At 45.2% G+C, this 288,358-nt stretch overlaps 2 protein-coding genes and 1 long non-coding RNA gene across 9 annotated transcripts; 2 read left to right on the top strand and 1 right to left on the bottom strand.

The window, feature by feature from the left end:
- Positions 1-25,633: 25,633 nt before the first annotated feature.
- LOC140723098 (NACHT, LRR and PYD domains-containing protein 3-like) lies at positions 25,634-47,013 on the top strand. Its single transcript, XM_073037719.1, has 8 exons — positions 25,634-25,815; positions 27,311-27,477; positions 31,523-31,694; positions 31,802-31,867; positions 41,483-43,220; positions 45,933-46,019; positions 46,175-46,342; positions 46,491-47,013. Exons 1-8 carry the CDS (start codon positions 25,653-25,655, stop codon positions 46,576-46,578), a joined length of 2,649 nt encoding a protein of 882 aa, XP_072893820.1. The 5' UTR covers positions 25,634-25,652; the 3' UTR covers positions 46,579-47,013.
- A 24,324-nt stretch (positions 47,014-71,337) lies between these two features.
- On the top strand, positions 71,338-78,265 carry LOC140723106 (uncharacterized). Its single transcript, XR_012097808.1, has 3 exons — positions 71,338-71,482; positions 73,714-73,823; positions 78,220-78,265. It is a non-coding gene; the product is annotated as an uncharacterized lncRNA (long non-coding RNA).
- A 6,986-nt stretch (positions 78,266-85,251) lies between these two features.
- LOC140723105 (uncharacterized) lies at positions 85,252-251,112 on the bottom strand. 7 transcript variants are annotated; one of them, XR_012097805.1, is made up of 6 exons: positions 251,003-251,112; positions 245,925-246,097; positions 244,551-244,727; positions 232,195-232,320; positions 230,609-230,851; positions 228,332-228,959 (listed from the first exon to the last, which is right to left on the bottom strand). XR_012097805.1 is itself a non-coding variant. In XM_073037730.1 (4 exons), exon 4 carries the CDS (start codon positions 87,108-87,110, stop codon positions 85,974-85,976), a length of 1,137 nt encoding a protein of 378 aa, XP_072893831.1. In that variant the 5' UTR covers positions 87,111-87,517; positions 244,551-244,727; positions 245,925-246,097; positions 251,003-251,112; the 3' UTR covers positions 85,252-85,973. The 7 variants fall into 7 exon arrangements, 4 of the variants coding, with proteins under 4 accessions (XP_072893831.1, XP_072893832.1, XP_072893833.1 ...); XR_012097807.1 differs by lacking the exons at positions 228,332-228,959; positions 230,609-230,851 and adding an exon at positions 226,608-227,502; XR_012097806.1 differs by lacking the exon at positions 228,332-228,959 and having other exon boundaries at positions 230,260-230,851.
- Positions 251,113-288,358: the final 37,246 nt, after the last annotated feature.

Genomic DNA, 288,358 nt, shown 5'->3' with positions numbered 1-288,358 from the left:
GAAGTGAAAACAGTTGAAGACTCTCCCTCTCTCTCTCTCTCTCTCTCTCTCTCTCTCTCTCTCTCTCTCTCTCTCTCTCTCTCTCTCTCTCTGTCTCTCTCTCTCACTCCTCTCTCTCTCTCTCTCTCTCTCTCTCTCTCTCTCTCTCTCTCTCTCTCTCTCTCTCTCCCTCTCTCTCCCCTCTCTCCCCTCTCTCTCCCCCTCTCCCTCCCCCTCTCCCTCCCCCTCTCCCCCACCCCCTCTCCCCCTCTCTCTCTCTCCCTCTGTCTCCCTCTCTCTCTCCCTCCCCTCTCCCTCCTCCCCCTTTCTCTCCCTCTCTCCCCCTCTCTCTCCACTCTCTCTCTCTCCCCTCTCCCTCCCCTCTCTCTTGGTCTAGTTACGGTACTCCTGTTGTTGTGTTTCCTTGCTATCACACATACTTTACAAATATCTGAGATGAGAGAATTGGAATGTAACAGTGAGGTTGTATACGACATTGGTAAGACCGAACTTGTAGTATTGTTTGCAGTTTTGGTCACCTAATTACAGGAAGGATATTAATAAGGTTGAAAGAGTGCAGGGGAGGTTTACAAGGATGCTGCCAGGACTTGAGAAACTGAGTTACTGAGAAAAGTTGAATAGGTTAGGACTTTATTCCCTGGAGCGTAGGAGAATGAGGGGTGATTTGACAGAGATAAACTCAATCCCTTGATTTATGAAAGCTAACACCCCATAATCTTTCATAACTACCCTATCTAACTGTGAGGCAACTTTCAGGGATCTGTGGACATGTACCCCCAGATCCTTCTGCTCCTCCACACTATCAAGTATCCTGCCATTTACTTTGTACTCTACCTTGGAGTTTGTCCTTCCAAAGTGTACCACCTCATACTTCTCCGGGCTGAACTCCAACAGCCATTCTCAACCCACTTCTGCATCCGATCAATGTCTATCAGCAATCTTCAAGAATCCTCTACACTATCTACAACCCTACCAACCTTTGTGTCACCTGCAAACTTGCCAGCCCACCCTTCTACTCTCACATCCAGGTCATTAATATAAATCAAGAAAAGTAGAGGTCCTAGAACAGATCCTTGTGGGACACCACAGGTCACAACCCTCCAATCTGAATGTACTCCCTCCACCATGACCTTCTGCAGGCAAACCAATTCTGAATCCTCCTGGACAAACTTCCCTGGATCCCAAGCCTTCTGACTTTCTGAATAAGCTTACCGTGTGGAACCTTGTCAAATGCCTTACTAAAATTCCTGTAGATCACATCCACTGCACTACCTTCCATCTATATGCTTGGTCATCTATATGCTCCTCAAAGAACTCTATCAGGCTTGTTAGACACGATCTGCCCTTCACAAAGCCATGCTGACTGCCCCTAATCAGACCATGATTCTCTAAATGCCCATAGATCCTATTTTTATGAATCTTTTCCAGCAGCTTTCCCACCACAGACGTAAGGCTCACTGGTCTATAATTACCCGGACTATCCATGCTAACTATTTTGAACAAGGGGGACAACATTCACCTCCCTCCATCCTCCGGTACCATTCCCGTGGACAACGAGGACATAAAGATCCTAGCCAGAGGCTCAGCAATCTCTTCCCTCGCCTCGTGGAGCAGCCTGGGGAATATTCCGTCAGGCCCTGGGGACTTATCCGTCCTAATGTATTTTAACAACTCCAACATCTCCTCTCCCTTAATATCAACATGCTTCAGAATATTAACTTCACTCATATTGTCCTCCCCATCATCACGTTCCCTCGCATTGTTTAATACCGAAGAGAAGTATTCATTGAGGACCTCACTCACTTCCACAGCCTCCAGGCATATCTTCCCACCTTTATCTCTAATCGGTACCTTCACTCCTGTCAACTTTTTGTTGTTCACATAATTGAAGAATGCCTTGGGGTTTCCCCTTACCCTATTCACCAAGGCCTTCTCATGCCCCCTTCTTGCTCTTCTCAGCTCTTTCTTAAACTCCTTTCTTGCTACCCTATATTCCTCAATAGACCCATCTGATCCTTGCTTCCTAAACCTCATGTATGCTGCCTTCTTCAATCTGACTAGATTTTCCACCTCACTTTGTCACCCATGGTTCTTACACCCTACAATTCTTTATCTTCCTCACCGGGACAAATTTATCCCTAACATCCTGCAAGATATCCTTAAACATCGACCACATGTCCATAGTACATTTCCCTGCAAAACCATCATCTCAATTCACACCCGCAAGTTCTAGCCTTATAGCATCATAATTTGCCCTTACCCAATTAAAAATGTTCCTGTCCTCTCTGATTCTACCCTTTTCCATGATAATGCTAAAGGCCAGGGAGCGGTGATCACTGTCCCCCAGATGCTCACCTGCTGAGAGATCTGTGACCTGACCCGGTTCGTTGCCTAATACTAGATCTAGTATGGCATCCCCCCTAGTCGGACTTTCAACGTACTGTGACTGGAATCCGTCCTGGACCAACTTAACAAATTCTGCCCCATCTAAACCATCTAATCAGGTGCCAATCAATATTAGGGATGTTAAAGTCACCCATGATAACAACCCTGTTAGTTTTGCAACCAAAATCTGCCTCCCAGTCTGCTCCTCAGTATCTCTGCTGCTACCAGGGGGCCTATAGAATACCCCAAAATAGAGTAACTGCTCCCTTCATCTTCCTGATTTCCACCCATACTGACTCAAAAGATGATCCTGCTACATTACCCGCCCTTTCTATAACTGTAATAGTATCCCTAACCAGTAATGTCACCCCTCTTCCCTTTTAGCCCCTCTCTATCCATTTTAAAGCACTTAAATCCAAGAATATTGAGAATCCAATCCTGCCCTGGTGCCAGTCACGTCTCTGTATTGACCACTACATCGTAATTCCATGTATGTATCCAAGCTCTCAGTTCATCACCTTTGATCCTGATGCTTCTTGCATTGAAGTACACACACTTTAGCCCTTCTACCTTATTGCCTTTACACCCTTTATTCTGCTTCTCTTTCATCAAAGCCTCTCTATATGTTAGATCTGGCTTTATTCCATGCACTTCTTTCACTGCTCAATCTCCCCGGGTCCCATCCCCCTTGTAAATTAGTTTAAACCCTCCCGAACCATGCTGGCAAACCTACCTGCAAGGATATTGCTCCCCCACGAGTTCAGGTGCAACCCATCAAATATGTACAGGTCCCACCTTCCCCAAAAGAGATCCCAATGATCCAAAAATCTAAAACCCTGCCCCCTGCACCAACTCCTTAGCCACGCATTCAACTGCCATCTCCTCCAATTCTTACCATCACTATCACGTAACACTGTCAGCAATCCTGAGAACGCCACCCTTGAGGTCCTGTTCTTCAGCCTTCTGCCTAGTTCCCGAAACTCACACTTCAGGACCTCATCCCTCTTCCTGCCTATGTCGTTGGTACTAACATGTGTCACGACTTCTGGTTGCTTTCCCTCTCGTACCAGGATGTTATGCACCCGGTCAGAGACATCCCAGACCCTGGCACCTGGGAGGCAACAAACCATGCGGGTGTCCTTCTCAAATCCACAAAATCTCCTGTCTGCTCCCCTGACTATAGAGTCTCCAATGACGACAGGTCTCCTCTTCTCCGTCACATCCTTCTACAACACAGGGTCAGACTCAGTGATAGAGGCCCTTCCACCGTGGCTCACAGCTGGTCGGTTGTCCTCACCAACAGCATCCAGGACGGTAAACTTATTATTCAGGGGAATGGTTACAGGGTTGCTCTGCACTACCTGTCTACTCTCCTTCGCTTTCCCCCCTCTGACTGTCACCCAACGACCTGCTTCCGGCAGCCTAGGTGTGACTACCTCCCTGTAGCTCTATCTATGACTGCCTCATTCTCCCTTATGAGTCGAAGGTCATCCAGCTGCTGCTCCAGATTCCTCACACGGTCTTCCAGATCACCCAGCCACATGCACTTCTGGCAGATGTGCCTCTGTGGGAGAGGGGAGTTCCCCCATAACTGCCACATCTCACAGGAGAGGCACATCACCGTCTCAGGAGGCACTGTAAAGACTAACTGGGAACAAGCTCGTCCGCCGCCTCTTCTCGTCGAAGCATCTCGAATCAAAGCCTCAAAGCTCCACTCCTTCACTGGCCCACTCACTCACTGGCCGCTTTCCCTGTTGCAACCTGTGCTTATTAGACTTGCTGTCGCCTTCCCGGCAGCTTGAATCAGTCTGGCCATTCTCCTCCGGTCTGTCTCATACACACAGCGTTTTCCTGTCCAGCACTGACACTCACCGGATGATTGTCTGTTTGTATTTCGCACCATTGTCTATAAATCGAGACAGTTGTGCGTGACAATCCCAGAGATATTCACACTACTCCGTCTGGAACCAACAATCATTCCACTGTCAAAGTCACCGAGACCACATTTCTTCCCCAATCTGATGTTTGTTCTGAACAACACCTGGACCTGTTGACCATCTCTGCATGTTTTTATTAAAGTGACTGAGCTGGTGCCACGTGATTTGTTGATCAGCATTAATGAGCTGGAGTACAGGTGCACTTCAAAAAATTACCACTGAGTTTATTTCCGAATTAGTCAACCCACTCAGCCCCATCTCGGGTGTTATCAAGAATGAGATCTGGATCTATTTATTCATTCCCCTGCTTCCCACAACTGGATGGCGCAGACCAGACCGTGAACTAAACATTGTTGTGATGACAAGGGTGGGTTAATATGAGGGAACATAAAATCCTGGAATCTATGCAAAATAATCGCGAAGAACAAATACATTTGAACACGGCACAGTATCGCACTTCCCTGTCATAGATGGGATATTTAGGCTGAAAAGAGCAGCTAAAACTATTTTATCGGTGACGCACAGGCATCATGGAAATGGTAATGTGCAGCACACAAAAACTGAATTCACCTCGTCAGGGGAATTGTACTGTGAGGTGATCAGGCTCAAGTGCTTTACAATTCAGGATTAACGTTGATCACTGAAGCCGTAGAAGATGTGCTGTAGATCTGTTGTTTCAGTAGACAAATTGGAGTGGATCCAGGTCACTGTTCAGACAGGAGCTGATATGCTTCAATACCAGCCCATCAGAACACTTCAGCTGTGGATGTAAGCGCCACTGGGCGATAGTCATTGCCGAATTTAACCACACTCTTCTTGGGTACCGGTATGATTTAAATTTCAGTTCGAAGATACAAGGAATTAGTTACCCTGAGGTTGCAGAAGGAGAGTAACTTGGTGACTGTCGGCGGAAGGAAGCGAAATGAGCAGCCAGTGCAGACAAGCCCCGTGGACATGCCCCTCAATAGTAAGTATATCACTTTGAGTACACAGCGAGTGAGAGGGACGACCTATCAGCTGGAAGCACAACCTCTGGGTCTCAGGCTTGGAAGAGAACAGAAGTGAAGAGGTCTACAGTGTGTAGAAAAGATTCCATAGTCAGAGGAACAGAGATAAGATTCTAGATGTATATTGCCTCCCAGGTGACAGGGTCAGGGATGTCTCAGATCGGGTCCATGGTATTCTATAGGGGTGGGTGAGCAGCCAGATGTCTTGGTGTATATACTGGCACCAATGACATGGGTAGGAAAAATGAAGGGGTTCCTGGGAGATAATAAAGGAAGCGAGATAGAAATATGAGAAGCAGGACCTACAGCGTAGTAATCTCTGAATTGATGGCTGTGCCACGTGCCAGCGAGGACAAGAGTAGAATGATTTGGTAGTGGCTGAGGAACTGGCGCAGGAGGCAGAGGTTCAGATATATGGACGATTGGGATCTCGTCTGGGCAATGTATGGCCTGTACAAAAGGGATGAGTTACACCAGAATCCCAGGGGAACCAATACCCTAGCGGGCAGGTATTCCAAAACAATTCAAGAGGGCTAATCTTGCGGGGGGATGGGAACTGGAGTTATAATGCTGGGAATTGGGCAGCTGGTTCACAAACAGAGGCAGTGTGCAGTCATAGTGATAGAAAGGGGAGGCTGATGATAGGGCAAACATGCAGTCAATGGGATGAGTTGCAACATAAAAAGGGAGACAGAATGGAAAACGGGGAGTACAAGACTGACGGTGTTACAGGTGAAGGCGAACAGAAAAGGGAATAATAGACGAACGCAGCAAAGTTACAGATTGGCATGCATGATATTGTGGGTGTCACTGAATCGTGGCAGAAAGAATATTACGTCTGGGAGTTTAACATCCAAGGATACACACTGTATCAAAAGGACAGGTAGGTCGGCAGAAAGGCTGGCGTGACTCTCGGTGAAAAATGAAATCAAATCATTAGAAAAAGGTGACATAGGGTAGGAATCATTGTGGGTAGAGCTAGGAAACTGCAAGGGGACAAAGACCCTAATGGGGATTATATACAGACTCCCACACAGTAGTAATGACATGGTCTGAAAATTACAATGGGAGATAGAAAATGTGTGTCAGAAGGGCAATGTTACGATAGTCATGGGATATTTTAACATGGTAAAATCAGGTTGTTATGGTGTTTTATTAACCCACTTGTCACAATAGTATTTCTAGAGTTTCCACCAGTTCAATATTGTCCACAAGATTGCCTGGGTTTACGGATGCGTGTTTTTTTTTATTCTGTGTATTTTTGTGAGCAAAGATGGTGTACATCTGGCAGTGATATTTAAAATAAAAAATCCTGTAGTAAATCTCACTGGCAGTTGTTAAAATTATGGGCGTCTACACTCAGTGGGCAATTCTTATCTACTTCCTGTACCTAATAATATGACCTCTGAGTGTATGCTCGGACTTTACCGCGGCTGTACCCCATCCAATCTGATGTTCGGCATTCAGTGACGCTCTTCTGCACCCTGGCTTTTGGAGCGTATGGCTATTTAAGTTACTGTCATCTTCCTGTCGGATTTAATCAGTCTGGTCAATCTCCTGAGCTCTCTCATTTACAAGACGTTTTCACCCTCAGAACAGCTGCTCACTGGATTTTCTTTCGTTTTGTTTTCGCAACATTCGCTGTAAACCGAGCGAATTGTGCGTTAAAATCCCAGGAGATGATCAGTTTCCGTAATGCTCACGCCACCCTGTCTGGCACCAGCAATCATTCCACAGTCAAGGTCACTTGGACCACATTTATTCCAGATTCGGATGCTTCGCCTAAACAACAACTGAACCCCTTGACAATATCTGCATTCTTTTATCCTTTGAGTTGCTGCCACGCGATTAACAGATTCCCATTAATAAGCGGCTGTACATTTGTACCTAATAACTCGGCCATTCACTGCATTTACCATTTAGACAGGCCCTCACCTATCTCGAATTTGAATATGGGTGGGATTTGGTGCTGATTTTTGCGATTTCTCTGTTTCCAACCACAGGTTATCGCTGACAACGCAGTTTGGGGTAACCTGGAGAGAGAGACTGTCACTGTTGCTTCTGAGCCGCGCCGGTGTGCGGCTGCGCTCTAATTAAAATGATCGCGTCACTGAGCCTTTGTTGCAGCGCAGATGGATTAAAATGCAGCTGGAAAAATGTTCATGAAATCTGAGAGGTTTTCTTTGTTGCACTATAACTAATCATATCCTTCCATTAATAGATAAAGGCAAAAGTATATATTTTTTGTCAGCCCATTCTAAATATTCATAGATGCACATTACAAAAACACACACATCTAAGATGTCGCGCTTTTTTCAGGCCGTGTGAAAACCTCCAGCTCAGAGCAATGGTTGCTCCACGCAGCGGCAAAAATAGTAATTTAGTGGGAACATTGGAGACCGAACCATGTTAAATTCTATGCATATTAATCATGATTGAATATGATGCATTGCTGTGCTTCATTATGATACTTTATTTTGGTATCTTATTTTATATTATTAGCTAGCTTGCCTTCATATTTCACCTTTTCTCTGCTTATTCCTTTTTTAATTGTCTTCTTTTGATTATTAAATGCTCCCCGATTCTCTAGCTTCAACTTTTTTTGCTATTTGGGATGACATCTTAAATCAGGATCTAGATAGTCCAACAAAAGCAGGAGCTGTACTGGACCTGGTGTTGGGTAATTATGCTAGCTAGATACCCGACCATTTGGTGGGTGAATGGTTAGGGCAGAACTTCTTAAGTTTAAGAGAGCTATAGAGAAGGAAAGTGTAGACTTTGTGGGAGAGTAAAGAATTGGATTAGGGTAAATTACGAATTCATTAAGCAAGAACTATGGAGAGTTATGGGAGGCAACTGTTTCTGTCAAGTCCACATCTGACATGTAGAGGGTGTTTATAGTCCATCTGCACGGAGTATAGGACGGGTACGTTCCTGTACGAAGAAATGACGAGATTGGCAGCGTATGAGAACCTTAAATGTGGAGAGACGTGATGAATTTAGTCAAGCAGGAAACGGAAAAGTATGTAAAACTTAGGAAGGTCGAATCAAACAGAGCCCTCGAGGATGTGTGTGATGTCCTTAATGAGTAACTTACATCAGCAGTTACCTAGGAGAAAGACAAGGAGGATAGGGAGATCAGTGCGGAGAATACAAGTATACACAAGCATTTTGATGTAAGGGAGGAGACAGTGTTGGGTCTCTTATAGTGCATTAAGGCGTATAAATCTCTGGGCCCTGATGGGATATACCACACGTTACAGAGAGAGGCAAGTGAAGAGATTGCTGGGGCCTTGACCAATATACTTGTGGCCTGCCTAGCCACAAGCAAACTCTGGGAGAACTGGGTAGTACCTCATGTTGATCCGTCGTTCAAGACGTGATCCAGGGAATAATCCTGATGAGCATTGAAACTGCCGAGATACAGTCGGCTATGAACCAAGTGCTGATAAATGGGACCAGTGCAGACAGTGAGTGGATGGTCAGAACAGGTATGGCCGGCCAAAGGCCTGTTTCCGTGTTGTGTGATCCACCACTCCGGACATGCCAGATTAACGATGGTGGCACCGCGAGGCATTGATTTCAAAACTCCACACCCCTCTCCAACCTGAAATAAACCGGACGGCACCCCTTTGTCACCACTGGGAATATCTGTTTCTGTCAAGGTAACATACAGATTGGACACTTCAGCTAAAAAAAAACTGGCAATTGATGAAGTTCCTTTGTTTTCTTCCATTAATGTTGCTTCCTTACAGCAAAACTAACCCTCTCACTGTGTCAGAATCTGTGATTTAAACCTGCCCCAAACACTATGCTTTCATCTGCATATTTCCCTGCACATTGTAACTTGAACCATCTCACTGAGGGTCTGATGGAGACAGAACCTCTGCCCTCAACACATGAGATCACATCTCCCCTGCTTCGGACATTTCCAATACGCTCAGAATGGTTTTCCGATTCAGTCTGAAGGTTATGGTAAATTCAACTCGTTTTCAGCCCTGACAAACCATGTCTTCCCACTGCCTCTTCCACCTCTTTCCTCCAGCTCCAGGGAAGCTGTATTTCCATAAGACCATAAGAGGCAGTCAATTAGGCACTGATTTATCAATGCTGGAATCTTTCCTGTAATACCCTGGGCGCGTAGCTTGCTAAGCAGCCTCAAGTGTGGCACCTTGTCACAGGCCTTTGGAAAATCCAAGTACCCAACATCAACGTATTCACCTCTCTCTAACCCGCCTGTTATTTGTTCAAATAGAAATAGCCGAATATCCTGCTGCTAATTCAATATGCCAGCAACAACCTTCGCCAAATAAGAGACCCCGTGAATTTATGTTTCGTGTTTTTCCATCCGTCACTGATGAAAAACGGTTGATGTATGTGTAAAGTGAATGTGATGTCAGGCAAATTCACCAGCGGGAAATGGTCTAAGTTTCGTATGATGGCGCTGTGATCCTGCAATTTGTTTCCAGTAAGTGAACAATAAACTGAAGGGGAAGGGCATCTTTATCTTGCTGACGACTTCGACTGGTAGTTATCTCTGGGAGATGGTAATCTTGGCACAGCCGCTCTCCACTTGCCCATTACCCTAATGTTACAACTGCGGACAACTGTTGAAGATTGCTTTTAAAAGGGCCAACCTAAAATCAGTGCAAGTCCAGGCTGAGGGGGCACAGTAAAATCTGGAGAAAGGGAATGTCTGCTGATCAAAAGAGAACATTATTCCAAATACATAATATTCCATCAGAGTGGAGAGCGCCCTTCATTCTGCTGTCTCTGTGCAATACACCCACAACGATCTTTGCCCTGAGCTGTTGCTGGAGATTATAATCTGACAATAAACTGGTCCCGAGGTGAATAATAAATCCAAGTGACAGCACCAACCGAACGGAACCAGGATGCGGGTTGTGATTCCTCTCTGGAGGTGGTAAAATTTCGCGCACTGAAGTATTAATTCTGATTCGGACCACAAGTTAGAAAGACTCATTGAAGCAAGGCGAGTCTTTCTGTCGTTTAACCCAAGCGCTGTGGAACAAGGTGTGGTGTTACATGCTGAATAGACTGAAGTTCAGGTTTATGAGCGTGTTATCAACTGAACATTGCTCAGGGTGTGTTCACTTACTGCTAGTGCCCATAAAATTCAGATGCTCGGATTCCCAGAAACCAGACACAGGTGTTCTGCATCAGGTAGGAACATGGACTGTATTCGGCAGTGTTATGGAGTTTTAATAAGCCCACTTGTAACGGCAGTATTTCTAATATTTCTACCATATCAAAAAAATGGAAGGTTATGAGGTAGTGTGGGTTTAGTACTTCTTTAAGGATTATAGGGGTTGGCACAACATGGAGGGCTGAAGGTCCTGTACTGTGATGTGGCGGTGGTGTTCTTTGGTTCTATCAATATTATCATTGAAATCGCGCGGCTTTATCGAACTTGGTGCTCGATTATTCTGTATATGTTGTTTTTATAGGGATGAAGAGGTACTTCTGGCAGGGATATATATATAAACAAATATTGTGGTAGTTCTCACTGGGTGTAGATAAAAACAGCAAATTCTACACTCATTGGGCACTTTACTATGAACGCCCTGTACCTAATAATGCGGCCACTGAGTGCATGTCCGGGGGGCTTCCGCTGCGATTGCCCGTCCGCTTCAATGCTGACCTCTGCGCTGTATTCGCTGGCATTCGACTAAGACGGGGAGTTAATTGCATTCGCTGTTATTTAGGAGGTGAGGGGATTTTTTCCACTGGTGGTTAGATCCATTGAGTTGAGCCCTTGCTGGGGACGTTGAATATCACCCGGTGTCTAGACAGGAATGTGGAGAACACGTTTGCTACTGTAGGGAGAGCTGAAACAGATGAAGATAGATGAGGTTATTTTTCTGAGCTGAAACTAGTGTGCCTTTGGATTTCTCTTCCTCAAAGGGAAAGAGAAGCAGAAATTTCTTTCAATGTGTTTAATTCCGCCGAACACATTTCTGGACAGACAAGGGAGTGGAATGAAATGTTGCAGGCGGTCGCAGGGATGTGTCACTGAGATCACAGTCCAGCTGTGATCATAGAGAATGGCGGAACAGGACTGAGGGGACGAATGTCTTGTTACTAAATCAACATACCAGCAGCGCACTCTGACAAATAAGAGACCCGGTGTATTTAACGTTTGATGTTTTTTTCTTTGATCTCAGACGAGGAACGGTAGATGTATTTGTAAAATAAGTGCGATGTCTGCCAAATTGGCCAGTGGGATAAGGCCATAATTCCATCTGATTCTACGTTGACATGGTAACATGTTTCCAGTAAATGAGCAATAAACTGAAGGGGAAGGGCGTTCATATCTCGCTGTTGACTTTGACCGGTTGTTATCTCTGGGAGATGGTTATCTCGGCACCGTTCCTCCCGGAACCGCCCATTACTGTAATGGTCCAACTGCGGACAACTGTTAAAAATGGCTCTTTATAAACAGGATGACCTTGAAGTCAGTTCCTGGCGGAGGGGGCACAGTAAAATCTGGAGAATGGGAATGCCTCCTGTTCAAAAGAGAACATTATTCCAAATACATAATATTCCATCAGAGTGGAGAGCGCCCTTCCTTCTGCTGTCTCGGTGCAATAAACCCACAGCGATCTTTGCCCTGAGCTGTCGCTGGGGTTTATAATCTGACAATAAACTGGTCCCTGGGTGAACAATAATTCAAAGCGATGACACCAACCGAACCGGACCAGGACGTGGGTTGTGATTCCTCTCTAGAGCAGATCAAATTTTCTAGAGAGAGGAAATTACTGCACCGCTTGCACTGTAGTATTAATTCTGGTTCAGACCACTTGCAAGAGTGAGTTGTTAATGCAAATTAAGCTTTTATGTGGTTTACCACAAGCGTTGTGGAACAAGGGGTGGCGTAAACATGCTGAATAGACTGAGGCTCAGGTTTCTGACCATGTTATCAACTGAAAATTGCTCAGGGTGTGTTCACTTACTGGTAGGGACATAAAATTCAGATGCTCGGATTCGCTGGAAACAGAATCATGAGTCCAGCACCAGATAACAACCAGGGCCATAGGGGAAATGTTATGGTGTCTTATTACGCCTACTGGTCACCCTAGTAGTGCGATTGTTTCTATCAGTTCAGTATTGTCCTTAGAATTGCGTGGATTGACGAATATCTGTGTTTCATTCTGTTTGTGTGTTTATTTTTTAGCAAAAACTTTATATATCTGGCAGTGATATTTAGGATAAAAATTCCTATAATACATCTCACTGGCAGTTGATAAAAGTATGGAAGTCTACACTCAGTGGGCACGTTTTTATGTACTCCTGTACCTAATGATGTGACACTGAGTGAATGCTCCGAGGTTTACTGCGGCTGCACCCCACCCAAGTTCTATGTTAGGTGCTCAGTGACGCTCTCTTGCACGTCGCTGTTGGAGTGCATGGTTATTTGAGTTCTTGCCGCCTTCCTGTCGGATTTAATCAGTCTGGCCAATCTCACTGAGCTCTCTCATTAACGAGGCCTTTAGAGCCGCCGCTCACTGGATGTTCCTTTGGTTTGTTACCGGTCCATTCTCTGTAAACCAGGAGATTTATATGTGAAAATCCAAGTTGCTGATCAGTTTCCGTAACACTCATACCACCCGGTCTGGCACCAGCGATCACTCCACGGTCAATAGACAATAGACAATAGGTGCAGGAGTAGGCCATTCGGCCCTGCGAGCCAGCACCGCCATTCAATGTGATCATGGCTGATCTTCCACAATCAGTACCCCGTTCCTGCCTTCTCCCCATATCCCTTACCTGCGCTATCTTTCAGAGCTCTAACTTTTTCTTAAAAGCATCCCGGGAATTGGCCTCCACTGCCTTCTGAAGCATAGCATTCTATAGATACATACTCTCTGGGTGAAAAAGTTTTTTCCTGAATTCCGTTCTAAATGACCTACCCCTTATTGTTAGCTGTGGCCTCTTGTTCTGGACTCCGTCAACATCGGGAACGTTTCCTGTCTCTAGCGTGTCCAATCCCTTAAAAATCTTATATGTTTCAATCAGATCCCCTCTCATCCTTCTAAATTTCAGTGTATATTTCGGTCAATGTCACTTACATCACATTTACCTATTCGGATGTTTGGTCTAAATCACAACTGATCTCGTTGACCATACCTGCATGTGTTTATGCTTTCATTTGCAGGCAGATGATTAACAGATTTGTATTAATGAGCTGATATACAGTTGTACCTACCAAAGAGGCCATTTAGTGCATTTCCCATTTAGAAAAAACCCTCACCCATCTCGAATATGAACACGGATGATGTCTGGGACTGATTGTTAACGATTTGCATGTTTGCAACAACAGGCTGTCGCTGGCAAGGCAGTGGACAAAACACTGTTATAAGATGGGGATAACTTGGAGAGAGAGACCCGTCACTGTTCCCTCTAAACTCCGCGTCCGCGTAACCAAAATGCTCCCGCGAACGGAGCCTTTGTTGCAGCGCAGATGGAATTAAACACTGTCAGATAAACGTTTATGAAACCTGAAAGTTCCTCTTTGTTGTACTGCATTTTTATCCTATCCTTTAATTGTCAGTCTTCATTATAAATATTCATAGATGCACATTACAAAAAAGGGAGCATATATACGATGCTGCGCTTTTCCAGGCCGCGTGAAAATTTCCCGGCTCAGAGCAATGGTTGATCCACTCAGCTGAAAAAATAGTCATTAGTGGGAACATTGGAGTCCATGTTACATTCTGTGCATATCAATCACGGTTGAATATGATACATTATCGTGCTCCCTGTTACAGACGAGATGTTAAAAGTCAGTAGAGTGGACAAAAACTGTTTCACCGGGAGCCTCTAAGGGATCCAAGAAATAGTAATGAATAACGCAAGAAAAATTAATAATAATTTCGCCTTGTCCGAGGGAGCGTACTTAGGCAGTGAGGCTCAAGAGCTTAACAATACAGAACTAATGTTGAGCAGAGAATAACTAGAAGGTCCATTTACTGTAAATTCAAGAGCTTTTCTGCTTCGTTTCTCGAAAGATCACTATTAATGCCCCGATTATCACTTTTTCTACCTTTTCCGAACACAGGGTGAGGAACCTCCCCCATAATAGGGATGAGCAAGGAGGAGATCTAGGCCAAATTGTGCAATTAAGCGTTCAGCATATCACGCAGTATCTTGGACAATCCCAGTTCTGATACTGGGTCTTCCACAGTGTCTTTTTAAAAAAAAAATTAATTGATTTTTTAATGCATTTTCTACAACACTACAAATAAGAAAACCCAAAACAAAGTAGAAAATTAATAAGAGAAGCCGATTTGTTCGGCAAAATTTGAATGGGCTTGGACCTATCCATCACAGGGTTTAAACAACAATTAAAATCTCCGCCCATTATCAATCTATATTGATTCAGATTGGGAAAGGATGTAAATAAACATTTAAAAAATTCAGGACAATCAGTATTTGGAGCATAAACATTAACTAGAAGAACTTTTTGATTACAAAGTAAACCAGTAATAAGCAAAAATCTACCGTGCGGATCTGAAATTGTTTCATGATGTATAAAAGCAGTAGATGAGTCTATAAAAATAGACACACATCTCACTTTAGCTTGCACATTTGAGTGGTATTGTTGGCCCTTCCAGAACCTAAACAAGCGCTGACTATCCATCTTCCTTACATGAGTCTCTTGTATAAAGATAACATTAGCATTCATTCTATGGAATACATTGAATACTTTTTTCCGTTTGATCGGATGATTTAAACCATTAGTATTCCAAGAAACGAAATTAATAGTCTTAACCATCATGACAGTATATATTATAGTTAATACATAAGTTCGAAAGAAAAGTGAACTCATGAACCCGGAAGAAGGAAGTAAGTTCAAAAGGAAACCGGAAGTCATAGCACTGCAGCCATTTTTGTAGTTTCATATGCGCCCAAAAAATAAAACTAAGCAAAAAGCAAGCAAAAAACAAAAAAAGAAAGATAAATCCCCCTCCCACCACCCTTGAAACCCCAAGAAAAAAGCCAAAAAAGGCAAGCGAGCAAGCTAATACTAAAACTACCCCCATGTCTCAAGACGGCAACTCGAACGTAATAGAGTTAAGAAAATACACACAACCCACATTATAAAAAGGGTAATACTACAAAAGTTAAAATATAAAATTAGTGTTATAAATGTATATAAACAAAAAAGTTAAAAGAAAAGAATTAAAACAATAAATAAAAGTTTCAAACTTTCAAATACATCAAAACAGTTATGACGCTCCAAACACTGGAGCGTTTGAATTCTCTTATTAATTCCTTTATGGTTGATTCAGCTATTTGTGAGATTTTGCGTTTTTTACACCCTAATGACAAAGAGTTTTCATATTTTTCCCATGTCTATCATAGTTATTCAAGAATTGATTACTTTTTCATTGATCAGCATTTACTTACAGATGTCATGGATTGTAAATATGACTCAATTACCATATCTGATCATGCACCTTTGAAGTTATCTATTAAGGTGACGGATTCATATATTAGTACGAAAAGTTGGAGGCTTAATCCTGTTCTTTTGCAGGACTCTGACTTTATTAGCTTTATTAAACAGCAAATTGATTTGTTTTTCTCAATAAATTCTACAGCAGAGATCTCTAGTGGAATTTTATGGGATACTTTTAAGGCATATATTCGTGGACAGATTATTTCATATTCTGCTGGAGTTAGGAAACGAACTAATTCCAAAATATCAACATTAGTTGATAAAATTAAGGCAATTGATAAGATCTACTCATCAACTCCTAGTAAAGAACTTTATAAAGAAAGAGTGGAACTCCAAATGGAACATAGTTTACTATTAACCTCCTCGATTGAAAGTCAGTTAATTAAATCGAAGGCTCAATTTTATACATATGGAGATAAGTCAGGTAAACTACTAGCTAATCAATTGAAAATTGCTTCAGATAAGCGACAAATTACTAGGATTCGTAAACAAGATGGTACTTTGACGATTGACCATAAAGAGATAAATAAAGCCTTTCAAGATTTTTATAATTCCTTATATCAATCAGAATGTACTAAGGACTCTTCTATTATGAATGAATTTTTAGGGAAATTGAATATTCCAAAAGTAACTGTTGAAGATAACGTATTTTTGGATACACCTATTACCGAGTCTGAAATAGAAAAGGCTATTTTTTCAATGAACTCGGGTAAAGCTTCAGGTCCAGATGGTTTTTCCGCAGAATTTTTTAAATCCTTTTCTTCTATACTTTCTCCTTGGCTTTGTAAAATTTTTAAAGATGCATTAAGTATAGGTAAATTACCACAATCTTTTTATGAAGCTTCTATTTCTTTAATTCTTAAAAAAGACAAAGACCCGACTGAATGTGCATCCTATCGTCCTATATCTTTGCTGAATACGGATTTTAAGATTTTTAGTAAAATTTTAGCTATTAGATTAGAAAATATATTACCTCGGATTATTTCTGAGGATCAGACCGGATTTATTAAAAATCGCTATTCATCTTTTAACATTAGAAAATTAATTAATATTGCTTATACCTCTACATCTAAAATCCCTGAATGTATTATCTCTTTGGATGCCGAAAAAGCATTTGATAGAGTCGAATGGTCATATTTATTCAATACATTGCAACATTTCAATTTTGGATCAAAATTTATATCATGGATTAAGTTAATATATCATAAACCTTTAGCTTCGGTTTTTACCAATAATCAAAAATCCCCTTTCTTTCAATTATTTCGCGGTACAAGACAAGGTTGTCCTTTGAGCCCTTTATTATTTGATATTGCTTTAGAACCTTTGGCTATAGCTATTCGTGAATCACCCAATATTTTAGGCATTACCCGTGGAGAGGCGATGTATAAGGTATCATTATATGCGGACGATTTATTATTATATATATCTGATCCTGAAAAATCTATTCCTGCTATTTCTTCTTTACTTGCTCAATTTAGTAATTTTTCTGGTTATAAATTGAATTTTAATAAGAGTGAACTTTTTCCATTAAATATGTATATTCCAATTTATAATCATGTACCATATAGATTCGTTACAGATTATTTTACCTATTTAGGTATTAAAATTACTAAAAAACATAAAGATTTGTTTAAAACTAATTTTTTCCCCTTAATAGACCAAATTAAGCAACTTGCTAATAGATGGTCCCCACTTTCTTTGTCTTTGGTAGGCAGAATTAATGCCATTAAGATGATGATATTACCTAAATTTCTATATTTATTTCAAGCATTACCAATTTTTATTCCTAAATCTTTTTTTGATATGGTTGACTCTAAAATATCTTCCTATTTGTGGCAGAACAAAAATCCTAGATTAGGTAAAAAATATTTACAGAAGTCAAAGAAAGAGGGCGGCTTGGCTTTACCAAACCTAAGATTTTACTACTGGGCAGTTAATATACGGTATTTGATATTTTGGACACAAGAATTGACTACAGTAGCTGGCCCACAATGGGTAAATTTGGAATGTAAATCTGTGCAAGATTTCTCATTGATCTCAATCTTAGGATCTTCACTTCCTTTTTCGTTACTCAAAATTAATAAACAGATAACTAATCCCATAGTTAAGTATACATTACGAATCTGGTTTCAATTTCGTAAATCTTTTGGCTTGAATAAGTTTATACTTTCAAGTCCTATAATATCTAATTACTTCTTTCGGCCATCATTTATAGATCAGGCTTTTTTCCTATGGAAAACAAAAGGTATAAAATGTTTTCGTGACCTGTATTTGGATGATAACATTATGTCCTTTGAACAGTTATCTAACAAATACAATTTACCTAAAACCCATTTTTTTAGATACTTACAAATTAGAAATTTTTTATATAATGAATTAAAGTCTTTTTCGAAAGAATGTCCACTGGACATTACAGAGAGAATTCTAACTCTTAATCCTTATCAAAAGGGTTTAGTAGCTATCATTTACAATATGATTATGAAGATACAGCCGGATATATCAGAAAAAATTAAGAAGGAATGGCAGGAAGAATTGCATTGCCCTATATCTACTGAGCAATGGGAAAAATTTTTATTATTGGTAAACTCATCCTCTATTTGTGCTAAACATGCTCTAATACAATTCAAGGTTGTACATAGAGCCCATATGTCTAAAAATAAAATTGCTCGATTTTATTCTTATGTTAATCCAACCTGTGATAGATGTCATTCTGATATTGCTACATTGACTCATATGTTTTGGTCTTGTCCTTGTTTACAAAGCTATTGGAAGGATATTTTTAATATCATTTCAAGAGTTTTAAATATTAATCTTCAACCACATCCTTTTACTGCAATTTTTGGTCTACCTATGATAGATAATATGTGTTTATCTGCTTCTTCTCAGCGAATGATTGCATTTGCTACACTATTGGCTAGAAGATCTATTTTATTGAACTGGAAAGAAATTAATCCTCCAACTGTATTTCAGTGGCTCTCTCAAACCATTTCCTGTTTGAGTTTAGAAAAAATTAGAAGTGTGGTCTTTAACTCCTCAGTTAAATTTGAGGAAACTTGGAGACCATTTATTCAACATTTTCATGTGAGTTAAATGGTCTGATCCTGAACCTTATTGCTACCATCCTGAATTGTATAAATGGAGGTTCGGAGTCATTGGCACTGCTGTGTGTACTTAACATTATACAATTGCCCATGTTAGTTTTTTTTTATATATTGTTTTTTTTTTTTTTTCTTCTTCTTTTTGGGGTTTTTTTTTGTGCTTTTTGTCTTAAATTCTTCATATTAATATTATAAGTTTGGGAGACTTTTTACATTGATAATATATAATTGATTATTAATGAATCTATTGTGTACTCTCAAATGTTTTTTGTACTATATTTTACTTATGTTATGTTCTAAAAATCAATAAAAAGATTTAAAAAGAAAAAAAGAAAATTAATACAGTGCAAGATAAGCATACAATAATAATATAAAACGAAAAAGGTAATTGAGAAAGCACCCAAATTGAAGTCATGTAAAGTTAATATCCTCCCCAAGCCCCACGACAAACAAAAACTCCAGACCAACCACGACAAAATGTAGAGATAATAAATCTGGACATTCAAACCCCCAAAACTGTAAATACACTTGAAGACAAAAGATAATAATGCCTACTACCAAAAAAAAAGAGCTGAAAGCAAGGGACTGAAAAAAAACTTAATTAAGAGGAAAATTATGAAAATACTCAATAAAAGGTCCCCAGAACTTATGACACTTTATATCTGAATTAAGAATTGAATAATGGATTTTTTCAAGGTCTAAACAGAACATGATATCCTTAAGCCATTGAGCATGCGTGGGCGAGGCAGCATCTCTCCATCTAAGGACGATTAGACGTCTAGTCAGGAGAGAAGCAAAAGATAATATGTGACATTTAGTCGAACTCAAATGTATATCTGTCTCACCCGAAAAACCAAACAGTGCAATTAAAGGGAAGGTTCTAAGTGGTGATTCAGAATACAGGATAATGTTATAAAAACATCTTTCCAAAATTTCTCTAAGCTAGGACAGGTCCAGTGCATATGAATAAGAGAAGCCTCGCCCCTTTTGCATTTATCACAAAGAGGACTAATATTAGGGTAAAATCGAGATAATTTAGATTTCGACATATGGGCTCTATGAACAATCTTAAACTGTAAAAGGCAATGGCGAGCACAAAGAGAGGTTGAATTAACCGATTTGAGAATCGAGCCCCAAATCTCACCAGATAAAGAGATATTTAAATCATGGTCCCAAGCCACTCTATTTTATCCACAATACTAATTTATCACGAATGAATGATATTAAACCGTTACCCAATGGATTGATAGAGAGAAATAAATCCATAGCATTTTTCTCGGGCATTTCAGGGAAACTGGGAATTAAAGGATTGATAAAGTGTCTGATTTGGAGATATATTTAAAAAAATGGACATTAGGCAGATTGAACTTAGCAGAGAGCTGTTGAAAGGATGCAAAGCGATTGTCGATAAAAAGATCTTCAAAATGTCTAATGCCCTTCCTATACCAATCATAAAATGTTGAGTCATACACCGCCAGAAAAGCGTTTGTAAAACCTGAAAGTTCTTTATTGTACTGCATTTTATCCTATCCTTTAATTAATAATTAAAATCTAAAGTATGTTTTTTTCCTCTTGTCTGTCTTCATCCTAAAATATTCATAGATGCATTTTACAAAAGAGGACACATCTACAATGTTGTGCTTTTTTCAGGCCGAATGAAAATTTCCGGCTCAAAGCAATGGTTGATCCATGCAGCTGCAAAAATAGTAAATAGTGGGAACATTGGAGACGGGACCATGTTACATTCTATGCATATTAATCACGATTGAATGTGGTACACTATCATGCTTCTTGTTATAGACGAGATGTTAAAAGTCAATAGAGTGGACAAAGCAGTTTCACCGGGAGCCTATCTGGTATCCAGGAAATAGTAATGAATAACGCAAGAAAAAATAATAATAATTTCGCCTTGTCCGAGGGAGCGTACTGTGAGGCAATGACGCTCAAGTGCTTAACAATATAGAACTAATTTTGAACAGCGTGTAAGTGGACGGTCCATTTACTATAAATTCAAGAGCTTTTCGTTTTCGTTTCTCGAAAGATCACTATTAATGCCCCGATAATCACTTTTACTAGCTTTTCAGAGCACTGGGTGAGGTACCTTCCCCATTGTAGGTATGAGCAAGGAGGAGATCTGGGCAAATTGCGCAATTAAGTGTTCAGCATATCACGCAGCATCTTGGACAATCCCAGTTCTGAAACTGGGTCTTCCACACTGTCTTTTTACACAGATCCAATCTGATGTACCAAGTTTCCAACCCTTTTTAAGAGGACGCAGGAATATGGCATTGGGGTGAAAAAAAAATCAGCCATCATTGAATGATTGTGCAGACTCGATGGACTGAATCATTTCATTCTGCTCTGATATCGTTTGTCTTATCATGACTGAATGATTAGTCCTTCGGATCCCCTATCAGGATTTGTGACGTGTGAGGGACTATTACAGATTTGTTCACTGAGATCCTTTTATTTGTCTTCAGCGTTTAAATTCCAGTGAGATTCGCTTTTGAAAAAATTGAGCAGAAATATTTTTTTCTCATTTGTATTGTTAATGTGCTTCATTATCTCTCTGATTAAAGTTAGACCTGCGGTGAGAGATTTATTGGAAGAAAACCCCACAGCTGGAAAGAAGCCACGAATGAGAACGAGGGAATAGCGACAAGTGAACCAGCCCGAGACTGAGAGTACCAACTGAAGAGAACCCTCTGACTCAGAGTTTTCATTGATTCAGTCAGGAGAAAGTTTGGTGAGTCTCATCACTCGAACACTGGTCCTTTAAACATTACATATCTTCACAAAGGAAGGTACGAAATTGGTGGAATGCCTCTGTCAGACCCAGTTGCAATCACTCCAGGTCTGGTAATGTGCTTTCAGAAGCCCAGCTCTTTACAGTCACTCACATTCTCTCAGTCTTTGCTCATTTGAAGGTCCTGCATCATCTGAAGAAGCTTTTGGTTAGTTCTGATGTTTCCTTGTTACGTTATAATCATCTTAAAATGCGTTGACAATTTTCTCCCTTTATAAGAAGCCCCAAGTGTGTCGTGTTGTAGTGATTGTAGAAATGTGGAGTTACCATGAACTGCAGCAACATGCCCTTGATCCCATTGGCTATTGCAATCTGCAGTGGTATACTTACCCTCGAATATATCGTCGCGTAGGCCTCTGCTGAGAACAGACCATTTATAAAGCAAAATATCCCAACTCTGCATTTTATTCAGTCCTCACCAGCACATGGCAACCCATAATTTACATTGACATACCTTGGCCTCATCAAGTACTTTTCTGCTAATTACATTGTCAGAACCAGTGAACGTGACATTAAGCAGAGGTGGAAATTCAAAGTTATGTTTCCATGGATGTTGTGCATGGGACTTCAGTAAAGCCTTTGACAAGGTGTCACGTGGCAGCTCGGTCTCGATGATCAGGTCCCATGCTGTCTGGAGAGAGCAAATTGGATGTATTCTAAATTAGCTTCAAGGTAGCAAGCAAAGAGTGCTGGTTGAAGGTTTTTCCTCGCAATGGAGGCGAGTAATTAGCGGTGTGCCATGAGGCTACAAGTTGGGACCTTTGATATTCGTTATTTTATAGCAATGATTTGGATGCGGTTGCACAAGGATTACTTGACTGGTAAGTTTGCAGAATGCACAACATTAGTAGTTGCTGTTCACAGAGAAGATTATCGTAGCATCTAGGGGATCTAAATGGACAGGGGCTGGTAAAGGGATTGCAAACCCAATCTGATCAGCAGCGGATTCATGCAGATGTTGGGGATCATGTGGAGGAAACAGCCACAGGAAGTGGATGAGGCAGGCGCAGTCGCATAATTCAAAAAGCAGTTGGGGTGTGTAGATGGAGTGAAGAGGCCAGAAGGGAGATGGCCCCATCACAGGAAATTGTGACCATCTCAGTGGGCACTGTGGTTGGCATTGTCTCGTTGGGCTGAACGCTCTGAATTTGGATTTTATTGCTCTGTGACTCTGTCAGTAGATGCGCCAGGTATCAGTGGACAGATATGGTGCGGAAGTGGTTACCAACAGGGAATGTTTGGTCCCCATGCCAAATGCTACAGGGGATGAAAATACTGTCATATTTGCAAAGTAGTCGTACTCTCTGACTCACTGTCTGCTTGTTGTGAAATTTAGAGCATCACCAGCAGGGGGAGCTGTCCTGCAGAGCGACCAAAGTGTAAACAAGACGACGACAATCACCAACCGTCAGTCAGAATCAGAATGGACAAAGGTATGATCACAGGGATCTTTGAATTAAACTTTTATCGCGTTTGTACACAATAGTTCAGATGAAAAAAAAACTGACAGAGTTGTTAACAGTGCATAGAAAAGTTTCATCAAGCAGTGTCATTTATCCCACTGGTTAAGCGGCCTTGAGTAATTGATCAACCCAACAGTTCCAGCGCAGGGACCTGACACCAGTAATGGTCGAATCACTCCGCTCACCACACAAAGCTTCAGCTGAGTGAAAGGAGCAGGGACTCCTGAATCAGGTGGTCGTGAGTGAAACACAGACAGGAATGTGACAGTGATCTTGTGGTTTATGTGAATGTTCAGGGTCAGGGTCCATTTCATCTCCAGACAGACCCTGATATGTAAGACATCTTCAACTTTCATTTATAAAATTCAAAACCAGATGATAGGAGCATTTCCGGGATTTCCGAGGTTCTATGTTAACACAGCATTTCAGGTTTTGGAAGGCAAGCTACCAACTCCCCCCTGGTTTTTCTTGCCTGCTACGCAAAGGAGGAGGGGTGTCACCGAAATCTGTTTTCTGTAGCGGAGCGGAGATCATTGCCGGTGCTGGGAATGGCTGAGGATCAGGAGGCAGCACATTGTAGATGCATTTGTGATCTGCTTCGGAGTTTTAACACCCCAGTGCATATATGTCAAACTCAGGGCCCGCGGGCCAAATCCGGCCCGCGGTGGAATTATCTTTGGCCCGCGAGATAATATCTAATTCCTATTAAAGCTGGCCCCAGTAATCGAAGCGCCTATGGCATATGATATGGCTAATGCTGAGTTTATTCAGGTACCAGGTTTTCAGGGTTTTTAGTGTTTATTCGACAGTCTTGCTCGGCAGTCTTCTTCATAAGAAACGGAATTTGTGAAGTGAAACACTTTGTAGTTATAGCAGAGACTGAGACACATGAGAGCATGCTGAAAAAACGGAGGCAACGAAAGCTGCGTTCGCACGCGTCCGACTGATCCGGCCCGCATGAAGCTGCATTTTGCTCAATCCGGCCCGTGACCTAAAATGAGTTTGACACCCCTGCCCCAGTGAATGTCTGGGCTGTGGAGAAATGGTGAACCTGAGTTTCCAAATATTTCCCTCTTGATATGATCTTCTACCTGAATTTAAATTCCCAGCATCTTGGCTGGGAAACCCGGGATAACCAATGACCAAATGTCTCTGTCACCTGTAGACAATGTGATTGTGCTCAAATCTGAGATTCCAGCTGGAATAAAAAAGATGTTACAGCCTGGAAACGGGTCCTTCGGCCCATATAATTCATGCTGATCTAAGTGTCCCATTTTCCTGCAGTTTTCCCAAATTTCCCGAGTAAACTTCTTCTCCCCTTTTTCCTGCCCACATGCTCTCAATTTTGTAATTTTATTTGTGTTTGCGGCCTCCTCCGGATGCATGTACTTTATACCCATCAGCAACCACGTGGAAAAATGCCCCTTTGGTCCCTTTTAAATTTCTGTCCTCGAGTCTCAGACTCCCTTACCCGGGCAAAAAAACTGTGACCATCTACCCTATCTGCACCCCTGATTACTGTATGTGTGTGTGTAAGGTTTCCCTTCAAGCTCCTGAGCTCCAGGGCAAGTTGCCCCAGCCCAACCATATAACACAAAAAACAACACCCTAGCCCAGTACCGTAGTGTTCATTCTTCACTTCACACTTTCCAGCTTCATCACCTCCATCCTATAGATTAGCAACTGCAACTCACACAAAGCTCTATAACCAAGACTTTGCCAATGACATGCATAGTTGTTACGTGATGATCAGCAGGTGGGGGAGAATATGGCAACCAGGGGAGAGGACAGCATAGATCGCAAGGGAATGTTCAGCCTGCGACCCAGGGGACCGGACAACGTGCGTCTCAAGGGAATGTTCAGTCTGTGACCAAGGGGACTGGAGAATGCAACTCCAGTCCCCTTGTCTAGTCTCCAGCCCCTCGTGTGACAAAGCAACTGGGGAATGTATGATCCAGCATACTGGACCATGTGTAATCCCGTTGCTGGTCTTTGTGTGACACAGACTACTGGACAGTTAGTGACCGAGGGAGATTTTAGCTTGTGGAAGATAATCACAGTGATATTTCCCAGTATCACCGGACACCAGTGCATTATGATCCCGTGGTCATCCGTGCGTTCAACTGCTGTGATTAGTATTACTGTGCCTATCCTGCTATTTTTCTGGGACTAAATGTGTCCAGTCACCAGCTTAACGGGATGGTCACCTGGCAGGATGTACGGTTCACATTACCCAGCACAGTTCCACTCCAAATCTGGTCAGCCTGAGTCTCAGCTCCATTGCAGTCTGAATCAGTTTTGCTCAGATCTAACTCATACTCGTATAACCTGCAATTCATCACTTATTTCAGGTAGGAAATGGAAACGAGTTGCGAAACGACTGAAGAGGATTTTACCAGGCGGATCATCGAGGGAAGATGATCTGGACACGGGAAGAAAGGTATCAAAGCGGGGTCAGATTGAGAGCGATGTCCCAATGGAATGCGGTCCGGCCGCAGAGGAGGAGGAGCAAATTCAGCCCAGAGAGAGTGACGTCAGAGACACCGATCAGGACCCTGGAACCAGCACAAGTGAAGCGACTGCCTGTCGGCTCGGAAGCTCATTGAACACAGAACTGTCAAGTCCCCAAGAAGGAGCGGGTGAGTGAAATATGAGGGTGATGTGCTCACAGAATACGGCAGGGTGGAGGGTAAAGGTGAGGCCTTGTTGGAGGATTGGTCAGAGGAGAGGGAAAATGTGTGGCTGTGGTATATGTGGTGCACTGGGCAGCCGTTACCCCACTACAGGAAATGTACTACCTGCTCTGAGGATTTCCAGAATGTGAATTGGAGGAAATGCAGCTGTCCAGATGAGGAGAGTGTTTCCGGGATGTGTATCAGGGGAAATGTATTCGCCAGGATGGAGAGAGTATCTCTGGGAAGTGAATATTACCAACAGTCCCAACATTTATGCCCATCCAAATTTAAATAGGTGAATGGGTTGGATGGGGGATGGACTGGTTGATATTAAATGTGGTCCTTCTATTACGTAATGCCTGGAACATTGTTGGGTAGGCTTTAAGGCAAGTGTTAGATTCAAGTCAAGTTAAGTCACTTTTTTATTGCCATTTCGACCATAACTGCTGATACAGTACATAGTAAAAATGAGTCGCTTTTCAGGACCATGGTGTTGCATGACACATTTCAAAAACTAGACTGAACTACGTAAAAAAACAACAGAGGAAAAGAAAAAAAAAACACACAACAACTACACTAAACTACACACCTATCTAGGACTGCATAAAGGGCACAAAGCAGTGCAGACATTACAATAAATAAAATACGTGACAATAGGGCAATAATGTGTCAGGCCAGGCTCTGGGTATTGAGGATTCTGATAGCTTGGGGGAAGAAACTGTTACATAGTCTGGCCGTGAGACCCCGAATGCTTCGGTGCATTTTCCCAAATGGCAGGAGGGAGAAGAGATTGTATGGGGGGTGCATGGATCCTTTATAATGCTGCTGGCTTTACGGATGCAGCTTGTGGTGTAAATGTCAGTAATGGTGGGAAGAGAGATCCCGATGGTCTTCTCAGCTGACCTCACTATATGCTGCAGGGTCATGCGATCTGAGATGGTGCAATTTCCGAACCAGGCAGTGATGCAGCTGCTCAGGATGCTCTCAATACAACCACCTTAGAATCTGATGAGGATGGGGGGTGGGAGATGGACTTTTCTCAGCCTTCGCAGAAAGTGGAGACACTGCTGGGCTTTCTTTGCTATGGAGCTGGTTTTGAGGGACCAGGTAAGATTCTCCGCTAGATGAACAGCAAAAAATTTGTTTTGTTCACATTCAGAGACAGGCTGCTGGCTCTGCACCAGTCTGTTAGCTGCTGCTCCTCCTCTCTGTAAGCTGACTCGTCGTTCTTGCTGTGTGTTGCAGCACAGTCGTGGGTCAGCAGAGTGAACAGCAGTGGTCTGTGCACACAGCCGTAGGGGGACTCCGTGCTCAGTTTGATGGTGTTGGAGATGGAGAATTAATCCAATTGTGTATCTGTAGACAGGTTCAAGACACGGGTTTTTGTTGAGTTGGGTGAGAGCGGTGGAGACGAGGGATATCTGAGTTCAAGCCTACATTTTCTTTTTTATATTTACAGGGCCAGAGTTTACAATCTCCGACCTCCTGGCACAGGGGGAGGAATATCGACTGTACCAACTGACAAAATTCTATAGAGACAGACTCAAACAAGCAATTGAAGAAAAGGTTGAGAGACTCGGTTGGATGTTGACAAAGGAGGGACATTTCAGTAGAGAAGAAAATGAGGTGAGTGCAGTTCGTGTATTGTCACTGATCTGCTGGTATCAGAGGGAATAGTAATCAACATTAATCTCCTGCACGTTTTAGGAGATCGACTTGGGAATGGAGACTTTGATCACTTAGATGTCAAACAGCAACAGGCACAACACCGATCCCCGTGACACTGCAGGAGATACAGGCGCCAATCAGAAATGCAATAGTCTATAGTGACACTCCGGATTCTTTCAAAAAAGTTACTGTCTAATACAGTTTACCATTTTATCTTGAATGCTAAGCAACTGAATCTTCTAGACCAACTTCCTATACGGGACCTTGTCAAATACCGTGCTGAAGTCCATGTAGACAATACCCGCAACCTTGCCTTCATCAACTTTCCTGGTAACTTCCTCGAAAATCTCTGAGATTGATTAGATGTGAAAGATCACGCACAAAGCTGATAATCTCATGACCACAAACATCAATAGTTTGATCTAAAAAGGCAGAAGAAAGCACAAAACATAAAATAAATCTGGTGATCTAGCTGATATCTCATGATCCCAAAAAAATCAACAGGTTGTCCTGAAAGAGAAGAAGATCAATAGGATTTCCTGAAAGGGAAGGGGCAAACAAAAAAAAACTGCTAACTTGCTGAATATCTAACTAATGAGAGACAGGGACACACCATTTCAGGTCACTCTCCTTGGAGCTCACAAACAGTGATTGTCTTGTCCTAGATCTGACCTATTCAGTCATGCGTGGTATTAGAAAATCAAGTGTGTTACACCCGTGAGTGACTCTGTTCTCGTTGGGATTCATTGGAGCTGTCTGTAATGCATCACACAGGCATTATCCAAAGGCAAGAATCTGTAAATATGATGCTGATCTATAAATTCATCATCTGGAGACGTCTGCTTTACTGGTTAAATTTATTTCACAACTGTAACTCCTCAGACCTAGTAGCAGTGAAACTGAGGGATTATTTTACAGTGCAGTGGGCCATCAAGGAATTATGCTGATTTATTTCATAATTGTTGTCCATTATTCCCTACTGATATCTGTTCTAGGAGATCAATCATTCAAATCCGGGACACAGAACATAGAACATAGAACAGTACAGCACAGTACAGGCCCTTCGGCCCACAATGATGTGCTTACCCTTAAACGCTGTCTCTCTTATTTCTCAGAGCAATGTCCTAAGTCCATCCATATTCAGTAATCTTAATTCCATCATAGGTGTATGTTGCTTGAAGACTATTCAATGTTTAATTCATAATTCCTCAGTTAATCAGGAAACCCATGACTGAATTCAGGAAGTCATTACCATTTTATGGTATCAGTGCCAGGCAGTAACCATCTCCATTATAAGATAGCCGCACTGACATTTCTTAATCTTCTTTTGTCTTTACACATCATAAGACCATACGGCATCAGAGCACAATTGGCCATTAGGCCCATCGATTCTGCTCCGCCATTACATCATGGGTGATTTACTATCCCTGTCAACCCCATTCTCCTGCCTTCGCCCAGTGAACTTTGCTGACCAGACTAGTCAATAAGATACCAACCTCTGTTTTAAATATACCCAATGACTTGCTCTCCACAGCTGTCAGTTCCAATGGATTCTACAGATTCTCTACTCTTCGGCTAAATAATCTCCTCATCTCTGTTCTGAATGGACGTCCCTCTAATCTGAGGCTGCTCCGTCTGGTTCTAGACTCCCCCACATAGAAACATCATCTCCACGTCCTCTCAATGCCTTTCGATATTCCACAGGTTACAATTAGATTCCCCCTTATCCTTCCACACTCCGGCCAGTACAGGTGCATCCAGGATCCATTCCCATCAAAATCTGGTTTAACATCACTGGTTCTGTTCGTTTAGATTCCTCTCTGGATTTTTCACAACGCCATCACATATTTTTTCTGATCAGGGGATCAAAATATCCAGGTGCGGTTTGGCCAGTGCTTGTTCTTATATTCTGATCCTCTCGAAATGAATGCTGGCATTGTATTTGCCTTTCCTAACACAGACTCAAACTCCAAGGAATCCTGCACTAGGCCTCCAGAGAATCTTTACAACTCCGATTTCTGAATTTTCTCCCAGATTCAAAAATACTCTATGTCTTCATTATTTCTGCTAAAGTATATAGCCACGTACCTACATGCCAGATGCCACTGATGTGTCCATTTTTTCATCGGTCTATGTGGGACATCTGGTCAAAGGTCCTCGGGAAGTCCAAGTAAACAACTTGCACTGACTCTCCATTGTCGACCCAGCATGCTGTTCTCTCAAAAAATTCCAACAGTTCTGTCAGGCAAGATTCCCTCCCATGGATGTTGGCCTTTTTCTTATCATGTGCGTCCAAATACCCCGAAACCTTATCCTCAATTATCGACTGCTGACATCTTCCCAAACGCTGATCAGACTAACTGGCCTATAGTTTAAAATGATCAGTCCTCCGGAACCATTCCAAAATCTAGTGATTCTTGAGCGATCATTACTAATGTCTCCACAATCTCTTCAGCCTCCTCCTTCAGAAGCAATCGGGTGAGTTGATCTGGACTCATCTATCTTCAGAACTTTTAGCTTCCCAAGCGCCTTCTCCGCAATAATTGCAAACTCACTCACTTCTGCCACCTGACATTCTCAAATATCTGGCACTTTCTAGTGTTTTTGCAGTGAGGACTGACGCAAAATGCCGACCAATATCTTCCGGCATTTCCTTGTCCCCTGACAGTACCTCTCCACTGTCATTTTCCGGTGGTCCAATATCCACTCTCCTCTCTTTCAATCTTCATATATCAGACGGACCTTTTGGTAAGCTATTTTACATTATTCTCTAGCCTACCTTCCTATTTCATATTTTCTCTATTTACGGTTTTTGAATTGCCTTCTGTTGATTTGTAAAAACATACCAGTCCTCCAGCTTTCTACTATATTTTGTAATTTTCTGTGCTGTCTCCTTTGCTTTTGTGCTGCTTTGACTACCTCGTCAGCCACGGTTGATCATCCTCCCTTTAGAATAATTCTTCATCATTGTGATTGTTTGTCCTCCGAGAAACTTCAGCCATTCCTGCTCTGCCATTGTCCCTGTTAGTATTATTTTCGAATTTATTTTTGCCCAGCTCCTCTCTCATGCAGAGGTAATTCCTTTATTCTACTGTAGCACTGATACCTCTAACTTTACCTTCTCCCTTTTAAACTGCTGGCTGAGTTTTGCTATTTTATGATCACTGCCTCTTAAGGGTTTATTTAGCTGAAGCTCCCTAATCAAATCTGGTGCAATACACAACACAGAATGCAGATCTGCCTTTCCTATAGTGGGATCAACCATAGGCTTCTCTCAAAAGCCATCTCATAGGCATTCTATGAATTCCCTCACTTCGGATTCAGCACGTTCCTGATTTTCCAAACTACCTGGATATTGAAACTCCCCGTGACAATTTTAGCATTGACCTTTTTCCATGCCTCTCCTCTCCCCCATTGTAATTTCTAGCCCACATCCTGGTTACTGTTAACAAGCCTGTATATAATTTCCTTCAGAGTCATTTTACCTACGCAGTTTCTTAACATCCACATCGTCCAATCTGATATCACCTCTTTCAGAGGGCTTTTCATTTTTAATGACAGCAGTTTCGACCCAACACTTTCACCTACCTGTGGATCGTTTCGATTCAATATTTATCCTTGGATTTAAGCACCCAACTATACACTTTTGTCAGCCACGATTCAGTGATGCCCGCCATCCACTTGTTTTTGCTCTCTCTCTCCCCTCTCTTCCGTTCTTGTTGTCACATCTTGTTGATGTAATGCTGCACATTGACAGATCAAGGAAATTAATCACATTGCATCTACTGCAGGGTGTCAGGAAATCCTTATTCTTACACACTATTGATTTAGAATTTCCTTCAGTTACTGTTTCTCTGTTAATGACTGAACCCAGGGAGAATGAGGCAGCAGCCCAGTGACTGCATCTGTTCTGAAGCTACTGGGACCATGAACAGATACTTTCCTGTGCATTCCCCATGTCTGTCTGTCTGCTCCACAATAAGTCCATTGTTTCCTTTTGTAGAAAGTCACTGAACTGACAGAGAAGGGAAACCGGACAGAGAGTTCCAGACTCTTCCTCAGTTTGGTGAATGGCAAAGGCTCCCGGGCCCGGAGGGCGATGTGGGAATCCTTTGTGACATGGAGGACTGAGTTACCGAAGTTGGACAGAATACTGAGGGAAATACAGGAACACGGTATGTTAAAAACACGCACTGAACACAAAGGCACATTGAGATAAACATTTCAGTTATTTTAATTATTTTAGCTCTGTTTCCATAGATTTTTTTAAATATTTAAACAGGTCCTGATCCACAGGAATACATGAACATCGGCCAAGGTTTATCTGAATTACCCACTCAGCTGATAGGTGAGTGATCAAATGCACAGTTCAAACCACATCTCAAATGTTAGTCTGTGACTTGGCAAAACCTGGGAATCAAAATTCGCCATTAATCATTTGCTGATCTCTGGATTCAAGTAACAATTCAACGAATCTCTCTTTGCAGCCTGAATATTCTACAATATACTTTTCTATTAATCCAGCTGTTGGTTCTGCTGAAGCCTTCACTCCAGGTCCTAACGCTCTGGAAATCACAACACACCCTAGGCAGGCTCCTGATACACTGTATGGCCCAGTCCAGGTGACTTTTCTATCTTCAGACCTTTCATCTTCCAAACCCCTTTTCCTTTGTAATAGCACTACACAGAATTCTGTTTGCTGATGTTCTTTACCTTTTGGAATTCTGCCAGTGACTTGGACAGAGTTTGTCTGGCATTTCCTTTTCACTCGTTACTGCAATTACAGCAGCAGTTTCTAGTGGTCCGATATCGACCCTCTCCCTTTTTGTCACTCTTTATATACCTGGGAAAGAAAAAAAATACTTTGGTATCCTTTCTAAAGTTATTGACCATTTCCTTGCATTTCCTGCACATTCATGTATAACTAGGAGCATCTATAACATAGTTGCCTCCGACATGACCCTAGTCACTAGACTCTAGACACTAGAATACTACAGCACAGTACAGGCTCTTCCGCCCTGGATGTTGTGACGACCTATCTAATCTTTTAAAAAGTGTACTGAACCCACACTACCCCGTGACCCTCTATTTTTCTTTCATCCATGTGCCCGTCCAAGAGGTTCTTAAATACCCTTAATGTTTTAGCCTCCACCACCATCCATGGCAAGTCGTTCCAGGCACCCACAATGCTCTGTAAAAAACTTACCCCTGATGTCTCCCCTAAACCTCCCTCCCTTAACTTTGTACATATGCCCTCTAGTGCTTGCTATTGGTGCCCTGGGAAACAGGTACTAGCAATCCACCCTATCTATGCCACTCATAATTCTGTAGAACTCTATCAAGTCCCCTCTTATTCTTCTACGCTCCAAAGAGAAAAGTCCCAGCTCTCCTAACATTGCTTCATATGACTTGTTCTCCAAACCAGGTAACATCCTGGTAAATCTCCTCTGCACCCTCTCCATAGCTTCCACATCCTTCCTATAATGAAGTGACCAGAATTGGACACAATACTCTAAGTGCGGTCTCACCAGAGATTTGTAGATTTGCAACTTGGCCTCTCAACTCTTGAAATCAATCCCACTATTAATGAAGCCTTGCATCCCATAGGAGTTCTTTACTATCCTATCAACCCATGCAGCGACCTTAAGCGATGTATGGATTAGAACCTCAAGGTCCCTCTGTTCATCCACACTATTAAGTAACCAACGATTAAACTTGTACTCAGCCTTCTGGTTTGTCCTTCCAAAATGCATCACCTCACACTTATCCGGATTGAACTCCATCTGCCACTTTTCTGCCCAAATCTGCAATCTGTCTATATCCTCTTGTAACCTTCGACAACCTACAGCTCCATCCACAAGTCCTCCAATCTTCATGTCATCCACAAATTTACTCACCCATCCTTCCACCTCTACATCCATGTCATTTATAAAAATCGCAAATAGCAGGGGTCCCAGGACAGACCCCTGCGGCACTCCACTGGTCACCGATCTCCAGGCAGAATCCTTTCCTTCCACTACTACCCTCTGCTTTCTTCCTGTAAGCCAATTATTTATCCAAACAGCCAAGGTTCCACTTATTCCGTGCCTCATGACTTTCTGGATGAGTCTCTCGTGAGGGACCTTGTCAAATGCTTTGCTAAAATCCATGTAGACCACAACTACTACTGTACCTCCATCAATTGCTTTTTGTTACCACTTTGAAAAACTCAACTAGCCTCGTGAGGCACGATCTTCCCTTCACAAAGCCATGTTGACCCAGACAGTAAATTCCAGGCACCCACAACTCTGTTAAAAAACTATCCACAATTGCTGTAAATTTATCCCATATCACCTTAACCAAATGCCCTCTGGTATTAGACACCAGTCATATGTAAAAAAATAACAAACAAAATACAGGCTGTCGACCCAAACTCTTAATTCTCAAACTGGTACTTCTCAGTCAGATCTCTATTCTACCACCAGAGTAAACAAAGCAAGTCTATTAAACCTCTGCTTCTCTCACATGTCACCGAATCCAGGCAACACCCTGATGATCCGGTTCTGCACCCTGTCCAATCCTTCCAAGAGCTGGACAATCAGAAGTGAACACAATACTCCAGATGCTCCCTAAAACCATAAGATCCTAGAGCAGAATTAAACCATTCGGCTCAGTGAATTTGCTCTTCAATTCCTCTCTACCCCATTATCCCAGTAAACATTGACACTCTTCCTAATCAGGAACATATCGACCTGCATTTTAAATATACCCAATGAAGTGTCTTCCTCAGCCGTCTATGGCAATAATTCACCGATTCACCACCCGCCAGCCAAGAAATGTCTCCCCGTTTGGGTCCCCGGCAGCCAGGACAATTCCCCACAGTTCTTAAGCATATCAATTTTCTGTATGAGCTTCCCATGTGGGACCTTGTCAAACACTCTACCTTTATACAAGTAGACAACATCCATCTGTAACTTCATCCATCGCCTTTGACAATTCCTGGAGGAACTCAATCAAGACTCAAACCCCACCTAAAACTTGCTGGTGAACCCCAAACCACTTCAAGCATTTTCTCTGTCATACTTCCATGGGGCAGAACATATAAAAGGCTGAAGGTATGTACCACCAGCCTCAACGACAGCTTTATTCTGCATTTATAAGACAACTAAATGGTCACCTACTATGTTATTATTCGCTCTTAACAATAAAGGACAAATTTATATCTAAAATTATAGCATCGTACATCTCGTAACTAATAACAACTCAGATAACACCTTAGATAACCACAATATACTCACAGGAGAGCAGACAGAATACCGTTCTTGTTTGAACAACAGATAACAGATCATGTAATTCTATTTCAAACCCTGTGGAAAGCAGAAATCGTTCAGTGTTATATTGTCTATAAAAAAAAACACATCTGATTCTGTTCCTCGTGTGTTTAAGAGAAGTTCCAAATATATATAAAATTCATACAATACTTGTGAAATTTCTACAACATCTGATGAAGCATTCACGTAAAATAAACGTCCTACTAACAGCCACAGAGGAACAACGACCATTATCAAAATAAATGTAGGGATTATCCGGAGCGACTAACTAAGCCCATTATGGTTATGTCTAGCTTTAAGCCCTCTCATAATTTACTGAAACAGACAAAAATCAGGCATCTAATCAGAAAAAAGTATGATTATACCTTGACACAGCTATACATTGATGATTTGAAATTATTTGCTCTTGCATCAGTAAAGCTGAAACAAATAATTCAAATAATGGAGCTAATTTCCAAATATATAAGCATGAATTTCAGACTCGGAAAGTACAGAACATGAAACATAAAGAAAGGTGCAATAGAGCCAGTAGAATATCAAACAGAGCATCTGATGCAATGCAACAGAATATGAAACGTATATTTAGGATATCAATAAGCAAAGAAAATCGATAATAGTGTGATAAAGGAAAACCTTCCAACAAAATTTACTTCAAGGCTGAAGAAAATCTGAATTTACTGCAAGGCTGAACAAACTTTAAATTTACATCAAGGATCAACAAAATCTGCCAAACAGAGCTGAACAGTAAAAATATAACAAACGTAGTAAACACTCACTGTGCTCATATTGACGTATAATTTTGGTATAATATCCTGGTCTGAAACAGATCTGGAAAATATGCAAAAAAAATAAGAACTTAAATTGCAATTTCTGGAAAACACCATGTGCACTGGAACGCGCTTAGTTTGATATGAACGAGGACAGAATGAGGATGATGAATAACAGATCTAAAAAATGAGACAACAGCCAGATAAAAATGTTCAGGATCAGGGTTAATATCATGGACACATGTTGTGAAAATTGTTTTTCTGCGCCAGCAGCACGATTACAGTAAAGCGTGTGCAGAGAGCCTGTATTTATGTATACAATTGTAGAAATAGAATTGTATCAGCATGAATTAATCAGTCTGACAGCCTGGTGGAAGAAGCTGTTGCGGAGCCTGTTGGACCTGGCTTTTATGCTGCGGTACCTTTTCCGGATGGTAGCAGCTGGAACAGTTTGTGCTTGGTGAGACTTGGGTCCAGAATGATCCTTGGGGCGCTTTTTAACCCCCTGTTTCTGGAATGACCTGAATAGTAGGAAGTTCACATCTACAGATGTACTGGGCTGTCCGCACCACTCTCTGCAGAATCCTGCGACTGAGTGAAGTACAGTTCCCGTACCAGGCAGTGATACAGCCAGTCAGGATGCTCCCAAATGTGTCACTGTAGAAAATCGTTAGCACTTGGGAGGCCATACCAAACTTCCTCAACCATCTGAGGTGAAAGAGGAGCTGTTGTGCCTTTTTTTCATCACACAGCTGGTGTGTACAGACCACGTGAGGTCCTCAGTGATGTTTATGCCAAGGAACTTAAAGCTGTTCACCCTCTCAACTCCAGATCCATTGATGTCCATAGGGGTTAGCCCATCTCCATTCATCTTGCTTTGCGACATTGCAACCAGCTCCTTTGTTTTTTGCGACACTGAGGGAGAAGTTGTTTCCTTGACACCACTGTTATTATTTGAGATTTGGCCAGTAAATATAGTATTGTCAGCAAATTTAGTTAGCAGATTGGAGCTGTGGGTGGCAACACAAATCATGGGTATAGAGTGAGTAAAGGACGGGGCTTAGGACACAACCCTGAGGGGCAACTATGTTGAGGGGCAGAGGTGAGGGAGCCCACTCTTACCACTTACAGGTGATCCGGCAGGAACTCCAGGATCCAGCTGCACAAGACAGGGTCAAGCCGAGGTCTCTTGAGCTTCTTGTCAAGCCGGGAGGGAATTATGGCGTTGAATGCTGAACTGTAGTCCAAGAACAGCATTCTCACATGAGCATTCCTTTTCTCCAGATGCTTTAGGACGGTGTACAGAGCAGTGGCTATTGTGTCATCTGTCGATCGGTTGTGTCGGTAGGTGAATTGTAGGGGTCTAGTGTGAGTGGCAGCATGCTGCAGATGTAGTCCATGACCAGCCTCTCAATGCTTATTACTGAGGTGAGTGCGACAGGACTCCAAACGTTCAGGCATGTTGCCTTAGTCGTTTTAGGTACAGGAACAATGGTGGATTTTGAAGCAGGAGGGAACTCTACATTGGGAGAGGAAAGGATTAGAAATATCCGTAAATACACCTGCCAGTTGTACCGCGCGCATCCTGACTACCCGCCCTGGGATGCCGTCCAGTCCCGCAGCCTTGCGACTGTCCACTCATTGGAAACACCTGCGAACTTCAGCCTCAGAGATGACCAAGGTGCAGGTTGCTTTGTCGGCTATCCTCAGGGGTTCAGTGTTGGCGATATCGAACGGAGCGTAAAAAAGATTGGCTCATCTAGGAGAGAGGCAGCGATGCTGGCAGCACCACTGTGCTTGGCTTTGTAGTCTGCGATGGTGTGCCATAAGTTGCTCGTGTTGTTGGTGGAGAATCCTGTCTCGGTATGGTCGTTTCGTTGTCTGGATGACTTCGCACAGATCAGATTGCCAGCAATATAAGCTGTCGGGCACGGGATAAGTGCTGTTCACACGGAACTGTTGATCCAGATTTTCTGGTTTAGGCAGTCCAGACCGGTTTCTGGTGGAAAACTTTCCCCCTCTTGTGATAGGAACAGACAACTGGGGGATGTTTCTCGCAGCCAGAAAGGTTTACACAGGAGAGAGATAGAGAGAGAGAGAGAGAGAGAGAGAGAGAGAGAGAGAGAGAGAGAGAGAGAGAGAGAGAGAGAGAGAGAGAGAGAGAGAGAGAGAGAGAGAGAGAGAGAGAGAGAGAGAGAGAGAGAGAGAGAGAGAGAGAGAGAGAGAGAGAGAGAGAGAGAGAGAGAGAGAGAGAGAGAGAGAGAGACACTGGATGTCGGCTCGATCTTAGTGACTGTGCAGTTGGATCCTTCTTACATCTGCTCTTCCTTTCAGCAGTCGCTCTTCTGGGTTCCTCAGAATTCTTGGCTTTTCCGTGAATCAGCGGCTGCCCCTCATATTTGCCTGAGAGAGCCTCTGCTTATTTTGGTCCTTGTAGCTGTTGCGTGGGGCACCACGATCTCTCTTACTCTGATAGAGTTATCCGTAGAGTACTGCTTTCGGTAACCTGGAGTTATCCATGCGAGACATGTGGCCTGTCAGACGGTGGATCTGGCTGAGCAGCGAAGTGGCTTCAGGGCCTGGAAGTTGAACATATATAGTTGTGCATGTCTGTGTGATTATATGAAATATTAAACTGAATAAGTTGTGCAAAAATTGAAGATAAAATGTGATTAGAGAGGCCGTATCGATGGGTTCAATTCGGAAACTGGATGGCAGAGGTGAAGTTGCTCCTGAATCGTTGAGTGTGCGCCTTACTCTGATCGTGTGAAGTAGTCCCCATGGACCTGATGGTGTTGCAGCCAGTTACAATGCTCTGCAAGTTACACCTGTAGAAATATTCGAGTGATGTTGGAAACTCCTGATGAAATATAGCCACTGTTGTGCCTTCTTTGTAGCTGCATTAATCTATTGGGTCCAGTTTAGATACTTAGAGATATTGACAGCCAGGAATTTGAAATTGCTCAGTCTTTCCACATCGCATCCCTCTATGAGGATTCAGCACTCCGTACAAACATAAGCAAATCTGATAAGGGGTACACATCACTGAATGGAAATGAAAGCATATCCCATAAAAATGAAGAAGCTAACACAAAAGTAGAAAATGTTAACCAATGCAAGAGTCTGACTCCCCGGGGAAGACATCCACACGATCTGAGCCGACTAGATGTTGACAAGGAAGCGTTGAGCCCTGGTTGGAGACCTCTTCCCAGAAACAGAAGAGATTGTTGTAACAATACAGGACAAGGTTGTTAACACATGTAGCAATCAGTAATACAGAATAAACGACCAATAGGTCCAAGACGACAAATGCTGAAAATTACAAGAGAAACCAGAAACAATCCAACACTTTACAGGATCCTGCAGTAGTTTAACTGAATCTCATTACTCGCACAAGCACAATCAAGTGGTGGACAACATTCCCAAAAATCTTGCTTAAACTACAACTGATGAAAAACACCATAACTTACTAAACGTACAAGCCTGCTCCACTTTTATAGTTAGAGTCCTTCATATCATACTGTGACCGATAATAATTTCAGATAGCATAATCCATGATGACCGTCTAGATATAATTTTACAGGATAAGCAAGCAAAAACAACTTTTTGAATAAAAATATATAGCCATTCCAAACACAACTTACAGAAATAAATTAGTGGAAAACACCAGAAATATGCTGAAATAAAAGGGGAGATTGAAAGACTATGAAATACGAACAGGGTATTCAAATAGCAATATCAATAACTGGTATCATCCCAAAGGCTTTACAGAATAGTATTAACTAATTAGGCCCCTACGGCAATACTTGGGTAAATCTTTGAAAACCCATAATACTATACACCACAAGAATAGTCTGAAATTTCCTATCAATTGAGACATGAGTGTGCTTGGCTATGCCTGTACCTCAGGCTTTACTAGTTTAGGCTAAGAAAATAATAATAATAATAATAATAATAATAATAATAATAATAATAATAATAATAATAATAATAATAATACTGATGTATTTATAAAGCACCTTACATCCAGACGATGCTGTTCAAACTGCATCACAACGGAATAAAGTGCAAACTAGAAAATAATAGACAAAATGTTGTGAGTCGTAATATACAAGTCAAGTCAAGTCACTTTTTATTGTCATTTCGACCATAAGTGCTGGTACAGTACATAGTAAAAATGAGACAACGTTTTTCAGGACCATGGTGCTACATGACACAGTACAAAAACTAGACTGAACTACGTAAAAACAACACAGAAAAAAAACTACACTAGACTACAGACCTACCCAGGACTGCATACAGTGCACAAAACAGTGCAGGCGTTACAATAAATAATAAACAAGAGAATAGGCATAGTAGACATCTGCACAGTGCTGTACTTTAAGGTGCTGAATTCTACACTTTAGGAGCGTAGTTCCAAAAACTAAACCCTGACCTCCCAATGATCCTTTGGCCTTCTACCTTATTGTCTGCTGCATTGCATTTTCTCTGCAGCTGAAACACTGTTTCCCTGAGCTATCCTGTTCCCTTTTTCCTTGTACGACCTCATTGCACCGATGTGATGTAATGATCTATTTGGATCGCATGCAGAAAAGGTTTCCATTTTACTGTGGTACATGTGACAATAATAAACCAATTTATCGATTCATTGTTGTCAATAATACAGCGCCCCTTGGTTGTTTAAGATTGGTCTACCAAGGGGTGGAATTGGGGATAAGCCCCAGTGGCGTGCGATTAAAATAGCCTCTGACAACCAAGTGCAGCTCCTGGCCTTCACACGTGGTTTATCCACTATGCCCGGCGGGTAACTGGAGCCTTACAGCCAGTCGCTTTGAGCAGATGGGGCTTGTCGGCCGTGATTGGCAGCTCACCCAGGAGTAGGAAAACTTCTGATCTCAAAACTCCACTGCCCTGCAACTGTAACCCCTCATGGGGAAGAGTTTGGGAGTAAACCCAGTGGGAAAACTCTTGAACTGGAGCCCATAAGGTAGTCTTAAATGGTGTTCAACCCAGACTGACATATCCTGCCAAGCTGTGTCAGTCTCTGCCGTTCCTTTGTGTTCATTAGATGCATGGAGAGAGGGAGCTTGCTACATCAGCAAAAGCTTCCTCTCCATATCGTAGTGACCCGGCTTGCAGGGGCAGGACATCCATGGTCGACTGTGACAGACGGAGGCCTCATAGGACAGCGCCCCACACCCCCACAGCAAGACTGATGACTAGCAGTTGCCAAGACTTCACCGCCCTTCCTCAGACACGATGTACATCACTGAGACAGACACTTGTAGTTTCTTCCATTAACAGAGATTTCATCTTTCCACCAATCCTCCATCAGTGCGATTGAAAACTACCCATTTTCTTTCTTGTCATTCCGATGGATTATCGATCCGCAACTTCACTGTGATTCTGCCCCAGATGCTGCCTGACATGAGTATTTCCCGCCTATTCTGCTCCTGTTTTGATACAAGAGCAGTGGACACCTGTGACTCCCCAGTGTGAAGCTTTGCCAAAATGCACAGTGTCCTGCTCTCCGTATTTCCACACCAGATCAACATTAACATCGTCTGTTAATGATGCAAACAGTGCCTTAAATGCAGTGAAATGTTGTTGTAACGGGAGTGCAGTCAGGATTGGAATAGGATATCAGGGGAATGTTCACATTCACAAATAACTAGTACCAGAATATGAGTATTGAACATTTTCTGGGACATCCATCGCTGTCAATTCCGGTGTCTGTGAACAGAATTTTACTTTCTGTCCTAATATCCATGGAAGCACTGAATTAATTCATGTAACCTCAAACACTGAATGTTGAAATTCAGTTATAATATTCTTTATCAGTTGAACTATTTAACATTTTGACTATGTTCTCTTTTCCCATGGAAGATGTTCAACAGAAACACAAGGAGAATCTGCGGGCAGAAACTGAAACACTGAGAGTGAACACGATCCTGATGAGGGAGAAGGTGAAGGTTTTCCAGCTGGTTGATCGATACGCTGAGCTCACGGTCATTTCTACTGTTCGAGATCGGAGACTGGTGGAACATGAGCTGCTGGCAAGAGGCAGAGACCACGAGGAGTGGAGACAGAAACATCTCCGCGGAGAGCTTGAAAAAATTATGACAGATCAGTTATTCCAGAGCAGCTTTTCCCGGAGTAAATCCAAATCTGGGAGTTCGGCAGCAGTGGCTGGAGTCCCAGGAATTGGGAAAACAACAATGATACAAAAGATTGTTTATGACTGGGCCACGGGGAAAATATACCAACAATTCCAGTTTGTCTTCAGTTTCAAATTCCGGGATTTAAACTCCATTAACTGTAGAATAAACCTGAGGGAACTGATTCTGAATCAATATCCTTACTTAGGGAATATCCTGAGAGAGGTCTGGAAGAACCCAGAGGGGTTGCTGTTTATATTCGATGGTTTGGATGAATTCAAACACAAAATCGATTTTGCTGACAGTCGGAGAGATCCAGGACCCAAGCACCAGTGCCCAGATCCCGAGTGGTGGTGTGAAGTGTCTGACATTGTGTACAGTTTAATCCAGGGCAAGATGCTCTCAGGGTGTTCAGTGCTGGTGACCACCCGCCCCACTGCGTTACATTTATTGCAAAAGGCAGAAATCAGTGTCCGGGCTGAAATCCTGGGATTTGTTGGTGATGAACGGAAGGAATATTTCAATAGGCATTTTGAAGATCAGTCAGTGGCAGCAGCTGTTTTCAAACACGTGAAGGAGAACGAGATCCTGTACACCATGAGCTACAACCCCTCCTACTGCTGGATCCTCGCTCTGGCACTGGGCCCCTTCTTCACACAAGGAATCAGGGACACGCAGCGAGCTCCCAAGACCATCACCCAGCTGTATTCCTACTATATTTACAACATCCTGAAAAACCACGGCCGTGAGATTGAGAACCCCCGTGATATGTTACTCAGGGTTGGTCAGATGGCCTTCAGAGGAGTGTCCGAGAGGAAGATTGTGTTTACGGATGGAGATTTGATCAACCACAATCTGCAGCCTTCCCAGTTCCTGTCCGGGTTCCTGATGGAGCTTTTGGAGAGAGAGGATTCTGCCCGGTGTGTGGTGTACACATTCCCACACCTCACCATCCAAGAGTTTGTAGCTGCAGTCGCACAATTCCTGATCCCAGATGGCAGAGATATTATGAAACTCCTCACTGATGCCCACAACACGACAGATGGGCGATTTGAGGTATTTCTCCATTTTGTAGCTGGTCTCTCCAACCCAATGACAGCTCGGGGCCTGGAGGAGTTTCTGGGTCCATTTCCCAATGAAACAACCTGCCGGGTGATTGACTGGGTGAAGGAGGAGGTTAAACGCCAGAGTGGAAACACCCAGAGTGAAGCTGGTAAAAGGAGCCTCCTGAACACATTGCACTACCTGTTTGAGTCTCAGAATCGTGGACTTGCTCAGGCCGCACTTGGATCTCTGGAAGAACTTTCATTCAGTGGACTGACACTGACCCCGATTGACTGCGCGGTCCTGTCTCATGTGATCGGACTCTGTCATACAATAAGACAACTTGATGTGCAGAGCTGCCACATTCAGTGCGAAGGGATCCAGCGGCTGGGACCCGGGCTGCACAAGTGCCAGGAGTTGAGGTAACTTGATTTATCTCTCACTCTGAACTGTGAAACTGTTCCATTTTGTTGTTTCAATGTAAACGGATTTGGGTACAACTGCAGTAAAACAGATTGTGAAGAACTGTGACAAATTCCAGGGGATCCTTCCCCGTGTGTGAATATCACCATCAGTCCACCTGTGTTACTTTGTTCACTACCAGATACACATGTCCCGTCTCAATTATAATACTATGTTCATACCCACCGCTCCCGTACAATCTATTACTGCATCATTTACAATGTATCTTGTAGGATCACCTTTTCCCCTCCGACCCTCCTGTCGGATATTTCGACATCATTCCCCTTCTTCAACCCAGATCTCCTGTGAGATCATTCTTCCCCATCCCCTTTTCTCCTGTGTGTTCTCAATTGCCCACATACTACACTATTGTCGGATCTCTCTTCCCCATCCCCCTTCCTCCTGTGGGATCTCTCTTCCCCATCCCCCTTCCTCCTGTGGAATCTCTCTTCCCCATCCCCTTCCTCCTGTGGGATCTCTCTTCCGCATCCCCCTTCCTCCTGTGGGATCTCACTTCCCCTTCCCCCTTCCTCCTGAGGGATCTCTATTCCCCATTCCCTTCCTGCCGAGAGATCTCTCTTCCCCGTCCCCCTTCAACCTGTGGGATCTCTCTTCCGCATCACCCTTCCTCCCGTGGGTTCTCTCTTCCCCTTCCCCCTTGCTCCTGTGGGATCTCTGTTCCCCATACCCCTGCTGCGGGATGTCTCCTCCCATCCCCTTTTGCCCGTGGGATCTTTCTTCACCATGTGGGACTTCTCTTCCCCATCCCATTCCGCCTGTGGGATCTGTCATCCCTATCCCCCTTCCTCCTGTGGGTTCTCTCTTCTCCACCCCATGCTTCCTGTAGGATCTCCCCTCCCTATTCCCCTTCTACCGTTGAGTTCTCTCTTCCCCATTTTCCTTCCTCCTCTGGGATCTCTCTTACCCACCGCCCTTCCTCCTGTGGGATCTCTCTTACGCATCCCTCTTCCTCCTGTTGGATCTGTCAGCCCCATTCCCCGTCCTGTGTAGGATCTCTCCACCCAATCCCCCTTCCGCATATGGGATCTCCATTCCGCATCCCCTTTCCTCCTGTGGGATCTCTCTTCCCCATCCCCCTTCTTCCTGTCAGATCTCACTTCCCCATTCCCCTTTATCCTCTGGAACCTCTCTCCCCAATTCCCCTTCCCGCTGTGGGATCTCTCTTCCCCATCACACATCCGCCTGTAGGACCTCTAACCCACCCCCCTTGCTCCTGTGGGATCTCTGTTCCCCATACCCCTGCTGCGGGATGTCTCCTCCCATCCCCTTTTGCCCGTGGGATCTTTCTTCACTATGTGGGACTTCTCTTCCCCATCCCATTCCGCCTGTGGGATCTGTCATCCCTATCCCCCTTCCTCCTGTGGGTTCTCTCTTCTCCACCCCATGCTTCCTGTAGGATCTCCCTTCCCTATTCCCCTTCTACCGTTGAGTTCTCTCTTCCCCATTTCCCTTCCTCCTCTGGGATCTCTCTTCCCCACCGCCCTTCCTCCTGTGGGATCTCTCTTACGCATCCCTCTTCCTCCTGTTGGATCTGTCAGCCCCATTCCCCGTCCTGTGTAGGATCTCTCCACCCAATCCCCCTTCCGCATATGGGATCTCCATTCCGCATCCCCTTTCCTCCTGTGGGATCTCTCTTCCCCATCCCCCTTCCTCCTGTGGGTTATTTCTACCCATTCCTCCTCTCTGCAGGAGCTCTGTTCCCCATTCCTCCTCCTCCTGTGGGATCTGTCATCCCCATTCCCCGTTCTCTTCTCCACAGCCCTTCCTCCAATGGGATCTCTCTTCCTACATCCCCCTTCCCCTTGTGGGATCTCTTCCCATCTCCTAGCTCCTAATGGACCTCTATTCTCTATCCCGCTTCCTGCTGTGGGATATCTGCACATTCCACTTCTTCCTGTGGGATCTCTCTACCCATCCGCCTTCCCCCTGTGGGATCTCCCTTCCCCATCCCTCTTCATCATTTAGGATCTCCATTCCCCATCACTTGTCCTCCTGTGGGATCTCTCTTCCCCAGCCCCCATCCTCCTGTGGGATCTCTCTTTCCCATCCTCTACCTCATATTGGATCTCTCTTCTCCATCTCCCTTCCTCCTGTGGGATCTGTCTAACCCATTCCCTTTACTCCTGTGAGATATGATTTCCCCATCCTCCTTCCTCCTCTGGGATCACTCTTCCACATTCCCCATCCTCCTCTTGATCTCTCTTCCCCATCCCATTCTTCCTATCGGATCTCTCTTCACCTGCCCCCGTCCTCCTGTGGGATCTCTCTTCCCCCATCTTGGATCTCTGCTCCTCATCCCCTTGTGTCTGTTTTTTCTCTCCCATCGACACTTTCCCATTCACAAATCTTCCTCACTATGGGACTTTCTTCCCCTTGAACCCTGCCTCTTCTGACCCTGTCACATCAGGAACACTTTCCTAACCACAAGGGAATGAGACAGTATATGTGGAGTTTACAGAGTCACACCGACAGAGTAAATTACTGATATTCGGTGAATACCCTGGAACTAGGCAGTGAGGGGCATTGACAGTGATGGGAACTCCGATCAGTGATTTACTGGAGTTTAATGTTTCGTGAATATCCGAGTGAGAAATTCCCTCAGACCCACGGTTTGAATCACTTCGTTCATCAATCTGTCTTTTTGTGTTCAGACTTGGGCGGAATGAAATGGAAGATTCGGAAGTGAAACTGGTGTCTGAGGCTCTGAGGAACCCGGAGTGTAAAATACAGAAACTGGGGTAAGTACCAAACTGTGGAAGATTGTGTTTACAGTCACTGAGCGCTTGACACTGAACATTAATGTGATCAGTAATTGTGTTACTGATAAACACTGGGGATTTGTACCGTCTCCTGTCTCTCTGTGTCCTTCACCCTCACTCTCTCTCATCTCCAGGATGATAGATGTCGGTCTCACAGATTCTGGTGCTGAGGATCTCGTCTCCGCTCTCAGTACAATCCCATCACTGACGGAGCTGGACCTAGCAATAAACTCGCTCACAGACCGATCTTTCCCCGCTCTCCGCCGCTTCATACTGACCCTCCCGAGTCTGAAACGGATTCAGTGAGTGTTTGCATTAATGTTCAATGTGATCAAATGTTTTCTCGTGATATTTGTCTGTGAGTGTTGTTGAAACATTAATCCCAGTTCCCTGTTACTGACACTGTTGTGTAATCTGTTTATTTCATCTTTATTCTTCCATCTGTTTCAGGCTGTGGGGGAATCGGTTCAGTGAGACCGGGGGGAAGGAACTGAGATATCTGCAGGAACTCAGACTCGGACTGAGAGTGGATCTGTGAACATCTGAATGTGTGAACATCCCTGCCCGCGGGATGGGCATATTTTGGCCGATTCCCCGCCTTCCCCTTTATCTGCTGCCCTTACCTTTCATGGTATTGCGCCAGGTGCAATTTCCAACCGTTCTAACGGAACTGGCTCCAGTGACATCGAAAGGGTTCCCGCAGTGACGTATTTCCGCCTCCTGTCCTGTGGCACTGATTCCGCCAGACGTTTGCGTTCCAGACTCCCCGACGTGAAATCCCGGGGAAATACCCAGGCAGGAAGAGACCGGGAGGTCCGGGGCTCAGTCTAGGACACCAATGTCCCGGGATGGGATTATCCCAGGAGAGAATACTTTTGATCCCTTTGCAGAGGACGGTGCATTCGGCACTTTGTTAAAGTGCCAAACACCTCCGTAGTGACCCTGGAACTTATGCGATCTCGGACACGGCCCTGAATTGTGATTTTATAATCATCAGTTCCCCGATGCAGAGTGACGGGTGAGAAACGGGACTGATTATTCAACCTGTCACTTGTTGTCGCCAGTCAGTTAATTGTGTGTGACTGTGAGTGAGTCGGTAGCAGCTTATTTTCTCCCGCACTTCAGCAGCTCAGATATTGTTTAATTTACATTTGTCATGATGAAATCAATAAACCGCTGTAACTTCTTGTCTTCGTTTTGGAGTTGAGTTTTATTTGAGGTTTCTGCTGCCCCCCGCACCCTGTGCACTGCAACAGTGGGTCGGAGCTCCTCACACTGACACAGTAGCGTCTCAGATCCAGGGAGGTCGGACTAGTAGATTCTGGGTGCCCAGGAATTCATCTCCAGCAAACCCTCCTTCTGGCTAACTGACCCTCTCCGGTCCTCTGAATACAGTAAAAATTAACAATATCAGACGTGAGTCCACAGTGGTCCCGAGTAGGAGAGGAATGGAGGATTTAATACCGGCGTTAAACAGGGAGAGAAGTTCCCTCTACGCCGTCGCATCACACACTCCCGGGGTCAGACAAAGAGTGAATCTCCCTCCGCATCGTCCTGTACACACTCACGGGGTCAGACACAGAGTAAATCTCCCTTCGCACCGTCCCACCACACAATCCTGGGTTCAGACACAATCTGAACCTCCCTCCACACTGTCCCGTCACACACTCAGGGAATCAGACTCAGAGTGAATCTCCCTCTGCACCGTCCCATTACGCACTCCCGGGGTCAGACACAGAGTGAATCTCCCTCCACATCGTTGCGTCACACGCTCCCAGAGTCAGACAAAAATGAAGATCCCTGCCTCCGCGCTGTCCACCTCGTCCTCTCGTGCTCTGTGGCGTGAGAATTTTTAAAATCAAAATATACTTTATTCAAAAATAAAATTTGTTTACAATAAACCATTCGATGCTTTTCAATCCTTTAAAGATGTTTCCACTATATTCAGATTCAGATTCAGTTTATTATCATTTAGAAACCACAAATACAATGCAATTAAATATAAAACAAAGTTCTCCTGAATGATGTCACTAAAAAAAGCACAAAACGGACCACACAAGAAAAACTACATAACGTTTGGTAATCCCCAATCCAGAGTCCGGAGAGCCTGCTGCATATCGATATCGTGCTACCGTCTAGCGCGTTCCCCGGAAAGGAACTAGAAACCCATCAGACAAAACTAAAGCTACAAGACATACAGAAAACCATATATACATATAGTTAACATATAGTTTCAAAAGTGCAGACAAAACCATAATTGATAAAAGACTAACTGACAAAGACCACATAATTATAACACATAGTTTCAACAGTGCAACGCAATACCGTAATCTGATAAAGAAGAGTCCATGCACGGTTTAAAAGGAAGTCCCAAAGTCCCGACAGCCCATCATCTCACGCATACGGTAAGAGGAAGAAAAACTCTTCCTGCCAGGAACCTCCAGTGCCGCAGCTTGCCGATACAGCACTTTGGGAGCTCCGATCACATCCAACTCCGAGTCCGTCTGAAAACTTCGAGCCTCCGACCGGCCCCCCGACACCGAGCACCATCTCTGCCGAGCGCTTCGACCCTGGCACCGGCCGCCAAGCAACGGATTCGGGGCCTTCCTCCCGGAGATTTCTCCGAACGTACAGTAGCAGTGGCAGCGAAACAGGCATTTCAAAAGTTCCACCAGATGTTCTTCCGTGCTTCACACGTCCGTCTTCATCAAATCAGGATTGTACACGGCCCCTACTTACAGATAACAGATATTCATTCCTGGAGTGGCCGCTGCGCACTGCGTCGCGCCGCCATCTTGCAATGCTGGAATATTCTATATATTTTCACTCTTTCGGCCACTCACGTGGCACTCTGTTGTTTAATCGTCACACTATTGTATACTCCCCACCACCCGACCCCTCCCACTCCCGCGGGAGAAGAACCCTAAGCCATGGTCCTTCCCCAAAGGGCCCTTGCGGTGGCTGAACCAAGTATCAGTGCGTCCCTCAGCACGTATTCCCGCAGGCGAGAATGTGCAGTCGGCAGCATTCTTCCACGGACATCTCTATGTGCTGGTAGACCATTAAGTTTCGGGCCGACCGAAGAGTGTCTTTCACCGAATTGATGATCTGCCAGCAGCACCGGTTGTTAATCTCCGTGTGCGTCCCTGGGAACAGCTCGTAGATCAGGGAGTCCTCAGTTACCCAGCTGTTGGGCATGAATCTCCACACCTTCTCCGCGAACCCACTGTGTGCAAAGAGGAGGGTCACTGACTACTCCTCACTGCAGTCGTCCAGTGAGTAGCAGGTTGTGGAGGCGACGTCCCGGGTGTACAGGAGGGATCGGACTGGGAGGGACCCTCCCACCGCCAGCCAGGCGAGGTCTTGGTGCCTGTTGGTGAGGTCTGGCGATGAGGCATTTTTCCAGATGTACTGGACTGTCTGCTCAGGGAACCACCCCACTGAGTCCATCACGTCCTTCTCCTGCAGCTGCCTGCAGGACATTACGTGCTGACCATTGCCTGATGGCCTTGTGGTCAAAGGCGATGACCTGGAAGAACTTCTCTACGGAGGACAGGTTTGGCGGCAACGACCATCTGACTGGGGCGTTGCGCGGGAGTGGGGCCAGACACATCCTTCATAGCCAGGGCGACAGGTAGAACCTGGGCACATAGTGGTACTTCGTGCCCACGCATCTGGGATCCACACACAACCTGATGCAGCCACACACGAAGCTGGCCATCAGGGTGAGGGCTACACTGGGGACGATTTTGCCCCCGTTGTCCAGGGACTTGTGCATGACGGCCCGTCTGACCCGCTCCATCTTGGATCCCCAGACAAATCAGAAGACTGCTCGGGAGATTTCCGAGCTGCAGGAGCGGGGCACTGGCCACACCTGCGCCAAGTGCAGCAGCCCTGAGCACCTCACACCTGGTGACCAGGTTCTTGTCTGCTATCGATAGAGAGCGCCCTCCCCACAGTCACAATTTCTGTTTCACCTTGGCAGTTCGCTCCCGCCAGTTCTTCCTGCACACCTCGGTCCCTCCGAACTAGATCCCCAAAAACCTTCACGTGATCAGACCTGATGGCGAAGTGGACGTGGATCGGTCGGGCCAGTTGCCAAAGAGCATGGCTTCGCTCTTCGTGCGGTTGACCTTGGCCCCCGACGCCAGCTCAAACTGTTCGCAGATGCTGATTAGCCTGCGAACTAAACTCAGCAGAAGCCGGTGACGTTGTCTATGTACAGGGAGGTTTTGACCTGGGTCCCTCCACTGCCGGGCAGCGTCACCCCTCTTATGCCCTCATCCCTCCTGGTGGCTTCGGCAAATGGCTCAATGCAGCCATCAAATAAGACAGGGGAGAGAGTGCAGCCCTCCCTGACTCCAGACCTGTCTGTTTTCCACCCGTTGACCTGACTGCTCTACAGGTATATGTGTAGTGCAGTCTGGTTCAATTCCGGATTCCCTCCCCAAATCCCATTTCGGAGAGTACGTCCGCCATGTACCTGTGCGATATCCTGTCAAAGGCTGTCTCCTGGTCCATGCTGACCAGGCAAGAGTCCAACCCCCCCCCCACCCACCCCTCCTCCTTCCTGTCCTGCACGTAGGTTATGGTGTCCCTCAGCAGCACGAGGCTCACCGAGATCTTCCTGCCCGGTACAGCACAGGTTTGGGCCGGGTGGATCACTTGTCTCAGAGCAGACTTGACCCTGTTGGAGATAGCCTTGGATAGGATCTTGTAGTTCACATTCAGGTGAGAGATAGGCCTCCAGTTCCTAATGTCCTCCCTCTCCCCCTTCTGCTTGTAGATGAGGGTGAAAATGCCCTTCCTCATGGATTCTGACATGCAGCCTGCCAGGAGCGTAGCGTTGTACACTTCCAACAGGTCGGGGCCCATCCGGTTCCACAGAGCCGAATACAACTCGACCAGTAAGCCGTCGCCTGCGGGAGTTATATTCGACAAAAGGAACGGATAGAACCTGCCAGCTCGTTAGTGGCTGCTCCAGACTCTCCCGCTTGCCGTCGTCTAAGACCTACGCGATAAACGACAGGAAGTTGCGGGAGGCTGTGGATTCTGTGGCCTTTTCATTATACAGACCATGATAGAAGGACCCGCAGATCCTCAGTATGTCTGTCTGCGAGGATGCGACAGAGCCGTCCTCTTCCTTAAGGTTGTGGATCACAGAGCTCCCCCTGTGCACCTTTTGGAAGAAGAAGCTTGAGCACGTCTCGTCCTGCTCCACGGTTTGGACCGTTGATCGGAAGATGATCTTGGCGGATTCGGCGGCGAGGTGATGGGCTTGCCGGCCCTTCACCTCCCGTAGATCCTCCCTGATATCCACCCCTTCGACTGCAGAAGGAGGAGTTGCAGCAACCGTCTGGAGATTTCGCAGTTCCCTCTGCCCCTGCCTTTCTTTGTGGATACCCTTGCGGATGAAGAACCTCTTGATGTTCTCCTTGATGGCTTCCCACCAGAGAACCGGTGAATCAAAGAAGGCTTTCAAAGTTCTCCAACACATGGACTCCTTCTACCAACATGGAATTGAGGTGTTAATCCCCTAACCTGTGTCTAGCCTCAACTTCACAGTAGAAAAGCCATGGGCAGCTTGTCAGTATGGGAATGGGGAGCGGTATTAAAATCACCGGCCACCAAGATGTACTGGTTATTGCAGCAGAAAGAGTGAAGGTGCTTCAGTTAGTGATCTCCCAAATTGAGTTGGGTCTCTCCGATGTAGAGGAGGCTACACTGCGAGGGAGAGTGATAAGGAGGAGGTGCAAGAATAGATGTAACACATACTGTGGTTGCAGGGTGTTTGATGGACAAGCGAGAGTGATCCCAGTGATAAATGGAGACAGACGGGGAGAGGAAGATGTGCCTGGTGGTGAGATCCTGGTGGAGATAGTGCAGAGAATATGGTGGATGCAGAGCCTCAGTGGATGGTAGATGTCGACAAGATAACCCTATTCTTTTTATGTGGTGGAGCGGAGATGGGGTGAGGGCAGAAGTGCAGGAAATGGTGTAGATACAGGTGAGTCCTGTATTGATCGCAGTGGACAGGAAACCCCTTTATTGATGAAAAAAAAGAATATCTTGGATGTCCTGGAATTTAAAAAAAAAATCCTCATAAATTCAGATACAGCAGAGACAGAGGAACTGAGAGAAGGGAAAGCATTCTGGAAAGTTACAGTGTGAGAAGAGTTTCAATAGCTACATTTAATGTCAGAGAAAATAACTGTTGTGGACAAGGTAACTGTGGGAGTCAATAGGTTTGGTAAAGAGGCCAGAGGATAATTTGTTTCTGCAGAGAAAGAAAGAGAGATCAAGAAAGGGGAGCGAGATGATGAAAGAGGACCAAGCAAATTTGAAAGAAGTGTGTATGTTGGTGGAAAAGTTGATAAATCTGGCGAGCACCACAGGACGTCATCAATGTCGTGGATAAAGATTTACCTGTGTGGTCCTAACTACCTTTTATCGCTCCAAAACTGTCCAAAATTATAAAACAACACCAAATTACTTCACTATACTCAATGCTGCACTAGCCAAAATGCAGTTTCCAAATTATTTCCTTACTCAATAGGAAAGGTTCAATCTTCTTACATGGTGTCAAATATAGTTTATTTTCATTCCAATCGCAGTACACTTGGTTACTCTCAGCAGGCTACCCAGGGTAACTCTGTAGCACAAAAGCATGCATCGTAAAGACCTGTGGCTAGTCCATTCTGCCCAGGAGACGTGACCTGGCGCTTAAGAACAGTTTCCCCATCCAATCACAGCGACACTGCCATTTAAATGAAATCAATTAAATTAAATTTGAAAAACCTCAGCCTTGAAAACAGCCAAACTTTAAAGTTTCCAAACCACATGGGGAAAATTGCAAAGAAGCCAGAATATTACAGTGCCAGTTATGTAACTTTCTGTGATCTACAATTTAGTATTCTGCTGTCACATCAATAGTGTTAAAGGAATAGGGTTACTGAAACACTAATCTGCGGCTGGTCCCGCAAAAAAAAAAATCATTGCTCCCCAAGGATGGACGAAAGGAACTGGAAGAATAATATTTTTTTTTCTGTTAGAACATATTAATATAGATATGGTATGCATAACTAAAAATTGCTCCAGGAAAAAGTGATCATTGCATGCTAGGATTTGACGGTGAGAAACGCAGGCCAAAACTAACAGCACACTAAGTTTAAGAAGGTGCCCTGACAGTGGCATAAGGACACTGTTGGCTAAATTGGCCTGAAATAATTGAGTAAAGAATAAAATAGCCATTTTAAATCTAAGAAGATGCATTCGAGAAAGCGAGAGAGTATCAGCCGCTAACCAAGAAAAGAGAGTATGAAATTAAGCAATCTTTCAAGATTGGAAACAGATTAGAAAACAGCAAAGGGTGACTAGAAGAGTTATAAAGAAGGTGAATATTAAACACAAAAAAACAGCAAATATTAAGAACAGTTAAGATTTTCTACAAGTATAAACAAGGAAGCAGAGTTGGCTTCATAATGAATGAGATTGGAGAATTAATAATTGGAAATGTTCGATTCCATATAACTACTTTGGGTACCACTCCAGGGCAGTAGATATAAAAAATTTCAAATAACAATAGATAATCAAGGGACTTGAAAAATTACTGTGTAACATCTAATAAAAGTAAAAATCTAAAAGCGGTTTGAGTTAACAACACAAATACCACCGAATAGTCGGGAAATTTGTTAGTCCAGCACCAAGTATGACGGATTATTAGTTTTACTGCAATTTATTTGATGCTACACTACACATGTAACTCCAGCGCCCTCGAGTGGCAAACAGCTGTTGTTACACTACTTGTTCTAAAGTACAGCAATTGGAGTCAAATTAAAACTGGTTCTGAAAATTCAACTCTGAAAATCCTTACAAGTAGAAGACAAAAGCAATCTACATTCCAGACATAGCAGTTTAGTTAATTAACCACTGGTTTAAACATTTTATTTATCATTGACCACTATGCTTATAGCTTGTATGCAGACAATAGAATAATACTGCCGGAAAACATACAGATTTGGTGCAAGTTGATTACAAGGCAAAAGCCAGAGAGCAGAAACAGATTAGAAAGGAAGAAATGAATGAAGAGGGAGGAAAAGACAATTTGGCAGGATAAAATTCATAATTCAGTTGAATCACTCCTCATATTTTAAAAATTGAACCAAGCTCCAGCCAGCATGGCAACAAACACAATCTCACAGGACCAGACATCCGCAGGTTCTACATGGAACTCCTTCCTCTTCAGTAGTTCTGGGGCAACATATGGTAAAGTGCCGCACATTTTACTTACCGTAATAACCTCTCCCGGCCATTCTGTCTGTAAACTGTCGCCAAACCAAAAGCAGAGAGCTTCATGTTATCCAGAAAACAAAAGCATTAGGCTCAGGTCATGGCACGAAGGACTGATGTTATCAAGACAAATACAGTGCTGTGTAAGTCTTAGGCACATGTAAAAAGATCTGTAAAGTGAAGATACTTTCAAAAATAATGAAAAGTTTCTAAATATCAAAATATTACTTCAATGAGTAGTAAACAGTAAAAGGCTAAATCAAATCAATATTTGGTGTGACCACTCTTTTCCTTTGAAACTGCATCAATTCTCTTAGGTACACTGTTGTGTAGTTTCAAAAGAAACTTGGCTGGAAAGTTGTTCCAAACATCTTGCCAGAGTTCTTCTGCAGATGTTGGCTGTCTCACTTCCTTCTGTCCTGCAGGTAATCCCAGACAGTCTCGATGATATTGAGATCAGGCTTCTGCGGAGGCCATACCATCTGTTGCAGAACTCCTTGTTCATTTCACTGAAGATAGTGTTGTGCAAAAGTTTAGGAACACATGTACATCTACAGTGCCCAAGACTTTTGCACTGTAATTTTCTGCATTGCATTACACTGTTGCCACAAAAAAAATCTTCACGACATCTGTGAGGGATGTGTGACGAGATCTGGATTATTAAATATGGACTGGAGAGAGAGAGAGAGAGAGAGAGAGAGAGAGAGAGAGAGAGAGAGAGAGAGAGAGAGAGACAGCGGGCAGCTTGTGTGCTATTTCAGCGACAGAGAGAGAGCAGCGAAAGCCTGTGAATTGCCTTGGAAACGGCAAAGTGGAGCTATATGACGGACAGCTGGTATTCAGCCCTTGTGGAATACATACAAGTTCAACTGGCTTTGTAATCAGACACACGATACACACCAGACACACTGATGAAACTGACACTGATTGAGATTTGTGTGCCCACGACAAAGGTGGGGTTTTTGCTCACAGTGTGAACAAAGGGGTGACTGGTGGAAAGCTAACAGTGTGCTTAACACTTTCCGACCACTCTTTCTGCTTTCCGCAGGTATCGCTCCCTATGCAACTCCCTTGTCCATTCTTCCTCCCCATCCCTTTCCACCGATCTCCCTCCTGGCACTTATCCTTGTAAGCGGAACAAGTGCTACACCTGCCCTTACACTTCCTCCCTCACCACCATTCAGGGCACCAGACAGTCCTTCCAGGTGAGGCGACGCTTCACCTGTGAGTCGGCTGGTGTGGTATACTGCGTCCGGTGCTCCCGGTGTGGTCTTTTATATATGGGTGAGGCCCGACGCAGACAGGGAGACCGTTTCGGTGAACACCTACGCTCAGTCCGCCAGAAAAAGCAGGATCTCGCAGTGGCCACGATTTTAATTCCACGTCCGAGTTCCATTCTGATATGTCTAGGCATGGCCTCCTCTACTGTCAAGATGAAGCCATACTCAGGTTGGAGGAACAACACCTTATATACCGGCTGGGTAGCGTCCAACCTGGTCGTATGAACATTGACTTCTCTAAGTTCCTTTAATGCCCCTCTTCCCCTTCTTACCACATCCCTGATATATTTATCTTTTCCCCCCACCTTTTTTTTCTCTCTTTCTGCCATTCACTCTGCCTGTACTCCAACTGCCTCTGCTGCTCCCCTCTCCCGTATTTTCTCCATGGGCCTCCCGTCCCATGATCATTTCCCTTCTCTTGCTCTGTATCCCTTTGGCCAATCACCTTTCCGGCTCTGAACGTCACCCCACCCCTTCCGGTCTTCTCCTATCATTTCGCATTTCCGCTCCCCCTCCTACTTTCAAATCTCTTAATATATTTCCTGCCAGTTAGTCTTGACGAAGGGTCTCGGCCCGAAACGTCAACTGCGCTCCTCCCTATAGATGCTGCCTGGCCTGTTGCGGTCCAACTGCGTTTTTTTGTGTGTTCTTTAACCCTTGCCTGGGCTGATATAGTACCACATGGAAAAGGCATCCTCTTTTGTGTGGTCACAGTCGGTGACTTTAATAAGTTTCGGGTGCAGGAGGACGACATAGAAGATTCCACGACATCGGAACTGGCAAGACAAAACATCTCTCTCTTCCCCCTCCCCCCTTTCTTCAATCTACTCAATTCAATATCCAGAACTGAACTGACTTCATACCTATACCATCGTAAGACTGTATCATTTATCACCTGAGCTGGGAGAAGCTTGGGAAACTTATTTACTCACTTATATATGCATACACTCTACTAACCTGTTTGCCTTATCTTGTTTTATATTACTTTATCACGTAGTTACTAATAAAATAGTATTTATAACGAAAGACTCAGACTCCAGGTGTTTTCAATTCTGCTGGTCCATTTTAACCCGTTACGGTGTACATAACAAAATTGGGGGTTCGTCCGGGACATGAACAATATTTGTGGCAGATATTCTGAAAATTTGGGGGTCTTGTTGATTGAGTGATTATCTTCCTTTGAATGGTTTGTGAGTGGATAACAGCAGAAATGGATGTTGAAGAATTTCTGGCAGTGCCAGACCCTGTGGCTTTGCAGAAAGCTAAAAAGGCAGAGTTGGGTAGTATGGAGGATGAGAAAGTTTTGTCCTTGTCCAGGGATGAATTTATAGCAGAACAAAGCCAATATTCAGAGCTTGCTTCGTTGGAGGAGACATCTCTCACAGAAAAGGAGGTTCAGAGAGAGTCAGTAAGATATTACCTAAGGATGGGGTGTTAATAAAGCAGAGTAGACCAGCTATTGTGCCTACAATTGAGGACTGGACCATTGAACATTCGGTCGTGGTCCCGAACGTTTGCAGGGCTGAAATTTTAAATATGTCTGATAGTATGCCTTTAGGTGGACATTTTGGGGTGTGAAAGACAGTGAACAGGACTATTAAGTAATTCTACTGGCCTAATTTAAGAAAGGCTGATGTGAGTTTTTGCAGCACCTGCCATACCTGCCAGGTTGTGGGGAAACCTAATCAGGTTATTCAAGCAGCACCACTTAGATGGAAACTTGCTTTTGGTGAACCTTTTTCTAGGGTCATAGTGGATTGTGTTAGCCCATTGCCAAAGACTGCAGCTGGTTATCAGTATTGGTAACAATTTTGTGTGCTGCGTCTAGGTTCCCTGAAACAAGACTGTGTTAAAAGCACTCATCAAGCTTTTCACAATGGTAGGTCTGAAAAAAGAAATTCAGTCTGACAAGGGTGGTAACTTTACTTCGAGAACATTCCAGCAGATGGTTGGTGAGTTGGGAGCTAAGCACATTGTGTCATCTGCATATCACCCAGAGTCCACTCTTAAGACCATAAAAGCATAAGGCAAAGGAGCTGAAGTCGGCCATTCGGCCCATCGAGTGTGCTCCGCCATTTCTCATGAGCTGATCCAATCTCCCCTTTAGTCATATTCCCGCGCCTTCTCACCATAACCTTTGATGTACTATTTAGATAACTATCAATTTCTGCCTTAAATACACCCAATGACATGGCATCCACTGCCGCCTTTTGCAACAAATTCCATAGATTTACCACCCTCTGACTAAAAAAAATAATCTCATCTCTGTTCTGAATGGATGCCCTGCAATCTTCAAGTCATGTCCTCTCGTACTTTACTCCTCCACCATGGGAAACAACTTTACCACATCCACTCTGTCCATGCCTTTCAACATTCGAAATTTTCTTAGGTTGTTGAAAGCCATGGTGGTATCCCCCATCGTGGGGATATGAGAAATACTAAGAGAACAGACACGGGTGTGGTGAGACTTTCGATAGAGTTACTCGAAGGGGGTGAAGATACTAGTAGGAAGGAGGACTGGGAGAGAGAGCCGAAGTGAGAGACGCGGGGACAGAAAGTCGGACGCGAGAGAGAAATAACTTTGCCACATGCACTCTGTCCATGCGTTCCAACATTCCGGATCATCCACCAGTTGGAGGGGGTGATAGATATGACATGAAGAGAGGTGAGTTACACCCAAGGTGCAGGACACAGGAAACTGGGTGAGAGTCAGGAAGGGAAATGCGGTTAAATAGCCAGCACAGAGTACTCTTGTTGCTATCCCACACAACAACAGGTGGAACACTTTAGAAAGTATTGGGGGGGGGGATTACCTTGGAGAGGAAAGTCAAAGGAGTGATACGGGATTCATTAGTTAGGGGAACAGAACAGGAAGGGGACTAATATCCTAGTGGTAAGAGCTGCGAGAGCAAGTCTGGTGGAGGGGGGTGCTGATGTGGTTAAAATGATTTGCAGGGGGAATGGGAGCCAGAATGACAGGACAGATAGTGGAGAGGGTGATTTGAATTGAATTGATTTTCTTACATACATCCCTCATGCACATGAGGAGTAGAAGTCTTTACGTTACATCTCCATCTAAATGTGCAATGTGTAATTTATAGTAATTTATAATAAATAGTTTGTGCATAGAACAGGCAGTATAACATAGATATGCAATTGTATCTGCATGAATTAATCAGTCTGATGGCCTGGTAGAAGATGATGTCCTGGAGCCTGTTGGTCCTTTTGCTGTGGTACCGTTTCCTGGATGGTGGCAGTAGGAACAGTCTGTGGTTGTGGTGAATTTGGTCCCCAATATCTTTTGGGCCCTTTTTCCACACCTGTCTCTGTAAATGTCCTGAATAGTGGGAAGTTCACAACTACAGATGCGCTGGGCTGTCCTGCAGCAATCTCTGCAGTTTCCTGAGATTAAGGGAAGTACAGGTCCCATACCAGACAGTGATGCAGCCAGTCAGGATGCTCTCAATTGTGTCCCTGTAGAAAGTAACCAGGATTTCGGGCCCCATTCCCAACTTCTTCAACTATTTGAGGTGAAAGAGGTGCCGCTGTGCTCTTTTCACAACACAGCCGGTATGTACAGACCATGTGAGATGCTTGGTGATGTTTATGCCGAGGATCTTAAAGCTGTTCACCCTCTCAGCCCCAGATCCTTTGATGTCAACAGGGGTTAGCCCGTCTCCAGTCCTCCTGCAGTCCACAATCAGCTCCTTTGTTTTTGTGACAATGAGGGGGAGTTTGTTTTCTTTACACCAGTCAAATGTTGTTCAGACCTCAGATAGTGTCAGCAATCAAATGGCTGAGCATGGTGCGATGAATGTGCTGAGCTGTGTATATCACAATGCAAGAAGCATCGTAGGAAAGCCAGATGAGCTCAGGACAGGGAATTATGATATTGTAGCCATTATTGGGACTTGTTTACACCCAACAGTCTGAGGGATTTAGAGGAACAAAGTTGTAGGTAGATTGTAAGCCATGTCAATAAACAAAGGTTGATTCAGTAAGTGATTTTAACTTTACATATATTGACTGGAACTCCCATAATGTAAAAGGACTAGATGGGGTAAAGTTTGTCAAATGTGCCCTTAATCAGGATGTAGAGTTCCCGATGTAGAAGTGTGCAATAAGCTGTTAGGAAATGATCAGGGCTGGTGACAGAAATTAGTGATCATAATGCCATGAGATTCAAAGTAAATATGGAAAAAGAGAGGTCTGGACCACGGGTTCAGATTCTAAATTGGAGAAAGGTCAATTTTGAAGGTATCAGAAAGGATCTGACAAGTGTGGTTTGGGACAGGTTGATTCCTGGCAAAGGAGTACCTGTAAGTGGGAGGCCTTCAGAAGTGAATTTTTGAGGATGCAGAGTTTGTATGTGCCTGCCAAAATGAAAGTTGAAAGGTAACTGGTCCAGGGAACCTTGCTTTTGAAGAGAAATTGAAGCCTCGTATATTTTGTTCCTCTAAATGCCTCAGACTGTTGGGTGCTACTGAGATCCATTAATGACTATAAATCATGATTCCACGCACTGAACTCATCTGAATTTTTTTGTTGTCTTCTTTTGGTTTCTCAAAGCTTCCCAATAGTTTTTGTTCTTTTGTTTGCCCTCTCTTTGACATTTATGTTGGCTTTGGCTTCTCATTTTAGCCACAGTTGTGTCCTCCTGTCTTTCTAATGCTTCCACTTCTGTAGCATCACTCAGGTCCCGAATTGCTCCAGAAACTCCAGCCACTGCTGCTCAATTGTCACTCCTACCCTTTCCCTTCCAAACAAGTTTGGCCAGCTTCTCTGCCATAGAAACATGGACATGTTCATTAAAGAAACAGGCTATTTGTCCCATCTAGTCAATGCCAAAAAAGCATTTAAACTTGCAGTGCGATCTGGACCAGCTGGCAAAATGGTTTGAGAAATGGAAAAAGGAATTTAATGCAGACAAGTGTGAGTTGTTGCACTTTGGTCTGACCTACCAAGGGAGGTCTTTCACAGTGACTGGTCGGGCACGGAGGAGTGTTGTAGAAGAAAGGGACCTCTTGTAGAAGAAAGTCCTTAATTCACTGAAAGTGGTATCACAGTTAGATAGAGACGGAAGGGAAGATTTTAGCCCAATGGCCTTCATGAACAAAAGTACTGACAACAATTGATGGATGTTATGTTGATTTGTAGAAGACATTGGTGAGGCCTAATTTGGAGTACTGAGTGCAGTTTTGGTCACCTACCTACAGGAAAGATTTAAAAGAGATTCAGATATTTCAGAGAAAATTCACAAGGATGTTGCCAGGTCTGGAGGACTTGGGTTATAAGGAAAGATTGAAGAGGTCAGCACTTTATTCCTTGGACTAGGAGATTGAGGGGAGATTTGATTGATGGGGTGAGTACAACCAGAGGCCATGGGTTAAGGGTGAAAGGTGAAATGTTAAGGGGAACATGAAGGGAAACTTATTCACACAGACGGTCATCCGGGTGTGGAATGAGCAGCCAGCACAATTGGTGCATGCGAGCTCGATTTCAACATTTCAGAGGTTCATGTAGGTACCTGCATGGTAGGGGTATGGGAGTGGGCAGATTAAATAGTTCAGCACAGACTAGGTGGCCCAAAGGGCATGTTTCTGTGTTGTAATTTTCTACAAGAATGTGAAATATTACAAAAATTCACTCTGTCTTTTTAACAGCTGTGTGGACCAACCATTCACCTCAACAGGAAATTTTTATATGGCATTAAAACGATGGCGCTTTAAGTTAATAATACATAAAAGAAAATCCCAGATGCATGTCAAGAAAGACTAATTGTATGCGACTGTTTCAGTTACTGTGGGGCGAGGAACCCATGCAGCTCAGCAGGAACAGGGAATAATACCAATGGAGAGAGTCAAACTGAGCCAAGGCATAGATTGGAGACGGCAGAAATGCCCCATTCTTATAGAAACAGGAAGAGCATCAGGGAATTGATGGTCATTCCAGATACCAGCACTCTGCCCAGTCAGGAGATGATTTCTCTGTCCAACTTGGGTTGAACCTCACTGTAACAGTGTGATACCAGATCAAACCTTGGTAACTCAAGTATTCTCATCTGAAATGTTGTCCTACACCCATTGATGGATTTTGTAAATCTTTTTACAGGTTAAAAATGAGAAGGAATTCGTCTCCAGGAAGCTCAAACACAGCACAGCAGTTTTGTTGTCTCTGTCTAGATATTTAAGAAGTGGAGCAAGGGATCCAATTGACCATCCTTCCTGCTCAGACTGTGGGGAGGGATTCACTCGGTCATTTGACCAACTGGCACGCCTGTAATTTACACAGGAGAAAGGCCTTTCGCCTGCTCAGACAGTGGGAATGGATTCTCTCGGTTATCACAATTGAAGGTACATCAGCAAGTTCACACTGGGCAAGGCCATTCACCTGTTCTGTGTGTGAGAAGGGGTTCAGTCGGTCTTCCCACCTGTGGACACACCAATCAGTTCACACCACACTGGGCAGAGGCTGGTCATCTGTTGAATTTCTGGGAAAGGATTCACACAGTCATCTGACCTAATGGCTCACCAGCGGGTTCACACTCGGGAGAAGCCGTTCACCTGCTCAGTCTGTGGGAAGGGATTCACTCAGTCATCCCACCTACAGAGTCATCAGCGAGTTCACACTCGGGAGAAGCCGTTCACCTGCTTAGAATGTGGGAAGGGATTCACTCAGTCATCCAACCTACGGTGTCATCAGCGAGTTCACACTGGGGAGAGGCCGTTCACCTGCTCAGAATGTGGGAAGGGATTCACTCAGTTATCTACCCTACAGAGACATCAGCAAGTTCACACTGGGGAGAAGCCGTTCACCTGCTCAGTCTGTGGGAAAGGATTCACTCTGTCATCTAACCTAATGATACATCAGCGAGTTCACACTGGGGAGAAGCCGTTCACCTGCTCAGAATGTGGGAAGAGATTCACTCAGTCATCCAACCTACAGAGACACCAGCAAGTTCACACTGGGGAGAAGCCATTCACCTGCTCAGTCTGTGGGAAAGGATTCACTCTGTCATCTACCCTAATGATACATCAGCGAGTTCACACTGGGGAGAAGCCGTTCACCTGCTCAGAATGTGGGAAGGGATTCACTCACTCAGGCATCCTACAGAGACATCAGCAAGCTCATACAGGGGAGAGGCCATTCACCTACTCAGTCTGTGGGAAGAGATTCACTCAGTCATCCAACCTACAGAGACACCAGCAAGTTCACACTGGGGAGAAGCCATTCACCTGCTCAGTCTGTTGGAAAGGATTCACTCTGTCATCTACCCTACTGGTACATCAGCGAGTTCACACTGGGGAGAAGCCGTTCACCTGCTCAGTTTGTGGGCAGAGATTCAATAATTTATTCAGCCTACAGAGACATCAGCGAGTTCACACTGGGGAGAAGCCATTCACCTGCTCAGTCTGTGGGAAAGGATTCACTCTGTCATCTACCCTAATGATACATCAGCGAGTTCACACTGGGGAGAAGCCGTTCACCTGCTCAGAATGTGGGAAGGGATTCACTCACTCAGGCATCCTACAGAGACATCAGCAGGCTCATACAGGGGAGAGGCCATTCACCTGCTCAGTCTGTGGGAAGAGATTCACTCAGTTATCCAACCTACAGAGACACCAGCAAGTTCACACTGGGGAGAAGCCATTCACCTGCTCAGTCTGTTGGAAAGGATTCACTCTGTCATCTACCCTACTGGTACATCAGCGAGTTCACACTGGGGAGAAGCCGTTCACCTGCTCAGTTTGTGGGCAGAGATTCAATAATTTATTCAGCCTACAGAGACATCAGCGAGTTCACACTGGGGAGAAGCCATTCACCTGCTCAGAATGTGGGAAAGGATTCACTCGGTCATGTACCCTACTGGTACATCAGCGAGTTCACACTGGGGAGAGGCCGTTCACCTGCTCAGTCTGTGGGAAAGGATTCACTCAGTCATCTACCCTACTGATACATCAGCGAGTTCACACTGGGGAGAAGCCGTTCACCTGCTCAGACTGTGGTAAGGGATTCACTCGGTCATTCACCCTACAGAGTCATAAGCGAGTTCACACTAGAGAGAGGCCGTTCACCTGCTGAGAATGTGGGAAAGGATTCACTCAGTCATCCCACCTGCTGGCACACCTGTCAGCTCACAATGGGGAGTGGCCATTGTTATGAATCCCTAGGTTTTGTTTGCTGTGGACTGTCATTTTAAGAGAGAGAGAGAGAGATTAAGAAGGCAAATCAGTCTGACTTGCAGCTTGTTTACATCGCGTGCAGCTTGTTTAGTTTTAACCGAGGACACAGACACTCAGAGTCAGACGGAGACGAAGGAGGAAAAATGGGAGAATCGAAATCAGGGAACTAGTGGCCAAGGGTCACTGTTTGGAACTTTCCTTTGCCCACAAAGGTGGGCTAATTATCGATTCACCGTACATCAAATGTGTGGTTGTCACCTCATTGGATCCATAGGAGTGGATATGATTTGGCGCATCCTGTGGAGACCACTTATGTGTTAACCCTTGCCTGGCTGTGGTGTGGTAGTTCATTAAGACGATACCAATTATGACAAGTCACTTCGGGTGATTATTAGTATGTGGATTTGGAAGGATGACAGATAAAATCTACAGCGACTGTTGGGCTCGTTTTACCACCATGGAACCTGTGGAATACGACATAATTGCCTTCTCTCAACATTTACCCTGGATTACAATTATCTCTCTCTCATCACCTATTCTGTGGTTGAACTGAACTTTCATACTTTACCATCTCAAGACTCCAAGCCTTTTTTCCCCCGAGCTCAATAGTTTGGGAGTTATATTTATACACATAACACTGACGAGGAAATCTGCAGCTGCTGGAAATTCAAACAACACACACAAAATGCTTGTGGAACACAGCAGGCCAGGCAACATCTATAAGGAGAACTGCCGACGTTTCAGGCTGAGACCCTTCGTCAGGACTAACTGAACGGAAAGATACTAAGAGATTTGAAAGTAGTGGGGGGAGGGTGAAATGCGAAATGATAGGAGAAGACTGGAGGTGGTGGGATGAAGCTAAGAGCTGGAAAGGTGATTGGCAAAAGTGATACAGAGCTGGAGAAGGGAAAGGATCATTGGACAGGAGACCTCGGGAGAAAGAAAGGTGGGGGGGAAGCACCAGAGGGACATGGAAAACATGCAAAAAATTAAATATGTCAGTGATGGGGTAAGAAGGGGAAGACGGGCATTAACGGAAGTTAGAGAAGTCAATTTTCATCCCATCAGGTTGGAGGCTACCCAGCCGGTATATAAGGTGTTGTTCTTCCAACCTGAGTTTGGATTAATTTTGACAGTAGAGGAGGCCATGAATAAATATATCAGAATGGGAATGGGACATGGAATTAAAATGTGTGGCCACTGGGGGTAGTCTGTTGCTGCTGGTTCATTTCTAAAGCGTTACGGTTTGTAACAAAATGGGGCCTGCATCTGGGATATGAACAAATTTAAGGATTGATTTATTATCGATTTCATTGGGGAAATCCCTTTTGATATATTTGTGTGTGGAAAACCAGCAGCAATGGATGTTGATAGATATCTTGAAGTGTGAACCTCTCAGGCATTGGAGGGCACCAGAAGGATTGAGTATTGCTAAAACGTTAATACTTGCTAAGGTGAAATTGACAATGCGGAGGGCACAGATGCAGAGGATAATAGCTGAACATTATGTATCCGATGGTGTGTTTAAAGTGGAGGAGTTGGAGGTGTTTCCTGAAAGTAAACCTCGTGAGCTTGAGCTCCAGTACAAGTTAGAAAACTTAAAGATGGAGGCTCCGGAAAGGCAGAGGCAGTTTCAGGCTGGAGAGGCAGAAAAGCAGAAAGAAAATTCTCTTATAAACTGTAATTAAGAGGGAGGCTTAGCAAGCCTATTCTGCTTTGACAGTTCCTGAAGCAGCTTATTATTTATTTATTTATGCTGCCCCAATCATCGCCACTGGGCTATAAATGTGCAGGAGCAGTGTGTGGTTCAGTGCTTTGCTCAGGGACACACACGCTGCCTCGGCTGAGGCTCGAACTTATGACTTTCAGATCGCTAGTTCAACACCTTAACCACATGGCCACGCACCACACATTATGACATAGTGAAACAGGCTGTGCTCAAAGCTTACGAGTTGGTCCCAGAAGCAGACAGGCAAAAGTTTAGAAATTTGAAGAAATCTGTGAACCAGACATACGGAATTTGCTTATGAGACATTTGTGTGTTTTGACCGCTGGTGCACATCTGAACATGTAAATGATGATTTTAACAGCTTGAGAGAGCTGGTTTTAATTGAAGAATTCAGAAGGTACGTCCCTGATGACATAAAGACGTATTTAGATGGAAATGATGCTGCCACTATGCAGGAATCTGCTAGATTAGCAGATTAGTTTGCTTTAACTCATAAAGTTATGTTTACCCTGAATAAGAGTTTCCAAAAGGCACTTGTCAAGTTGTGGGTAAACCGAATGAGCTCACCCCAGTGGCCTGTACCTGCATTCGGTGAACCCTTTTCCAAAGTTATAGTGGATTGTGTTGGCCCATTGCGAAAGACTAAAGCTGGCCATCAGTATCTGCTAACCATTATGTGTACTGCATCCAGATTCCCAGAGGCAATACCTCTCAGAAATATTAAAGCTAAAACTGTGGCGAAGGCTCTTACCAAGTTTTTCACGTTATTTGATTTGCCTAAAGAAATCCAGTCTGATCGAGGATGTAGTTTTACATCTGGATTATTCCAGCAGGTAGTTTCTGAACTGGGAGCAAAACAAATTGCATCATCTGCGTACCATACAGAATCACAAGGGGCTTTAGAAAGATTTCATTCTACCCTCAAAACAATGATTAAGACATATTGTGTTGAAAATGGAAAAGACTGGGATGAAGGAATACATTTGCTTTTGTCCACAGAAAGAGAGTCAGTACAGGAATCACTGGGCTTTACTCCATTTGAACTTGTATTTGGTCGCAGAGTGACCTTTGACCTTGTTAAAAGGTACGGTGGATTGATGTTAACTCGTTAGACTATGATTTGAAGTTCAAAAATAAACTACACCAAGCCTGTAGTCTAGCGAGACAAAACTTAAAGATTTCTCAAGAAAAAATGAAGTGTTGGTTTGATAAGCGGGCTTGCGAATGAAAATACCAGGTGGGAGATAAGCTGCTTGCCTTATGTTGACAAATCCACTTCAGGCGAAATTCAATAGACCGTATGAAATAGTCTCCCAAAGTAATGATGTGAATTATGTTAGTAAAACACCCAACTGACTTGAACTAACACAGGTGGTACACATAAATATGATAAAGCCTTTTTTGACAGCAGGTACCATCTGTGTGTGTTGTTGTCAAAACAAATGAAGCTGGCAACCCTGAGAATGAAACAATTGACTCGTCTGAGACTTGTCACAAGCCAAACATGGTCCCAGTTAGGCTAATGAACTCGGTTGTTCCAGAAAACATTGCTAACAAGTTGTCTCATCTGCAGCAAAAGCAACAACAGCTGAAGGAATTAATTCTGAAATTTAAATATTTATTTCCCGATCTTCCCAAGCAAACCACAGTCGCAGTACATGATGTAGATGTTGGTCAAGCCAAACTGATTAAATAACACCCATATCGCATGAATGTAGAAAAGTGTAAATTGGCTGACCAGGGAATTGAGTATATGCTGGAGAATGGTATTATTAGGCCTTCAAAATGAGATTGGAGTCACCCTGCATTATTGTGCCCAAACCTGATGGTCATGTTAGATTTTGCACTGATTATAGAAAGGTAAATGCAGTAACAAAAACAGATGCCTATCCTATCCCTAGGGTGGATGATTGCATCGATAAGGCTGGAAAAGCTAATTTCTTACAAAGATTGATCTGTTGAAAGGGTATTGGTGTGTTCCATTGACAGACAGAGGTAGAGAAATTTCTGCATTTGTGACTCCATCTGGTTTGTGTGAATACAATATCTTAATACAAAAATGCTCCAGGAACATCCCAGAGAATGATTGATTTTGTAATTCGAGAGTTAGAACACACAGATACCTATATTGATGACTTAGTTACAGGGAGTGGCACTTGGGAAGAGCATATCTCTGCAGTAGAAAAGCTATTTGACAGGTTTTCCTAGGACAACCTTACAGTTAACTTGGCTAAGAGTGAATTTGGCCATGCCAGTGTGACCTGTCTTGGCTATGATGTTGGTCAAAGCAAGTTGGCTCCTGTTCGGGCAAAAGTCCAGGCAATTTCTCAAGTTCCTATTCTGACTGCTAAGAAGGCTCTTAGAAGGTTTCTGGGAATGGATGGATATTATCATAAGTTCTGTAAGAACTTTGCCGCTATTGTTCTTCCTTTGACCAATCTCCTGAAGAAGGGTGAAAAGTTTGTTTGGACCGAGCCTTGTCAGAAGGCATTTGATTGATTGTTATCAGTATTTCGGGTTAGGCCAATCAATGTAGTGCTGTCAGCAAATTTAAGTAGCAGATTGGAGCTGTGGGTGGCAACACAAGTCATGGGTGCACAAAGACTAAAAGACAGGGCCAAAGAGACAACCCTATGGGTTATGTGTGCTGAGGGTCAGAGAGACAGAGGAGATGGAGCCCACCCTTACTACCTGCTGGGGATCTGACAGTAAGTCCAGGATCCAGCTACACAAGACAGGGTGAAGGCCGAGGTCTTTGAGCTCCTTGTCGATACTTCACGCATTTGTATGGCTACTGCTCTGCCCATGACTGTAAGGAACTGCAGAGAACTTTGGAGAGCAGAGAACATCAGAGAAACAAGCCTCCACTCCATGGACTCTTCCTACACTTCCCCTCCCTTGGAAAAGCTGGCCATGTACTCAAAGAACCTCATTACCTGGACATTTTTGCTGCAAACCCGCACCCCCATCGGGGAAGAGATACAAAAGCCTTAAAGTGCGTAACACCAGGCTAAAGGATGGCTTCCTGTCTGCAGTTATAAGCCAAATGAATGATAAAATGGACTCAACCTCATAATGTAACTCGACGTGACCCTGCACCATATGTCTATCTGCACTGCACTTTCTCTGCAGCCTTAATGCTTTTATTGTTTTGTGGTATATCAGCTCAATATACTGTTGTAATGTATCTGTCTGTGTCGATGGCACATCAGGCAAGATTTCCACTGTAGCTCAGTACATGATGATGATAAACAAATTTCCCATTTTAATTGTGTGGAAATATTAGACAGACTGAGCTTCTGCTCTGGAACCGCAGAAGGAAACTGAACTGTTGTCATTTCTGTGGAAAGCAAATTTCTGGAAAATGCTTCAATCTCACATTACGATCTGCGGTAACTGGGATCAGGTGACCGGTAGTGGGTATCCCATATCAATATCAGAATCAGGTTTAATAGTACCGGCATGTGTCATGAAATTTGTTGTCCCTGCGGTAGTAGTAGAACCTAATTCATAACAATAGTTTTTTAACAATTGTGATTTAAAATAAGAATATACATATATATAGTACAAAAATAGAAAAAAATTAAAGATATAATAAAATATCTTAATTGTGTGGAACTATTTGACTGACTGGGTGTTGCTTTGGAAATTCTGAAGTGAAGCTGAACTAATCTTTACACATTTATGAGAAGCGCAGATAAATAGAAAAGGCTAAATTCTCACAAAAACGGGTCAGACACCCAGAAATATCGGCTGCACTTTAGCACCTCAAAACAGTGGAATGAAACATGCAGAAAATATTGCAGAAAAGAAACATTGTCCACCCACAACGAGAGGACGTGACAGACCTGGATCTCACTGCCTTGTCTGAACGGGGAAAGATGAAGCTACACGTACACGTAGAGCAGTGACCCGCAGATGCGGCAGATCTGCAGAAAAACATGAACAGGAAACGGGATCATGTGACGGGTGGAGGGTCTCCCACCTGAACCGTTGACTCCGTTTCCCACCCTTCACACACTGCCCGACCCATCCACCGCATTCCCCACATTATTCCATATTTACCCCAGATACATGATTATTTTTCCACACCATATCTTCCCCGATCCCTTTCCCTCCACCTCCAGGTCACAGAGTCACCGGCTCAATTCCCATCCAGGTCCAAAACATAATTCAGACCCAAACAGGAAATGTTCACGTTTCATTTAAATCAGTTCTGTGTTTATAAACACTAATTTCTGTTCACATTCCTCCGGACTCAGTGGACAGGAACACTGAAACATCAAGGGAGAAACAGCAGGAGGTGGCCATTCGGCTCCTGTAACCATCAACAAGATGGCGGCTGCTCTTATCCACATGTTTCTTTCCATTCACCACCCTCGGAGTGGAGACATTTCCCCTCATCTCAGTCCCAGATAGTCCATCCCTGTTTCAGAGACTGGGATCCCTGGTTCAGCCGGTAATGATGTTGTGCATTTCAATATGTTCACCTCTCAGTCCTCGATTCTCTAAATGAAAGGGTTGTCACATTTGATCTTTCTTCATATGATGACCCCACCACCCCAGGGATCAGTCAGGTGAATCTTCATTGCACTCTCTATAACAAATACTCTCTAACCTCTTCGTTCATCCTCTATGGAATTAATTTCCATCTTCTGCAGCCCCGTGTTGCCCCAACCATTCACCTCCCAACCCTGTCACTATTTCACTGTGTCGAGCATAGCAGCGCGTGGGCGACGTAAGACACCGCGCACGTGAGGACAGATCCCGGTGTGGGGAGCCCAGATGTGACGTCAGGCACGTGGGGGGGGCTGTGTGACGTCACCTGTGGGGGAGCGCGGGCATTTAAAAGCACCTTAATGGAGTTTTCAGTGGGACAACAACATTAATCACGGGTTTCATCACTGAATCCAGTGTTGTGGGATGTAAAGTCCCCTGTTATGTGTCCGGCTGTGCCGTGTTGTTGGTGGAGTGGGCAGCGTGGTGTTCGTCTCGATTCGGGTCACAACACCAGAATTGCCAGCGGGGTCCACACACAGTGTATTAGTCATCAGAAAACCTCTCGTCCCTGCAGTCTTTGTCTCCTGGTAAACTCAACACCCTGACAGTGTGGACCATAGATACCCCTTCCTCTCAGAGTCAGGGGATCATTCAGACAGCTGATCGCTGAGAGGAATTATATTTATTGGTCATTAAAGTTCACCCAGATTCGTTTGGACGTATTTGATGTGGAGTTCGGGGTGTCACAGTGAAAGGGCCGGACGGTCGATCTCTCTCCGTTGTCCAAACATCCTTCCAGGTGAGGCGACACTTCACTTGTGAATCTTCCGGGGTCGCCTCTTGTGTCCGCTGCTCCCGATGCGGCCGCCTCTACACTGGTGACACCGGCTCCTCCGCAGTTGTGCGGGGTAGTGTTTTTATCGGGGGTCGATATTATTGTTCTCTTTTGTGCGGGAGGTGCGGTTTTTGGGGTTTGATGATTGGGATCCCGTACTTCTTGATCCGGGGGTTGGGGTGGAAGTTTGTTTTTTCTCTGTGAACGACTTTCATGCTCTTTCCTTGTTTCGTGGTTCTCTGGAGAAGAAAAAAAACTCAGAGTTGTTTCTGGACACCTGCTTTGATAATAAATTAAGCTTTGAACTATCCGCTCCGAGCGGGACTTCCCAGTGTCCAAACGTTTTCATTCTGATTTCCATTCCCGTTGCTACTCGGCCTGCTGTGTTCGGCCAGCATTTTGTTTGTGTTGCTTTGGATTTCCAGGATCTGCAGACTTTGTCGTGTTTGTGATTTACCTCTCCGTTGTCCTTCTAGCCTCCGGCCACTGGAGGCGCTGTGCGGATCTCCGGCCGTAGGCAACGATTAGCAGACCTCCGGCCACCGGTGGCGCTGCGGAGGAACACCTGCTGAACGCATGCGCGGTGCGGACTGCCGCTTTTTGGCGGTTCTCCAATCCGAGCAGGGGTGAGTTGGGAATGATCCCGGTGTTGTGTAAATGTGGGCCGGTTGCATTGGGAAAGGGCCGGGTCCGAGCTCTACCGGACGGCTGGAGCAGGGGTGCAGTGGCAATTTTTTAGCCACTGATTGATAAGTTCGTGGCCTAAGTTAGAAGGCCTGAAGTTATACAACTCTCGGTACCTGCACGTGTAGTTCAACTCGTTGAATGATTATGCAGAAAGTTTGAAGTTAATAACGTCTGTGGTATTTCTGTTTCACATAATTGAAAATTGCTGGGTTTTGTAAAATTGACTCCTTCCACCTTGGGCCACGAACTTATCAATCACCTCAAGTTTGTGACACCCAATTTGTGTACCTGCTCATTTCATGTACTGGGCAACTGCCTTGCCCCATTCGTGTAATGGGCAGGTACACAAATTGGGTGTAACAGATATAGGGTTTCCTATAATGTCAAGCAGTAAACCAAGATGAAAGAAATATATGAATTCCAGGGCTCCACAGAAATATAGTGATAGTTAAGACATTAACAAGATTACAGCCTATCACTACATTTCAGTGTATAACTGGTACAATTAAGCATATAATACTTAATAATATGACAAAGTATTGCACGGTTGTACTTAACTGATTATCATAGAATATAATTATCAAGCAAGTAAAATAACTTTGTTTGCTTAGAAGCCAAAGGGTTGTTAGTGAGAAAAATTTACTTTAGGATTAGCGAGTAATCCACGGACCACCACAGATGTAGCCTCACTAATACGACTGAGTCAGAGCAGACGGCAGGGCCCGCAGCGCTTAGCAGTGTTCCTCAGAGGTATAAAAATAACAGAAATAAAGCAATTCATTTTTTTACACTTTTAGCCACCTAAATTGGAACCAAGTAATCAAGTATGAAAAAAGAACCTCTGATGAACTATTGCTAAAGCCACAAATATTGGTAAATATTAGTCTCAAAAGTGGTAAGTTGGCAACTCTGCCTCGTACAGTTTCTCTCGAAGAAATGGTTGGACGGGAAGTGTACCTGTGAGTGTTGATACTCACAATATCGTCACACATTGAGTGTTACATGGTTAAACCTTAACAGATCCTGTTTAGTCTTTAAATATATAAAAAGTTAAAGAAGCTTGAATCTTTACATAAATTATTATCGCATTTATACGAATAGAAAATTTGGTATTTTGGAAGTGATAAATGTTAACAGGGGAGGAGAGCAACCATTTGGGAGGTTTGGAAATGTGTTTTGTCTCATTCATTGCCTCACTAAATTACTCTTTTTCCTATCAACACCAGCTACAGTTAGTGGAGCGAGGCTAAGGGGTTGATCTGCTATTAATGATAGTTGAAATGACATAAAATTAGCTTAAAGCCTAGAAATGTCTTTTTTCCCATTTGGCTTGTAAAACAAAACTAAATTTATCCAGGTGTTGAAGAGGATTTTGGATGATTAGCTTGTGTATTTGATCAAAATCAGGACGAAGATAAGCGAGCAGTGAATTTTTCTTTCATTGTTTTTGAATTTAAAACTTAGGTTTCGATGTTCATTCCTTGCTTAATATAGCTCCGTCCTGAAATCCAATGGTAACCATTGGAAAGAGCAGAAAAATGCTTGCACTTCTGTGCAGGTATTTCCCAGCTTCCTAGGACAACGGATCGAGCGAGAAGGAATTTCACAAATACCTAAATTAAAAACAGTCACAGCTCCAGGATTTCACCAAAAGCGATCAAATATCCTAATGTTAATAGTGGTATTTTTCCCCACCAGCCAACACCCCCGCTTCCGTAAAATTCCCTCTATTTAATATCCAGGGTTGTTAAATTCCGTGCTTGTTTATTTTGACTTTTTTACAGAGGTGTCGGAGCAGCTCTCCGGTGAGCTCTGGTAGCACTGCACCCCTGAATGTATGAGACAGTACAGTGTTAAATGCAAAACCCTGAACAGTGGTCATCTCTCCCTGAAAGAGACTGCACAGATTTATCGGATCGATAAGAAGGCAAATGGCACGGTTGTCTTTATTAGTTGAAGCATTGAGTTCAAAAGTCATGAAGTTCTGTTGCAGCTTTGTAAAACTGGTTAGACCACATCTGGAGTGTTTCATACAGTTCTGGTCGCCCCCATTCTCGGAAGGATGTCGGGGCTTTGGAGAGGGCGCAGAAGAGGTTTACCAGGACACTGCCTGGATTAGAGGGCATGAGCTATAACAAGAGGCTGGACAAACTTGTGTTGTTTTCTCCAGAGCGGCGCAGGCTGGGGTGAGACTGGATGGACGTTTATAAGATTACGAGAGGAATAGAGTGGACAGACGATATACTTTTCCTGGGGGTTGAAATGTCTAATACATTTAAGGTGAGAGGAGGTGTGAGGGGCGTCTGTTTATTTCCACAGAGTGCTGGGAAGCTGGAGACTATGCCTGGGGTGTTAGACCCCCACCGGTCACGTGATCCCATTTGCCCCTCCCATTTAACCGCAGATGTAACGATCTCTTTGTGCATGTTCACAATCTCCAGATGGGCGGTCACGCATCCTCCATGTTCTGTTGGGGAATCTGATGTCGGCCACTGAGTCCCGTTAACTTCCCCCGAACTCGCCTCGCTTCCTGAGGCTCCTCACATTTGTCCTGGAGCTTTATGGCTGTTCTGTCTTCTCCCGGACTGGGGTGGGTGATAAAGGAGAACGTCCCAGGTTGTGGGGATCTTTGATTTCACTGCCTGCTTTACCGAGGGACTGGGAAGTCTAGGGGGGAGAATGGTTTCTGTGATGTGCTGATCTGGATCCAAAGGTCTCTGCTGTTCCTCACAGTCACGGGCGGAGCAGTTACCATGCAAAGCGTGAAGTGTCCGGATGGGAAACTTCCTATGGTGTGTTGATAAAATTTTGCTGAGGGTCAAAGTATATCTGGCAAAGTTCTTGTTATTTTTGCTAATTCTGTCATTTTAGAATCTTTTGTACAATAGTATGTACTATTCATTCAGTACCTATGTGTTGCTGGAGGACCATCAGAGATCGTCCTTGATCCCTTCTCCCACCTGGTTCCATCTGCTCATCTTGTTCAACCTCTGTCCAGTCTCCTCACACCCCCCAACCCCGCTTCAGTGATATACATCAACCATCTGGGTCATCCTCAGTCCGCCTTGTATCCCACTTCCTCAATGTTATATATCAGCAAAATGATGATGATGAGAGGCATTGATCGTGTAGATAGTCGGCGGCTTTTCCTCAGGGCTAAAATGGCTGCCACAGAGGGCACTGGTTTAATGTGCTTGGGAGCAGGTACAGAGGAGATGTCCTGGGTAAGTTTTTTACTCAGAGTTGTGAGTGTGTGGAATGTGCTGCAGGCTGCTGGCGGATACGATAGGGTCTTTTACGAGACTACTGGATAGGTACATGGAGCTTAGAAAAATAGAGGGCTATGGGTAACCCTCGTAAATTCTAATTCAGGGACATGCTCAGCACAATTTTGTGGGCCGAAGGGCCTGTATTATGCTGTAGGTTTTCTATGTTTATTTTTTTCTTTTACCCCATTTTTGTGGAATCAACAACCAGAGAGGACTGGTTTAAGGTGAGAGAGGATTGAGTTAATAGGGATCCCAGGGGAAAACTATTAATCCACTCTCCCTTCCGTTTCATTGTTTAACTAACACGATGAGTGCACTCTCAGGTTGGAGGAGCAACAACTCATATTACATCCGGGTAGTTTACACCTCAATGGTATGAACATCGATATCTTTAACTTCTATCTCCACGTTTTCATTTCATCAACCCACACGCCAGTCTCTTCCATTCTGTCTCTTCACTTCTCTCTTCTCCACTGAGGATCGTCTCCCTCTGGTTTCCCTTTACTTTCCCATTGTCTGCTCTCCTCTCCTATCAGATTCCTCCTTTTCAGTCCTTTGCATTTTCCACCTACCACCTCACAGCGTCTCACTTCATCTCCCACCTCCCCCACCCACTCACCTTCACTCTTATCTGGCTTCACCTATCATCTACCAGCTTCGACTCTTTCCAATCCCCACACCATCTTATTCCGGCTTCTCTCCACTTCCAGTCCCGATGAAGGGTCTCGGCAGGAAATCTCTCTTTGGCTTTACCCCCTCTATAGAAGCTACCAGACCTCCTGACTTCCTCCAACATTTTGTGTATGTTACTCTGCATCTCCAACATCTGCAGAATCTCATCGGGACAGAGTGCAGAATGCAGAGACTACATCGGGTCTCTCTAATGTCGAGGACGCCACACCTGCAAAACTGGAAACAGTAGATGACCCCAACAAGCACGATGTTGAAAAGTTGCCTCATATGGAAGGACTGTTTAGGACCCTGACTAGTGGTGAGGAGAGAGGTTAGGGGCATCTCTGGCACTTCATCCACGTGCAGTTGGCGTCCAGCCCCTACACCCATTCTTATCGTGGTGATTTACCACAATACCAGGACCCCCTGATTTGTGGACTCCATTGTCACCAGGTGGCGCTCTGGCGCAATAACGCTGAGAGACAGAAATGTGACGCTGCAGCCTGCTGAAATGTTTATTCAAGATTCAGGGTTGTTTAATTCCATTTCCAGCAGACACGTGTAAATGAGGTCGAAATAATTATTACTCCGGTTCCAATGCAACACAGAAACACAACGGTAACAACATATATCCACAACTTATATACAGTGCACGGATTGATTGTATGTTCATAAAGTGACGCTCGGCATAGGATGCCTGCATATAAGATGGCAGACAGGAAATGATAGAGGTGTTTGGTGTTGTGGAAGGGTGGGTTAGAGGGTAGAGATATTTATCAGCTTTACTGCTTGGGAAAAGTAGCTGTCCCAGAGGCTGGTAGTCCTGGTGAGGACGCTGCGTATCTACCCCCGATGGGAGTGAGACAAATAGTCCATGAGTGGGATGGGTGAAGGTAGATTGTGAAAATAAGATCGGTGCTTGATCTCAGGAGAGGGAATTTGGAAAATACCAATGAGATGCCTTTTAGAACAGCTTGGAATTATGCAGCCGGCTGGTGGCGTAGTGGCATCAGTGGCGGGAGGTCCTGAGTTTGAATCCAGCCGGCACCCTTGTATGCTCTCCATCTGTGCTGGGTTAAGAGCTGGTGATCTCTTAATAAAAAAATCTCACCCGGCAGAAGGCAAATACAACAATGGCAAGCCATTGCTGTAACTAACCTCACACACGATTTCCCAATACGTCAGAGGAAATCGCCCGCTAAATTGAAAGTTACGCATGTGACCTACCTTCCCTTTGCAATTGTGCCCACTAGGGAAAAGTTAATTTGGGAATGAACCAGATTCGATTGGGGAGCTTTTGGTAAAGGGAGCATGTGGATACATTGATAATAACATGACTGAATTCACCCTTCACTTTGAGAGGGGAAAGGTAAAACAAGATGCATCATTATTAGTGGAGTGAGGGGAACTACGGAGGCACCGGAGAAGAGCTTACCAAAGTTGATTGGAAGGGGACACTGGCAGGGATGATGGCAGAATAGCAATGGCTGGAGTTGCTCCTCTTGACAGCCTCAGGGTTGAAGAGAAACACATCATATTCCACCTGCACAGCTCCAACCTGAAGGCATGAATATCAATTTCTCCTTCCAGTAAAAAAATCACAGCCCATCGCCTTTCCTTCTACTTAATCCCGAGTAACGTAACTTTACACATTCTGACCACTGACATTTGGGACTTCCATATTCCTGCTAGTGCCTTCCACAGATAAGAGTGAGTACAATACTTATTCAGTTCATCAGCCATCACCTTTCACCCTCACCCCATTATTCCCTCTCCAGCATCATTCTCCAGTGGTTTGATATCCATTTCTGTCTCTCTTTTACATTATATGTACCTGAAATTAAAAATGGTATCCTCTTTAATATTACTGACTAGCTCATCTATGTATTCCATCGTTTCCTTCTTAATGATTTTAGTTGCATTCTTTTCATTTTTAAAACTTCCCAATTCTCTAACTGCCTAGTAATTTTTGTTCTGTGCCCTCTTTGGTCTTTATGTTGTCTTTGGTTTCTCTTAGCAGCTACGGTTTTGTCACCTTACCTTTAGAATACTACTTCCTCTTTGTGATGTGTATATCCCGTCACTTCCAGATTGCTTCCAGAAATTCCAGCCATTGCTGCTCTGTTTTCATCCCTGCCCGTGTTCTTTCCAAATCAATTTTGACCAATCTTTCTCTCAAGCCTCTCTAATTCTCTTTTTATTCATATCTGACTTTAGTTTCTCCTTCTCTAATGTCGAGGTGAATTTGATCACATTAAGATCAGTTGTCCCGAAGGATTCTTTGGTCTCAAGTGACCTAATTAATTCCGGTTCATTACAACACCCAATCCAGAATAGCTGATCCCCAACTGGGCTCAACCACGAGCTGCTCTAAAAAGCATCTTGTCGCCATTCTAGGAATTCCTCCTCTTGAGACCAACACCATCCTGATTTTCCTAATCACCTGCATGACAATCCCCCATGACTATTGTAACATTGCCCTTTTGGCACTCATTTTCTATCTCTCATTGAAATTTGTGGACCACATACTTACTACTGTTTTGGGGTCACTATACAATTCCCATCAGGGTCTTTTTGTACATTTGCTGTTCCTTAATTCTACCCACAGATTCTACACTGCCCAACCCTATGCCACCTGTTATCTAATGATTTTATTTAATATTTTACTAACAGAACCACACAACCCCACGGCCGGCTTGTTATTGTCAATAAACATATAAATATCTGGGAACCAGGAAGACCTGCAGATGCAAGAAATCGAGAGAAATTCGCACAAAGTGCTGGAGAAGCTCAGCAGGTCAGGCAGCATCTATGGATGGGAATCAACATTTCCGACCATGACCCTTCACCGGGACTCGTGATAACCACGTATCTGAAAAATCAACAAGCAAAAACAACAGAAAGTAGTGCAATATTGGGAAAATCGTCGACAAAATTTATTTCCTTTAAAAAACTGCCGAACAGAGCTCAATAGTTAACAAATACAACAAAGGCAATAAACACTTCCATCAATACCGACAGTGACTTTTTTTAATGAAAATATCTTAGTCCCATTTCAATCAGTAAAATTTACAAAGATAAGTAAGAACTGAAATAACAAGTTTAGAAAAGAATATTTACACTCAAACCCACTGAGATTAACACGACTTTGGACAGAAGGAGGAAGAGGAATAACACAAATGAGAAAAAAAATCACATAAGACCATAAGACACAGGAGCAGAATCGGCCATTCGGCCCATCGAGTCTGCTCCACCATTTCATCATGAGCTGATCCAATCTGCCCTTTAGTCCAATTCCCCCACCTTTGATGCCCTGACTACTCAGATACCTATCAATCTCTGCCTTAAACACACCCAATGACTTGGCCTCCACTGCTACCCGTGGCAACAAATGCCACAGATTCACCACTCTCTGACTAAAAAAAATTCTTCGCATCTCTGTTCTGAATGGGCGCCCTGTAAACCTTAAGTCATGCCCTCTTGTACTAGACTCCCCCAGTCACTCTCGAAATTGCATTGAGCAACGGGTATGGGCAAATATCCAGCCTACAGCTTATTGAAACTTTCTCCCCAATGTGAACCCGGTCGTGTGTTACAAGGTTAGATTACTGAGTGAATCCCTTCCCATATTCACAGCAGGTGAACGGCCTCTCTCCAGTGGAACACAATGATGCAGCCTTGGTGGAGACGGTTGAGAGAATCTCTTCCCAAAGTCTGAGCAGACGATCGGCCTCTAAGTGGTGTGAACTCGCTGGTGTTTTAATAGATGAGATGATCGTGTGAATGCCTTCCCACATTCACAGGTCGAAGGCCTCTCCCCAGTGGAACTCACTTGTATGCCAGCAGATCAGCTGACTGAGTGAATCCCTTCTCACAATCTGAGCGGGTGAAATCCCTCTCTGCTGTGTGAACTGACTGGTGAGTCACTAGGTGAGATGATTTGGTGAATCCCTGTCCACAGTCTGAGCAGGTGAACAGCCTCTCCCCAGTGTGAACTCGCTGGTGACTCTGTAGGTTGAAAGATCGAGTGAATCCATTCCCACAGTCTGGGCAGGTGAACAGCTTCTCCCCAGTGTGAACATGATGGTGTCTCTGTAGGTTAGATGACTGAGTGAATCTCTTCCCACAGACTGAACAGGTGAAATCCCTCACTGCAGTGTGAACTGACTGGTGAGTCACTAGGTGAGATGATGTAGTGAATCTCTTCCCACAGTCTGAGCCACACAACCCCATCAGTTCCATTATCCAGATCACTGACAAACCATGTGAGAAGTAGCGGACCGAATACTGACCCCTGAAGACCACAAGTCACTGCTGGCCAACCAGAAAAGGCCCCTTTTATTCCCACTCACTGCATCTTGGCTGTCAGCCATTCCTCTGTCCATGCCAGTATTACTTCTGACTTTTATCCTGTTAAGCAGTTTCATGTGTGACACCTTATCAGATGCCTTCTAAAAATCCAAGTAAATGATATCCACCGCCTCTCGTTTGTCCATCCTGCTTATGACTTCCTCGAAGATCTGCAACAGACTTGTCAGGCAAGATTTCCCTGTACAGAACCTATGCTAACTTTGTCTTATTATATCATTAGTCTCCTAGTACCCCAAAACCTCAACTGTTATCATGACTCCACGCTTTCCCAGCCACTGAGGTTAGGCCTACTGGACTATAATTTGCTTTACTTTGCCTTCCTCCCTTCTCAAAGAGTGGATTGACATTTGCAATCTTCCTGTCCTCCGGGTCCATGCCAGGATCAAGTGATTCTTGACGTGTCATGACCAATGCATCTGCTATCTCTCCAGCAACCTCTCTCAGGACTCTGGGATATAGTCCATCTGGTCCAGGTGACTTATCCACTTTAAGAACCTGAGTTTGCCTAGCACGTTTTCCTTTGTAATAGCAATGACACTCACTCCTGTTCCCTGACACTCACGGATCTCTGGCACACTGGTGGTGTCTTCCACAGACAAGACGGATGCAAAGTACCTATCAAGTTCATCTACCATCTCTTCCCCATTTGTACCCCATGAGCATCATTTTCCAGTGGTCCAATATCAACTCTCGCCTCCCTTTCGTATATTTTTATAACTGGTTTATATTATTGTATAGTTTGCTGCCATATTTCACCTTTCCCCTTATAGCTTTTATTTTAAATTTGCCTGTTGTTGGATGTTAAAAGCTACCCAATTATCCAACCTACTACTCACTTTTAATACCTTATATGCTTTTATACAGTCCTTAACTTCCTTTGTCAGCCACGATAGCCTAGCCCCGCTGTTTGAGAACTATGTCTGTGGGACATATCTATCCTGTACATTATGAACTATTCCCGGAAACGTCAGCAATTTCTGCTCTAGCGTCATCTCCACCAGCATCCTTCTCCAATCCACCTGGGGAATCACCTCTCTCACGCCTCTGAAATTCCCTTTCATTCCATTGAGATACTATGCATCTTGTCTGTGCTTCTCCCTCACAAATTGCAGTAGGAATTCAATCATATTATGATCAAAGCCATTTCATTTGCATTCAATACATCCCCTCTTTTGCGATCTCATGCCAATCTGACTTTCCCAATCCTCCTGCAGATTGAAGTCACCCACTACAGTTGTGTCATTAAATTTATTACATAAATGCCAAAGATTCAGCAGGACCTGGGGCAGAAGTGAGGATACATGCTTTTACCAAGGAGAGAAGGTGTTTTTGAAGCTGAAAGGCCTGAAGGTAGATAAGACACCGCAGAATTCAGAAAGAGGTAACTGAAGAGATTGTGAAGGCATTAGAGTCATAAAACACTACAACACAGGAAAATGCCATTCGGCCAGTCTAGTCCGTGCTAAAGCATTAATCTTCCGAGTTCCAACAACTTCCACCTGGACCATAGCCCTCCATATGCTTCTCATCCAGTGACCTAAGCAAACTTCTCTTAAAGATGACAATCGTCCCTGCCACTTGCTCTGGCAGCTCGGTGCACACTCTCCCCGCCTCTGAATGAAGAAGTTCCCCCCTTAGTTTTCTCTTCAAGTGATGAGTAATGATCTATCAGAAATCACTAGATTTTGGAACGGTTCTGGTGGACCAGAAATTTGCAAATGTCACTCCACTCTTTAAGAAGAGAGGGGGCACAAGAAAGGAAATTATTGGACAGTTAGTCTGACCGTAGTGGTCAGGAAGATGTTAGAGTGTACTAAGAGTGTGTTTTTTTGGGTACTGTAATTGGGGAAATATGATGAAGTAGGCCAAAGTCAGCCGGATTCTTTCGAGGAAATCTTGACTGACAAATCTCTTGGAATACTTTGCGGAAATAACAGGCAAGATAGATAAAGCAGAGGTAGTGTATGTTGTTTGCTTGGATTTTCAGATGATCTTCAACAAGGTACCCCATGCAAGGCTTATTGAGAAAGTAAGGAGGCATGGGATCCAAGGGCACATTGCTTTGTGCATCCAGAACTGGCTTGCTCACAGAAGACAAAGAGTGGTTGTAGACTGGCCATATTCTGCATGGAGGTCGGTGACCAGTGGGCTGCCTTAGGGATCGGTTCTGGGACCCCTACCCTTCGTGACTTTTATAAATGACCTGGATGAGGAAGTGGAGGTATGGGTTAGTAAATTTGCTGATGACACAAAGGTTGGGTTAGGTTGCAGGGGGATATTGATAGTCTGCAAACCTGGGCTGAGAAGTGGCAAATGGAGTTCAACCCAAAGAAGTGTGATGTGGTTCATTTTCTTCGGTCAAATATGATAGAATATAGTATTAATGGTAAGCCTCTTGGCAGTGTGGAGGAACAGAGGGATCTTGGGGACGGAGTCCATAGGACACTCAAAGCTGCTATGTAGGTTGCCTCTGTGGTTAAGAAGCCATACTGTGCATTGGCCTTAATCAACCGCAGGCTTGAGTTTAAAAGCCGAGATGTAATGTTGCAGCTATACAGGACTTTGGTCAGACCACACTTGGAATACTGTGCTCAGTTCTGGTCGCCAAACTACAGGAAGGATGTGGAAGCCATAGAAAGGGTGCTGAGGAGATTTACGAGGATGTTGTTTGGATAGGGGAGCATGCCTTTTGAGAATAGGTTGAGTGAACTCAGTCTTTTCTCCTTGGAGTGATGGAGGATGAGAGGTGACCTGATAGCGGTGTACAAGAAAATGAGAGACATTGATCGTGTGGATAGTTCGAGGCTTTTTCCCAGGGCTGAAATTGCTAGCACGAGAGGGCATAGTTTGAAGATGCTTGGAAGTAGGTACAAAGGAGATGTCAGGGGTAAGTTTTTGACACAGAGAGTGGTGAGTGCTTGGAATGGGCTGCCAGCAATGGTGGTGAAGGCGGACACGATAGGGTCTTTTAAGAGACTCCTGGATAGGTACACGGAGCTGAGAAAAATAGAGAACTGTAGGTAACCCTTGGCATTTCTAGAGCAAGGACATGTTCGGCATCGCTTTGTGAGCCAAAGGGCCTGTAACGTGCTGCAGGTTTTCTATGTTTCTAAGGTGCTGCACGTGAGGCTGCTGAACAGGATCACAGCTCATGGAATTACAGGAAAGAAACTTGTACTTACAAGGGAGAAAGAGTCAGAATAATGTGGGCAATTCTGTTTTGCTGTCGGTAACTAATGCTGTTCTGCAGGGGTCAGTATTGAGACCGCATCGTTTCATGTTAAATCTGAATGATACGGATGATGGAATTGATACCTTGGTGACGAACATTGCAGTTGATACAAAGATAGGTACGGGACAGGTAGTTCAGAGAAAAGTGGGAGTCTGCAGAAGGACTTCGATAGGTCTGGAGAATGCCAGCAAAGTAGCAGTTGAAATACACTGTATGCAAGTCATGTACATTTGGTAGAAGTAATTGGGCGTAGAAAAATAAATGGGAGAAACTTGAAAAAATTAGAGGTGCATAAGTGCTTGTGAGTCCTTGAGCAAGAGGCCCTAAAGGTTTGCTTGCAGATGGAGTTGATTAAGGATGACAACTGCAATGTTAGCAATATAAGAGCAAGGATGCGATACTATAGCTTTATAACGCATTGGGCAGATCACTGTTGGTGTATGGTGAGCAGATTCCGACCTGTACTTCCGACTTATTATCTGAGCAAAAGATGTGCTTGTATTGGAATGGGTCCAGAGAAGTTTCAAAGAATGATTCCAGGAAGACCAAGAGTGGATGACCAGGATTAGGAAGTACGTGGGAAGGGATTCACTCAGTCATCCAACCCACAGAAATTTATCAATATCCACTGCTGCTGATTTCCACACACAAATAAATCAAAAGGGATATGCCCAATCAAATCGATAATTAATCGATCAAAAGCCCCCAAACAACACGGCACAGCCGGACACATAACAGGGGACTTTACATCTCACAACACTGGATTCAGTTATGAAACCGGTGATTAATGTTGTTGTCCCTCTGAAATCATAAGAAACGCACATTAAGGTGCATTTAAATGCGAATGCATCTCCACAGGTGACGTCACACAGACCCCATCGCGCCTGACGTCACGCATGGGCTTCCCACACCGGGATCTGCCCTTACGTGCACAGCGTCTTACGTCATCCATGCGCAGGTAAGCTCGGGCTTTATCAGTTTACTAGCGGGGCTAATAATCACGTGACCAGCCCTCCCCCACCACTGTCAACAGAGGATTCCCATTGGTGCAAAGCGATGTCAATCACTTGTTACCACCAGTCGCAGAGGTGGACAAGTCCAGAGGGCGTTTCCCCCGCTGAGTTCGCCTCCCGCTCCGGCCTCAAACTCCACATCACAGCGGAGTAAATGTCCGTTTTTTTATTTATTTCCATTTCCCTCCAAGGGAAGTTGGGGCATTTGTGAAGCATCTTCTTCGGCCGGAGTCTGATGTGTCACCGAGAGGTAGGAGGAGACCGCTCGGCCCGTCGGTTTGATGCCAGTTCCCTGGGGAGGGAGAGGAGGGTTTTTATTGAAAGGAAATAGATGGTGTGAGAGGGGGCGGACAGGATGTTTGTCCCGGTGGAAATCTGTGGAAATGTCTGAGCCCACGGTGGTGGCGAACACAGGGATTCACATTGGGGGGGAAACACCGGCAGACGGTTGACCTGCAAGTGGGGCCAATGACAGGGGTAGGAGGTGAGTGGTTGGGGCAACACGGGGTTGCGGAAGATGGATATTTTTTGCACAGAGGATTAACAAAGTGGTTAGAGAGTATTTGTTATAGAGTGTGTAATGAAGTTTCAACAGACTGATCCCTGAAATGGTTGGGTCATCATATGAAGGAAGATCAAATGTGATAACCCTTTCATTTAGAGAATCGAGGACTGACAGGTGAACACATTGAAATGCACATCATTACCGGTTGAACCAGGGATCCCAGTCTCTGAAAAAGGGGGTGGATGACTATATTTTATAATAAAACCCCTATTGTTTTACCTTTACCTCCTCTCCCAGTTTATGGTTGCCCTGGTCCTTCACACCCCCTTACCTGCTTAAGATTCAGCCCATTAGCAACAGTCAGCAATTCATTCTTTTTGGCTTTTCCTAATGCCTCAGGGGTTGGCGCCTGCAGAAATTTATAAATGTCCACTGCTGCTGATTTCCACACACAAATGAATCAAAAGGGATTTCCCCAATCAAATCAATAATTCTTCGATCAATAGCCCCCAAATTTGTTCATATCCCAGACGCACGCCCCAAATTTGTTACGAACCATAATGCTTTAGAAACAAGCCAGCAGCAATAGACTACACCTGGAGTCTGGTTTTGATGTTAAATCTGTCTTTATTAGAATCTACTTGTAAACTTGCAACTTAAACAAGATAAACAGAAGTTAACAGTGTTAAGTTTATAAATGTGTGTAAATGTAACTCCCAAACTATTGAGCTCGGGGGAAACAAGGCTTAGAGTCTTGAGATGGTAAAGTATGATAGTTCAGTTCAACTACAAAATAGGCAACGGGACAGAGAGATTTGTAATCCAGGGTAAATGGCGAGAGAACGCAAATATGTTGAATTCCACAGGTTCCACAGTGGTAAAACAAGAGAACAGTCGCTGTAGATTTTATCCGTCATCGCTCCAAATCCACATACAAATTATCACCGAAAGTGACTTGTCACAAGGTGTATCGTCTTCAAGTGAACAACCACACCACAGCCAGACAAGGGTTAACACATAAGTGGTCTCCACAGGATGCGCCAAATCCGATCCACTCCTATGGATCAAACAAGGTGACAACCACACATTCGATGTACGGTGATTGTATAATTAACCCACCCTTGTGGGCATAGGAAAGTTCCAAACAGTGACCCTTGGCCACTAGTTCCCTGGTTTCGATCCTTTAGTTTTTCCTCCTTCGTCTCTGTCTGACTCTGAGTGTCTGTGTCCTCGGTTAAAACTAAACAAGCAGTGAGCGATGTAAATAAGCTGCAAGTCAGACTGATTCTGATTCTGATTCTGAAAGTGAATACCTTCTTAATCTCTCTCTCTTAAAATTACAGTCCACAGCAAACGAAACCCAGGGATTCATAACAACGGCCCGTCCCCACTGTGAACTGACTGCTGTGCCAGTAGTTGTGATGACTGAGTGAATCCTATCCCACAGTCTAAGCAGGTGAACGGCTTCTCCCCAGTGTGAACTCGCTGATGATTCTGCAGATGGTGTGAATGAGTGAATCGCTTCCCACAGACTGAACAGGAGAATGGCTTCTCCCCAGTGTGAACTCGCTGATGTACCAGTAGGTTGGATGACTGAGTGAATCCCTTCCCACAGACTGAGCAGGTGAATGGCCTCTCCCCAGTGTGAACTCGCTGGTGTCTCTGTAGGTAGAATGACAGTATGAATCCCTTCCCACATTCTGAGCAGGTGAACGGCCTCTCCCCAGTGTGAACTCGCTGATGACTCTGTAGGCTGGATGACTGAGTGAATCCCTTCCCACATTCTGAGCAGGTGAACGGCCTCTCCCCAGTGTGAACTCGCTGATGACTCTGTAGTTGGGATGACTGAGTGAATCCCTTGCCACAGACTGAGCAGGTGAATGGCTTCTCCCCAGTGTGAACTCTCTGATGTACCTTCAGTTTAGATGAGCTAGTGAATCCCTTCCCGCATGGTGAGCAGGTGAATGGCCTCTCCCCAGTGTGAACTTGCTGGTGGACCAGTAGTTTGGATGACTGAGTGAAGCCTTTCCCACAGACTGAGCAGGTGAACGGCTTCTCCCCTGTGTGAACTCGCTGATGACCCTGCAGGTGGGATGACTGTGTGAATCCCTTCCCACATTCTGAGCAGGTGAATGGCTTCTCCCCAGTGTGAACTCGCTGATGACTCAGTAGGTGGGATGAATCAGTGAATCCCTTCCCACAGACTGAGCAGGTGAACGGCCTCTCCCCAGTGTGAACTCGCTGATGACTCTGTAGGTTGGATGACTGAGTGAATCCCTTCCCACAGACTGAGCAGGTGAATGGCCTCTCCCCAGTGTGAACTCGCTGATGACTCAGTAGGTTGGATGAATGAGTGAATCCCTTCCCGCAGACTGAGCAGGTGAATGGCTTTTCCCCAGTGTGAACTCGCTGATGACTCAGTAGGTTGGATGAATGAGTGAATCCCTTCCCGCAGACTGTGCAGGTGAATGGCAGCCCCCTGGTGTGAACATGTTGGTGTGCCATTAGATCAGATGACCGAGAGAATCCCTTCCCTGAAATTCAGCAGTTGACCAGCCTCTGCCCAGTGTGAACTGACTGGTGTGTCCACAGGTGGGAAGACCGACTGAATCCCTTCTCACACAGAGAACAGGTGAATGGCCTTGCCCAGTGTGAACTTGCTGATGTACCTTCAGTTGAGATGACCGAGTGAATCTATTCCCACTGTCTGAGCAGGTGAACGGCCTTTCTCCTGTGTAAAATGCCGGGCTTGCTAGTTGCTCAGATGACCGAATGAATCCCTCCCCACAGTCTGAGCAGGAAGGATGGTTGATAGGATCCCTTGTTCCACTTCTTAAATATCTAGACAGAGACAACAAAACTGGCGTGTCGTGTTTGAGATTCCTGGAGACAAATTCCTTCCCTTTTTTAACCTGTAAAAGATTACAAAATCCATCAATGGGTGTAGGACAACATTTCAGATGAGATTACTTGAGTTGCCAAGGTTTGATTTGGTATCACACTGTTACAGTGAGGTTACACCCAAGTTGGAAGAGAAATCATCTCCTGACTGGGCAGAGTGCTGGTATTTGGAATGACCATCATTCCCCATATGCGTTTCAAGTTCCAACTCCTTAAAGTGCAGGGTTACAAGCTGCAGCTGGATGCATTTCTTGTAAGTGAGGGCATCAGGGACACTACAGGTCTCCCCATCTTCCCTCCAATACCCCTCTAATTTGTAATAACCAGTGTGTACATAAGTCTTGCACTGTGCATTTTTTTTTTACACAGTGACAAGATGTGCACAGTGAATTTTTTTATAGAGAGGTATTCATTTTCACAGCTAGCAAATCACTGTCAATAGGAACTTTGATCTCCTCTGGGTTTGATCCAGTTCATCTGCACTCTCACACAACCTATGTAGCTGGCCTGTAATGGGTAATGAAGGATTTTCTCACCAAAGTTTTTGCATATTGTCCATATGTGGTTTGCTTGCTAAGTTACGCTTTAAAAAGTCAGATTTCCAAATATCACTCCACTTCTTCCCACTTGCAAATTCTCCAGCAACTTTTGCAACACCAGAAAACACACAAGTATCACCAGTTTCTGTATTCCCCTGAAGCCTCCCCCAATGACTGACAGTGGTGAACTCAGTGATGGTAATGCCAATGAATATGAAGGGAAGGGCAGTAGTCTGTTTCATTGGAGCCTGGCACATTTGGGATGTGAAAGCTACTTGCTGCCCAGGACAAAGGTGTTTGCCATCATTAACTACCCAGAGAAAATGGGACAAAACACGTTCTCACGGGTAGAAATGTCCAGAACAAGAGGAGGTAGAACAAGCAACAGGCACAAAATGCTGGAGGAACTCAGCAGGCCAGGCAGCATCTATGGAAAAGAGTACTAATGCTGAATTCCTCCAGCATTTTGTGAGTGTTGCTTGGATTTCCAGCATCTGCAGATTTTCTCTTGTTAGTGATTGGAGATAGAACAAAGGTGATTTTCTCAACTGGTGATGTAAAAGATTTTGTTCCCTTTCTCTGAGTTCCTAATCCTTGCCTTTATTATAGCCGGAGCTAAGCTCTGTCTGAGAGATCCATCGGTTCCCTTTCCCTCAGCAGCCGGAAGCTCCCCGGGGCCCGTGTACGGATCGTGGGGCTGAGAGACAGGGACAAGAGCAGGACTGTCCCGGGATTGTTGGCCACGGTGTCCGGATTTCACAGGAATTGTCCCGAAGTCGGTGTTTAAGATAAAAACATGGAGAATCGCTCTTACCTGCACCCGACATTTTCAAGACCTTCTGTGTACTGCGCGCATGCGTGATACTCGGGGACGTCCTCAGCCTGACACTGGTGCATTTCATCGGCGCTTCAGCGCCGGCAAAATTCTTAATGCATGGCCCTCTGGGTAATCACGGTGCCATTAACCATTTCTGCAAGCACCGGTTCAATGTCCATACCTCATTTTTTTTAATCGTGTGTATAGAAAAATCTGCAGCTGTTTTAACGCAGAAAGCGGCTCCCATAAGCAATATACTCAATATCAACGTGTATCTAATGCCAAAGTAAAATGCAGATATAAAACACAGGAGATTCTGAAGTTGCTGGAAATACAGAGACGCACACACACAAAACGCTGGATGAACTCTGCAATTCAGAGAGCAACTAAGAAGCGGTGTATACAGTCTAGGCATGCTGAAGGGGCTCGGCCTAAACATTGTCTTTTTATTCCTCTCCACATTTGCTGCCTGAAATTAACCACCATTATTTCGGTCAACCAGTTTCCAAATGTTTCTGACCTTTCTTCTGTAGCCACATCCTGCTGGTCTGATTCCTCCTCCTCCTCCTCCTCCTGGTAAAGTCTAGACCCCATCTCTTTCTGGAGCCCCAAAGCCCTGACTCAGGTTGACAACTCTTCGGTTTCTGACTCTGCACCATCGAAGATTCACTCGCTAGTCTGCTGTCAGACTTTAGAGGTGCATTGTGTTACGAGACCGCAGGTTCGCTTACTGTGAGTGTCGCTTTAAGCGCCTTATTGAGGCGGGACTGTGACATCAGAGACAGAGGGAGAGAGAGAACGTCAAAACCACAGTAAGGTCATCGTCTTATTCACCCTGGAGAAAATCATGCAGGTGTATAAGATGATGAGAGGCATTGGTCGTGTGGATAGCCAGAGGCTTTTTTCCAGGGCAGAAACTGCTAACACGAGGGGGAATAGGTTTAAGCTGCTTGGAAGTAGGTACAGAGGAGATGTCAGAGCTAAGTTTTTTAAGCAAAGAGTGGTGTGTGTGTGGAATGCACAGCCAGCGACGGTGGTAGAGGCAGATACAATAGGGTCTTTTAAGAGACTCTCAGATAGGTACATGGAGCTTAGGAAAATGGGTGGCTATGTGGCAGGGTAATTCTAAGCAGCTTCTAGAGTAAGATACATGGTCGGCACAGCAATGTGGGACAAAGCATCAGTAATGTGTTGTGTATTTATATGTTCCCATGAAATTCATGGGAAATCTCCTATCCCACGGAGTGGTGACTAGATGCAACCTGTCATCTCAGGGAGGGTGAGAGGGGAACGGCAGGGATAGATTTTGATATACTGATATGGAACAGAAACATGGGCAGGAATCAGATGGGCTGATTGGCCTTTCTAGTGTACATTGTGAGTGTGGTAGAGACAGTAAGTACCTGAGACACGGGATTTGATACAGAACTGATTTACCTTTCACAGATCCACAATATTAAATGCCAGTCTAGTTTAAGGCTAACATCAACTGAACAGACTCCTCCAATGCTCAGTGACCAGGGTTCAGTCCTGGGTGCGATGAGCCGCCGCAAGAACTGCAGAATCTGACAGCAACAGTCCCTCATGAACCTGCAGCTGCCTTTAGTCACCATGATGGTTAAACTTTTAACACAGAGATGATTTGAACTTCCTCCCTGATGTAGGAGCACTCAGACTGAAGATGTAGGGGAGAAGGGAAAAAAAAGAGATAATAAAGTTGTTTGCACCGTTAGGGATAAACAGAGAGAAAGAGGTGGAAAGTTTCTTGAATGCATCTATTTTAATGCTAGGAGAATTGTAAGAAAGGTGGATGAGCTTAGAGTATGGATTGATAACTGGAAATATGATGTTGTATCTATTAGTGAAACATGGTTGCAGGAGGGGTGTGATTGGCAACTAAATATTCCAATATATTGTTGCTTCTGGTGTGATAGAATCAGAAGGGCAAGAGGGGGAGGTATTGCAATGCTTGTCCGAGAAAATATTGCAGCGGTGCTTTGACAGGACAGATTACAGGGTTCATTTAGGGAGCCTATTTGGGTGGAATTGAGGAATGGGGAAGGTATAGTAACACTTATAGGGGTGTATTATAAACCACCTAATTGGGAGCGAGAATTGGAGGAGGAAATTTGTAAGGAGATAGCAGATATTTGTAGTAAGCACAAGGTTGTGATTGTGGGAGATTTTAATTTTCCACACATAGAAACTAGGTGCAGGAGTAGGCCATTAGGCCCTTCAAGTCTGCACCGCCATTCAGTATGATCATGGCTGATCATCCAACTCAGAACCCTGTACCTGCTTTCTCTCCATACCCCTGATCCCGTTAGCCACCAGGGCCATATCGAACTCCCTCTTAAATATAGCCAATGAACTGGCCTCAACTGTTTCCTGTGGCAGAGAATTCCACAGATTCACCACTCTGTGAAGAAGTTTTTCCTCATCTTGGTCCTAAAAGGCTTCCCCTTTATCCTTAAACTGTGACCCCTCATTCTGGACTCCCCCAACATTGGAAACAATCTTCCTGCATCTAGCCTGTCCAATCCCTTTGGAATTTTATACGTTTCAATAAGATCCCCCCTCAATCTTCTAAATACCAGTGAGTATAAGCCTAGTCGATCCAGTCTTTCTTCATATAAAAATCCTGCCATTCCAGGAATCAATCTGGTGAACCTTCTTTGTACTCCCTCTATGGCAAGAATGTCTTTCCTCAGATTAGGGAACCAAAACTGCATACAGTACTCCAGCTGTGGCCTCACCAGGGCCTTGTACAACAGCAGTAGAACCTCCCTGCTCCTGTACTTGAATCCTCGTGCTACGAATGCCAACATACCATTTGCCTTTTTCACTGCCTGCTGTACCTGCATGCCCACTTTCAATGACTGGTGTACAATGACACCCAGGTCTCATTGCACCTCCCCTTTTCCTAATTGGCCATTCAGATAATAATCTGTTTTCCTGTTCTTGCAACCAAAGTGAATAACCTCACATTTATCCACATTAAATTGCATCTGCCATGAATTTGCCTACACACCTAACCTATCCAAGTCACCCTGCATCCTCACAGCTAACACTGCCGCCCAGCTTCGTGTCATCTGCAAACTTGGAGATGCTGCATTTAATTCCCTCGTCTAGATCATTAATATATATTGTAAACAACTGGGGTCCCAGCACTAAGCCTTGCAGTACCCCACTTGTGACTGCCTGCCAATCTGAAAAGGTCCCGCTTATTCCCACTCTTTGCTTCCTGTTTACCAACTAATTCTCTATCCACATCAATAACATACCGCCAATACTGTGTGCTTTAAATTTGCACACTAATCTCCTGTGTGGGACCTTGTCAAAAGACTTTTGAAAATCTAAATATACGACATCCACTTATTCTCCCCATCCGTTCTACTAGTTACATCCTCAAAAAATTCTGTAAGATTCGACAGACATGATTTTCCTTTCACAAATCCATGCTGACGTTATCCGATTATTTCACCTCTTTCCAAATGTGCTGTTATCACATTTTCACAACCAACTCTAGCATTTTCCCCACCACCGATGTCAGGCTAACCGGTCTATAATTTCCTGGTTTCTCTCTCCCTCATTTTTTTAAAAAAGTGAGGTCACATTAGCCACCCTCCAATCCTCAGGAACTAATCCAGAATCTCAGGAGTTTTGAAAAATTATCACTAATGCATCCACTATTTCTTGGGCTAATTTCTTAAGCACTCTGGGATGCAGACCATCTTGCCCTGGGGATTTATCTGCCTTTAATCCCTTCAATTTACCTAACACCACTTCCCTACTAACATGTATTTCCCTCAGTTCCTTCATCTCACTAGACCCTCGGTCCTCTACTATTTCCAGAAGATTATTTATGTCCTCCTTAGTGAAGACAGAACTGAAGTAGTTATTGAATTGGTCTGCCATGTCCTTGTTCCCTATGACCAATTCACCTGATTCTAACTGTAAGGGACCTACATTTGTCTTAACCAATCTTTTTCTTTTCACTTATCTATAAAAGCTTTTACAGTCAGTTTTAATGTTCCCTGCCAGCTTTCTCTCATAATATTTTTTCCCTTTCCTAATTAATCCCATTGTCCTCCTCTGCTGGACTCTGAATTTCTCCCAGTCCTCAGGTGTGCCACTTTTTCTGGCTAATTTGTATGTTACTTCTGTGGACTTGATACTATCCCTAGTTTCCCCTGTCAGCCACGGGTGCACTATCTTCCCTGGTTTATTCTTTTGCCAAACTGGAAGAACACTTGTTGTAGTTCATCCTTGCAATCTTTAAATGCTTGCCATTGCATATGAATGTTGAGGAACCAACTAGAGAGCAGGCAATTCCACATTGGATATTGAGCAAACAGGAAGGGTTAGTTAGCAATCTTGTTGTGCGAGGCCCCTTGGGCAAGAATGACCATAATATGGTGGAATTCTTCATTAAGATGGAGAGTTAATTCAGAAACAAAGGTTCTGAACTTAAAGAAGGGTAGCTTTGAAGGTATGAGATATGAATTAGCTAAGATAGATTGGCAAATGATACTTAAAGGGTTGACGGTGGATATGGAATTTTGCTACTCTCATTTTGCACCCCTCCGTCTCTCTGCACTTGTTCCTATCCCCCTGCCACATTAGTTTAAATCCTCCTGAACAGCAGTACCTGAATGCAAACCTAAGCCTGGGGAATCGGGACCAGACTATTGAGAACAATTTGTGGCCTGCTACGGCACCTTCGCAGGAGACCAAGACTTTAATGATGGGAATCTGTCCCCCCAGTTCAATGCCCTACTGCTCCAATGCTTACCAACTAAGTTAGCCAACATGATTAAAACAAATAATATGGATTGGCCTGACAATTACTGAAATCGAATGCGACAAGCTTTGACATATTATTAGGACCCAACTTTCGAATCTCGATCAACCCCGAAGGGAACTAATATTTAAAGTGAACATGTTCAGTGGGAAGAAGGATGCGAACGGGCTTTATCTGAGGAACAGAAATGGGAGCAAAAACCTACCAAGGGACAGGTGGGGACAACTACCCGTTTAGAAATTGACAAGAAGATGCTTCCAACCATGAGTGCCAACCCTCAGGAAGAGCCCAAAGTAATATTGCAAGTTGCTGGAAATCCAGTTCCGTTTATGATTGATATGAGGGCAACCACAACACTCAATCAGGAAATAGTATCGGAAAAGGGATTCCAGCTATCAGACATTATAATCACTCTGTCAGGGTTTGAAGGCACGGAACGTACATATTCACGTACCCAGCCACTGCAGGTGGAATTCCAGGGGAGCCAGTGTGAGGTTTAATTTACAGTCACCACCAGACGGGGGTGTAATCTTGCAGGGAGAGACTTGCTCCGTCTGTTGGAAGTCGAGATTCTTTGCACAGACAATGCTGTCACCCTTGACAGGTGAACAACTGACAGCTTCCCCAGTTTTCGACGCCCAAGTGGAGGGCACTTAATTTGGACTCCACTCCTTCTGCCAGCAGCCGACCCTCATGTGACTCTGTGCTTTGACCCTACGGGGTGCGCCACTGAGGAAAGCCAATATTATGCACCCCTCGATGGACAGAAGTTCCCAGTCACGATGATTAGACAGGTTAAAGGAAGAGACGGTATTGCATTACTGGCCGAATTTCCAGATTTCCTTTGGCGACAGACAGAACTGGTAGTTCCCCATACCACCATTAGGGTTTGCACTAGGTTCAAGCCAAAGAGCCCAGGGTTCCTGGCCTACACCCTAACGAAACAAGCCTCCAGCACCGATGGAGACTGGCAACACTTGGCTGCGGGTCTAGTCCAATACGGGAAGGAGTCTGAGGTGAAGACGGGATATCTGTTAAGACAACCTTTTAATATTGACCGATCCCAAGACGCTGTATCCCATCTCTGTGTAATTTCAGGCCAAGAAATCTGTCGCACCAACTGTCCCCCTGTCTGGATCACCATGAAAGAAGGACAGACTCTCCCATCCATTTAGCAATATCCCCTCAATCCCGAGGCAACGTTTTATGAGGATGGAAGCTCCTTTGTGGATCCAGCAGGAAAATGATATTCTGACTATGCGATAGTGACGGACAGTGAAGTAATTGAGCAAGCCTCTTTTGAAGCGGCTGTCTCCACCCAGAATGCTGAGCTGTTTGCTCTGACTCGTGCCTGTATCCCAGCAACAGACTAAAGTGGGAACGTTTACACAGACTCCCGTTATACATTTGGAATTGTATATGACTACAGGGCTCTCTGGGAACATTGGGATTCCTGACTTCCTCTGGCCACCCAATTAGAAATGCCACCTTTGTAAACAACTTACTCACTGCTCTACAGCTACCTCGAGTTTTGTTCTTCTCAGGGGGACGCCTCTGAGGAGGAGTGAAAACTGTGGTCCCAGATGGGGTGCCAGAAAGACCCCAACATAGGTTTTTGGATCACCCAGTGGGACAGGTTTGTGTTCCTACACAGTTTTTACCAATATTGGTCAATTATATACATAATTGTACACACCTGGGAAAGGAGGGAATGGCTGGTATCCTGTACCCTGCAAACAGGGTACGAGTCCCTTGCCAGGTGGAACTTTTTGTGTCTACAAGTTGATTTTATTGAATTGCCTAGAGTACATTGCTATAGATACTGCTTAGATATTATAGAAATGTTTAGTAGATGGGTTGAAGCTATTCCATCTACCAATCATACTGCTATCACTGTTGTGAGGGTATTATTATGGGAAATACTTCCCAGGTACGGCCTGCCAGAGATGCTGAGCTCTGACAATGACCCACACTTTGTGATGAAGGTAAACAAAGGCGTACGTAACGAACTAGCTATCCAGCAACAATTCCACTGTGTACACCACCCACGGGCCGCTGGCACAGTGGAGAGAGCCAATGGCATTCTGAAGAGTAAACTGGCCAGACCAGCAGCGGAGACTGGACTCACTTGGTTGAAGGTCCTTCCGTTACCCAGTTCCACATGAGGGTTACCCCACAGGGGAAAACAGGGTTGTCACCAGCTGAAATCATTTATGGATGGCCCATGAAAACACCCTGGGGACTAAGACCTTGTGTATCATTGCTCCCAGAAAGTCTACCAGCAAAATTGGATATTCATATGCGAGGGGAAGACATGGGGAAATATATATGCCAACTAACCAAAATTTTCCAAGCATACATTCACAGGTATGACAGGCTTACAAGGAAGAGAACTACTCCGCATCATGGAACCTGGGATTTTTTTTCCTGATGAAGAACTGGGATTAAGGGAATCTTGGACCTCGGAGGAGAGGACCATATCAGGTGTTACTGACCACTCCCACAGCTGTGAAACTGAAGGGACAATCTCGGTGGATACACCATTAGGTGCCAAACATGTTACTGAAGGAACTGTGTAGAAGGTCTCTCTCGGACTAATGGGAATGTATTGGTTGTTAGTGGTGTTCATGTTTATGTCTTTGAGAGGGCTCACCCCAGCATCCGGGGGCCCCCATGTTAACACATTTCCATCTTTCTGTCATACCTATGCCAAACAGGTAGAACTAGGGGCCTGCTGGGTTTGTGCTGAAATTCCACAGCATGGTAAAACTATGGTTCCAATGTCAGTAATCCTGCTCAACCAGAGTGAGGAACTCTCAGCCTGGGCTTTCTCAAATAACATTTGAGAAATAACAGGGAAGTGAGATGAGGACCTGTGGTCCAGACAGAGATGACTGTGGCTGTCAGTGTTTTGAGGGATGGTGTCTCAGGCCCCCATCAAACTGAACTTCCAATACTGGGAAACATGCATCTTGGCCATATTTGCAGGTGCCCAGCAGCCGAGAGGAACAACTGAGACTGATTGATTTTGGATGATTACTTTTCTCTCCTATGGAGTAGCCAGGAATTCATGAGAGATAATCAATTTGGCTACAAGCACTTGAGGAGCTGGCCACAATACTGCAGGGGCCCTGACAGAAACACAGGTCCAAGTAACAGAAATATCCACTGAAATGATTGCAATCTGGCAAACAGTCATACAGAATTGTACAGCTTTAGAGTTTATCCCAGCTGAGAAAGAGGGAACCTGTGCTGTTATTGACACAGAATGCTGCACGTATATCCCTGATGAATCTACTAACATTACACCCCTCTCCGAGCACACTGCAAAGGAGATTGACAGCATCAAGAAAGTAGGGCAGGATTTACACGGGTTCACCGAAGGGTCGAAATGGTGATCTTTGAAGGCCTGTTTGGTAATATGTGGGGCATGATACTGCATTATGTCCTGATAGTTGTACATATCTTCGTTACAATTACTGTTGTACACTGTCTTTACCCACTGATAAGTCAATGCTGTCGTCAGTTGCTTTCTCTGTAAAAAGTTACTGTGTTGTTGATAATGTAATGATCAAAAGGAGGGAAGGATAAAGTCTGTAAAATGGTTAACACTTCGTTAAACAATAGCAGCCTGTTTTTCTGAAAGAAACTGCTGATGATCAACCGATGTGCTGAGCCATGTTTCTTCTTGTGGGTAGCTAGCTAGAGTTTCAAGATGCTTATTTCCTTGCACATTCACATGTAGAGATAGGACAGCTTCAGTCTGTTCTGTGTGTGTAAATCATTATGACTATTTTGCAGTTTGTCTCTAGGGGCTCCAGCCTGTCATGTAGTAAATATCTTTGGCTCCAGCCTGTCTTGTGTGGGGGTATCTGGATGGATATATCTGTGGTGTAAGGGGAATTGTTAGTCAGTTAGTGGATTGGGTGGGAACAGTCACAGACTGTTCCTGTTTGAGCGACTAACTAAGTAAGCCCCGGGTGCTTGGAATAAAGAGTTTGTACTGTACGGTCTCTGAGTGACTTTATCCGGATTCGACTTCCACAGAATAGGAGTGGTTTTAAAGGGCTGGGCTGCTGGAAGCTCATTACCAGACCTGGACTGATTGCAACTGGGTCTGACAGAGGCATAACTGGTTGTCCTGGGCACATTCAGTCTCACTGCAACTATATCCCACCTTCCCTTACACAGGTATGTAATGTCTAAAGAACCAGTGTTTGAGTAAATGAGACTCACCAAACTTTCTCCTGACAGAATCAATGGAATCTTAGAGTCTCTTGAGGCAGAGCTGTTCTCTCCAGTTAATGCTCTCAGTCCTCAGGCTGGTTCACTTGTTGCTGTTCCCTCGTCTTCAGCAGTGGTTTGCTTCTAGTTGGGGTTTTTCTTCCAGTAAACATCTCACCGCAGGTCTAACTTGAACCAGAGAGACAATGAAGCACAATAACAATAAAAAGGAGAACCAAACATTTCTGGTTAATGTTACTAAGAACAAAACAATATGGGATAAGGAGGAGCCATCATTCAGTCAGGAACAGAATTAGGTGATTTGGTCCATCTGGTCTGCCCGAACATTTAACCACAGCTGATTTTCATTCCAACACCATATTCCTGCCTTCCTCCTGTAACCCTGAGCTACTCAGCAATCATGAATATGTTAATTTCTGTCATAAATATACCCAAATGGCAGCTTCAACCAACCTCTGTGGCAACAAATTCCACAGATCAGACATCTTCTGGACAAATTTTTTTCTCCACTCAGTTTTAAAGGGAAGCTTCTTTATTTCGAGACTGTGCTGTCAGATCACAGTCTAATGGAAACATCCTCTCCATGTCCACTGTATCCAGGCTTTTCAGCATTTGGTAGGTTTACTTAAGCAAACAATCCCCCCACAACCCCCCACCGTCCCTCTGAACTCCATTGAGCACAGGTCCAAAACAATCAAATGCTCCTCATACATAACGCCGAACATTCCTGAGATTATTCTCGTAAACCTGATTATCAACACTGTTCAGGGTTTTGCATTTAACAGTGTACTTGACTTGTGGCAGCATCACAGGCAAGTACATTCAGATAACACACAGAACAGCAATTATACATTTCTCTGTCAGTAACAATATGGAAACATTTTTACGTCATCTTGCTAATAGGACCAGAAAAACAGGGGCTGAGCGGCGGCTCACCTCAGGCGGTTCGGTGTGAAGGTCTCACACCCCGGACCGACCCCGGCAGATTCTGTGAAGGAAGCGAGGCGAGGCCGCCAGTTCGGGAAAGTTCATCCCCTCCCCCTTCAGGTTTCACCGATCTTCTTGTGTTTCTCTCTCCCTTCCCCACCCCCACCTTTTATTCTCCAGTCCTGCCGAAGGGGTTCGGCCGCTAATGTCCACTGTATTCTTCCCCTAGATGCTGCCTGGACTGCTGAGTTCCTCCAGCATTTTGTGCGCGTTGCTCGCATTTCCAGCATCTGCAGATTTTCTCTTGTTTGAGTTCGGGAAAGTTAACTCACTGTTCAACGTCAGACCTCCCCGATCGGGACCGGCTTCAATACTTACCGAAGGGAAATTGTTGGTGTTGCCCCGCAGAGAATAATCCGTCTCCGGCTCCCCGTCCAAGGGGGCGAGGACCCCCTCCCGATCCCGATCCCGATCCCCGACCCACCGCTGACACACTTCCACAAAGAGCGAAAAAACATCACTGCCCGGCTCGGGCCTGTGAGCATGCGCAATGTGCTTCTTTTGCGTCACAGGCGGTGGGCGGGGCCACGGAAACAAACCCGCAAATGATAGATAGATCGATAGATAGATAGATACTTTATTCATCCCCATGGGGAAATTCAACATTTTTTTTCCAGTGTCCCATACACTTGTTGTAGCGAAACTAATTACATACAATACTTAACTCAGTAAAAATATGATATGCATCTAAATCACTCTCTCAAAAAGCATTAATAATAGCTTTTAAAAAGTTCTTAAGTCCTGGCGGTTGAATTGTAAAGCCTAATGGCATTGGGGAGTATTGACCTCTTCATCCTGTCTGAGGAGCATTGCATCAATAGTAACCTGTCGCTGAAACTGCTTCTCTGTCTCTGGATGGTGCTATGTAGAGGATGTTCAGGGTTTTCCATAATTGACCGTAGCCTACTCAGCGCCCTTCGCTCAGCTACCAATGTTAAACTCTCCAGTACTTTGCCCACGACAGAGCCCGCCTTCCTTACCAGCTTATTAAGACGTGAGGCGTCCCTCTTCTTAATGCTTCCTCCCCAACACGCCACCACAAAGAAGAGGGCGCTCTCCACAACTGACCTATAGAACATCTTCAGCATCTCACCACAGACATTGAATGACGCCAACCTTCTAAGGAAGTACAGTCGACTCTGTGCCTTCCTGCACAAGGCATCTGTGTTGGCCGTCCAGTCTAGCTTCTCGTCTAACTGTACTCCCAGATACTTGTAGGTCTTAACCTGCTCCACACATTCTCCATTAATGATCACTGGCTCCATATGAGGCCTAGATCTCCTAAAGTCCACCACCATCTCCTTGGTCTTGGTGATATTGAGACGCAGGTAGTTTGAGTTGCACCATATCACAAAGTCCTGTATCAGTTTCCTATACTCCTCCTCCTGTCCATTCCTGACACACCCCACTATGGCCATGTCATCAGCGAACTTCTGCACATGGCAGGACTCTGAGTTATATTGGAAGTCTGATGTGTACACGGTGAACAGGACGGGAGAGAGTACGGTTCCCTGCGGCGCTCCTGTGCTGCTGACCACCGTGTCAGACCTACAGTCTCCCAACCGCACATACTGAGGTCTATCTGTCAAGTAGTCCACTATCCAATCCACCATGTGAGAGTCTACTCCCATCTCCGTTAGTTTGTACCTTAAGATCTTGGGCTGGATGGTGTTAAAGGCACTCGAGAAGTCAAGGAATGTAATCCTCACAGCACCACTGACCCCATCTAGGTGAGAGAGTGATTTGTGCAGCAAAAACGTGATAGCATCCTCCACTCCCACCTTCTCCTTATACGCAAACTGAAGAGGATCCCGGGCGTGCCTTGTTTGTGGCCTCAGATTCTGTATTATCAGCCGTTCCATGTTCTTCTGCGATCTGTGGTAAAACATGATCACGTTTCGCTGGAGGGTCTCCCATGTCACCGGTGACTGTTCCTCGCCCTTCACATACTGCCCTACCCACCGCCGCATTTCCCACATTATTTCATTTTTCCCTATATCATTCCCATACGTATTTAGATTTTCCCTCTATATCTTCCCCGATCCCTTTCCCTCCAGCCCCAGGTGACAGAGTTCTCAGAGTTATAGTTTTGATTCACTTTCCATCCCGACACACAATTCAGACCCACACAGAAAATGAGCAGGTTTCTTTTAAATCCGTCAACACACACAAAATGCTGGTGGAACGCAGCAGGTCAGGTAGCATCTATAGGGAGAAGCACTGTCGACGCTTCGGGCCGAGACCCTTCGTCAGGCCTGAAACGTTCCGAAACGTGGACAGCGCTTCTCCCTATAGATGCTGCCTAACCTGCTGTGTTCCACCGGCATTTTGTGTGTGTTGCTTGAATTTCCAGCATCTGCAAATTTCCTCGTGTTTGTCATTTAAGTCAGTCTATGTTTATAAACACTCATTTCTATTCACATTCCTCTGGCCTCACTGGACAGGAACACTGAAACATTAAGTGATAAACAACAGGTGGAGGCCATTCGGCCCCTTTAACCATCAGCAAGATGGAGGCTACACTCCCATCTCAGCCACATGCTTCTACCGATCCTCATTTTCTCGATCCCGTGGGTCTCCACACATCTGCCAGCCTCTGTTTTATGTGAGGACGATCACCGAGTCTTCAACACCCTCTGCGGTGGGGATTTACAGACATTCACCACCCTCGGCGTGGAGACATTTCCCCTCATCTCAGTCCCGACATTTTCACTGCCATCATATTTAACTTACTAAAATGAACCACTTCACACTTACCTGGGCTGAACTCCATCTGCCACTTCTCAGCCCTGTTCTGCATCCTATCAATGTCCCCCTGTAAACTCTGACAGCCATCCACACTATCCACAAAACATCCAACCTTTGTGTCATTAGCAAACTTACCAACCCATCCCTCCACTTCCTCATCCAGGTCATTTATAAAAAACACAAAGATTAAGGGTCCCAGAACAGATCCCTGAGACACTCCACTGGTCACCGGCCTCCATGCAGAATATGACCCGTCTACAACCACTCTTTGCCTTCAGTGGGCAAGCCAGTTCTGGATCCAGAAAACAATGTCCCCTTGGATCCCATGCCTCCTTACTTTCTCAATAAGCCTTACATGGGTTACCTTATCAATTGCCTTGCTGAAATCCATATACACTACATCTACTGCTCTTTCTTCATCAATTTGTTTAGTCACATCATCAAAAAATTCAATCAGGCTCGTAAGGCACGAACTGTCCTTCACAAAGTCATGCTGACTATTACTAATCATATTATACCTCTCCAAATGTTCATATCCATAGCGACTTATCCAACTTGATGCTTTCCAAAAGCTGCAGCACATCCTCTTTCTTAATATCTACATGCTCAAGCTTTTCAGTCTGCTGCAACCACTAAGATCCTTTTCCATAGTGAATACTGAAGTAAAGTATTCATTAAGTACCTCTGCTATTTCCTCCGGTTCAATACACACTTTCCCACTGTCACACTTGATATTTCAGGGTGAAAGGTGAATTATTCTGGGGGAATCTGAAGGGGGATTCTTCACTGAGAGGTTGGTGAGAGTGTGGAATGAGCTGCCAGTGGAAGTGGTGGATGTGGGTTCGAGTTAGACACTAAAGAGAAATTTGGGTAAGGACATGGATGGGAAGTGTATGCAGGTAGTTGGCAGTAAAAACAAAAACGGGTCCGTATTGACTAGAAGGGCCGAAAAGCCTGTTCCACTGCTGCTGGGCTCTGTGACTCTAATAATATTCTGATTTGTAATTTCCACAGTCAGTGCTTTGCTGCTAATTACCGAACCCGTTAATTTACAGAATGGGTGTAGAGGCTGCCCAGTGACTGTTCCTGTGATCAAAGTCACTGGGACGTTTCGTCACTGAGCAGATAATGTCTTCTCCATTCTCTTTCACTCAGTCCATCACTCAACACCTTCCATGTTTACAGGAAATCACAGAACTCACAGAGAAGGAAACCGTGACAGAGGATTCCCCGCTCTTCCTCAGACCTGGTGATGGGGAAAGGCTCCCAGTCCCAGAGAGTGATGTGGGAATCAGGAATGATTTGGCAAAGTTGGACAAAAGGCTGAAAGGATTTCTGCAGCTCGGTACGGTAAAACAATGCACCGAACTGAAAATAACATTGAAATATTGCTGACGTAACAAAGTACGTCAACAAAGTTCGGCCCATCATGTTGAGCTCAGCCAAATAAATTAGCGACCAAATGGCCACTAAACTGATTCCTTGTGCCTGCACAATGTCCATCTCCCTCCTTGTTCTTCACATTTATGTGCCTGTCTCAGCGTCTCTTAAAAGTCTCTAATATATCTGCCTCTACCATCACCCCAGGCATTCCAGACACCCACCAATCTCTGTGTGAATGAACTTGCCTCTCACATCTCCTTTGAACTTACCCCCTCTCAGATTAACTGACAAAAAGAATCACAATAAACATGCGATTGTACTGGAGTGAGTGTCATGGTCCGGTCCGTGAAATCCGCATTCCGGTTTACGGTCCGGTTCATCGATCCTCATTCCGGGATTTCCTGTTTTCCCTGGGTCCAGTGGCTGCCTTAATTGAGGCACCTGATTCTCGTTTTGGGCTGGCTCCATAAATAGCTTCGGGATTCAGCTTCAGTCTGCTGGACTGTTCTCTCCTTTCTTCCTGTTCCCGCACTTCTGAATCCTTGGCAGTTAGTTCGGCAGCTTATCTCAACAGTTATTTTAATTCATTTTATAAAAGATACCCCTAATCCATATTCTTCCAATACCTTAAATAAAAAATCCCATTCCAATCTATCAAATGTTTTTTCTGCATCTAAAGCAACTGCCACACTCATTTCCTCCCTCTTTTGAGCCAAATGAATTATACTAAATAACCGAGTTACATTATCTGCCGATTGTCTATTTTTAATAAATCCTGTTTGATCCATATGTATTAATTTTGGTAAGTATTTAGATAGTCTGTTAGATAACATTTTTGCTATTATTTTATAATCAGTGTTTAACAAAGAAATAGGTCTATATGATGTTGGCTTTAAAAGATCTCTATCTTTCTTTGGCAATACTATTAAAATAGCTGTCGAAAAAGATTCTGGAAGTTTATGAGTTCTTTCCGCTTGATGTATTAACTCCATAAAAGGAGGAATTAATAAATCTTTAAACTTTTTATAAAACTCAGGTTGAAAACCATCTTCTCCTGGAGATTTATTGCTTTGAAGGAGTTGAATGACTTCAGACCTGTTGCCTTGACGTCGCACGTGATGAAGACCATGGAGCGGCTGATAATACAGAATCTGAGGCCACAAACCAGGCACGCCCGGGATACGCTTCAGTTTGCGTATAAGGAGAAGGTGGGAGTGGAGGATGCTATCACGTATTTGCTGCACAAATCACTCTCTCACCTTGATGGGGTCAGTTGTGCTGTGATGATTACATTCCTTGACTTCTCTAGTGCCTTTAACACCATCCAGCCCAAGATCTTAAAGCACAAACTAACGGAGATGGGAGTAGACTCTCACATGGTGGATTGGATAGTGGACTACTTGACAGATAGACCTCAGTATGTGCGGTTGGGAGACTGTAGGTCTGACACGGTGGTCAGCAGCACAGGAGCGCCACAGGGAACCGTACTCTCTCCGGTCCTGTTCACCCTGTACACATCAGACTTCCAATATAACTCGGAGTCCTGCCATGTGCAGAAGTTCGCTGATGACACGGCCATAGTGGGGTGTGTCAAGAATGGACAGGAGGAGGAGTATAGGAAACTGATACAGGACTTTGTGATATGGTGCAACTCAAACTACCTGCGTCTCAATATCACCAAGACCAAGGAGATGGTGGTGGACTTTAGGAGATCTAGGCCTCATATGGAGCCAGTGATCATTAATGGAGAATGTGTAGAGCAGGTTAAGACCTACAAGTATCTGGGAGTACAGTTAGACGAGAAGCTAGACTGGACTGCCAACACAGATGCCTTGTGCAGGAAGGCACAGAGTCGACTGTACTTCCTTAGAAGGTTGGCGTCATTCAATGTCTGCAGTGAGATGCTGAAGATGTTCTATAGGTCAGTTGTTGAGAGCGCCCTCTTTTTTGTGGTGGCGTGTTGGGGAGGAAGCATTAAGAAGAAGGACGCCTCACGTCTTAATAAGCTGGTAAGGAGGGCGGGCTCTGTCGTGGGCAAAGTACTGGAGAGTTTAACATCGGTAGCTGAGCGAAGGGCGCTGAGTAGGCTACGGTCAATTATGGAAAACCCTGAACATCCTCTACATAGCACCATCCAGAGACAGAGAAGCAGTTTCAGTGACAGGTTACTGTCGATGCAATGCTCCTCAGACAGGATGAAGAGGTCAATACTCCCCAATGCCATTAGGCTTTACAATTCAACTGCCAGGACTTAAGAACTTTTTTTAAAGCTATTATTAATGCTTTTTGAGTTAGTGATTTAGATGCATATCATATTATTACTGAGTTAAGTATTGTATGTAATGAGTTTTTTGCTACAACAAGTGTATGGGACATTGGAAAAAATGTTGAATTTCCCCATGAGGATGAATAAAGTATCTATCTATCTATCTATCTATCTATCTATCTATCTATCTATCTATCTATCTATCTATCTAGAGCTTCTTCAACCTCTTTTAATGTAAAAAGCATATCTAATCCCTTCTGTTCTTCCGTATTTAATTTTGGAAGAGTTATTTGTGATAAAAACCTTTCTATCTTGACATTATCATTTTGTGATTCTGATTGATACAATTCAGAATAAAAATTCTTGAAAGTTTCATTAATTTCTAAAGGTTTATAAGTAATTTTATTTACTCTTGTTCGAATTGCATTTGTCGTTTTAGAAGTCTGGTCTGTTTTTAACTGCCATGCAAGGACCTTATGTGATCTTTCACCTAGTTCATAATATCTCTAAAGTAGTGACAAATGGTCAAATTTCATCCCCATTTCAGTTAACAAGGGCAAGGTTGTCCATTATCACCTGCTTTATTTGTGTTGGCGATAGAACCATTAGCTGAATTAATTAGAATGGACCCAGATATTAAGGGTTTCAGAGTTAATCAGGAAGAATACAAGATTATCTTATTTGCTGATGATGTTCTGCTTTATTTAACAAATCCATTGCACTCGTTGCGTAAATTATCCTATAGATTAGAAGAATATGGGAAAATATCAGGTTACAAAATAAATTGGGATAAAAGTGAAATTTTACCTCTTACTAAAGGAGATTATGGTCAATGTCGATTGATAACTCAATTTAGATGGCCGGCTAATGGTATAAAATATTTAGGTGTAAGAGTTGATAATGATGTAAAGAACTTATACAAATTAAATTACTTACCATTATTGAAAGAAATTCAAGAAGATCTTGATAAATGGATGATATTACCAATAACATTAGTAGGTAGAGTAAATACCGTAAAAATTAATATATTCCATGGACTACAATACTTATTTCAATCACTACCAATACAATTACCCCAGAGGTTTTTTCAAGAGTTAAATAAATATGTGAGGAAGTTTCTTTGGAAAGGTAAGATGTCAGGAATATCGTTGGAAAAATTGACATGGAAACTTGATCTAGGAGGGTTACAACTTCCAAATTTTAAGAATTGTTGTAATGCAAATCAACTTAGATTTATTGCATCTTTTTTTGAGAAAGATAGACCGGCATGGATTAGAATAGAACTAGATAAAATAGGAGAAAATACACCAGAAGATTTTATATATAAATGGGAATCTAAATGGATACGGGAAAAGAAAGAATCTCCTATATTAAAACATTTGATTGACTAATGGAATAAGATAAATGTTGATGATGAGACAAAGAAATCTTTATTAGCAAAGAGATCTTTAATTCAAGATAGACTTGTTCCTTTTACAATCGATGATCAACTTTTATATAATTGGTTTCAAAAAGGAATTAGATATATAGGAGATTGTTTTGAAGGAGGTATATTAATGTCATTTGATCAATTAAAGAATAAATATAAAGTATCAAACAACACTCTTTTTTGTTACTTCCAATTAAGGGCTTATTTAAGAGAAAAATTAGGTCAAACAATGTTATTGCCGAAATCTAAATAAAATAGCAACTTTAATTCAAAAAGGAAAAACTAAAAATTGTATTTCTTGTATGTATAGCTTGATTCAAAAACAGGCATTTAAACAAGGAGTCCATAAGTCAAGACAAAAATGGGAAAGTGACTTGAATATTAAAACTGAAGAAACAACTTGGTCAAGACTATGTTTTGATAGTATGACAAATACAATAAATGTCCGGTTAAGATTAGTGCAATATAATTTTTTACATCAATTATATATTACACCACAAAAAATAAATAAATTAAACCCAAATTTATCTGATCAGTGTTTCCGATGTAACCAAGAAATTGGTACTTTTTTACATTCTACTTGGTCTTGCTCTAAAATTCAACCTTTTTGAACAAATTTAAGAGTTTTATTGGAACAAATTATTGGAACACAACTTCCACATATCCAATATTATTTTTATTAGGCGATATTGAAGGGATAAAATCGAAACCCAAATTGAATAAATATCAGAAAGAATTTATGAAAATGGAATGGCAGTAGTCAAAAAGGCTATTGCATTTATTTGGAAATCGGATGCATACTTAAGTATAGATCGTTGGAAGAATGAAATTTCCAGCTGTATTCCACTTGAAAAAATTACTTATAATCTAAGAGATAACTATGAAACATTTTTGAACATTTGGCGCCCTTATTTACAAAAGACAGGATTAAATATATAGGTGCTCTGAAGATAAAATAATTGGCTATTTGGGGAAAGAACGAAATATATATACTAAAGTTATTACGAACTCCGTGGAGCATGTGGGGATCTTCCGATATCCAGGCACTCTTTCTTTCTTTCTTTCTTTCTTTCTTTCTTTCTTTCTTTCTTTCTTTCTTTTTCTATAGGGATGATAAGGGGGAGGGGCTACGGGGAGGGGGAAGGGTATTTTTCTTCTTCTTTCTGTAATTATCTGAAAACTCAATAAAAAAGTTTGTTAAAAAACAGTTATTTTGGCACTAACCTTCGTCAGTTTCCTTCGCCTGCTACCTTCCCTGTAACCTCGCCTGCGTCCTTGCCTGTATCGCCGTTAAGTTCAACCGCCGGAGTGAGACTGGAGCCTCGCCATGCCAAGATATGGAGGTACCTATTGCTGAGTTTGGATCTGTCTCTTTGTGCCCCTGTGTTTAGTGTCCGTCAAGGAAAGAGTCCCGGCCTTAGGAGGGGTCCTGACTCTGTATAGATCCCCGGCCCTAAGTCCTGTTCCCAAGGAGTGGTCCCGGCTCTGTGTTCTGTGTAGAACCCGGGCTCTCAGACCTGTTCCCAAGGAGGGGTCCCGGCTCTGTGACCCTGTACTCCAACACCACGGCTCTGTGTTCCAAGATCAAGTCAGGGCGCCGTGTTCCAGCCCCGTCCAAGTCTGAGCTTCGTGTCCTCATCCAGTTCTGGTGCCTCACTGAGCCCAGGAGTACCTCGCCGAGCCTGGTCCTGGGGATTCCTCGTCCAGCCCTAGCCACGTCCAAGATCCTGATCTTTTTGAGAGAGTAATTTAGATGCATATCATATTATTACTGAGTTAAGTATTGTATGTAATTAGTTTTGCTACAACAAGTGTATGGGACATTGGAAAAAAATGTTGAATTTCCCCATGGGGATGAATAAAGTATCTATCTATCTATCTATCTATCTATCTATCTATCTATCTATCTATCTATCTATCTATCTATCTATCTATCTAGTCCAAGCCACGTCCCTGTGTTCCCAGTGTTATCTTGTGTCTGGTCTGTTCCTAGTCCCGAGTCCTCGACTGGATCCGGATTCCGAGCCCGATTCAAGACCCATGTTCCGGGTCCCTGTCCAGTCTCTGGCTCGGAGTACTAGTCCAGACATCTAGTTCCAAGTTCCTCATCCAGGTCCCGTTTTCACAGTCTGAGTCGGTGTGCGTGTCTCGTCCAGGGCCTGTATCCATGTCCAGCGTCCTTTCCTCCTGACTTCCGTTGCATTCTGGATAATCTTAGCCCTGCTCCCAGTACTTCAGTGTCTGTGTCTTGCATTTGGATCCACTACCAGCGCCACCCCCCCCCCCACCCCCGCTGGCAACATACATAAACCAGCCCGTGGCGTTCCTAACTGTGATTTCCTCAATATAACGAACATTACCGAGAATCTGGAATCTGCAGTGTTCACGGTTACAGAGCTACTGACTTGTTAAGTGATCTTTATATGAGCGTGGAGGTAGAGGTAGAACGCTACCTCCCTCCATTGCTGAGGAATGGGAGGAGAGTGAGGTGTTGAGAAAGTTGTGTGTGGAAAGTGGAGAGCGGGTAGCTGCAGATGAAAGTGAGTGTGTGGAAAGATGGTGGGGAAAAGAGAGGAGGAGAAAGAGAGACCATAAGACATGGGAGCAGAATGAGGCCATCTAGCCTATCGAGTCTGCTCCGCCATTTAATCATGACTAAACCTTTTTCCCTCCTCCTCAATCCCAGTTCCCGCTCTTCTCCCTGTAATGTTTATTGTCATGTCTAATCAAGAACTTGTCAATCTCTGCCTTAAACATACCCAATGATCTGGCCACCACCGCTGCATGTGGCAACGAATTCCACCCACTCACCGTACTTTGGCTCGGGAAATTTTTCCGGATCTGTTTTGAAAGGGCGCCCCTCTATCCTGAGGCTGTGCTCTCTTGTCCTAGACTGTCCCACGATGGAAAATATCCTTTCCACACCCATTCTGTCCGGGCCTTTCGAAAGGTTTCAATGAGATTCCCCCTCATCCTTCTGAATTCCAGCGGGTACAGATCCAGAGCCATCTAACGCTCCTCGTGTGATAACCCTTTCATTCCTGGAATCATCCTTGTGCAGCGCCTCTGAACCCTCTCCAATGGCAGGACATCTTTTCTAAGATGACTGGCTCAAAGCTGCTCAAAATACTCAAGGTGAGGCCTCACCAGTGCCTTAAGGCCTCAGCATCACATCCTTGCTCTTGTATGCTAGACCTCTTGAAATGAATGCTAACATGGCATCTGCCTTCCTCACCACCGAATGAGCCTGCAAGATAACCTTCATGGTGTTTTGCACAATGACTCCCATCTCCCCCTTCATCTTAGATTCCTGGAATTTCTCACAGTTTAAAAAATAGTCCGCACATTTGTTTCTGCTACCAAATTGCATGACCCTGCATTTTCCCACATTGTACTTCATTTGCCACTTTCTTCCCCATTTTCCTAAACTAAATCCTTCTTCATCCTTCCTGTTTCCTCAACACTATTGCTCCTCCACCAACCTTCGCATCATCTGAAAACTTGGCAGCAAAACAATCTATTTCATCATCTAAATCATTTATATAAAGCATAAAAAGAAGCGGTCCCTTTACTGACCCCTGTGGAACTAGTGACTGGCAAACAACCAGAAAAGGGTCCTTTTTATTTTAACTCCCTGCGTCCTACCAATCAGCCAATGCTCTAACCATTTTAGTGACTTTCCTGTAATACCATGGACTCTTGACTTGGTAAGCAGTTCATGTGTGTGCACCTGGTCAAAGGGCTTCTGGGGTTCCAAATGTACAGCATCCAATTCATCACCTTTATCTAATCTACTTGTAATCTCCTTCGAGAATTCCGAAAGAGTCGTCAGGCAGGATTTTCCCTGAAGGAAACCATGCTGACTTTGTATTATCTTGTCCTGTGTCACCAGATACTGTATCACCTCACTCTTAACAATTGATTCTAACATCTTCCCAACAACTGAGGTCAGGCTAACTGGTCTATAGTTGCCTTTCTGCTGCCTTCCTCCTTTCTTAAAGAGTGGAGTGGCATCTGCAATTTTCCAGTCCTCCGACACCATGCTGGAGTCTAATGATTATCGCAAGATAATTTCTAATGCCAGCAGAATCAATAACGCTACCTCTTTCAGCACCCCAGGGTGCAGTTCTTCTGGTCACGGTGACTTGTGTACCTTTAGGTCTTTCAGTATTTTGAGCACCTTCTCTCTTGTAATAGTAACTGCACCCACTTCTCTTCCTTCACACATCACAACATCAGGCGTGTTGTTAGTGTCTTCCACAGTGAAGAATGATGCAAAATACTCAATTAGTTTCATCAGCCATCTCATTGTACCCGGTTATTATTTCTCCTGCCTCGTTTTCTAGCGGTCCTTGATCCACTCCAATTTCTCTTTTATTTTTAATATACACTTGGGGAAAAACTTCTATATTCCACTTTGATATTATTTGTTAGCTTGCTTTCATATTTCATCTTTTCCCTTCTAATGATTTTAGTTGCTCGCACTCGTGTTGTGATCACATTTTCCAAAAGTTCTTCTACTTTAAGCTCCCTAATCGCCTCCCGTTCATTGTATAGCACCCAATCCAGTACAGCTGATTCCGTAGTAGGCTCAACGACAAACTGCTCTGAAAGGCTATCCCTCGGGCATTCAACAAACTCATTCCCTTGAGATCCATTACTAACTTGATTTTCCCAGTTGACCTTCATGCTACCATGTCCCATGACTGCCATAACATTGCCCTTTTGACTCGCCTTTTCTATTACCTGTTGTAACCTGTGGTCCACCTCCCAGCCACTGTTAGAGGCCTCTATATAACTGCCATCAGCGTCTTTTTACACTTGCTGTTTCTTAACTCAATCCACAAGGATTCAACATCTTCCGGTCCTATGTAACATCTTCCTACCTTTACCAGTAGAGCCGCAGTACCCACTCTGCCTGCTTCCTATCCCTCTGATATAACATGTAACCTTGGGCATTCAGCTCCCAACTGCAATCATCCTTCAGCCACGATTCAGTGATGGCCGCATCATCATACCTGGCAATGTATGATGTTGAGAGTGGACAGTCACGGGGGATATAGAGAGGGGGATTTAGAGATGGTTGGAGCCAGGGGAGAGAGCTGGAGAGTGAGGAGAGCGAGGTAGAGAGAAAGGGATAGAGGGCTAAAAGAAAGGGAGTGGGAGGGTTTTTTTTACGGAGACTGGGATGGAAAGGTGGAATTGGTGGGGGGGGAGTCGGCGTGGTGGGCTACAGAAAGGGGTGAGGGAGGATGGGTGTGCAGGATACCGAGGTGGTGGGGGTGAGCTATAGGGGTGGCGAGGAAGGTGAGGTGAGTGAAAATGGCGTCAAGAGAAAGGAGAGGGGGAGACGAGTTTGCAGCGTAAATGAGTGAATGAGTGCAGTGTGGAGGGTGTGGTAAACTGACCGGGTTCATAGAAAGGAGGGTTCAGTGTTTTGGGTGGCGAGGAGAGTGGAGCGATTTGGAAGGGAAGAGGGAGAGGCTGGAAGAGGAGTCCACTGCGAAGGGGAGCGGCAGTGAGGAGTCATGGATGAGTGAGAGGCGGTGCGTCTGGTCAGAATGATTAAACTAACCAGTTATTTATCCACAGTGGCGAATATGTTAGTCATGGTTCAGATTGTGGCCCTCGTCTCGGAATCCCACAGCGAAACTTTTACCGCACATGGCCCCGGTTCTGCAACCCGACGCTGGGGTGGGGTAGGGGGTGTTGTGGGGTGAGGCGGAGGTTGGGGGTATTGCGATTTCCACGCACTGCTCCCGATCACTGTGTCGAACTGTAAATCCGTCAGATCATGCCCTCCCATCCATGTACTTAACCAAGTTTCTGTATGTACACCAAGTGAGTGTATATTGGACAGCGAAGGAGGCCATCATATCTTGCAGAGGGATTTGGATCAGCTGGATAAATAGCAAATGGACCTTCGGTAGGAACCAGGAGGCTAGGGTTTACAGATTAAAAGTAGGACACTGATGAGTGTGTACAACAATGGGGTCGGGGAATACAAGGTCACCATGCGTTGGAAATGGCGTCCTATGTGGAGAGGGTCGTAAGGAAATGTTTTGACGCATTGGACTTCATGTACTGGGTGCAGGAGATGGGATATTATGTTGAAGTTGGTGAGGCCTAATGTAGAGTATTGTCTGCAGTTTTGGTCACTTAACTGCATGAAATATGTAAATAGGTTTGTAAGAATACATTGAAAATTTACAAGGATGATGCCGCGATTGGAGGACCTACGTTATAAGGAAAGATTGAATAGGTTAGGACTTTATTCCTTGGAATGTAGATTTCCGGGAAATTTGATAGAGATTATACAAATTATGAGGCTTACAGGTAGGGTTAATGGAGCGGACGGATGGGAAGAGAGGGATAGACCGGGGGAAAAGGGAATGAAGGACAAAGGATGTGCAGAGGAGAGTATAGTGGTGGTGAGAGGGGTGCTGACGGAGCGGTGCAGAGCTAGAGGCGAGGGTGTGGGCGGAGAGCGAGGGGGTTGAGAGAGTGCAGAGTGAGTGGAAAGACTGGTGGAGAGAGGGACAGAAATGTGAAGGGTAAGTGGAGATGGAGGGCACAGGGGTGATGATGGTTTCACTCATCTTTCCTCCTCTTCTACACTTCGATTTCCCCACTCTCTTCCCCAATCTCTTCCCATCACCCTCTCCCACTCTCCATGTCCCCTGTAGAAGATGGTCTTGATTGACGCTAACCAACTCGCACCTTTAAACCTCGCCTCCAGTTGGCACAGAAATCCATTGAAGACACCTTTACCGCTCTGCAGCCTGAAGAGGTCAGTGCATTTCATCACGGGTGGCCATTTTCAATCCGCGGCTCACTCCTTCGCTGATTGTCAATCAGGTCGTCATACCCTCCCCTCGGGCATTTTAACACAGGTGAAAATTTTCAGTGAATGCATCTCTCCCTCCCAAACGACATTCTGACAACAATTTTTTACTGAAGTTCTTCCCTCACTCCCTCCATGGTTCCCATTTTGGATCAGCCCATCACTCTTTCCCGTGTTAAATCATTTGGCCCTTTGGAATAAGCGACATTCCAAGAGGATATCGGAAGTTTCTTTCGAAACATACAGTCGGAAGCAAAATGTGAGACTAGGTGTCGGACACTGGGAAAAGACGCTGGAGAGATAGTAATGGGGAAAGGAAATGGCGGACGAACTGATTGAGTATTTTGCATCAGTCTTCACTGTGGACGACACGAGCAATATGGTGGAATTTCCGGTTGTCATGGTTCATGAAGTGTGTGAAGTTACCATCATTAGAGCGAAGGTTGTTGGGGAACTAAAAGGTCTGAAGGAAGATAAGCCACCTGGACCAGATGGTGTAGATCCCAGGATTCTGAAAGAGGTGTCTGAGGAGATTGTGGAAGCATTAGTAATGATCATTCAAGAAGCACTGGGTTCTGGAAAGGTTCCGGAACACTGGAAGTTTACATCTGTTACTCCACTCTTCCAGAAGGGAAAGAGTCAGAAGAAAGGAAATTGTAGGCCAGTTAGGCTGATCTCGGGTTGGAAAGGTGTTGGTGTCTATTATTAAGTAGCTCTGACGGTACTTGGAATCACATGATAAGATAAGCCGTCGTCAGCATGGTTTCCTCAAAGGACAATCTCGACTGATAAATCTGTTGGAATTATCTGAAGAAATAACAAGCAGGAGAGGCAAAGGTGAATCGATCGAAACTGTGTACTCGGATTTTCAGAAGGCCTTTGACAAGATTCCATACATAGAACATAGAATAGTACAGCACATTACAGGCCTTTCGGCCCAGAATGTTGTGCTGACCCTCAAACCCTGCCTCCCATATAACACCCCACCTTAAATTCCTCCATATACCTGTCTAGTAGTCTCTTAAACTTCACTAGTGGATCTGCCTCCACCACTTACTCAGGCAGTGCATTTCACGCACCAACCACTCTCTGAGTGAAAAACCTTCCTCTAATATCCCCCTTGAACTTCCCTCCCCTTACCTTAAAGCCATGTCCTCTTGTACTGAGCAGTGGTGCTCTGGGGGAGAGGCGCTGGCTATCCACTCTAACTATTCCTCTTAATATCTTGTACACCTCTATCACGTCTCCTCTCATCCTCCTTCTCTCCAAAGAGTAAAGCCCTAGCTCCCTTAATCTCTGATCATCATCCATGCTCTCTAAACCGGGCAGCATCTTGGTAAATCTCCTCTGTACTCTTTCGAATGCTTCCACATCCTTCCTATAATGAGGCTGCTTAACAAGGTACGAACTCGTGGTATTACAGGAAAGATTCTGGCATAGATAAATCAGTGGCAGATTGGCAGGCGGCAAAGAGCGGGAATAAATCGAGCCTGTTCTGGTTAGCTGGCGATGGCTAGTGGTGTTCCACAGGGACATGTGTTGCGACTGCTTCTTTTTGCGTTGTACGCCAGAATTTGGATGATGTAACTGATTACCTTGTTGAAAATTTTCAGGTGATATGAAGAAGGGTGGAGGGACAGGTAGTTTTGAGGAAGTTGAGGAGGTACGGGGGGACGGACAGCCAGATTAGGAGAGTGGACAAAGAAATGGCAGTTGGAACACGGTGTCTGCAAATGTACTGTCAGGCACTTTGGCTGAAGAAGTGGAAGGATTGAGTATTTTCGAAACGGAGGGAAATTATGAAAAAACACGAGGGCGCCAATGCATTTGGGAGTCCTTATGTAGGATTCCCTAAAGGTGAGTTTTCCGGGTGAGCCCGTGGTGAGGAAGGCAGGTGCAATATTAGCATTCATTTCAAGAGGAATAGAATATAAAAGCAAAGATGTCCTGTTGGGACTTTGTAAAGCACTGGTGAGGCCGCACTGTCAGCAGTTCAGGCCATTACCTTAGAAAAAGTGCTGTGAACCTGGAAGAAGTTCAAACGAAGTTGACGAAAACGATTCTGCGATTGAATGGCTTGTCATATGAAAAGTGTTTGACTCTGGGCCTGTATTCACTGGATTTCAGAAGGATAAGAGGTGACGTCATTGAAGCCTGACTGAAGAGTTTGACGGAGTGGATGTGGAGAGGATGTTCTCTCTGGTGGGAGAGTCTGAGACCAGAGGACGCAACCTCACAATGGAGAGGCGTCCTTTCAGAAGGCATTTATTTTGCCAGGAAGCGGTGAATGTGTAGAATTCTTTGTTACAGGCTGCTGTGGAGGCCAAATCTTTATGTATATTTAAGGAAGGGTTTGATTGATTCTTGATTGGTCAGGGCATGAATGGATGCACGGAGAAGGCAGGAGACTGGGGCTCAGACGGAAACGGAATCAGTCATGACGAAATGGCGGCGCAGACTCGATGGATCTGATGGGCTGATTCTGCACCGATGTCTTATGGTCATTTTGTCTTGTGGACTTTCAGGGAGACAAATTCCACAAATCATTCAGGTTGGGTGGGGACAACAACACCTGCTAGTGAAATGAAACCCGCTGTTTACCGTGGAGGGGGGGGGGGGTTTCTTGCGATAGCAGTTGTCCGGATGGTATGGCTATAATCGCTTAATGTTTGTGTTAAATAATGAACGTGAATAGACTCCTTTAGTTCTAGAATCACTGAGAAAATAATTGCCAACATTTGTTCCTGTTGAGTGGGAGTAAATTGTCGAATGTGTTTTCTCTAATTTCAGCAGAGATTCTAACTCCCCATCTTCCCGATTTATTAATCTGATACAAAATACACATGGACGGAAGTGATATGAAGGACTCTCCATTTCCAGTTCTAGCTTCAGAGGACCATAAGATCAGAAGACGAAATGTCAGAATTGGGCCATTCAGCCCATCGAGTCTGCTCCGCCAGTTCATGGCTGATCCCGGATTCCACGCAACCCCATACACCTGTCTTCACACTATATCCTTTGATGCCCTGACCGTTCAGGAAACGATAGACTTGCGCTTGAGATGTAAGCAAGACTTGTCCTCCACCGCAGACTGTAGCAGAGCGTTCCACAGACTCTCATGCTCCATGATAGGTAATTGTAGTATGGCAAGCGGCTGCGGATTGTACCATTAACTCCGTGGTCACACTGGCGCTGCTCAGAATTCTGCCTTGTGAGAGACATAACTACCTCTCAAAACTTCAGGAGCTTCACCGCACAGTCGGCGGTGACGTCACATGAAGCGGCTGCTGTGCAGAACGACTTTGAGGAACCTGCTTACAATCATGGGCACAGTATATCCCTCGGTTACTGACATAGGTAAACAGACAGGGCTCTCCATTACTTTAACCTCAGTAACACCTGCTCTCTATGCTCCGGCAAACATGGAACATTATTCACTGCATTACTAAAATGAATATTTTAAATAAATGGCAAATTGACTTATAAATAAATAACTTCAGACCGCCGTTATATCTGTTTCTGTGCTCCATATTCACTGTCCCTGACGACACTGAAACATTCTTTAATCTCACCGAAGAGCACATCGCGGGAATTGCAAAACTTCGACGTTTAAGCGGTCGATTGAAGTGGAATATGGACAGAAACTTCACAGAAAGGCCCTGTCCTGTGTTCACATAGTCTGTCGCATTGCGCTGTCTATAGTCAGCACTTAGAATTGATTGGGCAGAAATGGTTTCTGATTGTAACAATATCTGGCACCAATAGAATCTGCTGCTGAACCTAGGTTTGGTCTGAAATCGAGATGGTATGTTGTTTCTGTAATCGGTACTATTGAATGGAAACTAATGCAATGAGCTACCTGCACAATCACAGTTAATTTGCAGGTAGATCCCTGCGCTGTCGCGGTTGTAGCCATTGCTCACGGTCCATTTATATTCTTCCTGTCATTTTTGTACAGATGTACATCTACAACCTGGCCTCGGTTCCGTCACCCAGCTTACAGCATCGCGTCCTCTCTCCCTCATCCCCTCGGGCCGACTCCACAAAAGCCCGCCAAAACTAGCTTACGGACCCAGAAGAGAGAATAACATTAATCACAACCACAACCAAAGGAGTTGAATGACTTCAGACCTGTTGCCTTGACGTCGCACGTGATGAAGACCATGGAGCGGCTGATAATACAGAATCTGAGGCCACAAACCAGGCACGCCCAGGATCCTCTTCAGTTTGCGTATAAGGAGAAGGTGGGAGTGGAGGATGCTATCACGTATTTGCTGCACAAATCACTCTCTCACCTAGATGGGGTCAGTTGTGCTGTGAGGATTACATTCCTTGACTTCTCTAGTGCCTTTAACACCATCCAGCACAAGATCTTAATGCACAAGCTAACGGAGATGGGAGTAGACTCTCACATGGTGGATTGGATAGTGGACTACTTGACAGATAGACCTCAGTATGTGCGGTTGGGAGACTGTAGGTCTGACACGGTGGTCAGCAGCACAGGAGCGCCGCAGGGAACCGTACTCTCTCCGGTCCTGTTCACCCTGTACACATCAGACTTCCAATATAACTCGGAGTCCTGCCATGTGCAGAAGTTCGCTGATGACACGGCCATAGTGGGGTGTGTCAGGAATGGACAGGAGGAGGAGTATAGGAAACTGATACAGGACTTTGTGATATGGTGCAACTCAAACTACCTGCGTCTCAATATCACCAAGACCAAGGAGATGGTGGTAGACTTTAGGAGATCTAGGCCTCATATGGAGCCAGTGATCATTAATGGAGAATGTGTGGAGCAGGTTAAGACCTACAAGTATCTGGGAGTACAGTTAGACGAGAAGCTAGACTGGACTGCCAACACAGATGCCTTGTGCAGGAAGGCACAGAGTCGACTGTACTTCCTTAGAAGGTTAGCGTCATTCAATGTCTGTAGTGAGATGCTGAAGATGTTCTATAGGTCAGTTGTGGAGAGCGCCCTCTTCTTTGTGGTGGCGTGTTGGGGAGGAAGCATTAAGAAGAGGGACGCCTCACGTCTTAATAAGCTGGTAAGGAAGGCGGGCTCTGTCGTGGGCAAAGTGCTGGAGAGTTTAACATCGGTAGCTGAGCGAAGGGCACTGAGTAGGCTACGGTCAATTATGGAAAACTCTGAACATCCTCTACATAGCACCATCCAGAGACAGAGAAGCAGTTTCAGCGACAGGTTACTATCGATGCAATGCTCCTCAGACAGGATGAAGAGGTCAATACTCCCCAATGCCATTAGGCTTTACAATTCAACCGCCAGGACTTAAGAACTTTTTAAAAGTTCTTTTTAATGCTTTTTGAGATAGTGATTCAGATGCATATCATATTTTTTACTGAGTTAAGTATTGTATGTAATTAGTTTTGCTACAACAAGTGTATGGGAGATTGGGAAAAAAAAGTTGAATTTCCCCATGGGGATGAATAAAGTATCTATCTATCTATCTATCTATCCCAATTGGTTAACAAATGAATGCAATTCTCGCTATCAGTAAATTTTAACCCAAAGAAGCTTCCAGATAAAAGTCATGTCCTCATGACTTCTAAATAACTCCCCAACCATTCCTGCCAATACACATCCTAACCCAGGCACAAACAGTGACATTGCTCCCCAAACAGTAGACCTCACGCCCTGTTCCTCAGGCGCTACATAGGTCAACTTATCTGGGAGTTCCTTAACCCTCCGAGACCTCCGTACCCCTTCAGCAAAACCCTCCAGGCCCGGACACAACCGGGGATACCTCGGGTCCGCTTGCCAACTCCTCTCTCAATCTCTCACTCATAACCCTTTGAAACTCTGAGCCCCCTGCTGTCCACAGCTAACCCTCCCCACTACACCTGACTCAGCGGTAGAATGGCTAAAGTTCTCTTCCTCAATCGAGGGGAAGTTAGCAGAAGTCAGCATGTACCACACATCCAGCGCATCATCGTTCGAATCCGTATTCTTCCTCACTTCTGCGATCAGTAGCTGCTGTGTGATCTTCTCCAAATGAAAGCACGTGGCCTGCACTGCTCCCCCAGCCTCTTCAGCCTCCCGCAATCGAGACATCAGCTTCATCTCTGGCTCCTCCAACTCCCGCCACAGTCTCAACAATTCTGTATTCACTGCACTTATCTCCAGCTTTTCCTTCCTGATGACTTCTTCAAGGTCAACCTTCAGGGTTTCCACTTCATTTGGACTGTCGATGGTCATCTTCAGGTTCCCTTCAAACTTCCGCTTCCCTCTTCCAAGATCTGTCCGCAATTGCTTCACCTCCTCAAACTCCCCTCTCCGGGCTCTCGGTTTGCTGTTACTCTTAATCAGATAACTTTCTTGGTCTTCCAACTGATTCCGGATCTCTTTCTCCGGTTTCTGATGAGAATTTGGTCTCTCCATCTCCAGATCAAACTTGATTCCGTAGAGACAGTCACTCACGAGCTGCGACCTTCGCCAGACCTGACACGTGTCCAGAGAAAGCTTTAGCTCTTTAGTTCTCAGTCGCTCCTGCAACAGTCTCGCTTCAGATTCTCCCGAGGCAAATCCAAATGCCAGGAGAACATCCACATACGCCAAAACTCCAGACACCTCCACATCCCCATGGTCTTCCACATGCCCCGCGGGAAGGTTGCAAGGGCTCCGGATATGACCTCTGGCATCTTTTCGTACCGGAAGAATCCTAGGGGACCTTTAAAGGCCGTCTTCTCCTTGTCGGCCTCACTCATCGGCATCTGGCAAAATCCACTCCTCAGATCCAGCACCTTAAACCACTTCGCACCACTCAGACAGGCCATCGCCTCTTCGGCCCTCAGGGCCGTATTCTGGTCACTGACAGTGCGCCTCTTCAGCGCAAAATAATCCACACACACGCTGCCTACGTCTCCCACGGCTTCAGGGCCCAGTCGCCGCGACCTCTCTCTCTCTCACCGAGGTGTCTTCAGCGGTCAACTCCCCTCCCTCGTGGTATTTCGGAGCGTCCACTAAGAGGGTCTCACCCTCAGATACTTGCCCCAGGCCGTACCACCACCGGCTCTCGTTTGAATTCGGTACCGGCCCGTGGCTATTACACAAGTCCTCCCAAGCAGCTCGAAACTCTGGGTTTAATAAATAATAATAGACAGCACACCATATGATAGATAGATAGATAGATAGATAGATACTTTATTCATCCCCATGGGGAAATTCAACATTTTTTCCAATGTCCCATACACTTGTTGTAGCAAAAACTCATTACATACAATATGCGATTAAATGATAACACTTTATAGATATTACTAGAATTATATGATTAATAATGATACAATATATATAAAGGAAAAGAAAATAAAGAAAAGGCGCCAAACTTATCAAAGTCCAAACCACTTCGTGCACAACCGTTGGAGCTCAATTAACAAAGTCTTCTGGCCACTATTTGATCCCCTCCGAACTCCTCGACTCGCAGCTCAGGACCACTCGAAGTGATCAACCAAGCACATCTATCTTCGTCTTCTCTCCTCGCCGAACATCCTGGCCTTGGAGCCCCACTCGGGGTCCGTTCCTCACCCAGTTTACAGCATCGCGTCCTCTCTCTCTCTCTCACCCCCTCGCGGCGATCTCCCCAAAAGCCCGCCAACAGTAGCTTACAGAACCAGAAGAGAGAATAACATTAATTCCAATAGGTTAACAAATGAATACAATTCCCGTTATCAGTAAATTTAACCCAAACAAGCTTCGAGCACTCCCTTGCAACAAAGAAGCATTCATACTTTTAACAAAACAAAAAAGCCATTTGATGAACATACGCAGTAACAAAAAAGAAAAATAAACCCTCACAAAGAAGAAGCCCCCTTATACTAATAAGAAACCCCCTCTACACAACGTTCTCATGGATGCTGCCCGACCTGCTGAGTTCCTCCAGTGTGTTGTACGTGTTGCCTTTACCAGCGCTTGAATGCCACCGATCCTTGAATGTGGAGTTGGAGATGCGGGAGAAGACAGCGCCCCACTGGCGTTTAATATTGTGGATCTGTGAAAGATAAATCAATTCTGTATCAAATCCCACGTCGCAGGTACTTACTGTCACTGCCAAACTCACAATGTACACTAGAGAGGCCACTCGGTCCATCTGCTCTCTGCCCAGGTTTCTGTTCCATATCCGTATTTTAAAAATTATCTCTCATTCTCCCTGTTGCAACTTGTCACCACTCCGTGGGAGAAGAGATTTCCCTTGAATTTCTTAGAATCAGAGAAATCTGCAGCAAATTACAGGCCCTTCGGCCCACAGCAACCAACTCTAGAAAATGCCTAGAATTACCCTACGACAGAACCCTCTATTTTCCTAAGCTCCATGTACCTCTCTAAGATTCTCTTAAAAGACTCAATTGTACCTGTCTATACCACCGTCGCTGGCAGTGCAGTCCACACACCCACCACCATCTGTATAAAAAAATATATCTCTGACACCTCCATTGAACTACTTCCAAGCACCTTAACTATGCCCCCCCCCCCTTTTGCTGAGTTCTTCCAGCGTTGTGTACGTAACTATGCCCCCCACGTGTTAGCCATCTCAGCCCTGGGAGGGGGAAAAGCCTCTGACTTTTCACACGATCAATGCCTCTCATCATCTTATACACCTGCATGAATTTCCTGCATGATTTTCCCCAGGCTAATTAACACGATGATCTCGCTGAGTATTTGACCTTCCCCAGGTCTCTGGACTAAGGTGGTTAAACTCCTATTTCCCTGCTCTTTTCAAATTTTGTGTCATTTTCACCAATTTCGAAGGACTGTGCCTCAGACAGCTGGGTTGCTGCAATGCACCTCTGACAGCAGACTATCGAGTGAATCTTCAGTGGAGCAGAGTCAGAAACCAAAGAGTTACCAGCACCAATCAGGGCTTTGGGGCTCTGGAAAGAGATGGGGTCTGGAGGTTACGAGCATTAGGAGGAAGAGGAACCAGATCAGCAGGATGTGGCTATGAATGAAAGATGAGAAACATTTGGAAACTGGTTAATTGAAAAACAAAATGGTTAATTTCTACAAAACATTGCAGGTAATCAGCAGGTCAGGCAGCAAATGTGGAGAGGAATAAATGGGCAGCATTAAATCCGAGCCCCTTCAGCATGTCTAGACTGTGTACTCCTCTGCTTAGTTGCTGCCTGAACTGCAGAGCTCCTTCAGTATTGTGTGTGTGTGCGTCTTTGTATTTCCAGCAACTGCAGAATCTCTTTTGTTTCACATCTGCATTTGTAAGGGGAGTGAACTTTGGCATTAGATACACGAAATGCCTGTTGATATTGAGTGTATCGTTTATGGGAGCCGCTTTTTGCGTTAAGAAAGCTGCTGAGTTTTCTACACACAAAAAAAAACTGAGATATGGACATGAAACCGAAGCTTGCAGAACTTTTTAATGGCACCGTGAGTACCCATAAAGCCGCGCGATTAAAATTTCGCTGTTTTTTGAAGCACCGATCAAATGCGCAGGCGCAGGGTTGCTGCCGGCTCCGATAACTACGCATGCGCGCAGTATACAAAATGTCGGGAGGAGCGGAAAGGTAAGGGCTTTTTCGACTCTAATTGAGTGACAATTGCTGTGAGAACCGGAGACTGTAGCCCGCAAACTCGGCACAGGCAGGTCTTTTTCCTCTCTCTCAGCCCCACGATCCGTACGCGGGCCCCGGGGAGCTTCCGGCTAATCAGGGAATGGGAGCAGATAGATCTCACAAACAGAGCTGAGCTCGAGCAATCTGAATGCAAGGATTAGGAACTCGGAAAAAAGAGAACAAAATCTTTCTATCAGCTGTTGAGAAAATCACCTTTGTTCTGCCTCCAACCGCAGCTGCTGGAAATCCGGAGGAATTTCACACAAAATGCCGGAGGAACTCAGCATTAGTACTCTTTCCCGTAGATGCTGCCCGGCCTGCTGAGTTCCTCCAGCATTTTGTGTGTGTTGCTTGTTCTGGAGTTTTCTACACGTAAGGATATGTTTTGACCTATTCTGTCTGGGTACATAATGATATCAAACAACTTTGCCCTGGGCAACAAGTAGCTTTCACATCACAAATGTGCCAGACTCCAATGAGACAGACTACGGCCCTTCGCTTCATATTCATTGGCATCACCAAGTTCATCACCGTCAGTCACCTGAGGGAGGGTTCAGGGGAAATATTTATGTCCAATACAGAAACTGGTGTTACAACTGGTGATGCAAAAATTGCTGGAGAATTTGCAAGTGGGAAGAAGGGGAGTGATATTTAAAAGCCCGACTTTTTAAAGCATCATTTAGCAAGAAAATTGCATACAGTGTCATGCAAAAATTTGGGCACCTTTCTGTTCCTGTGAATAGCTAAGCGAGTAAAACAATGACCTGATTTCCAAAAGGCATAAAGTTAAAGATGACACACTCTTTAATATTTTAAGCAAGATTACTCTTTTGTATCCATCATTTACAGTTTCAAAATAATAAAAAAGGAAAAGGGCCTGAAGTGAAAGTTTGGGCACCCTGCATGGTCAGTACTTAGTAGCAACCCCTTTGGCAAGTATCACAGCTTCTAAATGCTTTCTGTAGCCAGCTAAGAGTCTTTCAATTCTTGTTTGGGGATTTTTGCCCATTCTTCCTTGCAAAAGGCTTCTAGTTCTGTGAGATTCTTGGGCCGTCTTGCATGCACTGCTCTTTTGAGGTCTATCCACAGATTTTTGATGATGTTTCGGTCGGGGGACTGTGAGGTCCATGGCAAAATGCGCTTCCTGAGGTAGTCCATTGTGGATTTTGAAGTGCGTTTAGGATCATTATCCTGTTGCAGAAGCCATCCTCTTTTAATTTTCAGCTTTTTTACAGACGATGTGATGTTTGCTTCCAGAATTTGCTAGTATTTAATTGAATTCATTCTTCCCTCTACCAGTGAAATGTTCCCCGTGCCACTGGCTGCAACACAAGCCCAAAGCATGATCAATCCACCCCCGTGTTTAACAGTTGGAGAGGTGTTCTTTTCATGAAATTCTGCACCCTTTTTTCTCCAAACATACCTTTGCTCATTGCAGCCAAACAGTTCTTTTTTAACTTCATCAGTCCAGAGGACTTGTTTCCAAAATGCATAAGGCTTGTTTAGATGTTCCTTTGCAAATATCTGAAGCTGAATTTTGTGGCGAGGGCACAGGAAAGGTTTTCTTCTGATGTTTCTTCCATGAAAGTCATATTTGTGTAGGTGTCCCTGCACAGTAGAACAGTGCACCACCACTTCAGTCGGCTAAATATTCCTGAAGGTCTTTTGCAGTCAAACGGGGGTTTTGATTTCCCTTTCTGGTCATCCTATGAGCAGTTCTCTCGGAAGGATTTCTTGGTCTTCCAGGCCTCAACTTGACCTCCACCATTCCTGTTAACTGGCATTTCTTAATTACATTACTAACTAAGGGAATGGCTACCTGAAAACGCTTTGCTATCTTCTGATAGCCTTCTCCTGCTTTGTGGGCATCATGTATTTTAATTTTCAGAGTGCTAGGCAGGGACTTAGAAGAGCCCATGGCTCTGATTGTTGGGACGAAGTTTGTGGAGTCAGGGTATTTATAGAGCTTTGAAATTTGCAACATCTGGCTTTTCCTAATGAAGACTGTAATTATTTGAAAACACAATAAAAACGTTTAATAATAAAAAAAGACTGTGAACAAGCCATTGCTCTAACAAGCTAATTAAGGGCTGGACCTTGGTAACAGTTATCTGAGAGCTCAAATCTCCTGGGGTTCCCAAACTTTTGCATGGTGCTCCTTTCCTTTTTTTCCACTCTGAAATTGTAAAAACAAAAATAATACTCTAATCTTGCTTAAAATGTTGAAAAGAATGTTTCATCTCTAACTTCATGACTTTTGGAGATCAGTTCATCTTCTCAGGACTTTATTCCTTGGAATGTCGAAGATTGAGGGGAGATTTGATTGTGAACGAGGGTCATAGATGGTGTAAATTCATTTTTCAATCTTTTTTATTGATTTCCAAATAAAGAATATACAAATCGGAAGAGGAGTTTAACAAGTAGATAATATAAAAGACATATAAACAGCAATAGTAAAAACAAAAAGTATATAATATCAAAATCAAATAAGTGAAATATTATCCTGTTATATATAGAATGGTCAAAAAAAACTATAACTCATAATAATCATAAAAAAGATTGGAGATTTTATTGATAAGGAAAAAACCCACTAACTAAACTGAAACAAAAAACAAAAAAAAAGAAAGAGAAAAAAAGGAAAGAAAAAGAAAGATTGGGCAGTCCAATTGAGGATAAAATTAAAGAAAACAGAGAAAAAAAAACACATCCTTCCAGTCATCTCCAAACCTTCATGGATAAGGATTTTCCCTGAAGAGAATTAAAAAAAAAAATAAATCATGTGAAAATATTGAATAAAAGGTCGCCAGGCTTGTTCAAAATTAAAGGATGTATCAAATGTTCGGCTTCTAATTTTCTCCAAGCTTGGACATGACCTAATGGAGGAGAGCCAATAGAAAACAGTAGGTGGGTTAGATTCTTTCCAATGTAGCAAAATAGCTCTCCTAGCCAGTAAAGTTGAAAAAGCTATCACATGTTGGGTGGAAGCAGACACTTTGCTTGCTTCCTCTGGAATAATCCCAAAAATTGCTGTAAGTGGATTAGGTTAAACATCCATATCTATAACTTCAGATAATATTCCAAACACATTCCTCCAAAAATTATTTAAACTTACACATGACCAAAACATATGAGTTAAAGTAGCCATTTCTGTGTTACATCTGTCACAAATAGGGCTTATATTCGGTAAAATATGCACCAATTTATCTTTGGACATATGAGCCCTATGTACTATGTTAAACTGATTTAAGATATAGCGTGACCAGATAGATGAATTATTGATTAAGTAATAAATTTTACTCCATTGATTATCTGAAAGTGAATGTTGAAGTTCTACTTCCCAGGTACGTTGAACCCTATCATTAGGCGACATGTGAGCATTCATTAACTGTTTATAAATGATAGCTATTAATTGTTTTTGAAAAAGTTTAAACTGAAAAATAACGTAAGCCAAATTTGAAGAGCAGGCCAAGGAGTAATTCGGTAAAAAATCATGTCAGAAATTCCTAACCTGTAAATACCTGAAAAAATGTGTATTAGAGATATATATTTATCCATTAACTGTGAGAAAGACATTAAACAATCTTGTAAAAACAAATCTAAGAAAGTCTTTATTCCCTTAATTTTCCATGTTAAAAAAGCCTTATCCAAAGTTGATGGTTTAAAAAAGAAATTAGAATAAACATTACTAGAAAGTAACAAATAATTTAGTTCAAAAAATCTATGAAATTGAAACCAAATTTTTAAAGTATGTTTAACAATAGGGTTAAGAGCTTGTCTACCTATTCTGGAGAACGAAAACGGAAGAGGAGCTCCTAATAAAGAAGCTAACGAAAACCCCATTACTGAATTTTCCTCCAACTGTAACCATGAAGGGCGATCTTGGTCGTCTGTATCATAAATCCAAAAAGTAATATAATGAATATTAATTGCCCAATAATAAAATCTAAAGTTTGGTAAAGCCAGTCCTCCATCTTTTTTTGATTTTTGCAATAAAAGTTTATTCACTCTAGAGCCTTTATTATTCCAAACATAAGATAAAATCAAAGAATCTATTTTATCAAATAATGTTTTTGGAACAAAAGAGGGAACTGCTTGAAATATATATAAAAATTTCGGTAGGATAGCCATTTTTATAGCATTTATTCGACCTATCAATGACATCGACATAGGTGACCATTTAGAAAGCGCCGTTTGAGTATATTCAACTAAAGGGAAGGTGTAAATTCAAGCTGGCTTTTACCACTGATTGGGGTGGGACTACAACCAGTGGCCATTGGTTAAGGGTGAAAGGTGAAATGTTAAGGGGAACATGAGGGGAAACTTCTTCACACAGATGGACATCTGGGTTTGGAATGAGCAGCCATCACAAGTGGTGCATGTGAGCTCAATTTCAACATTTATGAGGCTCGTGTAGGTACCTGGATGGTAGGGATATATGAGAGTGGGCTATTTAAATAGTTCAGCACAAACTAGATGGCCCAAAGGACCTGTTTCTGTGTTGTACTTTTCTACACGAACCTGAAATATTACAAACATTCACTCTAAGCCCTTTTAACAGCTGTGCGGACCAACCATTCATCTCAGCAGGAATTTTTTATATGGCGTTAAAATTGTGGCACTTTAAGTTAATAATACATAAGAGAACATCCCAGTTGCACGTCAAGAAAGACTATTTGTGTGATACTGTTTCAGTTACTGTGGGGCCAGGCACCCATGCTGCTCAGCAGGAGCAGGGAATAATACCAATGGAGAGTCAAACTGAGCCAGGTCACAGATTGGAGACGGCAGAAATGCCCCATTCTTATAGAGACAGGAAGAGCATCAGGGAAGTGATGGTCATTCCAGATACCAGCACTCTGCCCAGTCAGGAGATGATTTCTCTGTCCAACTTGGGTAGGACCTCACTGTAACAGTGTGATACCAGATCAATCCTTGGCAACTCATGTAATCTCATCTGAAATATTGTCCTACACCCATTGATGGATTTTGTAAATCTTTTTACAGGTTAAAAACAAGAAGGAATTTGTCTCCAGGAAGCTCAAACACGGCACACCAGTTTTGTTGTCTCTGTCTAGATATTTAAGAAGTGGAGCAAGGAATTCAATCGACCATCCTTCCTGCTCAGACTGTGGGGGGGGGGGGGATTCACTTGGTCATTTGACCAACTGGCACGCCTGTCATTTTACACAGGAGAAAGGCTGTTCACCTGCTCAGACAGTGGGAATGGATTCACTCGGTTATCTCAACTGAAGGTACATCAGTAGGTTCACACTGGGCAAGGCCATCCTGTGTGTGGGAAATGATTCTGTTGGTCATCCCACCTGTGGACACACCAATCAGTTAGATCACACTGGGCACAGGCTGTCATCTGCTGAATTTCGGGGAAGGGATTCTCTCGGTAATCTGATCTAATGGCTCACCAGCGACTTCACACCAGGGGGCGGCCGTTCACCTGCATAGTCTGTGGGAAGGGATACACTCAGTCATCCCACCTACTGAGCCATCAGCGAGTTCACACTGGGGAGAAGCCGTTCACTTGCTCAGCCTGTGGGAAGGGATTCACTGAGTCATCCAACCTACAGAGACATCAGCGAGTTCACACTGGAGAGAAGCCGTTCACCTGCTCAGAATGTGGAAGGAGATTCACTGTGTCATCCCACCTACTGGTACATCAGCGAGTTCACACCGGGGAGAAGCCGTTCACCTGCTCAGTCTGTGGGAAGAGATTCACTTGGTCATCCCAACTACTGGCACACCAGTTTGTTCACACTGGAGAAAAGCCGTTCACCTGCTCAGAATGTGGGAAGGGATTCACACTGTCATCCCGCCTACTGGTCCATCAGCGAGTTCACACCGGGGAGAAGCCATTCACCTGCTCTGTCTGTGGGAAGAGATTCACTGCATCATCCAACCTACTGGTACATCAGCGAGATCACACTGGGGAGAGGCCATTCACCTGCTCAGTCTGTGGGAGAGGATTCACTCAGTCATTCAGACTACAGAGTCATCAGAGAGTTCACACTGGGGAGAAGCCGTTCACCTGCTTAGTCTGTGGGAAGAGATTCACTGAGTCATCCAGCCTACAGAGACATCAGCGATTTCACACTGGGGAGAAGCCATTCACCTGCTCAGTCTGTGGGAAGAGATTCACTGAGTCATCCAGCCTACAGAGTCATCAGCGATTTCACACGGGGGAGAAGCCGTTCACCTGCTCAGTCTGTGGGAAGAGATTCACTGATTCATCCAACCTACAGAGACATCAGCGAGTTCACACTGGGGAGAAGCCATTCACCTGCTCAGTCTGTGAGAAGGGATTCACTGAGTCATCCTACCTACAGAGACATCAGCGAGTTCACACTGGGGAGAGGCCATTCACCTGCTCAGTCTGTGGGAAGGGGTTCACTGAGTCATCCAACCTACAGAGACACCAGCGAGTTCACACTGGGGAGAAGCTGTTCACCTGCTCAGTCTGTGGGAAGAGATTCACTGAGTCATTTAACCTACAGAGACATCAGCGAATTCACACTGGGGAGAAGCCGTTCACCTGCTCAGTCTGTGGGAAGGGATTCACTCAGTCATCCCACCTACAGAGTCATCAGCAAGTTCACATTGGGGGGAAGCTGTTCACCTGCTCAGACTGTGGGAAGAGTTTCACTCGGTCATCCCAACTACTGGCACACCAGTCAGTTCATACTGGGGAGAAGCCATTCACCTTCTGAGTCTGTGGGAAGTGATTCACTCAGTCATCCAACCTACTGGTGCACCAGTGAGTTCACACTGGAGAGAAGCTGTTCACCTGCTCACTGTGCGGGAAAGGATTCACTACCTCATCTAAACTGAAGGTACATCAGAGCGTTCACACTGGGGAGAAGCCATTCACCTGCTCGGTCTGTGGGAAGGGGTTCACTGAGACATCCTACCTACAGAGACATCAGCGAGTTCACACTGGGAGAAGCTGTTCACCTGCTCAGAATGTGGGATAGGATTCAATCAGTCATCTCAACTACTGGCACACCAGTCAGATCACAACAGGGAGTGGCCGTTGTTATGAATCCCTAGGTTTCGTTTGCTGTGGACTGTCATTTTTATAGAGAAAGTGTGAGGTTAAGAAGGTGAATCAGTTTGACTTGCAGCTTGTTTAGTTTTAACCGAGGACATGGACGCTCAGAGTCAGACGGAGATGGAGGAAAAATGGAAGGATCGAAACCAGGGAGCTCATGGCCAAGGGTCATTTTTCAGAAATTTCCTATGCCCACAAGGGCGGGTTAATTATCAATTCACCGTATATCGAATGTGTGGTTGTCACCTGGTTTGATCCATAGGTTTGGATCGGATTTGGCGTATCCTGTGGAGACCACTTATGTCTTACCCTTTCCTGGGTGTGACGACGATACCTCTTGTGACAATTCGCTTTCGGTGATAATTTGTATGTGGATTTGGAACGACGGATAAAATCTACAGCGACTGTTCTCTCATTTTACCACCGTGGAACCTGTGGAATTCGACATAATTGCCTTCTCTCGACATTTACCCTGGATTACAACTATCTCTCTCTGATCACCTATTCTGTGGATGAACTGAACTTTACCATCTCAAGACTCAAAGCCTTGTTTCCCCCGAGCTCAGTAGTTTGGGAGTTATATTTACACACATTTATACACATAACACTTAACTTTTGTTTAAATTGTTTAAGTTACAATTTTATAAGTAGTTACAAATAAAGACAGTGGTTTTATCATCAAAACTGGACTCCAGGTGTAGTCTATTGCTGCTGGTTTGTTTCTAAAGCATTATGGTTCATAACAAAATTGGGGCCTGCGTCTGGGATATGAACAAATTTGGGGGCTTATTGATCAAATAATTATCAATCTGATTGGGGAAAATCCCTTTTGATTTATTTGTGTGTGGAAATCAGCAGCAATGGATATTTATATATGTCTGAAAGCGCCAACCCCCTGAGGCATTAGGAAAAGCAAAAAAGAATGAATTGCTGACTATTGCGAATGGGCAGAACCTTAAGGAGGAAAGAATGTGTGAAGGACCAGGGGAAGCATAATACTGGGGGAGCAGGTACAGGTGAAAAAAATAGGGGTTTTATTACCCAAAATGTTTATAATCTCAACAGAACTGTTCTACAGTCCAAACTTGAATCAGCTAAACGGAACAAAACTGGGTTACAACAACATAGCGAAATACTCCTCAGACCTAGAGACACCACTCAGCTCCTGGCTGTGGGCTTATATTGGATGCTGGCCATTCAATAGTAAATTGATTGGGAGAGAAAACATTCCTCTCCTTAAAAAGATATGTCATAAATGAAGTAGCTCCAGAGAACACCCCTCTGGCTGTAGTAGAATGGCACAATCCAATTATCCAGCCCCATCTACTTAGGGTGGTGTAATGCAGCCACTCAGTCGTTTCCCAGATTATCAGGAGGACGGTCGGCTACAGGACACATTAATATGCCCGGTTGATGGTGCGGCCTGGAATTGCAGCCACCATAGGGGGCTATGAGAAAGCCAGAAATTCAGAGGAAAATAGTTGAGCACTATATATCTATGAAGGTATTTGATAAAGAAGTGTTAAAGAGGTTTCCTGTGAGTAAAGAGGAGATCCAGTTACGACTGGAACAATTGAAGATTGATGTACTTAAATTAGAGGCTGAAGAGAACGAGAGAAAGAGGGGGTTTGATGCTCAAGAGGCATACAAACAGACAGAAGAAGCATAAAAAAGTTTTGAAGCTGAGGAAGCAGAAAAACAGAGGGAAGAAGGAGAAAGACAGAGGCAGTTTGTGATAGAGAAGTTAAGGCTCGAGAAAGAAGTTGCTGTCTCAAAGGAGTTGGTTGCACCGTTTATTGCCAGCCAGGAAGTTAAATTGGTCCCTCCATTTGATGAGACTGAGGTTGGTAAATACTTACAGCATTTTGATAAAGTGGCTCAAAGTCAAAAGTGGCCGAAAGGAAGCTGGACTCTTTAGTTACAATGTATAATTAAGGGTAAGGCTGCCCTATCAATTGAAAATGCAGCTAATTATGACATAGTGAAACAGGCTGTGCTCAAAGCTTATGAGTTGGTCCCAGAATCATACAGGCAAAAGTTTAGAAATTTGTGGAAATCTGTGAATCAGACTTATATGGAATTTGCTTCTGAGAAGTTTGTGTGTTTTGACCGCTGGTGCACATATAAAAATATAAATGATGATTTTTACAGATAGAAAGAGTTGATTTTAATTGAAGAATTCAAAAGCTGTGTCTATGATGACATAAAGACATATTCAGATGAAAAAGATGCTGCCACTTTACGGGAGTCTGCTACATTAACAGATGAGTTTGCTTTAACTCATAAGGTTAAGTTTACCCCAAATAAGATCTTCCAAAAGAGTAGCAGGGATCAGCAGGGTAAACCAGAAATTAAAGCTGTGACTAATGACAAGAGTAAGGATGAAGGGAAGCAGTTGAAGGAGAAATATTCTGGTCTTACTTGTTACGATTGTAAGAAAGCTGGTCATATGATGGCTAATTGTTCCATCCTGAAGAAGAAAAAGGAATAGGAGGCAGTCCCAAATGCCTGTGTTCAGTATGTTGAAGCACCTATCAGCCCACAGGGTTCTGTACATTCTGTTGAGGTTCAGTTAAGGACTGAGAGGTCTGACCGAGTTAAGAAGGGATTCGATCATTTTATGTCAGATGGGTTTGTATTAGTAAAGGAAGGGTCAACCCCGGTACCAGTGAAAATTGTTTGAGATACAGGGGCTTCTCAGTCACTTATATTAGACAGCGTTCTAAAGTTTGGTGATGAGACTGACACTGGTGAGGTAAATCTTATTAAAGGCATTGGGGGCGACATGGTTTCTGTGCCATTGCACAAGGTAACTTTACAGTCAGGATTGGTTTCTGGACCTGTTAAGATTGGATTATGCTCCAGTTTACCGGTGGAAGATGTTACTTTGCTGTTAGGGAATGACCTGGCAGATGGTAAAGTTGTTCCTGTAGTGTAGTTGACAACTAAGCAACCACTGACGACCCACAGATGGATTTTAACATTTATCCTTCCTGCGCAGTAACTCAAAGTAACTCGAGGTATGGCTAAAATGTCTGCCGACACAGACAGTTCTGTGCAGCATGATTCTGATACCCATGATAGCCAAAATTGGGATTCAGGTTATGATGACTTGTCAGGGACTTTTCTGCCTTCATTGTTTCAACAGGATTCAGGTAGCAAGTCTGATGAGAAAGATTTATCCCAGTGTAGGAAGGAGTTTATAGCAGAAAAGAACCGAGACCCTGAGATTGAAGCTTTGAAAGAAACAGCTGTCTCAGATGATGAGATTAAGGAAGTGCCAGTAAGGTATTATCTCGAGGATGGAGTGTTAATGAGGCAGTGGAGGCCACCTGCTATACCAGCGAGTGAGGAATGGGCAATTTTTCACAAAGTTGTAGTTCCTAAAGTTTATAGGGCTGAAATTTTAACTTTGGCCCATAGTATGCCATTAGGTCGACATTTTCGAGTGAATAAAACTGTAAACAGGATTATGAAATAATTTTACTGGCCTAATTTGAGGAAAGATGTTGTGACCTTTTGCAGAACCTGTAACACTTGTCAAGTTGTGGGTAAACCTAATCAGGTCATCCCAGTGGCCCCACTGTGGTCTAAACCTGCATTCGGTGAACCCTTTTCTAAAGTTATCCTGGATTGAGTTTGCCCATTGCCAAAGACTAAAGCTGGCCATCAGTATTTGCTAACTATTATGTGTACAGCATCCAGATTCCCAGAGGCAATACTTCTCAGAAATATTAAAGTTAAAACTGTGGTGAAGGCTGTTACCAAGTTTTTTTACTTTATTTGGTTTGCCTAAAGAAATCCAGTCTGATCAAGGAAGTAATTTTACATCTGGATTATTCCAGCAGGTAGTTTATGAACTGGGAGCTAAACAAATTACATCGTCCGCGTACGATCCGGAATCACAGTGGGTTCTAGAAAGATTTCATTCTACCCTCAAAACAATGATTAAGACATAATGTGTACCACATAATCTCTCTCTCTCGCTCCGTGCCTTGTAAAGGCTTGAAAAATACATAATCGGAGGCACGCACGCACACGCCAACAAAAGACATACTGTGTTGAAAATGGAAAAGACTAGGATGAAGGAATATATTTGCTTTTGTTCGCAGTAAGAGTCGGTACAGGAATCACTGGGCTTTAGTCCATTTGAACTTGTATTTGGTCGCAGAGTGAGGTGACCTTTGACCTTGTTAAAGGGACAGTGGGTTGATGGGAATGTACATGTTAACTTGTTAGACTATGTTTTGAAGTTCAAAAATAAACTACACCAGGCCTGTACTCTAGCAAGACAAAACTTAAAGATTTCTCAAAACAAAATGAAGTGTTGGTTTGATAAGCGGGCTTGCGAAAGAAAATACCAGGTGGGGGATATCTTATCTTATCTTAACTTATTTTTTCTCCAATGTTGACGAATCCACCTCAGGCGAAATTCAACAGACTGTATGAAATAGTCTCTCAAATTAATGATGTGAATTATGTTATTAAAACACCCGACCGACGTAAACTAACACAGGTGTTACAGATAATATGATAAAGCCTTTTTTTTGACAGGCAGTGAGTGTTGTTGTCAAATCATATGAATCTGGCAACCCTGAGAATGAAACAATTGACTCGTCTGAGACATTTCACAAGCCAAACGTGGTCCCAGTTAGGCTAATGAACTCGGTTGTTCTAGAAAACATTGAGAACAAGTTGGCTCACCTTCAGCCAAAGCAAGAACATCAGCTGAAGGAATTAATTCTGAAGTTTAAAGATTTATTTCCCGATGTTCCCAAGCAAACCACGGTCGCAGTACATGACATAGATATTGGTCAAGCCAAACCGATTAAACAACACCCATATCGCATGAACATAGTAAAATGTAAATTGGCTGAGCAATTGTTTAAGTGGGGAAACAGATTCGGTAGGTCTCAAAGGCAAGGACTTCGGACACACACAGTAATGGTAGTAAAGGATTTTATTTACAGAAGTCAAGCGTGGGAAAATGGCAAAAGAAGCAACACGCACACAATTTACAGCAGTCGTGGGGAAAGTCAGATCGGCAATAAAACACACACGGACAATTACTATCGAACGTGGGAAAATCGCCTGGGAACAAAGTACACACACACATGCACAACCAAGGGAAAAGTCAATACGATACTTTCCACCCCTTGACTCTGTGCAGGCTCGGCTCTATGTTATTAGCGACAGTAATCAACGCTCCCAACAGTATTCAATACACAGCTCACCAACAATTCCTCCAGCTCCGTTCCACGGTTCTCAGCCTGGGGTGAAGTAGGGTGGTCCCTCGGAGTTGGCAAAGGGAAAGGGTCCAGCACACGTGGCACCCTTTATAGTGCAGCAGGGCTGGAGGGTCCCGCCCTGGTAATTCACAGTGGGGGCAATGGCTGGGTGCCAGCAGAGTTAAGCCGATTACAAAGGCCAATTGCTCGAGGCCAAGTACAAGGAAGGCTACTTAAAGGGAACAATGGTGAGGTGCGCATTGATGGGCGAGGAGGGGTCAAACTTTGATTGGCAGGTGGCGTGCCTTCCGACCAGGTAGTGGGCAGTTCCGTCATGTGACAGTCACGACCCCTCCAATACAGTCTACCCTTCGGATCCACGCCAAAATCTGTGAGACCGACATCCCACAGCCTGGAGATGAGAGAGAGTGAGGGTGAAGGACACAGAGAGACAGGAGACGGTACAAATCCCCAGTGTTTATCAGTAACACAATTACTGATCATATTAATGTTCAGTGTCAGACACCCAGTGACTGTAAACACGATCTCCCACAGTCTGGTACTTACCCCAGTTTCTGTATTTTACACTCCGGGTTCCTCAGAGCCGCAGACACCAGTTTCACTCCTGAATCTCCCAATTCATTACATGTAACGCAGTGAGAAGGAAAGTAACATATCTTAATGGAAGTCTTACACTTAACTATTTCTAAAGAACGGCAGACGTGGTCTGGATAGTTTGACAAGCACAGCATAATATACACACAGAATGATAACGAGATTGCGTGCAATCGATCAGTGAATGACAGTTGCCCACCACCCCACTAAGGACCCAAACGGCCACCAGTTTCCCCATGAGGTGTCGTGCCGGAGGAGCTGGTCCCCCGATTTTTGAATTTTAGCCACCGAGTCCCGAATGTGACCAGCCAAGTGGGTGATGTTGCTCCACACGTCAGGGGTAAACGTGCAGAACCCCTTACCAATGACTGCACAGGTACCACCATCAGCCGCCAGTAGGTAATCCGGGGCCCGTCGATGCTGCAGGGTGACCATCCGGACGGCCGCCAGCTCTGTCGCCGTTCGGGTGAGGGCATCTTCGGTGTGTGGCAGTGCCACTGCTGTCTCGTTGGCCGGCGTCCCGAGCACACTGGTCATCTGGATCACCTCACGGGGCAATCGGGCCGTGCCCTATCTGGGAGAGGCTATCATCCAGAACCTCTCCACCTCCGTGATGGCCCTCTTGTCCCGGTGGCCGGTGTGTGTCTGCTGCTCCCCCAGATCGTTCAGGGGGTGGATGAAGGGCAGCACATATGGCACATAAAACAACAGCCGGACCAGCTCGCGGGGAGACACGGGTAGGCGTGGTGGCCGCAAACCCAGCGGGTCCCGTTCAAAGTCCAGGGAGCCCCCAGCTTAGCGGCACCATCGGCAGTGGTCACTGGAGCGCCCGGATGTTAAAACCACTATCTTTATTAGTATCTACTGATAATATAGCAACTTAACCAAGATGAACAGAAGTTAACAGTGTTATGTGTAGGTGTGTGTAAATATAACTCCCAAACTATTGAGCTCGGCGGAAACCGGCCCTCAACTTCGTCCTCCTTTTCTAGCTGCATGAATACCTGCTGCCGGAAAGAGATTACGGTACGAAGGGTGCGTCTCCTGAATTTGTGTCTGATGGCAGTTATTTCTGAACTTACTTGCCCCAAGCGGGCTAGTGCGGGAAGCAGGTCCTCGTTGGGGATGAAAGGCTTTACGTGACCGAGGACGATGCGTTGTGTGGGAGCTGTCACCAGCTCATCTGTAAAAAGATGTTCTCCGCCGTGATCCCTCTACTGAGGGCCCGATGCACCAACTCATCGTTCCTCAGGTAAAACATTGCCTTCCCGAACTCTTTCTCAGTGGCCAAAACACCATCTCACCCCAACAAGTCCTCCATAGCCTCCGCGCACTTTTCCAGGGTAGTTCCAGTTCGCAAAATACATTGCACCCCGCGTTCCACTTTCACCGACCGAAACAGGGCGTTGTCCGAGGCTGGAGAGGCAGCCGCCTTGGCATAACTCCCCGAAGGCCTGCGACTCCCTGTAGACTTGTCCGGCATGTTACTTATGTGTCCGAATCGAGAATGATACGGTGGTGGTGCTGCTTATAAAGTCCTGGAGCGAGTTGAGTAACTGGCCGGAAAAGTTTGTACTCGACAGTACCTTGCTGGCTTAGTGCCAGAAATTCCAACGCCAGGAAAGGCTCCGTTAGTCCTGCAGAACTTCCAGAACGTGAGAGGTCGAGACGTCTCAAACGATGTTTCGGCTCCTACACCGAACGAAAATCCCGACGATAGAGATGGAAGGATGTTGTACCGATGTCAGTGGGGGAACAACGGCATTTGTCTCCGGTTTTTGGAGCGACCCGGCTTCCTGGCGAGTTGCCAGCGGCCACAGCTGGGTGCTACGCAGTTCGCAGCCGTCAACGGACCCCGTCCAAACTGGCAGAAAAACTCCGAACGAAGCTTCCACAATAAACCAGACGCTCACTTAGATGTTCAAGAGACGTTTCGAAGCATCTCCAAAGTATCTCATGACCTTAATACAGCAGTCTTTCCTCGATTTCTCCCAGCGCATTCAGAAAAGCTCCACTCGGTGTCTGACCCCGAGAGTGTGTGATGGGATGGTTTTGAGGGAGCTTCACTCTGTGTCCCACCCCAGGAGTGTGTGATGGGACGGTGTGGAGGGAGATTCACCCTGTGTCTGACCCCTGTAGTGTGTGTTGTGACGGTGTGGAGGGACATTCACTCTGTGTCTCATCCCGGGAATGTGTAATGGGACGGTGTGGAGGGAGATTAACTTTGTCTGACTCCGTGAGTGTGTGATGGGACGGTGTGGAGGGAGATTCACTCTGTGTCTCATCCCAGGAGTGTGTGATGGGACAGTGTGTAGGGAGATTCACTCTGTGTCTCACCCCAGGAGTGTGTGATGGGACGGTGTGGAGGGAGATTCACTCTGTGTCTGACCCCGGGAGTGTGTGATGGGACGGTGTGGAGGGAGATTCACTCTGTGTCTCACCCCAGGAGTGTGTGATGGGACGGAGTGGAGGGAGCTTCACTCTGTGTCCCACCCCAGGAGTGTGTGATGGGACGGTGTGGAGGGAGATTCACCCTGTGTCTGACCCCGGGAGTGTGTGATGGGACGGTGTGGAGGGAGATTCACTCTGTGTCTCATCCCAGGAGTGTGTGATGGGACAGTGTGTAGGGAGATTCACTCTGTGTCTCACCCCAGGAGTGTGTGATGGGACGGTGTGGAGGGAGATTCACTCTGTGTCTCACCCCGGGAGTTTGTGTTGTGACGGTGTGGAGGGACATTCACTCTGTGTCTCATCCCGGGAATGTGTAATGGGACGGTGTGGAGGGAGATTAACTTTGTCTGACTCCGTGAGTGTGTGATGGGACGGTGTGGAGGGAGATTCACTCTGTGTCTCATCCCAGGAGTGTGTGATGGGACAGTGTGGAGGGAGATTCACTCTGTGTCTGACCCCAGGAGTGTGTGATGGGACGGTGTGGAGGGAGATTCACTCTGTGTCTCACCCCGGGAGTTTGTGTTGTGACGGTGTGGAGGGACATTCACTCTGTGTCTCATCCCGGGAGTGTGTAATGGGACGGTGTGGAGGGAGATTAACTGTGTCTGACTCCGTGAGTGTCTGATGGGACGGTGTGGAGGGAGATTCACTCTGTGTCTGAACCTGGGATTTGTGATGGGATGGTTTTGAGGGAGCTTCACTCTGAGTCTGACTCCAGGAGTGTGTGATGGTACAGTGCAGAGGGAGATTCACTCTGTCTCTCACCCCGGGAGTGTGTGTTGTGACGGTGTGGAATGACATTCACTCTGTGTCTCATCCCGGGATTGTGTAATGGGACGGTGTGGAGGGAGATTAACTGTGTCTGACTCCGTGAGTGTGTGATGGGACGGAGGGGAGGGAGATTCAGTCTGAGTCTGACTCCAGGAGTGTGTAATGGGACAGTGCAGAGGGTGATTCACTCTGTGTTTCACCCCAGGAGTGTGTGATGGGACGGTGTGGAGGGAGATTCACTCTGTGTCTGACCCCAGGAGTGTGTGATGGGACGGAGTGGAGGGTGCTACGCTCTGAGTCTGACTCCAGGAGTGTGTGATGGGACGGTGTGGAGGGAGATTCACTCTGTGTCTGAACCTGGGAGTTTGTGATGGGATGGTTTTGAGGGAGCTGCACTCTGAGTCTGACTCCAGGAGTGTGTGATGGTACAGTGCAGAGGGAGATTCACTCTGTGTCTCACCCCAGGAGTGTGTGTTGTGCCGGTGTGGAGGGACATTCACTCTGTGTCTCATCCCGGGAGTGTGTAATGGGACGGTGGGGAGGGAGATTAACTGTGTCTGACTCCGTGAGTGTGTGATGGGACGGTGTGGAGGGAGATTCACTCTGTGTCTGAACCTGGGAGTTTGTGATGGGATGGTTTTGAGGGAGCTGCACTCTGAGTCTGACTCCAGGAGTGTGTGATGGTACAGTGCAGAGGGAGATTCACTCTGTGTCTCACCCCAGGAGTGTGTGTTGTGCCGGTGTGGAGGGACATTCACTCTGTGTCTCATCCCGGGAGTGTGTAATGGGACGGTGGGGAGGGAGATTAACTGTGTCTGACTCCGTGAGTGTGTGATGGGACGGAGGGGAAAGAGATTCAGTCTGAGTCTGACTCCAGGAGTGTGTGATGGTACAGTGCAGAGGGAGATTCACTCTGTGTCTCAGCCCGGGAGTGTGTATTGTGACTGTGTAGAGTGAGCTTCCGTCTATGTCTGACCCCAGGAGTGTGTGATGGGACAGGCCATACGCTCACTCTCTGCCAAGTCTCACCGACCTGCACTCACCCCATAACCGTCCATTCCTTTCCTGTCCATATACCTATCCAATATTTTTTTAAATGACAATACCGGACCTGCCTCTGCCTCTTCTACTGGAAGCTCGTTCCACACTCTCTGAGTAAAGGAGTTCTCCCTAAACTTTTGCCCCCTAACTCTCAACTCGTGTCCTCTTGTTTGAATCTCCCCTACTCTCAATGGAAAAAGCCTATCCACGTCAACTCTATCCATCCCCCTCATAATTTTAAATACCTCTATCAAGACCCCCTACAACCTTCTACGGTCCAAAGAATAAAAATCTAATTTGTTCAACCTTTCCCTGTAACGTAGGTGCTGAAACCCAGGTAACATTCTAGTAAATCTTCTCTGTACTCTTTCTGTTTTGGTGACATCTTTCCTATAATGCGGTGATCAGAAATGTACACAATACTCCAAATTTGGCCTTACCAATGCTTGTGCAATTTTAACATTACATCCCAACTCCTATACTCAATGCTCTGATTTATAAAGGCCAGTATACCAAAAGCTTTCTTCACCACCCTATCCACATGATATTCCACCTTCAGGGAACTATGCACCATTATTCCTAGATGACTCTGTTCTACTGCATTCCCCAATGCCCTACCATTTACCATGTGTTATTTCAGTTCATTGTGTGCAGGGGGCAGCAGTAACCCCAGGTCACTGTTTCTCCTCTAATGAGACTCAAGTCAGGAAGTTGCAGTGGTTTATTGATTTCCTCATGACAAATGTAAATCGACTCACTCACAGTTACACACAATTAACTGACCGAGTGACCGGTTGAATAATCAGTCCCGTTTCTCACCGTCACTCTGCATTGGGGGACCGATGTTTGTAAAACCACATTTCCGGGCTGTGTCCGGGATTGCTGCAGATCCAGGGTCACTGCCGAGGTATTTGTAAATTTAACATAATTAAATCGGCCAGACTGCCGAATGCACCGTCCTCAGCAAAGGGAGCAAAAGGATTCTCTCCCGGGATAATTCCACCCCGGGACACCAGAGTCTCAGACTGAGCCCCGGCCCCCGGGCTCTTCCTGTCTGTGTAATTCCCCGGGGTGTCACGTGGGGAGTCTCGAACCCGGACATCCGGCGGAAGCTGCGCCGCCGGACAACAGGCGGAAATGCGTCACTGCGGGACTGTTCTGAGCGACACACAGTGCAAGACCTGAGCTGGTTCCCTTAAAATATTTGGGAATTAAACCTGGGGCGCGGCTATTAAAGATAAGGGCGGGAGTTAAAGCAGGGGTTAAAGGGGAGGGCGGGGAATCGGCAAAAATATCCCCACCCCGCTGGCGGGGATGTTCACACATTAAGATGGTCACAGGATCACTGTCAGTCCGGGTCTGGGTTCCTCCAGAGATCTCAGTTCCTTCCTCCCGGTCTCACTGAACGGATTCTCCCACAGCCTGAAACAGATGGTAGAATAAAGATGCAATAAACAGATTACACAACAGTGTCAGCAACAGGGGACTGGGGTTAATGTTTCAACAACACTCACAGACAAATATCACCAGAAAACCCGCGGATCCGCTGATATTTTATCACATTGAACATTAACACAAACACTCACCAGATCCACTCCAGACTCGGGTGGGTCAGTATGAGGCGGCGGAGAGCGGGGACAGATAGGTCTGTCAGCGAGTTCCACCTCAAGTCCAGCCCCGTCAGTGATGTGTTTGTACTGAGAGTGGAGACGAAATCCTCGGCACCAGAATCTGTGAGACCTACGTTGCTGAGCCTGGAGATGAGAGAGAGTGAGGGTGAAGGACACAGAGAGACAGGAGACTGTACAAATCCCCAGTGTTTATCAGTAACACAATTACTGATCACATTAATGTTCAATGTCAGACACCCAATGACTGTAAACACAATCTCTCACAGTCTGGTACTTACCACAGTTTCTGTATTTTACACTCCGAGTTCCTCAGAGCCGCAGACACCAGTTTCACTCCTGAATCTCCCAGTTTATTCTCACCCAGGTCCATCTCCATCAGTGATGGGTTTGTACTGAGAGCGGAGGCGAGATCCTCGGCACCAGAATCTGTGAGACCGACATCCCACAGTCTGGAGATGAGAGAGAGTGTGACAGTAAAGGACACAGAGAGACAGGAGACGGTACAAATCCCGAGTGTTCATCAGTAACACAATTACTGATCACATTATTGGTCAGTGTCAGACACCCAGTGACTGTAAACACCATCTCCCACAGTCTGGTACTTACAGTAGTCTCTGTATTTTACACTCTGGGTTCCTCAGAGCCGCAGACACCAGTTTCACTCCTGAATCTCCCAATTTATTAAAACTCAGTCTAAACACAAACAAACAAATTGATGAACAAACTGATTCAAACCGTGATTCTGAGGGTATTTCTCCCACTCAGATAATTCAGGATACATTAAACCCTTCAGTATATCACTGATCGGAGTTCCCATCACTGTCAATGTCCCTCACTGACCAGACCCAGGGTATTCACCGAATGTCAGTAATTTAGTCTGTCGGTGTGACACGCATATACTGTAAACCACGCATATACTGTCTCATTCCCTGAAGGCCAGACAAAATATTCCTAATGTGAGAGGGTTGGAAGGGGCAAGGCTGAAGGGGAAAAAGTCCCACAGTGAGGAAGGGAGATGAGGAAGAGAGATCCCACAGGAGGAAAGTGGATGGGGAAGAGAGATTCCACAGGAGGAAGGGGGATGGGGAAGAGAGATCCGACAGGAGGAAAGATGGGAAAGAGAGATCCCACAGGAAGAAGGAGGATGGAGACGAGAGATCCAACGAGGAACGTGAAAGGGGAAGGGAGATCCCACAGGGCGATGGGGAAAAGGGAAGAGATATCCCTCAGGAGGAAGGGAGATGGAGAAGAAAGTTCCCACAGGAAGAATGGGCATCGGAACAGATTACCCACAGGAGGATCGGGGTGTGGCAAGAGAGACCCCACAGGAGGAAGTCGGATGGACGAGCGACCCCAAAGGAGGAAGAGGGATGGGGAAGGGAGACTCCACAAGAGGAAAGTGGATGGGGAAGGGAAACCCACAGGAGGAAGGGTGACGGGGAAGGGAGATCCCACAGGAGGAAGGGAGATGCGAAAGTCAGGTGCCACATGAGGAGGGGAATGGGAACAGAGGCCCAACAGCAGGCAGCGGGATGGGGAAGAAAGATCCCACGGGAGGGATGGGGAAGAGAGATCCCAAAGGAGGAAGGGAGATGGTGAGGAGAGATCCCACAGGAGGAAGGGCGTTAGGGAAGAGAGATCCCACGAGAGGAAAGTGGATGGGGAAGGGAATCCGACAGGAGGAATGGGGATGAGGAAGAGGCTTCCAACTGCAGGAATTTGATAGGGAGGAGAGAGCTCACAGCAGAAAAGCGGATGGGGAAGGGGCATCCCACAGAAGAATCGACAATGGTGAAGAGAGATCAGACGGGAGGATGGAGGATCAGTAGGAGAGATCCCACAGGAGAAAGAGGGATGTGGAAGGGAGAACCCACAGGAGGATTTCGAATGGACGAGCGATCCCAAAGGAGGAGGGTGGATGGGAAAGAGATATCCCACGGAAGGAAGGGGGATGGGGAAGAGAGAACCCACAGGAGGGGGGGGGGGGAGGAATAGAGAAAGGAGGATGGAGAAGAAATCCCACGGGAGGAAGGGAGATGGGGAAGAGAAACCCAACAGGAGAAAAGGGGTGGGGAAGAGAGATTCCACCGGAGGAAGGGGAATGGGGAAGAGAGATCCAACAGGAGGAAGGGGAAGGGGAAGAGATATCCCACAGGAGGAAGGGGAATGGGAACAGAGGCCCCACAGGAGAATGGGGGATGGGGAAAAGAGATCCCACAGGAAGTGGGGGTGGGAATGGGAATACAGACCCCGCAGGAGGAAGGTGGATGGGGACAAAAGATCCCAGAGGAGGAAGGCGGATAGAGAAGAGTGATCCCATTGGAGGAAGAGGGATGGGGAAGAGAGATCATGCAACAGGATGGGGAATGAGTAGGGAAGCTACCGCAGGAGGAATAGGGATGGGAAAGAGAGATTCCACAGGAAGTGGGAAGATGGAACAGATGACCCAGAAGAGGAAGGGGGATGGGGAAGAGAGATCTCACAGGAAAATGGGGGAATGCGGAAGAAAGATCCCACATGATGGGGGATGTGGAAGAGAGATCCCACATGAGTTAAGTGGATGGGGAAGGGAAACCCACAGGAGGATCGAGTATGGTGAGGAGAGATCAGACAGGAGGATGGGGGAATCAGTAGGAGAGATCCCATGGGAGGAAGCGGGATGTGGAAGGGAGAGCCCACAGGAGGATTTCGGATGGACGAGTGATCCCAAAGAGGAAAGTGGATGGGAAGGAGATATCCCACCGGAGGAAGGGGGACAGGGAAGAGTGATCCCACAAGAGGAAGGGAGATAGGGAAGGGTAATCCCACAGGAGGATGGGGGAAGGGGAGGAGAGATCCCACTGGAGGAAGGGGGATGGGGAAAAGAGATCCCACAGGAAGAACGGGGAGTCGATGATAAATCCCACATGTGGAAGCGGATAGGGAAGAGCGATCTCATAGGAAAAGGGAGATTGGGAAGAGAGATACCACAGGAGGAAGGGGGATGGGGAAGAGAGATCCAACAGGAGGAAGGGAGATGGGGAAGAGAGATCCCAGAGGAAGAAGTGGGATGGGGAAGGGAGATCCCACAGGAGAAAGGGGGATGGGGAAGAGAGATCCCACAGGATGAAGAGGGATGGGGAAGAGAGATCCCGCTGGAGGAAGGGGGATGGGGAAGAGAGATCCCACAGGAGGAAGGGGGATGGGGACGACAGATCCCACAGGATGAAGTGGGATGGGGAAGAGAGATCCCACAGAAAGAAGTGAGATGATGAAGAGAGATCCCACAGGAGGAAGTGGGATTGGGAAGAGAGATCCCACAGGAGGAAGGGGTGTGGGGAAAAGACATCCCACAGGAGAATGATGAAAGTGTAATAGTGAGCCCACAGTAGGAATGGGGATGGGGACGAAATCCTTAAGAATGGAAGTGGGATTGGGATGAGAGGTCCTACTGGAGGACTCCAAGGGTAAACGATAATCCTACAAGACGAGTGGATGCATAAATGTTTGTACGTGTGTGGAGGGTCTGAACAGAGCCCCAGAGGAGATGCGCCCTCTCTCTCTGCGTATCTGGAAGTGAGCAAAGTCACACACGGGGAATGGCAGGTGAGGACAATCTCACAATGGTATTTCTTTCCTTCTCACTGGGACAGTCTGCTGACGGTCTCTTGTCCCTCACCGGGAAGGTGGTGTGAAGTTCTGACCGACCTGCTGCAGTCAGTGTCGGTCTGGGTGTCAGTAACAGTGAGAAGGAACATTGCCAATGGACGTGTCACAGGCAGCGAGAAACACGGCCATTCCTGTGATTTACTACCATTAAAACAATGGCCATTGTTCACAGATCTGATGAAGTCTCCAACATCCCTTCACAAGGAACCACAGAACCGTCCCGTCCTTGGGGAATTACTGACCGATCCTCTGGGCATTTGTCACAATTCTTCACAATCTGATTTACTACAGTTTTACCCAAATCCCTTTACATTGAAACAACACAATGGAACAGTTTCACAGTTCAGAGTGAGAGATGAATCAAGTTACCTCAATTCCTGGCACTTGTGCAGCCCGGGTCCCAGCCGCTGGATTTCTTCACACTGAATGTGGCAGTTTCCCATGTTGAGGTTTTTTATTGTATCACAGAGTCCGATGGCATTAGACAGGACCACGCAGTCAATCAGTGTCAGTGTTATTCCACTGAATGAAATTTTTTCCACAGATCCTAGTGTGGCCTGAGCCAGCCCACGATTCTGAGACTCAAACAGGTAGTGCAATGTGTTCAGGAGGCTCCTTTTACCAGCTTCACTCCTTGTGTTTCCACTCTGGCGTTTATCCTCCTCCTTCACCCAGTCAATCACCCGGCAGGTTGTTTCAAGAGGAAATGGGCCAGAAACTCCTCCAGGCACCGAGCTGCCATTGGGTTGGAGAGACCAGCAACAAAACGGAGAAATACCTCAAATCGCCCATCTGTCGTTTTGTGGGCTTCAGTGAGGAATATCAGGATATCCCCGGGATGTGGATTCAGGAATTGTGCGAGTGCAGCTACAAACTCTTGGATGGTGAGGTGTGGAAATGTGTACACCACGCTCCGGGCAGAATCCTCTCTCTCCAGAAGTTCCATCAGGAACCCGGACAGGAACTGGGAAGGCTGCAGATTGTACTTCATCAAATCTCCATCAGTAAATACAATCTTCTTCTCGGACACTCCTCTGAAGGCCATCTGACCAACCCTGAGTAATACATCACGGGGGTTCTCAATCTCACGGCCGTGATTTTTCAGGATGTTGTAAATATAGTAGGAGTACAGTTGGGTGATGGTTTTGGGAACTCGCTGTGGGTCCCTGACTCTTTGTGTGAAGAAGGGGCCCAGTGCCAGAGCGAGGATCCAGCAGTAGGAGGGGTTGTAGCACATGGTGTACAGGATCTCCTTCTCCTTCACATATTTGAAAACAGCTGCTGCTACTGTCTGATCTTCAAAATGTCTGATGAAATATTCCTTCCGTTCCTTTCCAGTAAATCCCAGGATTTCAGCCCGGACACTGATCTTTGCCTTTTCTAATAAATGTAACGCAGTGGGGCGGGTGGTCACCAGCACTGAACACCGTGGGAGCAGCTTGCCCTGGATTAAACTGTACACAATGTCAGACACTTCACACCACCACTCGGGATCTGGGCACTGGTGCTTGGGTTCTGTATCTCTCCGACTCTCAGCAAAATCGATTTTGTGTTTGAATTCATCCAAACCATCGAATATAAACAGCAATCCCTCTGGGTTCTTCCAGACCTCTCTCAGGATATTCCTAAAGTAAGGATACTGATCCAGAATCAGTTCCTTTAGGTTTATTCTACAGTTAATGGTGTTTAAATCCCGGAATTTGAAACTGAAGACAAACTGGAACTTTTGGTATATTTTTCCCGTGGCCCAGTCATAAACAATCTTTTGTACCATTGTTGTTTTCCCGATCCCCGCGACTCCGGCCACTGCTGCCGAACTCCCAGATCTTGATTTACTCCGGGAAAAGCTGCTCTGGAACAACTGATCAGTCCGTATTTTTTCCAGCTCTCGGCGGAGATGTTGCCCTTTCAATTCTTCATGGTCTCTGCCTCTTGCCAGTAGCTCATGTTCCACTAGTGTCCGATCTCGAAGAGTAGAAATGACCGTGAGCTCAGCGTATCGATCAACCAGCTGGAAATCCTTCACCTTCTCCCTCATCAGGATCGTGTTCACTCTCAGTGTTTCAGTTTGTGCCCGCAGAGTCTCCTTGTGTTTCTGTTGAACATCTTCCATGGGAACAGAGAACATGGTCAAAATGTTAAATGGCTCAACAGACCAAAAAAAATTATAAATTCAAATATCTGTGTTTGAGATTACATGAATTAATTCAATGCTGCCATTAATTCATGCTTTGAAATTCTGTTCAAAGATACCGAAACTGACAGCGAAGGATGTCCCAGAAAATGTCCAGTTCTCATGTTCTGGTACTAATGACTTGTGATGGTGAGCTTTCCCCTGATATCCTATTGCAATATTTACTGAAGCCCCGTTACAACAACATTTCACTATAATTAAAGCGTTGTTTGCATCATTAACAGACGATGTTAATGTTGATCTGGTGTGGAAATACGGAGAGCAGGACACTGTGCATTTGGCAAGTCTGAACACTGGGGAGTCACAGGTGTCCACTGCTCTTGCATCAAAACAGGAGCAGAATATGCGGAAAATACTCAAGTCGGGCAGCGTCTGGGGAGAATCACATTGAAGTTGTGGATCGATAACCCATCGGAATGACAAGAAAGAAAATGGTTAGTTTTCAATCGCAGTGATGGAGGATTGGTGGAAAGATGGAATCTGTGCTAATGGAAGAAACCACAAGCGTCTGTCTCAGTGACGTACATCGTGTTTGTGGGAGAGGGTGGTGAAGTCTTGGCAACTGCTACTCCTCAGTCTTGCTGCGGGGGTGTGGGGCTCTGTCTTATGAGGCCTCCGTCTGTCAGAGTCGACCATGGATGTCCCGCCCCTGCAAGCCGGGACACTCCGATATGGAGAAGAAACTTTTGCCGATGTAGCAAGTTCCCTCTCTCCATGCATCTGATTAACACAAAGGAACGGCAGAGCCTGACACAAATTGGCACCAGAGGTGTCGCAGGAGATGCCAGTCTGCGTTGAACACCATTTAACACTGACTTAGGGGCTCCAGGTGAAGAGTTTTCCCAGTGGGTTTACTCCCAAACTCCTCGCCATAAGGGTTACATTTGCACGGCAGTGGAGTTTTGAGATCAGAGTTTTCCTACTCCTGGGTGAGCTGCCAATCACGGCCGATGAGCTCCATCTGCCCAAAGTGAATGGCTGTAAGGCTCCAGTAACCCGCCTTTGCCCCTTCTCCTGTCAGAAGAAACACTTCCACCGGGCTTAGTGGCTAAACCACACGTGAAGACCAGGAGCTGGACTTTGTTGTCAGAGACTATTTTAGTTGCACTCCACTGGGAGCATTTAACAGGTCATGGCAGCTCATCCCCATTACTATCACAATCTTAAGCAAGCAAGGGGCTATGTACTATTGACAACAGTAAATCGGTAAATTGTTTTATTATTGTCACATGCACAATGGTAAAATGGAAAACTTTTCTGCACGCGATCCAAATAGATCATTACATCAGATCGGTGCAATGAGGTCGTACAAGGAAAAACGGAACAGAATAGTTCAGGGAAACAGCGTTTCAGTTGCCGAGAAAATGCAGTGCAGGCAGACAATAAGGTAGAAGGCCAAAGAATCATTTGGAGGTCAGGGTTTGGTTTTTGGAACTATGCTCCCAAAGCGTAGAATTCAACACTTAAAACTACAGTATTGTGCAGAAGTCTGAAGTACTGACAACTGAGTCGAACATCGGGTCGTGCCCCATCACGCAGCCTGCCTCTCGGAGACTGCAGAGTGCTGTAACACCCAAACAATCTCAAAACAGCAAATCACGGGCTCACACAGTTCCAGAATCATATTCAAGATGAAGCAGAAACGTTGTAAGAAGTGAAATATATGGTCTCATGATCTATTCAGATGACGTCGACTGTAGAAGCATTGCACAGGCGCCATCTTGACCAATTAGGACCAGGATGAGTTGCATCAGCTGGTGCTCCAAGATTACTTTGCACCTCAGAACAAATATGTCAGAAGGAGCTTGCCGACATGGGAAAAATAGCTTACAATGTAGCTTGTTGTCTCCTTGAGAAATTCGTCCACAGGCCTTGGTGTAATCTCATGAAACACAAATGATCCAGTAAGCAAGTCCCTGGCATGCTGAAGATATGCATAGTTAGAGCTTTAGCATTGCATGAAATCAGCCATCACTGTGACTTTCATGAGGATTAAGGTATAGAACATATATGTTCAGGTGTTTCAAGGGAAAGCAGAAAGTGAACGTGGAACAGGAGTTAACTAATATCATTCTATTGATGAAAAAGTTGCGCCTTACATTCCTATTTAATCTCTCCCCTCATCTTTGTCCTCTAGATCTCGATTTCTCCATAACTTTGCACCCCTCTAAAAGCTTTATTTAATTGATTTGCCTAAACTGGGAAAACTTGAGGTACGGGCATGGCCAAGAACACTCATGTCTGAATTGACAGGAAATTTCAGACTATTCTCATGGTGTATAGTATTGTGGGGTTTCAAAGTTTTACACAAGTATTGCCGGGTAGGGGACTAATTGGTTAACACTATTGTGTAAAGCCCTTGGGATGATACCGGTTATCAATATTACGATTGGGATAATGAATAACCTGTTCGTGTTCCATAGATCTTTCATTTTTCCCTTTTCATTCAGCATATTTCTGGTGTTTTTCCTTATTCATTTCTGTATGTGTGTTTGGAATGGTTATATATATTTAAAAAGTTGTTTTTGCTTGTTTATCCTGTAAAATTACATCCGAACGGTTACCATGGATTGTCATATCTGAAATAATGATCGGTCACTGTATGATATGAAGGACTCTAATTCTTAACCAGGTGGCGTGTGGCCAACTGGTTAAAGCGTAGGTCTAGTGATCTGATGGTCACCAGTTCAAGCCTCAGCTGAGGCACTGTAGTGTCCTTGAGCAAGGCACTTAACCACACATTGCTCTGCGATGTCACCGGTGCCAAGCCCTTGGATATTGGTGGCGTGGAGAGTGGAGACTTGCAGCATGGGCAACTTCCAGTACTTCCATACCTTCCAAGGTGTAAATCCATGATCTCACGAGACAGAGGCCGCAAAAACTCTAAAAGTGGAGCAGGCTTGTACTTATAGTAATCATTGTGTTTTTCATCAGTTGTAGCTTAAGTAAGATTTTAGTAAATGTTGTCCACCACCTGATTTTGCTTGTGCAAGTCATGAGATTCAGTTAAATTACTGCAGGATTCTTGATGTAAATTCAGATTTTCTTCAGGATTGCAGTAAATTCAGATTTTCTTCAGCCATGAAGTAAATTTTGTTGGAAGGTTTTCTTTTATCACACGACTATCTATTTTTTTTGCTAATTGATATCCTAAATATATGTTTCATATTCTGTTGCATTGTGTCCTGATGCTCTGTTTGATATTCTACTGGCTCTATTGCACCTTTCGTTATGTTTCATGTTCTGTACTTTTCTAGTCTCAAGCTCATGCTTATATCTTTGGAAATCAGTTCCATTATTTGAATTATTTGTTTTAGGTTTACTGACGCAAGAGCAAATAATTTCAATTCATCAATGTATAGCTGTGTCAAGGTATAATTCGTTTTTTTTTCCTGATTTGATACCTGATTTTTGTCCGTTTCAGTAAATTATGAGTGGATTCAAAGCTGGACAGAACCATTTTAGGCTAACTGAGTCGCTCTGGAAAATCTCTCAATTTATTTTGATAATGGTGATTGTTCCTCTGTGGTTGTTAATAGGATGACTATTTTACGCCAATGCTTCATCAGATGTTGCCGAAATTTCACAAGTATTGGATGAATTTTATATATATTTGGAACTTCTCTTAAACACGCGAGGGACAGAATCAAATGTTTTGATAGACAATATATCACTGAAATATTTCTGCTTTCCACAGGGCTTGAAACAGAATTACATAATCTGTTGTCTGTTGTTCACACCCAAACGGTATTCTTTCTGCTCTCCTGTGAGTAGATAGATAGATAGATAGATAGATAGATAGATAGATAGATAGATAGATAGATAGATAGATAGATAGATAGATAGATAGATACTTTATTCATCCCCATGGGGAAATTCAACTTTTTTTCCAATGTCCCATACACTTGTTGTAGCAAAACTAATTACATACAATACTTAACTCAGTAAAAAATATGATATGCATCTAAATCACTATCTCAAAAAGCATTAATAATAGCTTTTAAAAAGTTCTTAAGTCCTGGCGGTTGAATTGTAAAGCCTAATGGCATTGGGGAGTATTGACCTCTTCATCCTGTCTGAGGAGCATTGCATCGATATTAACCTGTCACTGAAACTGCTTCTCTGTCTCTGGATGGTGCTATGTAGAGGATGTTCAGAGTTTTCCATATTTGACCGTAGCCTACTCAGCGCCCTTCGCTCAGCTACCGATGTTAAACTCTCCAGTACTTTGCCCACGACAGAGCCCGCCTTCCTTACCAGGTTCTTAATGCTTCCTCCCCAACACGCCACCTCAAAGAAGAGGGCGCTCTCCACAACTGACCTATAGAACATCTTCAGCATCTCACTACAGACATTGAATGACGCCAACCTTCTAAGGTTATATTCTGTTATATACCAGTATATTCTGGTTATCTGAGTGAGTTGTTATTAGTTACGAGATGCACGATGCTACAATTTTATATATATATATAATTGTCTTATTATTATTAAGAGCCAATAATAACATAGTAGGTGACCATTCGATAGTCTTATAAATGCAGAATTAAATCTGTCCTTGAGGCTGGTGGTACACACCTTCAGCCTTTTATATCTTCTGCTCCATGGGAGTATGAAAGAGAGAATGTTTGAGGTGGTTTGGGGTTCAGTAGCAAAGCTTTGGGTCGGGTTTGTGTCTTGCCAACTTGATTGAGTTCCTCCAGGAAGTGACAAAGGTGATGGATGAAGTTACACATGGAGATTTTCTACTTGTATATTGGTAGAGTCTTTGACAAGGTCCCACATGGGAGGTTCATACAGAACATTAACGTGCTTGGGAACTGTGTGAATTGTCCTGGCTTGCGAGGACCCATACTAGGAGAAATTTCTTGGCTGGTTGGTGGTGAATCTGTGAAATTATTGTCATAGAGGGCTGAGGAAGACACAACATTGGATGCATTTAAAATGCAGCTTGATATGTCCCTGATTCGGAAGAGTGTCAACATTTACACAAGGCAGTATAATGGGGTTCAGAGGAATTGCGGAGGAAATTCACTGAGCCGAATGGCTCCTACGTCTTATGGTTTTAGGGAGCATCTGGAGTATTGTATTCACTTCTGATGGTCCAGCTCTTGGAAGGATTGGAGAGGGTGCAGAACAGGTTCATCAGGACGCTCCCTGGATTCGGTGACATGTGCTACAAGTAGAGGTTTGATAAACTTGGTTTGTTTACTCTGGTGGTGCAATAAGCATCTGACTGAGGTGTGCAAGTTTGAGAGATGAGAGTTTGGGTCGACAATCTGTACTTTGTTTGTTATTTTTCACTTAAGACGGGTGTCTAATACCAGAGGGCATTTGGTTAAGGTGAGATGGGGTAAATTTACAGCAATTGTGGGTAGTATTTTCACAGAGCTGTGGGTGCTGGAATTTACTGTCTGGGTCATGTCGGAGGCAATTATATTACAGATGCTCCTAGATATACATGAATGTACAGGAAATGCAAGGATATGGTCAATAATGTAAGAAAGGATACCAAAGTTTATTTTTTTTTCTCTTTCCCAAACATATAAAGAGTAAAGGAAAAAGGGAGAGTGTCATTATCGGACTGCTGAAAAAGTTGTTATAGATGTAGTAACGGGTGAAGATGAAATGGCAGACAAACTCTGTGGAAGTCACCAGCAGAATTCCAAAATGTAAAGAGCATCAACGGACAGAATTGAGTGCATTTGCTGTTACGAAGGAGAAGGTGCTTCGGAATCTGAAAGGTCTGAAGATAGAAAAGTCACCTGGACTGGAAGATACAGTGTATCAGGAGCCTGCCTGGGGAGTGCGGGGAATCCCAGAGCGTGAGGACCTGGAGTGAAGTCTTCAGCAGAACCAACAGCTGGATTGGATTATTAGAAAAATACATTGTACAATATTCAGGCTGCAGAGAGATTCTTTGAATTGTTACTTGAATCCAGAGATCAGCGAATGACTATTGGCAAATTTTCATTCCCAGATTTCACAAAGTCACAGACTAACATTTGAGATGTGGTTTGAACTGTGCATTGCATCACTCACCAATCAGTTGAGTGGGTAACTCAGATAACCCTTGGGCGATGTTCATGTATTCCTGTGGATCAGGACCTGTTTAAATATAAAACAAAATCCATGGAAACAGAGCTAAAATAATTAAAATAACTAAAATGTTTATTTCAATGTGCCTTTGTGTTCAATGCGTGGTTTTAACATACCGAGTTCCTGTATTTCCCTCAGTATTCTGTCCAGCTTCGGTAACTCAGTCCTCCATGTCACAAAGGATTCCCACATCGCCCTCCGGGCCCGGGAGCCTTTGCCCATCACCAAACTGAGGAAGAGTCTGGAACTCTCTGTCCGGTTTCCCTTCTCTGTCAGTTCAGTGACTTTCTACAAAAAGGAAACAATGTATTTATTGTGGAGCAGACAGACAGACATGGAGAATGTGGAGGAAAATATCTGTTCATGGTCTCGGTAGCTTCAGAACAGATGCAGTCACTGGGCTGCTGCCTCATCCTCCCTGGGTTCAGTCATTAACAGAGAAACAGTAACTGAAGGAAATTCTAAATCAATATTGTGTAAGAATAAGGATTCACTGACGCCCTGCAGTAGATGCAATGTGATTAATTTCCTCGCTCTGTCAATGTGCAGCATTACATCAACAAGATATGACAACAAGATGGTAAGAGAGGGGAGAGTGAGAGAGCAAAAAAAATGGATGGTGGGAATCACTGTATCATGGCTGAAAGAAAATCATAGTTGTGTGCTCACATTTAGGGATAAATATTTAATCCAACGGAAAGGCAGGTAGATGAAAGAGTTGGGTTTACTATGTTGTCATGAGAAATGCAATGTCCCGAGAAAGAGTTGATATTGGATTGAACGAAGGAAATTTTAAGAAACTGCATAGGTAAAATAACCCTGTTGGAAATTGTATACAGGTCTGTGAGCTACAAATTACAATGGGAGAGAGGAGAGGCATGAAAAAAGTCATGGGGAATTTCAATATGCAGGTAGCTTTGGAAAATCAGGTCGGTGCTGAATCCCAAGTGAGGGAATCTATAGAATGCCTATCAGATGGCTTTTGAGAGAAGCCTGTGGCTGAGCCCAGTATAGGAAAGGCAGATCTAAATTGGGTGTTGTGTATTACAGCAGATTTGATTAGGCAGCTTCAGGTAAATAAACCCTTAAGAGGGGTGATCATAAAATAACAGAACTCACACTGCGGTTTGAGAGGGAGTAGGTATCAGTATGACAATTGGATAAAGGAATTACAGAGACATGAGAGAGGAACTGAGCAAATAACCTCAAAGGTGACACTAACAGGGACAATGGCAGAGCAGGAACGGCTGAAGTTTCTCAGAGCAATTCAGAAGGCGCAGGACAAATGATCACAATGATGAAGAATTATTCTAAAGGGAGGATGATCAACCGTGGCTGACGACGTAGTCAAAGCAGCACAAAAGCAAAGGAGAGGGCACAGAATATTACAAAGTATAGCAGAAAGCTGGTGGACTGGGTTGTTTTTACAAACCAACAGAAGGTAATTAAAAAGCCGTAAGTAGAAAAAATATGAAATATGAAGGTAGGCTAGCGAATAATGTAAAATTGCTTAGCAAAAGGTTCGCCTGATATATGAAGAGTGAAAGAGAGGAAAATGGATATTGGGCTGCTCTAAAATGACAGTGGTGAGGTACTGTCAGGGGACAAGGAAATGCCGGAAGGTATTAGTAAGTATTTTGTGTCAGTCTTCACTGTACAAAAAACACTAGAACGTGCCAGATATTTGAGAAGGTCAGGAGGTAGAAGTGAGTGTATTTGCAATTATTGAGGGGAAGCCGCTCGGGAAGCTGAAAGAACTGAAGATAGATGAGTCCAGATCAACTGCACACGATTGCTTCTGAAAGAGGAGACTGAAGAGATTGTGCTGACATTAGTAATGATCGCTCACGAATCACTAGATTTTGGAATGGTTCTTTAGATTATAGGCCAGTTAGTCTGATCAGCGTTTGGGAAGATGTCAGCAGTTGATAATTGAGGATAAGGTTTCAGGGTATTTGGACGCACATGATAAAAAAGGCCAAAATCCATGGAAGGGAATCTTGCCTGATAGAACTGTTGGAATTTTTAAAGAGAATAGCATGTTGGGTAAACAACGGAGAGTCTGTGCAAGTTGTTTACTTGGACTTCCCGAGGACCTTTGACCAGGTGCCCCACATGAAGCTGTTTAGCAAGACAAAGGCCGACAGTTTGGATGGAGGAATCATGTTTTCTCCAGACAGATTTTGTTTAATTGTCAGGACGCACAGAATGGGAACAAATAGGGCTTTGGGACAGTTTCTTTTTCTATTATGTCAATAATTTGAAGGCTTTATGGCCCAGATTGCGCACGTTACGAAGATATGCGGAGGGAGAAGCGCTGAAGGAAGCAGGGATTTCCACTGATGAAAAAATGGACAAATTATTGGCAATTGGAAAGTAGTATAGGGAGGTACATGACCATACACTTTGGCAAAAATAATGAAGATATAGAGTATGTTTTAGAGTCTCAGGAGACCTAGTGCAGGATTCCGGGCAGTCTGATTCGTGTTAGGAAAGGCAAAAACAATGTTAGCATTCATTTCGAGAGGATTAGGATATCAGAACAAGCACTGGCTAGACCGCACTGGCATATTGTGAATGGTGTTAGATGCTGATCAGAGAAAATATGTGATGTAATTGTGAAAAGTCCAAAGAGGACCTAAAATAGTGTGTCCCTGTCTCTCATTAGTTAGATATTCTGCAGGTTAGCAGATGTCCTTTTCTTTATTTTTCCTTTCTCTTTCAGGACAACCTATTGATCTTCTTCCTTTTTCGGATTGTTACGTACCCCGAGGGCTCATATTTTCTGTGGACAATCACTTTAAAATGTCGGGAGAATGAGACTGGCTTTTGGTCACTGTTTGAGCTGTTACAGAGAGAGGTAGGGAGAGAGAGAGAGAGAGGTAGGGGGAGGGAGAGAGAGAGGTGGAGGTAGAGGTAGAGAGAGAGAGATAATTAATGTTATGGTTTCTTCTGCCAGCTTGTTTTCCTTTTCCTCAAGGACATTTTGACTGCTTGTTAAGATTCCTGCAGAGAGAGCAGGGCGGAGCAGGTTGATGGACAGCCGGTGTCCAGCATGGTGAGACTGAACGAGCATTATGCACCCTCGTGAAGGTAGGGATCTTGGAGGATCGATTCAGGGAATCGATCAGTGGCTCACAGTGTGAAAAGGTGCGACCGGTGGGGAATTATTTGTGTGTCCATCCTTGCCAGGGTGATAGTTCCACCGCGAAGAACGGTCATATGTAGTATGGCCATAGTCGGTGACCACCACAGGACTTCGGGAGACAATGGGACGATCGACGGCAACGGTATCACCTCTCATCACCTCTCTCTCTCTCTCTACAACGTTACTCAACCAGCTACCTCGAACTGAACTGGACACTCTTCATCACATTATAAGACTGTATCCATTTACTCCTAGGTCTGAAAGAGCCTAGTTCTGGTTCCTATTTCCACACTTCTGTGTGTGTGTATATATATAGATATAGATATTTGCTAACCTGTTTGCTATATTTGCATTTATAGTCCTGTATTGTGTAGTTTACTAATAAACACCATTAGTTCATGGTAATTCCAGACTCCAGAGTGTTGTCCATTTCTGCTGGTTCTTTAACCCGGTCACGGGGTACGTGACAGGACAACATGTTGATTTTTGGGATTATGAGATATCAGCCAGTCAGCAGCTTTATTTTATGTTTTGTTCTTTCTTCTTCCCTTTTAGGTCAAACTGTTGATGTTTGTGTTCTTGAGATGATCAGCTTTGTGCTTGATCTTTCACCTCTAAACAATCTCAGAGATTTTCGAGGAAGTTACCAGAAATGTTGATGAAGGCAAGGTTGTGGATATTGTCTACATGGACTTCAGCACGGTATTTGTCAAGGTTCCGCATAGGAGGTTAGTCAAGAAAATTCAATTGTTCAAGATTCAAGATAAAGTAGTCAACTGGATTAGACTATTATTTTTGGAAGAATCCGGAGTGTCACTATAGACTGTTGTATTTCTGATGGGCGCCTGTAGCTTGTGCAGTGTCACAGGGATTGGTGCTGTGCCGGTGTCTGTTGTTGTTTGTCATCTATCTGGATGAAATTATGGTTAACAGAATCAGCAAATTTGCGGATGACACCAACATCGGGAAGGTGCAGTGGACAAAGAGGAAGACTACAAGAGCTTGCAGTGAGATCTAGACCAACTGGAGAATGGGCTTAAAAGGCGCCGATGCAATTTAATGCAGACAGGTGCAAGATGTTGCACTTTAGATAGACCAAGCAGGGTAGATCATACACTGCGACTGGTAGAACAAAGTGATCGTGGAATACAGGTACATAAGCCATTGGAAGTGGCCGCAAATGTTGATAGGCTCTAAAAGCAGGTTTCTTAGCGCATTAACATTCGTAAATGAAAATATCGTGTACATTAGATGGGATATGATGCTGTATAAGACGTTGGTGAGGCCTAATTTGGATATTATGTGCAGTTCTGCTCACCTACCTACAGGACAGATGGAGATAAGTTTGAAAGAGTACAGAAAAAAACATTACAAGGATGTTGCCAGGACTTGAAGGCCTAAGTTATAAGAAAAGGGCGAACTGGTTAGGACTTTATTCATTAGAACATGAAAGATTGAGCGGAGATTTGATAGTTTACACAATTACATGGGGTATAGACAGCATAAATGCAAGTAGGCATTTTGTACTGAGGTAAAGAGATACTACAACAAGAGCTTATCAGTAAAGGGGGAAGGTGTAAAGTTCAAAGGGTACAGAGGTGAAAACTGTTTACTTAGAGGATGCTGAGATTGTGGAACGAGCTAGCAGCGCAAGCAGTACAAGTGGTTAAGAGAAGTGTGGATAGATAAATGCGTAATAAGGGTATAGAGCACCATGGCCCGGTGCAGGTCAATGGGAATAGGCAGTCACAGTAGTCCAGTATGGAATAGATGTGCCAAACGGCCTGCTTCTGTGCTGTAATTTTCTATGACTATGACAAGTCAGCCACACATTGTTTGGGAACTGATGGAGCCAAGGCCAGCTGTGGTTAGCCGATTTCTTTCCCTCAGGTACGGCAGTGAAGCCAGTTGGCCCAATCTGACAGTTTAATATTCATCCTGGATTAATGAAATGAGATAAATCTGCCAGACGGTTCAGCCAAGATTTGAAATTAGTTTCAGACTGAATGCCTGTTGGAAGTCCAGATATGCAGCCACTGATCTTACTTCACACTGATAAATGCAGCAGGTGTGAGAGGAAAGGGTGACGCTGAACCTGTAATTCCCAGTTCTCCCCACCTTAACAGCTGAAACCACATCTGCTGGAGACAAGTCAGAGATCAAAGTCTCCATTCCCAAGTCATCTCCTTAAACAAGCAGCAGATTAATGTTGATCACTATTCCCTCTGATACCAACAGTTCGGTGACAATACACGAACTGCACTCACTTTATTTTCTTCTCTACTGAAATGTTCCTCCTCTGTCAACATCAAACCGAGTCTCTCAACCTTTTCTTCAATTGCTTGTTGTATCCTGTCCCTGTAGAACTTTGTCAGTTGATACAGTCGATATTCCTCCCCCTGTGCCAAGAGGTCGGAGATTGTAAACCCTGGCTCTGTGAATATAAAAAGGAAAAAGTAGGCTTGAACTCATATATCCCTCATCTCCACCGCTCTCACCCAACTCAACAAAAAACGTGCCTTGAACCTGCCTACAGATACAAAATGGGATTAATTCCCCATCTCAAACACTGAGCACGGGGGCCCCCAGGTGTGTATGCTCAGTCCACTGCTGTTCACTCTGCTGACCTACAACTGTGCTGCAACACAGCTTGAACCACATCATCAAGTTCGCCGATGACACGGCCGTGGTGGGACTCATCAGCAAGAACGATGAGTCAGCTTACAGAGTGGAGGTGCAGCGGCTAACGGACTGGTGCAGAGCCAACAGCCTGTCTCTGAATGTGAACAAAACAAAAGAGATGGTTGTTGACTTCAGGAGGGGACGGAGCGACCACTCCCTGATGAACATCGACGGCTCCTCGGTAGAGATCGTTAAGAGCACCAAATTTCTTGGTGTTCACCTGGCGGAGAATCTCACCTGGTCCCTCAACACCAGCTCCATAGCAAAGAAAGCCCAGCAGCGTCTCTACTTTCTGCAAAGGCTGAGAAAAGCCATCTGCCAACCACCATACTCATCACATTCTACAGGGGTTGTATTGAGAGCATCCTGAGCAGCTGCATCACTGCCTGGTTCAGAAATTGCACCATCTCGGATCGCAAGACCCTGCAGCGTATAGTGAGGTCAGCTGAGAAGATCATCGGGGTCTCTCTTCCCGCCATCACGGACATTTACACGACACGCTGCATCCGCAAAGCAAATAGCATTATGAAGGACCCCACGCACCACTCATACAAACTCTTCTCCCTCCTGCCGTCTGGGAAAAGGCACGGAAGCATTTGGGCTCTCATGACAAGACTATGTAACAGTTTCTTCCCCCAAGCTATCAGACTCTTCAATGCCCAGCGCCTGGCCTGACACATTGCCCCATTTTCCTATTTATTATTTATTGCAATGTCTGCACTGTTTTGTGCACTTTATGCAGTCCTGGGTAGGTCTGTAGTCTAGTGTATTTGTTGTTGTTGTTGTTGTTGTTGTGTGTGTGTGTGTGTGTGTGTGTGTGTGTGTGTGTGTGTGTGTGTGTGTGCGTGTGTGTGCGCGTGTGTGCGCGTGTGTGCGCGTGTGTGTGCGTGTGTGTGCGTGTGTGTGCGTGTGTGTGTGTGTGTGTGTGTGTGTGTGTGTGTGTGTGTGTGTGTGTTTCTTTTTCTTTTCCTCTGTGTTGTTTTTTACGTAGGTCAGTCTATTTTTAATGAGTCTTTTAACACCATGATCCTGAAAAACATCTCATTTTTACTATGTCCTGTACCAGCAATTATGGTCGAAATGGCAATAAAAGTGACTTGACTGGACTTGACTCTAACACTTGCCCTAAAACCTACCTAACAATGTTCTAGGCATTACGTAATAGAAGGACCACATTTAATATAAACCAGTCCATTCCCCCATGCGACCCACTCACCTATTTCAATTTTGGATGGGCATAAATGTTGCGACTGTCGGTAATATTCGCTTCCCAAAGATACTCTCTCCATCCTGGCGAATACATTTCCCCTGATTCACATCCTGGAAATACTCTCCTCATCTGGACAGCTGCATTCCTCCAATACACATCCTGGAAATCCTCAGAGCAGGCAGGACATTTCCTGTAGTGGGGCAATGGCTGCCCACTACACAACATGTACCACACCCACACTTCCCCCCCCCCCCCGCTACATTTTGCGATTATCTTCCACAAGCTAAAATCTCCCAGGGTCACCAACTGTCCGGTAGTCTGTGCCACACACAGACCAGCAACGGGTTTACACATTGTCTAGTCTGCTGGATCACACATTCTCTGATCGCTTTGTCACACGATGTCCAGACCCCTTGGTCACAGACTGACCATTCCCTTGAGACGCCCATCGTCCGGTCCCCTGGGTCGCAGACTGACCATTACCTTGAGATCTATGCTGACCGCTCCCCTGGTTCCCATCTTATCCCCCGCCTGATGATCGTCATGTAACAACTATGCAAGTCACTGGCAAAGTCTTGGTTATAGAGCTTTGCGTGTAGTAGCAGTTGATAATCTATAGGATGGAGGTGATTAAGCTGGAACGTGTGTAGCGGAGAATGAACACTACGGTACCGGACTAGGCTGTTGTTCTTTGTGTTATATGGTTGCGCTGGGACAGTTAGCCCTGGAGCTCAGGAGCTTGAAGGGTGACCTTACACACACACATACCATAATCAGGGGTGCAGATAGGGTAGATGATCACAACCTTTTTCACAGAGTAGGGGAGTCTAAGACTTCAGCACAGACATTTAAAAGGGATCAAAGGGGCATTTTTCCACGTGGTGGGTGATGGATATAAATGACGTGCATCCAGAGGAGGCTACAGACACTAATAAAATTACGAAGTTGAGAGCATGTGAGCAGGAAAAATGATAGAAGAAGTTTACAGGGGAAATTTGGTAAAAATGCAGGAAAATGGGGCAAGCTCAGACATTTAGAACTGCATGAATTAGATGGGCAGAAGGACCCGTTTCCAGGCTGTAACATCTTTTTTATTCCACCTGGAATCACAGATTTGAACACAATCACAATGTCTACAGGTGACAGAGACATTTAGTCATTGGTTATATCAGGTCTCCCAGCAGAGATCCTGAGAATTTAAATTCAGGTAGAAGATTATCTGAAGAGTGAAATATTTAGAAACTCACGTTCACCGTTTCTCCACAGCCCAGACATTCAATAGGGTGTTAAAACTCCGAAGCAGACCACAAGTGTATCTACAATGAGCTGTCTCCTGATCCTCAGCCATTCCCAACACCAGCAATGATCTCCGCTCAGCTACAGAAAACAGATTTTGGAAACACCCCACTTCTCGTTTGTGCAGCAGCCAAGAAAAACCAGGGGGGAGTTGGTAGCTTTCCTTCCAAATCCTGAAATGCTCTGTTATCACACAATCTCTGAAATCCCGGAAATGCTCCTATTATCTGGTTCTGAATTTTATAAATGAAAGTTGGAGATGTCCTACACTTCACTACTTGTTTGGAGGTGAAACGGACCCTGACCCTGAACAGTTACATGAACCACAAGATCGCTGTCGCATTCCTGTCTGTGTTTCACTCACAACCACCTCATTCAGGAGTCCCCGTTTCATTCACTCAGGTGAATCTTTACATGGTGAGTGGAGTGATTTGACCATTACCGGTGTCAAGTCCCTGCGCTGGAACTGTTAGATTAATCAATTACTCAACGCCGCTTTACCAGTGGGATAAATGACACTGCTTGATGAAACTTTTCTATGCCCTATTAACTCTGTGCAAGTTTCTTCATACACGTACATACTGCGTACCAACACGACAAAAGTTTGATTCAAAGATCCCTGTGATCATACCTGTGTCCATTCTGACGATTGCTGATTGTCGTCTTGTTTACACTTTTGTCCCGGTGCCGGATAGCTCCACCTGCTGGTGATGCCATGAATTACACAACAAGCAGACAGTGAGTCAGAGAAAGTAGGATTACTTTGCAAATATGATAGTATTTCCATCTCCTGTATCAGAGCAGCAGTTAGCTTTGGGACTAAACATTCCCCGTTAATAACAACTTCTACACCATATCTGTATGTCTGTCCAGTGATACCTGGCGCATCTACTGACAGAGCCACAGAGCAGTAGAGTCGAAATTCAGAGCGCTCAGCCCAACGAGACAATGCCAACCACAGTGCCCACTGAGATGGTCACAATTTCCTGTGATGGGGCCATCTCCCTTCTGGCCTTTTCACTCCATTTACACAACCCAGCTGCTTTTTGAATTATGCGGCTGTGTCTGCCTCACCCACTTCCTCTGGCTGTTTCCTCCACATATTCCCCGACATCTGCATGAATCCGTTGCTGCTCGAGTTGGTTTTGACTCCCTGTCCATTTAGATTTCATATATGCTATGATAATCTCTGAGAAAGCAACTACTAATTTTGTTCATTCTGCACACTTACCTGTCCTTGTGCAACCGCATCCAAATCATTGCTATAAAATAAGGAATATCAAAGGTCCCAACCTGTAGCCTTGTGGCACACCGCTAATTACTCGCCTCCATTTCAAGGAAAAACCTTCAACCAGCACTCTTTGCTTGCTACCTTGAAGCTAATTTTGAAAACATCCCTCTTGCTCTCACCGGACCGTATGGGACCTGATCACCGAGACCGAGCTGTCATGTGACACCTTGTCAAAGGCTTTGAGACGTCCCATGTACAACATCCATGGGAGCATAACTTTGAATTTCCACCTCTGCTTAATGTCACGTTCACAGGTTCTGACAGTGTAATTAGTAGAAAAGTACTTGACAAGGCCAAGGTATGTAAATGTAAATTATTGGTTGCCATTTGCTAGTGAGGACTGAATAAACTGCGATGTTGGGACGTTTTGTTTTACAAAAGGTCTGTTCTCAGTAGAGGCCTACGCAAAGATATATTCGAGGGTAAGTATATCATTGCAGATTGCTATAGCCAGAGGAATCAATGGCATGCTGCTGCAGTTCATGATAATTCCACCTTTCTACGATCACTACAGTACGACGCACTTGGGGCTTCTTATAAAGGGAGGAATTTGTCAACACATTTTGAGATGACTATGACGTAACAAGGAAACATCAGAACTGACCAAAAGCTACTTCAGATGATGCAGGACCTTCAAATGAGCAAACACTCAGAGAATGTGAGTGATTTTAAAGAGCTGGGCTTCTAAAAGCACATTACCAGACCTGGAGTGATTGGAACTAGGTCAGGCAGAGACATAACTGGTATTTTTGGGCATATTCAGTCCATTCTACCTATCACATACCTTCCTTTGTACAGATATATAATGACTAAAGGACCCGTGTTCAAGTAAATGAGACTCACCAAACTTTCTCCTGACTAAATCAATGGAAAGTCTGAGTCAGAAAGGTTCTCTCCAGTTCGTACTCTCAGTCCTCGGGCTGGTTCGCTTATCGCTGTTCCCTTGTTTTCAGTCGTGTTTTGCTTCCAGTTGTGGGCTTCATTCCAATAAATCTCTCACCGCAGGTCTAACTTTAACTAGAGAGATAATGAAGCACATTAACAATACAAAGGAGAAAACATATATATATTTCTTCTCAATGTTTCAAAAGCAAATCTCACTGAAATTTAAGCGTTGAAGACAAATAAAAGGATTTCAGTGAACAAATCTGTAATAGTCCCTCACACGTCACAAATCCTGATACGGGATACGAAGGACTCATCATTCAGTGATGATATCAGAGCAGAATGAAGTGATTCAGTCCATCGAGTCTGCTCCATTATTCAATCATGGCTGATTCTTTTTCTCACCCCAACGCCGTATTCCTGCCTTCCTCTCATAAAGTGCTGGAAACTCGGTAAATCAGATTGGATCTGTGTAAAAAGACACTGTGGTATCAGAACTGGGATTGTCCAAGATGCTGCGTGGTATGCTGAAAGTTTAATTGCGCAATTTGGCCCGGATCTCATCCTTGCTGATACCTATAATGGGGGAGGTACTACACCCAGTGTTCTGAAAAGGTAGTAAAAGTGCTTATCGGGGCATTAATAGTGATCATTCGGGAAACGAAAACAAAAAGCTCTTGAGTTCATAGTAAATGGACCTTCTAGTTATTCGCTGTTCAACATTAGTTCTGTATTGTTAAGCACTTGAGCCTCATTGCCTCACAGTATGCTCCCTCGGACAAGGCGAAATTATTATTAATTTTTCTTGCGCTATTCATTACTATTTCCCAGATACCAGAGAGGCTCCCGGTGAAACAGTTTTGTCCACTCTATTGACTTTTAACATCTCGTCTATAACAGGGAGCATGATAATGTACAACATTCAATCGTGATTAATATGCATAGAAAGTAACATAGTTCGGTCTTCAATGTTCCCACTAATTACTATTTTTTCAGCTGCGTGGATCAAACATTGCTCTGAGCCGGAAATTTTCATGCGGCCTCAATATAGTGCAACATCGTATATATGCTCTTTTTTTGTAATGTGCTTCTATGAATATTTAGAATGAAGACTAACACGGAAAGAAAACATTGTTTTGACTTAAATTATTAATTAAAGTTTAGGATAAAAATGTAGTACAACAAAGAAGAACTTTCAGGTTTCATAAACGTTTATCCGGCAGTGTTTAATTCAATCGGCGCTGCAACAAAGGCTCCGTTCGCGGAAGCAGTTTGGTTACGCGGATGCGCAGTTTAGAGGGAACAGTGACGGGTCTCTCTCTCCAAGTGACCCCCGCCTTATAACAGTGTATAGTCCACTGCCTTGCCAGCGACAACTCGTTGTTGCATGCATGCAAATAGTCAATAATCAGGCCCAGACCCTTGTTCAGATTCGAGATGGGTGAGTGTTTGTCTAAATGGGAAATGCACTAAATGGCCTCTTTGTTAGGTACAACTGTACACCAGCTCATTAATGCGAATCTGTTAATCATCTGCCTGCAAATGAAAGCATAAACACATGCAGGTATGGTCAACGAGTTCAGTTGTTATTCAGGCCAAACATCTGAATAGGAAATAAATGTGATGTAAGTGACATTGACCGGAATATACACTGGAATTTAGAAGGATGAGAGGGGATCTGATTGAAACATGTAAGATTATTAAGGAATTGGAGACCCTAGAGGTAGGAAGAATGTTCCCGATGTTGGGGGAGTTCAGAACCAGAGGCCACCGTTTAAGAATAAGAGGTAGGCAATTTAGAACAGAGTTGAGGAAAAACTTTTTCACCCAGAGAGTTGTGGATCTATGGAATGCTCTGCCTCAAAAGGCAGTGGAGGCCAATTCTCTGGATGTTTTCAAGAAAGAGTTAGATGAAGTTCTTAAAGATAGCGGAGTCAAGGGATATGCGGAGAACGCAAGAACGGGGTACTGATTGTGGACGATCAGCCATGATCACATTAAATGGCGGTGCTGGCTCGAAGGGCCGAATGGCCTTCTCCTGCACCGATTTGGGCCCAACGAGGATCCCTGGTACCGCCGTTTTATTGACCGTTGCTCCCTCCGCTTCTCCGAACCACGCTCACCGCCATGCGGAGATACCAACGGACCCTGTCTCTCTCTGCCACCACTGCGGGTAAAAATACTTCCACTATTCAGGGCCCCAATCAGTCCTTTCAGGTGAGGCAACATTTCACTTGTGAGTCTGTTGGGGTAATCTACGGCATCCGGTGCTCCCGGTGCGGTCTCCTCTACATCGGCGAGACCAGACGCAGATTGGGGGACCGCTTTCTTGAGCACATACAGACAGGATCTCCCGGTTGCCACTCACTTCAACTCTCCTTCACATTCCAATTCGGATATGCCCATACATGGTCTCCTCTACTGCCATGATGAGGCCAAACTCAGGCAGGAGGAGTAACATCTCATATACCGTCTGGGTAGTCTCCAGCTCCTTGGTATGAAGATTGAATTCTCTAACTGCCGGTAATTCCCTCCCTTTCCCTTCCACCATCCCACCTTCACTCTGCCGCCTCTCTAGCTGACGATCACCTCTCTCATGATTCTGTCTTCTTCTACTACCCATAGTGCTTTCCCCTTAGATTCCTTTTTCTTCTCTCCTGCCTATCCCCTTCCTGCTTCCCCTCCCCCAACCCTTGATCTTTCCTCTGTTTGGTTTTCCACCCGCCCCCCCCCCACGTTCTTTATAGGGCCCCTCCTTCTTTAGACCTGACAAAAGGTCTCGGCCCGAAACGTTGACTGCTTCTTTCACCGGATGCTGCCCGACCTGCTGAGTTCATCCAGCTTTTTTGTACGTCTTGATTTGACACAGCATCTGCAGTGTACCGTGGAGTGATTGTTGGTGCCAGACCGTGTAGTATGAGTGTTACGGAAACTCATCAGCTACTTCCACAGAGACAGCAGAAGGAAGGGCGCTCTCAACACTGATGGAATATTATGTATTTGGAATAATGTTCTCTTTTGAACTGGAGGCATTCCTTTTCTCCAGATTTTACTGTGCCCCTCTGCCTGCAGCTGACTCGAAGGTCAGCCTGTTCAGAAAGAATCATTTTTAACAGTTGTCCGTAGTTCAGTCATTACAGTAATGGTCTCCACAGTTGCTACCAGTGCCACGTGCAGATGGGTTGAGAAATAGTAAGTTAGTGCAGATCAACACGTGGCTGAAGACGTGGTGCAGGAGGGAGGGTTTCAGATTTATAGACAATTGGGCAGTTTTCCAGGGAAGGTGGGAACTGTTCCAGAGGGACGGTTTACATCTGAACTGGAGAGGGACAAATATTCTTGCAGGTAGATTTGCCTGAGAATCTCCAGTGGATTTAAACTAGATATCAGACGGGAGGAGAACCAGAGTGCAGGAACAGATGTATGGGAGAAGGAAGAAAAAGAAGACAATAACATTCTTTGTACTATTAGAGATAAACAGAGAGGAAGAGGTGGAGAATTTCTTAAATGCATTTATTTTAATGCTAGGAGCATTTTAAGAAAGCTGAATGAGCTTAGAGCATGGATTGATACTTGGAAATATGATGTTGTAGATATTAGTGAAACATGGTTGCAGGAGGGGTGTGATTGGAAACTAAATATTCCTGGATTTCGTTGCTTCAGGTATGATAGAATCGGAGGGACAAGAGAGGGAAGTGTTGCGTTGCTTGTCAGATAAAATATTACAGCGGTGCTCTGGCAGGATAGATTAGAGAGATCGTCTAGGGAGTCTATTTGGGTGGAACTGAGGAATGGCAAAGGTGTAGTAACACTTACAGGGGTGTATTCTTCAGTTTGCGTATAAGGAGAAGGTGGGAGTGGAGGATGCTATCACGTATTTGCTGCACAAATCACTCTCTCACCTAGAGGGGGTCAGTTGTGCTGTGAGGATTACATTCCTTGACTTCTCTAGTGCCTTTAACACCATCCAGCCCAAGATCTTAAGGCACAAACTAACGGAGATGGGAGTAGACTCTCACATGGTGGATTGGATAGTGGACTACTTGACAGATAGACCTCAGTATGTGCGGTTGGGAGACTGTAGGTCTGACACGGTGGTCAGCAGCACAGGGGCGCCGCAGGGAACCGTACTCTCTCCGGTCCTGTTCACCCTGTACACATCAGACTTCCAATATAACTCGGAGTCCTGCCATGTGCAGAAGTTCGCTGATGACACGGCCATAGTGGGGTGTGTCAGGAATGGACAGGAGGAGGAGTATAGGAAACTGATACAGGACTTTGTGATATGGTGCAACTCAAACTACCTGCGTCTCAATATCACCAAGACCAAGGAGATGGTGGTGGACTTTAGGAGATCTAGGCCTCATATGGAGCCAGTGATCATTAATGGAGAATGTGTGGAGCAGGTTAAGACCTACAAGTATCTGGGAGTACAGTTAGACGAGAAGCTAGACTGGACTGCCAACACAGATGCCTTGTGCAGGAAGGCACAGAGTCGACTGTACTTCCTAAGAAGGTTGGCGTCATTCAATGTCTGTAGTGAGATGCTGAAGATGTTCTAAAGGTCAGTTGTGGAGAGCGCCCTCTTCTTTGTGGTGGCGTGTTGGGGAGGAAGCATTAAGAAGAGGGACGCCTCACGTCTTAATAAGCTGGTAAGGAAGGCGGGCTCTGTCGTGGGCAAAGTACTGGAGGGTTTAACATCGGTAGCTGAGCGAAGGGCGCTGAGTAGGCTACGGTCAATTATGGATAACTCTGAACATCCTCTACATAGCACCATCCAGAGACAGAGAAGCAGTTTCAGCGACAGGTTACTATCGATGCAATGCTCCTCAGACAGGATGAAGAGGTCAATACTCCCCAATGCCATTAGGCTTTACAATTCTACCGCCAGGACTTAAGAACTTTTTAAAAGCTATTATTAATGCTTTTTGAGATAGTGATTTAGATGCATATCATATTTTTTACTGAGTTAAGTATTGTATGTAATTAGTTTTGCTACAACAAGTGTATGGGACATTGGAAAAAAAAAGTTGAATTTCCCCATGGGGATGAATAAAGTATCTATCTATCTATTATAGACCACCTAATGGGAGCCAGAATTGGAGGAGCAAATTTGCAAGGAGATAGCAGATATTTGTAGTAAGCACAGGGTTCTGATTTTGGGAGATTGTAATTTTCCACACATAGACTGGGAAGCCCATACTGTAAAAGGGGTTGATAGTTTGGAGTTTGTGAAATGTGTGCAGGATAGTTTTTTGCAGCAATACATAGAGGTACAAACTAGAGAAGGGGAAGTGTTGGATCTTCTGTTAGGGAATAAAATAGGTCAAGTTACGGAGGTATGTGTTGGGGAGCACTTCGGGTCCAGTGATCACAATTTCATCAGTATCAAGCTAATTATGGAGAAAGATAGGACTGGACCAAGGGTTGAGATTTTTGATTGGAGAAAGGCTATCTTTGAGGAGATGCGAAAGGATTTAGAAGGAGTGGATTGGGACAATTTGTTTTATGGGAAGGATGTAATAGAGAAATGGAGGTCATATAAAGCTGAAATTTTGTGGGTACAGAATCGTTATGTTCCTATTAGGTTGAAAGGAAAGGTTAAAAGTTTGAGAGAGCCATGGCTTTCAAGGGATATTGGAAACTTGGTTCGGAAAAAGAAAGATATCTGCAATAAATATAGGCAGCATGCAGTAAATGAGGTGCTCAAGGAATATAAAGAATGTAAGAAATCTTAAGAAAGAAATTAGAAAAGCTAAAAGAAAGTACGACGTTGCTTTGGCAAGTAAGGTAAAATAAATCCGAAGAGTTTCTACAGTTAAATTTTATAGCAAAAGGATAGTGAGGGATAAAATTAGTCCCTTAGAGAATCAGAATGGACAGCTATGTGTGGAGTCAAAAGAGGTGGGGGAGATTTTGAACAATTTATTTTCTTCTGTATTCACTAAGGAGAAGGATATTGAATTGTGTAACGTAAGTGAAACAAGTAGGGAAGTGATGGAAACTATGACGATTAAAGAGGAGGAAGTACTGGCGCTTTTAAGGAATATAAAGGCGGATAAATCTCCGGATCCTGTCGGGATATTCCCCAGGACCTTGAGGGAGGTTAGAGTGGAAATAGCAGGTTCTCTGACAGAAATATTTCAAATATCATTAGAAACGGGAATGGTACCGGAGGATTGGCGTATTGCTGATGTGGTTACATTGTTTTAAATGAGATCTAAGAGTAAACCTAGCAATTATAGGCCTGTCAGTTTGAAGTCAGTGGTGGGTAAATTAATGGAAAGTATTCTTACAGATGGTATATATAAAATTATCTGGATAGACATAGTCTGATTAGGAACAGTCAGCTTGGATCTGTGCGTGGAAGGTCATGTTTGACAAATCTTTTTGAAGAGGTTACGAGGGAAGTTGACGAGGGTAAAGCAGTGGATGTTGTCTATATGGACTTTAGTAAGACCTTTGACAAGGTTCCGCACGGAAGGTTAGTTAGGAAGGTTCAATCGTTAGGTATTAATATTGAAGTAGTAAAATGGATTCAACAGTGGCTGGATGGGAGATGCCAGCGAGTAGTGATGGATAACTGTTTGTCAGGCTGGAGGTCGGTGAATAGTGGTGGGCCTCAGAAATCTGTACTGGGTCCAATGTTGTTTGTCATATACATGAATGATCTGGCTGATGGGGTGGTAAATTGGATTAGTAAGTATGCAGATGATACTAAGGTAGATGGCGTTGTGGATAATGAAATAGGTTTTCAAAGTTTGCAGACAGAGTTAGGCCAGTTAGAAGAGTGGGCTGAACGATGGCAGATGGAGGTTAATGCTGATAAATGTGAGATGCTACATTTTGGTAGGAATAATCCAAATAGGACATAGATGGTAAATGGTAGGGCACTGAAGAATGCAGAATAACAGAGTGATCTAGGAATAATGGTGCATAGTTCTCTGAAGGTGGAATCTCATGTGGATAGAGTGAAGAAGAAAGCTTTTGGTATGCTGTCCGTTATAAATCAGAGCACTGAGTATAGGAGTTGGGATGTCATGTTAAAATTGTACAAGGCATTAGTAAGGCCGAATCTGGAGTATTGTGTACATTTCTGGTCACAGAATTATAGGAAAGATGTCAACAAAACAGAGAGAGTACAGAGAAGATTTATTAGAATGTTACCTGGGTTTCAGCACCTAAGTCACAGAGAAAGGTTGAAGAAGTTAGGTCTTTATTCTTTGGAGCTGTTACGTACCCCGTAACTGGGTCACTTACCAGCAAAGATAGAGAGGTACGTTGAAGTCTGATGGTACTATTTTTAACAGAATTTATTGATAAAAATACACTAAAATAATATCAATGCAAACATACAGATAATATACGTCGTCAATACTAAATCTAAAAGCGCGGGTATAATAATAATCAATAAGAAATAGCTCTATCGTTGTCTAGAGGATAATGTATTGTCCGATGCAAATATAAAAGTCACTCAAGTTCATTTAGGCTGCAGCTTTTGGTTGGAGAGAGAGACGGGGTTTAGAACTTGCCCGATTTCCTTTCTATGATGTCGATCCTTTCGAAATGTCGTCGGTGTCCTTTTCTTTTTAGCTAAGCCGTCTTCCGTGGTCAGTCCCACCAATTCCGAGGCAAATGGAAAAGGACGCACGTGGGCTTTCCACCGGCTGTCGCTTCTACGCTGTCACGGGATTTCTAGCGTTCTCCTGGTGCGTCTGAAAGGGATTGTTCCCCAGACCCTCTTTTATCCTTACTCACGGGGTCTCAGATGTCAATCAGGTTGGGAGGATGCCATCCCCCCAACCAGCCCACGTTGCTCATTCCTTGAGGGCATCGATGAATAGCACAGCGCTCAATACACAATTCCGTCTCCAAGAGACAATGGCCGTTTCCCGTGGCTTTGTATCGTTGAGGGGCCAGGACATTCCAAACCCACTGTGGATTCTGCGTCTCTCTCTCATTTCCTGGGTCTCCTGACCTGCATTAATAGCGATCTTGCGATTCTCACAAAGGAGGGGGCTACTTTCAAACCTTCGGCCCCTCAGAGTTGGGGCGCAGGCGTAACAGAGCGTAGAAGGTTGAGGGGGGACTTGATAGAGATATTTAGAATTATGAGGGGTCGTGGACAGGCTTTTTCCATTGAGAGTAGGGGAGATTCAAACAAGAGTACATAAGTTGAGAGTTAGGGGGCAAAAGTTTAAGGGTAACACGAGGCGGGATTTCTTTACTCAGAGAGTGGTAGCTGTGTGGAACGAGCTTCCAGTAGAAGTGCTTGAGGCAGGTTCGCTATTGTTATTTAAAGTAAAATTGGATAGGTATATGGACAGGAAATGAATGGAGGGTTATGGACTGAGTGCGGGCCAGTGGGACTAGCTGTGAGTAATCGTTCGGCACGGACTAGAATGGCCGAGATGGCCTGTTTCCGTCCTGTAATTGTTAAACGGTTATATGGACTCCCCCGTCGATCTAGAGCCAGACATTCTGGAAAGTGAAGTCGAATGGGCGATAGAAAACTTTGCCAATAATAAAGCTGCAGGATGTGACAGGAGTCCTGTTGAATTGTTTAAAATTTTGAAAGGTGATGATGTAAAAGTGTTGCATGTAATTTGCCAGCAGATCGGGTAAACCTAACAATGGGCTTTAGAATGGTAAAAAAAAAACTGTTTATATCCCAATTCCAAAAGAGGGAAATGTAAAGGAATATTCAAATTACCAAACAATTTCACATGGTGGCAAGGTAATACTAAAGCTCACGCAAGCCAGAGTACAGCAATATAAGAGTCCTGACGAAGGGTCTCGGCCCGAAACATTGACTCCACCTCTCCCTATAGATGCTGCCTGGCCTGCTGCGCTCCACCAGCATTTTGTGTGCGTTGCAGCAATATATGGAACGTGAGCAGCCGGATGTACAAGCTGGTTTTAGAGGAGGCAGAGGCACCAGAGACAAAATTGCTAACTTACACTGAATAATGGAGAAATCCAGGGAATTTCAGGGAAGTAGTTATCTATGTTTTCATGAAGACTCTAAAACCTTGAAACTATGGAAAATCCTTAAAGAAATGGAGATACCTGGACATCTGATCTGCCTTATGAAAATCTTGTACGAAGATCAAGAACAACAGTTAGTACTGAACACGGAACAACAAACTGGTTCAACATTGGGAAAAGAGTACGACAAGGCTGCGTACTGTCGCCCTACTTAATTAATCTATACGCTGAACACTTCATGAGGAATGTTGGTCTCGAGGACTCAAAGTGTTGGAATCACAATTGCCGGATGAAAAATTAACAACCTCAGATATGCAGGTGATACTACTGTAATGGCTGAAAGTGAGTAGGATCTGATGAAGCTTCTAATGAAAGCGAAAGAAGAAAGTGGAAATGTTGACGTGATGTTCAATATTAAGAATACCAAACAGCCCTATCAACTTCATGGTAATAAATAGAAACGAAGTGGAAACAGTTAACAGATTTTGTCGGTTCAAAGTTTTCTATGGAGGCTAAATGCAGCCACAAAATTAAAGATCTCTTACTTCTGGGGAGGGCAGCAATGGGAATTTAGACAAAATACTGAAGAGCAGAGACAGAACATTGCCTACGAAGATCCGTTTTGTCAAGTATATGATATTTCCAGTTATGATTTATGTCTGCGAAAGCTGGACTATCAGAGAGGCTGAATACAAAAGAATCAACATCGTTGAAATCGGATGCTGGAGGAAAGTGTTAAGAGTGCATTAGCCAGCAAGAAGACCTAATAAGACTATACTTGAAGAAGTACAGCCAGACTGCTGATGAGGAGGCTTGAAAAGCTCAAATACTTTGGCCACATGTAGAGCGCGCGTGCGCAGTGGGCGGGGCGGTGAGCTGGTGCGCGCGGCAGATGAGCAGACTGTTGAGTCAGGGACAAGGAATAGGAAGCGCGTCCGTCGGTCCCGTACCGTGCTGGCCAGCTCACCGAATGAGTCAAAAGTTCGACACCCCAATGCAGCTGGAGCACACGTTTAACGCACAAAGCTGAATGCAAATCGTTGATTCAAGCAAACTTCTTGTGCTCAGTTCAACTATATAAATAAAATCATATCTCCCTTCACATACTAGTAAGCTTACATTAATTAAATTGTCAAAGTTTTTCCAGTCAACACAACAACATGCATAATTGGACCACCCGGCCCCTCGAAACTGCTGCTGCAGATAATGAGATCACGGCTGAAGTGATCCAAAATGTAATTCTCTATTTCCCCATGTCCATCCCTGTAACACTTCAAACCTGCTGTTTATCAAAAATCTCGGCATTAAACAGAATAGGACATTGCTTCCACTGGCTATTGAGCAGCAGATTTCAAAACACCCTCAATCGGCACAGGAACAGTAGATGCATTCGTCTGAAAAAGGAAATTCTGGAAACGGAACAGGTGTTTGCTGTACATCTCTCACACCTTTGCTTTGAAACTGGTGGCCGTTATTCTTAATCCTTACCTAACCTGTGGAAAACGTAAATCGTGCACGCAGGCAACAGTAGGAACACACAAATCACCGCTGCCAGAGGTGGCTTAAAAAACAAATATCGCCTTGATCGCTGATCCAATGCACAGACAACCGATTGTTTGGAAATAAAGATCTAAAATAAATATCAGAAGCTGAATTATTGTCACCTGAATTCCCCTAGGATATTCTGACAATGTGAATACTGTGTGTCGTTTGTTTCAAATAGCCCCGCCCACAGCCCCACAAGGATCTCTCGTAACCATGGCAACACACACAGTGCTGGAGGAACTCAGTAGGTCAGGCAGCATCTATTGATGGGTGTAAACAGTCGACGTTGGCGATCGAGCCCCTTCATCAGGTCTGGAATGGAAAGGGGAAGCGGGCAGACGATTGACTGATTTGGAAGGTGTGGGTTGTTGTTCTGTGAGACTCGGTGCTCACGGTCTGCGAGCAAGCAGCTGTCTGTCCGTCACATTCCTTAGAACAGGGAGCGGCCGTTCCGCTGAAATCAAATCCAACCGGTTCGACAAGACACTGTTGTTCAAATGTGAAGACAGTTTAATATTGTATTTAACCCTTTTTGCTTCATGGCGCGATGTAAAGAACATTACCTGTAACCTCCAATGTAACTGTACTTTTTTCCATAGATGCTGCCTGGCCTGCAGAGTTCCTCCACCATTTTGTGTTATGTTGTTCGGATTTCCAGCATTTGCTCTTTTCTCTTGTTTGAGAGAGATCGGTGACGGGTCACTGCCCCGTGGAATATTTCTCATGTCACTACCGGGGTGAAAGATGCTTTTTGCTCGCACTCAGTAGAAACTACCCTGGAGAGTATTTCTGGTTGATGGCAAAGACCTCGTTTCTCTTAATCCAATTGGACAGTGACTGACTCGTTAACATGAACATGTCAGGACTCCCTTCTCCCACTAAATTCACTCCCGACCCCGACCAAAGCCGAGTCTTGCTCTAAACGCTGAATCGTTGTGCAGAATCATAGACAACACTTACCTCTGATGTTGTAACCGGACAGTGTTCAGTGTGGTCCCGGGAAATCACAGTCTGACTACCCGGGTGATCGACAATGGTCCTGCACCGGTGTGCTCACCCTGTACGGGGAGTTAAGTCTGAGCTGCTGCGTTAACCTTTCTGTCCGGATTTCCGCGTAGATCTCTCATTTTCCTTTCACCGCAAGCAGTGAGGCGGAGTTTCTCTGTTTAACTCAGCGAGTCCCAGGCTGCGGATTTGATTCATTCTGGGTTCTGGGAGGGTCTGAGCTCCGCCCTGTGTGTAAACTGGACTGCCCGGCGTCAGTACAGTTTCAGATCAAACATCCCTCACCTGTTGGGGTACAGGGAGCCGCCTTTCTGCTGAAATTAAACCAAAGAGTTCGGCTATATATATGCATTTACATTCAACTGGAATAAATCTGGTCAAAGATTTTTCAACTCTTCTCGATTCAGGGTAATTTACCAAAAATCATTAATTAACGCTATCATTGAGAAATTATTGCATTTCCACCCGGATTACTATTGTCCCAAGAATCCCCCTCGCCCACAGTTAACGGGGGATCATTTCACAAGCAGATTGTTGATCCACACCCCGCCGGAAATACTTGTGGAATTCGTTTCTCTGAAAAGTCCTATGTTCTAAATGACCAGAAGATTTACCGAGAGGGGCGGGGAGGGGGGGGATGGGCTGATTGAAAGTGGGCGTTACTGAGGGAGTGATGCAAAAACTTAAGTAAGACCGCTGTCAGAATGGCCGCCTGGGAGGGAGTGACGTAGTAATTGAAAATCAGCGCCAGAGAGGGAATAGTGTGCTGCTTTAAAATGGGAGCCTCACTCCCCACTATCCCTTGATCTACCCCTCACTCTCCCCGTCCCTCTACCCCATCTACCACATCTACACCCCTCATGATTTTGTAGACCTCCGTCAATTGTCTCCCAACATCTTCTGCGTTTAACCATATAACCATATAATAATTACAGCACAGAAACAGGCCATCTCGGCTTTTCTAGTCCGTGCCGACGCTTACACTCACCTAGTCCCAGTTGCCCGCACTCTGCCATAACCCTCCATTCCTTTCCTGTCCATATACCTATCCAATTTTACTTTAAATGACAATACCGAACCTGCCTCTTCCACTTCTACTGGAAGCTTGTTCCACACATCTACCACGCTCTGAGTTAAGAAACTCTCCCCTCCTGTAACCCTTAAACTTTTGCCCTTTAACTCTCAAATCATGTCCTCTTGTTTGAATCTCCCCTACTGTCAATGGAAAATGCCTATCCACGTCAACTCTATCTATCCGCTCATAATTCTAAATACCTCCATCAGGTCCCTCCTCAACCTTCTACGCTCCAAAGAATAAAGACCTAACTTGGTCAACCTTTCTCTGTAACTTAGATGCTGAAACCCAGGTAATATTCTAGTAAATCTTCTCTGTACCCTCTCTAATTTGTTGATATCTTTCCTATAATTCGGTGATCAGAACCGTACAAAATGAACAAGTCGTAAACTATTAACCTTCCCTTGTAACTCAGGTCCTCTAATCGCAGCAACATCCTTGTCAAATTTCACTCTACTCTGTCAACCTTATTTAAATCTGTCCTGTTGGTACATGACGCAAACTGCACTCAACAGTCCAAATAGGGCCTCATAAACCTCTAATGCTACTTTAACATAACATGCAATCTCCTGTACCGAATAATTTATGAAGGCCAATGTGCCAGAAGATTTCTTTACTACCGTATCAAGGTGTGCCGCCACTTTCAATGAATTATGGACCTGTATTCCAGACGTCTTTGCCCTACCGCACTCCTCAGTGCCCTACCGTTCACTGTGTTTGACCTACCCTGGTTGATTCTACACAAGCGAAACAACTCAGACTTGTCTGTATTAAATTCTATCTTCCGTTTTCAGCACAGCTTTCCAGCTGGTCCAGATCCCAATGCAAATTGATAGTCTTCCTCGCTGTTAACTGCAGCCCCAATCTTGGTGTCATCCGCAAACGTGATGATTCAATTAACCACATTGAAATCCACATCACTGATATACATGACAAACAGCAACAGACCAGCAGCGATATCTTCGGTATTCCACTGGTCACAAGTCTACACAGGAGAGGCAAACATCTATTACCGCTCTCTGCCTTCTCCCACAATGCCAATATCTACTCTAATTTATTACCTCACTCTGAATGTCAGGCAAATGACTTTTCTCAGTCAGCCTCTCACGCGGGAACTTGTCAAATGCAAAGTAGACAACATCGACTGCCTCGCATTATGGATGTAACAGGTATGACTGATCGGATAGGTTGCGTGTGTATATTTTAATACTAGGAGCATTATGGGTAAAGGTGATTAACTTACGGCATGGATCAGGACATGAAACTATGATGGAACGGGTAATAAATGTACCAGATTTTCGAAGTTATAGAAAATATACAGGAGGTGGTGAAAGTGGCAGGAGGGAGTTGCACGACTAATCAGGGACAATATCATAGCTGCACTCAGGGGAGATATAATGGAGGGGTCAGACAGAGTCCATTTGGTGGAACTCAGGACGAGGGAGGGTGTAATCAAACTGATGCTTTTGTACTACAGACGCCCTAATAGCCACCGGGACACTGAGGCACAGATATGTAATCAGTTTAAGGAAATGTGTAAAACGTAGGGTTGTTGTCATGGTGGATTTCAACGTCCTTAATATAAACAGGGCCCTTTTTAGTGTCGGGGTTTAGATGGGGCAGAATTTCTTAAGTACATACAGGAAGGTTTCCTAAAGTAACATGTGGACGGTCCAACGAGAGGATGGGTCATAGTTGATATGGTGTTGGATAACGAGTTTCTCCTTTCCGTGGGTGAACAGTCAGGGAACATTGAAAAGAAATCCTTAACTTTCAGGATAGTGATGGTTCAGGAGAAGCATAGTTCCAGTGGGAACGTTTTAAATTGAAGTAGGGCAAACTTCGAGTGTATTAGACAGGAAGTAAGAAGCGTTAATTGGGAACATATTGTCTGGACAGAAAACATCAGATATGTACAGGGTGTTGAATGGTCAATTAATGAGAACAGGAAAGGTATGTTCCTGTTAAAAGTAAGGACGGGGATGGAAAGATAAGAGAAGGTCAGACGAACAGCGAAGTGATAAATTTAGTCAAGAAGGAAAAGAAAACCTATTTTAAGCTTCAGAAGTTAGGATCAAACAGAACACATGATGAGGTGTTGGGCCTCCTAATGAGTATTAAGACTATAAGACCATAAGACGTAGGAGTAGAATTAGGCCATTTGGCCCATCGTCCGCTTCGCCATTTAATAGTGTCTGATCTTTTTATTTACCCCTTAGACCTGCTCGCTGGACTTTTCCCCATAACGTTTGATCGGTGGATAGGTTCCCAGAGCTTTATGGGGTTTACTCCATTTTATTGAACGAAACAAGAGATGAGATTGCTGGGCCCTTGCCCAGTATCTTTCTGTCCTCTCTAGCCACCAGCGAGGTCCCGGAGAACAGGCAATCCGATAATTGTGTAACTCTCTTTATGAAAGGAGTGAGGGGAAAATCCTTGGAACTGTAGACCGGTGGGTCTCACGTCAGTTGGAATGAAGTTGCTAAACGAAATTATTCGGGTTAGGATTTTTGAGCATTGGGAAACCATGGCCAAATTAGGGGGAGCCAGCTTGGCTATGTGTTTGTTAGGTCGTGTCGTACCAAATTGATTGAGCGTTTTGACAAGACGATTAGAGAGATTGATGAGAGTGGGGCACTGGATGTTGTCTACATGGATTTTAGTAGCCATTTGACAGTCCCTCATGGCAGGCTAATCCAGAAGAGGAGGGTGCACGGGATCCGCAGCGAATTCGCTGTTTGAATTCAGAACTGGTTTGTGCATAGACGATAGGTGGTAGCGGCTGAAGAGACTAACTCGAGCTGATGGTCTGGAATTAGTGGAGCTTCGCAGGCATCTGCATCGGGAGCTCTGCTGTCTGTGCTGTATATAAATGATCCGCATGAAAATACAGAGGAGTCATTTAGTACATTTGTGGATCATACTAAGACGGGTGGAATTGTCGGTCGTGTAGAAGACTGGCAATAAATACAACGTGATGTAGAACAGTCACAGATGTGGCTGAGAAATGGCAGATGGAGATTAACTCAGATAAATATGAGATGCAGCACTTCGGTAGGGCAAAATGCAAGGAGACAGTACACTCTTAGGAACAAGATCCTTAACAGTGTTGCTGAGCAGAGAGATGTGTGATCCAAGTTCATAACACAGTGAAAGTGGCTACACAGGTCGATAAGGTGGTTAAGGAGACTTATGGAATGTTTGTCTATATCAGTCGAGGCACTGAGCTAAAAAGTTAGGAGATTATATTGCAACTTTATAAAACTCTAGTAAGGCCACATCTGGAGAACTGGTACATTTCTGGTCATTTCACTATAGAATGGATGTCGAGGCTCTGGAGAAGGTGTGGAAGAGGGTTACACAGATGCTGCCCTGTACAGAGCGTATGAGCTAACATGAGAAGCTAGATAAATAGGTTGTTCACTGTTGCAACAAAGCTGAGCAGAGATCTGATAGAGTTTTAAAACATGATGAGAGGCTTAAATGGAGTGGACAGGGGTTTTCTGTTTCCCAGGGTTGCAATGTCTGATTCCAGAGGGCATGTATTGAAGGCAGGAGGGGGTAGCTTCAAGGGGGATGTGAGGGGTAAGCTTCTTCATTCAGAGTCCTGCTCAGAGAATGTGCTGCCTGGTATGGAGGGAGAGGCAAAGACATTAGAGGTTTTTAAGAGACGTTTGGATAGGCACATTGATGTAAGGAAGACTGGGGATATGGACGTGGTGTCGGTAGGAGGGATTAGTGTCTGTGTGCTTTGATTTGCCTCTGAGGTGCTTCGGCACTACATTGTGGGCCGAATGGTCTGTTCCTGTGCTGTTCTGTGTTCTCTGTGGACGAGTTCTCCAGTCTGTCCTGACTGAGCAATGACGTGACATTTTCCCTGACTAGTAACGCCGCAACCCCCCTTTAATCTCTCCCACAGCTTTATGTCTAAAACAACGGAACCCCGAAATTCTGAGCTGCCAGGCCTGTCGGCCTGTAAACAAGTCTAATGGCTACAGTAGCTCATCTGCCTGTCCTTCAGTGATTATTACACTGAAATATTAGTCATATCACCATCAGGACATTATCATATCGTTCTTAACCTTTAGATTCCTCACTCTCCTCACTCCTTACTCCCTCCCCATCCCCGTTTTAGTCCACCAATCTCTCTCTATCCCACTTACACACTCTCTACCCCTCTTACTCACCCTCTCACTATGCTCCAGACCCTTTCTCTCACAATCTCCTCCTCTAACTCACCCTCTATCCCCTCGCTCTCTCTCTCTCCTCACCTCGCACTCTCTCCTCTCTCTCCCTAGCTCGCTCTCTCGCTTCCCCTTCTCCCTCCTTCTACCAGCCCCAAATAGTGAAACACATCTTCAGCTTTCCCCTCTCCAACTTCCACCCCCACACCCTACCCTTCCCCTGCCCTGCTCACCCCCTGACCATCCACATCACAGAGCCCCTTCCCCTCACTCTCACCCGTACATCAGCCCCATTTAAAAGTTTACTGGTAACTGTGACTGGGTATGAACCAGGTTCCAGCTACTTGATACAATTGTTTACACTGTGAAACGTCGAGGTTGGGAATGCCAAAGGTTGAATTATTTAAAGGCATCATGAAAAATAGTTTCTAAAACAGCAGCAGATTATGGGAGTCTCAGGTGGACATAAAGTGCTGTAAACTCGCAGCAAACGGGGCAGCAGCAACTGTAACCGGTAACGTGGCGGGTTCACGACCCCAGGCAATTTACTATAAATCACGTTTCAGATTTTAATCGCATTATCCTGCAGCAGAAATGGTTAAATACATTATTGAAGTGACTTTGTTTCACACCCGCATGAAGGTGAATTGTCAAACTGGTCCGATTTGATTTCAACAGAAAGCATCTCCCTGTTCTGAGGAATGACAATGATCTGGCCTCTTCCTCATTCTGAAACATCGATTAATGATTCAGTTCCACAGATGCTGCCAGATCTGCTGAGTTCCTGCAGCAGTTTGTGTGTTACTATGGTTACGAATGATTGGCGAGTGGAAACCTGTGGGGCAGTGGACAAGGCAGTGTGAAACTACTTCAAAACACATCCATGCTGTTGAATTTTATTTGGGCGGCGAGATTAAGTGTGAATAATTCAACTTCTGATATTTATTTTGGACAATAATTTAATCAGCCCCTTGTCTGTATTATGGATCGGAGATCAAGGAGTAATGGAGACATAGAAAAGTACAGCAACGGAACAGGTCCTTCGGCCGAGGAATTTAAACCGCCTAATCTCATCGGCCTGCGCTGGGGCCATAGTCCAGCATACACCTACCATCCAATCGAACAGTTAAACAGTGACATGGTGTTCTCATGCACTACTTTTGCTGGCCGCTCATTCCACAACCCTCTGAGTGAAGAAGTTTCCCCTCATGTTCCTCTTAAACTTTTCATCTTTCACTCTTCACCCATGACCTTTGGTTGCATTCCCACTCACCATCAGTGGAAAACGATTGTTTAAGCTTGCCCTATATGCCTCATAATTTTGTATACCTCGATCAAATCCCCTCTCAATTTTCTAACCTATTAAATCTGTCCTTATACCTCAGCTCATCCCGATCCGGCAACATCCTTGTAAAATTTTTCAGTATCCTACAACCTTATGCACATCTTTACTGCAGGTCGGTGACTAATCCTTCACACTGTACTCCAAAGTCTAATAAAAGTTCAACATAACATCCCATCTCCTGTACTCAATACATAGATTTATGAAGGCCAATGTCTGATAATGTTTTCTTTACGACCCTATCTAACTGTCACGCTACATTCAATGAATTATGGACCTGTAACCCCAGATCCCTTCGTTCCTCCACACTCCTCAGTACCCTATCGTTCACTGCTTCAGTCCTACCCTGGCTGGTCTTGCTGAAGTGCAAAACCTCGCACTGCATTAAATTACTTTTGGGTTTTTTAGCCCATTTTTGCAGCTGGTCCAATTCCCGCTGCAAGTCATGATAACCTTCCTCACTATCCAATACACCCCTAATCTTGTCGCTCTCTGCAAATTTGCTGACCCAGATAACTACATTATCATGTAGATTGTTGCTTTCGATGACAAAGAACAACCGAGCTGGCGCTGATCTCTACAGCATTTCACTAGTCTCAGGCCTCCAGTCAGAGTGGTAACCATCTACTGCTACTTTCTGATTTCTATCACCAGGGCAATGTCTTATCCAGTTTATTGAATGCCGAGTGTCTGAACCTTCTTGACTATCCTCCCATGCCGGACCTTGGCAATTCTCTTCTAAACTCTATGAAGACTATATCCACTGCCTTGTCTTCATCAACTTTCGTGGTAACACCGTCACAAATATCTATAAGTTTGCTGAGACGGGACCAACCACGTACGACGCCATGCTGACTATCCATAATCAGTCAATGTCGATCAAATAATTCATATATCCTATCGCTTAGAATAGCTCCCAAAATCTTTCCCACTGTTGATATCAGACTCACCTGCCTATAACATTATGAGAATGTTATAGAGTTTTAGACATTTTTCCTGAGACAGAGGATCCTCTCTAATCCACAGAGGATCCAGGATCGCGGTACTTATACAGACTCTGTATCCATCTCCTGCGGAATTATAGATGCAGAATATCCATCGCTTCCATCTCGTCATTTCCGCATCTCCTTTGGCTCCATGTATGGTTTACTGTTCTGATCTTCCAGGGGACCAATGCTATTCCTTGCAATCCTTTTGTTCAAATCTGCATAATCCGTTAGTACTAACCTTCACCCAAAGCATTCATTTAGCACACTTGATTTCTTTTAAAGTGCTACCTTGCATTTCGTATACTCAGTAAGTACCTGCCACCTTTAACCTACTAAGGAACTCCTTTTAAGGAACCAGAGCCTCAACATCTCTCAAAAATAAAACAACGTTCCCTCAGCCAGTTATCCTTGCCTTTTATTCTGATAGGCACATTCAAAACTTTATACTCTCAAAATTTCACCCTTGAAGGACCCCGCTTATTAGAACGCCTTTGCCAGAAAACAGCCTGACCCATTCCACAGTGGCCAGGTCATTTCTGATACCATCAAATTGTCCTTTCCAAATTTTAATCGCAACCCATGCAGATACGCTTTTCCACATTTATCTTTGAATACGGTGCCATTGTGATCACGAGATGCAAAGAGTACCCCTCCACACACCTCTCTCATTGGCGCCCACCTCACGCATTCCTCTCCTCTATGCTTCCCGGACACTTACCCTTCTTGCTCACTGCATTTCCCTCTCACGCCTCCCATGCCTCCTCGTGCACACCCCTTCCTCTCCCTCACCCAACCCTCCTCGCACCCCTCTCCATCATCGTCTCTCCCATTGTGCTGAACCCTCTCCCGCCACTCTCTCCCTTCTCCCCTTTTCCCACCCTTCTCTCTCTTATCCTATTCCCCTCCTTACCCGTGACTCACCCTCTTTCCAACTTATTATCATCTCTCCCAGACGCGCTCGATACCCCTCTCAGTTACCCTCTCCCGATGCCTCATAACTTTTCTCTCAAACTCTCCCTCTATCTCCGCCCTCTATCTGCCCCTTGCTTTCCCTCCATCTGTTTCACTTTCCCCTCTTTCTCTGTCTCTCCCTTCTCTCTCGCTCTCTCCATGTCTCCCATCTCTTTAACTCTCTCCCACTCTTTCTGCTCCTGATGCAACTTCATCTTCCCCCTCTCCAACTTCCACACACTCATCCTGCCCCTCCTCCGCCTGCTCACCCCTTCAACCCGCACTCTCCTCCTTTCCATCAGCCTCTCCCTCCCCCTCACCCTCGCGGTTACAGGAAATATTTAAAAATTACTGGCAGCCGTAACTGGGAACATAGCTAAGTTAATGTTGCGGTTAGGAACGCCACGGACTGATTATTTGAAGGAATCCTGAAAATATTTGTAGAATAATTTTAGCTGATGCGAGTCCGAGGGGAACATAAAATGCTGGAAACGCACTGTAACGGGTATTGTTGCAGGTTCGAGACCCCAGGTAAATTTCTCAAAGACACATTAATGGTTCTATCGGTCTTCCCTGCAACAGAAATGGTTAAGTACATTATAAAAGTGAGTTATTGCACACCTGAGTGACAGTGAATTGTCGAACCGGTCGGATTTGATTCCAGCAGAAAGGCCGTTCCCTGTTCCGAGGAATGTGGGGTCCAGCCGATGCTTCCACACAGACCCTGAGCTCTGAGTTTCACAGAACAACAACCCGCATCCATGATCTGCCTTCTTTACCCTTCCTTTCCAGTTCCACTGAAGGGACTTGGCCCGAAAGCTCGACTTAGTTCACCGTTCCACAGATGTTACCGGTCCTGCTGGGTTCCTCCAGCATTGTGTGTGTGACCATGGTTACGAAAGATCAGCGCGTGGGGCAGAGAGAAGGGACAGCTTGAAAAGTCTTCAGAACATATCCTCCTTGTTAGAATATTCTTGTGGAATTAAGCTGTGGAGAATTAAAATTCTGATAATTATTTCAGATCTTTGTTTAGTTAAAGCGTTGTCTCTGTTATGAATCAGAGATCAAGGTGACATAGAAACGTACAACACAAAATCAGGCCTTTCGGCCATTTAAACTGCCTAATGCCTTCGAGCTGTACCAGGGCCGAAGCCCTCCACACCCTCCCATCCAGACTGTCTCTTAATGGTTGAAATCGAACTCGCTTGTAACATGTGTAGCCAGCAGCACGTTCCCACTCTCAGGACCTTCTGAGTGAAGATGTTTCCCCTCATGATCCCCTTAAACTTTTCATCTTCAACCCTTCACCCATGACCTCTGGCTATAGCTCCACCCAACCTCAGTGGAAAACGACTGCTTGCATTTACCCTCTCAATCCCCCTCATGACTTTCTCTGCCTCTGTTATATCTCCTCTCGATCCTCTCAGTGGAAAAATCTTGCTTGTACTTACTCTATCCATGTGATCATGATTGTGTATACCTCGATCAAATCTTCTCTCAATTTTCCAACCTATTAAATCTGTCCTTATCGCTCAGGTCATCCAGACCCGGAAACATCCTTGTAATTTTTTTCAGCACTCCTGCAACATTATTCACATCTTTACTGCAGGTCGGTGACCAAGCATCACACTGTACTCCAAAGTCTAATACAAATTCAACATAACACCCCTTCTCCTGTACTCAATACATAGATTTATGAAGGCGAATGTTTGAAAATGTTTTCTTTACAACCCTATCTAACTGTCGCGTTACTTTCAATGAATTATGGACCTGTCACCCCAGATCTCTTCGTTCTTCTACACTCCTCAGTACCCTATCGTTCACTGCTTCAGTCCTACCCTGGCTGTTCCGACCGACGTGTAACACCTCGAACTTGTCCGCGTTAAATTACCTTTGACGTTTTCGCCCATTTTTGCAGCTGGTCCAATTCCCGCTGAGAGTCATGATAACCTTCCTCACTATCCACTGCACCCCTAATCTTGGCGTTTTCTGCAAATTTGCTGATCCAGTTAACTACGCTATCATGTAGATTGTTGCTTTCGATGACAAAGAACAACCGAGCCGGCGCTGATCTCTGCAGCTTTTCACAAGTCACAGGCCTCCAGTCACAGAGGTAACCATCTACTGCTAGTTTCTGGTTTCTCCCACCAAGACAATGTCTTTTCCAGCTTATTGAATGCCGAGTGACTGGACCGTCTTGAATATCCTCCCATGCCAGACCTTGGTAATTCCCTTCTAAAGACCATGAAGACTATATCCACTGCATTGTCTTTATCAACTTCCGTGGAAACACCCTCAAAAATATCTATAAGGTTGCTGAGACAAGACCAAACACGTACGACTCCATGTTGATTATCCATAATCAGTCAATGTCTATCAAATAATTCATAAATCCTATCCGTTAGAATAGCTCCCAATATCTTTCCCACTACTGGCATCAGACTCACCTGCCTAAAACATTCTCACAGAGTTGTTGATCCTTTCCGAAACGGAGGATCCTCTCTAATCCACAGAGGATCCAAGACCTCAGCATTTATACAGACTCTGGATCCATCTCCCGAGTAAATTCAGATGCAGAATATCCATCTCTTCCATCTCGTCATCTCTCCATCTCCTTTGGCTCCATGTATGGTTTATTGTTCTGATCTTTCAAAGGACCAATGTTATCCCTTGCAGTCCTTTTGTTCTGATCTGTATAACCCGTTAGTACTGGCCTTCACTTGATTTCTTTCAAAGTGTTGCCTTGCATTCCGTATATTCAATAATTACCGACCTGCCCATACCTGCAGTTGGACTCCTTTTATCTCGTAACCAGAGCCTCAACATCTCTCAAAAAAACAAGGTTCCCTGAACCAGTTGTAATTGCCTTTCATTCTGACAGGCACATACATATTTTATACTCTTAAAATTTCACCTTTGAAGGTCTTCCGCCTATTAGAACGCCTTTGCCAGAACACAGCCTGCCCCATTCACCAGTGGCCAGGTCATTTCTGATACCAACAAAATTGTCCTTTCCAAATTTTAATCTCAACCCATGCAGATACGCTTTTCCATTTTTCCTTTGAATCTGGTGGCATTGTGATCACGAGAGGCAAAGAGTACCCCTCCACACCCCTCTCTCCTTGCCGCCCACCTCACTCATTCCTCTCCCCTCTGATTCCCGGTCACTCATCCTTCTTGCTCACTGCACTCCCCTCTCACTCCTCCCACTCGCCTCCTCCTGCACACTCCTTCCTCTCTCTCACCCAACCCTCCTCGCACCCCTCTTCATCATCGTCTGTCCCGTGCTGCTGAACCCTCTCCCTCCACCCTCTCCCTTCTCCCCCTTTTCCCACCTTTCTCTCTCCTATCCTATTTCCCCTCCTTACTCGTGACTCACCCTCTCTCCAACTCTTTCTCATCTCTCCTAGCCGCGCTCGCTACCCCTCTTACTTACCTTCTCCCGATGCTTCACACCCTTTCTCTCAAACTCTCCCTTTCTCTCCGCTCTCTATCTGTCCCTTTATTTCTCTCCCCTTTCCCTCCAGCTGTTTCATTGCCTCCTCTTTGTCTGTCTTCCCCTCTCTCTCGCCCTCTCCATGTCTCCCATCTCTTTAACTCTCTCCCACTCCGCCCGCTCCCGACGCAAATTCATCTTCCCACTCTCCAACTTCCATACACTCAATCTTCCCCTCCTCCTCTTGCTCACCCCTTCAACCGCACTCTCCTCCTTTCCATCAGTCTCTCCCTACCTCACCCCCCCCCCACCCTCGCGGTTACAGGAAACATTTAAAAATTACTGGCAGCGGTAACTGGGAACATAGCCAAGTTAATGTTGCGGTTAGGAATGCCGCGGACTGATTCTTTGAAGGAATCCTGAAAATACTTGCAGAATAATTGCAGATGATGCGAGTCCGAGGGGAACATAAAATGCTGGAAACTCGCAGCGCTGTAACGGGTAACGTTGCGGGTTCGGGACCCCAGGTAAATTTCTTAAAGACACATTAATGGTTCTATCGGTCTTCCCCGCAGCAGAAATTTTTAAATACATTATAAAAGTGAGTTATTTCACACCTGAATGACAGTGAATTTTCGAACCGGTCGGATTTGATTTCAGCAGAAAGGCCGTTCCCTGTTCCGAGGAATGTGGGGTCCAGCCGATGCTTCCACACAGACCCTGAGCTCCGAGTTTCCCAGAACAACAACCCGCATCCATGGTCTGCCCTCTTTACCCTTCCTTTCCAGTTCCACTGAAGGGTCTTGGCCCGAAAGCTCGACTTATTTCTCCGTTCCACAGATGCTACCGGTTCTGCTGGGTTCCTCCAGCATTCTGTGTGTTACCATGGTTACGAAAGATCAGCGCGTGGGGCACAGAGAAGAGCAGCTTGAAAAGTCCTCAGAACATATCCTCCTTGTTAGAATATTCTTGGGGAATTAAGCTGTGGAGAATTAAAATTCTGATAATTATTTCTGATCTTTGTTTAGTTAACCCGTTCTCTGTTATGAATCAGAGATCAAGGTGACATAGAAACGTACAACACAAAATCAGGCCTTTCGGCTGAGCCATTTAAACTGCCTAATCCCTTCGAGCTGTACCGGGGCCAAAGCCCTCCACACCCCTCCCATCCAAACTGTTTCTTAATGGTTGAAATCGAACTTGCTTGCAACACGTGTAGCCAGCAGCACGTTCCCACTCTCAGGACCTTCTGAGTGAAGATGTTTCCCCTCATGATCCCCTTAAACTTTTCATTTTCAACCCTTCACCCATGACCTTTGGCTGTAGCTCCACCCTACCTCAGTGGAAAACGACTGATTGCGTTTACCCTCTCAATCCGTCTATCTCTGTTATATCTCCTCTCGATCCTCTTCGTTCAAAGGAATAAAGTTCGAACCTATTCGATATTTCTTTACAACTCAATTTTTCTAAAATTTGTTTTCTTTTATATTTAAAAATATTTTAATATAATGCAGATGACGCGAGTCTGGAGTGAAAATAAAATGCAGGAAACTCGCTGCGAACGGGATAGAGTGACTGGTAAAGTTGCGAGTTGAAGACCCCAGGTAGTTTTCTTTGAATCACGTTAAAGATCCTATCACTCTTCCCTGCAGCAGAAATGGTTAAATACAATATTAAAGTGGCTTTGTACACACCTGAATGAGAGTGAATCGTCGAACCGGTAGGATCTGATTTCAGCAGAAAGGCCGCTCCCTGTCCTGAGGAATGTGGGCGGACAGGCCGCTGCTGTCACACAGACCTGAGCCCCGAGTCTCTCAGAACAATAACCCGAACCTTCCGAATCAATCAGTAACCCGGCCTCTTCCCAGACTGGCGAGAGGGAGCGTTTGGTGTTGTGGGCGGGGCAGTTTCAACGACTTCAAAACGGATCCAAGAACATACTTGGGGAATTTAGGAGTGAACAATACAACTTCGGATATTTACTTCGGATCTTTGTGTAATCAACCCGTGGACTGTTGTGAATCAGCGACCAATGATTTATTCCATGCTGGGGATTTATTCCCCCCGCCCCACCAAGTTCAGGGGCAAACCGGCTATTCTGTACAATTCCCAGCTTCCCTGCCGCGCGCCGATGCTTTACGTACTCAGTCGGCGAACCTGATTGGGCGACGTCTTCGGATTCAGCGGACACTGCGGATTCAGATTGGCCGCTGCTCAAAAGCGGTACAAATCCCCAGTGTTTATCAGTAACACAATTACTGATCACATTAATGTTCAGTGTCAGACACCCAGTGACTGTAAACACAATCTCCCACTGTCTGGTACTTACCACAGTTTCTGTATTTTACACTCCGGGTTCCTCAGAGCCGCAAACTCGGGTTCCACTGAATCAATCACGTCATTCCAGACAAGTCTAAACAAACAAAAACAAAGTGACTCAAACCCTGGGTCCGGAGGAGTTTCTCTGCCATGGGTAATTTCGGATCTGCACTGTAGTGTAGCAGTGAGCATTCCGCTATCAAAGCACCAACGACCGGGTTCCATTCCCGAGACTGTCTGTTTGTCCATTCTGCCCGTCACTGTGTGTGTTTTCTCCGGGTGCTCCAGTTTCCTCCCACTTCCCATAGGTGTACGGTTCCGTAGAATAATCGGTCATATTGTTGTAATAGGATGGCAAGAAATTGTTGGGTCCGTAGGTCCTGTTCCTCTTCCTTATCTTTACAATAAAATAAAGTAAAATTCACGAAGCATCAAACCTTCCGGAAGTGTCAGTCTGTCAATGCCCCTCACACCCCAGCTCCAGTGTGCTCGGTAAACTGACTCGCCGACGGAGGGAAATATTTCTGTCGTGAGAGGGTCAGAGGGGACTGGAGGGATGGATGCGAGGAAGTCCTATAGAAGGTGGAGTATGGGTGGGAAATAATCCAAAGGAGTTAGTGGGATAATTCACACGGGAGAGGGGAGGACAACAGGGATTGCGCAGGAGGGGGTGACGGGGAAGAGAGATCCCCACAAGAGGGAGAGGATTCAGAAAAAGAGATCTCACCAGTGGAGGGGGTTGGGGAAGTGAATCGCAGAGGGAGGGGTGGTTGAAATGAGGCCGACAATGGAGAGAGACAAGAAATCCGGATGGCTGGCGTGGCGGGAATGACAAGAGTCTTGCAGGAGAGAGTGATGATAGTAACTCACGGTGGCAGGAAGGGGAGTGGGGTGAGCAGAATGTCACAGATGTACCCCTCTCCCTCTCGTGGCCCTCAACAGAAAGAGGCTGTGAAGCTCTGACACAGCGACTGTTGCAGTTAGGAACAAGGTCCAAGTCAAAGGCACCGAAAAACACGGCCATTCCTGTGATTGACGGCCATTAAACCAATGGTCCTTGTTTACTGATCTGATGATTACTCCAACATAACACAAGCTCCTTCAACATGACTCTAGGTCTCGGAACGCGACTGTTTACTCTTTTCCGTGATGCCGTCTGGTCTGCGTGGCTTCCTCCAGCATTTTATGTATATTACTGATGTTCAGCATCTGCAAATTTTAAAGAGCAAACACGAGGAAATCTACAGATGCTGGAAATTCAAACAACACACACAAAATGCTGGTGGAACGCGGCAGACAGAGTCCTGACGAAGGGTCTCGGCCCAAAACGTCGACAGTGCTTCCCCCTATGGATGCTGACTGGCCTGCAGTGTTCCACCAGCATTTTGTGTGTGTTATCTGCAGATTTTCTCTTGTTTGCGATTCCACCTTGTATTCTTTGGTAGCCTCCAACATGAATGCATGAAATCAATCCCTCCTCCGGGTAAACAAATTTCGCTCTATTCCCGTCACTGACTTTTTGCCTCTTCTCACCTACCTGTATCCTCCCTCAGGGCCCCGCCTCCTTACACTTTGGTCCAGCTGGAGGAAACCCCACCTGCTGGTGACATTCTGAATTACACACAACAAGCAGACATTGAGTCCGATTGTCTCTTATTGGTGAGTAAGAGATAGCACGATTACTTTGCAAACATGGCAGTATATTCCTCTCTATCGGAGCAGCAGTCGGTGTAGGGAGCAAACATTCCCCATTACCCTCAACGTCCACACCATATCTTCATGCCTGTCCACTGATATCTGTTGCATCCAATGATAGAGTCGCAGACCATGCATACAGTCCCTTCTGCCCAGTGGGACTATGCTGACCACTGTGACCACCATGATGCTCCCAATTTCCCGTGATAGTCCCAAATCGCTCCGGGCCCCGAGCCTCTATGCACCAATCTAAACTGCTTCTTGAATAATACTGCATAAAATAATGTCCCTCTGCTATTCCTCTGGCAGCTCACTGCACATATTGTACAAGCTCTGCTTGAAAAAGTGGTGGATCACATACCTTTTAAATATTCCCCTCTCACCATAAATCTCATTTCCTAGTTTGCGCTCCACCTCAAAAAAGGAAGCACACATAGAGGTCTGGCACCTAATCAAGTTCACTGCCTAGTTCTAGACAAGCTACAGCATCTCATCCAGCTGGCCCATCCACATAGTATGTCAGGAATTCTTCCGGGACTCGCATAACATTCTACCCAGTTTTCTGAAGCATTTTTTAATAAAGAGGTGGGAATCAACACTAGGGAAATTGAAATCATCAACTATAACAATCAAGTTATATTTTCACCTTTCCAGAAGCTACCAGCTTATCATCTCCTCATTGTCCCAATGCTATTAGCGGGAGGGGAGGCTATAGAATACTTCCAGGGCGATTACACCTTTCCTGCCATTACACTAATCCTGTTGAAGGGATTCGGTCTGAAACGTCAACTGTTGTTTTTTTTTCAATAGTTGCTGCATGACCTGCTGAGTTCCTCCAGCATTTTGTGTGTGTTACACGTTTCCTGTTTCTGACATTCACCTACACTGAATCCGTGTCTGCTACTCCTTGTCCCGGTGAACACTGGGTTGGGGAGGTGCGATAGAACACTCCCAGTGTAATTATTTCCTTACTGTTTCCGACTTTCACTCATAAAAGACGTTGTAAACAGTTATCATCTATCTACTAAACATTGTACTAAGTTATTGCTATTCTTCATACTTACTGTATTGACGTGAACACATTTCAAAGCATCCAACTGACTACATGACGCCCTGTCCACAGCTTATCCTGACACAGTCTCGCTGAATGTCGAGTCTACACTTATATCAACTGTTCCATCATTTGACCTAACACGCAGCTTCCATCCCCCATATCAGCCGAGTTTAAACAGACACCAGCAACTACAGCAGACCTGCCTGCAAGGTATATCCCGTTCCCTTTGTACACGTTGAAATGGGAACAGAGCTTCCTTCCAACTCCCACTTCTCCTTAATCACAGGGTCAAAGAATCTGACAATTCAATTCATAGAAAATACCTAACGATACCTGACCTATATAAATGTAAATTACTGGTCGGTATTTGCACAGGACTAAAAGAAATGCTATGTTGGGACATGTCTGTTCAAGAGGGCTTGTTCTCAGCAGAGGCTGCACAACAATATACTCGAGTGTCAGTATATCATTGCAGCTTGTAATGGCCAGAAAATCAATGAAATACTGCTGCTGTACATGGTAATTTCACAATTGTACGGGTGGGACCTGTACCAAACCCGAGGGGGGCCTACATTCTCGTGGGCATATTTACTAGAGCTGTTGGGAGACTTTCGCGGCTGAAAGAATCCCATAGTTGGGAGATAAATATCAAAGGATATACATTTTTTTCCAAAGGACAGGCAGGAGGTCATTGGCTGTGGTGTGTCTCTATCGGTAAGAGCGAATTTATTGAATGCATATGAGATGGCTCTTTAGAGCAGCTTGTGCTTGAGCCTACTCGGGGAAAGGCTATCTTAGACTGGGTGTTGGGTAATAATCCAGATCTTACTAGGAAGCTTAACGTAAATGAACCCTTAGGAGGCAGTGGGCACAATATGATCGAATTCATACTGTAGTTGGAGAGGGTGAAGCATAACTCGCATGTATCAGCATCGTACTGGAACAAAGGGAATTACTGAGGCATGAGAGGGGAGTTTGCCCAACTGGATTGGAGGATACTGACAGGATGACGGCAGAGAAGAAATGGCTGAGGTTTCTGAGAATAGTTCAGAAGGCGCAGGATTATTATTCCCTACAAAGGAGCAAATTCTCAAATGGCAGGCGTAGGCAACCATGGCTGACAAAGGAAGTTAAGAACTGCATAAAAGCCAAGGAAAGGGCAAATAAGGCAGCAAGCTGAGTAGGAAGATGGATGATTGGAAAGCTTTTAAAATCCAACAAAAGGCAACTAAAAACAGCTATAAAAATAGAAAAGATGAACTATGAGGGCAGACTAGACAATAATATAAAGTAGGATAACAAAAGTATGATTGGAGGGTTGCGGATGTTGTTCCCTAATTCAAAAAAGGGAATTGAGATAGCCCAGGAAATTATAGGCCAGCGAGTCTTAATTCTGTGGTTGGTAAGTTGATGCAGAAGATCCTGAGAAGCAGGATTTATGAACATCTGGAGAGGCATAATATGATTAGGAATAGTCAGCATGGCTTTGTCAATGGCAGGTCGTGCCTTACGAGCCTGACTGAATTTTTTGAGAATATGACTAAACACATTGGCGAAGGTAGAGCGGTAGATGTAGTGTATATGGATTTCAGTGAGGCAGTTGATAAGGTACCCCATGCAAGGGTAATTGAGAAAGTAAGAGGGCAATGGGTCCAAGGGGACATTGCTTTGTGGTTTGTGGATCCAGAACTGTCTTACCCACAAGGAATGGTTGTAGACACGGAGCCTGGACTTGGACTTGGACACGGGACGACAAAACCAAACAACTATCTTGGCTCGGAGGTAGCAGCAAAACGGCCTGCAGTACTCAGCTGGACACAAGAGGACAAGAACAAACAACAACAGACAATTCGTATCTTTATTCAGAGTGGCGGTAAACGGCCGACAACTCAGCTGGCCAGGGGAGCAACAGAATTCTCAAAGCAACCCGGGCACCGAAGCAACTTACAGTCCACTATTCTCGGCGTCTTGGAAGACGGTCCAAATTCCTGGCGGCCGGAACGAGCATTGCCACACAACCCCGGAGACGCACCCGCAGCGAGTAGATGTGAGCCATAGTTTCTATGCTGCCGGTTCGAAAGAGGATCAGGTACCCCAATCAAGGAGCCCAGTGGAACGCGGGGGAAAGGAAATTAACTGAAATGAGTGGATCGTGACAACTTCCTGCTCTGGGAGAAAGGACAGTTGATTTACTGAATTGAAATATTCCTGAATAATTTTGAACAATTTAGCAAGGTATTTGGCAGGGTCTCACATGGGAGATTAGTTAAGAAGGTTCAGAGGCTTGGCATTCGAGGTGATGTGTTAAACTGGCTTTGACATCGGCTTCTCGGGAGAAGTCAGTAAGAGGTAGAAGATGGACTGATCATCACCAGTGAGCAGTCGGGTGCCGCGGGGATCGGCGCTGGGTCCATTTTTGCGTAACATCTATGTCAGCGAACTGAATGATAAAATTACTGCAATGTTTGTTTTTGGTTTTGCGAGAGGTAACTTACATCTTGGACTGTACTCATCGGTTTAGAATAACAGTGGTCAGAGAATTTCTTGTGAAAATAACTCACAGAAGTTGGCCACTCTGCCCATCCAGACTGCTGCCCCACACAGTGAGATCATGACTTTTGTTCCGCAGTGCCGCCCGCCGCTTTCTGTAACTAGTCACCTATTCCCCCCCCCCCCCACCCCACTGTTTACTACGTATCGAGGCCTTGAACAGAATTGAGGACTTTGCTTCTGCAGGACATTGAGGAAATCAGCTTGAAACGCCCACAATGAACACATTCGCAAAGAGAAAACAACACGCATTCATCTGAAATGACAAGACTTGGAAACGGAACTCCTGCTGCCAAAACAGTCCGCGTGCTTTGAAATCGTAACCCCTGATCTGAGAACTGTATTTTTTAAATCTCGACGAGCTCACTAGTTCAGATGAAAACTGCAGGATCAATATTACCACCACCGCCAGAGGAGGGTTATATGTCAAAACACAGATAACGCGCTAATCGGAAATAAAGATCGGAAATAAATATCAGAAGCTGAATTAGTCTCACCTCAATTATCCTAGAATGTTCTGTCTCGGTCTGGATATATTTTCAGGTCGCTTTCTTCCACCTTCATACAGACAATCAGGCGAGGATCATTCAGTACATATGGGGGAGGGGCCGGCTTGCTGTTCGGTGAGACTCACAGCGCGATTTTCTGTGTCAAGCTGCTGCCTGTCCGCAGGGCGGATTCCGACACGCAGACATTCCTCAGAGCGGGAGTGGCTTCTCTGCTGAAACCAAATCCAAATGGTTCGACATTCCGCGCTCGCATTCAACTATGAACAAATTTTTCTCAATACTGTTTTTAAGTACTTCTGTTACAGGGAATGAACTATAAAAATAATGATACAGAAAAGCAGGTTCTCCAGTGTCTGCAATCTGAATGTCCACTTGCTACAATTGCTATCAGACTTTATTAGTTTCCAGTATTTTAATTTTACCTCAAAATCCCATCATCTGTTGTTTTAATGTGCGTTTTTGGGCAACTTAATTCAAGAAATCGACCTATGATATGTGGCATTCTGAACGGCAACGTTCCGAACAGTCCCTCAGTTATTCTGAATAGTTTCTGTGCGTGTGCGTGTGCGTGTGCATGTGTATGTGTGTGTGTGTGTGTGTGTGTGTGTGTGTGTGTGTGTGTGTGTGTGTGCGTGTGTGTGTGTGTGTGAGTGTGTGTGTGTGTGTGCGTGTGTGTGTGTGCGTGTGCCTGTGTGTGTGTGTGTGCGTGTGTGTGTGAGTGTGTTTGTGTGTGTGTGTGTGTGTGTGTGTGTGTGTGTGTGTGTGTGTGTCTGTGTGTGTGTGTGTGCGTGTGTGAAAGATCAAGAGAGAGAGATCAGAGGCGGAAATGCTCCATCCCTGATTCACTTATTTACTTCCCCCTCCCCTTTTTGTTCTGTCTCTGCCCATCACTCTGCCTGTTCTCCATCTCCATCTGGTTCTCCCCTCCCCCTTTCTTTCTCCCTAGGCCTCCCGTCCCTTGATTCTTTCCCTTCTCCAGCTCTGTATATCTTTTCCCAATCAACTTTCCGGCTCTCAGCTTCACCCTACCCCCTCCGGTCGTCTCCTATCATTTTGCATTTCCCCCTCCCCCTCCTACTTTCAAATATCTTGCTATTTTTGCTTTTAGTTAGTCCTGATGAAGGGTCTCGGCCCGAAACGTCGACAGTGCTTCTTCCTATAGACGCTGCCTGGCCTGCTGTGTTCCACCTTGTGTGTGTTGCTTGAATTCCAGCATCTGCAGATTTCCTCGTGTGTGAATAGAGATGCATTGTTTAAAACGGAAATGATGAGGAACGGCTTTAGCCGGAGGGTGGTGAATCAGTGGAACTATTTCCCACAGGCAGCTAGGGAAGCGAAGTCTTTATTTATATTTAAGGCAGTTTGACCGACTCTTGATTGATCAAGGCAAGAGGGATACGGAGACTAGTCAGTAGACTGGGGCTGTGGGGAAAAATGAATCAGCATAATGAAATGGCGGAGCAGAACCGATGGGCCAAATGGCCTAACTCTGCTCCTATATCTTCCCGTATTATGGCCCTATTGCACGTAACAGAGGCTTGTTTACGGAAACCCTTTGCTTCTAGAGATCACAAAGCCAGTAAATCCAACTGAACTTTGGAAAAACAGAGCACCGTGTTGAGATTTTAAACTGGAGAAATCTATCAGAAAGGATTTGATGTGTGGATTGGGAGCAGCAATTTTCTGGCAAATCTCTACGTGGTAAACAGGAGACCTCCAAAAGGGAAACTATGAGAGTTCAAAGCCTGTACGTGGTAAACAGGAGACCTCCAAAAGGGAAACTATGAGAGTTCAAAGCCTGTACGTGCCTCTCAGAATAAGAGCTAAGTGTATCAGTTTGGGGAAACCGAGGTTTTCAAAAGATATTGAGGCCTTGGTAAAGAAAGAAAATGCAGGTGCATAACAGGTATAGATAGCTAGAAACAAATGCGGTATGTTTAGGGTCGAGGGAACGTAAGAAAATACTTGAGAAAGATAGCAGAATGTTTAAAGGAAGGCATGAATTTGCCCTAGCTGACAAGGTGATGGAGAATCTTATGGGATTATACTGATATTTGCAGAACAAAATGATCGTCAGGGACAAAATTGACCCTCTGGATTATCAATTTATACAATTTATTGCAATTTATGCATGGAGACAAACAAAATGGGGGAGATTTTAAATGGTTTATTTACATGTGTTATCTCAGGAAACGGACACAGAATCTACCGAAGTGAGGCAAAGCAGCAGTGACGTCATGGACCCTGGACAGAATGCGGGGGAGGATGAGTTTGTGGATTTGAGGCAAATCAGGGTGAATAAATCCCCAACGCGAGACAAGTTGTTCCCTTAGATACTGAGAGAGTTTATTACGGAAATTACAGGGGTCGTAGCAGACATATTGAAAATACGCTTAGTAACAGGAGAGGCACCGGATGATTTTATGCTCACCTCACATTCGAATTACCTGCTGTTGTTTTCACGATGTCTTTAAATAAATCAACCCGCGGCAGTCCCGACCGCGACTTGACACAATATAAAGAACTGTATCGATGGGGAGGGGAAGGGCATGGTGTGTGTGTGGAAGTTCGTGAGGGGGAAACTGAAGATGTGTTTCCCTCTGTGGGTAGGTTGAGAGAATGAGAAGGAGCGAGAGAGAAAGAGATGGAAAGAGGGGAGAGAGAGAGTGTGTGAGGAGAGGGGAGGAAAGGAGGGAGAGTGGAAGGGACAAAGAGCGGGGTAATTAGAGGGGGCGAGAGCTTGAGTTAGAAGAGATGAGTGTAGAAGAACTGGATTATGAAGGATGGTGAGACGGTCAGTAACAGGTAGAGAGTGGGGAGTGTGATAGGACTGGCAGCTCAATATTCCGCAGTTCCGTTGTTTCAGACACAACAAAGTTGGGGGCGGGGTAATTAAAGGGGCTGGTGGCGTCACTAGTCAGGCAAATAATCATGATTACTCAGTCAGGCCAGACTGGAGACCTTGTCCACATACAACACAGAAAAATACAGCACAGCAGCAGGACATGCGCCATAATGTTGTGCCGAACAAGCTAAAATGCAAATCACTACATCCCTTCGACGTACGTCATGACCGTATCTCCCAAACTTCCTTACATCTATGTGCCTACAAACGTCTCCTAAAGGTCTCTGATGTATTTGCCTCTACCACCAAAGCAGGTCACTTACAAACAGCACAAACAACAGAGGCCCCAGCGCCGATCGCTGCAGACTATTCTCATTACAGACCTCCCGCTCGAATGTCCCTTCAACCACTACCACCTGTCTTCTATACGCAATACGGTTCTGAATTCAGGCAGCCGATTTATCCTGGACTTTCCCTTGTCCCCTTCACAAACAGAACAGCAAGATTGGCCACTGGCCAGTCCTTCAGGACCTTGCCTGTGGCAAAAGATGACAAGGATACTGGTCAAGGGGCCGGCAATCTCATCTCTCGTCCCCTTCAATAACCCGGGGCTAATTAAACCTTGGGTCCGATCCACCCTAATACTCACCTTAATCGACAAGTGTCAATTGGAACAGCTTGTTTTCTGGAAAGAAAATATACTATGTCAGTGGGAGAACATCAAAGGTAAAATTTTGAGAGTTTAAGCTTCTCTGGGTCTGTCAGAAAAAAAGAAAAAGTAACACTTTCAGTGAATCTTGATTTTCAAGAGATATTGAGCCCTGGTAAAAACAAAAATTGAGGTGTGGGCGATGCAGAGGCAGGTTGGAATGAATGTGGTACCTATGGAGTATAGGAATAACAGTGAACGCTTAAGAAAGAAATCAGCATCGCTATAAGAAGGCATGGGGTTGCCCGAGCAGACAAAGTGATGGAAAATCCGATGGGATAATACAGATATTTTAAGAACAAAGGGATTACAAAGACAAAATTGACCCTCTGGATTTTTAGAATGGTAATTTAGGTGTGGAGGCAAAAGAGAAACAATGCGGGCGATCGTAAATGGAGGTTTTATATCTGTGTTTATCCAGGAAAAAGACAGAATCTATAGAAGTGAGACACAGCAGAAGTAGGTCATGGACGTGATACAGATTACAGAGAGGACTTGCTTCCTCATTGAAGCACATTAGAGTGGATAAATCCCCAGAGTCTGACAAGTTGATCCCTCAGACCCCGAGGGAGGCAAGTGCGGAAAGTGGAGGGGCCATAGCTGATATGAGGGAGGTGTAGGGGCAGCAAGAAAGGGTGCCAGAGGGATGGCACAGAGGGTCATGAGAGCCGTAGGGAGGGGAGTGTGGATAGGCTAGAGAGAGCATGAGGAAAAAGGAGAGCGAGGGTGAGAGAAGGATAGGAGAACAAGGAAGAGTAAGGGGTAGGGAGAGTGAGGAATATGAGTAGTAGTGAGGGAGAAACAGATGGCGTACGAGACAGGATTACGGAGATTGAAAGGGGGAGATAACGGGGGCGAGGAGGGGCTGAGGGAGTGGGATGCGGAAGGAGAGGTGTGCCTCGAGGAGAAATCGGTGTGTGATAGGGGTAGCGAGCAAAGAGGGGTGTGACTGAGGATGCGTGAGATGGTCTGCAGGGAGGGAGGGGTGGTGGACTCTGCGAAGAAACAGGGTGACGAAGTCGGACTGCGAAGAACAACAAGTGAGTGAGATGGTATCAATAGCGACAGTGAGCGAGACGGGTTGGTGGCAGAAGGAGGGAACGTGTGGGGTGCGGAGGGGCAGGAGGGTGAGCATGACGGTGATGGAGAGAAACAGATTTGAGGCTGACAGGTGGCGAGGTCAGAATTATTGGAACAAGTATTTATTTATACACAATGGCAAGGATGTTGGTCATGGCTTTTCACGAGTCACTGAACAAATCCAGTGTGAGATTGGGGTTCCTGGTCTTGGGACGCCACAGCGGGGATGTTCAGCACGCAAGGTTCCTGGTCTGCGATTCTACACGGGAATTCTCAATAAACGATTCATTCTCGGTCTCTGGATCTTATCGCGCACCATTCCAGGCTTTACCACGCATGATTCTCATTCTCTGTATCCCACAGCAGGAGATTCACTGTGCACAGTTCCCGGTCTCCAGGTCGAACGTGTTAACCTGTCGAGTCCCATTGATCTGCTCTCCATCCCCTCCCATCCATGTTCCACGAAAAAAAAATGAGATGATTATGGAGTCGAGGAAAAGCTAGATAACAAGGGAGTAAGAAAATATGAAGGCTAAAAGGTGGGGTAAGGTTGCTTTGCAGAGAAGATGAGTAGGAATCCTAAGGGATTATACAGGTAATTGAAAAGCAAAAGGGTTGCAGGGGACACAAATGATCCTCTGGATTATCAGAATGGTAATCTGTGCGTGGAGACAAAAAAGATGGAGGAGTTCCGAAGTGGATGTTTGCACATGTGCTCACTCATACAAAGGACACAGTATCTGTAGAAGTGAGGCCATGGACGTTATACACGTTACAGATCAGGAGGTGCTTAGACAAATTAGGGTTGATAAATCCTCCACGACTGACAGGTTGATCCCTTGGACCCTGATGGCAGCGTATACGGAAATTGTAGGGATGCAGCGGATATGTTAAAATTATGTTTAGCAACAAGAGACCGACCAGAGGATTGGAGGATAAGTATTCTTGTTCCACTTTTTAGGAAAGGCACCAAATTTAAACTAGAAACTTATAGGCCAGTGCTCTTCATATCTGTAGTGGAAGGAATTGGATGGACCAGAATAGTTAACATTTGAACAAACAGGCCTGTTTAGGGACTTCGTGTTTTCTAGAAAATCCTATAGTTTTTTTTTTGAAGAGGAATGTTAACAGGAAAATTGATGAAGGGAAGGCATTGGGTATTTTCTACATGGACTTTAGTAAGGCTTTTGACAAGATCTCACATCGGATGATGGTCAATCAAGTTCATTCTTCGGGCATTGGCGTTGTGGGAGAAGGCAGACAGTGGGAGTGTCGTGGTTTCTCGTGCCCCACAAACGACCAGGAGACGCAGAAGATTCTTCAAGAAGTATTAAACTTTAATTTGCAAATCAAAGCTGAGACAGTCAGTGAGCTAGTCGCTGATTGCCCACCGATCCTTGTACATAGCATTTTTTATAGCAATCTCCTGGTTTAGTTGCATTAGCATATCCAATCGGTCTATAGGTACAAGTACATCCGCCACTATTGTTTCTACCTATTGACTTAATCATGTTCTAATCTACATCTCTTAGTTACCTCTCATTAACACACCATTGTCTTCTACATTCTTAAGATTTCATTCTCCTACTAAATTGGGTACATGCATAGCAAATAGCAAGTTCAAACTACATAATCTACATCAAAGCTGACTACATAGCTTTGGTTACACAGCAAACAATGCAACTTTTGTACTCCAATAGTAGTAGATGGTTGCCTCTCTGACTGGAGACCTGTGACTGGTGGAATGTCGCAGGGATCGGTGCTGATATCCGTTGTTGTTTGTCACCTATATCAGTGATATGGATGATAATCTGATTAACCGGATCGGCAAATTTGCGGATGACAGCGAAGTTTGAGATGCATTTGACAGCGAGGAGGACTATCAGAGCTTGCAGAGGAATCTGCATCTGGTGGGGAAAACGGGCTGAAAATGGCAGATGGAATTTAATACAGGCCTGCGAGTTGTTGCTCTTCGGTATGATCAACCAGGATAGGTCCTACACGGCGCATGGTAGGGCACTAAGAACTGCGGTAGAACAAGGGCGCCTGGGAATACAGGTCCACATTTCATTGAAAGTTGAGGCACACCTAGACAAGGTAGTAAAGAAATGTTTGGCACGTTGTCCTTCATAAGTTAAAGTATTCAGTACAGGAGACTGCGTGAGTTAAGAAGGTTATGAGGCCTAATTTGGAGTATTATGAGCAGTTTACATCACCTACCCACAGGAAAAATGTAAATAAGATTGACAGAGTACAACGACAATTTACAAGGATGTTATTGTGATTGCAGACCCGAGTTATAAGGGAAGATTAAAGAAGGTTACGACTTTGTTCATGAAACGCAGAAGATTTGGGAGAGATTTAATGAAGGTCTACACAGTCATGAGGGGTATAGATAGGTTACATGGGGTAGAGGGATGGGGGGAGAGTGAGTATTAGGTCAGGCGATAGAGGGAACTGAGAGTCCCATTTTTAATTAGCACACTACTACTCCCCACCCCACCCTGGTAGCTCATTTTCAATCAGCCCATCCTCACGCCCTCTTGGTAAAACTTCTGGCCATTTGGAATAGCCGAATTTTAAGAGAAGCAAACTCCACAAGTATTTCCGGCAGGATGTGAATCAACAATCACTGCTTGTGAAACGAAACCCGCTGTTAACCGTGGGCGAGGGGATTTCTTGTGAGAACAGTTGTCCGGATGGAAATACAATAATCTCTCAATGATGGAGTCTATAAATGTTAATAAACTCCACTGAATCGAGAGGCGCTGAGAAAATCATTGGCTATATTTTTTCCCAAATGAGTTGGAATATGTAGTCGAACGTGTTTGCATTAATTTCAGCAGAAAGGCGGCTCCCTGTACTTTGCCGGGCAGGCCTGTTTACTCACTGGGCGGAGCTCAGGCCCGCCCAGAACCCGGACTGGATCAAATCCGTAGCCTGGGACTGGCTGAGTTCAACAGAGAAACTCCGCCCCACTGGTTACGATGAAAGAAAAAGGAGAGATCCACACGGAAATCCGGACAGAAAGGTTAACGCAGCCTGTTTGTTTTCCTCTTTAGGGTTGCTACATTGACCCCACTCCCGCCTCCTCCCGCTGTCAGACCCGTCCTGAGCCGGTGAGAGTCAGTGTGACCCGGACTGCGGCAGTCCCGCTCTACCCCGGCTCACCCGGCCCTGTCCATCTGTAATGAGCGACGGACACATCACAGCCGAGTGGCCTCGGGAGCGGCAGCTCAGACTCAACTCTCCGTACAGAGTGAGCACACCGGTGCAGGACCATTTTCGTTCACCCGGGAAGTCAGACTGTGATTCCCTGGGGCCACACTGAACGCCGTCCGGTTAAACATCAGAGGTAAGCGTTGTCTATGATTCTGCACAACGATTCAGCGTTTACAGCGAGGCTCGGCTTTGATCGGAATCGGGAGTGAATTTAGTGGGAGAAGGGAGTCCTGACATGTTCATGTTAACCAGACAATCATTGTCCAAATGGATTAAGAGAAACGATGCCGTTGCCTTCAACCAGAAATACTCTCCAGGGTGGTTTCTAATGAGTGGGAACTGAAGGCATCTTTCACCCCGATAGTGACACGTGAAATCCCATGGGGTAGTGACTCATCACCGGTCTCTCTCTCCCTCATTAAAACACAACTACTTAAAATAACAGGACGAGATCCCAGCTATATTACGGAATGTCGCTTTTGGTAATGCCTCGGTTCGATTTATTTGAAGAAAGCCTGAAAATTATTTTAGCACATCTCCAGATGAAGCGAGTCTGAGATTAAAAGCAAAATGCTGGAAACTCGTAGCAAAGTAACTGGTAACGTTGTGGGATCGAGACCACACGTGATGTTCTGTGCAGCGCGTCATTGGGACTATCTCTTCCTGTAGCAGAAAGGGTTAAACTTCCTTCAGATTTGAAGGGCAGTGTTTTCTCCAACCGGTTGAATTTAGTTTCTGCAGAGCGGCCGCTCCCTGTTCAGAGGAATGTGTACGAGCAGGCAAATACTTGCACGCAGACACTGGGCTCCGAGTCTCACAGAACAAGCCGCACCTTCGCAATCAGTCGATCATTTGGCCGTTTGCCTTTTCCATTCCAGTCCTGATGAAGGGACTCGGTCCGTAACGTCGACTATTTACACCCATCCATAGATGCTGCCTGACCTGCTGAGTTCCTCCAGTATTGTGTGTTGCCATGGTTACGAGAGATCCGTGTGGGGCAGTGGGCGGGGTTATTTGTCAGAAACGACACACGGTATCCACACTCACAGAACATTCTTGGGGAATTACGGTGAGAATAATTCAGCTTCTGATATTTATTTCGGATCTTTATTTCCAATTAGCCAGTCCTCTGTGCATTGGATCAGCGGTCAAGGAGATATTTTAAGCCACTTTTGTCTGTGGTGCTTTTTGTCTTCCGACTGTTACCTATCTGCACAATTTACATTTTCCACAAGTTAAGTAAAGATTAAGAACAGCTGTAGAACAATGATCGCCTGTTTCAAAGCAAGAGTGCGAGATCCGTCCAGCAAACACCTGCATCGTTTTCAGAATGTCTTATTTCAGACGAATATATGGATTGTTCCTGTGCCGATTGGGAGAGGTCTGAACTCTTCTCCTCAACGACCAGAGGGAGCAAAGTCTTTGACACAGTTTACGGCCGATATTGTTGATAAGCAGCGGGTTTGAAGTGTTTCAGGGATGGACAGGTGTGGGGGGGGGGGGGGGGGGGAGAATGCGTAATGACGTTTTAGATCAGATATGACATGGCGTCATGATCTGCAGCAGCACATTCGAGCGGCCGTGTGGTCCAGTTCTACGTATTGGTATGTTGACACGAGAAGCTCCGACAATTTATTCAGTGCAATTAATTATAATGACAGCATGTGAAGAGGGATATGATTTTATTATAGGGTTGAACTGGAAACAAATATAAATCGATTATTTTTTTTTAATTTCCAGTTTTATCTCCAGATAAATAATCAACACGCAAAGCTGGAATTTAAATAATTTAATTTATTAAATTTTAAATTTAATTTATAATTAAGATGCGGGGCTCACACTGAGACGATTTGGGGAACCTTGTGTGCCCGTCATCTGCCAGACAACTGTCGTCAGGAGACGTGCGAGTTATTTAGCTCCATTGGTGCCGAAAAGTGTCAATCTCTGCCTCATCTCAGACTGAACTCTCCGCGCAGGTTAAGCACCCTGGTCCAGATCCACTGCCGCCCACCCGGGAAGTCAGGGTGAGATTACCCGTGACCGCACCGAACGCCATCCGGTTACAGCATCAGAGGTAAGTGGTGTCTCCTATATCAGGTTATAAGTTTTATCTGTTTCCCCGCAGGGCAAAGGGTTGAGTGAAATATGAAAGCGACTTTGATCATACCCAAACGAGAGTGAGTTGTTGGGTAAATTGGAGTTTGCGCGGATAGGGAGCAGCTGACACACAGAACCAAGTCCCACAGGACCACAACCCCCTTCTCCCTAATCAATCAAACATCTGGCCCTTCCCCCTTCCTTGCCAGTACTGATGAAGTACTGATAAAGCTGTTCACCCTCTCAACCCCAGATCCACTGATGTCAAAGGGGGTGAGCCTGTCTCCATTCCTCCTGTAGTCCACAATCGGCTCCTTAGTTTTGTGACAATGAGGGAGAGGTTGTTTTGTTGACAAAAGACAGATGTTGTTCAGACGTCAGGGCATGGAATTATGATATTGTAGCCATTACTGGAATTTGGTTTCACCCAACAGTCTGAGGGATTTAGAGGAACCTATTTATAGAGAGATCGCAGACTATGCCAAGAAACAATTTTTCATTTAGTAAGTGAATTTAACTTTCCATATATTGACTGGGACTCCCATACTGTAAAAGGACTAGATGTGGTAGAGGCGTCAAAAGTTCCCTTAATCAATACGTAGAATTCTCGACGTAGAGGTTAGGAAATAATCCAGGACGAGAGACATAAATTATTGTATGGGGACACTTTGTGTCTAGTGATCATAATGCCATGAGATTCCAAGTAAATACGGAAAGACAGAGGCCTGGACCTCTCTTGAGATTCCAAATTGCAGAAAGCTCAATTTTAAGGATTTGACAAGTGTGGATTGGGACAGAATGATTTTTGGCAAAGGAATACTTGGTAAGTGGGAGGCCTTCAGAAGTGAAATATTGAGGATGTCTAGTTTGTATATGCTTGCCTAAATAAAAGTTGAAAGGGAACTGGTGCAGGTTACCTTGGTTTTCAAGAAATATTGAAGCCCCGGATATTTTGTTCCTTTAAATGCCTCAGACTGTTGGGTGCAGCCAAGAGTCATTAATGACTACATCATTGCATCATGACAACATAACTACATCATTCCACGCCGTGAGCTCAGTTGACATTTTTAGTGGTCTTCTGTTGGTTTCTAAAAGCTTCCCAACGGGTTTTGCTCGTTTGTTTGCCCTTTCTTTGGCTTTTATGCTGGCTTTGGTTTCTCATTTCAACCACAGTTGTGTCCTCCTGCCTTTCCAATGCTTCCACTTCTTTGGGATGTATCTACCACGCACCTCCTAAATTGCTCCCAGAAACTCCAGCCATTGCTGCTCTGTCGTCACTCCTACCAGATTCCCCTTCCAGTCAAGTCTGACCAGCTTCTCTGTCACAGAAACATGGAGAAGATCAGAACAGAAACATGCCTACTCTGGACGATCAGAATGGTAATCTATACGGGAGACAAAATGGATGGGGGTGGTTTTAAATAGTAGTTTTGCATCTGTATTTACACAGGAGATGGACACAGAGTCTATAGAAGTGAGGCAAGGCAGCATCAACATCAGGGACCCTGTACAGATTACAGAGGTGGAGGTGTTTTCTGTCTGAAGGAAAATTAGCGTGGATCAATCCCCAGGGCCTGGCAAGTTGTTCCCCAGGACCCTGCATAACATAAGTGCAGAAATTGTCGAGGCCTAAGCACAGATATCTAAATCATCCTTAGTGATAGGTGAGGTACTGGAGGATTGGAGGACAGCCAATGTTGTTCCTCTGTTCAAGAAAGGTTCTAAAAATAAACGAGGAAATTGACATCAGTAGTGGGAAACTTATTGGAACATTTGTGCAGAAACAGAATATATAAGTATTTGGATCTACGTGGATAGATGGCATGGGTTTGTGCATGGTAGGTCATGTCTAACCAATCTTCTCTCTAGTTTCTCGAGGAAGTTATCAGGAAAGTGGCTGAAGGCAAGGAGTGGATATTGTCTACATGAACTTTAGCAAGGCAATTGACGAAGTCTCATATGGGAGGTTGGTCAAGAAGATTCAGTCACTCAGCATTCAAGATGAAACAGTAAATTGGATGAGACACTGTCTCTGGCAGAATTCAGAATGTGCTAGCAGATGATTGCCTCTCTGACTGGGGGCATGTGACTAGTGGTGAGCCACAAGGATCAGTGCTGGATCTGTTGCTGTTTGTCATCTATATCAGTAATCCGGGTAATAACATGGATCGCCGTATCAGCTAATTTGTGGATGAAAACAAGACTGGGGGTTTAGCAGACTGATAGAAGATTATCATGGCTTGCAGTGCGAACCGGACCAGGTGGAGAAATGGTGTGAGAAATGGAAAATGGAATTTAATGCAGCCAATTTCGAGGTATTACACTTTGGTAGTATCTACCAGGATAGGTCTTACACAGTGACTGATAGGGCACTGAGGAGTGTTGTTGAAGAAAGGGATGGGACAATAGGTCTATAATTCACTGAAAGATGTGTCACAGTTCTATAGGGACAAAAAGAAAGAATTTGGCACATAGGCCTTCATAAACCGAAGTACTGAGTACAGGAGATGGATGTGATGTTGACGTTGTACAAGACAACGATGAGGCCTTATTTGGAGTATTGTGTGTAGCTTTGGTCACCATCCCCAGGAAAGATTTTTAAAAAGTTGAAAGAGTTCCGAGAAAACTCGCAAGGATGTTGCCAGGTCTGGAGGTCTTGGGTTATAAGGAGAGTTTGAACTGGACTTTATTCCTTGGAACGCAGAAGACTGAGGGGAGATTTGATAGAAGTGTACCAAAATTATGAGGGCATAGATAGTGTAAATTCAAGCTGACTTTTGCTACTAAGATTGGGTGGGACCACAACCAAACGTCATGGGTTAGGAGTGAAAGGTGAAACATTAAGGTCAACATGAGGCGAAACGTCATCACGTCATCGTGCGAGTGTGGAATGAGCAGCCAGCTCAAGTTGTGCATGGGAGATCGATTTCAGCATGTTAGAGGTTTGTACAGGTACCTGGATGGTAGCGATATGGGAGTGGGCAGATGGCCAACGGGCCTGTTTCCGTCTTGTACTTTCTATGACTCTGTTACAAGAACCTGAAATAATACTAATATTCATTCTAAATCCTTTGAACAGCTGTGTGGAACAACTATTCATCTCAGCAGGATATATTTACATGGCTTTAAAAATGTTGCACTTTAAATTGACAGTACATGAAAGAAAGTCAACATAGGTTACTTGTGTGAGATTGTTTCAGTTGCCCTGGGGCCAGGCACCAATGCAGCTCAGTGGAAACAGGGAATAATACCAATTCGAGAGCCAGACTGAGCCAAGTCACAGTTTGGAGACAGCAGAAACATGGAAAAAAATCCAACAGCTCAATACAGGCCCTTCGGCCCACAAAGCTGTGCCGAACATGTTATTACCTGAGAAATTACCCAGGGGTAGCCATAGTCCTCAAATTTTCTGAGCTCCATATACCTGCCCAGGATCCTCTTAAAGACCCAATTGTATCCGCCTCCACCACCGTCGCCGGCAACCCATTCCACACACGGACCACTCTCTGTGTAAAAATCTTACGCCTGATAACTCACCGGCACAGATTCTTATAGAGGCAGGAGGAGCATCAGAGAATTTCATGGGCATTCCATTTCCCAGCACTGTGCCCAGTTAGAAGGTCATTTCTCTCTCCAACTTGGGTTGACCTTCACTGTAACACTGTGATGTCAGATCACACCTCGGCGCCCAAAGTGATCTCATCTTAAATGTTGTCCTTCACCCAGTGATTGATTTTGCTTTTTTTCAGGTTAAACACGGCAAGAAATTTGTCTACGGGAATCTCGAACACAACACGCCAGTCTCGCTGTGTCTACCCAGATATTTAAAAAGTGGAACAGGGTATTCGTGCAATCATCCTTCCTGCTCATTTCCCGATCCTACCTGTTTCGACTGGGAAGGGACTCGCTCGGTCATTTGACCTACAGGCATACCCGTCATTTTACACCGGGAAGCGGCCGTTCATCTGCTCAGACTGTGGGAAGGGATTCACTCGGTCATCCAACCTGCTGGCACACAAGTACCCAATTACCGACACACCAGTCGGTTTACATTAAGGAGAGGCCGGTCACCTGCTGAATTTGTGGGGAAGGTCATCTGACGTAATGGCAGATCAGCGAGTTCACACTGGAGAGGGGCCATTCACCTGCTCAGACTGTGGGAAGGGATTCACTCAGTCATCTCACCTACTCAAACACCAGTCAGTCCACACTGGGGAGAAGCCGGTCACCTGCTCAGACTGTAGGAAGGGATTCACTACATCATCTCACCTACTGAAACACCAGTCAGTCCACACTGGGGAGAAGCCGTTCACCTGCTCAGACTGTGGGAAGGGATACACTCGGTCCTTTCAGCTGAAGGCACATCGGAGACTTCACACTGGGGAGAGACCATACATCTGTTTTTTGTGTGGGAAGGGGTTCACTCAGTTATCTAACCTAAAAGCACACGAGTCAGTTCACGCTGGGGAGCGGCCCTTCATCTGCTCAGACTGTGGGAAGCGATTCACTCGATCATCTCATCTGAAGGTACATCAGAGTGTTCACATTGGGGAGAGGCCGTTCACCTGCTCAGACTGTGGGAAGGGATTCACTCATTCATCCTACCTGAGGAGACACCGGGTAGTTCACTCTGGGGAGAGGCGATTCTCCTGCTCCGACTGTGGGAAGGGATTCAATCGATCATACGACCTACAGAAGCACCAACAATTTCACACTGGGTAGAGGCCGTTCACCTGCTCAGTCTGTGAGAAGGGATTCACGCGGCCATTCGACCTACAAAGACACCAGCGAGTTCACACTGGAGAGAGGCCGTTCACCTGCTCAGTCTGCGGGAAAGGATTCACTTTCGGATCTCACCTACAGACACACCAGTCAGTTCACTCCGGGGAAAGGCCATTCAGCTGCTCAGTCTGCGGGAAGACATTCACTCAGTCATCTAACCTACAGAGACACCAGCGAGTTCACAGTGGGGAGCGGCCGTTCACCTGCTCAGACTGTGGGAAGGGATTCGCACGGTCATCTAATCTACTGAGACACCAGCGAGTTCACACTGGGTAGAGGCCGATCATCTGCTCAGACTTTTGGGAGAGATTCTCTCAGCCATCTGCACCAAATGTGCATCATTGAGTTTCCACTGGGGAGAGGCCGTTCATCCGTTGTGAATGTGGGAAGGAATTCACTCAGTAATCTAACCTTGTGACAAGTGGAGTTTAATATTCTGGATCTGAGACAAATAAATTAGTTCTATTTTAAACTCTGTCTCTGGTACTTAGTGAATTTATAACATGCCTAGTGCAGAGTAGAGAGTCAACTCAGGCTAGCTGGACCCAGCCAGTGATTCTGTTCCAGGACAGTCCTTTAAATCCTCCCCGGTTGTTCCACTCTCTCTCTCTCCCTGTCGGATGGGTTTCAGTCACCACTCTGTGGGTGAAGAGGCTTCCCTTGAATTCCCTGCTGACTGAAGAAGACGAGCTGACTGCAGTTCTGTCTGAGATGTTCTTCACCCCTCTCATCTCTGGACTGAGGAAGAATGGCTTTGGTAGTTAACCTCCTTAATCACGAATCATTTCCACATTATGTGTCATTTTCCCTGCTTCTAAAAGTTGTTGAAAACACCCCTGTCCTTTAAAGACTGAAAGCAGAATGGAAAACCATCTGTTGGATGTTCAACGAAGCAGGGTCAGAAACCCGAGGGGTGTCTGCACAGGGCAGAGTTTGGGGTTCTGGATTATGAACGTATGATGATGAGAAGGGAAGCAGCAGCGGGGCGTGGCAAAGAATGACAGAGTAGCAACATTTGGAAGCTGATTGACAGAGAAAATCTTTTGTTTGTCTGACTGATGAGAGAAACAATAACTGTGGTGAGGTGTTCCACTGGTTGTGGAACATGTGTGTGTTGGGAATGGTTTTATCTATTAAGGTTGTTGTTCCTGCTTGTTTATCTTGTAGTATTATATCCGGATGGTTATTATGGATTGTCCTATCTGAAACAATGTATTGATTATCATATAATTTGTAAGAGTTTGACTCTAAAACCAGATCAGGCTTGAATTTATGGAGCCTTTAAGAAGTGATAGAGGGCATTCATGAGTTTGTATTTTAAAGATTTTGGTAAATGATATTTGCCACTTGATTGTACTTTTGTAAGTAATCAGATTGAATTAAACTGCTGCAGGAGCCTGGAATGTCTCCGATTGTCTCTGGTTTCTCTTGGCATTTTCTGCACTTACTGCTTTGTTTGTTTGTTGGTAGAATCTGCGGGTAGAATGAAGGGATAGCAAATGTAAAAACAAACCCCCTGATGGGAATTGTATAGAGACCTCCAAACAGTAGTAAGTATGTGGTCCACAAATTACAATAGGAGATAGAAAATGCGTACCAAAAGGGCGATATTACAAGATCACAAGACAAAGGAGCAGAAGTAGGTGAGTCTGCTCCGCCACTCCACCTTATGTTAATAAGAGGGTTAAAAATGGAACCAAGGCAAATTCATGTTTGATAGAGCTATTTAGAAAAAAAGAAAAGTATAATTCAGATAATGGTAGTAGAGTAATTTCGAGCGTGTACATTAAAACAAAATGGGACAAGGAATGAGGAATATTTATATCTGAGGAAGAATGGACAATATTATGGAGTTATCAATTGAGGTGTACCAGTTCACAGAAATGGACGGAGTTTGGATGGAAAACCTTGATAAGATATTTTATTACACCCTCTCAGAAATCCCATTATGATAGTTAACTTCCTGTTTGCTGGAGTAATTGTGGAAATGAAAATGCAAACCATTATCATATGTTCTGGGATTGCCCTGTTGTCAAAGACTATAGGAGTGGGATACACACTGCCCTGAAAGACATTTTAAATGTGACGTCCCCATAGAAAGTAAGACCATATATTTTGGGTATACACCTCAAGAATGCTAACAAAGAGATAAATATTTAATGAATTTTCTGCTGGTTGCTGGTAAAAAGATTTTTTTTTACCAAGAAATTGTTATCACAGGACAGCCCCACCTTAAACGCATGAATGGAAGTTATAATGGACATTTACAAAATGGAGAAGATAACAGCATCTGTTAGTCATAAGTTGAAACAATTTGATTCATACTGGAAAAAATGGTTTAACTACATAACACCTCATAGACCTGATTTTATTCTCACAAATGAATGAAAATATTGTAAAAAGGATCACTGCCTACTTGTACATAGTTTTCTCCTTTCGCTTGTTCTTTCTTTCCTCTCTTTTCTATAAGTGTATACCTCAGATGAATATTATGTGGAGATTCGTGGCAAATATATATGTAAAGTACCTGAAATACATCTTATGGAAATGTTTGTTGATGATGAACATCATTAAAAAAATAAATTACAATAAAAAGAGTCCCGAGGAAGGATCTTGGCCCGAAATGTTGATTCCCATCCATAGATGCTGCCTGACATGCTGAGCTCCTTCAGCACTTTGTGTGTAGTTCTCTAGATTTCTAGCATCTGCAGGCCCTCTTGCTTCCCAGATACTTATATGTTTCTTGAGAGAACAAGCTGGTAGTGGGGTTTGTGGCTCTGTTGGTAAAATATTAAATAAAATAATTAGAAAGAGGCGGCATAGGGTCTGAACGTGTAGAATCAGTGGGTAGAATGAAGGAATAGCAAATGTAAAAAAAAACTCCTTGATGGGAATTGTATAGAGATTTCCAAACAGTAGTAAGTATGTGGTCCACAAATTACAATGAGAGATAGAAAATGCGTGCCAACAGGGCAATGTTACAATAGTCATGGGGGATTATCATGCAAGTGATTAGGAAAATCAGGATGGTGTTGGTCTCAAGAGGAGGAATTCCTAGAATGCCTACAAGATGCATTTTTAGAGCAGCTCATGATTGAGACCACTTGCGGATCAGCTATTCTGGATTGGGTGATGTAACGAACCGGAATCAATTAGGTCACTTAATTTCAAAGAACCCTTAGGGACAAGAGATCTTAATACGATTAAATTCACCCTGACATTAGAGAAGGAGAAGCAAAAGTCTGATGCGGAATAATTAGAGAGGCATGAGAGAAAAATTGGTCAAAATTGATTTGAAAAGAACACGGGCAGGGATGAAAACAGAGCAGCAATGGCTGGAATTTCTGGAAGCAATTCGGAAGGCACAGGATATATACATCACAACGAGGAAGTAGTATTCCAAAGGGAAGGTGACAAAACCGTGGCTGATAAGAGAAACCAAAGAAAACGTAAAACCCAAGGAGAGGGCATAGAGCAAAAATTACTAGGAAGTTAGAGGATTGGAAAGCTTTTAAAAACAAACAGAATGTAACTAAAATAATTAAGAAAGAAAAGATGTAATACATCGGTGTGCTAGCTAGTAATATTAAAGAGGATACCAAATTTTTCTTCAGCTACATATAGTGCAAAAGAGAGGCGGAAGTGGTCGGGACAACACGGGACTGCAGAAGATGGAAATTAACTCCTTAGAAGATTAGCAAAGAGGTTAGAGAGTATTTGTTAGAGAGAGTGCAATGAAGATTCATCAGACTGATCCCTGGAGTGGTGGGGTCATCATATGAAGAAAGATCAAATATGATAACCCTTTCATTTAGAGAATCGAGGAGTGAGAGGAGAACACATTGAAATGCACAACATCCTTACTGGTTGAACCAGGGATCCCAGTCTCTGAAAAAGGGGTGGACTGAAAGATGATGCTGAACAGGTAATAATGGGGTTGTGGTGCAAAGTGATGGCAGAAGAACTGAGTAAGTATTGTACGTCAATCTTATCTCTCGAAGGCACCAGCAGGAATATGGAAGTCCCAGATGTTAGTGCTCAGAATGTGTAAAGTTACATTACACGAGAGAAGATTCTTCGGAAACAGAGAGGGTCTGAAGGTAAATAGGTCACCTGGACCAGATGTTGTACACCCCAGAAATCTGAAAGAGGTGACTGAGGAGATGTGGAGGCATTAGCAATTGATTTTTTCAAGAATCGTTAAGGAAATAAAATCCTAATAAGTTTTTTCCTTCACTACTCCCCCTCTCGCAGTTTTACCTATCACCGACCACTTCTTCCACCCCTTCACCTTCACACTTCTTCCACCCCTCTCATCCTCACACTTCACTACTCCCCCTCTCGCGGTTTCACCTGTCACCGACCACTTCGTCCACCCCTTCACTTCCACACTTCTTCCTCTGACGTCTCATCTTCCCCCCCGCCCCCCCGTCCTGATGAAGGGTCTCGGCCCGAAACGTCGACTGTTTACTATTTCCCATATGTGCTGCCTGGCCTGCTCGGTTCCTCCAGCATTTTGTGTTTGTGTTGCTTGGATTCCCAGCATCCTCAGATTTTCTCCTGTTTTGGATAAAACCAAAAGCGGGGTCACGTAATATAGCAAGAAAACTGTGGGAAGTGAGAGGATTGGAAAGCTTTTAGATAATTAACAGGAGACAACAAAAAACACACACAGGAGAGACAAGATGATAAATTAAGGTAAGTGAGCCAATAATATCAAGTATCAAAAGTTGCTCAGATATATAAAGAGTAAAAGAGAGTCAAGAGTTAATATTGTACCGCTGGAAGATGATAGAGCAGTGAGTAATAGAGCAAAGAAATAGCGGCCGAATGTAATAAGTATTTTGTGTCAGTCTTCACTGTGTCAGACACTCGAGTATAAGACTATCTGACATAGGAGAAGAATTAGGCCATTCAGCCCCATCAAGCCTGCTCCGCCATTCTATCATGGCTGATCCCAGTTCTCACTCAGCCCCACGCACCTGCCTCCTCGGCATATCCTGTAATGCCCTGACTGATCAGCAAACTATTAGCTTCTGCCTTAAATGTACCCACAGACTTGTCCCCCACCGCCGTCTGTGTCAGAGAATTCCACAGATTCACTGCTCTCTGACTAAATAAAATCCTCTTTAACTACTCTAAAAGGTCGCTCCTCAGTTTTGAGGTTGTGCGCTCCATTATGGCTACCCCCACCATACGAAAAGTCCTTTCCTCATCCACCCTATCCAGACCTTTCCACATTCGTTGGTTTTCCGTGAGATTTAACACCCCCGACCCACATTTATTAAACATATGTCAGTGCAGGAGTACAGGCCCAAGGCTGGAAACGCTCCTCATGCCTTAACCGCTTCATTCCCGGAATCATGTTCTTGAACATCCTCTGGACTTTTTCCAACGACAACACACCTTTTCTGAGATATGGGTCCCAAATATTCTAAGTGCGGCTTAAGTAGTGTCTTATAAACACCAGTATTATCTCCTTGCTTAGCTATTCTACATCACTTTAAGTAAATGCCAGCATTGCATTTGCTTTCTTTACCACAGGCTCAACCTGTAAATTGACCTTCTGGGAGTCTTGCCCGAAGACTCAGATTTCCTTCTGTACTTCCGTTTTTGAAGTTTCTCCCAGTCAGTTTCACCATTGTTCCTTTTCCCAAAATGCATTATCGTACATTTCGAAATATTGTATTACATCAGCCACTTTTTGCCCGTTATTTAAATTGTTTGTGTCCTGCTGCAATCGCATTGCTTCCTCAACATTACCAACGCCTCCACCAATCCTTGAATCATCCACAAACTTTGCCACAAAGCCATCAGTTCCATTATCCAAATCATTGACAAATAATGTGAAAAGTAGCGGACCGAATACTGACCCCTGAAGACCACTAATCACTGCTGGCCAACCAGAAAAGGCTCCTTTTATTCCCACTTGCTGCCTCTTGGCTGTCAGCCATTCCTCTGTCCATGCCAGTATTACTTCGGATTTCTATCCTGCTAAGCAGTCTCATGTGTGACACCTTATCAGATGCCTTCTGAAAATCCAAGTAAATGATATCCGCTGCCTCTCGTTTGTCCATCCTGCTTATGACTTCCTCGAAGAAATCTCACACATTTGTCAGGCAAGATTTCCCTATGCAGAAACTATGAGGTTAAGCTAACTGGACTATAATTTGCTTTCTTTTGCCTTCTCCCTTCTCAAAGAGTAAAATGACTTTTGCATTCTTCTGGTCCTCCGGGACCATGCCAGGATCCAGTGATTCTTGAGAAGTCATGACCACTGCGCCTGTTATCTCTTCAGCAACCTCTCTCAAGACTCCGGGATGTAGTCCATCTGGTCCAGGAGACTTACCCACTTTAAGAACCTGAGTTTGCCTAACACATTTCCGTTTGTAATAGCAATGACACTCTTTCTGGCACACTACCAGTGTCTTCCACGGAGAAGACTGATGCAAAATACCTATCAAGTTCATCTACCATCTCTTCCCCATTTCTACCAGATGAGCATCATTTCCCAGTGGTTCAATATCAACTCTCGCCTCCCTTTCGCATTTTTATAATGGTTTATTGAATTGTCTAGTTTGCTCTCATATTTCACCTTTCCCCTTCATATAGCTTGTTTTTTTAGTTGCCTGTTCTAGATTTTAAAAGCTACCCAAGCGTAGACGCCAAGTCATTGAGTGTATTTTAAAGGGATGTTCAAAGATTATGGGGAGAAGGCAGGAGAATGGGGTTGCGAGAGGTAATCAATTGGACAGGAAGGAATGGCGGAGCAGACTCGATTGGCTGAGCAGCCTCTGTCTCATATCTCATGGCTCATGGTCTGAAGAAGAGGCCAGTGAGGTTGCATTAGGATTAGGGTATTGCTCGGGTATCCATGCCTGGATTATTGTATTCAGTTTTGGTCGTTCTGCTATAGGAAAGAGGACGCTAAGCTAGAATAAGGGCAGAAAAGATTTACGAGAATGCTGCCGATACTCGAGGGACTGAGTTCTGGAGAGAGGTCGGGCAGGTAGGGATTTCACACCTTGAAGTGCTGGAGATTGAGGTGACATTATGCAGGTGTTCCAAACTATAAGTGTACAGAAATGGGGAATGTGCGCAGTTGAGCGAACTCAGCCTTGTCTCCTTGTAGCGACTGAGGATGAGAGGTGACCTGATAGAGGTGTATAAGATAATGAGAGGCATTGATCGAGTGGATAGTCAGCGGTTTTTCCCAAGGGCTAAAATGGCTGCCCCAGTGGGCACAGTTTTAAGGTGTTTGGAAATAGGTACAGAGGAGATGTCGGGGTACGTTTTTACACAGCGAGTGATAAGTGCATGGAATGGGCTCCGGCAGTGTTCGTGCAGGGGGAAACGACAGGGTCTTTTAACAGCCTCCTGGATAGGTGCATGGAGCTTAGAAAAATAGAGGGCTATGGGTAACCCCAGTAATTTATAAGGTAGGGACATGCTCAGCACAACTTTGTGGGCTAAAGGGCCTGTATTGTGCTGTAGGTTTTATATGTTTTTCTGTTTATTTTTCTTCACCCCCATTTTTGTAGAATCAGCAACCAGAGAGCACCGGTTTTAAGGTGAGGGAGGATTGATTTAATAGGGATCCCAGGGGAAAATTATTAATCCACTCTCCCTTCCGGTTCATTGTTTAACTAACACGATGAGCGCACTCTCAGGTTGGAGGACCAACAGCTCATATTACATCCGGATGACATGAGCATCGATATCTTTAACTTCTATCTCCACGTTTTCATTTCATCAACCCACACGCCAGCCTCCTCCATTCTGTCTCCTCATTTCTCTCTTCTCCACTGCGGATCGTCTGCCTCTGGTTCCCCTTTACTTTCCCATTGTCCGCTCTCCTCTCCTATCAGATTCCTCCTTTTCAGCCCTTTGCATTTTCCACCTTCCACCTCACAGCGTCTCACTTCATCTCCCACCTCCCCCACCCACTCACCTTCACTCTTATCTGGCTTCACCTATCACCTACCAGCTTGGACTCTTTCCACTCCCCGCACCATCTTATTCCGGCTTCTCCCCACTTCCAGTCCTGATGAAGGGTCTCGACAGGAAATCTCTGTTTTGCTTTATCCCCTCGATAGAAGCTACCAGACCTCCTGACTTCCTCCAACATTTTGTGTCTGTTACTCTGCATCTCCAACATCTGCAGAATCTCAGCGGGACAGAGAACAGAATGCAGAAACCACATCGGGTCTCACTAATGTCGAGGAGGCCACACCTGGAAAACTGGAAACGATGGATGACCTCAACAGTCACGATGCTGAAAAGTTGCCTCATATGGAAGGACTGTTTGGGACTCTGACTCGTGGTGAGGAGAGTGGTTAGGGGCAGGTCTGGAACTTCATCGACTTGCAGCCCCTGCACTCCTCCTTACCGCTGTAAACCTCTCGCTTTTGTGGACAACACTGCCACTTGGTGGTGATTTACCACAATAACAGGACCCCTGATTTGTGGACTCCATTGTCACCAGGTGGCGCTCTGCCGCAATAACGCTGAGAGACAGAAATGTGACGCTGCAGCTGCTGAAATGTTTATTCAAGATTCAGGGTTGTTTAATTCCATTTCCAGCAGACACGTGTAAATGAGGTCGAAATAATTATTACTCCGGCTCCAATACAGCACAAAAAACACAACAGTAACAACATATATCCACAGCTTATATACTGTGCACGGACTGATTGTATGTCCATAAAGTGACGCTCGGCATAGGATGCCTGCATATAAGATGACAGACAGGAAATGATAAAGTAGAGGTGTTTGGTGTTGTGGAAGGGTGGGTTAGAGGGTAGAGATATTTATCAGCTTTACTGCTTGGGAAAAGGAGCTGTCTCAGAGGCTGGTAGTCCTGGTGAGGATCCTGCGCATCTACCCACCAATGAGAGTGAAATGAATAGTCCATGAGTGGGATGGGTGGAGGTAGATTGTGAAAATTAGATTGGTGCTTGATCTCAAGAGAGGGCATTTGGAAAATACTAATGAGATGCTTTTAGAATAGCTTGTAATTGTGCCCTCTTGAGAAATGTTGATTCTGGATTGGGTGTTGTCCAAAGAACCAAATTTGATAAGGGAACTTATGGTAAAGGAACCATGTTGACGCTATGATCATAACATGTTGCAATTCACCCTGCACTTTGACAGGAGAAAGGTAAAACAAGATGCATCATTATTAGTAGGGTGAGGGGAACTACGGAGGCACAGGAGAGGAGATTACTAAAGTTGATTGAAGGGGACACTAGCAGGGATGATGGCAGAATAGCAATGGCTGGAGTTGCTCCACTTGACACACTCAGGGTTGAAGAGAAACACATCATATTCCAACTGCACAGCTCCAACCTGAAGGCATGAATATCGATTTCTCCTTCCAGTAAAAAAATTACTGCCCACCTTTCCTTCTACTTTCTCCCGTGTAACATAACTTTACACATTCTGACCACTGACATCTGGGACTTCCATATTCCTGCCAGTGTCTTCTACAGATAAGAGTGATGTACGATACTTATTCAGTTCATCAGCCATCATCTTTCACCCTCACCCCATTAATACCTCTACAGCATCATTTTCCATTGGTTTGATATTCGCTTCTGTCTCTCTTTTACACTATATGTACCTGAAGAAAAAATAGTACCCTCTTTAATATTGCTGGCTAGCTCACCTAAGTATTCCATCTTTTCCTTCTTAATGATTTTAGTTGCATTCTGTTAGCTTTTAAAAGCTTCCCAATCCTCCAACTTCCAGTAATTTTTGTGCTGTGCCCTCTCTTTGTTTTATATGTTGTCTTTGGTTTCTCTTATCAGCCACGGTTTTGTCACCTTACCTTTAGAATACCACTTCCTCTCTGTGACTTCTGAATTGCTTCTAGAAATTCCAGCCATTGGTGCTCTGTTTTCAACCCTGCCCATGTTCTTTTCAAATCAATTGTGAGAATGTTTTCTCTCATGCCTCTCTAATTCTCTTTATTCCACATCTGTCTTTAGTTTCTCCTTCTCCAATGTCGGGGTGAATTTGATCACATTAAGAACACTTGCCCCTAAGGGTTCTTTGGACTCAAGTGACCTAATTAATTCCAGTTCATTACTACACCCAATCCAGAATAGCTAATCCCCAAGTGGGCTCAACCACGAGCTGCTCTTAAAAAAAACATTGCCCTTTTGGCAGGCATTTTCTATCTCCCATTGTAATTTGCGGACCACATATTTACTACTGTTTTGGGGTCACTATACAATTCCCATCAGGGATTTTTTTGCACATATGCTGTTCCTTAATACTACCCACAGATTCTACACCGCCCAACCCTATGCCACCTCTTATCTAATGATATTATTTAATATTTCACCAACAGAGCCACACAACCCCACAGCCGGCTTGTTATTAAACTAAACATATACATATCTGGGAAACAAGGGGACCTGCAGATGCAAGAAATCGAGAGAAATTCACAGAACGTGCTGGAGAATCTCAGCAGGTCAGGCAGCATCTATGGATGGGAATCAACATTTCCGGCCATGACCCTTCTTTGGGACTGTTGATAACCACGTATCTGAAAAATCAACAAGCAAAAACAACAGAAAGTAGTGCAATATTGGGAAAACCATCGACAACATTTATTTCAAGGCTTTAAAAAACTGCCGAACAGAGCTCAATAGTTAACAAATACAACAAAGGCAATAAACACTTCCATCAATACCGACAGTGACTTTTTTTTAATGAAAATATCTTAGTTACATTTCAATCAGTAAAATTTACAAAGATAAGTAAGAACTGAAATGACAAGTTTAGAAAAGACTATTTACACTCAAACCCACTGAGATTAACACGACTTTGGACAGAAGGAGGAAGAGGAAAAACACAAATGAGAAAAAAAATCACATAAGACCATAAGACACAGGAGCAGAATCGGCCATTTGGCCCATCGAGTCTGCTCCACCATTTCATCATGAGCTGATCCAATCTGCCCTTTAGTCCCATTCCCCCACCTTTTCACCATAACCTTTGATGCCCTGACTACTCAGATACCTGTCAATCTCTGCCTTAAACACACCCAATGACTTGGCCTCCACTGCTACCCGTGGCAACAAATGCCACAGATTCACCACTCTCTGACTAAAAAAAATTCATCGCATCTCTGTTCTGAATGGGCGCCCTGTAAACCTTAAGTCATGCCCTCTTGTACTAGACTCCCCCAGTCACTGTCGAAATTGCATTCAGCAACGGGTATGGGCAAATATCCAGCCTACAGCTTATTGAAACTTTCTCCCCAATGTGAACCCGGTCGTGTGTTACAAGGTTAGATTACTGAGTGAATCCCTTCCCAGATTCACAGCACGTGAATGGCCTCTCCCCAGTGGAACACAATGATGCAGCCTTGGTGGAGACAGTTGACAGAATCTCTTCCCAAAGTCTGAGCAGACGATCGGCCTCTAAGTGGTGTGAACTCGCTGGTGTTTTAATAGATGAGATGATCGTGTGAATGCCTTCCCACATTCACAGGTCGAAGGCCTCTCCCCAGTGGAACTCACTTGTATGCCAGCAGATCAGATGACTGAGTGAATCCCTTCTCACAATCTGAGCGGGTGAAATCCCTCTCTGCTGTGTGAACTGAATGGTGAGTCACTAGGTGAGATGATTTGGTGAATCCCTGTCCACAGTCTGAGTAGGTGAACAGCCTCTCCCCAGTGTGAACTCGCTGGTGACTCTGTAGGTTGAAAGATCGAGTGAATCTATTCCCACAGTCTGGGCAGGTGAACAGCTACTCCCCAGTGTGAACATGATGGTGTCTCTGTAGGTTAGATGACTGAGTGAATCTCTTCCCACAGACTGAACAGGTGAAATCCCTCACTGCAGTGTGAACTGACTGGTGAGTCACTAGGTGAGATGATGTGGTGAATCTCTTCCCACAGTCTGAGCCACACAACCCCATCAGTTCCAATATCCAGATCACTGACAAACCATGTGAGAAGTAGCGGACCGTATACTGACCCCTGAAGAACACAAGTCACTGCTGGCCAACCAGAAAAGGCCCCTTTTATTCCCGCTCGCTGCCTCTTGGCTGTCAGCCATTCCTCTATCCATGCCAGTATTACTTCTGACTTTTATCCTGTTAAGCAGTTTCATGTGTGACACCTTATCAGATGCTTTCTGAAAATCCAAGTAAATGATATCCACCGCCTCTCGTTTGTCCATCCTGCTTATGACTTCCTCGAAGATCTGGAACAGACTTGTCAGGCAAGATTTCCCTGTACAGAACCTATGCTGGCTTTGTCTTATTATATCATTAGTCTCCTAGTACCCCAAAACCTCATCTGTTATCATGACTCCACACTTTCCCAGCCACTGAGGTTAGGCCGACTGGACTAGAATTTGCTTTACTTTGCCTTCCTCCCTTCTCAAAGAGTGGATTGACATTTGCAAACTTCCTGTCCCCCAGGACTATGCCAGGATCAAGTGATTCTTGACAGGTCATGACCGATGCATCTGTTATCTCTCCAGCAACCTCTCTCAGGACTCTGGGATGTAGTCCATCTGGTCCAGGTGACTTATCCACTTTAAGAACCTGAGTTTGCCTAGCACGTTTTCCTTTGTAATAGCAATGTCACTCGCTCCTGCTCCCTGACACTCATGGATCTCTGGCACACTGGTGGTGTCTTCCACAGACAAGATGGATGCAAAGTACCTATCAAGTTCATCTACCATCTCTTCCCCATTTGTACCCCATGAGCATCATTTTCCAGTGGTCCAATATCAACTCTCGTCTCCCTTTCGTAAATTTTATAACTGGTTTATATTATTGTATAGTTTGCTGTCATATTTCACCTTTCCCCTTATAGCTTTTATTTTAAATTTGCCTGTTGTTGGATGTTAAAAGCTACCCAGTTATCCAACCTACTACTGACTTTTGTTACCTTATATCTTTTATACAGTCCTTAACTTCCTTTGTCAGCCACGATAGCCTAGCCCCGCTGTTTGAGAACTACGTCTGTGGGACATATCTATCCTGTACATTATGAACTATTCCCAGAGACGTCAGCCATTTCTGCTCTGGCGTCATCTCCACCAGCATCCTTCTCCAATCCACCTGGGGAATCACCTCTCTCACGCCTCTGTATTTCACTTTCATTCCATTGCGATACTACACATGTGACCTGTGCTTCTCCCTCACAAATTGCAGTAGGAATTCAGTCATATTACGATCACTGCCTTCTAATGGTTCCTTTACATTGACCTCCCTAATAAGATCTGGGTTATTACACAACACCCAATCTAAGATAGCAGTTCCCCGAGCAGGCTCAACCATCAGCTGCTCTAAAAAGCCATTTCGTTTGCATTCAATACATCCCCTCTTTTGCGATCTCACGCCAATCTGACTTTCCCAATCCTCCTGCAGATTGAAGTCACCCACTACAGCTGTGTCATTAAATTTATTACATAAATGCCAAACATTCAGCAGTACCTGGGGCAGAAGTGAGGATACATGCTTTTACCAAGGAGAGAAGGTGTTTTTGAAGCTGAAAGGCCTGAAGGTAGATAAGACACCGCAGAGTTCAGAAAGAGGTAACTGAAGAGATTGAGAAGGCATTAAAGTCATAAAACACTACAACACAGGAAAATGCCATTCGGCCAGTCTAGTCCGTGCTAAAGCATTAATCTTCCGAGTTCCAACAACTTCCACCTGGACCATAGCCCTCCATATGCTTCTCATCCAGTGACCTAAGCAAACTTCTCTTAAAGATTACAATCGTCCCTGCCACTTGCTCTGGCAGCTCGGTGCACACTCTCCCCGCCTCTGAATGAAGAAGTTCCCCCTTAGTTTTCTCTTCAAGTGATGAGTAATGATCTATCACAAATCACTAGATTTTGGAACGGTTCTGGTGGACCAGAAATTTGCAAATGTCACTCCACTCTTTAAGAGAGGGGGCACAAGAAAGAAAATTATTGGACAGTTAGTCTGACCTTAGTGGTCAGGAAGATGTGATAGTATACTAAGAGTGTGTTTTTTGGGTACTGTAATTGGGGAAACATGATGAAGTAGGCCAAAGTCAGCCGGATTGTTTCGAGGAAATCTTGACTGACAAATCTCTTGGAATACTTTGCGGAAATAACAGGCAAGATAGATAAAGCAGAGGCAGTGTATGTTGTTTGCTTGGATTTTCAGATGATCTTCAACAAGGTACCCCATGCAAGGCTTATTGAGAAAGTAAGGAGGCATGGGATCCAAGGGCACATTGCTTTGTGCATCCAGAACTGGCTTGCTCACAGAAGACAAAGAGTGGTTGTAGACTGGTCATATTCTGCATGGAGGTCGGTGAACAGTGGTCTGCCTCCGAGAGCCGTTCTGGGACCCCTACCCTTCGTGACTTTTATAAATGACCTGGATGAGGAAGTGGAGGTACGGGTTAGTAAATTTGCTGATGACACAAAGGTTGGGTTAGGTTGCAGGGGGATATTGATCGTCTGCAAACCTGGGCTGAGAAGTGGCAAATGGAGTTCAACCCAAAGAAGTGTGATGTGGTTCATTTTCTTCGGTGAAGTATGATAGAATATAGTATTAATGGTAAGCCTCTTGGCAGTGTGGAGGAACAGAGGGATCTTGGGGACGGAGTCCATAGGAGACTCAAAGCTGCTATGTAGGTTGACTCTGTGGTTAAGTAGCCATACTGTGCATTGGCCTTAATCAACCGCAGGCTTGAGTTTAAAGCCGAGATGTAATGTTGCAGATATATCGGACTTTGGTCAGATCCCACTTGGAGTACTGTGCTCAGTTCTGGTCGCCAAACTACAGGAAGGATGTGGAAGCCATAGAAAGGGTGCTGAGGAGATTTACGAGGATGTTGTTTGGAAAGGGGAGCATGCCTTTTGAGAACAGGTTGAGTGAACTCAGTCTTTTCTCCTTGGAGTGATGGAGGATGAGAGGTGACCTGATAGAGGTGTACAAGAAAATGAGAGACATTGATCATGTGGATAGTTCGAGGCTTTTTCCGAGGGCTGAAATTGCTAGCACGAGAGGGCATAGTTTGAAGATGCTTGGAAGTAGGTACAAAGGAGATGTCAGGGGTAAGTTTTTTTACACAGAGTGCTGCGTGCTCGGAATGGGCTACCGGCAATGGTGGTGGAGGCGGACACGATAGGGTCTTTTAAGAGACTCCTGGATAGGTAAACGGAGCTAAGAAAAATAGAGAACTGTAGGTAACCCTTGGCATTTCTAGAGCAAGGACATGTTCGGCATCGCTTTGTGAGCCAAAGGGCCTGTAACGTGCTGCAGGTTTTCTATGTTTCTAAGGTGCTGCACGTGAGGCTGCTGAACAGGATCACAGCTCATGGAATTACAGGAAAGAAACTTGTACTGACAAGGGAGAAAGAGTCAGAATAATGTGGGCAATTCTGTTTTGCTGTCGGTAACTAATGCTGTTCTGCAGGGGTCAGTATTGAGATCGCATCGTTTCATGTTAAATCTGAATGATATGGATGACGGAATTGATACCTTGGTGACGAACATTGCAGTTGATACAAAGATAGGTACGGGACAGGTAGTTTAGAGCAAAGCGGGAGTCTGCAGAAGGACTTCGGTAGGTCTGGAGAATGCCAGCAAAGTAGCAGTTGAAATACAGTGTATGCAAGTCATGTACATTTGGTAGAAGTAATTGGGCGTAGAAAAAAAATAAATGGGAGAAACTTGAAAAAATTAGAGGTGCATAAGTGCTTTTGAGTCCTTGAGCAAGAGGCCCTAAAGGTTTGCTTGCAGATGGAGTTGATTAAGGATGACAACTGCAATGTTAGCAACATAAGAGCAGGGATGCGATACTATAGCTTTATAACGCATTGGGCAGATCACTGTTGGTGTATTGTGAGCAGGTTCCGACCTGTACTTCCGACTTATTATCTGAGCAAAGGATGTGCTTGTATTGGAGTGGGTCCAGAGAAGTTTCAAAGAATGATTCCAGGAAGACCAAGAGTGGATGACCTGGATGAGGAAGTACGTGGGAAGGGATTCACTCAGTCATCCAACCCACAGAAATTTATCAATATCCACTGTTGCTGATTTCCAAACACAAATAAATCAAAAGGGATATGCCCAATCAAATCGATAATTAATCGATCAATAGCCCCCAAACAACACGGCACAGCCGGACACATAACAGGGGACGTTACATCTCACAACACTGGATTCAGTCATGAAACCCGTGATTAATGTTGTTGTCCCTCTCAAGTCATAAGAAACACACATTAAGGTGCATTTAAATGCGAGCGCATCCCCACAGGTGATGTCACACAGACCCCCTCGCGCCTGACGTCACGCATCGGCTTCCCACACGGGGACCTGCCCTTACGTGCACAGCGTCTTACGTCATCCATGCGCTGGTGAGCTCGGGCTTTATCAGTTTAATAGCTGGGCTAATAATCACGTGACCAGCCCTCCCCTACCGCTGTCAACAGAGGATTCAGGGGCTGCGCTATTCCCATTGTTGCAAAGCGATGTCAATCACTTGTTACCACCAGTCGCAGAGGTGGACAAGTCCAGAGGGCGTTACCCCCGCTGAGTTCGCCTCCCGCTCCGGCCTCAAACTCCACATCACAGCGGAGTAAATGTCCGTTTTTTGATTTATTTCCATTTTCCTCCAAGGAAAGTTGAGGGGTTTGTGAAGCGTCTTCTGTGGCCGGAGTCTGATGTGTCGCCGAGAGGTAGGAGGAGACCGCTCGGTCCGTCGGTTTGATGCCAGTTCCCTGGGGAGGGAGAGGAGGGATTTTATTGAAAGGAAAAAGATGGTGTGAGAGGGGGCGGACAGGATGTTTGTCCCGGTGGAAATCTGTGGTAATGTCTGAGCCCACGCTGGTGGCGAGCAGAGGGATTCACGTTGGGGGCGAAACACCTGCAGACGGTTGACCTGCAAGTGGGGCCAATGACAGGGGTAGTAGGTGAGTGTTTGGGGCAACACGGGGCTGTGGAAGATGGACATTTTTTGCACAGAGGATTAACAAAGTGGTTAGAGAGTATTTGTTATAGAGTGTGCAATGAAGTTTCAATAGACCGATCCCTGAAATGGTTGGGTCATCATATGAAGAAAAATCAAATGTGATAACCCTTTCATTTAGAGAATCGAGGACTGAGAGTTGAACACATTGAAATACACATCATTACCGGTTGAAACAGGGATCCTAGTCTCTGAAAAAGGGGGTGGATGCCTATATTTTATAATATAACCCCTATTGTTTTACCTTTACCTCCTCTCCCAGTTTTATGCTTCCCTGGTCTTTCACACCCCCTTACCTGCTTAAGATTCAGCCCATTAACAACAGTCAGCAATTCATTCCTTTTGGCTTTTCCTAATGCCTCAGGGGTTGGCACTTCCAGAAATTTATAAATATCCACTGCTGCTGATTTCCACACAAATAAATCAAAAGGGATTTCCCCAATCAAATCGATAATTCATCGATCAATAGCCCCCAAATTTGTTCATATCCCAGACCCACACCCCAAATTTTTTACAAACCATAATGCTTTAGAAACAAACCAGCAGCAATAGACTACACCTGGAGTCTGGTTTTGATGTTAAATCTATCTTTATTAGAATCTACTTGTAATATTGCAACTTAAACAAGATAAACAGAAGTTAACAGTGTTAAGTTTATAGATGTGTGTAAATGTAACTCCCAAACTATTGAGCTCGGGGGAAACAAGGCTTGGAGTCTTGAGATGGTAAAGTATGAAAGTTCCGTTCAACTACAGAATAGGCGATGAGAGAGAGATTTGTAATCCATGGTAAATGGCGAGAGAACGCAAATATGTAGAATTCCACAGGTTCTACGGTGGTAAAACGAGAGAACAGTCGCTGTAGATTTTATCCAACATTGTTCCAAATCCACATACAAATTATCACCGAAAGTGACTTGTCACAAGGTGTATCATCTCCAAGTGAACTACAACACCACAGCCAGGCAAGGGTTAACACATAAGTGGTCTCCACAGGATGCGCCAAATCCGATCCACTCCTATGGATCAAACAAGGTGACAACCACACATTCGATGTACGGTGAATCGATAATTAACCCACCTTGTGAGGATAGGAATGTTCCAAACAGTGACCCTTGGCCACTAGTTCCCTGGTGTCGATCCTTCAGTTTTTCCTCCTTCGTCTCCATCTGACTCTGAGTGTCTGTGTCCTCGGTTAAAACTAAACAAGCTGCAAGCGATGTAAACAAGCTGCAAGTTAGACTGATTCACCTTCTTAATCTCGCTCTCTTAAAATGACAGTCCACAGCAAACGAAACCCAGGGATTCATAACAACGACCAGTCCCCACTGTGAACTGACTGGTGTGCCAGTAGTTGTGATGACTGAGTGAATCCCTTCCCACAGTCTAAGCAGGTGAACGGCTTCTCCCCAGTGTGAACTAACTGATGATTCTGCAGATGGTGTGACTGAGTGAATCGCTTCCCACAGACTGAACAGGTGAACGGCTTCTCCCCAGTGTGAACTCGCTGATGTACCAGTAGGTTAGATAACTAAGTGAATCCCTTCCCACAGACTGAGCAGGTGAATGGCCTCTCCCCAGTGTGAACTCGCTGGTGTCTCTGTAGGTAGAATGACAGTATGAATCCCTTCCCACATTCTGAGCATGTGAATGGCTTCTCCCCAGTGTGAACTCGCTGATGTACCAGTAGGTTGGATGACTGAGTGAATCCCTTCCCACATTCTGAGCAGGTGAACGGCCTCTCCCCAGTGTGAACTCGCTGATGATTCTGTAGGTGGGATGACTGAGTGAATCTCTTCCCACATTCTGAGCAGCTGAATGGCCTCTCCCCAGTGTGAACTCGCTGGTGACTCTGTAAGTTAGCTAACCGAGTGAATCCCTTCCCACAGACTGAGCAGGTGAACGGCTTCTCCCCAGTGTGAACTCGCTGATGAATCTGTAGGGTGGATGACTGAGTGAATCTCTTCCCACATTCTGAGCAGGTGAACGGCTTCTCCCCAGTGTGAACTCGCTGATGACTCAGTAGGGTGGATGAATGAGTGAATCCCTTCCCACATTCTGAGCAGGTGAATGGCCTCTCCCCAATGTGAACTCGCTGGTGACTCTGTAGGTTCGCTAACCGAGTGAATCTCTTCCCACATTCTGAGCAGGTGAACGGCTTCTCCCCAGTGTGAACTCGCTGATGACTCAGTAGGTGGGATGACTGAGTGAATCTCTTCCCACATTCTGAGCAGGTGAACGGCTTCTCCCCAGTGTGAACTCGCTGATGACTCAGTAGGTGGGATGAATGAGTGAATCCCTTCCCACAGACTGAGCAGGTGAATGGCCTCTCCCCAGTGTGAACTCGCTGATGACTCAGTAGGTGGGAGGACTGAGTGAATCTCTTCCCACAGTCTGAGCAGGTGAATGGCTTCTCCCCAGTGTGAACTCGCTGATGGCTCAGTAGGCTGGATGACTGAGTGAATCCCTTCCCACAGACTGAGCAGGTGAACGGCTTCTCCCCAGTGTGAACTCGCTGATGAATCTGTAGGGTGGATGACTGAGTGAATCTCTTCCCACATTCTGAGCAGGTGAATGGCTTCTCCCCAGTGTGAACTCGCTGATGTTCCAGTAGGGTGGATGACTGAGTGAATCCCTTCCCGCAGACTGTGCAGGTGAATGGCTGCCCCCTGGTGTGAACACGTTGGTGTGCCATTAGGTCAGATGACCGAGAGAATCCCTTTCCCGAAATTCAGCAGATGACCAGCCTCTGCCCAGTGTGATCTGACTCTTGGGTCCACAGGTGGGATGCCCGGCAGAATCCTTTCTCACACACAGAACAAATGAATGGCCTCGCCCAGTGTGAACTTGCTGATGTACCTTCAGTTGAAATGACAGAGTGAATCCATTCCCACTGTCTGAGCAGGTGAACGGCCTTTCTCCTGTGTAAAATGCCGGGCTTGCTACTTGCTCAGATGACCAAGTGAATCCCTCCCCACAGTCTGAGCAGGAAGGATGGTTGATTGAATCCCTTGCTCCACTTCTTAAATATCTAGACAGAGACAACAAAACTGGCGTGCTGTGTTTGGGATCCCTGGAGACAAATTCCTTCTCGTTTTTAACCTGTAGAAGATTTACAAAATCCATCAATGGGTGTAGGACAACATTTCAGATGAGATTACGTGAGTTGCCAAGTTTTGATTTGGTATCACACTGTTACAGTGAGGTTAAACCCAAGTTGGAAGAGAAATCATCTCCTGACTGGGCAGAGTGCTGGTATCTGGAATGACCATCAATCCCCATATGCGTTTCAAGTTCCAACTCCTTAAAGTGCAGGGTTACAAGCTGCAGCTGGATGCATTTCTTGTAAGTGAGGGCATCAGGGACACTACAGGTCTCCCCATCTTCCCTCCAATACCCCCTCTAATTTGTAATAACCAGTGTGTACATAAGACTTGCACTGGGCATTTTTTTTACCCAGTGACAATATGTGCACAGTGAATTTTTTTATAGAGAGGTTTTCATTTTCACAGCTAGCAAATCACTGTCAATAGGAACTTTGATCTCCTCTGGGTTCGATCCAGTTCATCTGCATTCTCACACAACCTATGTAGCTGGCCTGTAATGGGTAATGAAGGATTTTCTCACCAAAGTTTTTGCATATTGTCCATATGTGGTTTGCTTGCTAAGTTACACTTTAAAAAGTCAGATTTCCAAATATCACTCCACTTCTTCCCACTTGCAAATTTTCCAGCAACTTTTGCAACATCAGAATACACACAAGTATCACCAGTTTCTGTATTCCCCTGAAGCCTCCCCCAATGACTGACAGTGGTGAGCTCAGTGATGGCAATGCCAATGAATATGAAGGGAAGGGCAGTAGTCTGTCTCACTGGAGTCTGGCACATTTGGGATGTGAAAGCTACTTGCTTCCCCAGACAAAGGTGTTTGATATCATTATGTACTCAGAGAGAATGGGACAAAACATGCTCTCACGGGTAGAAAAGTCCAGAACAAGAGGAGGTAGAACAAGCAACACACACAAAATGCTGGAGGAACTCAGCAGGCCAGGCAGCATCTACGGAAAAGAGTACTAATGCTGAATTTTGCCGGCATTTTGTGTGAGTGTTACTTGGATTTCCAGAATCTTCAGATGTTCTCTTATTAGTGATTGGAGGTAGAACAAAGGTGATTTTCTCAACTGCTGATGTAAAAGATTTTGTTCCCTTTCTCCGAGTTCCTAATTCTTGCATTTAGATAGCTGGAGCTCAGCTCTGTCTGAAAGATCCATCGGTTCCCATTCCCTCATCAGCCGGAAGCTCCCCGGGGCCCGTGTACGGATCGTGGGGCTGAGAGAGAGGGAAGAGGGCAGGACTGTCCCGGAATTGTTGGCCACGGTGTCTGGATTTCACAGGAATTGTTGTGAATTTGGTGTTTAAGATAAAAACATGGAGAATCGCTCTTACCTGCACCCGACATTTTCAAGGCCTTCTGTGTACTGCGCGCATGCGTGAAACTCAGGGACGTCCACAGGCTGACGGCTGCGCATTTCATTGGCGCTTCAGCGTTGGCGAAATTTTTAACGCATGGCCCTATGGGTAATCACGGTGCCATTAACCATTTCTGCAAGCACTGGTTCAATGTCCATACCTCATTTTTTTTATAGTGTGTATAGAAAAAAATTACAGCTGTTTTAATGCAGAAAGCGGCTCCCATAAACAATATACTCAATATCAACGTGTATCTAACGCCAAAGTAAAATGCAGTTATAAAACACAGGAGATTCTGCAGTTGTTGGAAATACAGAGACGCACACACACAAAACGCTGGAGGAACTCTGCAATTCAGAGAGCAACTAAGCATCGGAGTACACAGTCTAGGCATGCTGAAGGGGCTCGGCCTAAACATTGTCTTTTTATTCCTCTCCACATTTGCTGCCTGAAATTAACCACCTTTTTTTCCGGTCAACCAGTTTACAAATGTTTCTGACCTTCCTTTTGTAGCCACATCCTGCTGGTCTGATTCCTCCTCCTCCTGGTAAACTCTGGACCCCATCTCTCTCTGGAGCCCCAAAGCCCTGACTCAGGCTGACAACTTTTTGGTTTTTGACTCTGCACCATCAAAGATTTACTCACTGGTCTGCTGTCAGGCTTTAGATGCGCATTGTGTTGCGAGACCGCAGGTTCATTGACTGTGCGTGTCGCTTTAAGTGCCTGAGTGAGGCGGGGCTGTGACGTCAGACACAAGGAGAGAGAGAGAGAAAGTCACAACCACAGTCAGCTCATCGTCTTATTCACCCTGGAGAAAATCATGCGGGTGTCTAAGATGATGAGAGGCATTGGTCGTGTGGATAGCCAGAGGCTTTTCCCCCAGGGCTGAAATGGCTAACACAAGGGGGAATAGGTTTAAGCTGCCTGGAAGTAAGTACAGAGGAGATGTCAGAGCTAACTTTTTTAAGCAAAGAGTGGTGTGTGTGTGGAAAGCACCACCAGCAACAGTGGTAGAGGCAGATACAATAGAGTCTTTTAAGAGACTCTCAGATAGGTATATGGAGCTTAGGAAAATAGGTGGCTATGTGGTTGAGTAATTCTGAGCAGTTTCTAGAGTAAGATACATGGTCGGCACGGCAATGTGGGACAAAGCATCTGTAATGTGTTGTGCATTTATATGTTTCCATGAAATTCATGGGAAATCTCCTATCCCACAGAGTGGTGACTAGCTGCAACCTGTCACCTCAGGGAGAGTGAGAGGGGAATGGCAGGGAGAGATTTTGATATACTGATATGGAACAGAAACTTGGGCAGGAACCAGATGGGCCGAGTGGCCTTTCTAGTGTACATTGTGAGTGTGGTAGAGACAGTAAGTACCTGAGACATGGGATTTGATACAGAACTGATTTATCTTTCACAGATCCACAATATTAAATGCCAGTCTAGTTTAAGGCTAACATCAGCAGAACAGACTCCTCCAATGCTCAGTGACCAGGGTTCAGTCCTGGGTACGATGAGCAGCCGCAAGAACTGCAGAATCTCACAGTAACAGTCCCTCATGAACCTGCAGCTGCCTTCCGTCACCATGATGGCTAAACTTTTAACACACAGATGATTTGAACTCCCTCCCTGATGTAGAAGCGCTCAGACCGAAGATGTAAGGGAGAAGTGAAAAAAAGAGATAATAAAGTTATTTGCACCATTAGGGATAAACAGAGAGGAAGAGGTGGAAAGTTTCTTGAATGCATCTATTTTAATGCTAGGAGCATTGTAAGAAAGGTGGATGAGCTTAGAGTATGGATTGATAACTGGAAATATGATGTTGTATCTATTAGTGAAACATGGTTGCAGGAGGGGTGTGATTGGCAACTAAATATTCCTGGATTTCGTTACTTCTGGTGTGATAGAATCAGAAGGGCAAGAGGGGGAGGTATTGCAATGCTTTTCTGAGAAAATATTACAGCGGTGCTTTGACAGGATAGATTACAGGGCTCATTTAGGGAGCCTATTTGGGTGGAATTGAGGAATGGGGAAGGTATAGTAACACTTATAGGGGTGTATTATAAACCACCTGATTGGGAGCGAGAATTGGAGAAGGAAATTTGTAAGGAGATAGCAGATATTTGTAGTAAGCATAAGGTTGTGATTGTGGGAGATTTTAATTTTCTACACATAGAAACATAGAAAATAAGTGCAGGAGTAGGCCATTAGGCCCTTCAAGCCTGCACCACCATTCAGTATGATAATGCCTGATCATCCAACTCAGAACCCTGTACCTGCTTTCACTCCATACCCCTGATCCCTTTAGCCACAAGGGCCATATCTAACTCCCTCTTAAATATAGCCAATGAACTGGCCTCAACTGTTTCCTGTGGCAGAGAATTCCACAGATTCTCCACTCTCTGTGTGAAGAAGTTTTTCCTCATCTTGGTCCTAAAAGGCTTCCCCTTTATCCTTAAACTGTGACCCCTCGCTCTGGACTCCCCCAACATAGGAAACAATCTTCCTGCATCTAGCCTGTCCAATCCCTTTAGAATTTTATACATTTCAATAAGATCCCCCCTCAGTCTTCTAAATTCCAGCGAGTATAAGCCTAGTCGATCCAGTCTTTCTTCATATGAAAGTCCTGCCATTCCAGGAATCAATCTGTTGAACCTTCTTTGTACTCCCTCTATGGCAAGAATGTCTTTCCTCAGATTAGGGAACCAAAACTGCATACAGTACTCTGGCTGTGGCCTCACCTGGGCCTCGTACAACAGCAGTAGAACCTCCCTGCTCCTGCACTCAAATCCTCTTGCTACGAATGCCAACATACCATTTGCCTTTTTCACCGCCTGCTGTACCTGCATGCCCACTTTCAATGACTGGTGTACAATGACACCCAGGTCTCGTTACACCTCCCCTTTTCCTAATCGGCCATTCAGATAATAATCTGTTTTCCTGTTCTTGCAAACAAAGTGAATAACCTCACATTTATCCACATTAAGTTGCATCTGCCATGAATATGCCTACTCACCTAACCTATCCAAGTCACCCTGAATCCTCTTAGCATCCTCACAGCTAACACTGCCGCCCAGCTTGGTGTCATCCGCAAACTTGGAGATGCTGCATTTAATTCCCTCGTCTAAGTCATTAATATATATTGTAAACAACTGGGATCCCAGCACTGAGCCTTGCAGTACCCCACTAATGACTGCCTGCCAAACTGAAAAGGTCCCATTTATTCCTACTCTTTGCTTCCTGTTTGCCAACCAATTCTCTATCCACATCAATAACATACCCAAAATACTGTGTGCTTTAAGTTTCCACACTAATCTCCTGTGTGGGACCTTGTCAAAAGCCTTTTGAAAATCCAAATATACCACATCCACTTGTTCTCCCTTATCCATTCGACTAGTTACATCCTCAAAAAACTCTATAAGATTCGCCAGACATGATTTTCCTTTCACAAATCCATGCTGACGTTGTCCGATTATTTCACCTCTTTCCAAATGTGCTGTTATCACATTTTCACAACCAACTCTAGCATTTTCCCCACCACCGATGTCAGGCTAACCGGTCTATAATTCCCCGGTTTCTCTCTCCCTCATTTTTAAAAAAAGTGAGGTCACATTAGCCACCCTCCAATCCTCAGAAACTAATCCAGAATCTAAGGAGTTTTGAAAAATTATCACTAATGCATCCACTATTTCTTGGGCTAATTTCTTAAGCACTCTGGGATGCAGACCATCTTACCCTGGGGATTTATCTGCCTTTAATCCCTTCAATTTACCTAACACCACTTCCCTACTAACATGTATTTCCCTCAGTTCCTCCATCTCACTAGACCCTCGGTCCTCTATATTTCCGGAAGATTATTTATGTCCTCCTTAGTGAAGACAGAACTAAAGTAGTTATTGAATTGGTCTGCCATGTCCTTGTTCCCTATGACCAATTCACCTGTTTATAACTGTAAGGGACCTACATTTGTCTTAACCAATCGTTTTCTTTTCACTTATCTATAAAAGCTTTTACAGTCAGTTTTTATGTTCCCTGCCAGCTTTCTCTCATAATCTTTTTTCCCTTTCCTAATTAATCCCTTTGTCCTCCTCTGCTAGACACTGAATTTCTCCCAGTCCTCAGGTGTGCCGCTTTTTCTGGCTAATTTGTATGTTTCTTCGTTGGACTTGATACTATCCCTAATTTCCCCTGTCAGCCACGGGTGCACTACCTTCCCTGGTTTATTCTTTTGCCAAACTGGGATGAACATTTGTTGTAGTTCATCCATGCAATCTGTAAATGCTTGCCATTGCATATGAATGTTGAGGAACCAACTAGAGAGCAGGCCATTCCACATTGGGTATTGAGCAATGAGAAAGGATTTGTTAGTAATCTTGTCGTGCGAGGCTTGGGTAAGAGTGACTATAATATGGTGGGATTCTTCATTAAGATGGAGAGTGACATAGTTAATTCAGAAACAAAGGTTCTGAACTGAAAGAAGTGTAACTTTGAAGGTATGAGACGTGAATTAGCTAAGATAGACTGCCAAATGATACTTAAAGGGTTGATGGTGGATATGCAATGGCAAGCATTTAAAGATCGCATGGATGAACTACAACAAATGTTCATCCCAGTTTGGCAAAAGAATAAACCAGGGAAGGTAGTGCACCCGTGGCTGACAAGGGAAATTAGAGATAGTATCAAGTCCAAAGAAGAAACATATAAATTAGCAAAAAAAAGCGGCACACCTGAGGACTGGGAGAAATTAAGAGACCAGTACAGGAGGACAAAGGGCTTAAATAGGAAAGGGAAAAAAGATTATGAGAGAAAGCTGGCAGGGAACATAAAAACTGACTGTAAAAGCTTTTACAGATATGTGAAAAGAGAAAGATTGGTCAAGTCAAATGTAAGGACCTTTCCAGTCAGAAACAGGTGAATTGATCATAGGGAACAAAGACATGGCAGACCAACTGAATAACTACTTTGGTTCTGTCTTCACGAAGGAGGACATAAATAATCCTCCGGAAATAGTAAGGGACCAAGGGTCTAGTGAGATGGAGGAACTGAGGGAAATACATGTTAGTAGGGAAGTGGTGTTAGGTAAATTGAAGGGATTAAAGGCAGATAAATCCCCAGGGCCAGATGGTCTGCATCCCAGAGTAGCCCAATATATAGTGGATGCATTAGTGATAATTTTTCAAAACTCCTTAGATTCTGGATTAGTTCCTGAGGATTGGAGGGTGGCTAATGTAACCCCACTTTTTAAAAAAGGAGGGAGAGAAAAACCGGGAATTTATAGACCGGTTAGTCTGATGTTGGTGGTGGGGAAAATGCTAGAGTCGGTTATCAAAGATGTGATAACAGCACATTTGGAAAGAGGTGAAATCATCGGACAAAGTCAGCATGGATTTGTGAAAGGAAAGTCATGTCTGACGAATCTTATAGAATTTTTTGAAGATGTAACTAGTAGAGTGGATAGGGGAGAGCCAGTAGATGTGGTATATTTAGATTTTCAAAAGGCTTTTGACAAGGTCCCACACAGGAGATTAGTGTGTAAACTTAAAGCACACGGTATTGGGGGTATGGTATTGATGTGGATAGAGAATTAGTTGGCAGACAGGAAGCAAAGAGTGGGAGTAAACGGGACCTTTTCAGAATGGCAGGCAGTGACTAGTGGGGTACCGCAAGGCTCAGTGCTGGGACCCCAGTTGTTTACAATATATATTAATGATTTAGATGAGGGAATTAAATGCAGCATCTCCAAGTTTGCGGATGACACGAAGCTGGGTGGCGGTGTTAGCTGTGAGGAGGATGCTAAGAGGATGCAGGGTGACTTGGATAGGTTAGGTGAGTGGGCAAATTCATGGCAGATGCAATTTAATGTGGATAAATGTAAGGTTATTCACTTTGGTTGCAAGGACAGGAAAACAAATTATTATCTGAACGGTGGCCGATTAGGAAAAGGGGAGGTGCAATGAGACCTAGGTGTCATTGTACACCAGTCATTGAAGGGAGGCATGCAGGAACAGCAGGCGGTGAAAAAGGCGAAAGGTATGCTAGCATTCATAGCAAAAGGATTTGAGTACAGGAGCAGGGAGGTTCTACTGCAGTTGTACAAGGACTTGGTGAGACCGCACCTTGTGAGCAGTTTTGGTCCCCTAAACTGACGAAAGACATTCTTGCCACAGAGGGAGTACAAAGAAGGTTCACCAGATTGACTCCTGGGATGGCAGGACTTTCAGATGAAGAAAGACTGGATCGACTAGGCTTATACTCACTGGAATTTTGAAGATTGATGGGGGATCTTATTGAAACGTATACAATTCTAAAGGGATTGGATAGGCTAGATGCAGGAAGATTGTTTCCAATGTTGGAGAAGTCCAGAACGAGGGGTCACAGTTTAAGGTTAAAGGGGAAGACTTTTAGGACCGAGATGAGGAAAAACTTCTTCACACAGAAAGTGGAGAATCTGTGGAATTCTCTGCTACAGGAAACAGTTGAGGCCAGTTCATTGGCTGTATTTAGATATGGCCCTTGTGGCTAAAGGGATCGGGGGTATGGAGAGAAAGCAGGTACAGGGTTCTGAGTTGGATGATCAGCCATGATCATACTGAATGGCGGTGCAGACTCGAAGGCCCGAATGGCCTACTCCTGCACCTATTTTCTATGTTTCTATCCACCGTCAACCCTTTAAATATCATTTGCCAGTCTGTCGTAGCTAATTCACGTCTCATACCTTCAAAGTTGCCCTTCTTTAAGTTCAGAACATTTGGTTCTGAATTAACTATGTCACTCACCATCTTAATGAAATAATCCACCATATTATGGTCACTCTTACACAAGATGCCTCGCATGACAAGATTGCTAATTAACCCTTCCTCATTGCTCAATACCCAGTCTAGAATGGCCTGCTCTCTAGTTGGTTCCTCGACATGTTGGTTCAGAAAACCATTCTAAGAAATCCTCTTCCTCAGCACCCTTACCAATTTGGTTCACCCAATCTATATGTAGATTGAAGTCACCCATTATAACTGCTATTCCTTTTTTGCACGCATTTCTAATTTCCTGTTTAATGCCATCCCCAACTTCACTACTACTGTTAGGTGGCCTGTGCACAAATCCCACCAGCGTTTTATGCCCCTTAGTGTTACGCAGCTCTACCCATATCGATTCCACATCCTCCAGGCTAATGTCCTTCCTTTCTATTGCGTTAATCTCTTCTCTAACCAGCAAAGCTACCCCACCTCCTTTTCTTTCCTGTCTATCCCTCCTGAATATTGAATATCCCTGGATGTTGAGCTCCCATCCTTGGTCACCCTAGAGCCATGTCTCTGTGATTCCAACTATATCATATTCATTAATAACTATCTGCACATTCAAATCATCCATCTTATTATGAATGCTCCTTGCATTGACACACAAAGCCTTCAGGCTTGTTTTTACAACACTCTTAGCCCTTATACAATTATGTTGAAAAGTGGCCCTTTTTGATTTTTGCCCTGGATTTGACTGCCTGCCACTTTTACTTTTCACCTTACTACTTTTTGCTTCTACTCTCATTTTGCACCCCTCTGTCTCTCTGCACTTGTTCCTATCCCCCTGCCACATTAGTTTAAATCCTCCTGAACAGCAGTAGCAAATGCTCCCCCTAGGACTAGGAGGAGGGACAGCCCTCAGTGAATCCTGTGTATGCTCCCTGGAAGCCTCAAGAAATGATAATGATCATGAATCAGGCCCCAGATAGAAAAGAAAAACCAGCACAGTTTGCTCAGTGTGTCCACAGTACTGTACAAATGTTTAATGCGACTCTGCAAGATTTATTCGGTCTCTCCTGCATGATTCTCTCAGCTGATGATGGGTGGAAATGGAAGGCAGAATTGAGATACCAAACCTATCAGGAGTTACAGATGGGAAAACATAATGAGAATGAACAGATGGACCAGATCATTCAAGCCTTGGAAAGGGCTCTCCAGCAACCTGTAAACATCACTAAAGTACCTGAATGCAAACCTAAGCCTGGGGAATCGGGACCAGACTATTGAGAGCGATTTGTGGCCTGCTACGGCACCTTCGCAGGAGACCAAGACTTTAATGATGGGAATCTGTCCCCCCAGTTCAATGCCCTACTGCTCCAATGCTTAGCAACTAAGTTCGCCAACATGATTAAAACAAATAATATGGATTGGACTGACAATGACCGAAATCTAATGCGACGAGCTTTGACATATCATTAGGACCCAACTTTTGAATCTCGATCAACCCCGAAGGGAACTAATATTAAAGGTGAATATGCTCAGCTAGAAGAAGGATGCGAGCAGGCTATATCTGAGGAACAGAAATGGGAACAAAAACCTAACAAGGGACATGTGGGGACAACAACCCGTTTAGAAATTGACAAGAAGATGCTTCCAACCATGAGTGCCAACCGTCAGGAAGAGCCCAATGTAATATTGCAAGTTGCTGGAAATCCAGTTCCATTTATGATTGATATGAGGGCAACCACAACCAGTCTCGATCAGGAAATAGTATCGGAAAAGTGATTCCAGCTATCAGATGCTACAATCACTCTGTCTGGGTTCGAAGGCATGGAACGTTCGTATTCACGTACCCAGCCACCGCAGGTGGAATTCCAGGGGAACCAATGTGTGGTTTCATTTACAGTCACCACCAGACGGGGGTGTAATCTTGCAGGGAGAGACTTGCTCTGTCTGTTGGAAGTCGAGATTCTTTGCACAGACAATGCTGTCACCCTTGACAGGTGAACAACCGACAGCTTCCCCAGTTTCCGACCCCCAAGTGGAGGGCACTTAGTTTGGACTCCACTCCTTCTGCCAGCAGCCGACCCTCATGTGACTCTGTGCTTTGACCCTACGGGGTGTGCCACTGAGGAAAGCCAATATTATGCACCCCTCGATGGACAGAAGTTCCCAGTCACGATGATTAGACAGGTTAAAGGAAGAGACGGTTTTGCATTACTGGCCGAATTTCCAGATTTCCTTTGGCAACAGACAGAACTGGTAGTTCCCCATACCACCATTAGGGTTTGCACTGGGTTCAAGCCAAAGAGCCCAGGGTTCCTGGCCTAAACCCTAACGAAACAAGCCTCCAGCACCGAGGGAGACTGGCAAGACGTTGCCGTGGGTCTAGTCTAATACGGGAAGGAGTCTGAGGTGAAGACGGGATATCTGGTAAGACAACCTTTTAATATTGACCGATCCCAAGACGCTGTACCCCATCTCTGTGCAATTTCAGGCCAAGAAGTCTGTCGCACCAACTGCCCCCCTGTCTGGATCACCAGATAGCAATATCCCCTCAATCCCGAGGCAACGTTTTATGAGGATGGAAACTCTTTTGTGGATCCAGCAGGGTAACAATATTCTGACTATGCAATAATGATGGACGGTGAAGTAATTGAACAGGCATCTTTTGAAGCAGCTGTCTCCGCCCAGAAGGCTGAGCTGTTTGCTCTGACTCATGCCTGTATCCCAGCAACAGACTAAAGTGGGAACGTTTACACAGACTCCCGTTATGCATTTGGAATTGTACATGACTACGGGGCTCTCTGGGAACATGGGGATTCCTGACTTCCTCTGGCCACCCCATTAGTAATGCCACCTTTGTAAACAACTTACTCACCGCTCTACAGCTACCTCGAGTTTTGTTCTTCTCAGGGGGACGCCTCTGAGGAGGAGCACAAACTGTGGTCCCAGATAGGGTGCCAGAAAGACCCCGACCTGGGTTTTTGGATCACCTAGCGGGACAGGTTTGTGTTCCTACACAGTTTTTACTAATATTGGTCGATTATATACATAATTGTATGCACATGGGAAAGGAGGGAATAGTTGGTAACCTGTACCCTGCACACCGGGTACAACTCCCTTGCCAGGTGGACCTTTTTGTGTCTACAGGATGATTTTATTGAATTGCCTAGAGTACATTGCTATAGATGCTGCTTAGATATTATAGATGTGTTTAGTAGATGGGTTGAAGCTGTTCCAACTACCAATAATACTGTTATGACTGTTGTGAGGGTATTATTACGGGAAATACTTCCCAGGTACGGCCTGCCAGAGATGCTGAGCTCTGACAATGACCCACACTTCGTGATGAAGGTAAACAAAGGCATACGTAACAAACTAGCTATCAAGCAACAATTCCACTGTGTACACCACCCACGGGCCGCTGGCACAGTGCAGAGAGCCAATGGCATTCTGAAGAGTAAACTGGCCAATGTAACAGTGGAGACTGGACTCGGTTGAAGGTCCTACCGTCACCCAGTTCCACATGAGGGTTACCCCACAGGGGAAAACAGGGTTGTCACCAGCTGAAATCATTTATGGATGGTCCATGAAAACACCCTGGGGACTAAGACCTTGTGTATCATTGCTCCCAGAAAGTCTACCAGCAAAATTGGATATTCATACGCGAGGGGAAGACATGGGGAAATATATATGCCAACTAACCAAGATTTTCCAAGCATACATTCACAGGTATGACAGGCTTACAAGGAAGAGAACTACTCCGCACCATGGAACCTGGGATTTTTTTTCCTGATGAAGAACTGGAATTAAGGGAATCTTGGACCTCGGTGGAGAGGACCATATCAGGTGTTGCCGACCACTCCAACGGCTGTGAAACTGAAGGGGCAATCTCGGTGGATACATCATTAGGCGCCAAACAGGTTACTGAAGGAACTGTGTAGAAGGTCTCTCTCGGACTAATGGAAAATGTATTGGTTGTTAGTGGTGTTCATGTTTATGTCTTTGAGAGGGCTCACCCCAGCATCCGGGGGCCCCCATGTTAACACATTTCTGTCTTTCTGTCATACCTATGCCAAACAGGTAGAACTAGGGGCCTGCTGGGTTTGTGCTGAAATTCCACAGCATGGTAAAACTATGGTTCCAATGTCAGTAATCCCGCTCATCCAGAGTGAGGAATTCTCAGCCTGGGCTTTCTCAAATAACATCCGGGGAAGTGAGATGAGGACCTGTGGTCCAGACAGAGATGACTGTGGCTGTCAGTGTTTTGAGGAAAGGTGTCTCAGGCCCCCACCAAACGAAACTTCCTGTCCTGGGAAACATGCATCCTGGCCATACTTGCAGGTGCCCAGCAGCCGAGAGGAACAACTGAGACTGATTGATTTTGTATGATTACTTTTCTCTCCTATGGAGTAGCCGGGAATTCATGAGAGATGATCAATTTGGATACAGCACTTGAGGAGCTGGCCACAATACTGCAAGGGCCCTGACAGAAACACAGGCCCAAGTTACAGAAATATCCACTGAAATTATTGCAATATGACAAACAGTCCTACAGAATTGTACGGCTTTAGATTTTGTCCCAGCTGAGAAAGGGGGAACCTGTGCTGTTATTGACACAGAATGCTGCACCTATATCCCTGATGAATCTACTAACATTACATCCCTCTCCAAGCACACTGCAAAGGAGATTGACAGCATCAAGAAAGTAGGGCAGGATTTACACGGGTTCACCGAAGGATCGAAACGGTGATCTTGAAGGCCTGTTTGGTAATATGTGGGGCATGATACTGCATTATGGCCTAATAGTTGTACATATCTTTGTTATAATTACTGTTGTACACTGTCATTACCCACTGAGAAGTCAAAGCTGTACTCAGTTGCTTTCTCTGTAAAAAGTTACTGCTTTGTTGATCATGTAATGATCTAAAAGATGGAATGATAAAGTATGTAAAAGGGTTAACACTTCATTAAACAATAGCAGCCTGTTTTTCTGAAAGAAATTGCTGATGATCAACAGATGTACTAAGCCGTGCTGAGCCATATTTCTTCTTCAGGGTAGCTAGCTAGGGTTTCAGGATGCTTATCTCATTGTGCACTCATGTGTAGAGATAGGACAGCGTCAGTCTGTTCTGTGTCTGGAAGCCATTATGACTGTTCTGTAACTTGTCTATAGGGGCGGGTCATGTAGTAAATATCTTTGGCTGCAGCCTGTGTTGCGTGGGGAGTATCTGGATGGATATATCTGTGGTGTAAGGGGAATTGTTAGTCAGTTAGTGGATTGGGTGGGGACAGTCATCGACTGTGCCTGTCTGAGTGACTAACTGAGTAAGCCTCAGGTGCTTGGAACAAAGCATTTGTACTTATACGGTCTCTGAGTGACTCTCTCCAGATTCGACTTCCACAGAATAGGAGTGGTTTTAAAGCGCTGGAAGCTGGAAGCTCATTACCAGACCTGCAGTGATTGCAACTGGGTCTGACAGAGGCATAAATGGTTCTTCTGGGCACATTCAGTCTCGCTCCAACTATATCCCACCTTCCCGTATACAGGTATGTAATGTCTAAAGGATCAGAGTTTGAGTAAATGAGACTCACCAAACTTTCTCCTGACTGAATAAATGGAATCTCCGAGTCTCTTGAGGCAGAGCTGTTCTCTCCAGTTAATGCTTTCAGTCCTCAGGCTGTTTCACTTGTTGCTGTTCCCTCGTCTTCAGCCGTGGTTCGCTTCTAGTTGGGCTTTTTCTTCCAATAAACTTCTCACCGCAGGTCTAACTTTAACCAGAGAGATAATGAAGCACAATAACAATAAAAAGGAGAACCAAACATTTCTGGTTAATGTTACTAAGAACAAAACGTTAAAGGCTGATATAATGATCTCAGTAAACATTTGTTATTGTCATTCACACATCACAAAATGATACGGGATAAGGAGGAGCCATCATTCAGTCAGGAACAAAATTAGATGATTCGATCCATCTGGTCTGCCCCACCATTTAACCACAGCTGATTTTCATTCCAACACCATATTCCTGCCTTCCTCCTGTAACCCTGAGCTACTCAGCAATCAGGAATATGTTAATCGCTGTCATAAATATACCCAAATGGCAGCTTCAACCAGCCTCTGTGGCAACAAATTCCACAGATCAGACATCTTCTGGCCAAAAAATTCTTCTCCTCTCAGTTTTAAAGGGAAGCTTCTTTATTCCGAGACTGTGCTGTCAGATCACAGTCTAATGGAAACATCCTCTCCATGTCCACTGTATCCAGGCTTTTCAGCAGTTGGTAGGTTTACTTAACCATACATCCCTCCACCACCCCCACCGTCCCTCTAAACTCCATTGAGCACAGGTCCAGAGCCATCAAATGCTCCTCATACATAACGCCGAACATTCCTGAGATTATTTTTGTAAACCTTGTTCGCAGCAACTGTACTGAACACATTTCTAGGAATAACAAACTAATTGGTACCAGGGTAATTTGCAGGGGAAAGTTGTGGTTACTTTACTGTTCTACTATCACAGAGTGAGCCATTTCCATGTCCATATTAAAACCGGTACATTTCAGGAAACATAAACCAATCCAGAGTGAATGTAATAAAAAGAAATTGGAATTACCAAACTGCTCAGCATGTGAGGAACACCTGTGGGGAGAGGAACAATATTTACAATTCAGGTTAAAAACACTTTGTCACGATGACTTCATTTTCAGTTTTTAATGCAGATCTCCAGCAACTTGAGATTCTGCCCGATTTCCACCATTTTATCCAGATCCGACTTCCACAAAATGCGAGTGATTTTAAAGGGCTGGGCTGCTGGAAGCACATTACCAGACCTGCAGTGATTGCAACTGTGTCTGACAGAGGCATAAATGGTTCTTCTGGGCACATTCAGTCTCACCAACTATTTCCCACCTTCTATTGTACAGGTATATAATGTATAAAGGACCAGTGTTTGAGTAAATGAGACTCACCAAACTTCCTCCTCACTGACTCACTCGGAACTCCAAGTCAGCTGATTCAGAGGTGTTCTCTCCAGTTGATGCTCTCAGTCCTCGGGCTAGTTCAGTTGTTGCTATTCCCACATCTTTAGCCATGGTTTGCTTGCAGTTGGGGTTTTTCTTCCAATAAACCTCTCACCGCAGGTCTAACATTAACCAGAGAGATAATGAAGCACATTAACAATGAAAAGGAGAACCAAACATTTCTGCTTAATGTTACTAAGAACAAAACTCACTGAAATTTAAACGTTGAAGCCAAATATAATAATCTCAGTGAACAATCTTTTATTGCCCCTCACACATCACAAAACAATATGGGATAAGAAGGAGTCATCATTCTGTCATGGTAATACATAAGACACAGGAACAGGATTAGGTGATTTGATCCATCTGGGCTATAAACGTGCAGGAGCAACGTGTGGTTAAGTGCCATGCTCAAGGATACAACACACTGCCTGACCTGAGGCTCAAACTCATGACCTTCAGATTGCTTAACCACTTGCCCACGTGCACATCACAGAAACCACTCTCCCCCCTAGACTTCCCAGTCCCTCGGTAAAGCAGGCAGTGAAATCAAAGATCCCCACAACCTGGAACATTCTCCTTTCTCACCCACCCCAGTCCGGGAGAAGACACAACAGCCAGAAAGCTCAAGGACAAATGTGAGCAGCCTCAGGAAACGAGGCGAGTTCAGGGAAGTTAATGAACACAGTGGCGAAAATCACACTATGTGATCTTGCGTCACAAAGCGGAGGGCGGGGCAGATCTGCGGCACACAGCCTCACATGACCTATTGGCGGGACTTCCATTTCAACTCTGCGGAAATAGACAGCCTGGGCTCCTGGTTTGAATCGTTCAATGCAGGTTAAGTGAAGTCCACACATTTTTGACAAGCCCAGATAATCGGAAAATAAATGAGTAATTAGTGATCAGTTCAGGGCTCACGGCCAACAATGGATCTCCCTGCTCGGGACTGGTCTCAATACTCAACAATGGGAACGCAATATCTTCGGCCCGCAGACAGTGATCCCGACCCCTGGCTCCACCACCCAGAAGATGAGGACCCTTTCCCAATCCCACAGATGAAGTACTTCAGCACTGAGCGGAAATGAAAACACCGCCCAGCCGAAGACAGAGAGCATGCGCGAAGTGAGTGCCTCAGAAACAGATGGGCAGATGCTGCCCATTTGTTGTTAAATGGGAGGGGCAAATGTGATCATGTGACCAGTGGGGTATCCCACCACTCTGTGGAAAGAAGCAAACCTGCCGCTCAGATCTCCTCTCACCTGAAATGTATCAGACATTTCAAGCCCCAGGAAAAATGTATCATCAGTCCACTCAGAATCACAATCAGGTTTATTATGAATGGCGTGTGTCAGAAAATTTGTTAACTGCGCAGCAGCAGTTCAATGCAATACATAATATAGAACAAAAAGACCCTAATTAAAATAATAAAAATAACTAAATCAATTACAGTATACATATATCTGGGGCCCTTACTCTTCATGATTTTTATGAATGACCTGGATGAGGAAGTGGAGGGATGGGTTAGTAAATTTGCTGATGACACAAAGGTTGGGGGAGTTGTGGATAGGGTGGAGAGCTGTCAGAGGTTTCAGCGGGACATCGATAGGATGCAAAAATGGGCTAAGAAGTGGCAAATGGAGTTCAACCAGCATAAGTGTGAAGTGGTTCATTTTGTTAGGTCAAACATGACGGCAGAATATAGTATTAATGGTAAGACTCTTGGCAGTGTGGAGGATCAGAGGGATCTTGGGTTCCCAGTCCATAGGACATTCAAAGCTGCTACGCAGGTTGACTCTGTGGTTAAGAAGGCATATGGTGCATTGACCTTCCTCAATCGCGGGATTAAATTTAGGAGCCGAGAGGTAATGTTGCAGCTATATCTGATGCTGGTCACACCCCAATTTGCTCAATCTGGTTGCCACACTACATGAAGCATGTGGAAACCATAGAAAGGTTGCAGAGATTTACACAGATGTTACCTGGTTTGGGGAGCATGCCTTTTTAAAATTGTTTGAGTGAACTCGGCCTTTTCTACTTGGAGCAACGGAGGATGAGAGGTGACCTGATAGAGGTGTATAAGATGGTGAGAGGCATTGATCATGTGGATAGTCAGAGACTTTTTCCCAGGTCTGAAATGGTTATGACAAGACAACACAGGTTTAAGGTGCTCGTGTGTAGTTGCAGAGGAAATGATAGGGATAAGTTTTTTACTCAGAGAGTGGTGAGTGTGTGGAATTGGCTACCAGCAACGGTGGTGGAGGTGGGTATGATAGTGTCTTTTGGATAGGTACCTGGAGACACTGGAGAAAAATAATGAAAAACTAGCTTAGAAAAATAGAGGGCTATGGGTATCCATAGTAATTCCGAAGGTAGGGACATGTTGGCACAACTTAGTGGGCCGAACGGCTTGTATTGTGCTGTAGGTTTTCTATGTTTCTGTTGTTATGAGTGATGAACAGACCTGATGGACAATGGGGTGCAGAGTTAACCATTCCCAACCCCCCTCCTGAGAACTACGAACTATTGCTGTTGTTATGCTGCTCATGAAAGAGAGAGATAAAGCCCAGGCAAGAACATCTGCTACAGATAAGAGGGGGAGAGAGACTGTTGATTTACTGTATTATGACTCTTCCTGGATTATTTACCTTCCACTACAAGGACTTCACTTTGCTCCTTCCTCAGGAGATAGCATTCCTCAGGAGATAGCAGTAGTGGCCTGATTTGATGGACACGGTCATTCAGAGTTGATGGATAGCTGAGACCCCGTGAGTGGGGATAAAAGGCAGGTCTGGAGAGACATCCTTCAGACACCACGTTCGGAGACCGAACCAGGAGATCGGTCAGTAAAGCTCACAGTGTTACAGCAGGGCCAGTGGGGACTTGTGTGTGTCTCCACTCATGCCAGAGTGATGAGTCCACCACAGAAGAATGGTCTAGCTGAAGGAGGGAGGGGTCATAACTGAATGGCCATAACGATATGATGGATTAAGAAAGCCACAAAAGGTTTGTCTGCCGCAGCTGTTGCTGTTACATCTCGCTCGCTCTCACTCTCTCTCCAACGATTTCAATACAACAGCCATAACCACCTCAGCATTTATGAACTGAACTCTATACTTTCCTATGACAATTCATTTACCCCTAGACATCGATAGAGCTAGTTTATTATTTATTATTATTATTCCTACACTTTTAGGTTTATTACTGCTAACTTGTTTTATATGTATATTTGCATTTTTGATAGTGTATTGTGTAGTTTACTAATAAACACCTTTAGTTTGGTACCACCAGACTCCAACGTATTCTTCTTTCTCTGCTGGTCAGACACCCAGTTACGGGGTACGTAACACTGTGAATAAATTAAAAATCGTGCAACAAACAGAAATACTATATATTTTAAATGTGAGGTAGTGTTCAAGGGTTCAATATCCATTTAGCAATCGGATGGCAGAGGGGAAGAAACTGTTCCTGAATCACTGAGTGTGAGCGTTCAGACTTCTGTACCTCCTGACCTGCTGGTAACATTGAGAAAACCACATGCCCTGGGTGCTGGAGGTCCTTGATAATGGACGCTGCCTTTCTGAGACATGGCTTCTAATCCTCTGGTAATCTTATAAACGTCTATCCAGTCTCGCCCCAGCCGGCACAGCTCCGGAAAAACAACACAAGTTTGTCCAACCTCCTGTTATAGCTCGTGCTCTCTAATCCAGGCAATATCCTGGTAAACCTCTTCTGCGCCCTCTCCAAAGCCCCGACATCCTTCCGAGAATGGGAGCGACCAGAACTGTGTGAAACACTCTAGATGTGGTCGAATTAGTTTTATAAAGCTGCAACGCAAATTCCCGACTTTTGAACGCAATGCTTCAACTAATAACTTTAGGAGATCTAGGCCTCATATGGAGCCAGTGATCATTAATGGAGAATGTGTGGAGCAGGTTAAGACCTACAAGTATCTGGGAGTACAGTTAGACGAGAAGCTAGACTGGACTGCCAACACAGATGCCTTGTGCAGGAAGGCACAGAGTCGACTGTACTTCCTTAGAAGGTTGGCGTCATTCAATGTCTGTAGTGAGATGCTGAAGATGTTCTATAGGTCAGTTGTGGAGAGCGCCTTCTTCTTTGTGGTGGCGTGTTGGGGAGGAAGCATTAAGAAGAGGGACGTCTCACGTCTTAATAAGCTGGTAAGGAAGGTGGGCTCTGTCGTGGGCAAAGTACTGGAGAGTTTAACATCGGTAGCTGAGCGAAGGGCGCTGGGTAGGCTACGGTCAATTATGGAAAACCCTGAACATCCTCTACATAGAACCATCCAGAGACAGAGAAGCAGTTTCAGCGACAGGTTACTATCGATGCAATGCTCCTCAGACAGGATGAAGAGGTCAATACTCCCCAATGCCATTAGGCTTTACAATTCAACCGCCAGGACTTAAGAACTTTTTAAAAGCTATTATTAATGCTTTTTGAGATAGTGATTTAGATGCATATCATATTTTTACTGAGTTAAGTATTGTATGTAATTAGTTTTGCTACAACAAGTGTATGGGACATTGGAAAAAAGACTGAATTTCCCCATGGGGATGAATAAAGTATCTATCTATCTATCTATCTTTACTTCATCCTGCTAATAGGACCAGAACACCAGGGGCTGAACGGCGGCTCATCTCAGACGGTTCGGTGTGAAGGTCTCACAACCCGGACCGACCCCGGCAGATTCTGTGAAGGAAGCGAGGCGAGGCCGCCAGTTCGGGAAAGTTCATCCCCTCCCCCTTCAGGTTTCACCGATCACCCTGTGTTTCTCTCTTCCCTCCCCACCCCCATCTTTTATTCTCCAGTCCTGCCGAAGGGTTTCGGCCGGTAATGTCGACTGTATTCTTCCCCTAGATTCTGCCCGGACTGCTGAGTTCCTCTAGCATTTTGTGCGCGTTGCTCGAATTTCCAGCAACTGCAGATTTTCTTTTGTTTGAGTTCGGGGAAGTTAAGTCACTGCTCAACGTCAGACCTCCCCGCTCGGGACCGGCTTCAATACTCACCGAAGGGAAATTGTTGGTGTTGCCCCGCAGAGAATAATCTGTCTCCGGCACACCCTCCGGATCCTGATCCCGAACCCGGACACACCGCTGACCCACTTCCACAAAGAACGAAAAAAACATCACTGCCTTGCTCGGGCATGTGAGCATGCGCACTGTGCTTCATGCGGCACAGGCGGTGGGCGGGGCCACGGAAACAACCCCGCAAATAACCCCGCAAATGCTGCCTATCTGCAGTAAAACATGATCACGTGACGCTGGCGGGTCTCCCATGTGACCGGTGACTGTTCCTCGCCCTTCACATACTGCCCTACCCACCGCCGCATTTCCCAAATTATTTCATTATTTCCCTATATCATTTCCATACGTATTTAAATTTTCCCTCGATATCTTCCCCGATCACTTTCCCTCCAGCCCCAGGTCACAGAGTTCTCAGAGTTATAGTTTCGATTCACTTCCCATCCCGACACACAATTCAGACCCACACAGAAAATGAGCAGGTTTCGTTTAAATCAGTCAACACACACAAAATGCTGGTGGAACGCAACAGGTCAGGCAGCATCTATAGGGAGAAGCGCTGTCGACGCTTCGGGCCGAGACCCTTCGACAGTCCTGAAAAGTTCCGAAACGTGGACAGCGCTTCTCCCTATAGATGCTGCCTAACCTGCTGCGTTCCACCGGCATTTTGTGTGCGTTGCTTGAATTTCCAGCATCTGCAAATTTCCTCGTGTTTGTCATTTAAATCAGTCTATGTTTATAAACACTCATTTTTATTCACATTCCTCTAGCCTCACTGGACAGGAACACTGAAACATTAAGTGAGAAACAACAGGAGGAGGCCATTCGGCCCCTCTAACCATCAGTAAGATGGAGGCTACTCTCCCATCTCAGCCACATGCTTCTGCCGATCCTCGTTTTCTCGATCCCTTGGGTCTCCACAAATCTGCCAGCCTCTGTTTTATGTGAGGACGATCACCGAGTCATCACCGCCCTCTGTGGTGGGGATTTACAGACATTCACCACCCTCGGAGACATTTCCCCTCATCTCAGTCCCGATATTTTCACTGCCATCATATTTGACCTACCAAAATGAACCATTTCACACTTACCTGGGCTGAACTCCATCTGCCACTTCTCAGCCCTGTTCTGCATCCTATCAATGTTCCGCTGTAAACTCTGACAGCCATCCACGCTATCCACAAAACATCCAACCTTTGTGTCATCAGTAAACTTACTAACCCATCCCTCCACTTGCTGATCCAGGTCATTTATAAAAATCACAAAGAGTAAGGGTCCCTGAACAGATCCCTGAGGCACTCCACTGGTCACCGACCTCCCTACAGAATATGACCCAGCTACAACCACTCTTTGCCTTCAGTGGGCAAGCCAGTTCTGGATCTACAAAGCAATGTCCCATTGGCTCCCATGCCTCCTTACTTTCTCAATAAGCCTTACATGGGTTACCTTATGAAATGCCTTGCTGAAATCCATATACACTACATCTACTGCTCTACTGCTATACCTTCATCAACGTGTTTAGTCACATCCTCAAAAAATTCAATCGGGCTCGTAAGGCACGACCTATCCTTGACAAAGTCATGCTGACTATTACTAGTCATATTATACCTCTCCAAATGTTTATAAATCCTGCCTCTTAGGAACTTCTCCATCAACTTACCAACCACTGAGGTAAGAATCACTGGTCTATAATTTCCTGGGCAATCTCTACAACCTTTCTTCAATAAAGGAACAACATCCGCAACTCTCCAATCCTCCGGAAACTCTCTGGTCCCCATTGATGATCATTGCCAGAGGCTCAGCAATCTCCCCCCTCGCCTCTCACAGTAGACGGGGTACATCTTATCCAATACCCGCGACTTATTCAACTTGATGCTTTCGAAAAGCTGCAGCACATCCACTTTCTTAATATCTATATGCTCAAGCTTTTCAGTCTGCTGCAAGTCATCACTACAATCACTAAGATCCTTTTCCATAGTGAATGCTGAAGTAAAGTATTCATTAAGTACCTCTGCTATTTCCTCTGGTTCCAGACCCACTCTCCCACTGTCACACCTGATATTTCAGGGTGAAATGTGAATTTTTTTCGGGAATCTGAAGGGGAATTCTTCACTCAGAGTTTGGTGAGAGTGTGGAATGAGCTGCCAGTGGAAGTGGTGGATGTGCGTTCAAGTTAGACACTAAAGAAAAATTTGGGTAAGGACATGGATGGGAAGTGTATGCAGGTTGTTGGCAGTAAAAACAAAAACGGGTCTGTATTGACTAGAAGGGCCGAAATGCCTGTTTCAGTGCTGCTGGGCTCTGTGACTCTAATAATATTCTGATATGTAATTTCCACAGTCATGTGCTTTGCTGCTAATTACCGAACCCGGTAATTTACAGAATAGATAAAGGGGCTGCCCAGTAACTGTTCCTGTGATCAAAGTCACTGAGACGTTTCATCACTGAGCAGATAATGTCTTCTCCATTCTCTTTCACTCAGTCCAGCACTCAACACCTTCCATGTTTACAGGAAATCACAGAACTCACAGAGAAGGAAACCGTGACAGAGGATTCCCCGCTTTTCCTCAGACCTGGTGATGGGGAAAGGCTCCCAGTCCCAGAGAGTGATGTGGGAATCAGGAATGAGTAGGCAAAGTTGGACAAAATGCTGAAAGGATTTCTGCAGCTCGGTACGGTAAAACAATGCACCGAACTGAAAATAACATTGAAATATTGCTGACGTAACAAAGTACGTCAACAAAGTTCGGCCCATCATGTTGAGCTCAGCCAAATAAATTAGCGACCAAATGGCCACTAAACTGATTCCTTGTGCCTGCACAATGTCCATCTCCCTCCATGTTCTTCACATTTATGTGCCTGTCTCAGCGTCTCTTAAAAGTCTCTAATATATCTGCCGCTACCATCACCCCAGGCATTCCAGACACCCACCAATCTCTGTGTGAAAGAACTTGCCTCTCACATCTCCTTTGAACTTACCCCCTCTCAGATTAACTGAGAAAAAGAATCACAATAAACATGCGATTGTACTGGAGTGAGTGTCATGGTCCGGTCCGTGAAATCCGCATTCCGATTCACGGTCCGATTCATCGATCCTCATTCCGGGTTTTCCAGTTTACCTTGGGTCCAGTGGCTGCCTTAATTGAGGCACCTGATTCTCGTTTTGCGCTGGCTCCATAAACAGCTTCGGGATTCATCTTCAGTCTGCTGGACTGTTCTCTCCTTTCTTCCTGTCCCTGCACTTCTGAAATTCTGGCAGTTAGTTCGGCATCTTATCTCAACAGTTATTTTGGCACTAACCTTCGTCAGTTTCCTGCGCCTGCTACCTTGCCAGTAATCTCGTCTGATACCTTGCCTGTATCGCCGTCAAGTTCAACCGCCGGAGTGAGACTGGAGCCTCAGCATGCCAAGATATGGAGGTATCTATTACTGAGTTTGGATCTGTCTCTTTGTGTCCCTGTGTTTAGTGTCCGTCAAGGAAAGAGTCCCGGCCTTAGGAGGGGTCCTGACTCTGTATAGATCCCCGGCCCTAAGTCCTGTTCCCAAGGAGGGTACCCGGCTCTTTGTTCTGTGTAGAACCCCGGCTCTCAGACCTGTTTCCAAGGAGGGGTCCTGGTTCTGTGTTCTGTGTAGAACGCCGGCTCTCAGACCTGTTCCCAAGGAGGGGTCCCGGCTCTGTGACCCTGTACTCCAACACCAAGGCTCTGTGTTCCAAGATCAAGTCAGGGCGCCGTGTTCCAGCCCCGTCCAAGTCCGAGCTTCGTGTCCTCATCCAGTTCTGGTGCCTCACTGAGCCCAGGAGTACCTCGCCCAGCCTGGTGCTGGAGATTCCTCGTCCAGCCCTAGCCACGTCCAAGATCCTGGTCTAGTCCAAGCCACGTCCCTGTGATCCCAGTGATATCTTGTGTCTAGTCTGTTCCTAGTCCCGAGTCCTCGACTGCATCCGGGTTCCGAGCTCGAATCAAGACCCATGTTCCGGGTCACTGTCCAGTCTCTGTCTCGGAGTCCTAGTCCAGACATCTAGTTCCAAGTTCCTCATCCAGGTCCCGCTTTCACAGTCTGAGTCCTAGACCCGGCTTGCTGTGCTTGTCTCGTCCAGGGCCTGTATCCATGTCCAGCATCCTTTCCTCCTGACTTCCCTTGCATTCTGGATAATCTTAGCCCTGCTCCCAGTACTTCAGTGTCTGTGTCTTGCATTTGGATCCACTACCAGCGCCCCCCCTCCCCCCGCTGGCAACATACATAAACCAGCCCTAACTGTTCCTAACTGTGATTTCCTCAATATAACGGACATTACCGAGAATCTGGAATCTGCAGCGTTCGCGGTTACAGAGCTACTGACTTGTTAAGTGATCTTTATATGAGGGTGGAGGTAGAGGTAGAACGTTACCTCCCTCCATTGCTGATGAATGGGAGGAGAGTGAGGTGTTGAGAAAGTTGTGTGTGGAAAGTGGAGAGCGGGTAGCTGCAGATGAAAGTGAGTGTGTGGAGAGATGGTGGGGAAAAGAGAGGAGGAGAAAGAGAGACTATAAGACATGGGAGTAGAATGAGGCCAGCTGGCCTATCGAGTCTGCTCCGCCATTTAATCATGACTAAACCTTTTCCCCTCCTCCTCAATCCCAGTTCCGGCTCTTCTCCCCGTAATGTTCATTGTCATGTCTAATCAAGGACATGTCAATCTCTGCCTTAAACATACCCAACGATCTGGCCACCACCGCTGCATGTGGCAACGAATTCCACACATTCAACATACTTTGGCTCGGGAAATTTTTCTGGATCTGTTTTGAAAGGGCGCCCCTCTATCCTGTGGCTGTGCTCTCTTGTCCTAGACTGTCCCACGATGGAAAACATCCTTTCCACACCCACTCTGTCCGGGCCTTTCGAAAGGGTTCAATGAGATTCCCCCTCATCCTTCTGAATTCCAGCGAGTACAGACCCAGAGCCATCTAACGCTCCTCGTGTGATAACCCTTTCATTCCTGGAATCATCCTTGTGAAGCGCCTCTGGACCCTCTCCAATGGCAGGACATCTTTTCTAAGATGACGGGCTCGAAGCTGTTCAAAATACTCAAGGTGAGGCCTCACCAGTGCCTTATAAGGCCTCAGCATCACATCCTTGCTCTTGTATGCTAGACCTCTTGAAATGAATGCTAACATGGCATCTGCCTTCCTCACCACCGAATGAGCCTGTAAGTTAACCTTCATGGTGTTCTGCACAAGGACTCCCATCTCCCCCTGCATCTTAGATTCCTGGAATTTCTCACAGTTTAAAAAATAGTCGGCACATTTGTTTCTGCTACCAAATTGCATGACCCTGCATTTTCCCACATTGTACTTCATTTGCCACTTTCTTCCCCATTCTCCTAATCTAAGTCCTTCTTCATCCTACCTGTTTCCTCAACACTGGTGCCCCTCCACCAACCTTCGCATCATCTGAAAACTTGGCAACAAAACAATCTATTCCATTATCTAACTCGTTTATATAAAGCATAAAAAGAAGCGGTCCCATTACTGACCCCTGAGGAACTAGTGCCTGGCAAACAACCAGAAAAGGGTCCTTTTTATTTTAACTCCCTGCGTCCTGCCAATCAGCCAATGCTCTAACCACTTTAGTGAATTTCCTGTAATACCATGGACTCTTACCCTGGTAAGCAGTTCATGTGTGTGCACCTGGTCAAAGACCTTCTGAAGTTCCAAATGTACAGCATCCAATTCATCACCGTTATCTAAACTACTTGTAATCTCCTTCAAGAATTCCAAAAGAGTCGTCAGGCAGGATTTTCACTGAGGGAAACCATGCTGACTTTGTATTATCTTGTCCTGTGTCACCAGATACTGTATCACCTCACTCTTAACAATTGATTCTAACATCTTCCCAACAACTGAGGTCAGGCTAACTCGTCTATAGTTGCCTTTCTGCTGCCTTCCTCCTTTCTTAAAGAGTGGAGTGGCATCTGCAGTTTTCCAGTCCTCCGACACCATGCTGGTGTCTAATGATTATCGCAAGATAATTTCTAATGCCAGCAGAATCTCTAACGCTACCTCTTTCAGCACCCCTGGGTGCAGTTCTTCTGGTCACGGTGACTTGTGTACCTTTAGGTCTTTCAGTATTTTGAGCACCTTTTCTCTTGTAATAGTAACTGCACCCACTTCTCTTCCTTCCCACACCACAATATCAGGCGTGTTGTTAGTGTCTTCCACAGTGAAGACTGATGCAAAATACTCAATTAGTTTCATCAGCCATCTCATTGTACCCGGTTATTATTTCTCCTGCCTCGTTTTCTAGCGGTCCTTGATCCACTCCAATTTCTCTTTTATTTTTAATATACACTTGGGGAAAAACTTTTATATTCCACTTTGATATTATTTCTCAGCTTGCTTTCATATTTCATCTTTTCCCTTCTAATGATTTTAGTTGCTCGCACTCGTGTTGTGATCACCTTTTCCAAAGGTTCTTCTACTTTAAGCTCCCTAATCGCCTCCCGTTCATTGTATAGCACCCAATCCAGTACAGCTGATTCCGCAGTAGGCTCAACGACAAACTGCACTGAAAGGCTATCCCTCGGGCATTCAACAAACTCATTACCTTGAGACCCATTCCTAATTTGATTTTCTCAATTGACCTTCATGTTAACATGTCCCATGACTGCCATAACATTGCCCTTTTGACTCGCCTTTTCTATTACCTGTTGTAACCTGTGGTCCACCTCCCAGCCACTGTTAGAGGCCTCGATATAACTGCCATCAGCGTCTTTTTACACTTGCTGTTTCTTAACTCAATCCACAAGGATTCAACATCTTCCGGTCCTATGTAACATCTTCCTACCTTTACCAGTAGAGCCGCGCTACCCACTCTGCCTGCTTTCCTATCCCTCTTGTATAACGTGTAGCCTTGGGCATTCAGCTCCCAACTGCAATCATCCTTCAGCCACGATTCAGTGATGGCCGCATCATCACACCTGGCAATGCATGATGTTGAGAGTGGACAGTCACGGGGGATATAAAGAGGCGGATTTAGAGATAGTTGGAACCAGGGGAGAGAGCTGGAGAGTGAGGAGAGCGAGGTAGAGAGAAAGGGATAGAGGGCTAAAAGAAAGGGAGTGGGAGGGTTTTTTTTTTTACGGAGACTGGGATGGAAAGGTGGAATTGGTGGGGGGGGGGGGGAGGCGACGTGGTGGGCTACAGAAAGGGGTGAGGAAGGATGGGTGTGCAGGATACCGAGGCGGTGGGGGTGAGCTATAGGGGTGGCGAGGAAGGTGAGGTGAGTGAAAATGGCGTCAAAGAAAGGAGAGGGGGAGACGAGTTTGCAGCGTAAATGAGTGAATGAGTGCAGTGTGGAGGGTGTGGTAAAATGACCGGGTTCGTGGTAAGGAGGGTTCAGTGTTTTGGGTGGCGAGGAGAGTGGAGCGATTTGGAAGGGAAGAGGGAGAGGCTGGAAGAAGAGTCCCCTGTGACGGGGAGCGGCAGTGAGGAGTCATGGATGAGTGAGAGGCGGTGCGTCTGGTCAGAATGATTAAGCTAACCAGTTATTTATCCACAGTGGCGAATATATTAGTCGTGGTTGAGATTGTGGCCCTCGTCTCGGAATCCCACAGCGAAACTTTTACCGCACATGGTCCCGGTTCTGCAACCCGACGCTGGGGTGGGGTAGGGGGTGTTGTGGGGTGAGGCCGGGGTTGGGGGTATTGCGATTTCCACGCACTGCTCCCGATCACTGTCGAACTGTAAATCCGTCAGATCATGTACTTAACCATGTACTTAACCAAGTTTCTGTATGTACACCAAGTGAGTGTATATTGGACAGCGAAGGAGGCCATCATATCTTGCAGAGGGATTTGGATCAGCTGGATAAATAGCAAATGGACCTTCGGTAGGAAACAGGAGGCTAGGGTTTACAGATTAAAAGTAGGACACTGATGAGTGTGTACAACAATGGGTTCGGGGAATACAAGGTCACAATGCATTGGAAATGGCGTCCTATGTGGATAGGGTCGTAAGGAAATGTTTTGACGCATTGGACTTCATGTACTGGGTGCAGGAGATGGGATGTTATGTTGAAGTTGGGGAGGCCTAATGTAGAGTATTGTCTGCAGTTTTGGTCACTGAACTGCATGAAATATGTAAATAGGTTTGTAAGAATACATTGAGAATTTACAAGGATGATGCCGCGATTGGAGGACCTGCGTTATAAGGAAAGATTGAATAGGTTAGGACTTTATTCCTTGGAATGTAGATTTCCGGGACATTTGATAGATATTGTACAAATTATGAGGCTTACAGGTAGGGTTAATGGAGCGGACGGATGGGAAGAGAGGGATAGACCGGGGGAAAGGGGAATAAAGGACAAAGGATGTGCAGAGGAGAGTATAGTGGTGGTGAGGGGGGTGCTGACGGAGCGGTGCAGAGCTAGAGGCGAGAGTGTGGGCGGAGAGCGAGGGGGTTGAGAGAGTGCAGAGTGAGTGGAAAGACTGGTGGAGAGAGGGACAGAAATATGAAGGATAAGTGGAGATGGAGGACACAGGAGTGATGATGATTTCACTCATCTTTCCTCCTCTTCTACACTTCGCTTTCCCCACTCTCTTCCCATCACCCTCTCCCGCTCTCCATGTCCCCTGTAGAAGATGGTCTTGATTGACGCTAACCAACTCGCACCTTTAAACCTCGCCTCCAGTTGGCACAGAAATCCATTGAAGACACCTTCCCCGGTCTACAGCCTGAAGAGGTCAGTGCATTTCATCACAGGTGGCCATTTTCAATCCGCGGCTCACTCCTTCGCTGATAGTCAATCAGGTCGTCATACCCTCCCTTCGGGCATTTTAACACAGGTGAAAATTTTCAGTGAGTGCATCTCTCCCTCCCAGACGACATTCTGACAACAATTTTTTACTGAAGTTCTTGCCTCACTCCCTCCATGGTTCCCATTTTGGATCAGCCCATCACTCTTTCCCGTGTTAAATCAGTTGGCCCTTTGGAATAAGCGACATTCCAAGAGGATATCGAAAGTTTCTTTCGAAACATACAGTCGGAAGCAAAATGTGAGACCAGGTGTCGGACGCTGGGAAAAGACGCTGGAGAGATAGTAATGGGGAAAGGAAATGGCGGACGAACTGATTGAGTATTTTGCATCAGTCTTCACTGTGACGACACGAGCAATATGGTGGGATTTCCCGGTGTCATGGTTCATGAAGTGTGTGAAGTTACCATCATTAGAGCGAAGGTTGTTGGGGAACTAAAAGGTCTGAAGGAAGATAAGTCACCTGGACCAGATGGTGAGATCCCAGGATTCTGAAAGAGGTGTCTGAAGAGATTGTGGAAGCATTAGTAATGATCATTCAAGAAGCACTGGGTTCTGGAAAGGTTCCAGAACACTGGAAGTTTGCATGTGTCACTCCACTCTTCCAGAAGGGAAAGAGTCAGAAGAAAGGAAATTGTAGGCCAGTTAGGCTGATCTCGGGTTGGAAAGGTGTTGGAGTCTATTGTTAAGTAACTCTGACGGTACTTGGAATCACGTGATAAGATAAGCTGTCGTCAGCATGGTTTCCTCAAAGGACAATCTCGACTGATAAATCTGTTGGAATTATCTGAAGAAATAACAAGCAGGAGAGGCAAAGGTGAATCGATCGAAACTGTGTACTCGGATTTTCAGAAGGCCTTTGACAAGATTCCATACATAGAACATAGAATAGTACAGCACATTACAGGCCCTTTGGCCCAGAATGTTGTGCCGACCCTCAAACCATGCCTCACATATAACACCCTACCTTCAATTCCTCCATATACCTGTCTAGTAGTCTTTTAAACTTCACTAGTGGATCTGCCTCCACCACTGACTCAGGCGGTGCATTCCACGCACCAACCACTCTCTGAGTAAAAAACCTTCCTCTAATATCCCCCAATGAACTTCCGTCCCCTTAACTTAAAGCCATGTCCTCTTGTACTGAGCAGTGGTCCCCTGGGGTAGAGGCGCTGGCTGTCCACTCTGTCTATTACTCTTAATATCTTGTACATCTCTACCATGTCTCCTCTCATCCTCCTTCTCTCCAAAGCGTAAAGCCCAAGCTCCCTTAATCTCTAATCATCATCCATACTCTCTAAACCAGGCAGCATCCTGGTAAATCTCCTCTGTACTCTTTCGAATGCTTCCACATCCTTCCTATAGTGAGGCTGCTTAACAAGTTACGAACTCGTGGTATTACAGGAAAGATTCTGGCATAGATAAATCAGTGGCTGATTGGTAGGCGGCAAAGAGCGGGAATAAATTGAGCCTGTTCTGGTTAGCTGGCAATGGCCAGTGGTGTTCCACAGGGACATGTGTTGGGACTGCTTCTTTTTGCGTTGTATGCCAGAATTTGGATGATGTAACTGATTACATTGTTGAAAAGCTTCAGGTGAGATGAAGAAGGATGGAGGGACAGGTAGTTTTGAGGAAGTTGAGGAGGTACGGGGGGACGGACAGCCAGGTTAGGAGAGTGGACAAAGAAATGGCAGTTGGAACACAGTGTCTGCAAATGTACTGTCAGGCACTTTGGCTGAAGAAGTGGAAGGATTGAGTATTTTCGAAACGGAGGGAAATTACGAAAAAACACGAAGGCGCCAATGCACTTGGGAGTCCTTGTGTAGGATTCCCTAAAGGTGAGTTTTCCGGGTGAGTCCGTGATGAGGAAGGCAGGTGCAATATTAGCATTCATTTCAAGAGGAATAGAATATAAAAGCAAAGATGTCCTGTTGAGACTTTGTAAAGCACTGGTGAGGCCGCACTGTCAGCAGTTCAGGCCATTACCTTAGAAAAAGTGCTGTGAACCTGGAAGGAGTTCAAACGAAGTTCAGGAAAACGATTCGGCGATTGAACGGCTTGTCATATGAAAAGTGTTTGACTCTAGTCCTGTATTCACTGGATTTCAGAAGGATAAGAGGTGATGTCATTGAAGCCTGACTGAAGAGTTTGGCGGAGTGGATGTGGAGAGGATGCTCCCTCTGGTGGGAGAGTCTGAGACCAGAGGACGCAACCTCACAATGGAGAGGCGTCCTTCTGCAAGGCATTTATTTTGCCAGAAAGCGGTGAATGTGTAGAATTCTTTGTTACAGGCTGCTGTGGAGGCCAAATCTTTATGTATATTTAAGGAAGAGTTTGATCGACTCTTGATTGGTCAGGGCATGAATGGATGCACGGAGAAGGCAGGAGACTGGGGCTCAGACGGAAACGGAATCAGTCATGATGAAATGGCGGCGCAGACTCGATGGATCTGATGGGCTGATTCTGCACCGATGTCTTATGGCATATATGTCAAACTGAAGGCCCGCGGGCCAAATCCGGCCCGCGGTGGAATTATCTTTGGCCCGCGAGATAATATCTAATTACTATTAAAGCTGGCCCCAGTAATCGAAGCGCCTATGGCGTATGATATGGCTAATGCTGAGTTTATTCAGGTACCAGGTTTTCAGGGTTTTTAGTGTCTATTCGGCAGTCTTGCTCGGCAGTCTTCTTCATAAGAAACGGAATTTGTAAAGTGAAACACTTTGTAGTTATAGCAGAGACTGAGACACATGAGAGCAGGCTGAAAAAACGGAGGCAACGAAAGCTGCGTTTGCACGCGTCCGACTGATCTGGCCCGCATGAAGCTGCATTTTGCTCAATCCGGCCCGTGATCTAAAATGAGTTTGACACCCCTGTCTCATGGTCATTTTGTCTTGTGGACTTTCAGGGAGACAAATTCCACAAATGATTCCGGTTGGGTGGGGGCAACAACCCCTGCTTGTGAAATGAAACCCGCTGTTTACCGCGGAGGAGGGGGTTTCTTGCGACAGCAGTTGTCCGGATGGTATGACAATGATCTCTTAATGTTTGTGTTAAATAATGAACGTGAATAGACTCCTTTAGTTCTAGAGTCACTGAGAAAATAATTGACAACATTTGTTCCTGTTGAGTGGGAGTAAATTGTCGAACGTGTTTTCTCTAATTTCAGCAGAGATTCTAACTCCCCATCTTCCCGATTTATTAATCTAATACCAAATACAGATGGACGGGAGGGATATGAAGGACTCTCCATATTCCAGTTCTAGCTCCAGAGGACCATAAGATCAGAAGACGAAATGTCAGAATTGGGCCATTCAGCCCATCGAGTCTGCTCCGCCAGTTCATGGCTGATCCCGGATTCCACACAACCCCATACACCTGTCTTCACACTATATCCTTTGATGCCCTGACCGTTCAGGAAACGATAGACTTGCGCTTGAGATGTAAGCAAGACTTGTCCTCCACCGCAGACTGTAGCAGAGCGTTCCACAGACTCTCATGCTCCATGATAGGTAATTGTAGTATGGCAAGCGGCTGCGGATTGTAACATTAACTCCGTGGTCACACTGGCGCTGCTCAGAATTCTGCATTCTGAGAGACATAACTACCTCTCAAAACTTCAGGAGCTTCACCGCACAGTCGGCGGTGACGTCACATGAAGCGGCTGCTGTGCAGAACGACTTTGAGGAACCTGCTTACAATCATGGGCACAGTTGTATTGTAGGAAAAGACTGTGGGACTTGAGAGGTTAATGGGTTGCTATAAGTTTCCACTGAGCAGGTGGTATTTGGTGGGGTAGTGGGTTGTTAATGTAGCAGAATGGATGGCGTCGGGCCAGGAAATGGAACAATGCAATCGGTCCCAGCTCGTCAACCGCAACGCGTCCTATATTGTCCTGTGGTAACTGTACCATGTAGGCATGTAGAGGCATTGTACAGGATGTCCTTGTTCTAAGAAGTCAGCATGACTTTGTAGAGTGTGGGGGGATATATATAAGGGGCCAGGGGCTGTGAGGTGCAGAAGGTGAAGAAGACAGGGAGAGGACGATATGCAGTCCGTGGAGAAGGACAACAACTAGCAAGACCAGAAGGAACCCCAGGTGGGGACGAAACATCCCAGGTGAAGACCGCGTTCGCTGGCGTGGGTGCTTCATCACACCTGTTCCTGGCCCCGTATGAGTCGTGTGGGAGTGGGATTAACCACACGTTGATAAGTATTGCTTGTATCGGGAAAAGGGCAGTTGCACAGCCGTGGGTAGTTAAGCTAAGCCGCTTTCTGCAATGACGTGTCGTGTATGTTAAACATTTACCTTACCAATAAACAAGTGTAATACTGTGATCCGTGGTATAGTCTCATTCTTGTCGCGGATACATTTTCTCTGATACCACGTTCCTGCTTGGTCGGATAACTTTCCGTCCATAACAATTGGCGCTGCGAGCAGGGTATCAGGATGAATTTGTTCCGCCGCAAGAAGGAGGCCACTCCCGAACAGTTCCTTATTCCCGGCTGGACGGATAATTCGGCCGGGTTCGGGATGCTGGCAAATACATTGTCTCAGTTGGGCTCTCCTCTCAGCTGGGAGGATCGCCTGCTACCACGGGAAACCCCTATCGGGGAAAGTGTGGCACGGTTATTGCGAGAGCTGAATTTTCCGAAGCAAGAGGGGTCCCTGACGGATGCTTTTTGGCTGCTGGCCACAGCCCTGAGGCATCAATCAGGAGTATTATCTGCTAAGAAGAAGGAATTAGGTGAATTAAGGGAGGAAGTTGAAGCCATGCAACAGAGGTGTGCTATGATGGGCGAAGTAGTGCGCACCAGTCAGAATCGGGCTTCTGAGCTGGAAGAAACGGGGGGCAAATTGGCATGTAGGGCCCTCCAATTGAAACACCAGTTGTATAAGCAAAAGGGATCTATGTCCCCGGATCCCGCCCGAGTAAGGGCAATGTTAGCACAAGGGGATGACATTGATACCTGGGATGGTGATATCTGGTATGATGATGACAACCGATATCCGGATCAACCATCTTATCCACCTCTCCCGGGCAATGGCCAGGGAGAGGATACCGCCCAAGCCCAAGCCCGGCCGGCAATGGTCACCACGTATACTTATCCTACCCCTCAGGACGAGGCGGAGGGAGACGATTTTGAATCTGACTATGCTCAGGCCGAGGGCGATGCGCGGGTAAGACCGGGAGAGGCCCTAAACGCGGGTCGGAGGCAGGTACAATATAAGGATTACACCATGAAGGAATTGTCAGGGATGGGCCAGAGGTTCCGGCAGAAACCATCGGAATCTCTGGCGGCTTGGTTATTACGGATATGGGAAGAAGAAGGGGGGCATATCTATCTAACTCCGGAGGAGTTGGTAGGTATGGGGACGTTAGCTACAGACCCTCGCCTTAATCAAGAGTTGCGGGGTCGGAGCGTCGACACTGATTATCTGTTCTATACTATTACTGCTGCCGCCCATAGATTCTTTCCTTCCGCTATGGATTGGGACCATAAAGTTGCGGATTGGGAGACGGGGGAGGAAGGAGCACAGGTGCTGCGGCAGCAAGCCCTGGCCGCTGCCCTATATGCCCATCGGTTGGGCCAGTGGGCCCATGGGGGAGGGCCAGAGGATGAACTCTTTACCGCTGGTATGCAGACCCGACTGGTCCGCTCAGCGGCTCCCGCATTACGGGGAGTTGTATTATCAATAACGGGACCCTTGATCGGGAGCCCTATCGCCCGTGTTATAGGGGCCATGCAGACATTGTCTGAAATAGCCACCCCCCGTAGCCGGGCTCGGCCCGTGTCTACGGATCGGCAGAAGAAAGAGGGACCGCCAGGACCGAGTAGGCGAGAACTGTTCCTCTCACTGTTGCAGGCAGGTGTCCGTAAGGAAGAAATAGATGGTAAGCCCACCTCTGTCCTGCATGCATTGTATAAGACCAAAGTGAAGGGAAAGGTGGAGGGAGGACCGGGTCTGAAGCGTAATGATGTGAGCAAGTCGTCCCCTTCCCTTTATCCCAGCTTGGACGATGTGCAACAGCTGGTGCGTAAAACATTGCAGGAGGAGGCGGCTAAATGGAAGGCACCAGTGCCATGTAAAGAATAGGAGGTTGGCGGGGTCGCCCTGGTGTATCACATCACCACAGAGTGGATAAAGGGTGACCCCAGGCCTTATATACCTGTAATAGTCCACTGGGGAAAGGGGAATGACCAGCGCCATCTAGCCTTGGTTGATACTGGGACTGAACATACGGTAATACCGGGCAATCCAGACAAGTGGAAAGGACCTCCGTACCACATTGAGGGTATGGGAGGAGCTCTGACGAGGGCCCGAGAGATTTCGGTCCGCCTCACTATTGGCAATCATACCCCGGTGGTGCGGCGGGTACTGGTGGCTCCCACGGAAGAATGTATACTGGGTATGAACATCTTAAGAGGGTTACAGTTACAAAACACAAGGGGCGCGTTCACTTTTGGGATAAGGGCTACCAGAGTAATTGTGGGAAAGGCGAGGTGGGAACCGGTCCACATCCCCGCTCCCCTCTCTCCGGTCAGCGTTCCCCAATACCGCATTCCTGGGGGGCATGATGCCATAACCGAGACGGTACAGGCTTTGGTCCAGGAAGGCATCGTGCGACCAGCCACTTCCCCGTTTAATAGCCCAATATGGCCAGTACAGAAGCCAGACGGCTCGTGGCGAATGACGGTCGACTACCGCCGGCTGAATAGAGTGGCTCCCCCATTGGCGGCGGCCGTTCCGGACATAGTAACTATTATTGAAAATATCGCCGCGCAGGAGAACGGGAGTTGGTATGCTGTGATTGACCTGGCCAATGCCTTCTTTAGTATTCCTATTAGCCCCGAATCGTAGGATCAATTTGCCTTCACTTGGAAGGGGCGACAGTATACATTTACCCGACTACCTCAGGGTTATCTCCACTCTCCCACCGTATGCCATGGATTGATAGCCCGAGACCTGGCAGAATTCACCACCATACCTAGTATTATTATACACCATTATATTGATGATATTATGGTTCAGGGCTGTGATATGGACACAGTACAAGAGGCCCTGGAATCCCTAACCGCATACCTCACACAACGGGGCTGGGTAGTTAACCCCGCTAAAGTCCAGGGACCAAGTCAGTCAGTAGTGTTCCTGGGCATTCAGTGGCATGCGGGAGAGCAAGTCATTCTGGAAAAGGTGCGGCAGAAAATAATTAATATTGCCACCCCCACTAACAAGACGGACACGCAACGATTCCTCGGGTTTCTGGGTTACTGGCGGAGGCATATTCCGCACCTGTCCGGCCTCCTGCGCCCTCTCTATGTGGTCACCCGAAAAAAGGCCCCTTTTGAGTGGGGTGAAGAACAACAGAAGTCGTTTGAAGATGCTAAGCTAGCTGTACAACAAGCGCTGCCTTTGTCTCCGAGGGTACCTGGTGTACCGTTTGAATTGCAGGTAACCGCCGATGTGGATGCGGCTCACTGGAGCATGTGGCAAAAAACAAGCAGGACGGCGAGTTCCTCTGGGCTTTTGGTCAAGGAAGATGCCAGATGCTGCAACAAGCAGTGGACCGGTTAAACCAGCGAGTGGGGAAGGGGGGCACCCCGTTGGAGCGCCTGTTTCCCCCTGATGGTAACCAGGCCGGCATTGACATTGAGGAAGACGAAGAAGAAAAAATGGTGCCTGTTGTAGGACAACAGGTATGGGTCCGTTATCCTACAGGTGAACGCCTCCCGGGGGAGATAATTGCTGTGGCCCAGGGGAACACCCGTTGGGTGGCTGTGGAAGGGCACGATCGGGTGGAATGTTTAAATACAGAACGCCTGATTAAACGCGAATGATTATCTGTTTTCAGGATTTTGATGATGCTCTTGTACGGCTTACTGACCCTCCTTCTTCTCGGATCCAGTACCAGTTCTCGTATCTGGTCTTGTGACGATGGCACCGACCAGCTACACTTACCCGTCGGTGATAGCTGCATGTGTCATGCGAGTGGATGGAGGGTTGACCGGTTAACTTGTAATTGGTACAATGGTTTGTGTTTGTTATTCTCTTCATAATTTTTGTGGCTTTATGTGTTTTTGTGATTAAGCAGGTTATTCAACGTTGTGTAACCCCTCGCCGCCGTTGACGAGTTGGTACCGAAGGGGTGGAGTGTATTGTAGGAAAAGACTGTGGGACTTGAGAGATTAATGGGTTGCTATAAGTTCCCACTCAGCAGGTGGTATTTGGTGGGGTAGTGGGTTGTCAATGTAGCAGGATGGATGGCGTCGGGCCAGGAAATGTAACAATGCAATCGGTCCCAGCTCGTCAACCGTAACGCGTCCTAAATTGTCCTGTGGTAACTGTACCGTGTAGGCATGTAGGGGCACTGTACACTGTACAGGATGTCATTGTTTTAAGAAGATATTTATTGCTCTCATTGTGTTCTGAGGGGATATAGAAAGGGGCCAGGGGCTGGGGTGAAGAAGCAGAGAGGGAGAGAGAGAAGAGAGAGAGAGAGAAGACAAGCAGGTAGACAGAGAGAGGGGACGACATGCAGTCCGTGGAGAAGGACAACAACTAGCAAGACCAGAAGGAACCCCAGGTGGGGACGAAACATCCCAGGTGAAGACCGCGTTCGCTGGCGTGGGTGCTTCATCACACCTGTTCCTGGCCCCATATGAGTCGTGTGGGAGTGGGATTAACCACACGTTGATAAGTATTGCTTATATCGGGAAAAGGGCAGTTGCACAGCGTACGCGTTGATAAGTATTGCCTGTATCGGGAAAAGGGCAGTTGCACAGCGTGGGTAGTTAAGTTAAGCCGCTTTCCGCAATGAAGTGTCATGTAAGCTAATATTTTACCTTACCAATAAATAAGTGTAATACTGTGATCTGGTGTACAGTCTCATTCTTGTCGCAGATACATTTTCTCTGATACCACGGTCCTGCTTGGTCGGATAACTTTCCGTCCATAACAGACACACTCTCGGCAGAGACTCTCAAACTCAAATTACGTCACGAGTTTTTAATCGTGATGACAATGGCTACAATAGGTGATTCAATACAGTAACGCAAGCTACACTGTTACAATTCAAGATGTTGTGTCTGACAAACGGTTCCTCTGAAGTACAGATTTACAGTGGAACACTTTGCAATTGATGAGACAGCTTTGAAGGTTCAGTCGCTTTTGTCAGTGCCAACTAATCCACAGAGATGATCAAAAAGCTTCTGAGAACTGAGATCCCAGAAGCCCAAGATTACTGATGTGACGGTTGACACGTGGACAGTCAGGGAGTGTAGGGGGACTGACCAAGTGTTGGTAGGTGGGTTCTCTTTAATATGACGTCATGCTTGGCGCAGTCAATGTGGTCCGAAAAGTCTGTTCCCCTTCTTCACCTGTGTTCTATGTAGGACAAACAAAAGGCAGAAGTTTATTTTCTCAGAGCAAACATTCCTCTCAGTGGTAATGAACGTAGACATGTTTACGACCCAGGACAAACTTTGGTACACTTCACTCGAACAACCCGAGGATAGTTTCTCGCGATGGGAGTGGGAGATGAGGTGACGGTGAAATGAGCTGTGATTACAATTGGTGGAGAATCGGACTGGAGAGGCCGCTTTACTCTCAGTCAATCTGCTCAGCCGATGGACAAGAGTCGCACTGACACAAGGTAACGTGGGGAGTTGGGTCTATCTGTGTGTGAAATAACATTCCCTTTGCTGGAGGAATGCCACTCGTAATTTACAACCCTGCGTAACATCACAGTTTCCATTGTTTTCAGTATCAGAATTAATTCACTCAGTTAATCACGATGTTGCAACCCGTATTGTATTTGGATGACGTAATCAGTTTGGAAATAAATCAACAGATGTTTATTTTTAAATCTATTGAAACCTGTCCCAGTTGAGTCGGTAAATGGTTTTAAAACCCCAGGTATGTGCAGCCTTGACATTTCATTCCTGGAGATCGCCTGTGGCACACAGGGACAAATCACTGATCAGAGAAAATGCCTGAATTGTTTGATAGGTACATGCGAGTGGACAAAATACTGAACGTGTTCATTGTCTTCATTGGAGTTCCTGGTGAGTGAGCACAGATATTCGTGTTTGGCACTACTGTCTGTTGACCGGTGTGAGGCTGTTTGAGTTCATTTTAGAAGCTTCCCGCTGATTTTCGTGGCAGTAATATCCGTTAGTGATATTGAGCTTGTCTATTCAATATTCTGATTTTTCATATTTGATGACAAACCGAACTAAACCCCTGTCTCTCCTGTAACCCACGGGATCGACTCGAACTTTGTGCTTGCATTTGATGGAATTTTATTCAGAGTGGTACCAATGCTGGGGACAGGCAGCTCTCCGGGAATGTGAGACTAGGAATGTTATACATTGTGGTGTTGACTGTTTATGTTATTGACCGGAGTGATTGACACCCTCTCCAGAGTTGCCCCAGTGTTGGGAGCCGGGAATCCTCCGGGAATGTGTGACTGGGAAGTTTTAATGGCATGCTGTCCATGTTGCCCCAGTCTTGGGGACGGGCAGCAATCCGCGACGGTGTGACTTGGAGGGGTTTGCATTGTGAAGTTCTCAGACTGTGCTACTGATCAGATTGAACCCTTGCTCCTGTGCTTCTCCTCTCCCTGTGGAACCTGTCACAGTCGCATTCAATAATGAATAACCTGTTTGTCAATAATCAGGTCTGATCTCCTGAACCTGAGTCACGGATCTACTGACGTGGGTTGTCGAAATGAGCTCCGTTGTAGAAGTAATCCATTAACGGAGCCACTCGGCATCTGGTTACTATGTTGTCCCGGTTTTCCCTCAGAGACTCGACCTCAAGTAGTGCCCCGTTTTGCCCTGAGGAAAGGCCTCGGTCGCATACTTTGAGCGTCTGTTCAACGTGGCGACTGCTGCTGAGTTCCCCCAGCATTTGGTGTGTGTTGTCGCCCTTTGCATACCATAAGACCATAAGACAGAGGAGCAGAATTAGTCCATCTGTCCCATCCTGTCTACTCCGCCGTTAAATCATGGCTGATCCTTTCTTTTTCTTCTCCTCAACACCAGTTCCCAGCCTTCTGCCCGTGACCTTTGATGCCATGCCCAATCAATGCCCGGTGTCTGTTCTCCCTGCAGTGAAATTAGTGGCAATTGTGATTCTCTCCCGGGGGAAGTGCGGCCTCTCTACCTGCACCACTCGCTACCTGTTGGCCATGGCAGCGGGGGATCTGCTGACCGTAGTCATAGAGGTCCTTGTGCGTCAAGTCTTAAATTATTACCTTCGATGGAATTTTCTGAAAATTACCCCTGTGTGCAGTGTTATCGAAATACTGAGGCTCACAGCCACAGACTGTTCTGTCTGGTTCACCGTCACCTTCACTTTTGATCGTTTTGTCGCCATCTGCTGTCAGAAGCTGAAAACAAAATATTGCACCGGGAAAACTGCGGCTGTGGTTCTGACAACGGCTGGCGTGCTCTGCTTTCTGAGAAGCTTTGCCCGCTACTTCCTCTGGGAACCCAGAGAGATAATCGACAATGTCCGGTGGTTCTGTGAACTCACGGCCAATACTTTTACTCACCTCGGATAGGTCGTATACGATTGGCTTGACATAGTTTAAAATCGGTTCATCCCTTTCGCTGTGATTCTGCTGCTCAACGCTCTGACGGTCAGGCACATTGTTGTGGCCAGTCGTGTCCGTAAGGGGCTGAGGGGTCAGAGCAAGAGGGAGAAGAGCAAGGGGAAGAAGAGCAGGGACCCCGAGATGGAGAACCGGAGGAGGTCTGTGGTTTTACTCTTCACCCTCTCCGGCAGTTTCATCCTCCTGTGGATGACGTGGGTGTTAAATTTCAACTTCAATGATTCTGAATGGATCTTTCACCTCGGCGGAGCCTTGCTGAAGAATTTCAGCTGCTGCACGAACACATTTATTTACGTGGTCACTCAGTCGAATTTCCGGGAACAGATTATCAGCGCGGTGAAATATCCATTCACCTCGGTGATTCAGTTCATTTCTCAAGCCGTGCCCCAGATCCTCACATTCATCGCCTGATCTCCCTTTTCCGGGAGGACTGGGTGTTGCGAAAAGTTTAACGACGGTGTTACCAGGTGGAGGGAGGCTGTGGTATCGGAAGATTGGCCAGGCTGTGGCTTTCACGCTCTACTGGAGTGACCTGCTTTGTTTCACAGCGGGGCTGCATATGGAAAAGGGGATGAGGGCACAGTTAATATATGCTTGTTCGATTTTTTTCAATGAAACGAGTCCGAGTCGTTTCAAGTGTTAAACAAAAGCCGCAGCGCTTTGTTTCCATTATGCAGAAACCAAATACAGTCGCTTTACACTCTCTTCACTTGATCAGGCCCCACGTCGGAAAGCGAACTCAATTCAATGACAAATTTTGTGAATAACGTCGAGCATTTCCGCCTACGAACAGCTTTTGTCATTTGCCCCACTTTGCATTTCCCCACAAATGTATCGTGACCGTGGGACCTGTATTGGGGGAGGGGACAATCAGTGTTGCATCACGCTCGGATTTGGAATCAGAGCACAGTCACTATCCAGTCTCCTCCTGACCCGAGTCTTCCCGTCACGGCAACAAAAGACCTGAATTCTTATCGCGCCTTTCTAGGTTAATTACGTCCTTTCTGAGGCGGGCGACCAGAGATTCACACGTTCTCCAGCTGTGATCTCACTGTGGTTAAAGTGAAAGAGTATCGAAAATATTAACCAGGATGTTGGCAGGAGGAGGGGGACTGTGCTATCTGGAGCTTGGTCAGGCTGGGGTTTTATGGCCCAACTGGAGTGACATGCCGTGTTTCACTCAGGGGCTGGAGTTGGGAAAGGGGAGACAATTGATCTGTATTTTCATAGTTTTGCAATCGGCACAATGTGCACCGTGCGACTGCAGTGGCCAGGGTCCGAATTCTGGGATGAGTGCACAATGTATGCTCGTAGGATTTTGGGAATAAAACGAGTCCGAGTTATTTTAAGTGTTTAATCAGAGCCGCAGCCTTTTGCTTCCATTACCGAGAAACCAAATGTAGTCGTCCTACACTCCCTGCGCTTTATCAGGGCCCACTTCGGAAAACGATCACAATTCAATGACGGAGTTCGTGAATAATGTCGAACACTTCATCTTACGAACAGCTTGTGTCATTTTGCCCCACTTTACATTTCCCCGCAAATATTTCATGACACTGTGGCATCTAGCAACAGAGGCTAAATTCATTCTTTCATAACGCTTTGATTTGGGAACGGAGCACAGTCACTATCCAGTCTCCTCCTGACTCGAGCCTCCCTTCCCGGTAACAAAAGTCGTGAATCCTTACTGGACCTGTCTAGGTTAATTACGTCCTTTCTGAGGCGGGCGACCAGAGATTCACACGGTTCTCCAGCTGTGGACTGACCAAACCAGAAAGGGACAGAACAGGAACAGGCCTTTCGGATCACTGTGTGTTCTGAACCAATTGAACTGGTAATTTAATGCTTAGCTGAACCAATCCCGTCTGCCCACAGAAGTCCCGGTTCCCTCCATACCCCCAATATTGATATGGATTCCAAGATCCTCTATCCCCTCTGCCTGCACAACCGCTACCGCTATTCATTCCAGACACCAGCCACTATGAGTATGAAAAGAAAGACTTGCAACGCTCTTCCCACAAAAAATTATGGTCAGGTTTGAAATTACTGTGTCTTCCAGGTTGATTTTTTCCCGCTTCAGTCTCGGGAAAAGATACAATATGACACTAAATTAAAAACAGACAAATAAATAGGAAAGTAGGAGAGTCTGAAGGGCCCATGAGAAGGCCTTGGTGGGCAGGATTCAGGAAAACCCCGTCATTCTGCGGGTATGTGAAGAGCAAGAGGATAAGTCGTCAAAGAATAAAACCTATCAAGTGTGACAGTGGGAAAGTGTGTATAGAACCGGAGGAAATGGCAGAGGTACTTAATCAATAATTTAATTCTGTATTCACTATGGAAAAGGATCTTGGTGATTGTAGTGATGACTCTCAGCAGACTGAAAAGCTTCAGCATGTAGATATTAAGAAAGCGGATGTGCTGGAGCTTTTGGAAAGCATCAAGTTGGGTCAATCGCCGGAATTGAATGGGATGTACCCCAGTCTACTGTGGGAGGCGAGGGAGGAGATTGCTGAGACTCTGGCGATGATCTGCATCACCAAAGGGGAAGGGAGAGGATCCGGAGGATTGGAGGGTTGCGGATGTTGTTCCTTTATTCAAGAAAGGGAGTAGAGACTGCCCAGGAAATTATAGACTAGTGAGTTTTACCTCTGTGGTCTGTAGGTTGATGGCGAAGATCCTGAGAGGAAGGTTTATGATGTATAATATGATTATGAATGGTCACCATGGCTTTGTCAAGGACAGTACGTGCCTTACGAGCCTGATTGAATTCTCTGAGGATGTGACTAAACACATTGATTCAGGAAGAGCAGTAGATGTAGTGTGTATGGATTTCCGTAAGGCATTTGACAAGTTACCCCATGCAAGGATATTTAAAAGTAAGGAGGCATGTTAGCCAAGGAGACATTGCTTTGTGGATCCAGAAGTGGATTGCCCGCAGAAGGCAAAGAGTGGTTGTAGCCGGTTCATATTCTGCATGGAGGTCGATCAACAGTGGAGTGCCTCAGGAATCTGTTCTGCGACCCTGACTCTTCGTGATTTTTATAAATGACCTGATGATGAATGGGTTAGTAAGTTTGCTTATGACACAAAGGTTGGATGTGTTGTTGGTGGTATGGAGGGCTGTCAGAGGTTACAGAAGGGTATTGATAGGATGCAAAACTGTGCTGAGAAGTGGCAGATGGAGTTCAACCCACATAAGTGTGAAGTGGTTCATTTTGGTAGGTCGAATATGATGACAGAACATAGTATTAATGGAAAGACTATTGGCAGTGTGCAGGATCAGAGGGTTATTGGGGTCCGAGTCAATAGGATGCTCAAAGCAATTGCGCAGGTTGATTCTGTAGTTAAAAGGGCGTACGGTGTATTGTCCTTCATCAATCGTGGAATTGAATTTAGGAGCAGAGAGGTAATATTGCAGTTATATGGAACCCTAGTCAGACCCCACTTGGAGTACTGTGCGCAGTTCTAGTCGCCTCACTACAGGAAGGACGTGGAAGCCATAGAAAGGGTGCAGAGGAGATTCACAAGGGTTTTGCCTAGATTCGAAAGAATGCTTTTTGAGAATAGATTGAGTGAACACGGCGTTTTCTACTTGGAGCGACGGAGGATGAGAGGCGGCCTGATAAAGGTGTATAAGATGATGAGAGGCATTGATCGTGTGGATAGTCAGAGGCTTTTTCCCAGGTCATGTGACACGTTATGCAAAACGTCGCGACATCATTTCTCAAACCAGGCCATTAAAAATGCTTGTAACCTTGTTCACAATTTTCATCACACGCTGATTTCCACCCAATGACAGACTATGGGCTAATGGTAAAATCTCATTTCGATAAGCTTTAGGGAACACTACCTGGTGAACAACCTTCCATTCATCACTTGCAGGAATTGTAGGCGATTCCCATTTCCTCATTAAAATTCCTTCAACGAAATAATATCCTACCGGCACCTTATCAACCTCACTATCCGGAACAGCTTGTTCCTTTAATCTGATAATCCCAGGGTCTCTACTCTGCTCTGCTATCATCTTCCTCCGAGACAGCGACAAATCTTCAGCGTCAGACTTACTCAAAGAACTCTGTTCAAACAATGAAGGTTAGAACGTTTCCAAAACATCCTCAAAACTCTAATCCTGAGTTGAACAGTCATGGATAACAACCGCATTCTGCACATCAAGCTTTTTTAGCCACAGCTCGAGTTACAACACAGGAAGAATCTGTGTTTGAATCCATCCGTGGTTCCTCTGACTTTATTGTCAAATGCACTTCAGGAAAAACTTGCCCGTCTGCCAAGTCCTTTCCTAACAGTAAAGAAACATCATTCACAGGTAAGCTAGTTTGTAGTCCTACTTTACCAAGTGTTATGAAAAACTCTGACCTTAAATTAACTATATGCAAATGTGCAGGCATAAGGGCACTCCCGTCACCTCGCTGTAGAAGTAATCCATTAACGGAGCCACTCAGCATCTGGTTACTATGTTGTCCCGGTTTTCCCTCAGAGTTCCGAATTAAAGTAGTGCCCCGTTTGCCCTGAGGAAAGGCCTCGGTCTCGTACTTTGAGCGTCTGTTCAACGTGGCGACTGCTGCTGAGCTCCCCCAGCATTTTCTGTGTGCTGCCTCCCTTTGAATATCATAAGATGATAAGACAGAGGAGCAGAATTAGTCCATCTGTCCCATCGTTTCTGCTTCGCCGTTCAATCATGGCTGATCCTTTATTTTTCTTCTCCTCAACCCCAGTTCCCAGCCTTTTCCCGGTGATATTTGATGCCATGTCCAATCAATCCAATCAAGAACCTATCAATCTCTGTCTTAATCACAGCTGCATGTGGCAACAAGTTCCACAAACATACTACCCTCTGGCTAAGCAAATCACTCTTCTATTCTGAGGCTGTGCCCCCTTGTCCGAGACTCCCCCCCCCCCCCCCCCCAAGGGAAACATCTTTTCCACAACTTCTCTGTCTAGCTCTTTTAACATTCGGAAGGCTTCAATCAGATCCCCCTCTGATCCCCGGAGACTGTCTCGGCCCCGTCAGATGCTGAGTTTCCAGAGGTCTGGCAAGTCACAGTTAAATCAGTGACGGGAAACGGGATGCACACAGATCGTTGTTGTTCATGGCGCTCCGGTTTAACCCCGACGATTACCGTCACATCGCATTATCTCCACATTGAAGAAGGCAGGTCAGAGACAGTGTGACCCATGTTTGGTGTTGGATGAGCAGCCGTTCACCGCATCTAGTCTCCTGACCTCTGGCTGAAACCTGAAACTGTGTCCATTCCCGGAGAATGAGTTTAATAATGCCAGGTGTCTGTTCTCTTCGCTCTCCATCAGTGAATTTATTGGCGATTGTGATCCTGTCCCGAGGAAAGTGCGGCCTCTCTACCTGCACCACTCGCTACCTGGTGGCCATGGCAGCGGGGGATCTGCTGACCGTCGTCATAGAGGTCCTTTTGCGTCAAATCTTACGTTATTACTGTCCGTGGAATTTTCTGAGGATTTACCCTGTGTGCAAGGTTATGGAGGTACTGAGGCACACAGCCACATACTGCTCTGTCTGGTTCACCGTCACCTTCACTTTCGATCGGTTTGTCGCCATCTGCTGTCAGAAGCTGAAAACAAAATATTGCACCGCGAAAACTGCTGTTGTGGTTCTGACAACGGCTGGCGTGCTGTCCTTTCTGAGAAGCGTTCCCCGCTACTTCCTCTGGGAACCCAGAGAGATAATCGACAATGTCCAGTGGTTCTGTGAACTCACGGCCAATACTTACACTGACCTCGGGTGGGTAGTATACGATTGGCTAGACATAGTTTTAAATCCGCTCATCCCTTTCGCTGTGATTCTGCTGCTCAACGCTCTGACGGTCAGGCACATTGTTGTGGCCAGTCGGGTCCGTAAGGGGCTGAGGGGTCAGAGCAAGGGGGAGAACAGCAGGGACCCGGAGATGGAGAGCCGGAGGAGGTCTGTGGTTTTACTCTTCACCCTCTCCGGCAGCTTCATCCTCCTGTGGATGACGAATGTTGTAAATTTCATGTATTATGAGATCAAAGGATTACGATTCAACTTCAATGATTCCGAATGGATCTTTCACATGGTCGGAGCCTTGCTGAAGAATTTCAGCTGCTGCACGAACACATTTATTTACACGGTGACTCAGTCAAAATTCAGGGAGCAGGTGATCAGCGCGGTGAAATATCCGTTCACCTCGGTGCTTCAGTTGATTAATTAAGCCGCGCACTGAGCAGAGCCGACAGGCGGCAGCAATGTCACCTGTCCAGGCCCCAGATCCTCATATGAAGCGTCACCTGTGCAGGCCCCAGATCCTCATATGAAGCGTCACCTGTGCAGGCCCTAGATCCTCATATGAAGCGCCCGATCTCCCTTGTGCTATTTTCGGGAGGAGTGTGTGTGTGTGTGTGTGTGTGTGTGTGTGTGTGTGTGTGTGTGTGTGTGTGTGTGTGTGTGTGTGTGTGTGTGTGTGTGTGTGTGTGTGTGTGTGTGTGTGTGTGTGTGTGTGTGTGTGTGTGTCTGTGTGAATGAGAGAGAGCAGAATGTGGTTATGTTGAAAGAGTGTCGAAAAGATTAACGACGGTGTTCCCAGGTGGAGGGAGGCTGTGGTATTGGAAGATTGGCCAGGCTGTGGCTTCCACGCTCTACTGGAGTGACCTGCTTTGTTTCACAGCGGGGCTGCATATGGAAAAGGGGATGAGGGCACAGTTAATATATGCTTGTACGATTTTTTTCAATAAAACGAGTCCGAGTCGTTTCAAGTGTTTAACAGAAGCCGCAGCGCTTTGTTTCCATTATGGAGAAGGCAAATACAGTCGCTTTACACTCTCTTCACTTGATCAGGCCCCACGTTGGAAAGCGAACACAATTCAATGACGGAGTTTGTGAATGATGTCGACCATTTCCGCCCACGAACAGCTTTTGTCATTTGCCCCAATTTACATTGCCCCACAGTGGGACTTGTTGCAACGGTGGGGACAATCATTGTTGCACCACGCTCATATTTGGGATCAGAGCACAGTCACTATCCAGTCTCCTTCTGACTCGAGTCCTCCCGTCACGGTAACAAAAGTCCTGAACACTTACCGCGCCTGTCTAGGTTAATTACGTCCTTTCTGAGGCGGGCGACCAGAGATCCACACGGTATTCCAGCTGTGGCCTCACCAAACGAGAAGGGGGCAGAATGGGAACAGGACGGTCTTCTCATTGCTTTGTTCTGACGAGTTGAAATGGTAATGTAATGCTCAGCTGAACCAATCCCATCTGCCCGCAGAAGGTCCACATCCCTCCATTCTCACAATATGCATGTGGATTGCAATATCCTCCATCGCCTCTGCCTGCGCCATAGCCCCTGCTATTCATTCCAGACACTCACCATTATGAGTATGGAGACGCAATATCATCCATCGCCTCTGCCTGCGCCAGAGCCCCTGACATTCATTCCAGACACTCACCATTACGAGTATGGAGACGCCATATCCTCCATCGCCTCTGTCTGCGCTATAGCCCCTGGCATTCATTCCAGACACTCACCATTATGAGTATGGAGACGCCATATCCTCCATCACCTCTGCCTGCGCCATAGCCCCTGGCATTCATTCCAGGCACACACCATTATGAGTATGGAGACGCCATATCCTCCATCGCCTCTGTCTGCGCTATAGCCCCTGGCATTCATTCCAGACACTCACCATTATGAGTATGGAGACGCAATATCCTCCATCGCCTCTGCCTGCGCCATAGCCCCTGGCATTCATTCCAGGCACACACCATTATGAGTATGGAGACGCAATATCCTCCATCGCCTCTGCCTGCGCCATAGCCCCCGGCATTCATTCCAGGCACTCACCATTATGAGTATGGAGACGCAATATCATCCATCGCCTCTGCCTGCGCCAGAGCCCCTGGCATTCATTCCAGACACTCACCATTATGATTATGGAGACGCGATATCCTCCATCGCCTCTGCCTGCGCCATAGCCCCTGGCATTCATCCCAGGCACTCACCATTATGAGTATGGAGACGCAATATCCTCCATCGCCTCTGCCTGCGCCAGAACCCCTGGCATTCATTCCAGACACTTACCGTTATGAGTATGGAGACGCAATATCCTCCATCGCCTCTGACTGCGCCATAGCCCCCGGCATTCATTCCAGACACTCACCATTATGAGTATGGAGACGCAATATCCTCCATCGCCTCTGCCTGCGCCATAGCCCCTGGCATTCATTCCAGACACTCACCATTATGAGTATGGAGACGCAATATCCTCCATCGCCTCTGCCTGCGCCAGAACCCCTGGCATTCATTCCAGACACTTACCGTTATGAGTATGGAGACGCAATATCCTCCATCGCCTCTGACTGCGCCATAGCCCCCGGCATTCATTCCAGACACTCACCATTATGAGTATGGAGACGCAATATCCTCCATCGCCTCTGCCTGCGCCATAGCCCCCGGCATTCATTCCAGACACTCACCATTATGAGTATGGAGACACAATATCCTCCATCGCCTCTGCCTGCGCCATAGCCCCTGGCATTCATTCCAGACACTCACCATTATGAGTATGGAGACGCAATATCCTCCATCGCCTCTGCCTGCGCCATAGCCCCTGGAATTCATTTCAGACACTCACCATTATGAGTATGGAGACGCAATATCCTCCATCGCCTCTGCCTGCGCCATAGCCCCTGGCATTCATTCCAGACACTCACCATTATGAGTATGGAGACACAATATCCTGCATCGCCTCTGCCTGCGCCAGAGCCCCCGGCATTCATTCCAGACACTCACCATTATGAGTATGGAGACACAATATCTTGCATCGTCTCTGCCTGCGCCAGAGCCCCCGGCATTCATTCCAGACACTCACCATTGTGAGTATGGAGACGCAATATCCTCCATCGCCTCTGCCTGCGCCATAGCCCCCGGCATTCATTCCAGACACTCACCATTATGAGTATGGAGACACAATATCCTCCATCGCCTCTGCCTGCGCCATTGCCCCTGGCATTCATTCCAGACACTCACCATTATGAGTATGGAGACACAATATCCTGCATCGCCTCTGCCTGCGCCAGAGCCCCTGGCATTCATTCCAGACACTCACCATTACGAGTACAGAAAAAAAGACGCAACGCACATCTCCTGAAAACTATGGGTCAGGTTTAACATGACTCTGTTATACAGGTTGTTGTTTTTTTTCCGCATCAGTCTCGAGAAAAGATACAAAATGAGTCTAAACTAAAAACAAATTTCCCTGCTGTCAGAGTGCATGCACAAACCTTCACTATTCTGCCGGCACACAAACTTATTTTAAATTTGTCTAAGTACAAGGGCACCAAGGAGGACGCGCCTGGACTCTTAAAGAGCATTAAGCGGGAAATGTTTCCACCGCCTGGTGGGATTTACTGCACATTATTCAGAGAGAGGAGATGGGTATACTGGGTATATGACCAATATATTTGGGTTCGCCTTACCCAGAAACAAGATTCTAGAAAGCCAATAATAAATGTTATTGCTTATTTAAAAGCGGAATGGGTACTCCTGAAGAACATAGACCCACCTCACATCAGGGGTAGGATCGTTACTGCACAGGATTCTTAGGGAGAGGATGTAGAGTTATCGAACAGCACGCACCCAAGCTGACGCCTGGCCCTTCCAATCTGTGCCGGACTGCTTTCCAACCTCGTCGTCTCGGTGTGCACCGGGACAATAGCCTTCCACACCCCTTCCCGTCCGTGCACCTACCGAGACAGGAACGAGAGGAGGAGAGAATAGAAAAGCCATTAGGAGAGAAACATCAACCCCACACTGCACAGAATGGAACAGCTTCCCGATCGCCAACCCCCAACCCCCCTGACCCGCTAAAAACAGAACAAAAATATCGACCCCCAAACCCCACTCCCCTCGGAAATCAAAAGGCAAAGAAACGGATGAAAAACACGGAACATAGAAACCTTTGTGAAACCACTAGCCACACTCCATAAACGCCATTATGTCCAACCATAACGCGGAAACGCGGAAACATCTTCATTCGTCAACGAAAAGTGAGACATCACATCATAGCCCGACTCTCCTGGAACAGCGAGAGGCGAGGCCGTCCCAATTGACAAAGTTAAATAGAAGGCCCCGGTAATGAACCGCCCTAGTTGAGATAACAATTAGTCAATACAGGCGCCAGAGAAACGGAGATGCCCAACGCTCTTTGACACGTGGCAGAGGCCCAGGAACGGTAGGTGGCGCTGTGTCCACGGCAAAATCTGCCGGGAACTTATTGCAGGGCGGAGCAGGATCGTCAGGTCAGATGACCAACTCCTGCTCTGATTCTTCCGTTTATTATGGAAAGGAGTAAGAGGAGAGAAAGAGGGAGGTTGGGGACAAACAGAGTGATAGGGAGCGAGGACAGAGATAGAAAGAGATACTGAGATCTTCGGAGGAGATCGACACAGAGGAAAAAGAGAAAGAGAATCAGCCGATCAGGTCCCGGCACAGCAGAGAGGACTCTGCAGATTAACGACATCAAACCGCTCAGCAGTAAACCACACCCTCCACATCCTACCACCCCATGCAGCCCCTCCGCAAAGGAATCACTGGCCACCGCAGTAAGGTAACCGCCAGCATCGAAGGGAAAAGGAAAAGGACACAACTGTACCAATGCAATTTTATTAGAGCGAGGCTTTTGCAATCGAACAGCCATGAGATGCGGGGTTTCAACGAGCTGTAATGGCGGGGGAGGGGTCTTGGTGAACGAACCCTTGCGACCCTACTGACCGAATCGAAACAATGCAGTTTTATTTGAGCCACGTTTCTGCAGTCAATGAGCTGTGATAGTGGAAGCGGCGGGGGGCGGGGGGGGGGGGGAGGTGTGGGGAGGGCGGCGTACTGACAGAACCAGTGTAATCCTATTCGCTGGAATGATGAGACAGAGGCGAGTAGGAAGGCAGAATGGCCACTGCAGATTAATCCTTCCCTCAAACCTCCGATGGGGAGTCGGTTGGGAAGTGGGCATTTTTCGATGCACAGGAAGATCCAGTAGATAATCTTCACACTGATATTGAACCGCCCGGGTGAGTGGGGTGTCTAATCAATAGCCCGTCGTGTCTCCCTCCCACCCCCACCCCCCGTGTTACAGCCGACTGATTGTCGGAGGGGTGTGCGAGCACGAGCCGATGGTGCTGGGAGTTCAGGATCTATTTGTTGGGAGATCCGCGGAGTGGGGACGGTGGTTGAAGCAGAGCGAGGTCGATGGGATGGTGAGATTGTGGCGAGTCTCCACACTCTCCGGACGAGGGAAACCCAAGGGTCACCCCTCATGTAGTTTCCCTCGTGCGAACAGGGGCGGCTCTCCACAACGCGGAGGCTGTTTTGAGAGTCTCCGATATCAGGGTGTGATGCAGGGAGGGGAGAAAAGTTGGTGAGAGGTTGTCATTTCATCGCCCCTACCCACATCCTCCACCCATCTCCACACCACTCCCCATCTCCGTCATCCCTCCCTTCACAGTGACTCACTCGGACTCCCAGAACTTCTCTCTTCAGGAAAGAGTTCCGCGCCTCCGTCACCCCTCCACTTGCTACGCACTTTAGTGTGTTGAGCGCAGCTTCCCTCCGCTACACAGCTCCCCTTTGCCTTACACCGTCTCCAGCAACCATTCTCTACCCTCTTGAGCGCGCTCATCACTCCATCAGTTACCTACAGTTTCTCGGTCTACGTCAACCTTCCCTCCACTAAACTCATTCCTACCCTGTCACCCCCTTCCTCCCCAACTGCCTATCGCTCTTCCGTTAACCACTCCCTCCTCAATACCCCAACGAAACCTCTCCTCCACACTTCCCCGAATCCTTGGCCGCCTCTCTGCTAATCCCCCTCCTTCTCCTACACCTCACACCGCCTTCGCCACCCCCCTCCCCTACACACCTCCACGTGTCCATTACTACGTCCTTGGCCAACATCTCTCCCGCCTCCGTCAGCTCATCCTCCGCCCGCATCCCTCATAAATTTGTGACGCGCCTCTGTGCGGATATTGCCTTGATCAGGATTCATGGTTCCGAATCTTCCGACTGACGTACATTCATCGCCTGACAGTTTCAAATCGAAGGTCCTCTCCACGACAGGCTTCAGGGCAGGACAGTGGGGAGCACAGCCGAAACAGCATGGAAGCGGCGGCGACCGGGAGCAAGAATAGGAACAATCGTCCAAAGTGTCGGCCAGGATTAGAAATCGGGTCGCCGTGATCCAGGCCCGGGAGCTGGGAGTGGGTTTCCGAGAGGGAGGAACGGCCCGAGGTTTGGATGATTCAACCGATGGAAGAGGTCCGGGTTTCGGGACCGGTGACGAGGGGCGCGGCGGCTCAGCTCGCCGCTCCGCTAGGTTTACTGGTCCCTGGGCTGAACTCATATTACCGTGATCACAGCTCCGTGGCGACGGACGGTCGGGATCTTCAGATGTTTGCTTATTTTTGCTGTTTGCCGGGATTGTGTGTTTTTCTCTTAGCTCTTTCCGTGTTCGTCCGTCTTTTCACTTCTTTATTTTGTGTCTGCTTGCGAGAAGACGAACTCAAAAATAAACGAACTTGTACTTCGACTTTGAAACACCACCGGAGGAGGACAACAGAGAAAAACTACAGCACAGTCCAGGCCCTTCGGCCCACAAGCTGTGCCGAACACGTACTGACTTTACAAATTACCTCGGGTTACCTGCAGCCCTCTATCCTTGTAAGCTGCATGTACCTATCCAATAGTCTCTTAAAAAATCCTATCGCATCCGGTTCCACCATCACTCTGTGAGTAAAAAATTTACCCCTGAGATCTCCTCTGTACCTACTCCCCAGCACCTTAAACCTGTGCCCTCTCGTGCTAGCTATTTCAGCCCTAGGAAAGAGCCTCTGACTATCCACATGATCAATGCCTCTCATCATCATATACACCTCTCATCCTCCACCGCTCCAAGGAGAAAAGGCCACGTTCACTCAACCTATTCCCGTAAGGGATGCCAATCCGGGCAACAACCTGGTAAACCTCCTCTTCACCCTTTCTATAGTTCGCACATCTTTCCTGGTGTGAGGTGACTAGAACTGAGCACAGTACTCCAAGGTGGGTCTGACCAGAGACTTAAATAGCTGTAACATTACCTGTCGGCTCTTAAACTCAATCCCACCGTTGATGAAGGCCAATGCACCGTCTGCCTTCTTAACCACAGAGTCAACCTGCGCAGCAACTTTGACTGTTCTATGGACTCTGACCCCAATATCCCGCTGATCCTCCACACTGCCAATATACTTACCATTAATGCTATTTATCATCATATTTGACCTACCAAAATGAACCACGTTACACTTATCTGTGTTGAGCTCCATCTGGTAATTCTCAGTCCAGTTTTGCATCCTATCAATGTCCCGCTGTAACCTCTGACAGCCCTCCAGACTATCCATAACACCCCCAACCTTTGTGTCATTAGCAAACTTGCGAATCCATCTCTGTACTTCCTCATCCAAGTAACTTATAAAACTCATGAAAGGACTGGTACACAGAACACAGAGAGACAGTTCCCAACACAAGGTAGCGGCAAACGGCCGGACCTACCCAGCGCAGGCGAGGACACAGAGACGGTTCCCAACATAAGGTACGTCAAACGGCTGAACCTACTAAGCGAATGCATGGACAGAAAGAGACAGTTTTAAACCACAAAAGACAGTTCCTCATCGAGACACTTCAAGGCTCCGGTCTTGCTCAGGCAGTAGGACTTGACAGCGATACAGACGAGGTTGCAGGCAAGGCTTCTTAAGGAAGGGGATCGAAAGGGAACAGTCCAGCAAATGAAGCTGAACCCAGGAGCTATTTATGTATCCAGCCCAAACTGAGATTCAGTTGTCTCGATTAGAGCACCAAACAGAATGAGGGAATACCTGAAAACCCTGCATAACGATGGACCGGATCGTGAACCGGAATGTGGTCATCACGGATGATGACACTGTTCCCAATTTATGCTTTCAAGTTTTGCTTGATAGGTTTATAGTTCCCCTTACTTCAGTTAAACGCTTTCCTAATTTGTCTGTTCCTATCGCTCTCCAATGTTATGGTAAAGGAGATAGAGTTGTGATCATTATCTCCAAAATGCTCTCTCATTGAGAGATAAGACACCTGATTAGTTTCATTTTCCGATACCAGATCAAGAACAGCCTCCCCTCTTGTAGAATTATCTACATATTGTGTCACAAAACCTTCTTGAACACACATAACAAACTCCACCCCATCTGAACCCTTCACGCTAGGAGCATGCCAATCCATATTTGGGAAATTAAAATCTCTCACCACGACAATCCTGTTACTATTACACCTTTCCAGAATCTATTTCCCGATGTGCTCCTCGTTGTTCCTGTTACTAATGGGTGGTCTATAAAAAAACACCCAGTAAGGTTTTTGACGCTTTCCTGTTTCTAACGTCCAGCCACAGAGACTTCGCAGACAATCCCTCCATGTCTTCCTCCTTTCCTACCGCCGTATCACAATCTCTGATCAACAGTGCCATGCCCCACGTCCTTTGCCTCCCTTCCTGTCCTTCCTGAAAAAAACCTAAATCTAAATCTAAAATCTGAAGTCTCTGTAATGGCCACAACATCATAGCTCCAAGTATTGATCCACGGCCAAAGATCAACCGCTTTGTTTATGATGCGACTTGCATTAAAATAGGCACATCTCAGACCATCAATCTGAGCGCGTCCCTTCTCGATCAGCTGGCTATCCTCCCTCTCTCACTGTCTCAAAACTTCCTCTATGTGAGCCAACAGCCCCTTCCTTTGACTCTTCAGTTTGCTCCCACCCCCATTAATCCCAGTTTAAACTCGCCTCAATAACCTTGGCAAACCTCCCTGCCAGGTTATTGGTCCCCTGAGATTCAAGTGCAACCCGTCCTTTTTGTACAGGTCACTCATGCCCCAAGAAAAGCGCCAGTGATCCAGAAATCTGAATCCCTGCCTCTTGCTCCAATCCCTCAGCCTCGTATTTATCCTCCTCCTCACTCTATTTCTATACTCACTGTGGCGTGGTACAGGCGACTACCTTTGTGATCCTGCTTCTCAACTTCCTTCTTAACTCCTTCTTGTGTGCTTTCAGAACATCCTCCCCTTTCCTGCCTATGTCGTTGGTACCAATGTGTACCACGACCTCTGGCTGTTCTCCTTCCCAGCTCAGGATATCGCAGACGCGATCAGAAACTTCGCCGACCCTGGCACCTGGGAGGCAAACTAACATCCGAGTTTCTTTCCTGAGTGCAAAGAATCGCCCGTCTACTTCTCCGCCCCCCCCCCCGCAACTAGAGAGTACCCAATCACGACTGCCTTTCTCTTCCTTTCCCTACCTTTCTCAGTCACATGGCCACTGTTGCTGCCCCCAGGTAGGCCATCCCCCCAACAGTACTCAAACAGGAGTATTTATTATCAAAGTGTACAGCCACAGGGGTACTCTCTAGCCTCTGACTCCTGCCCTTCCCTCTCCAGACTGTACCCCACTTATCGGTCTCGCCAGGGCCCTGCCTATAGCTTCTTTCCATCACCTCCTCACTCTCCCTGACCAGACGAAAGTAATCGAGCTGCATCTCCAGTTCCCTAACTCAGTCCCTAAGGAGCTGTGTCTCCTGGACATCTCACACCTGACACCCAGTACAGAACACCGGACTCATACACATACTTCTGGTTTCTATTCCTCACAGATAACGTACCCGTTATCGCTGAAGCCCGAATGAGTCAAAGGCCTACCACTCTGCCTCAGATCATTCTGTCGATGACCGCTCTGCGAGGGAGTGTTTCCCTTCTCTGCCTGAACCTTGCCTGCTACTAAGCTCACGGTTTTTGCTCCAGTTATAACCGCTGATAGGCCACGTATATACTGTTTGGACCAGTCAGAGTTGAAAGACACAGATGCACACGGCTGGAGTGGACAGTACCATGAAACAATGCTGGTTGTAGCCCTGTACAATGACCAGTACGAAGGTGACCCAGGTAGGTCAGGTTTACCTTGGGATGGAGACGCACCAGTTTAGTTAATTCGGACCGCAGGAAGAGTAGGGCCGATGAGCCTCAAGACACCAGAGATCAAGCATTGCGGATAAGGGAGACCCCACGAGGAACGCCTGGCCTGCGCAGGCTCCTTTCCCGGGCAATAGCCTGTTTCTTCATAGACTGCTCTGCGATGGTCAGGAATTCGAGTAGGGTGCACACAGGGAGATAGCTTGCGAAGCCACGTGATTTTTACTGGAGGCAATAAAGTTACTTGTGGGCAAATGCTGATTCCCTGTGCTTCACTGACCATTATTACAAGGGGAGATTCATGTAACAACAAAGAATCCGTGGAGGTCTGGAGAGGCAAATGTGAAAGTGTAGCTGTATGTGTGCGTGTGTGTTTCTATCTGTGTTTCTAAGTAGGTGTGCGTATCAGTGTGTTGTGCACATGCGTGTGTCGCTTTATGTTTGTAAGTATTTGTGGCTGGGTGTTTTTCTGTCTGGGAGTCAGTGTGTGTGTGTGTGTGTGTGTTTCTGTGTCTGCCTTTGTGTGTTTGGTTGTGTCTGTGTGTAGCTGTTAGTACGCGGGACTGTGTGTGGACGTGTGCGCGTGTGTGTGTGTTTGTGGGTCTGCTTTTTTTTTCGTTGTGTGTCTCATCCTGTCTGTGTTTGTCCTTTCAGTTTCTTTTATGTTTCTCTGTGTGTCTGTGTTGCGCTCTGTGACTGTGCGATGGTGTATTCCAGTGCGTGTTAGTGTGCGTATCTCAATGTATGTGTGTCTGCATGTTCGTGTGTTTATGCTGGTGCCTGTTGATATACGTGTGTGTGTGCGTATGCACGGTGTGTATGTGGGCGCGCATCTGAGTTTCTGTGCGCGTTTGTAAGTTTGTGCGTGCATGTGTGTCTCTGTGTGTTTTCCTAGCCATT

The sequence above is a fragment of the Hemitrygon akajei genome, unplaced genomic scaffold, assembly GCF_048418815.1.
Source record: "Hemitrygon akajei unplaced genomic scaffold, sHemAka1.3 Scf000100, whole genome shotgun sequence".
Classification (NCBI taxonomy): domain Eukaryota; kingdom Metazoa; phylum Chordata; class Chondrichthyes; order Myliobatiformes; family Dasyatidae; genus Hemitrygon; species Hemitrygon akajei.
The sequence above is the reverse complement of the archived record's forward strand: the minus strand, read 5'-3'. Positions and strand labels throughout refer to the sequence as shown.

What these genes read in the sequence shown, in the direction of transcription:
- LOC140723098 (XM_073037719.1), top strand. Translation starts at nt 25,653, where the DNA reads ATGGAATGCGGTCCGGCCGCAGAGGAGGAGGAGCAAATTCAGCCCAGA. An exon ending in TGTAAAATACAGAAACTGGG is followed by an intron (nt 46,020 to 46,174) that starts GTAAGTACCAAA and finishes TCTCATCTCCAG; the next exon opens with GATGATAGATGTCGGTCTCA. An exon ending in CCGAGTCTGAAACGGATTCA is followed by an intron (nt 46,343 to 46,490) that starts GTGAGTGTTTGC and finishes CATCTGTTTCAG; the next exon opens with GCTGTGGGGGAATCGGTTCA.
- LOC140723105 (XM_073037730.1), bottom strand. Translation starts at nt 87,110, where the DNA reads ATGGCACACCAACATGTTCACACCAGGGGGCTGCCATTCACCTGCACA.